The 288,358-nt window shown below is 42.9% G+C and overlaps 1 long non-coding RNA gene and 1 pseudogene across 1 annotated transcript; both read left to right on the plus strand.

Annotated features, from left to right (window-relative positions):
• Positions 1-11,457: 11,457 nt before the first annotated feature.
• LOC141111084 (uncharacterized) lies at positions 11,458-172,833 on the plus strand. Its single transcript, XR_012236377.1, has 4 exons — positions 11,458-11,687; positions 108,701-108,968; positions 111,185-111,299; positions 171,748-172,833. It is a non-coding gene; the product is annotated as an uncharacterized lncRNA (long non-coding RNA).
• On the plus strand, positions 52,018-53,848 carry LOC141110098 (polycomb protein eed-A-like; annotated as a pseudogene).
• Positions 172,834-288,358: the final 115,525 nt, after the last annotated feature.

Below are 288,358 nucleotides of genomic sequence, written 5' to 3' on the forward strand. Positions count from 1 at the left end.
TCCATAGATGGATGGAGATGGGAGACATGACACCAAGCCATGCATGCACAAGACATGGGATGGATGGATGGATGGAGATGGGAGACATGACACCGAGCAATGCATGCACAAGACATGGGATGGATGGATGGATGGAGATGGGAGACATCCATCCCTCCATCCCATGTCCAGCACATGCATTGCTCGGTGTCATGTCTCCCATCTCCATCCATCCGTCCATCCATCCATCCATCCATCCATCCATCCATCCATCCCATGTCCAGCACATGCATTGCTCGGTGTCATGTCTCCCATCTCCATCCATCCATCCGTCCATCCATCCATCCATCCATCCATCCATCCATCCATCCCATGTCCAGCACATGCATTGCTCGTTGTCATGTCTCCCATCTCCATCCATCCATCCTTCCATCCCTCCATCCCATGACCAGCACATGCATTGCTCGTTGTCATGTCTCCCATCTCCATCCATCCATCCGTCCATCCATCCATCCATCCCATGTCTTGTGCATGCTTTGCTCGGTGTCATGTCTCCCATCTCCATCCATCCATCCTTCCATCCCTCCATCCCATGACCAGCACATGCATTGCTCGTTGTCATGTCTCCCATCTCCATCCATCCATCCGTCCGTCCATCCATCCATCCATAGACGGATGGAGATGGTAGACATGACACCGAGCAAAGCATGCACAAGACATGGGATGGATGGATGGATGGATGGAGATGGGAGACATGACACCGAGCAAAGCATGCACAAGACATGGGATGGATGGATGGATGGATGGAGATGGCAGACATGACACCGAGCAATGCATGTGCTGGACATGGGATGGAGGGATGGATGGACGGATGGATGGATGGAGATGGCAGACATGACACCGAGCAATGCATGTGCTGGACATGGGATGGAGGGATGGATGGACGGATGGATGGATGGAGATGGCAGACATGACACCGAGCAATGCATGTGCTGGACATGGGATGGATGGATGGATGGACGGATGGATGGATGGAGATGGCAGACATGACACCGAGCAATGCATGTGCTGGACATGGGATGGAGGGATGGATGGACGGATGGATGGATGGAGATGGCAGACATGACACCGAGCAATGCATGTGCTGGACATGGGATGGAGGGATGGATGGACGGATGGATGGATGGAGATGGCAGACATGACACCGAGCAATGCATGTGCTGGACATGGGATGGAGGGATGGATGGAGGGATGGATAGATGGAGATGGCAGACATGACACCGAGCAATGCATGTGCTGGACATGGGATGGAGGGATGGATGGACGGATGGATGGATGGAGATGGCAGACATGACACCGAGCAATGTATGTGCTGGACATGGGATGGAGGGATGGATGGACGGATGGATGGATGGAGATGGCAGACATGACACCGAGCAATGCATGTGCTGGACATGGGATGGAGGGATGGATGGAGGGATGGATGGATGGAGATGGCAGACATGACACCGAGCAATGCATGTGCTGGACATGGGATGGAGGGATGGATGGACGGATGGATGGATGGAGATGGCAGACATGACACCGAGCAATGCATGTGCTGAACATGGGATGGAGGGATGGATGGACGGATGGATGGAGATGGCAGACATGAAACCGAGCAATGCATGTGCTGGACATGGGATGGAGGGATGGATGGACGGATGGATGGATGGAGATGGCAGACATGACACCGAGCAATGCATGTGCTGGACATGGGATGGATGGATGGATGGACGGATGGATGGATGGAGATGGCAGACATGACACCGAGCAATGCATGTGCTTGACATGGGATGGATGGATGGATGGAGATGGCAGACATGACACCGAGCAATGCATGTGCTGGACATGGGATGGAGGGATGGATGGAGGGATGGATGGATGGAGATGGCAGACATGACACCGAGCAATGCATGTGCTGGACATGGGATGGAGGGATGGATGGAGGGATGGATGGATGGAGATGGCAGACATGACACCGAGCAATGCATGTGCTGAACATGGGATGGAGGGATGGATGGACGGATGGATGGAGATGGCAGACATGAAACCGAGCAATGCATGTGCTGGACATGGGATGGAGGGATGGATGGACGGATGGATGGATGGAGATGGCAGACATGACACCGAGCAATGCATGTGCTGGACATGGGATGGATGGATGGATGGACGGATGGATGGATGGAGATGGCAGACATGACACCGAGCAATGCATGTGCTTGACATGGGATGGATGGATGGATGGAGATGGCAGACATGACACCGAGCAATGCATGTGCTGGACATGGGATGGAGGGATGGATGGACGGATGGATGGATGGAGATGGCAGACATGACACCGAGCAATGCATGTGCTGGACATGGGATGGATGGATGGATGGACGGATGGATGGATGGAGATGGCAGACATGACACCGAGCAATGCATGTGCTGGACATGGGATGGAGGGATGGATGGACGGATGGATGGATGGAGATGGCAGACATGACACCGAGCAATGCATGTGCTGGACATGGGATGGAGGGATGGATGGACGGATGGATGGATGGAGATGGCAGACATGACACCGAGCAATGCATGTGCTGGACATGGGATGGAGGGATGGATGGAGGGATGGATGGATGGAGATGGCAGACATGACACCGAGCAATGCATGTGCTGGACATGGGATGGAGGGATGGATGGAGGGATGGATGGATGGAGATGGCAGACATGACACCGAGCAATGCATGTGCTGGACATGGGATGGAGGGATGGATGGAGGGATGGATGGATGGAGATGGCAGACATGACACCGAGCAATGCATGTGCTGAACATGGGATGGAGGGATGGATGGACGGATGGATGGAGATGGCAGACATGAAACCGAGCAATGCATGTGCTGGACATGGGATGGAGGGATGGATGGACGGATGGATGGATGGAGATGGCAGACATGACACCGAGCAATGCATGTGCTGGACATGGGATGGATGGATGGATGGACGGATGGATGGATGGAGATGGCAGACATGACACCGAGCAATGCATGTGCTTGACATGGGATGGATGGATGGATGGAGATGGCAGACATGACACCGAGCAATACATGTGCTGGACATGGGATGGAGGGATGGATGGAGGGATGGATGGATGGAGATGGCAGACATGACACCGAGCAATGCATGTGCTGGACATGGGATGGAGGGATGGATGGAGGGATGGATGGATGGAGATGGCAGACATGACACCGAGCAATGCATGTGCTGAACATGGGATGGAGGGATGGATGGATGGATGGATGGAGATGGCAGACATGAAACCGAGCAATGCATGTGCTGGACATGGGATGGAGGGATGGATGGACGGATGGATGGATGGAGATGGCAGACATGACACCGAGCAATGCATGTGCTGGACATGGGATGGATGGATGGATGGATGGACGGATGGATGGATGGAGATGGCAGACATGACACCGAGCAATGCATGTGCTTGACATGGGATGGATGGATGGATGGAGATGGCAGACATGACACCGAGCAATGCATGTGCTGGACATGGGATGGAGGGATGGATGGACGGATGGATGGATGGAGATGGCAGACATGACACCGAGCAATGCATGTGCTGGACATGGGATGGATGGATGGATGGACGGATGGATGGATGGAGATGGCAGACATGACACCGAGCAATGCATGTGCTGGACATGGGATGGAGGGATGGATGGACGGATGGATGGATGGAGATGGCAGACATGACACCGAGCAATGCATGTGCTGGACATGGGATGGAGGGATGGATGGAGGGATGGATGGATGGAGATGGCAGACATGACACCGAGCAATGCATGTGCTGGACATGGGATGGAGGGATGGATGGACGGATGGATGGATGGAGATGGCAGACATGACACCGAGCAATGTATGTGCTGGACATGGGATGGAGGGATGGATGGAGGGATGGATGGATGGAGATGGCAGACATGACACCGAGCAATGCATGTGCTGGACATGGGATGGAGGGATGGATGGAGGGATGGATGGATGGAGATGGCAGACATGACACCGAGCAATGCATGTGCTGGACATGGGATGGAGGGATGGATGGAGGGATGGATGGATGGAGATGGCAGACATGACACCGAGCAATGCATGTGCTGAACATGGGATGGAGGGATGGATGGACGGATGGATGGAGATGGCAGACATGAAACCGAGCAATGCATGTGCTGGACATGGGATGGAGGGATGGATGGACGGATGGATGGATGGAGATGGCAGACATGACACCGAGCAATGCATGTGCTGGACATGGGATGGATGGATGGATGGACGGATGGATGGATGGAGATGGCAGACATGACACCGAGCAATGCATGTGCTTGACATGGGATGGATGGATGGATGGAGATGGCAGACATGACACCGAGCAATGCATGTGCTGGACATGGGATGGAGGGATGGATGGAGGGATGGATGGATGGAGATGGCAGACATGACACCGAGCAATGCATGTGCTGGACATGGGATGGAGGGATGGATGGAGGGATGGATGGATGGAGATGGCAGACATGACACCGAGCAATGCATGTGCTGGACATGGGATGGAGGGATGGATGGAGGGATGGATGGATGGAGATGGCAGACATGACACCGAGCAATGCATGTGCTGAACATGGGATGGAGGGATGGATGGACGGATGGATGGAGATGGCAGACATGAAACCGAGCAATGCATGTGCTGGACATGGGATGGAGGGATGGATGGACGGATGGATGGATGGAGATGGCAGACATGACACCGAGCAATGCATGTGCTGGACATGGGATGGATGGATGGATGGACGGATGGATGGATGGAGATGGCAGACATGACACCGAGCAATGCATGTGCTTGACATGGGATGGATGGATGGATGGAGATGGCAGACATGACACCGAGCAATGCATGTGCTGGACATGGGATGGAGGGATGGATGGACGGATGGATGGATGGAGATGGCAGACATGACACCGAGCAATGCATGTGCTGGACATGGGATGGATGGATGGATGGACGGATGGATGGATGGAGATGGCAGACATGACACCGAGCAATGCATGTGCTGGACATGGGATGGAGGGATGGATGGACGGATGGATGGATGGAGATGGCAGACATGACACCGAGCAATGCATGTGCTGGACATGGGATGGAGGGATGGATGGAGGGATGGATGGATGGAGATGGCAGACATGACACCGAGCAATGCATGTGCTGGACATGGGATGGAGGGATGGATGGACGGATGGATGGATGGAGATGGCAGACATGACACCGAGCAATGTATGTGCTGGACATGGGATGGAGGGATGGATGGAGGGATGGATGGATGGAGATGGCAGACATGACACCGAGCAATGCATGTGCTGGACATGGGATGGAGGGATGGATGGAGGGATGGATGGATGGAGATGGCAGACATGACACCGAGCAATGCATGTGCTGGACATGGGATGGAGGGATGGATGGAGGGATGGATGGATGGAGATGGCAGACATGACACCGAGCAATGCATGTGCTGAACATGGGATGGAGGGATGGATGGACGGATGGATGGAGATGGCAGACATGAAACCGAGCAATGCATGTGCTGGACATGGGATGGAGGGATGGATGGACGGATGGATGGATGGAGATGGCAGACATGACACCGAGCAATGCATGTGCTGGACATGGGATGGATGGATGGATGGACGGATGGATGGATGGAGATGGCAGACATGACACCGAGCAATGCATGTGCTTGACATGGGATGGATGGATGGATGGAGATGGCAGACATGACACCGAGCAATGCATGTGCTGGACATGGGATGGAGGGATGGATGGAGGGATGGATGGATGGAGATGGCAGACATGACACCGAGCAATGCATGTGCTGGACATGGGATGGAGGGATGGATGGAGGGATGGATGGATGGAGATGGCAGACATGACACCGAGCAATGCATGTGCTGGACATGGGATGGAGGGATGGATGGAGGGATGGATGGATGGAGATGGCAGACATGACACCGAGCAATGCATGTGCTGGACATGGGATGGAGGGATGGATGGACGGATGGAGATGGCAGACATGACACCGAGCAATGCATGTGCTGGACATGGGATGGATGGATGGATGGATGGATGGATGGACGGATGGATGGATGGAGATGGCAGACATGACACCGAGCAATGCATGTGCTGGACATGGGATGGAGGGATGGATGGAGGGATGGATGGATGGAGATGGCAGACATGACACCGAGCAATGCATGTGCTGGACATGGGATGGAGGGATGGATGGAGGGATGGATGGATGGAGATGGCAGACATGACACCGAGCAATGCATGTGCTGGACATGGGATGGAGGGATGGATGGACGGATGGATGGATGGATGGATGGATGGATGGAGATGGCAGACATGACACCGAGCAATGCATGTGCTGGACATGGGATGGATGGATGGATGGACGGATGGATGGATGGAGATGGCAGACATGACACCGAGCAATGCATGTGCTGGACATGGGATGGAGGGATGGATGGACGGATGGATGGATGGAGATGGCAGACATGACACCGAGCAATGCATGTGCTGGACATGGGATGGATGGATGGATGGATGGATGGATGGATGGAGATGGCAGACATGACACCGAGCAATGCATGTGCTGGACATGGGATGGATGGATGGATGGACGGATGGATGGATGGAGATGGCAGACATGACACCGAGCAATGCATGTGCTGGACATGGGATGGAGGGATGGATGGAGATGGCAGACATGACACCGAGCAATGCATGTGCTGGACATGGGATGGAGGGATGGATGGACGGATGGATGGATGGAGATGGCAGACATGACACCGAGCAATGCATGTGCTGGACATGGGATGGATGGATGGATGGACGGATGGATGGATGGAGATGGCAGACATGACACCGAGCAATGCATGTGCTGGACATGGGATGGAGGGATGGATGGAGGGATGGATGGATGGAGATGGCAGACATGACACCGAGCAATGCATGTGCTGGACATGGGATGGAGGGATGGATGGAGGGATGGATGGATGGAGATGGCAGACATGACACCGAGCAATGCATGTGCTGGACATGGGATGGATGGATGGATGGACGGATGGATGGATGGATGGATGGATGGAGATGGCAGACATGACACCGAGCAATGCATGTGCTGGACATGGGATGGATGGATGGATGGACGGATGGATGGATGGAGATGGCAGACATGACACCGAGCAATGCATGTGCTGGACATGGGATGGAGGGATGGATGGACGGATGGATGGATGGAGATGGCAGACATGACACCGAGCAATGCATGTGCTGGACATGGGATGGATGGATGGATGGACGGATGGATGGATGGAGATGGCAGACATGACACCGAGCAATGCATGTGCTGGACATGGGATGGATGGATGGATGGACGGATGGATGGATGGAGATGGCAGACATGACACCGAGCAATGCATGTGCTTGACATGGGATGGATGGATGGATGGAGATGGCAGACATGACACCGAGCAATGCATGTGCTGGACATGGGATGGAGGGATGGATGGACGGATGGAGATGGCAGACATGACACCGAGCAATGCATGTGCTGGACATGGGATGGATGGATGGATGGACGGATGGATGGATGGATGGATGGAGATGGCAGACATGACACCGAGCAATGCATGTGCTGGACATGGGATGGATGGATGGATGGACGGATGGATGGATGGAGATGGCAGACATGACACCGAGCAATGCATGTGCTGGACATGGGATGGAGGGATGGATGGACGGATGGATGGATGGAGATGGCAGACATGACACCGAGCAATGCATGTGCTGGACATGGGATGGATGGATGGATGGACGGATGGATGGATGGAGATGGCAGACATGACACCGAGCAATGCATGTGCTGGACATGGGATGGAGGGATGGATGGAGGGATGGATGGATGGAGATGGCAGACATGACACCGAGCAATGCATGTGCTGGACATGGGATGGAGGGATGGATGGAGGGATGGATGGATGGAGATGGCAGACATGACACCGAGCAATGCATGTGCTGAACATGGGATGGAGGGATGGATGGACGGATAGATGGAGATGGCAGACATGAAACCGAGCAATGCATGTGCTGGACATGGGATGGAGGGATGGATGGACGGATGGATGGATGGAGATGGCAGACATGACACCGAGCAATGCATGTGCTGGACATGGGATGGATGGATGGATGGACGGATGGATGGATGGAGATGGCAGACATGACACCGAGCAATGCATGTGCTTGACATGGGATGGATGGATGGATGGATGGATGGAGATGGCAGACATGACACCGAGCAATGCATGTGCTGGACATGGGATGGAGGGATGGATGGACGGATGGATGGATGGAGATGGCAGACATGACACCGAGCAATGCATGTGCTGGACATGGGATGGATGGATGGATGGACGGATGGATGGATGGAGATGGCAGACATGACACCGAGCAATGCATGTGCTGGACATGGGATGGATGGATGGATGGATGGACGGATGGATGGATGGAGATGGCAGACATGACACCAAGCAATGCATGTGCTGGACATGGGATGGATGGATGGATGGAGGGATGGATGGATGGAGATGGCAGACATGACACCGAGCAATGCATGTGCTGGACATGGGATGGATGGATGGATGGAGGGATGGATGGATGGAGATGGCAGACATGACACCGAGCAATGCATGTGCTGGACATGGGATGGAGGGATGGATGGAGGGATGGATGGATGGAGATGGCAGACATGACACCGAGCAATGCATGTGCTGGACATGGGATGGAGGGATGGATGGAGGGATGGATGGATGGAGATGGCAGACATGACACCGAGCAATGCATGTGCTGAACATGGGATGGAGGGATGGATGGACGGATAGATGGAGATGGCAGACATGAAACCGAGCAATGCATGTGCTGGACATGGGATGGAGGGATGGATGGACGGATGGATGGATGGAGATGGCAGACATGACACCGAGCAATGCATGTGCTGGACATGGGATGGATGGATGGATGGACGGATGGATGGATGGAGATGGCAGACATGACACCGAGCAATGCATGTGCTTGACATGGGATGGATGGATGGATGGATGGATGGAGATGGCAGACATGACACCGAGCAATGCATGTGCTGGACATGGGATGGAGGGATGGATGGACGGATGGATGGATGGAGATGGCAGACATGACACCGAGCAATGCATGTGCTGGACATGGGATGGATGGATGGATGGAGAAGGCAGACATGACACCGAGCAATGTATGTGCTGGACATGGGATGGAGGGATGGATGGAGGGATGGATGGATGGAGATGGCAGACATGACACCGAGCAATGCATGTGCTGGACATGGGATGGAGGGTTGGATGGACGGATGGATGGATGGAGATGGCAGACATGACACCGAGCAATGCATGTGCTGAACATGGGATGGAGGGATGGATGGACGGATAGATGGAGATGGCAGACATGAAACCGAGCAATGCATGTGCTGGACATGGGATGGAGGGATGGATGGACGGATGGATGGATGGAGATGGCAGACATGACACCGAGCAATGCATGTGCTGGACATGGGATGGAGGGATGGATGGACGGATGGATGGATGGAGATGGCAGACATGACACCGAGCAATGTATGTGCTGGACATGGGATGGAGGGATGGATGGATGGATGGATGGAGATGGCAGACATGACACCGAGCAATGCATGTGCTGGACATGGGATGGAGGGATGGATGGACGGATGGATGGAGATGGCAGACATGACACCGAGCAATGCATGTGCTGGACATGGGATGGAGGGATGGATGGACGGATGGATGGATGGAGATGGCAGACATGACACCGAGCAATGCATGTGCTGGACATGGGATGGATGGATGGATGGACGGATGGATGGATGGATGGATGGAGATGGCAGACATGACACCGAGCAATGCATGTGCTGGACATGGGATGGATGGATGGATGGACGGATGGATGGATGGAGATGGCAGACATGACACCGAGCAATGCATGTGCTGGACATGGGATGGAGGGATGGATGGACGGATGGATGGATGGAGATGGCAGACATGACACCGAGCAATGCATGTGCTGGACATGGGATGGATGGATGGATGGACGGATGGATGGATGGAGATGGCAGACATGACACCGAGCAATGCATGTGCTGGACATGGGATGGATGGATGGATGGATGGACGGATGGATGGATGGAGATGGCAGACATGACACCAAGCAATGCATGTGCTGGACATGGGATGGATGGATGGATGGAGGGATGGATGGATGGAGATGGCAGACATGACACCGAGCAATGCATGTGCTGGACATGGGATGGATGGATGGATGGACGGATGGATGGATGGAGATGGCAGACATGACACCGAGCAATGCATGTGCTGGACATGGGATGGATGGATGGATGGACGGATGGATGGATGGAGATGGCAGACATGACACCAAGCAATGCATGTGCTGGACATGGGATGGATGGATGGATGGACGGATGGATGGATGGAGATGGCAGACATGACACCGAGCAATGCATGTGCTGGACATGGGATGGATGGATGGACGGATGGATGGATGGAGATGGCAGACATGACACCGAGCAATGCATGTGCTGGACATGGGATGGATGGATGGATGGACGGATGGATGGATGGAGATGGCAGACATGACACCGAGCAATGCATGTGCTGGACATGGGATGGATGGATGGATGGACGGATGGATGGATGGAGATGGCAGACATGACACCGAGCAATGCATGTGCTGGACATGGGATGGAGGGATGGATGGACGGATGGATGGATGGAGATGGCAGACATGACACCGAGCAATGCATGTGCTGGACATGGGATGGAGGGATGGACACGAGAGATATGTGACGTATGGAAGTGTGTACAATAAATGAGAAAGAGGGATGGATTAGCATAAATTGTCATGGAGGGATAGAATAGGGAAAAAATGTGAAGCTGGGAATAATGAAAATAATAATTCTGCTTTGGCAATGTTGTGGAGGAGAGAGGGCGTTTTTGATTGCATTGTGTAGGAGGAGGATACACATAATGCATGCTGGTTGATAACTACAGTAATTGAAACAATCTACATAAACTTTAATATGTGATATTAAACATTCTAATTAACAGTAATTTCATAGTCCAATATGCTGTTTTAACATTACCTTGTTGTTTTAAAAAAATCTTGAAGTTGGTAATGTTTTCCTGTCTGAGAAAGTCTAGGCAAAAGGACGATTTAGGAATCCAAGTATGAGGACTGCAAGGGGGCGGAGTTAAGGCGGGGCAGTGAAGATGAGTGTATGGAGGCATATCACTGCAGCATCGTAGACACGCCCACTAACTCCTAGCCCCTGTGTCTCTCTAAAACGTAGAGAGCGTCTCCACGCAGGGCTGTAGTCCAAGGGAGGGGGCGAGCACGTTCAGTCACCACTAGGAGGAACGGCTCGGATGACGGTGGCAAGCTACAGGGAGAGCAACAGGAAGTGCACTTTTCAAGGAAGGATTTCTGACATTTGGCAGAGAACAAGAAGGAACAGGTAAGTGAACTAGCACTGCATTAGCTTAAAGGAAGCTAATTAGCAAATAAAAAAATTATGTTTACAACCCCTTTAAATGCTCTAAGTTTCAATAATTCTCTATATTGTCTGTTACGCCACAGAGTTGTGTGGGTCAAGAAGCCCTGTGTCCACAGTAGCTTTTTAACATAGGCCCATAATGTATTCCGTAGTTTCAGTGTGGGGGCCCCAGAATCTAAATGCATGTATCCTGGCTCAAGCCAAGTAAACGCACTCTCACCTGGTATGTCTAAGAGCCTACAGATAGGGTCTTCCGGTTCTAACATTCCCCAGCCCCCCCAGCTGTTGTAGCTGGGATGCCAGGTAGTATGCCCTGGGATGAGGGACCGCCAGCCCCCCTCCTCTTTGGTATACTGTAGAGTCGATAGCCTTATCCTAGCGTTTTTTCTACGCCAAATTGGGATTCTATTTTATCAAACCATTTCCGGGGTATCCATACTGGGGAATTGTTGAATATGTAAAGCAATTGTGGTGCCCAGACCATTTTGATGAGGTTCACACCAGGCAGTGCATTTTTCACGAAACTTATTTAGGAGAGGAACTAGGTTTAGTTTGATGTATTGGGATGAGTCTGGAGTCACCTGAATGCCCAGATAGCGAAACAAAGTCACTATTTGAATCATTTCCACACAAGCAGGCAGAGGGCATCCAGGGGATCCAGTGGCATCAGCACCGACTTACTCCAGTTAATGGGGAAGCCAGATAGTCCCCCAAAGGTCTCAATGAGGGTCATAACGGCCTGTAACGTATTTTGGGTGTCCCCTAGAAAAAGTAGAGTGTCATCAGCGTACATTGACACTGTGTCAGTTCCAGTGCTCCGCTGAAAACCTATGATGTTGGTGTCTTCCCGTATTCTTGCTGCTAGAGGTTAGGACCCCACTGCCACCATTTTTACTCATACAGCGCTGTTTTATCCAATCCAATGTGAGTGTATTTCTTTCTCTTTAATAAATTTGGTATACATTTTATATGAAATCACACTATGTGGCCTTTTTCTATTCCTTCCTATCCAATTTAACCGTCATGCAATCTGGGCATCACTCCTGAGGGACACACAGGTTTACGGATCATCGCAAGATCTCCTTGCAACTTCCACAGAACCTGTTTTATCACACAAGCTTGTTTGACCCATCGAACGTATGTTCCTTTGGGTTCAAACGTTTCGGTAAGCCTCCCTATTGTTGGTGGTGGTGTTCTTCTTATTTCAAGATTTCATGTGTACATTGTCACGATCTACGTATGAAGTCACATACACATAGAGGACTTGAATTACTTCACTTTTGATGTCCTTTTTTTGTTTTTTGGTTTTGTTTTCTAAATCTGATGATGTAATGATCTTTATTATATATTATGTGGTCATTTCACTTTTCATATTAGCGCTACACTTTTTTGGTTTTCTTATTTGTGCACATATCCTACTGGCTGTGTTAGCTGCTTATCCTTTCGGGCAGCGCAGAATTATTTGTTATATTTTTCTGCTAGAGGTTCCAGAGCCAGGGCAAACAGCAGGGGTGATGAAGGACACCCCTGCCTAGTGCCCCTGAACAGTAGAAAGGACTCTGATAATTCTCCATGAATTCTGATCCTCACTGAGGGCTCGGCATACAGAAGCCTAACCCATCTAATAAAGTTATCCCCTAAGCCCATATTCTTTAGTACCTTCCACAGGTAAGGCCATTCGATGCTGTCAAAGGCCTTGGCTGTGTCCAGTGAAAAAATTGCTCTGTTACCAGTGTTATCTACGGGGAGCTGCAGGTTCAGAAAGAGCCTCCTAAGGTTTTGGGCTGTGGCTCTTGTGGGTATGAACCCTGATTGGTCCCTATGTATTATTTTGTGGATCACCTTTGACAGTCTGTTCGCTAACACCTGGGTTAAGGTTAGTGGTATATCTGTCCTCTGTCTCTGTAACCAATCCCTGCACCATTGTCTCCCATGCTTTTGTGTCCATTTTAATATGATTTATTAGTCTTATAACTTGCCCTCTCATAAAGGCCTTTGCCGCATCCCACACAAATCCAAGTTTAGCTGTATTTACATTTTCTTGCAAAAAGTATTTTAATGTATTTCTCATAGGATCTGGTTCAGGGAACAGAGAGAGCCAGAATGGGTTAAGCTTCCAAACTGGTCTCTTAATCAAGTCTGGCAATGAGATGGACACCCAGAATGAGGAAGGGTCAGAGACATGTCTATCAGCATATCCTGAAGCTACAACCAGCTGCAACATTGCATCATTACCTAGTCCCATATCTATCCTAGATAGCCCCCATGTGAGGCCGAGTAGCATGAGTACTTTTTCAGTTCTGGTTGCCCATTACACCACACATCTGTCAGACTCAGTTCCCCAAGCACTCTGGCAAAAGATGCATGCCCCTCTCCATTTAATTTAATGTTGGTGGGGACAGGTAATTTATCCTTAAAGTGGTTCAGGTAGTTATTGTAATCTCCTACTGCTAGAAGTGGGACCTCTGAATATTGTGCCATAAACCTCACCAGGCACTGTAGGACCTCAGACGAATATGCCAGCCAATATGCAAACTAGCCCATTGATTTTACATAACAGAAATATATATCTCCCCCTTGAGTCAATGATTTTCTTAGAGCAATGAAACCTTACGTCCTGCCTTATTAGTATGCTCACCCCCTAGAGTGCGCAGAGTATGTAGAGTGGAATTGTACCACATATGTTCGAGGGCTTAAGCTAGGGGATGGATCTGGGGAGAAGTGGGTCTCCTGCAGGCACACAATACCAGCCCGCATTGATTTGTCTAAGGACTACCATCCTCTTCACTGGGGTACCCAAGCCTCTAACATTCCATGACAGAACTTTTAGATTAACCGCCATATATAAACATTACTATCATTGTCATCAGCATATTCATGTTATGAGAGGTCACGGTGCTAGAGTGTACTACGGTGAGAGCATACATTATCTTGCATACCATCATTACCAGTGACAAAAGTAGTGATCCATGCAAATTTTACATTTATGGAAGTCCGGTGTTTGGGTGTTAGTGGGTTAGAACGAAAGTACATTATGCACCACATTAAGTTACATGTGGTTTCTATAATTTGAATAACTTTTTGAGCCAACTGGCCTCCACGCCAAATGGGCTGCTTAGTGAACTGTCCCCATGCCTCCGCTATGGGGAGAGGAGGCCGTGGAAACTCCCGTTAAACCCTGAGGTTAATTGGAAAAGGGGTTTCACACCTACAATGTGGGACACCCCACAATTTAGGTCCGGTGTTCTCCCTCAGCCGCCTTGGCATAAAGTAAAGGTGACTAAACATGTCAACTGTTAGTGAGGTTTAAGGATAGGATCAAGTGGTCAGAACCGTGGGCCAACAGCAGTGATATGAGAACAAACTGGGGAAGTTCGCAACATTCTGATATCCAACTTTCAGCATTCAAGCATTGTCATGCGCTTTAGCTGCTTTGGGTGCTCTGTCCTCTTGATCTAGCCATTGCGCTGCAGAGGTGGGGCGGTCAAAGAAGTGGACCTCTCCTAACGCAACCACCCGAAGTCGGGCGGGGTAGAGCATGGCATATTTCAAGTTGAAATCCCGCAATCTTTTCTTAACATCCATAAACTCTGCTAGTTGCTTTTGCAGCTCAGCCGAGAAGTCTGGGAATAGGGAAATCTTAGCGTTATCAATGGTCAAAGCTCCACTCATGGTCCTCGCTTTAGTTAGAATAGCATCCCTGTCCTTGTAGTTTAGTAGTTTAAAGAGGAATGCACGCGGATGATTACCCAGTGGGAGCAGGCGGGATGGGACCCTGTGCGCCCGTTAAACTGCAAAGAGTGGGGAGAAGGCTTCCTTGCCAAAAGTAGAGATCAGCCAATTTTCAATGAAAGCATCAGGGTTTTTACCCTCAGCCCTTTCCGGGAACCCCAAGGCTAATGTGGAGACATTACATGCTGTTACCGCAGATAGGATGTCTCTGGGAAGTGGGTTCTATATTATCTGATGGCGGGGAGGCAGATTGGGGCCCCGTGAATAGGTCTCTGGGTGTACTCACTGTGTTCCAGTCTGAGGACGATCCACCGGCATCCTCCAGCGGGACAGTGTCATCCGCCTCTGACTGGCCCCCAATAGCATCTTCCATAGCAGATGAGGAGGGCTGCTGGTCTTGTGGAGCTTTTCCTCCGAAGAGAAGTCTCTGGGCTGCCTCCCTATATTTTTCCTTAGACATGCACTGTAGCAAGGCGCTATCTTGGCTGAGGTCATCATGGAGGCCCCAGTTCTCCTTGTTCCTTTTTGTCATGATTCCGAATGAGCAGGATAGTGGCGTGATGACTCGCTAACTCCGCGGGACCGGTACAGTTCAGTTTTTGTTCCCTTTCGACCCGGGGTGAGCGTTTGTCAGGATGATTTCCTGGATTCTCGGCGGAGAGGAAGACAAGCGCGACCGTCTACATTCGCTGCTTAGCCATGCCCCCATGTACAGTGTGTTTAAATTGATAAAACATGGGGAAATCTGCATGTATTGCAGCAATATTTAAAATATATATTTTTTCTTGTCATACAGTTTGCTTTATATTAGCAAATGAAGTGTATTCACAAACTTCAAAATTTCTACAATAATTGATGGCTAACAATTGATGGGCAAGAACTAGGAAAAAGAAAGATTGATACATCTTTGCTAAAGCCAGAAAGTTGGAAATATGTAGCACAAGCCATATGTGTCACTTTTCCCTACAGGTTATCTTGTAATATATCTTACCTGTAGGTAAAAGGAATATCTCTTAAACATGCACCATTTAGGAGATATGTGCATTAGGGATGAGCCGAACACCCCCCGGTTCGGTTCGCACCAGAACCTGCGAACGGACCGAAAGTTCGCACGAACGTTAGAACCCCATTGACGTCTATGGGACTCCAACGTTCGAAATCAAAAGTGCTCATTTTAAAAACTAATTTGCATGGTATTGTCCTAAAAAGGGTTTGGGGACCCGGGTCCTACCCCAGGGGACATGTATCAATGCAAAAAAAACTTTTAAAAACGGCCGTTTTTTCGGGAGCAATGATTTTAATGATGCTTAAAGTAAAAAAAAAAAAGTTAAATATTCCTTTAAATATCGTACCTGAGGGGTGTCTATAGTATGCCTGTAAAGTGACGCGTGTTTCCCATGTTTAGAACAGTCCCTGCACCAAATGTCATTTTTAAAGGAAAAAATCTCATTTAAAACAATATGGATGAAAATCAGTGAGACAAACGGCATGGGTACCCCCTAGTCCATTACCAGGCCCTTTGGGTCTTGTATGGATATTAAGGGGAACCCCACACCCAAATTAAAATAAGGAAAGGTGTGGGGCCACCAGGCCCTATATACTCTGAACAGCAGTATACAGGCGGTGCAAACAAGACAGGGACTGTAGGTTTGTTGTTAAGTAGAATCTCTTTGTAATTTTGAACGGGTACATTTTTAACGTGTTTAGCTCCAGCCAAAAAATCTTTTTTAAGCTTTTTGGAAAACATAGGGAAGGGTTATCACCCCTGTGACATTTGTTTTGCTGTCTTTCCTCCTCTTCAGAAGATTTCACCTCACTTTTTGTCCCAATGGATTGGAAAACATCAGTGGAAAGGAGAAATGTTTTTCCCATATTAACTCTTACAGGAGAGAATTTCCCTTCCTAGGGGTAGATTTCATCTCACTTCCTGTTGTCTCCTTCCATTTGCAAGTAGGAGTCGTTTGTAAGTTAGTTGTTTGAAAGTAGGGTCCTGCCCTATATACTCAGCAGAAATTTGGGCCTTAGGTGTTGCTGTGGCCACAACACTGTAAGCCCTCACAGGGCCCTGCTGTGAAATATTAGATCAAGAATTGTTTCTTCAGGTAGCTGTATTTACTGTAACAAGACAAGCCTGCCTGTCAGTAAGAAGATAACAGAAACGGATCTAGCTGAACACTGTGAGCAGGACGCACCCCACTAGCTTGTAGGTTTAGCTGAACACTGTGAGGTGGACGCACCCCACTAACTTGTAGGTTTAGCTGAACACTGTGAGCAGGACGCACCCCACTAACTTGTAGGTTTAGCAGAACACTGTGAGCAGGATGCACTGCACTAACTGTAAATAGTCTAGCTGCCTGACTGTGGTACTAATAGGATCAAAAGAACACAAGCAATTTTCTTCAGGTAGCTGTATTTACTGTAACAAGACAAGCCTGCCTGTCAGTAAGAAGATAACAGAAACGGATCTAGCTTAACACTGTGAGCAGGACGCACCCCACTAACTTGTAGGTTTAGCAGAACACTGTGAGCAGGATGCTCTGCACTAAATGTAAATAGTCTAGCTGCCTGACTGTGGTACTAATAGGATCAAAAGAACACCAGTAATTTTCTTCAGGTAGCTTTATATACTGTAACAAGACAAGCCTGCCTGTCAGTAAGAAGAGAACAGGAACAGATCTAGCTGAACACTGTGAGCAGGACGCACTGCACTAAATGTAAATAGTCTAGCTTCCTGACTGTGGTACTAATAGGATCAAAAGAACACCAGTAATTTTCTTCAAAATACTGTAACAAGACAAGCCTGCCTGTCAGTAAGAAGATAACAGGAACGGATCTAGCTGAACACTGTGAGCAGGACACACTGCACTAAATGTAAATAGTCTAGAAGATAACAGGAACGGATCTAGCTAAACTGAATACAGTGTATATATATATATATGCAACACCTGGGATGCATATATATAGACAAAACACTTTAAGTGCAGCTAACTGACTGACTGTCCTGCCTAATCTAGCTAACTCAAATGAAATGACACTGTCTCTCTCTCTCTCTATTTCTCAGCACACCGGAACACACTGCACAGGGCCGCCGTGCAGGCGGCCTTATATAGTGTGGGGCGTGTACTAAATCCCCTGAGCCATAATTGGCCAAAGCCTCCTTGGCTTTGGCCAATTACGGCTCTCTGTTAAGGCGGCGCTGTGATTGGCCAAGCATGCGGGTCATAGTGCATGCTTGGCCAATCATCAGCAAGCAATGCACTGCGATGCCGCAGTGAATTATGGGCCGTGACGCGCCACACGAATTTGGCGCAAACGGCCCATATCGTTCGCAATTCGACGAACGATCGAACAGCCGATGTTCGAGTCGAACATGGGTTCGACTCGAACACGAAGCTCATCCCTAATGTGCATGTTTTGCAGCCAGTGAGGTTACTGGGGCATGCGCACTGGGCTATGAATAGACAGCATACTTGAGTGTTCCATCCATTGAGAGTGCTGTGCCACCACTGTGACTCCCGTGTGCATGCATGGGAGTGACGTTATCGCAGATCAGTCATTCAAATGGCCAGAGCCGGCAAACCTGGAGTGAAGATTAGGTGAAAATGGAAGCCCTGGCAGCGATGAAGCCACTGGAGGACTCCATATTAAAGTATTTCATAATGTGCTAGTATGCAATGCATACTAGCACAATATGACCTTACCTTACAGGGGAACTGGATTTTTTTTTTAGTACTGCTTTAACCGGTTCCCGACCGGAGCACGCCGATGTACATCGGCAGAATGGCACGGCTGGGCAAATGGGCGTACCTGTACGTCCATTTGAATTCCCCGCCATGCCATTGCGTGCGCGCCGCCGGGAGCTCTGTGAGTCGGGTCGCGGGTCCCGCGGACTCGATTGCTGCGGGGATACCCGCGATCACCTCATGGAGGGGACGAACGGGGAGATGCCGTTGTAAACCGCATCTCCCCGTTCTGCCTAGTGACAAGTGTCACTCGATCTCTGCTCCCTGTCATTGGAGCAGAGATCAGTGATGTCACACACAGAGCCCATCCCCCTACAGTTAGTAATCACTCCCCTAGGACATACTTAACCCCTCCCCGCCCCCTAGTGGTTAACCCCTTCACTGCCAGTGTCATTTACACAGTAATCAGTGCATTTTTAATCGCACAGATCGCTGTATAAATGACAATGGTCCCAAAAATGTGTCAAAAATGTCCGACATGTCCGCCATAATGTCGCAGTCACAATAAAAATCGCTGATTGCCGCCATTACTAATAAAAAAAAATTATTAATAAAAATGCCATAAAACTATCCCCTATTTAGTAAACACTATAACGTTTGCACAAACCTATTAATAAACGCTTATTGCGATTTTTTTTATACCAAAAATATGTAGAAGAATACGACCGGCCTAAACTGAGGAAAAAAAATTTTTTTTATATATTTTTGGGGGATATTTATTATAGCAAAATGTGAAAAATAATGTGTTTTTTTTTCAAAATTGTCGCTCTTATTTTGTTTCTAGCGCAAACTATAACTTTTGCGCAAACCAATCAATATACGCTTATTGTGATTTTTTTTTACCAAACATATGTGGAGTAATACATATCAGCCTAAACTGAGGAAGAAATTTGTTTTTTTATATTTTTTGGGGGGATATTTATTATAGCAAAAGTAAAAAATATTGCTTTTTTTTTCAAAATTGTCCCTTTTTTTATGTTAGCGCAAAAAATAAAAATTGCAGAGGTGATCAAATACCACCAAAAGAAAGCTCTATTTGTGGGAAAAAAAGGACGACAATTTTATTTGGGAGCCACGTCGCATGACCATGCAATTGTCAGTTAAAGCGACGCAGTGCCTAATCACAAAAAACGCTCTGGTCAGGAAGGGGGTAAAATTCTCCGGGGCTGAAGCGGTTAAACCAGACTGAATTATCTATGAATCAGACTGAGACTGGATTATCTATGAATCAGTCATTGGAATAGTGTAAAAACCTGTGTTTTGTTCAGAGAATCTTCAGGATACAGAGGGGAAGAAAGCTTGTGGAACTAAGATAGCAAATACATAGAGGCCATACATGTAAGTATGGACACATGCAGTAGATTTTGCAGGTTATATTACTTCATGTTTTAGCTATTACTTTTCTATCTTGTGCACAATGGTAAATACATGTTTAGGTGTTAACATTTCAATTATGGCAGTTATGGAATATGATTTCACTGTGGGTTTGTAGTTATAATAGATATCACATACTGATTTTTTAACAGAGTAGTAGTAATAAGTAAGAATACAATGGTATATTTAATTTAAAGCTCTCCATCAACATGAGAGGTCTCTTAACATGTAAGATTTGAGTAGTCTCTAACAGTCTCTCGTAACATACTGGTAGTCCCTGTTATATAAAATGTCTGCTCCCTTTGATTGTGTCTGTTAACGTGTAAGCGGTCTCATGAAATATGGCATTTTCTTGTAGTGCCTTTAAGCAAGATAGCAAATAACAGGAGATGTGAGTTACGTTAGGTATCACTTTACAAAAAAATATAATTGAAACTTGTGAAAAAACAAGATAATAATTTTCCTGCAATTTATATTATCCAGAGTTAAAATTTTTAAAGGCTAAAGGGATTTGAATTGTGATCTGAGGGTATTGAACCAACTGAACTTGGAGTGCCTATGTAACTATTACATGATCAATTGACCATGAAAGTACCAAAACTGGTAACAGTTGAACAGTTGCCATCCTCTAGATCAAAACAACAGGAATTGTGAAAAGTTGAACATGACAGACTTCAGTCTTCTTTTTAACCTTCTTAATAGGAATGGGCTGCTTGTTTGGTCCTAGGTTTGGAATTAAATTTGCTTGTTTAGAGGTTTTCAAATGGATAAACTAAATTGGTGTCTGGTGAAGTCGAATCTATGGTCCAAGCTGGTCCCAGAAGTCGTCAGCCATCTTGTTTCTGGCATCTGTCTTTCCCTGTACTGTTGGTTGGCTAGTGAGGATCTAGGAGATCCGTGACAGAAGACCTACTGCCATGTCTGTGTGGGATGATGAGCTAGTTTTACACTACTATTCTGTGAGTGTTTTTAACCGCATTTTGCCCCTCCTTCTATTTATATTTCTTTAGAGTTTGCTTCTACCTCTTTGAGTTCTGCTCAAGTGCCCTCTGTGCATCCTGCAGTTGTTCTTAGCATATTTGGATGGTAGCCCAGAGAACCAGGATATCCAGAAGTTCCACTCATACAGAGCGCTCCTGATTTTTTTATTGGATATGTTTTATAACAGAAAGTAGAAAATATTGGGGGAGGTCAAAATTGTTGGTCTTTTTTCATTTATATCACAAAAAATAAAAAAAACCCAGTGGTGATTAAAGACCAACAAAAGAAAGCTCTATTTGTGTGAAAAAATGATAAAAATGTCATTTGTGTACAGTGTTTCATAACCGCGCAATTGCTAGTTAAAGTAGCGCAGTGCTGAATAGCAAAAAATGCTCTGATCATGAAGGGGGCAAAACCTTCTGGAGCTCAATCGGTTAAGATTGCAATACCAGTAAGATAACCTTATGGGTTAGGTGCTATTTTTCCACTTTCTTCAACAGTTTGGGTTTGGTTCACTCTCCCATGTGTGGCTGTGGTATTTTAATTACTGTTTTTCATTTTCTAAATCTATAGGAAGGAATATAGTATTGTGGGCTGAGCAAAAATAATTTTTCTGTATATTTCTAATAGGAAGTGAATTTTCATTTATAGAATTTCTTGACAGTTTCCTTGTGGATTTAAAGGAAAGTTGCTGTGTATAGGTAAGCCATTATACTATTGGTCCCATATATGATAAACAATGTATTTATTTTCTGTAAGTGGTATATTTAGAAACTGAGAAGCTGACACAATCCTGGTCATAACTAGGGATGAGCTTCGAGTTCGAGTCGAACTCATGTTAGACTCGAACATCGGCTGTTCGCAAGTTCGACGAACAGCGAACAATTTGGGGTGTTCGCGGCAAATTCGAATGCCGCGGAACACCCTTTAAAAGTCTATGGGAGAAATCAAAAGTGCTAATTTTAAAGGCTTATATTCATGGTATTGTCATAAAAAGTGTTTGGGGACCTGGGTCCTGCCCCAGGGGACATGGATCAATGCAAAAAAAAGTTCTTAAAACTGCTGTTTTTTCGGGAGCAGTGATTTTAATAATGCTTAAAGTGAAAAAATAAAAGTGTAATATCCCTTTAAATTTCATACCTGGGGGGTGTCTATAGTATGCCTGTAAAGGGGCGCATGTTTCCCGTGTTTAGAACAGTCTGACAGCAAAATGACATTTCAAAGGAAAAAAAGTCATTTAAACTACTCACGGCTATTAATGAATTGCCGGTCCGACAATACACATAAAAGTTCATTGACAAAAACGGCATGGGAATTCCCCACAGGGGAACCCCGAACCAAAATTTTAAAAAAAAATGACGTGGGGGGTCCCCCTAAACTCCATACCAGGCCCTTCAGGTCTGGTATGGATATTAAGGGGAACCCCGGCCAAAATTTAAGAAAAAAGAATGGCGTGGGGTCCCCCTCAAAATCTATACCAGACCCTTCAGGTCTGGTATGGATTTTAAGGGGAACCCCATGCCAAAATTAAAAAAAAACGGAGTGGGGTCCCCCCAAAAATCCATGCCAGACACTTATCCGAGCACGCAACCTGGCAGGCCGCAGGAAAAGAGGGGGGGACGAGAGAGCGCCCCCCCTCCTGAACCGTACCAGGCTACATGCCCTCAACATTGGGAGGGTGCTTTTGGGTAGCCCCCCAAAACACCTTGTCCCCATGTTGATGAGGACAAGGGCCTCATCCCCACATCCCTGGCCGGTGGTTGTGGGGTCTGCGGGCGGGGGGCTTATCGGAATCTGGAAGCCCCCTTTAACAAGGGGACCCCCAGATCCCGGCCCTCCCCCCTGTGTGAAATGGTAAGGGGGTACTTGTACCCCTACCATTTCACTAAAAAAGTGTCAAAAATGTTAAAAATGATAATAGACAGTTTTTGACAATTCCTTTATTTAAATGCTTCTTCTTTCTTCTATCTTCTATCTTCCTTCAGTTTCTTCCTCCATCTTCTTCTTCTTCTGGTTCTTCTGGTTCTTCTGGTTCTTCCTCCGGTGTTCTCGTCCGGCATCTTCCTCTGCGACGTCGGCGTCTTCTTCCCTTCTTCTCCGGCCCGCTCCGCATCCATGATGGCATGGAGGGAGGCTCCCGCTGTGTGACACTTCTCTCTTCATTTTCTTCTCTTCATCTTCTTTTTGGGCCGCTCCGCATCCATGATGGCATGGAGGGAGGCTCCCGCTGTGTGACGCTTCTCCTCTTCTGACGGTTCTTAAATAACGGGGGAGCGGGGCCACCCAGTGACCCCGCCCCCCTCTGACGCACAGGGACTTGACAGGACTTCCCTGTGGCATTCCCTGTGACGCCAAATTTTTTTTCAAATAGAGCTTTCTTTTGGTGGTATTTGATCACCTCTACCATTTTTTTGTGCTATAAACAAAAAAAGAGTGACAATTTTGAAAAAAAGCAATATTTTTTACTTTCTGCTATAATACATATCCAATAAAAAAAATGTAAAAAATCTAATTTTTTCATTAATATAAGCCAATAAATATTCTTTTACATATTTTTGATAAAAAATACCAATAAGTGTATATTGATTTGTTTGTGCAAAATGTTATAGCGTCTACAAATGATGGGATATTTTTGTGAAATTTTTATTTATTTATTTTTTTACTAGTAATGGCGATTTTTAGCAGGACTACGACATTGCGGTAGACAAATCGGACACCTAACTGACACTTTTGACACTTTTTGAGGACAAATGACACTAATACAGTGATCAGTGCTAAAAATATGCACTGTTACTGTACTAATGGCACTGCAGGGAAGGGGTGATCAAAGGGTTAAATGTGACCTTAAGGAGTGCTTACTTACTGTGTGGGGATTGCTCTGACTGGCAGAACACAGAGATCCGTGTTCCTGCTTAGCAGGAACACAAGATCTCTATGTTCTCCCCTGTTAGAACGGCAATCTGCCTTGTTTACATAGGCAGATTGCCATTCTGCCTCCCTGGGGAACGATCGTGGGTGGTCAACGGACATCGCGTCTGCTGACCCCGCTGATGGACTTCCCCTCTTTCCAATTAGTGCATGTGCGCCTTCAGCAGTGTGCACGCCCCCAGAGGCTACAGCACGAAGCGACATACAGGTACGTCGTTTTGCACAACTGGGCTGCCTTGCAACAGTAAATGTGTGGAAGGCAGTCCGAAAGTGGTTAAATTTGACCTCAATCAGCAGCCAAATTCAACAGGCCTTTTTACCTTGCTTTTGGATGTAGTTTCATCATTTTGTATTATGACTTCGGACTGTGTATCACGTAACCCCAAAAATCACAATAGGCAATATTTGAACCAGGCAACTCTTCTCGTATATTTTCATATACTTGCACAGAAAGCCATTCAGAAAATAAAGATAATGGAAATATTAAGGACTGAGCAAGCTACTACGCCAACTGCAAAAGATAATTGATAGGATGAAAATCAGAGCTAATCAGCAGGCACACTGCTTCCCTTGAGACAGTTTAAATGAAAAACCTTCAGGTTTGATTGGTTTGTATGTTTAATGTTTCATAGGATCCCAACAGGTGCTGTATCAGAATACTGTGCACAGAGTTAGTTAGATTATTGAGAATGCCCTATATTATATCAAGAGCAATGCAAGCGAAAAGAGACAGTTTTAATTTTAAAACTTCTCTTTCATCCTCACGATGCAGAAAAATAAAAACCCAGCAGCACAAATGTGATTTCACTGTTTCTTCTGTGTCAGTTACTGAGACTACAGATTACATACACAGCAAGGCAATCTGAATACACAATTATGCGTACCTAGTAGGATGAGTGAAAACAACTGAGGTGTACTCAGATGTACTCACTGTCTATAGATCCATTGTTTCTGCTCTCCTGAAAGTAATTTTCAGATACATTCATAGCTAAGAAATCCAGCAGATGCTTTAAGGAACTACGCTTGTTAATGACGGGTTATGACTCATTGAATGACATAAGTTCTTATCCTTAATTGACCCTCTTCCCATGTTAAGCAATTATTAAATGGTATATAGTTACCTGAGATCTGCAGTGCTCAGCCACATTCTTCCCATCTGGTGATCATGCTCCAAAGCCCATTCAGATTAGAAAATGGCCAGTCTGCAGCCTGTCAAGGCCTTCCATTAAAGTGATTAGATTCCAAGCATAGGTGGCTCATTGGAGAGCTGGGAGGATTTTGGAACAAAGGCTGATAGTTAAGGGAAACATAATAAGCACAAACAATAAAGAAATGTTATACTGTATATAAAAAAAAAGGTAAGCTATCTGTGAGTGTTACAATCTGATTTTACAATCCCTTTAGATCTACTAATGGATATAAATGGAATGGATTGTTTTTTAACAAGTGATTTAACATACTCAGCACCATGCTCCCTGATAATATAGCCAGCATATAATTATTTGCTTCTCTTTTGTAGGCCTCTCACACTTTTTAATAATTTCATTTGTGTGCACTGAGAAAAGCCAAGGTAAGGACAATGCATTAAATTGCATGTTCAGTCTATAAATCACCATAAATAATTTTGGCAGATTCATAAAATCTTTAACAAAGACAAGTGCAGCTCTTGTCATAACATACAGGGATATGGGAAATAAACACTGACACACATGTACCTACACAGGTTGAACTGGATGGACTGTTGTCTTTATTCAACCTTACCTACTATGTAACTATGTAACTTTATATTGTGCACAATTCTCAATCCATTTTTATATTTTAGTATTTGTAATGCAGATCAGCAGAAGCAAATTACACTCTAATTATTGTAATGCATTTTTGTTTATCAGGCCGGGTGTACACTGGTGCGACACCACAGCCATCCTACTTTGGAACCGACTTTGCCCTGTGACTTGAAGCCGACATACGTCCGACTTTCAATGAACGGGGATCCGAATTGTCGGTTTTTTATTTAAAATTTGGCGTGGATTTCCCCCTCAAGATCATCAGAGCACAAGTCACATGCCAAAGCCAGATCATGCAAGACAGCGATCCAACTTTGATCCGACTTCAATGATAGTCAATGGGCTGAAGTAGGATCAAAGTCGGACCAAAGTAGTACAGGGAGCATTTTCAAAGTTGGACCAACCTGTGTCGGACCAGTTAAGATGGCTCCTCTAGAGAAACATTGGTTTTCACACGTCATGCGACATGAGCTCCCACTGTCGGAGCGTTTGTCGCACTAGTGTGAACCCGGCCTTATGGAACTAGCAATAAATTATTAATTGTACTCAAGTTGCAGTATTTGGTGACCTACCTCATTTAAAGTCCCATGATCATTGTCTTGTATTTATGTGTATATTAGGTATTGAGGTGGGTCATATTGTATGCCTCAGATCTTTCACTCTTGTTTTACTCTAATTGGTCACTACAAGGTGAAACAAAGGTATTGAATTTATTCTTCTCCTCAGTCTTTGCAAAGGAATTGGGGGGCTTTAGTAACCAAAACTGCAGTGTTTATCCTTATGACACATCAAAGAAAGCACCTTCATGGTTAACAGAGGACAGAATCAAAATTAGACTTGGGAAACTTAACATTAATAAATCACCGGGACCAGATGGCTTGCACCCGAGGGTACTCAGGGAACTCAGTCAAGTAATTGCCAGACCATTGTTTCTAATTTTTACTAACAGTCTACATGACTGGAATGGTACCAGCTGATTGGAGAAAAGCCAATGTAGCACTAATATTTAAAGGGGGCCCAAAATACATCCCTGGGAATTACAGACCAGTTAGCCTAACATCAATAATATGCAAGCTCTTGGAGGGGATGTTAAGGGACTATATACAAGATTTTAGTATCGAGAATGGTATCATCTGCAGTAATCAGCATGGATTCATCAAGAATCGTTCTTGCCAAACCAATCTATTAACCTTCTATGAGGAGGCATTTGACACAGTTCCCCATAAATGTTTACTGTACAAAATACTGGTCAAAATAATACTGGGCAAAATAAGGTCCATTGGCATGGACCATAGGGTAAGTACATGGATTGAAAACTGGCTACAAGGGCGAGTTCAGAGGGTGGTGATAAATGGGGAGTACTCGGAATGGTCAGAGATGGATATTGGGGTCCCCCAGGGTTCTGTGCTGGAACCAATTCTATTTATTTTGTTCATAAACGACCTGGAGGATAGGGTAAACAGTTCAATCTCTGTATTTGCGGACGATACTAAGCTAAGCAGGGCAATAACTTCTCCGCAGGATGTGGAAACCTTGCAAAAAGATCTGAACAAATTAATGGGGTGGGCAACTACATGGCAAATGAGGTTTAATGTAGAAAAATGTAAAATAATGCATTTGGGTGGCAAAAATATGAATGCAATCTATACACTGGGGGGAGAACCTCTGGGGAAATCTAGGATGGAAAAGGACCTGGGGGTCCTAGTAGATGATAGGCTCAGCAACGGCATGCAATGCCAAGCTGCTGCTAACAAAGCAAACAGAATATTGGCATGCATTAAAAAGGGCATCAACTCCAGATATAAAATGATAATTTTCACGCTCTACAAGACTCTGGTCCGACTGCACCTAGCGTATGCTGTTCAGTTCTGGGCACCAGTCCTCAGGAAGGATGTACTGGAAATGGAGTGAGTACAAAGAAGGATAACTAAGCTAATAAAGGGTCTGGAGGATATTAGTTATGAGGAAAGGTTGCGAGCACTGAACTTATTCTCTCTGGAGAAGAGACGCTTAAGAGGGAATATGATTTCAATTTATAAATACCGTACTGGTGACCCCACAATAGGGATAAAACTTTTTTGCGGAAGGGAGACACGTGGCCACTCATTAAAATTAGAAGAAAAAAGGTTTAACCTTAAACTATGTAGAGGGTTTTTTACTGTAAGAGCAGCAAGGATGTGGAATTCCCCTACACAGGCGGTGGTCTCAGCGGTGAGCATCGATAGTTTAAAAAAACTATTAGATAAGCACCTGACGACAACAGACAGGGATATACAATGTAATACTGACATATAATCACAAATATAGGTTGGACTTGATGGACTTGTGTCTTTTTTCAACCTCACTTACTATGTATGCATAAAGCATTCAGAATCAAACATGAGATCTCTATTATTTTGTGAATAGAGCAGCGTTTATGGAGCTTTTTAAGCCAGAGGCACACTTGAAATAATTTTTTAGGTTTCAGGTAACCCCTGCTAAGATTAGTCCATTAGGGTTCATTGTTAAAAAGCTTCAATTGGTCTTGGTCAGTAGGAAGAATGTCCTCTTATGATGGTGGTCAGAATGCCACTCTTGCAGTCATGCCACTGACTTTGCCAAGTAGCTCTGAACCTGGAACTATGCAGGCACCATCAGATGAGACATCAGTTGGCCACAGCTCAAGGAACTCTTAAGCCCCATACACACTATCAGATTTTCTGCTGATTTTCGTCTTCCGATTTACCAAAACCATGTAGTGCAAGGGTCTGCCTGATTGCATACAAATCGAAACTCCTAAGGTTTGACCTCATATTATATGGTTTTGGTAAATCTGAAGGAAAAAATCAGCAGAAAATCTGATAGTGTGTATGGGGCTTTAGTCACCTCTGGAGGAAACCTAGAGTTCCAGGGAACCCTGGTTGAGAATGGCTACTTTAGAGGATGAATATATACATCAATTCCTCATCAAGAACTAATTCTTGTGGCTTTAAGACAATATAAAGTTATATTTGCACTGATAAATTATTTCTGTTTGTGTACACGAAAATCTGACCTCATGTGAAAATGATCTTCTCTGCGATAGACATTATTGAGAACAGATGTCCTCTTATGGTAACATTTGTGTGCAATATACTTATGTAGATATTTATGTTATGAGTCAATAGAATTTTAGTACAATGTTTTCAACAAATTATTAGATGTTGACAATTTTCCGTCTCCCTCTAGTTAGCACCTCCTGGCAATGGTAATCATTTATATCTACCGAGCAAGCTTTAGGAAAGACCAACACTGGCCAAACCACTGTGCAGCACTGTAAGAATCTTTTATTATGATTAATGTAGCCTTTCCTGCTGTGTGTTACTATTACAGACTGTGCAGCATATTTCAGCTTTATAAACTTCTAACATATTCACAAAATTTATGTGGCATGCTTATAAAGCCATTAGCAAATTCAGACATTTTAAAGGCTTGAATTAGACAAATGTGCTGTCAGTGAATGTCTGACTACCTGAATACCACCAAATCTGTAATGTACTGAAAATGTTTTTTCAGTTTATCACTGGAGAATATGCAACAAGTGTGTTTTGCCAACACTGTCCATAGCAGTCAAAGCAGAATGTCTAGAAAATGGCTAAATGTACAGTTGAAAGACAAAGACTGGTATACAGTATATGCACAGTTCCACCAGGACTCTTGTTGGTCTCTTTGCTGATAAAACCTTTTTGTACATTGTATGTGTGTATGTACTATTATTGTTCTTTTCTTATATAAAGCTTTTATTCTTTCCATGCTGGTGTGCATTTATATACATGGTTAATTGTATATGCTGGTTACAGTAATTCCTTTGCTCCTAATTGCTTAGATCACTGGTTAATTTTCTAGGAAGTGAGCCCCTTCTAAATTTATTATCAAATCAACTCTTCCACTTAGCAAAGGTTCTGGTTCTCTTATTTACCTACAGGTTTAGCTCACTATCCTGTTTCATAACCCCCCCCCCCCCAAAAAAAAAGGGCTACAGTGATTTATAGCTGGGTATTGCATTATGTTCCAGCAATAAACAGGTGAAAAGTGCAACTTTCATAATGAAAAATGTCCATATAAGTTTTAAATAAACTTTATAGTATGACCATATGGAAAAAAGGGTCCAGCTGTACATGGTAGTCATTCAGTTTCTAACTGTTCTAAGCCTGTTCAATTTAGCGTTGATAAAAAGAAATAGTTGATTGGTTTCTATACAGAGCTGCACCAGATTTTGCACTCTCCAGTTTTAGAAACTCAAACCCTCTGTGATCAATAAACTGCAAAATGTTATTGTAGATTAAAAAGTAGCTGTCAAGATATTTTTGCTGTCTGTGTTCCACTAAGAGGATTTTCCTTCACTTCCTATCCTGGTAACACCATGTACTATATATTGGGGTGTCACCGGGACAGCAAGATTGGGTGTCACTGGGAGAGCAAGTGGGGAAAATCTTCCCAGCATTACCTGACAACCCTGATAGATTTTTGTTAAAGCAGTTGCATGCTGTTGTAGGCACTTATTGTACATCACTGTGCTTGTCTAAATAATGTATGCTGTGTACATATATCTTTTGTGGGTGAGATTGAAGATCGAGTAAGAAGAAGCGAGTTTGACTAAGGCTGGGTACACAAGGACCGAATACTGGTCGGTATAGGTTGATTTAACAGGAACTGGCTGACAGTGTCTTTCTGACAGAAGCCGGTCTAAAGAAAGGCTTTTGTCGAAGGGACATGCTGGAAAACCAGCGTTCGATCAGAGCTTGCAGCCGATGGCTGTGACCATTGATCAGTGTGTTCTGGCGGGGGGCAGTCTCCCTGCTAGAACAAAAAAGACACGGCGGTAGAGATTGCATGTGTTAGTATGGCTATCTCTCAGGGTTGAAGAAAAAAAAAAACTTTACATTTGTACCAGACTTAAGATTATCGGTACAACAGAGAAGGGGAGACAGCAGTGAGTGGGATAGGTACAATCATTCAATCATTTTTGCTAAAGCATTAATGCACTTTTAGAATACAATTATGTGGTTTCTGAGGCTTTGTTATTGTACTACAGTTCCACTCAAAATCTGCATAATTGTTGAGGAAATTTGTGTTGAATCCCATTGATTATCTTAAAACCCAAATCCTCACACAAGGAAAACTGACAGAGTGCATTATTGTGAAGAAAACCACTTAATCTGCATGTACTGTGCTGTGGTCTGGATGGCATCCAAATATTGGTTTTACCTCATGTACAATACAAAAGATCGTTGTATATTCCCAGTATACTTGCAGATATTTATAGGGAATCAATTTGAAAAACATTGTCTGAAATATCTTTAATCCTAATAAATCAGTAAAATTCAGCATCCTTGTTTTGGTTAGCTTAAATGAAACTCAGAGTGGGATGTGGCTGTTAAAATGACAGTAGAGTCTCACTATACCGGTAGGACGGTGGAAGTGGGAAAGATGGAGTTTTTTTTAGGATGTATTTCGTATGCCCAAGGTCCTTAGAGTACATCCTAACCACTAGATGACCAGCCGCCGCAGCTATACTGCGGCAGGTTGGCTCACCTGGGCAAATCGCCGTAGGTATACAGCAGCCGCTTTAAGACCACTAGGGGGCACGCCTGTGGCGCGATGACGGAGCCAATGTACGCGCTCGGCGGCTGCGATATTCGCTGGGCACCCGTGATCACTCCTGAGAGACACAGAATGGAGGTCTGTCAATGTAAACAGACAGATCTCTGTTCCGTCAGGGGTGAGGAGACACATCTGTTGTTCATACTAAGTATGAACAGCGATCGGTCTCCTCCTTCAGGCAGTCCCATTCCCCCTATAGTTAGAACACACTGCAGGAACACATTTAACCCCTTGATCACCACCTAATGTTAACCCCTTCACTGCCAGTAACATTTATACAGTAATCAGTGGCTATTTTTGATCTCTGATCGCTGTATAAATGTCAATGGTCCCAAAAAAGTGTTAAAAGTGTATGATCTGTCCGCTGCAATGTCACAGTTCAAAAAAAAATCGCTGATCACCGCCAATACTAGTAAAAACAAAATGAATAAAAATGCCATAAATCTATCCCCTATTTTGTAGACGCTATAACTTTTGCGCAAACCAATCAATATACGCTTATTGTGATTTTTTTTTTACCAAACATATGTGGAGTAATACATATCAGCCTAAACTGAGGAAGAAATTAGTTTTTTTATATTTTTTGGGGGGATATTTATTATAGCAAAAGTAAAAAATATTGCTTTTTTTTCAAAATTGTCCCTTTTTTTATGTTAGCGCAAAAAATAAAAATTGCAGAGGTGATCAAATACAATCAAAAGAAAGCTCTATTTGTGGGGAAAAAAAGACATCAATTTTGTTTGGGTACAACTTCGCACAACCTCGCAATTGTCAGTTAAAGCGACGCAGTACGTATTGCAAAAAATGGTCTGGTCAGGAAGGAGGCAAATTTTTCCGGGGCTGAAGTGGTTAAAAAGCAAGTTACATTTAAAATAGTATGCCCCCTTCCCATGATAAGTAGCAGCTTTATATAATAATAAAAAAAAAAAATTGGAGGGAAAAAAGTCAGTACGTATGCATACGGTACTGTAGAAGGCAACATTACCATTCTTCTAACAAAATGTTAGGGAAGACACTCTAGCAAAAAATGACTTCTCATGAGATTTTAGATACTCAGCAGATGGATATTTTTGTCACCCTAACATAAGTACTGGGGGCTGAGGCCAAAAAAACTAAGTATAGTAAACAACCTTTTTTCCCTACAGATTTTTTTTTTGTATTTTAAAGCTCCTATTGGCCTTTTAGAGACTCTGATATATTAAGCAGATCCCAGTTCTTTCCCTCATAGTTGGTAGTATAAGTAATAACAATTTTGATGAGACTTGTATTTTACCTGTATTATGTACTGAAAATGATCCTGTGATATAAAGTAGTTAGAGTTTTAAAAGTCAGGTTCATGTTCAACTGATAACATTCTTAGTGGTAAACACTATGAAGTGTTGTCAACAGATGGGATATAGTTGTAAGCAAGTGAACATGTAACCCCTGAAGTGAATGTGTTGAAAGGAGGAAAAATGGGCAACCATAAAGACTTGAGCGACTTTGACAAGGGCCATATTTTAATGGCTAGACAACTGGGTCGGAGCAACTCCAAAACTGCAGCTCTTGTGGGATGTTCAGTGCAGTGGTCAGGGGCTACCAAAAGTGGTCCAACAAAGGAAAACCGGTGAACTGGTGACAGGGATGTGGATGACCAAGGCTCAATGATGCATGTGGAGAAAAAAGGCTGACCCATGTAGTCTGATCCAATAGAAGAGCTGCTGTAGCTTAAATTTCTGAATAAGTCAATGCTTGTTTCCAATAAAAAGGTGTCAGAACACACAGTGCATTATACTTTGTTGCATATGGGGCTGCGTAGCTGCAGACTAGTCAGGGTCCACAGCCAAAAGCACCTACAATGGACATGTGAGCATCAGAACTGGACCACAGAGCAATGGAAGTAGGTGACCTAGTCTGAAGAATCACATTTCTTTTACATCATGTGGATGACCTGGTGAGTGTGTGTCACTTACCTAGTGAAGAGTAGGCACCATGATTACTTTGGGAAGAAAGCAAACCGGCAGACGCAGATACCTCAGCATACCTTCAAAGTCTTAGTGGAATCCATGCCTCAATGGGTCAGGGCTGTTTTGGTGGTAAAAGTGGGACCTACTGCATATTAGATGGGTGGACATAATGTTATGGTGGGTGCTCATAACGTTTTTACGTTACGTTTACATTTTTACGTTAAGTTTTACAGAGGCAATATGGCTCCTGTTTGGAGTTGTTGGCAGAGGCCATATTGTCAGTTTGTTTCATCCTCCTGGGAAGTAGAAGCTGACACCCTGTGATAGTGAGACAGGAGTTCACCATTTGCCACCTGGTGAATTACAAGCAAACAGGCGTCTTGTGTATGTCTTGCTGTTATTATCTTATAAAATGTGACATATTTAACAATGTGAATATGGAATTATATTAATAGGGATGAGCTCGATGTTCGGGTCGAACATAAGTTCGACTTAAACATTGTGTGTTCGTCCGTCCGCAGAACAGTGAACATTATGGGGTGTTCATGGGAAATTTGAGCGCTGCCGAACGCCACATTGCAGTGCATTGCTGTATGATGATTGGCCAAAGCATGTACCTGACCTGTATGCTTTGGCCAATCACAGCACACTCTGCTGAGAGAGCCATAATTGCCCAAAGGCAGGGTGCCTTTGGCCAATTATGGCTCAGTGGTACTAAGTCCATGCCCCACACTATGCAAGGCTGTTTACAAAGCAGTCGTGTGTGGTGTTGTTGGCGTGGACAGAGAGATAGCTTGAGTTAGATTAAGCAGGCAGGTTATTCAGTTAGTGGCAGTGTATTTGAGATCATATATATATATATATATATATATATATATATATATATATATATACACACACACATACATACACACACACATATACAGTCAGTCTTGTCTTGTGCATTTAGCATAGACTATATATTCAGTGTTTACTCAATATTTAGTCAGTGCAGGCAGTGTATTAATATAATATATATATATATATACTCTGCATCCAGTGTAGCCTATATCTACAGTGCATTCAGTGGACAGGAAGGAGTTTGGACAGGAAGGAGTTTTGATTGGTGTTCGGGGCATAAATGTTACATAAAGTAAGGTTAGTTCCCCTCCAGGAGCCTCGTAGGATGAGATAGTGCCTCAGTGGATCTGAGTATAGGGATTGCAACTGGAAGGGGGAACCCTGTCTAAAAAGGATTGCTACCCCAGCTTGTTTGTGTGGGTTAGAGGCCAGGTACAGTATCTCACAAAAGTGAGTACACCCCTCACATTTTTGTAAGTATTTTATTATATCTTTTCATGTGACAACACTGAAGAAATTACACTTTGTTACACTTTGTTACAATGTAAAGTAGTTAGTGTACAGCTTGTGTAACAGTGTAAATTTGCTGTCCCCTCAAAATAACTTAACACACAGCCATTAATGTCTAAACCACTGGCAACAAAAGTGAGTATACCCCCTAAGTGAAAATATCCAAATTAGGCCCAATTAGCTATTTTCCCTCCCAGTGTCATATGACTCGTTCGTGTTACAAGGTCTCAGGTGTGAACGGGGAGCAGGTTTGTTAAATTTGATGTTATCGCTCTCACTCTCCTATACTGGTCACTGGAAGTTCAACATGGCACCTCATGGCAAAGAACTCTCTGAGGATCTGAGAAAAAGAATTGATGATCTACATAAAGATGGCCTAGGCTATAAGAAGATTGCCAAGACCCTAAAAACTGAGCTGCAGCACATTGGCCAAAACCATACAGTGGTTTAACAGGACAGGTTCCACTCGGAACAGGCTTGCCATGGTCAACCAAAGAAGTTGAGTGCACGTGTTCAGCATCATATCCAGAGATTGTCGTTGGGAAATAGATGTATGAGTGCTGCCAGCATTGTTGCAGAGGTTGAAGGGGTGGGGGTCAGCCTGTCAGTGCTTAGACCATACGCCGCAAACTGCAGCAAATTGGTCTGCATGGCTGTCGTCCCAGAAGGAAGCCTCTTCTAAAGATGATGCACAAGAAAGCCCGCAAACAGTTTGCTGAAGACAAGCAGACTAAGGACATGGATTACTGGAACCATGTCCTATAGTCTGATGATACCAAGATAAACTTATTTGGTTCAGATGGCGTCAAGCGTGTGTGGCAGCAACCAGGTGAGGGGTACAAAGACAAGTGTGTCGTGCCTACAGTCAAGCAGGGTGGTGGGAGTGTCATGGTCTGTGGCTGCATGAGTGCTGCCGGCACTGGGGAGCTACAGTTCATTGAGGGAAGCATGAAAGCCAAAATGTACTGTGACTTACTGAAGCAGAGCATGATCCCCTCCCTTCGGAGACTGGGCCGCAGGACAGTATTCCAACACGATAATGACCCCAAACACACCTCCAAGATGACCACTGCCTTGCTAAAAAGGGTGAGGGTAAAGGTTATGGACTGGCCAAGCATGTCTCCAGACCTAAACAATATTGAGCATCTGTGGGGCATCCTCAAATGGAAAAGGGAGGAGCGCAAGGTCTCTAACATCCACCAGCTCCCTTAACTCCATGCCCAAGAGGGTTAAGGCAGTGCTGGAAAATAATGATGGCCACACAAAATATTGACACTTTGGGCCCAATTTGGACATTTTCACTTAGGGATATATATATATATATATATATATATATATATATATATATATATATATATATATATATATATTACACAGTCTTGTGAGTGCATTCGATGGTGTTCTGTTTCTAATACACTTCAGGTGGTGCACACAGTATCTAATACAGAGGTACAGCTTCTACTACACTTCTACTACTTCTGGCGGAGTACACAGTATACAATACAGTGCAGCCATAGTACAGTTTCTAATACAGTGCAGGCGGTGTACACAGTATCTAATACAGTGTGTACAGTTTCTACTACTTTTCTGGTGGTTTACACAGTATCTAATACTGTGTGTACAGTTTCTACTACACTTCTGGTGGTGTACACAGTACACAATACAGTGCAGCCATAGTACAGTTTCTAATACAGTGCAGGTGGTGTACACATTATCTAATACAGTGTGTACAGTTTCCAATACAATTCAGCCGGTGTATTAATATATATATACTGTCTAGCCACTTGAGGTCCGGGCCATAGCCGAATGACGGCTACAGCGCGGACCTCAATTTGCGGGAGGTCGTCATGGGACGTCCTCCCCTGTGCACGCGCACCACGTGCACCCTGCAGGGCGCGCGGTGTGTGCGCTGTGATCAATGTGTCAAGGAGACTCGGATGATCACAGATCCAAGTAAGGGGCCGATCCCGGCCCCTTACCATGTGATCAGCTGTCAGCCAATGACAACTAATCACATGATGTAAACAAAACCTTGGTGATCGGTTTCGTTTTCTCCTCACGCTGACAGCGTGAGGAGGAAAAACAAGCCGATCACCGGCTTATGTCAAAGGGACATCGGTCCTGAAGAGGAAGGAGGCACATATGCCTCATCTGTGCCAACAAGTGCCATCTGTCATTGCCACCTGCCAGTGCCCACAGTGCCCACAAGTGCCACCTATCAATGCCCACAAGTGCCACCTATCAATGCCCACCAGTGGTGCCAATCAGTGCCACCTAGCAGTGCTGCCATCAATCAGTGCCCATCATCGCCACCCATCAGTGCCCATCACTGCCACCTATCGGTGCCCATCAGTGCCGCCTCATCAGCGTACATCAACGAAGGAGAAAAATTACCTGTTTGCAAAATTTTATAACAAAATATAAAAAAAAAAAAATTTTTTTTTAATTCTGTCTTTTTCATTTTTTTTAACAAAAACTAAAAACCGCAGAGGTGATCAAATACCATCAAAAGAAAGCTCTATTTGTAGGAAAACAATGATAAAAATTTAATTTGGGTACAGTGTTGTATGACCACGCAAATTTTCATTCAAAGTGCGACAGTGCTAAAAGTTGAAAATTGGTCTGGACAGGAGGGGGGTTTAAGTGCCCAGTAAGCAAGTGGCTAGTATGTATGTATATATATATATATATATATATATATATATATATATATATATATATATATATATATATATATATGTATATATATATATATATATATATATATATACTCTGCATTTAGCATAGACTATATACCGGTATTCAGTGATTACTCAATATTTAGTCAGTGCAGGAAGTGTATTAATATAATATATATATACTCTGCATCCAGTGTAGCCTATATCTACAGTGCATTCAGTGGTGTACTGTTTCTAATACACTTCAGGTGGTGTATTAATATATATTTATACAGTATCTCACAAAAGTGAGTACACCCCTCACATTTTTGTAAGTATTTTATTATATCTTTTCATGTGACAGCACTGAAGAAATTACACTTTGTTACACTTTGTTACAATGTAAAGTAGTTAGTGTACAGCTTGTATAACAGTGTAAATTTGCTGTCTCCTCAAAATAACTCATAGTTACATAGTTACATAGTAGGTGAGGTTGAAAAAAGACACAAGTCCATCAAGTCCAACCTATGTGTGTAATTATGTGTCAGTATTACATTGTATATCCCTGTATGTTGTGGTCATTCAGGTGATTATCTAATAGTTTCTTGAAGCTATCAATGCTCCCCGCTGAGACCACCTCTTGTGGAAGGGAATTCCACATCCTTGCCGCTCTTACAGTAAAGAACCCTCTACTTAGTTTAAGGTTAAACCTCTTTTCTTCTAATTGTAATGAGTGGCCACGAGTCTTATTAAACTCTCTTCTGCGAAAAAGTTTTATCCCTATTGTGGGGTCACCAGTACAGTATTTGTAAATTGAAATCATATCCCCTCTCAAGCGTCTCTTCTCCAGAGAGAATAAGTTTAGTGCTTGCAACCTTTCCTCATAACTAAGATCCTCCAGACCCTTTATTAGCTTTGTTGCCCTTCTTTGTACTCACTCCATTTCCAGTACATCCTTCCTGAGGACTGGTGCCCAGAACTGGACAGCATACTCCAGGTGCGGCCGGACCAGAGCCTTGTAGAGCGGGAGAATTATCGTTTTATCTCTTGCGTTGATCCCCCTTTTAATGCATGCCAATATTCTGTTTGCTTTATTAGCAGCAGCTTGGCATTGCATGCCATTGCTGAGCCTATCATCTACTAGGACCCCCAGGAACTCAACACAGTCATTAATGTCTAAACCACTGGCAACAAAAGTGAGTATACTCCCTAAGTGAAAATGTCCAAATTAGGCTCAATTATATATATATATATACACTCTGCATTCAGTGTAACCCATATACACAGTGCATTTGGTGGTGTAGGGCACTGCTTACTCCCCGCTGACTTTTAAAAGTTCCTTGGTGTGGGCCTTTTTCGACACATGTGCAGCAGATCGCAACCTATGTCTGAAGCAGATCAAGTGTGGCCAGAACAGCAGCGGCTTGGGCACCACATGCTTGACCAGTCATATGATGACCTGCCATGCAGTCCATTGGCAACAGCACTTGAAAGACCCCCATCAAAGAAAAAGGCGGACTTCTCTTTGCTCCTTATCTGGGATCTCCAACCCTACTATACCTCCAGTCCTCTCAAAAACTTGCACTGAGAGTAATGAAGGTATAGCAATAGGTGTCCCAAGTACTTGCAGCAAATCTGCTAGCAGTATGCCTCCAATTGATTTTAGCAGGCAAATTTCCCTACCCCAGTTGCTGAACCGTAAAAAAGAAATTTGGTCCCAGCCATCCACATGCTCAGCATCTAAATGCTAGCTTGGCCAAATTGCTAGCACTGCAACTGCTGCCTTTTCAGCTGGTAGACTCTGCTCCCTTTTGTAAATTTGTGGAATGTGATGTACCTTAGTAGCAGGTTCCAAAACGCCATTTCTTTTCACAGAAGGCTATTCCGGCTCTCTACCGGCATGTGGATGGCAATGTTTTGGCCTTGTTGGACAGGGTGGTCAGTAGTAAGGTTCATATTACCGCTGACTCATGATCCAGCAGGCATGGGCAGGGATGTTACCTTTCCTTCACAGCGCACTGGGTAACTCTGCTGGCAGCTGGGAAGGATGCAGTACAGGGTTCAGTATTGTTGGAGCTTGTTCCAAAAGGCTAGGGGTGATTCTGCCACAGCTCTCTCCTCCACCCCCTCCTCTTCTTCTTCCTCTATGGCCTCATCTGCAGATTTGTCCTCTGAACCAGCGGTGCTTCTCTCCATTCTCCGACAGGGACACTTGACCCATGTTCCATGTTTGGCACACATCCTGAATTTGGTGGTGCAGTGGTTCTTGAGCAGGTACCCAGGCTTAGAGGATCTCCTGAGGCAGGCCAGAAAAGTCTGTGGTAATTTCCGCCGGTCATACAATGCCAGTGCTTGGCTGGCTGACATTCAAAGGAAATGCAACCTAATCACCAATTGCCTCATTTGTGACATGCCCACCAGGTGGAACTTAACGTTGGCAATGCTGCAGCGACTGCACACACAACAGAGGGCCATCAATGAGTACCTGTGCGAGTATGGCACCAGGAGAGGGTCAGGGAAGCTTGGCTTCTCCTCGCCACGCCAGTGGCTACTGCTCAAGGATGCATACACTGTCCTGTCACCATTTGAGGAGGCCACAAGGATGGTGAGCAGTGACAATGCATGCATCAGTGACACTGTTCCTCTAGTCTTCCTGCCTGAGCACACACTTTGTGGAATCATGGACAGGGCACTTGAGGCAGAACAGTGGGAGGAAGAGGAGGACTTCCTTTCCTCTCAAGGCCCCCTTTATCCAGATAGCATTCTTGCGAGCCCGCCAAACACACAGGAAGAAGAGGAGGATTGTGTCAGCATGGATGTAGAGGATAACACTCAGCAGCAGTCTTCAACGGATGGTTTTGAGTCCCCAGAAACGCAAGGAGTTGTACATGACTGGGAGGAGGTAGTTATGGATAATGTGATCCTTAGTGACCCAGAGGACCCAGAATCGAATCCCTCTGCAAACTTATGCTGCATGGCCTCCCTGATTCTGAAAAGCCTGCGAAAGGACCCGATTTGTGGTATCAAGGAGAGGGATCATTACTGGCTGGCAACCCTTCTTGATCCACGTTACAAGGGTAAAATTGTAGAACTCACCCTGCCTTTGCAGAGGGAGCAGAGGATGAAACATCTTCAGGAGGCCTTGAAGAAATGTTTGTGTAACGCATTTCCAGATTCTGGGAGGTTACCATTTCCTGGTGCTGTACAACGTGTTGCTGAGGTTTCGTTCAGTCAGAGGAAGAGCGCTGGAGAAGGTGGCCAGCTGACCGATGCCTTTAAACAATCAGCACCAAGGTCTGATCGGTTCAAGCAACCATCACCAACATCTGCATTATATGGTGCAGGAATATCTAGGGGCAAGAGCAGACATGGAGACCTTTCCAACAGAGCATCCACTGGGTTACTGGGTCTTGAGGATGGACCACTGGCCAGAACTTGCTCAATATGCAATTGAGCTACTGGCCTGTCCTACATCCGGCGTGCTTTCTGAACGCACATTCAGTGCTGCTGGAGGGTTTGTAATGGATCAAAGAGTGCACCTGTCCACAGACTCCGTTGATAGGCTCACATTCATAAAAATAAATCTAAGTCTTAGATCCGGAGCTATCAAGTACCTGATGCTGATGTAACTGAATTTGCTATGGATCTTGGATCCCTTGAAGACTACTTATGCTGACTATGCTATTCCTCCTCAGTCTTGATGATGCTAGTTTACAATGATATTTTTGGTTTAGGGCACCACCACCCAAGGTTCAATTTTTCTGCCCCTGTTTAACAGGGGCATGTAATTACAATTTTTGATATAATATTTCACAGCAGGGCCCATTCCTGCGCCCAACAAGAGTATCTGTGAGGGTTTACATAGTTGTGGCACCACCACCCATTGCCCAATTTGTCTGCCCTTGTTTAACAGGGGCATGTAATTACAATATTTGATCCAATATTTTACAGTAGGGCTGGTTCCTGCGCCCAACAAGAATATCTGTGAGGGTTTACATAGTTGTGGCACCACCACCCAATGCCCAATTTGTTTGCCCTTGTTTAACAGGGGCATGTAATTACAATTTTTGATCTAAAATTTCACAGCAGGGCCCATTCCTGCACCCAACAAGAGTATCTGTGAGGGGTTACAGTGTTATGGCACCACCACCACCCAAGGCCCATTTTTTCTTCCCCTGTTTAACAGGGGCATGTAATTACAATTTTTGATTCAATATTTCACAGCAGGGCCCCTTTCTGCGCCCAACAAGAGTATCTGTGAGAGGTTACAGTGTTGTGGCGCCACCACCACCGCCAAAGGCCCAAATTTTCTTCTCCTGTTTAACAGGGGCATGTAATTATAATTTTTGAAATAATATTTCACAGCAGGGCCCATTCCTGCGCACAAAAAGAGTAACTGTGAGGGCTTACAGTGTTCTGGCACCACCAATACCAAAGGCCCAATTTTTATGCCCCTGTTTAACAGGAGCATGTAATTACAACTTTTGATCTAATATTTCACAGCAGGGCCCATTCCTGCGCCCAACAAGAGTAACTGTGAGGGGCTGCTGGCACCACCAAAACCAAAGGTCCAATTTTTCTGCCCCTGTTTAAAAGGGCCATGTAATTTAAAATTTTGATATAATATTTCACAGCAGGGCCCGTTCCTGCCACCAACAAGTGTAATGCCCTATACACACGATCGGACATTGATCGGACATTGCGACAACAAAATCCATGGATTTTTTCCAACGGATGTTGGCTTAAACTTGTCTTGCATACACAGTTGTCGGAAAATCCGATCGGTCTGAATGCGGTGACGTAAAACACGTACGTCGGGACTATAAACGGGGCAGTAGCCAATAGCTTTCTTCTCTTAATTTATTCTGAGCATGCATGACATGTACGGATTTGTGTACACATGATCGGAATTTAACCGATCGGATTTTGTTGTCGGAAAATTTTATAGCATGCTCTCAAACTTTATGTATCGGAAATTCCGACGGAAAAAGTCAGATGGAGCCCACACATGATCGGAATTTCCGACAACACAATCCGGAAAATCCGACCGTGTGTACAGGGCATTACTGTGAGGGATTACAGTGTTCTAATACCACCAACACCTAAGACCCAGTTTTTCTGCAGAGTATATAGGGCAGGCCGTATATTATATATATACAGCTGTTCAGAGTATATAGTGCCTGGGGACCTGGGGGACCCCCAAGCCATTTAAAAAAAAAATTTGGTGTAGGGTTCCCTTTAATATCCATACCAGACCTAAAGGGCCTGGTACGGATTTTTTTGGGGAGGGGGACATCCACGCCATTTTTTATTGTATTTTTGGTATTTTTATCTATATTGCCAGGATCCGACAATACATTACAGCTGCGAGCAGTTTTGAATGACATTTTTTCCTTTAGAAATGTTATTTTGCTGTGGTACTGCTATAAACACGGGAGAGAAGCGCTACTTTACAGGCATACTATAGACACCCCCCCCAGGCACGATATATAAAGGAATATTTTATTTTTATTGTTTTACTTTAAGCATTATTAAAATCACTGCTCCTGAAAAAAACGGCTGTTTTTAAAACTTTTATTTGCATTGATACATGTCCCCTGGGGCAGGACCTGGGTCCCCAAACCCTTTTTATGGCAATAACTTGCATATAAGCATTTAAAATGGGCACTTTTGATTTTTCACATTCGAGACTTTAACGGTGTTCGCGTGTTCACACAAATTTTTTGCCTGTTCGCATGTTCTGCTGCCAACTGAACCGGGGGGTGTTCGACTCATCCCTAGATATTAAGTGCTGGGTCCTGAAGAAGTGGCTGAGAGCTACAAAACTCTTAGACTTGACCTGATTCTATTCATCTAAAAGATAAATTGGAAACACAATGTTATAAGATTGTTACATTTTATAATTGTATGTGTATGTAGTTATGTTTTTTATGTAATTTGAAGGATAGCCATTATATGACATCTCTCGCGTGTTCTTATTGCACAATAAATATGTTTATATTATTTTAACAATCAAGTGTTTATCAAGATTTTATTCAAAAAAGTACAATATCAAGCTTAGTTTTTAAATATAAAAAAAATAGAACTAGTAGGGAATATGAAAAAGAACCAGTGCAAAGTTTGTACAGTGAAAGCATGTTACAGTAGAAAACAGTAGAAAAACATTGAATTGCAGCATGTAAAACCTGAGCTACAAAAAAAAAAAAAAGAAGGAAATGTCATTATGATTTGGTAAGCCAGGATATCCAAGGTTTCCAAGCTTTAAAGAACAAAGAGTATTTGTCTTGTCAAAAAGCAAGTACAGTAGTTGTTCATTTACAAAGTTAATTTTGACCAGCTCAATAGTTTCTGATGGGCTGAGGACGATCTGTTGTTTCAAATGTCTAGCTAGTGAGTATAAATCTGGCAGCTAAGAGTATGTGAGTAACAAAAGTTTGGAGGGAGGGTATCTATATCTAAATTCAATATTGCCAATACTGGAGAAGGCAGTATTATGAAGCAGGCCATATCGGCTATGAGTTGAAAGATTTTCTCCAGAAAATATTGATATGTTTACAATACCATAGTATATGTATCAATGTGTCTGTAGACCCACACTCTCACCAGCATAGTGGTGATTGCGTAGGATGGAATTTGGCCAACCTAAGAGGGGTATAGTACCATTGAACTGTCAGCTTGGTCATCAGTTCTTGATGGTCTATGCATCTTGAAGATTTGTAGATCAAGGAGAAAGCTCTATACCAGTGATGGCGAACCTTGGCACCTCAGATATTTTGGAACTACATTTCCTATGATGCTCAACAACACTGCAGAGTGCATGAGCATGATGGAAAATCATCTGGGGTGCCAAAGTTCGCCATCACTGCTCTACACCATTGAGTAGTGTTGAACTGGCAAGAGAGATCCATTTCCCACTGTAAGAAAGGGTACACCCACTGTACGCAAATAAAATAATATTAAGTCTTTTCCTTTTCCATGGATGTATCATTAATATAGTCCTAATTTGTTGCACAATGTTGTCTATGGAATGATAGGGATTAGGACACCCATTTAATAATATATTCTGATAAAGCAAAGGGTCTTCACCAATTAATACACCGTTTCCTGAGAACTGGACTCTGACAGTCCTAAACCTAGCTATTGGAACAGAGGAAACAAATCTAGTTGAGAAATTACAGCAGTCAGTCATGACAACTTCTCCTCAGAAAAAGGTAAGACATATTTTTTATAGTTTTGGTTTAGACATGCTGTCTTGGATCAGTTTATCAATTTTTTTTTCATTCTTCCCCTAATTTACCTTATTTTATTCTGTTTATCCTGTGAGTTACAGATTCTCTTTTAATTTCATATGTTAGGGTTACCCTAAGCAGGAGCAGCGGTGTCACCATTGAAATTTGTAGCTCTTCTGGCTACTACAAGCTGACACACAACAGCATATTCAGCTTGTTATGCATACTTGCATAGTCAAGGACTTACTCCCTCAGCACTGCCCACACTCGTAGAAATAAAGAGAAACAGCGTGAGGAAGTATTGGACATATATTCTCTGTCATCACTTTATAACATGCATCTATGGCTCTGCTGGGGGTACACAAGAGAGCAGTAATCCCATTCAACAACATAGCCAGTAGTACCTGACCACCACTGCATTACATCTTGATCAAGAACTAATTTCTAGCCTGTTGATTGGACAATGACAAAGCAGAACAACACTGATAAGTTCATCAACATGCTCATTTTGCTATCTCCACCTGCCAGCAAATTTTCAGTGACGAGCAGCATTGTGCATTACCCCAGGATTTAACTGGCTCAGAGCACTGGGCTTCCTTTTTCCAATGTGAAAAAGGATTACAAGGGGTGATAGATGGACAAATCCTTGTGCTTATTCTAGTTGTGCTGAAAAATCATCTACATTTTTGTTTTTTGATGAATAACTCTATTAAATCTTGTTTGCTTCCCGTAGTTCAGCTTTAATTAATTTAAAAGAGCAGTCAGAATGTAATTCGTTTAATTTCATATATAAAAAACTATTTCAGCTTTAGTAAATAAAATCTTGGAGGGATATAAAATAATAATTAAGAAAACTAAGAATTCCGTCTGTTCATAGTCTAGCTTCTCATTTGTTTTATACTAACAGAACAAGTATTCCGTCAACAGATACTGAAGCTATTTTCCACTTTGTAGCATCCATCCATCACAAAAGGAAAGATTTTTTTTATATAGCTTATTCTTATTCATGTAATATGAGAATTTCATGTTTCATCTACCATTATCATATCCAGATCAAACTGTGCTTGAGAGTTTTTGCAAGGGGAAAAAAGAAAAATAATTTAATAAAACCAGCTTAAAGGGGTTGCAAAGGTTATTTATTTTATTTTCTAAATATGTTCCTTTAAGGTAGTGTACTGTTGGTTCACTTACCTTTTCCTTCATTTTTCCTTTGTAAATGCTTTTTTTCTGTGTGTGAATTTTCAACTTCCTTTTCCTCCTCTAGAAGCTTGCCCCCATCATCCGAGCCATTCTGGGGGTTAGTCAGCGTCCTCGCCCCCTCCCTTGGGACTACATCCCTGCGGGGAGACGCTGTGTGCATTCACAGGCATGGGAGGCAGGGGAGCCATGGGGGTGTCTAAGATGCTGTAGCTCCGCCTCCCGTGCCTTGCTATTGTAATCTGAATGACCATCTCAGTACAGCCCTACCTTTACTCCACCCTACTCCGTCCCCTTTTTTGCTGAAGTGGAAGTGTGGCTCAGGTTCGCCGTCACACAGCGAAAAAGCGGCACTGCGCATGCGTGATGCCACTAAGCATCAAGGGAATTGTAGTTCCTTTGAAGCCGTGACATTACTGCAGGGAGCATGCTTGAAAACCCTGCAAAAAAATCTGCATGAACAGTTCCAATGAATATATAAAGTGATCCGTGCAAAAAACTTCAGTGCAAAAATAAATGTTCATAAAGTGGTGTCACCATCCAAAGTGTACACATACAGTCAGGTCCATAAACATTGGGATATCGACACAATTCTAATATTATTGGCTCTATACACCAACACAATGGATTTGAAATGAAACAAACAAGATGTGCTTTAACTGCAGACTTTCAGCTTTAATTTGAGGGTATTTACATCCAAATCAGGTGAACGGTGTAGGAATTACAACAGTTTGTATATGTGCCTCCACTTTTTAAGGGACCAAAATTAATGGGACAGATTAACAATCATCCATCAAACTTTCACTTTTTAATACTTGGTTGCAAATCCTTTGCAGTCAATTACAGCCTGAGGTCTGGAACACATAGACATCACCAGATGCTGGGTTTCATCCCTGGTGATGCTCTGCCAGGCCTCTACTGCAACTGTCTTCAGTTCCTGCTTGTACTTGGGGCATTTTCCCTTCAGTTTTGTCTTCAGCAAGTGAAATGCATGCTCAATCAGATTCAGGTCAGGTGACTGACTTGGCCATTGCATAACATTCCACTTCTTTCCCTTAAAAGACTCTTTGGTTGCTTTCGCAGTATGCTTTGGGTCATTGTCCATCTGCACTGTGAAGCGCCGCCCAATGAGTTCTGAAGCATTTTGCTGAATATGAGCAGATAATATTGCCCGAAACACTTCAGAATTTACCCTGCTGCTTTTGTCAGCAGTCTCATCATCAATAAATACAAGAGAACTGGTTCCATTGGCAGCCATACATGCCCATGCCATAACACTACCACCACCATGCTTCACTGATGAGGTGGTATGCTTTGGATCATGAGCAGTTCCTTTCCTTCTCCATACACTTCTCTTCCCATCACTCTGGTATAAGTTGATATTGGTCTTATCTGTCCATAGGATGTTGTTGCAGAACTGTGAAGGCTTTTTTAGATGTTGTTTGGCAAATTCAAATCTGGCCTTCCTGTTTTTGAGGCTCACCAATGGTTTACATCTTGTGGTGAACCCTCTGTATTCACTCTGGTGAAGTCTTCTCTTGATTGTTGACTTTGACACATACACCTACCTCCTGAAGAGTGTTCTTGATCTGGCCAACTGTTGTGAAGGGTGTTTTCTTCACCAGGGAAAGAATTCCTCGGTCATCCACCACAGTTGTTTTCCGTGGTCTCACGGGTCTTTTGGTGTTGCTGAGCTCACCAGTGCTTTCTTTCTTTTTAAGGATGTTCCAAACAGTTGATTTGGCCACACCTAATGTTTATGCTATCTCTCTGATGGGTTTGTTTTGTTTTTTTCAGCCGAATGATGGCTTGCTTCACTGATAGTGACAGATCTTTGGATCTCATATTGAGAGTTGACAGCAACACATTCCAAATGCAAATAGCACACTTGAAATGAACTCTAGACCTTTTATCTGCTCCTTGTAAATGGGATAATGAGGGAATAACACACACCTGGCCATGGAACTGGTGAACTACCAATTGTCCCAATTTTGGTCCCTTAGAAAGTGGGAGGCACATATACAAACTGTTGTAATTCCTACACGGTTAACCTGATTTGGATGTAAATACCCTCAAATTAAAGCTGAAAGTCTGCAGTTAAAGCACATCTTGTTTGTTTCATTTCAAATCCATTGTGGTGGTGTATTGAGTCAAAAAGATTAGAATTGTGTTGATGCCCCAATATTTATGGACCTGACTGTAAATAATGTTCAAAATTCTTTCAAAGTGAAGAACTTCCACCATCCATGATTATAGTGTGTCCCAACATGCTCATTTTGCTCTCTCCACCTGCCAGCAAATTTTCAGTGACGAGCAGCATTGTGCATTACCCCAGGGTTTAACTGGCTCCTGGCTCAGAGCACTGGGCTTCCTTTTTCCAATGTGCAAAAGGATTACAAGGGGTGATAGATGGACAAATCCTTGTGCTTATTCTAGTTGTGCTGAAAAATCATCTACATTTTTGTTTTTTGATGAATAACTCTATTAAATCTTGTTTGCTTCCCGTAGTTCAGCTTTAATTAATTTAAAAGAGCAGTCAGAATGTAATTCTTTTAATTTCATATATAAAAAACTATTTCAGCTTTAGTAAATAAAATCTTGGAGGGATATAAAATAATAATTAAGAAAACTAAGAATTCCGTCTGTTCATAGTCTAGCTTCTCATTTGTTTTATACTAACAGAACAAGTATTCCGTCAACAGATACTGTATTCCGTCAACAGATATTTTCCACTTTGTAGCATCCATCCATCACAAAAGGAAAGATTTTTTTTATATAGCTTATTCTTATTCATGTAATATGAGAATTTCATGTTTCATCTACCATTATCATATCCAGATCAAACTGTGCTTGAGAGTTTTTGCAAGGGGAAAAAAGAAAAATAATTTAATAAAACCAGCTTAAAGGGGTTGCAAAGGTTATTTATTTTATTTTCTAAATATGTTCCTTTAAGGTAGTGTACTGTTGGTTCACTTACCTTTTCCTTCATTTTTCCTTTGTAAATGCTTTTTTTCTGTGTGTGAATTTTCAACTTCCTTTTCCTCCTCTAGAAGCTTGCCCCCATCATCCGAGCCATTCTGGGGGTTAGTCAGCGTCCTCGCCCCCTCCCTTGGGACTACATCCCTGCGGGGAGACGCTGTGTGCATTCACAGGCATGGGAGGCAGGGGAGCCATGGGGGTGTCTAAGATGCTGTAGCTCCGCCTCCCGTGCCTTGCTATTGTAATCTGAATGACCATCTCAACACAGCCCTACCTTTACTCCACCCTACTCCGTCCCCTTTTTTGCTGAAGTGGAAGTGTGGCTCAGGTTCGCCGTCACACAGCGAAAAAGCGGCACTGCGCATGCGTGATGCCACTAAGCATCAAGGGAATTGTAGTTCCTTTGAAGCCGTGACATTGCTGCAGGGAGCATGCTTGAAAACCCTGCAAAAAAATCTGCATGAACAGTTCCAATGAATATATAAAGTGATCCGTGCAAAAAACTTCAGTGCAAAAATAAATGTTCATAAAGTGGTGTCACCATCCAAAGTGTACACATACAGTCAGGTCCATAAACATTGGGATATCGACACAATTCTAATCTTATTGGCTCTATACACCACCACAATGGATTTAAAATGAAACAAACAAGATGTGCTTTAACTGCAGGCTTTCAGCTTTAATTTGAGGGTATTTACATCCAAATCAGGTGAACGGTGTAGGAATTACAACAGTTTGTATATGTGCCTCCACTTTTTAAGGGACCAAAATTAATGGGACAGATTAACAATCATCCATCAAACTTTCACTTTTTAATACTTGGTTGCAAATCCTTTGCAGTCAATTACAGCCTGAGGTCTGGAACACATAGACATCACCAGATGCTGGGTTTCATCCCTGGTGATGCTCTGCCAGGCCTCTACTGCAACTGTCTTCAGTTCCTGCTTGTACTTGGGGCATTTTCCCTTCAGTTTTGTCTTCAGCAAGTGAAATGCATGCTCAATCAGATTCAGGTCAGGTGACTGACTTGGCCATTGCATAACATTCCACTTCTTTCCCTTAAAAGACTCTTTGGTTGCTTTCGCAGTATGCTTTGGGTCATTGTCCATCTGCACTGTGAAGCGCCGTGTAATGAGTTCTGAAGCATTTTGCTGAATATGAGCAGATAATATTGCCCGAAACACTTCAGAATTTACCCTGCTGCTTTTGTCAGCAGTCTCATCATCAATAAATGCAAGAGAACTGGTTCCATTGGCAGCCATACATGCCCATGCCATAACACTACCACCACCATGCTTCACTGATGAGGTGGTATGCTTTGGATCATGAGCAGTTCCTTTCCTTCTCCATACACTTCTCTTCCCATCACTCTGGTATAAGTTGATATTGGTCTCATCTGTCCATAGGATGTTGTTGCAGAACTGTGAAGGCTTTTTTAGATGTTGTTTGGCAAATTCAAATCTGGCCTTCCTGTTTTTGAGGCTCACCAATGGTTTACATCTTGTGGTGAACCCTCTGTATTCACTCTGGTGAAGTCTTCTCTTGATTGTTGACTTTGACACATACACCTACCTCCTGAAGAGTGTTCTTGATCTGGCCAACTGTTGTGAAGGGTGTTTTCTTCACCAGGGAAAGAATTCCTCGGTCATCCACCACAGTTGTTTTCCGTGGTCTCACGGGTCTTTTGGTGTTGCTGAGCTCACCAGTGCTTTCTTTCTTTTTAAGGATGTTCCAAACAGTTGATTTGGCCACACCTAATGTTTATGCTATCTCTCTGATGGGTTTGTTTTGTTTTTTTCAGCCGAATGATGGCTTGCTTCACTGATAGTGACAGATCTTTGGATCTCATATTGAGAGTTGACAGCAACACATTCCAAATGCAAATAGCACACTTGAAATGAACTCTAGACCTTTTATCTGCTCCTTGTAAATGGGATAATGAGGGAATAACACACACCTGGCCATGGAACTGGTGAACTACCAATTGTCCCAATTTTGGTCCCTTAGAAAGTGGGAGGCACATATACAAACTGTTGTAATTCCTACACGGTTAACCTGATTTGGATGTAAATACCCTCAAATTAAAGCTGAAAGTCTGCAGTTAAAGCACATCTTGTTTGTTTCATTTCAAATCCATTGTGGTGGTGTATTGAGTCAAAAAGATTAGAATTGTGTTGATGTCCCAATATTTATGGATCTGACTGTAAATAATGTTCAAAATTCTTTCAAAGTGAAGAACTTCCACCATCCATGATTATAGTGTGTCCCAGCCTCTCACCCCAAGAGAAGACTCCTACAGGTCTAGTCACACTTCTGTTGTCACTCTTTAGGTGTCAGCAGCCTCAGGCTCCTTCTCATTGAAACACTCAGCAACCATAAGCTTCTCAATATATACAGGAAATTCTAATGGACACTTTATATCTCCTCCCCTCCATGCTCCTCTGTAGTAAGCTGGGAACACACTATCATCATGGATGGTGGAAACTCTTCACTTTGAAAGAATTGAGAACATTATTTATGTGTACACTTTGGATGGTGACACCACTTTATGAACATTTATTTTTGCACTGAAGTTTTTTGCACGGATCATTTTATATATTCATTGGAACAGTTTTTTTGCTGATTTTTTTGCACGGAGCACTTTATATATTTCATTGGCATTGTTTATGCAGAAACAGTCACTTCATTTGAGTATCTGCAATATAGAGTTGATCATTTATTTATTTATTGAAGTTTATGCACCTTTTTATTGAATTGAGGAAGCGCCACATCATTTGCTTTATATATTATCACTGTGTGCGAACACTTATTTTATGTTGACAGCTACTCATTGAATACATACCACACTGGTTTGCTCATTAGTTTATTTACACTTTTCTAAATAATAACTGTTTTGCATGCCTAGGAATTTGTAATTACATTAAAAAAATTGTAGGATTTACACATATTTTCCATACTGTACAGCTAAAAGAGTGATACACATTCAGGAGAATTCAAAATGGCCCCAACAACAGTTTTCTGGAGGTAGTTCACTTAAAAACTACCTGAGCCGCCGGTCGCACAGCGGGAAACGAAATGCCATTCAAGAAGCAGAAGCTGAGCAGCGATGAGAACAGAAATACGGAGCTGTCCGGGGATGAGAACTATGATGCTGTCAGCACAGAGAGCCGCACTAACACAGAATGACCAGGCACACCTACAAACACAGCCAGTCTCCCAGGCAGGAAGGGTTGGGGCAAAGGAAAATGGAAGTCCAAGAGGTGCAAATACTCCTTCAAATGTGTGAACAGCCTAAAGGAAGATCACAGCCAGCCTTTTTTCTGAGTTCACAGTTAAGGAAGGAGATCGACTTGTGTTTGCTACAGTTGGCAGCAACAGGGTCACGTTATATGAATGCCATTCACAAGGAGAAATACGATTACTGCAGTCTTATGTAGATGCTGTTGCAGATGAAAACTTCTACACCTGTGCATTGATGTACGACAGCAACACAAGTCACCCACTCTTCGCAGTGGCTGGGTCCAGGGGCATCATCCATATAATTAATCCTATCATTATGCAGTGTATTATGCACTATGTAGGCCACGGCAATGTAATCACTGAATTAAAGTTTCACCCAAGGGACCCAAGTCTTCTGTTATCTGTAAGCAAAGACCATGCACTGAGATTGTGGAATATTCAGACACTCTGGTTGCAATATTCGGAGGTGTAGATCGTTATAGAGATGAAGTTTTAAGTGCGGACTATGATCTACTAGGAGAAAAGATTATGTCGTGTGGAATGGACCATTCACTCAAACTGTGGCGACTAAATTCAAAAAGAATGCAGACTGCTATCAAAGACTGATATGAATACAGTCCTAACAAAACAAATAGGCCATTTATTTCACAAAAGATCCATTTTCCTGACTTCTCCACAAGAGACATTCACAGAAATGACATAGATTGTGTCAGGTGGCTTGGAGACTTGATACTGTCAAAGACATGTGAAAATGCCATTGTTTGCAGGAAACCAGGCAAAATGGAAGATGACATTGATAAAGTCAAGCCCAGTGAGTCCAATGTCACAATCCTGGGGAGGATTAACTACAGCCAGTATGATATCTGGTATATGAGATTTTCTATGGACTTTTGGCAAAAGATGCTTGCACTTGGAAACCAGGTGGGGAAGTTATATGTCTGGGATCTGGAAGCAGAAGATCCAGACAAAGCCAAGTGTACAACCCTCACACATCCCAAATGCATCTCAGCAATCTGACAGACCAGCTTCAGCAGGGATAGTAGTACTCTCATAGCTGTATGTGATGATGCCACCATTTGGTGCTGGGATAGACTCCAGTGAATCCTCTTCTTGTGAAGAGACCTCCATATTTGGTGTAATGTACTATTCGCGTTTTGCGACTTGCATTTTGTAGTAGGCCTGATGGCCATAGCCAAGTTTAGTGATTTGGTTCTACTCTGTACTGTTCCCTTGCTACAATTTCAGCTGCTTTTAATAAATTTAATAAATAATTTTTGTACAGCTTTCTGTAACATCTGTTTTTATGGATTTTGATGTATTTACTGTCTAATGTATATGCCATTTGTATGATTGTGTAATATAGGCATGTTGGAAACCAGAACGAGTATGTTCTGTGTATGTAAATATCTTGTTTGTGGCCTTTTTAAATGAGTTAATTTAAGATATCGTTTTGTGGCAGTTACTTGATGTTATGAATCAGTGACTTAAAATACGAACTGTTCTCAAGAGGCTGAACCAAAATTTTCACAAAGCGTCTTTGTGAACCAATATAATGAAATTAACAACAACAACAAAAAAACTACCTGAGCCTAGTTTAGGCAAGCATTTTTGCCAGTGTTTGTAACATACTGTAATTCAAGTAGTTTTTATCATCTTCACTTTAGGAATTGATTGCTATGGCAGTGACAATTTCATTACCACCAGTTCTTGCCTAAGGAAACTGGTGGTAATTAGGACCAATTCTAATCTGGTGTACAGAGGTATGCCTGTACTCAGAACAAGCCGTGCCTGTGCTGGGAAGCAAAAAGTTCATATTCCCATAGCACATGTTCCTGAAATGGGTCTTTTAAAAGCTGTATACTTCAACTTACAAGACACAATGTAAATATTCTGCAGCACTAAACTGTTTGTAATTTGATCTTTCTTCAATAAAAACCATTTGGACTTAATTGAAGATTTCTGGTGTGTTGGGGAATATTTACATTGTGTTGTGCTGGGAAACTGTCACATCCATGAAGGCTTCTTGCACAGTACTCGATTTCTTGCTTCATTTAGCTGTGAACTGGGTGATTCCTTGGCCAAAAGCTAAATGTAAACAAAAGGATCGGGGATACAGCTGGTGTCATTACCAAAATATAGGCAATGCCTATATTAAGGAAATTACTTGTCCCTAGGGTGGGTGGAGCATGATGGGAAACTGAGAGACTAGCTCCTCATCAGGTCCACTTCGCTTTTGAGTGACACTTTTGAGTGACAGTGTAGAGCAGTGGGCAGATTTGAAAGCTGCTTTTGGACTGGAGAGCAGCTATGGATCTGCTCACTCCCACATGCTATCAATCAAAAGTGGAGCAGACCTGATGGGGAACTAGTCTCTCAGTTGCCCATCAAGTTCTGCTCACCTCTTCGACCAAGCACATGTCAGTAGACATGTGCACAACAAAAACATTTGTTTTGTTTTGTTTCTTTACGTTTCTGTTGATTCATAACGATTCGTTACTTCGTAAGATGCAAGTTTTTATATTTGGACTTGGTATTTTCATAACAGATATATTTTCGTTGATACAAAATGATTTGTAATTCCGTTAGTCTAACGATTCATAATTTCGTAAGAAGCGAGGTTTCATATTCGGACTCGTTCGTATTTTTGTAACAGTTATATTTTCTTTGATACGAAATGATTTGTAATTCCGTTAGTCTAATTTTCTTTGATTCGAAATTCGTAATTTTGTTAGATAATAATTTTCGTTCATTCGGTACATTACTCGTAATTTAGTAATTGTTACTTTTGTGAGATTTCCTTTTTCGTTGATTCATAGGAAATAAAGAATAATAACCCTATGCTTGCTTTTCTAATAAGTCCTGTACTTACTCCAGTCCACTCCCTCAGTCATGAGACCTGACTCAGTCTCCTCCTCAATTGAATTTAAAAAGATTCAGGAATGCAGTGTGACTCAGACACAAAAGGGATACGCTGATTGGCTAAAGATATTAAGTAAGATACATCACTCACTAATACACTGCCCATTCGAAAGAACGATTCTAGAGTACAAAATTATGAACATGCATATTAAGATACACTTACACTGTCCATTCAAAAGAACGATTCATGAACATGAACAAACGAAATTACAAACAGACGAAGAAACGAAATTATGAACACACAAATGAAAATACGAACATACAAACTTACGAACAGACAAAGGATTGAAAATACAAAATGTAAATCATTCGTTATAGATGTTATTTTCTTTCTCTTACTGTTTCGGAGTTTGAAAGAGAAATTGAGGGAAACCATGCTAGTGTGCAATAGATACTGCCATCATCCTGAATAATAATTGGAAGAATTGGTATGCAACAGAGTGCATGTGGGGGACGCCCCTTAGGATTTTTCAGGCAGAAAAAAGAGTAAGGAAAGTATTAACCATAAAAAGGCACCAGCAGTGCCAACTTTATTTGTGTACAAAAATTAATTAAAAATGTCCAGAGGGACAAGACAAACATAAACAGTCAATAATTGGTATCTGTATAAATGACAAAGACAAGTAGAGCATATAGAAATAATATCACCCAGTGCCAGCAACCCCAAGCCATCCACCGAAATACGGTAGGTCTGGTGAGGGGTAAGCGGCTAATGCAAATTTCCCAACATGTTTCGGAAAGGACCGTAGTCACATTGGTATATTCCTTCTTCAGGGGAATTGTTTAACATACAGATGGGTGGATGAAAAATGTTGCTTGTCTCTAGAACATAGACATAAACATCAATAAGTAACATAGCAAAAAACGGAACCATATACATGGTTTATGTTATAGCCATTTGTATATCACAGGAATCATCAAAAAATATAACATATTACTTACATAATCATACTCATATCATAAGAAAGAGGAAAAGCAAAAGAAAGTGTCAACTTGCTGTTTGTAGGGGTCCACAGGTGACAGGAGGGGCCAATGATGACCCGTAGAGCCGCAGGGGCACCTTCACAAGATACGCCTGATCCACCCTGTAGCGAACAATGTCAGCGTTAGGGGGAAAAAAAAAAAAAAAAAATAGTTGCACACAGAAGGAAGGCCAGGGGAACAAGTAGTTTAGAAAAACTTCCATGTGTATATATACAAGCCTACCCCTTAAGGCTTCAGTGTCAAGGGAGGCAAATATAACATACCTGGATTGAAGGGTAGAGTAAAACGTTAGCTGCTGATGATTAAAAGTCCATCAGCTGAAGATGTTAAAACACAAGTGTCTGCTGCTGACAAGCCGGTGTCTGCCACTGTATTGGCACCTGACAACGGGATGTGAGCCAGAACAGTGTGATATATGTAGGGGAGTACATAATTAGAGACCAATTACTAACCGCAGTACAGCTGTGTGAAACACAGCTGAGAGGACTGACATTAAGGGTGTGTGCAGAGTGGCCAATCCGAGGCAAACCAAGGGGCCGTCACGGCCGCCGCGTTGTCACGCCTGGCGGGCGGAGACATGCCTCACGGGGCGTATCTCAGACACAGGGGCGCGCGGCGCGGCCGCGCCAGGGGCTGGCGCGATCGCGTCACGCGTCAACGTGCCACCGGCGGGAAGGTTTCACCGCCGTCATGGAGACGGCGGCGAAGGCATGTAAGCGCTCCACCCCCCACAGCCTGTATAGGACAGGAAGGCGAAACCATCACCGTCCACGGCTGCGGCAGGGGGAGCCCACCCGCCGGGTGTCAGTGCCCATGCAGCACCGTGGGGACCACACGATGAAGTGCATGCATGATGGAAAGTTTCATATTTTCATAAGTTTGTCTGTTTGTAAGTTTGTATTTTCACATGTTCGTATGTTGTATTTTGCTTATTCGTAATTTTTGTATTTTGGTTCTTTCTGCTATGCAGGTGTTTGAATTGATCTGAATGTATGAATACTAACAAATTCGCACGAAAATCTATTTGTTATGAACCGAATCACACATGTCTACTTGTCAGTGTGATAAGTGCGGTGGCTGGGGAGGGTAGGAATGAGTGTACTGAGGAAGGAGTGTCCAGTGTGGACACTCGTTCCCCTGTGCAGACATGGACAAATTCATGTACCTGTCTGAGACATCCTTTATGAATTTCCCATATAGTTATTAAGTTTCTGATTCAACAATACTGGTTCTTATGTCACATCTTTGCCTCCTGTCTGATAATTAGAGATTGATTCAGGAAGCTGACCTAGGACACAGTTAAAGTATATCTAAACCCAAGGACAAAAACATAAAGGGGTTGATTTACTGAAGGCAAATAGGCTGTTCACTTTGCAAAGGAATTTGCACTTTGCAAGGGAATGTGCCTGTGATCAAATTCTACTTTGCAAGAATACCCAATCACATGTAAGAAAAATATAAAAGGAATTTTTGCTTCTGCATGATTGGATGATTCAGCAGGGCTTCTCCTTGTTCACTACGCTCTGAGGCAAATTCCCTTGCAGAGTGCAACTTTCCTTGCAAAGTTACCAGTTTGTCTTCAGTAAACCAACCTCAATGTGTTGCAGTTCAAAAGTCCTTAGATGTGGCAATGAGATTCATTTTCTTTTTTTGGCAGGCCTTTTTCCTTTAATTTTACTGGGTGATTTTGTCAGTAATACATTTCCTGTCCTAGGGTCACAACACTCACTTAACTGTAATGTACCTACAGAGGAGCCATGTTATCACTGTAGGACAAGAAGCATGTATGTGTGGCCCAGGCTCACTGCCCGTAGGGGAAGTAAAGTCCCACAGAGACTGATTGATGCAGCAGTGTATATTAAGGTGGTAATGTTGAGAGAGAACAGGAAACTCTGCAGACACAGCCATACCGGAACAGAACACCTACAATGAACCAGACAAGAAGTAACGGTGCACACTGTAGACACCTGACAACATCTGACAGAGGATGGGCTGGAATGCAGACTGGCAATGGGGCCCCTTAATCAGGAAAGCTACTACTTGAGGCACAGCGACAGTCTCTACTCTGTCCCTCCTCCACAGGAGCCTGACCCTATGCTAATCCAACTGTCCCTAACCAGTGGGAAATGTGTTTCCGTCTTACCCACTATGCAGAACGAGTGAAAACCTGAAGGGGGTAGTGCTTTTTATAAGCATTGCCCACTCCAAAGATGGCCGCCAGATCACTCAGGGCACCAGCATCCAATCAGACAGCTGCTCCCCTGATGACACTTATGAAGGCCTCTGAGGAATCTGGTTTCCCCCTTGTCATGGAGAAACCACCCCTTTAACTGTACACCTTCACTGCCTGTTGCGCTAGCTACCAGTGGGGATGATCTGTGGACAGTCTGTTTTTGATCCTTGCACCTATTTTACAACAAAGCGAGGGTTTTGTTCTCCCCCATCATTGTTTCCAGATGGTGAAGATTTACAGAGGTGGTTTCTCCATCTGTGTGGTGGATGTGATAGGCAATCCAAATGCTGTGAGATTTCTAGATTTTTCCAGTTTAAGGTGTTAGTATGGTCACTGATATCTCCCTGGGATGATCCTGTTGATGCAGGAGTCTATTTTTTATTTACCTGTACCTCTGAATACTCCTGTGACCCCTTATACAGTATTTATAAGACCCCTGAGGAAGACATATTTGGTAAAACACGTAGAGCTGAAATTACAGCACATATGTTCAAGCCGCATTGACATTCTGTGATGGTTTTAAGATTAATACTATCACAGTGTTGTTTTTGATGTTTGCATTGTAATACAATTTGATATTTTATCACACTTTTTGGAGTTATAATTTTGCAACCTTAAAATCCCTTCTGTTGCTGTCTTTCCAATTATGTATTTCTAATGGGATGTGGTTCCCCCTAATCCCCTGACACCTGGGAATTCCTGTATTAATAATGAAAAATGTATGTGAATCTCCACACATATCTACTTGGGGTGTTGTTGACTTTAAGGTATTTTATTTCATTATTACTATAATATTTTGCTGTTCTGCTAAATGTTACTTTAATAAAGTCAGTATAGAAGATGAAAGTTGAATAGACATGTCATCAAGCTTGGAATACTGAAGTATTTCTCCTTTGATTCTATTACACAGTGGGGGGGATCTTCTGCCCCGTTTTAAGGCTAACCCCCTCCAGACGGCTCCATGGTCCGGAAGGAAGGCATTGTTCTGTGTTTGACTGTTTGTGTATGTACTTTAATTACCCCCTGGGGTTTCTCTGTGTCATTAAACATATCAGTCCTCCTATTCAAGCTATCGGACCAATCCCTGCTGACCCTGTTTCAAGTTCTCATTTGCATGGCCAAGAGGACCTAATTGAGGACTAAAGTGTACTTTACAATTGACCAATAGGAAAGTGGTTGTTGGGGACGGGGCGTTCAAACTGCTGTGTATAAAAGTGTGTTATGTGCATCCAATAAAAGTGAGATTCCTGTTTGAACTTACATACAGCCTGCCAGGTGTTTGTTCTGAGCTATCACAACTGGATTCGAACGGCTGTAGTTCTAATCCTGGAGCATCGGATGACCGAACAATCAGATGTTGTGATCTGCAATCTGATTCTATAGCCGCAGAGGAGTGTCGGGAGAGTGGAATAATCGAGCGAGCAGGGGCTTGTTACAAGACACAATACAACTTCCAAGTTGCTTTATACAAAAAATGTCATACTTATCCACTAAAGCAAGGCAAAGAGCAAAAATGATGTGCAAAGTGTAGCAGCCCATAACAACTAAACAGATTTTGGTTTCCGGAGGTCCTATCAGTACAAAATTAATTCTGATTGGTAGCTTTGGGTTATAAGACCTTATGTATTACTGGAAAATGTGAAACATAGGTATAGGCAGATATAAGAGAACAACATTAACAATGTCATTAGAATAACAATAAAACTGCAATTTATATTATACTTGTCCCTGGAGCAAAGTTACATTTCATATCATTGTCTCATATTGTTGCACATTTTAAACCTACAACTGCTTAATAAACTATATTCTACAATGTCTCTGTGTTGTACTTGAGAGATGACCAGAGCATAACAATCCTGTTTGTCCCAATCTTTGACCCTAAACATTCAATCCCCAGCAGGATTGCTTCATGAGCTCCAAGCACTTATCTATTGAATCTCAATTTGATAGAAAAAGATTACATTTTGCTTTCTGTAGGCAGGATTCCATCCATCATTCCCCTGCTGGGGCAGGCATAAAACCTTCCCATCAGCTGTCCTCAGAAATGCACCTCTCTTGTTGTTTCTTCTTCATTTTGTATCACCTTCTACTTTAGAATTGATAACAGGCTTCTGGTAATAGCATTTTGATAATAAAATGTGATTATAGAGGTAAGGCTATTGTAAGACAATCGCCAAGCATACAAGAGCTTTTATCTCAAAATACCTGAGCAAAAACAGATGCACATTTTGCCTCAGCAGAGCTACTAAGGCAAATAAAGAAATGGGAATTAGGGAAAATATTGCTTTGTTTGAAAAATAAATAAATGACACAAAGAAACACACATTTTTTATGTACAGTCAATGCTAACTAGTTTCTTTAAAGCTTGGGTATTTGGACCAAAATATAAGAAAAAATAAAAGCACAGCCAATGTGAAAGGTAAAAGCAACTCTAGCATATTAGGCACACTAGCCAACATTCAGATATTTGACGGACGTTTACAGGTGATACACAAAGTATAAGTAATCCTAATCAGTAAAATCTGACTTAAGGTTTAACATGTTGATGACATTTTAAATATTTAACAATATATATTTAATTAAAATTATACCTGGTGACGCTGCCATGAAGGTCCTTGTTCCTGTTCTAGAATGCCTCCATTATGTTCCTGTCTCCCAGTTGTGCATTTATGTTGTCACCTTGTCATACAGGTTTCTGGCGCAACCATTTGAACACACATTGTAAAGTCATGGTCACTGGTGTGATCATTTAAACACACATTGTAAAGTCATGGTCACTGTTGTCACCATCAGCAAACATGTCCTGAGAAGTGCCATATAGCTGCTTCCTGCCATTAATGGTGGACAGATAATATTGTACATATCCACAAGAAGGGTAGCAAGGTAGAAGCTGGCAATTACAGGCCAGTTACTTTGACATCAGTTGTAGTCAAGTTAATGGAATCACTCTTGAAAGGATCATTGATCATCTAAAAACACACAATCTGCTCGTCCCAAAGCAGCATGGCTTTACTGAGGGCAGATCATATCAGATTAATCATAAAATTCTAGGATACATCACTTTAGGGGTCACCAGCAGGAGGAAGGAGGTCCTGATTCCCCTGTACAGATCTTTCGTTAGATCTCATTCAGAATACTGTGCCCAGTTCTAGAGACCTCACTTACAAAAAGATATTGATAAGATAGAATGAGTCCAGAGAAGGCCAACAAAAATGGTGAAAATTCTGAGGTATAAAACATATCAGGAGAGACTTCAGGAAATGAATATGTACTGTCTGGAGGATCACAACAAATAGAGTGCTTAGTAGATGAGTATTGAGGATCACCTGGTACAAAAATTCACATCAGAGGTTTTTTTAAAATGTTTATTGGTTAGGAGCATAACATACAGCCAATATGTTTCTGGGGAAATTTACCCTAGGCCTTAAGCAGTGGGTGCTATTCAAATTATGATTTAATGCAATAGGAGACCTATGTTGAAGTTTGATAAAGACTGTCAGAGGTTTACCAACACCATAAACTGCCAGAAGAGTATATCTAAAAATCCTGTATTTTTCCAAAAACCCTTTTTTCTTAAAAAAAAATATATACTTTACGTTATATACAGATACATTTAAGCCTTGTTAATGAAAATTTGCACATGCACAATAAGACATAAAGTGATGATTGTTCTTCTGCAGGTGCACCTTCCAGGTGAACATTTTCTTATGCAAACTAGATTGATTTTACAAACTTTTACATGCTCATATGCACAATGCCATGGATGCCAAGCTGCATATGTGTTTAGAGGTAGCATTTCTATAACTTTAATCAAAAGGTATACTACTATTCTATACCTTGAACTTGACATTCAGAATACTGCCGTCTTGTTGTTTCCTTCCTCCTTCACACCTTTCTCTGTCCTCCAGCTCTCTGTCTTTGGTCTTGTAGTTTCCTCTTTTTAGCCTGCAGTTCTTGGCAAACAAATTTGTTTCCCTGGCCATTAAAAGATTTGTATAAGGACAACACAGCATTCTACAAGACCATTACTGACTTGATTCCCTTTATCCTTAAAATTATTTCAGACATTTCCTTATGGATTTTTGAGAAGTTCCTAAAACTCAATTTACTAAACCTGGACAGTGCAAAATCTGGTGCAGCTATGCATGATAGCCAGTCAGCTTGTAACTTCAGCTGATTCAATTAAGCTTTGACAAGAAAAAAAAAAACCTGGAAGCTGATTTGTTTCTATGAAGAGCTGCACCAGATTTTGCACTCTCCAGTTTTAGTAAATCAACCCCAGTTATGCCCTGTACACACGGTCGGACATTGATCGGACATTCCGACAACAAAATCCATGGATTTTTTCCGACAGATGTTGGCTCAAACTTGTCTTGCATACACACGTTCATACAAAGTTGTCAGAAAATCCAATCGTTCTGAACGCGGTGATGTAAAACACGTACGTCAGGACTATAAATGGGGCAGTAGCCAATAGCTTTAGTTTCTTAATCTTAATTTCTGAGCATGCGTAGCACTTTGTGCGTCGGATTTGTGTACACACGAAAAATTTATAGCAAGCTCTCAAACTTTGCGTGTCGGAAATTCCTATGGAAAATGTGTGATGGAGCTTACCCATGGTCGGAATTTCCGACAACAAGGTCCTATCACACATTTTCCATCGGAAAATCCTATCATGTGTACAGGGCATTAGTGAATGAATGAATGAATGATTTGTAATGCGCTGCAAATGCGAACTGAATCGCCTCAAGGCGCTGATGCATTGTGTTGTCAAGCTTCACTAGAAGAGGTAGGTCTTGAGTTTTTTCCTGAAAGCCAGATGGTTTTCTTCCATGCGGATGTGAGTCGGAAGAGAGTTCCATAGCTGAGGTCCCTGGACTGCAAATCTTCGTTCTCCCCTTGCTTTGTAGCGGTATTTGGGAACGAGGAGGAGGTTTTGGCCGGATGATTGCAGATTGCGATTCGGTGTGTAATGTTTTATTTTCTCTCGGAGGTATTGAGGGGCGTTTCCATGTATACATTTGTGGGTGAGGCAGAGCGTCTTGAAAGTGATCAGATTCTTTACTGTTAGCCAGTGTAGGCTCCTCAGGGATGGGGAGATGGACTCCCAGGGTTTTTTCCTGTTATTAGTCTTGCCGCTGCGTTTTGAATGGACTATAGGCGTGTAAGCTGATATTGGGGTAATCCTAGGTAGAGTGAGTTTGCGTAATCGAGACGGGAATTAATGATTGTTCCAACTACTGCTGCTTTTTCATCTTCTGGGATGAAGGGGATGAGTCTGCGTAACTTGCGGAGGAGATGGTGCGATCCACTAACTACTGATCCTATTTGCGCATCCATTGTCATTTCTGGGTCCAAGATAATTCCAAGACTTTTTGCCTTGGTGCTCGGTGAAATGGTTTGTCCGAAGATGGCGGGGGGTGTCCATGGAGTCTTGGTTTTGGGATTTTGGTTAGCGTGCAGGTAGAGAAGTTCTGTTTTTGACCCGTTGAGTTTGAGGGAACTAATGGTCATCCAGTTATCTATTGAAGTGAGGCATTTCTCTAGTTGCTGATGGTGGTCTTTTTGTTCGGTGATCCGAAAGTAGATTTGGGTATCGTCTGCGTATGAGTGGAAGCAGAGATCTGATTTTCTGATGATATTGAAGAGAGGGCGGATATAAATGTTGAATAGCACTGGCGACAAGGGGGAGCCCTGAGGGACTCCACAGGAGATTGCCGGGGTTTCCGAGGTAAATGCTCATAGTTTCACTGTCTGCGAGCGATTCTCTAAGAAGGATGCGAACCATTTTAGACTAGTCTCTGTGGCTCCTGCTACTTCTGTGAGCTGGCCAAGTAGAGTATTGTGGTCCACTGTGTCAAATGCTGCGCTGAGGTCTAACAGTACCAGGAGACACGACTCTCCGTCATCTGCTGCTTCGAGTGCATTGTCCCATACTTTTAGACGTGCTGTTTGCATGCCATGACCTGGGCGGAAACCTGATTGAGTGTCCAGAAGTTGATGCGTGTCAAGATGGCGTTGTAGCTGTTGTACTACCACTTTCTCCATAATCTTGGAGACGGTGTTGAGGCTTGTTATCGGTCGGCGGTGGTTGGGGTCTTTAGGGTCAAGATTGGGCTACTTTAGCAGGGGTTTGACGATGCCTTGCTTGAGGGTAGTTGGTACAATCCCTTCTTTGAATGACTGGTTTATGAGGTGTGTTATAGTTGGGGCCAGGATGTCGGCGCATTCTTTCAGGAGTTTCGTGGGAATGATGTCGTTTGGTGATGTGCTGTCTCGAAGGCTTCTCATAATGTTTTTTGTCATGTCAGTGGTGATTGGGCTCAAGAAGAAGTCTGGCGGTTGTGTGCTGTTCGCGTCCATGTCATCTTTTTGCTTTGGTTGGGTAAGGTTGGTTGCTTTTTTCTGTTGAATTGATTCCCGAATCCTGTCGATTTTGTCAATGAAAAAATTAGCTAGCTTGTTGTGGTATTCTTGAGTATCGTTTGCTGGGGGCTCTAAGCAGGTTGGGTTCATTGGCCGGTTTATGGCGGTTGAGATGGTGTTCGAGAAATGTTCTTTTTTGGCTGTGAAAATCGCTGTGTGTTATTTCACAGTGAGTATTTTGTAGTTTGTATGGTTTTCCATGGTGGGATTTCTTCTCCATGCTCTTTCCGCTCTTCTACGTTCTTGCTTGAGTAGAGTGAGGGTGCCGTTGAACCATCTCAAGTTTTTTGTGCGGATGAGTGTTCTGCATTTTGGCGCTACTGAGTCTGCTGTTTGTAATAAAGCCTTGTTTAGGGAGTTGAGTGTTTGTTCCGTTGAGAGGTCTGCGTTTAATGATTGTATTTTGTTTGATAATGTGGTTTTGAAGAGTTCAGAATGCAGTATCTTCCGGGATCTGTTCCAGTGTATTGTTGAATGTTTATGTTTTTGGAAGATGGAGTTGGTGGTGATATTGAATTTGATGGCGTAGTGGTCCGTCCATGGTAGTGGAGTGTTGTCGGATATGTTGATGTCCATGTTCTGTTGAAAGATGAGGTCTAGGGTATGTCCTGAACCATGCGTGGGCGTCTTTATCAACTGCTGAAGACCTAGCTCTTCCAGTTGGTTGATGCAGGCGGTCGCAATAGGTTCTTGGGTGGAGTTTGCCCAAAGGTTGAAGTCTCCAAGTACCAGAAGGCTTTTAGTTTTCAGGGTGTACATTAATATGAATTCCATAAATGGTGTGAGGAGATTAGTCTTTGGTCCTGGTGGTCTGTAGCATAGTAATATGTGAATGGTGTTTTGGGGTGTAGTTTGAGTTCTGTGAGGTTGGTTTGGTGACGGCAAGGTACGATTTGAAGATCACTGCTAGGCCTCCTCCTTTTTTTCCTGTTCTGTGCTCGGTAAGGATGCTGTAGTTCTCTGTACCAATTCAGTTAGAATGGTGTTGCAGTCGGAAGTTAGCCAACTTTCTGTAATGAAGAGGCAGTCTATGTTGTTGTCGATGATGAAGTCGCGGATTTCTAGTCTGTGCTTTACTGCAGATCTCGTATTAATCAGGGTGCATGCTAGTTGTTGTAGTTGGATTGGTGTCTCTCTGAATTTGATGGTAGCTTGGTCCTCAGTAATTTTTCTTTTCTTAGTCTTCTTTGAGTGGCGGTTGGTAGAGTTGAACCGATGTTTCTTAGCCTGTGGAGTGCGTCTGCTGTGTACTTGAGATTACACATGGGGATGCAAGCAGGTTTCTGAAGGAGGGTGATGGAGGTGATGGAGGCTGCTTACCACCCTCCCCGTTGATCCAGAGGAAGGCTAAAAAACCTCTGACTGAGCTGGCCAATTGCTACAGCAGCAGGAAAAATGCCTTCCTGACCCCCCGAGGGGCGATCGGCTCAAGGACCCTGGATCAACAGTTGTGGTACCCCAGTGGCTTACCTGTGGAGGCTGGTCAGGAGGATGATGGCGGGGGGTAGGGGGGTATGGCCGCTACTTACCGTTTAGAGTGATGCTGCGACTGGGTTTAGGTGGAGCTTAAGATGGACACTGGTCTGGTCCAGTGTTTCCGGTGGTAGGCTGTGCCCACGCAGTGAAGTCAATGTAGAGGAGGGGGTGTTCGAGGCATGGGGGCACGGGGCCCGCTGGACAGGTGTGGGTGCTGGGTGGCTGGAGCTAGGCCGCAGCCGTGGTCTGTCCCCCAAGTCCATCAGCTAGAGAGCGGGTGATTGGACGGCGGCTGCGGTGGTACCCCGGTGGGCTGAGGAGGGGGGTGAGGGATGGTGATCTTTGCCTGGAGGGGGGGCGGTCCCGGTACTAACCTGCTGGGGGGGTCTGGGCTGAGCTCCGGGTGGAGGATCGGCCACACTGGGGGGACCAAGATGGCTGACGGGATGGATCCGAGCCACGGGTAGTCAAATGCTCGCTCTCTGGAGGTTGCAGGTCCTGTGAGGGATGGTGGTAGGTCCTAGTACTACCTGCCTGGGGGGTCCGTGGATGAGCTCTGGGTGGAGGTGGTGATCACGGCCGAGTGGGTGGACCAAGATGGCCGACAGCCAAGGCTCGGGCCACGGTGGGAGTGCTGTGGCGGGGGGGATGTGGTGGTGGGGATACTGGTGACCTGGGCTGGGGGTCCACTGAGGCCGAGGTCCTGGTGGTGTTGCTGGGTGTCTGGCTGTTCTCCGGGCAGCCGGCGGAGTGCTGTGGCCTCGGGAGGGAGGACCAAGATGGCCGCCGGCTAGGCCCGAGCCGCGGCTGTCCAGTTTTTACTGATACCGGCGCGACTAAAGGCCCGTCCGGGTGGCGATGGGGGTTGGATCACTCTGAAAGGAGGTGATCCTAGGGCCTGGTGGCCAGCATGCCGATCCGGTTATGGGCAGAGAAGTGGCAGGACGTCCCTGGCCCGGCGCTAGGCCGAAGCCACGGAGTTTCCTATGGCGCTCGGCTGACCGCCGAGTGTCCTGTCGGAAGGGCCTGTACGGCTGCTGGTTGGGACTCGGGTTCCAGGTGGCAAGGCGGTGGGTGCCCGATGTGTAGGTGAGGGGCCCCACAGGTTCCCCTGGGGAGTCCGGGAATAGTCCTGGGAATAGCTGCAGCCGGAAGGCTGGGGCTGCTGGATGGCTGGAGCTTGCTGACTCAACGTCTGCTCTCTCCTAACAATGCTGCAACAACACTGACACTGTCCGGAGCAGGTCACATGTCAGGTGTGCAGGTCAGGTGTGCAATAGAATGCTGGCACCATTGGCTCTCTGCTGTTGCATGCTGAGCTTCTTGGCTTATGTTTTTAGTCTTACTAATTAAGTTGCTATTGATTTGTTAACATCTATACTATTTTTTTTCTATGGTAATTACCTTTCAGGACACCTCTGAGGATTATTGTGCATTGCCAGGTCCTTATAAAATGTGTGGTATATTAAGGACAAAGCGATACAATAACCGAGTAATACAATAATTATTTTGCACAAGTACATCTTTTTGGATTATGTAAATGTAATTCATCATTCTCTTTTATGGCATTGTTTTATCCATGTTGATATTTGTGAGGTGTACTCATGAGTGAATTCCCTTTCATCTATAATGTGTAGTACAAAATAAAGATCATTAATTAAGCAAACATTTCTAACTGGAAGATACAAGACACATTATTTGCATTTTTTTCAGTTAAATTCTTTTGGATGGGTAACAGGTCTTTGTTTTGTTTGAACATTTTAATGTCTCATAATGTGTTTATTAGGAAGTTTAGTAGACAGTAAAAATTGGATTTTATGTGATAAAATGACTCTGTATAATGTTTCCATGTTTAATTTATACAAATTTACGATAAGTACAAATCCTTCTTACCTAATTTTCTTAATTTTATTTGCCTATTTTTTTACTTTATTACCTTATGACTTGTGTTTACTTTTTCTTATTTATTACTATGTTGTCAGCAATGTATTCACATGTTTCACCAATCAGTGCTTTGGTTTGTATTATTACACATAGTGGGCATTGCATAGGATAATTTGAGTTATGTAGTTACATGTAAATGCTTTTTTTTTTTTCTGCGGCAAATATTATGGGTTGTTACTATTAACTCAGAGATGACTTGTACACCTAATATTGTGATAAGAAGGACATTTATAGGAAAGAGGCCGTGACAACTATTTTTGAATCAAGTCCTTCCACATAAAACTCTAGCATAGGGTAGCAACAGGATTATAAAATGAAGCTGTACAGAAGGAACCCCTAGTATTCATCTGAAAGCATATGTGTTAGAATAACGAAAGATTTATACACTGGAAAAAAATTGTTCAAACTCAAAGTCAGAAGAAGTTTTTTTATACTGTCAGTATGGGACAAATTACATGCTTCAAGAGATATCTTTAAAAGATTCAGTACACTATAATCAATTTTCCTCCAGTAAAAAATGAATCAATTTTCCTCAAAGCCCATGAAGAAACCATATATATTATCCTAACATCAGAACCACTGCCCCCTACTCCACGAGAATTACACAGCAATAGTTCATGTATTTTCTCTGGTTTCTTCTATTGCCATATAGATTTGTCATCTGGCAACTGTCATTCGCCCATCTATTGTGACTCTACTTATTTTTTAATTTAATTTTTAACATAAAAATTGCATTGTTTTACTATATTCCTAATGAGAATACAAACAATGTGAACTGCCTTCCAGTTTTTTAAGAGAGTAGATTCAACTTTTCATTCTTTAGATTTTGAAATTCTGTCTTCTTATATTGTCCATAAAGAAATTTAGAGATGGATGGAGACATTGACAAATAAGACTAACAGCATAACAAAGCACTGAAACACAGGTCCACCAGTTTGAACAAAGGTCAAAGCACATTCCATTGCTTACTGAAAGAAAAAGAAAAAAAGTATAGGACCATACATAATTGTTCATGTTTTCTACGATGTTCATAAAGCACCTAAATTGTGGGTAAGCAAGATGCAGCAATACCGTATGCTACTTTTTGATCAGATCAGCATACACAAAGAACAATCATCTCTTCTATTTGATGATAATAAAATTTGGGAAATGTTTAGAGCTCAAAATAACAGAGGGAATTTCTTATACCCACCATTGGCCATCAGGGGCTGAAGAAGCAAGGTGACCTGGACTTCACTTTGCTTGATGGGTGATGAATAGTAAAATAGTCTGAGTTATGTCACCAAATACTGCATCTTTTATTTTGTGGATGACATTTCAGTCAAAAAAAATTGTAGGTTTTATGACTGAACAAGATATGAGGCAATAAGACTGATTTACTAATGGAGCAGAGTCTGATCACCAGAGCTCATCCAGTCATGTGCAAGGATATATTTATTTATTTCCCTTGAACATGATTGACTATTTAAAGCAAGCAAACTGAACATTTATTTTGTTACGTGATGAGCCTTTCCTACTTTAAATGCTCTGCAGGTTCCTTAAAGAAAAAACAAATAAATGTCCATTTTTTATTTATTTATTTATTTATTTATTTATTTATTTATCCAAGAGTTGAACCTATCCTTTAACTACTTGTCTACTGGGCACTTTCACCCCTTTTTGCCCAGGCCAATTTTCAGATTAGCGCGCAGTCATACTTTGAATGACAATGACATGGTCATGCAAATTTCATCATATTTTTTAAACAGATAAAGATTTCTTTTGGTGGTATTTAATCACCACTGTGTTTTTCAATTTGTTGCTAAACAAATGAAAAAAATGGAAAAGAAACAAGTTTTTCTTAGTTTCTGTTATAAAATGTTCTAAATATTTTTTTTTTTCATTTCTCCTGATGTGCGCTGGTGAGGCTGTACTAATAGGCTGCACAGATGGGCACTGAGGCTGCACTGATGGGCACGGATGAGGTGTCACTGATGGGCACTGATGAGCCCTGCTGAGGCTGCACTGATATGTGCACTGATTGGCACTGATGGGCACTGATAGGCAGCACTGATAGGTGGCACTGATGGGCAATAATAGGTGGCACTGATAGCTGGCACTCATAGGCATCACTGATGGGTACTGATTGGCAGCACTAATGAGCAGTGATTGGAAGCAATGATGGGCACAGGTTGACAGCAGTTATGGGCACTGTTGGGGTTACACTGATAATCAGGACACTGATGATCAGAGCCCGGATTATCAGTGCAGACATCCCCTGTGTGGATTTGCCGGTTAGCTGCTTTCCTCTCCTCACGCACCGTTAGCATGAGGAGAGGACTGCAAATTACTGGCAAACCTTACTTACACTGTGATTGGACACAGCTGGTCACATGGTAAAGAGCTGCTGTGATTGGCTCTTTACCCCAATCTCTGATCAGCTGTGTGTAAAGGACCCAGAAATCACAAATCCATACCGATACATGCCACAGGGGGCACACGGGAAGCACGATCATGGGAGGACATCCATAAAAGCCCTCCTGGCAATGTGAGCCTGCACTGTAGCCATCTTTTGGATATAGTGTGGGAGGGAAGTGGTTAATAAATAAACCCCATGTGTTATTGACATGTCAAACAGCACTATGAAAGATAACAGATAAAAGAGAAAACATCTGAATAGTTTTGTCAGGGCTGGGCTCAGCCCTTCCTTTTCTGAGCTGGCCGCTCAGCTGTCGGCTAATTGCCAGCTCCCATCTCTCTCCACAGTTACTCAGCTGTTGTTGGATCTGCTCATCAGTCCTGCCTACTTAAAGTTGTCCAGCTCACTTGATCTTTGCCTTCGCCTTGGTCAACATCACAGAGACTTTCTCCTGCGTTCCTGTTGAAGACTTGCTCAGCTGACGTTCCTTCTGGGTCCTGATCCTGCTTGCTGTACTACTACATTTATCTCTGGCTCTCAGCCAAGCAAATGTCAGACTACCCGATCCGGTTACTGAACTCTGGCTTGTTTTGACTACACTTACTCTGTTTAAAAATAAGGTAAACAAGTGTGATTTAATTTTACTTCTGTCTCAGTCTTATTCATGGTTCTTGATAGGCGAAGGCCATGAATTCAGAAAATACAGTCAATCCACTTGTTGGTAATATTTTTTCCAGATTGGATGAGCAAGATCACCGCATGGATCAGTTTGCCATAGCGTTACAAACGCTCCTGAGTCGCACGGCTCACCTGGAAACTCCCACTGTGGCTGCTCCGGTACAACCTGAGTTGCAGGCCGTCCCTGCTGCTGTGCCTGTCTTTGTACAGGCACCCGCCTCGAGTATTACCTCTATAAGAGGTATGTCTGGTTCCACTCTGCTTCCCCAGTGATTTGGGGGTGATCCATTTCAATGCAGAGGGTTCCTCAACCAGGTTGAGATTTACTTTGAGATGCTGCCCCAGGCATTTCCCACGGACAGAAGCAAAGTAGGTTTCGTGATATCTTTGCTTTATTAGAGAGCCTTGGCCTGGGCAAACCCTCTATGGGAGAAACAAAAACCTGTTGTCTTGAGTTACCCTGACTTTGTGGCCTCCTTTAAAAGGGTATTTGACGTTCCCGCAAGCTCCACTTGTGTTCTGCTGCCAAGTGCCTCATGTTCATCAAACAGAGTATGAGAACTGTTGCCGACTACGCCATTGAATTCTGTACTCTGGCAGCAGAGTTTGCTTGGAACAATGAGGCCCTCATTGCTGCTTTTTCTCATGGTCTCTCATATTCCATCAAGGATGAGATAGCAGCCCGAGGTATACCCACTGAGCTGGAGAGGTTGATCACGTTTGCCATCCTCATTGACTCCAGACTCAGAGAAAGACTCTCTTTTAAGGAGTGCTTGCGGAAGCCTCCTGTATTTTTGCCTCCGAGCTTTGCAGTCCCACCCGTGCCTCCCTCACCTCCCATGCCTCCTGGTACCAAGTCGGTCAGTGAAGATGAACCCATGTGCTTGGGCTTCACGCGTCTCTCTGCAGATGAGAGAGCCTTTAGGAGGAGGGAGAGATTGTGCCTTTATTGTGGCCAGGCAGGTCACTTTTTGAAGTCTTGTCCTACCCCTCCAGGGAACGCCCGAACCTTGAGGTCCTGTCATGGACAGACTTTAGGTAGCGTTGTTTCGTCCCCAGTTATCCAGAAGGATAAGCCCCTGATTTCAGTCACCCTTTCTTGGGCTGAGTTGCCTTTGTATCGCAGCACTCGATTTCGCTGAAGCTGCATGACACTCTACTTGCCATTGAGGCTCTTGACGGGAGACCTCTACAGCCTGCCCATATGACTCATGAGATGGTTCCGTTGTCCATGGCCATAGGGGCTCTTCACCATGAGATAATCCAATTCCAAATTATTTCCTCACCTAGGTTTCCGCTGGTTATTGGTTATCCTTGGTTACAGAAGCACAACCCTCTTTTGATTAGCTCCGTGCTGAGGTTCTCTCCTGGTCACCATAATACAGTGAGACATGCTTCCAGAAGGTAGCCAAGGTCCTGTGCACCACTTCACTCTCCTCCCTGCCAGAGGAATACCGCGATTTTAGCTATGTCTTTGGCAAAGGTCAAGCCGGTAGTTTGCCTCCACACCGGCCTTATGATTGTGCAATTGACCTTAAACCTGGTGCCATACCCCCTCGTGGCCGAGGTTTACCCTTTGTCGGTCTTGGAGGATAAGGCCATGGAGGAGTATGTTGCAGACGCACTCTCGAGGTTTCATCCGCAAATCCTCATCTCATGCTGGTGCTCGTTTCTTCTTTGTGAAGAAGAAGAGCTGTGAACTGAGACCTTGTATTGATTATAGGGATTTCAATCGTTTCACGATTAAAAATGCTTACCCGATTCTGTTGAATACAGAGTTATTTGACTGCCTCAAGGGAGCAATGGTTTTCATGAAGCTTGATTTGAGAGGGGCATACAATCTCGTCAGGATTAAGGAGGGCGATGAGTGGAAAACTGCCTTTAATACCAGAACAGGCCATTATGAGTACCTCATAATGCCTTTTGGCCTTTATAATGCCCCGGCAGTTTTCCAGGAATTTATTAACGATGTCCTGGTGGTTTATCTCAATGATATCCTCATATTTTCCTCACACAGATGTCTGTCGTGTGCTTCAGAAACTAAGAGTAAACCATTCTCTATTGTAAACTGGAGAAGTGCGAGTTCTATCGTGAACAGGTTAAATTCCTGGGCTCTGTCATTTCCACGGCTGTTTTTTCGATGGACCCAGAGAAACTTTCGCCAGTCCTACAGTGGCCCCGACCCATGGGTTTACATCCTCTGCAGCGTTTCCTGGGCTTTGCCAACTATTATCAGATGTTTATTCGTAACTTCTTGTCTCTGGTCAAGCCCCTGACTGATATGACCAGAAAGGACAGTAACCCACAGAGTTGGTCTCCGGAGTCCATTAAGGCCTTTGAGAGTCTCAAGGCTGTCTTTGTTTCTGCTCCTGTGTTGGCACATCCTGATCCTATGTTGCCTTTTATCCTAGAAATTGATGCTTCTGAGACTGGAGTTGGCACCCTTCTGTCTCAACGTCCTAACTCTGAGAGCGCTATGCATCCGTGTGGCTACTTTTCCAAGAAATTGTCACCTGCAGAGTGCAATTACGAGATTGGTGACAGAGAGCTGTTGGCGATCATTTTAGCCCTGAAAGAATGGAGACATCTCCTGGAAGGTACCACTGTGATGGTTCTCATTCTTACTGACCATAAGAAACTCACATTCTTGTCTGAGGCTAAGCGCCTCTCTCCCAGAAGGTCATGATGGGCTTTTTTCTTGTTGAGTGTTAATTACATTGTCTCATTCTTACCCGGTACTAAGAATGTAAGGGCTGACACCTTGTCACGACAATTTTCCTCCAAATCCGTTTCCTGTGATTCCTCCTGATTGTATCCTGCCTACGGTTCGCACCAGTCTTACTTCTACTTTGGGTGACAAAATTCTTGCTGCTCAGGTCCATGTTCCTCCTGAGAAATCTTGTGACTGCTGCTTTGTCCCAGAGAGTCTCCGTACTGCCGTGCTCCAGGCTTACCATTCTCCCAAGGCAGCTGGCCACCCTGGTAAGAATCAACTTTTTTGGGCCATTTTCCAACAATTCTGGTGGCCTAGTCTAAGGGCTGATGTAACTGCCCTCGTAGCTGCCTGTTCCGTGTGTGCTTAGAGTAAGACTCCATGACACCTTCCAGTGGGCCTCCTACAACCCATACCCAATGGAGAGAGGCCCTGGACCCACCTGTCTATGGATTTCATTGTGGAGTTACCCAACTCCCAAGGCAACACTGTTATCCTTATGGTGGTTGACCGGTTCTTAAAGATGTGTCATTGTACTCCACTTAAGAAGCTGCCCACTTCTAAGGAACTGGCTTCCATTTTTGCTCGGGAAATCTTTCGCTTACATGAACTACCCAGGGTGATTGTCTCAGATAGGGGTAGTCAATTTGTCTCCTGGTTCTGGCAAACCTTTTGTGCACAATAGGGAATTCAGCTTGCTTTCTCCTTTGCATATCATCCGCAGTCTAATGGGGCCGCAGAATGAGCTAATCAGTCCTTGGAGCAATTCTTACGTTGCTATATTTCTGACCATCATAACAACTGGTCAGACCTATTACCGTGGGCAGAGTTTGCTCACAACAGTGCCTTGAATTCTGCTTCCCGATTGTCCCCTTTTATGGCAAATTATGGCTTCCAACCTTCCATGTTGCCTGACTTGTTTGTTCCGCAGAGTATCCCTGCATTAGAGGAGCATCTCCGTGGTCTTCTTTCCACTTGGGCACAAGTTCAGGAGGCTTTGCAACATGCTAACGATAGGTACAGACTCCATGCTGACCGCAGACGCCTGCCTGCACCTTCCTACCAGGTTGGCGACAGTGTCTGGCTGTCGTCTCGCAACCTCCGACTTCGTGTTCCTTCTTTGAAGTTCGCAACTCGTTTTATTGGGCCTTTCTGTATCCTTCGCAGGATTAACCCAGTGGCTTATGCCTTGGACCTTCCTCCTAGTATGCGCATCTCAAATGTGTTTCATGTCTCCTTATTGAAACCTTTGGTCTGCAATCGCTTTACCAACTCGGTGCCATGTCCTCACCCTATACAGTTTGAGAACCATGAGGAGTATAAAGTAGAATCCATTGTTGACTCCTGTAGGTTCTGTGGGCGCATACAGTACCTGGTGCATTGGAAGGGGTACGGTCTGGAGGAACACTCTTGGGTCTCATCCTCGGACATACATGCCCCTGTCCTCCTCCGTGATTTCCATAGAGGTTTTCCCCTCAAGCCCGGTGGTCCTCCGAGGGGGAGGGGTCGTTGAGGAGGGGGTACAGTCAGAGCTGGGCTCAGCCCTTCCTTCTCTGAGCTGGCCACTCAGCTGTCGGCTAATTGCCAGCTCCCATCTCTCTCCACAGTGCCCAGCTGTTGTTGATTCTGCTCGTCAGTCCTGCCTACTTAAAGTTGTCCAGCTCACTTGATCTCTGCCTTCGCCTTGGTCAACATCACAGAGCCTTTCTCCTGCATTCCTGTTGAAGACTTGCTTGGCTGACGTTCCTTCTGGCTCCTGATCCTGCTTGCTGTACTACTACGTTTATCTCTGGCTCTCTGACATTTGCTTGGCTGACTACCCGATCCAGTTACTGAACTCTGGCTTGTTTTGACTACACTTACTCTGTTTACATTATTATTATTATTATTATTATTCAAGTGTGATTTAACTTTACTTCTGTCTCGGTCTGATTCATGATTCCTGATAAGTTTTACCAGTTATTATGCATGAATCAAAAAATGATCAGTTAAGATTTTTCAAACATTGTAAGAGTGATTTTCTAAAAGAGTAAAGCATTAATGGGATTTACTAAATGTGAACAATTCCCTTGCAAAGTGAAATGTGGTGAAAATTCACTTTGCAAAGACTACCAAATTATGTGTAAGGGGAAAAAAAGTTTTTTTTACTTGAATATTGGAGTCAACAGAGCTTTACCAAATTCATTCATCTAAGTGAAAGTCCCCTAAAATAAAATGAATTCACTTTACTAAATAAACAGCCTACCGTACTTCATTTTAATAAAACTAAATCTGCTAAGTTGATTGAAGGTACTCAGATGGCAAACCCAGAGAAGGCAGTCGTAGATGTCACTGCTACCCCTAACAGCTGGGAAACCAGTCCCTCTAGTAGGGATAATGGGGCAAAACAGGAATGCCTAGACAGTTGGTGACAATAGGGGAGTCTATATTCTGGAGGTCTCACAGAATAATTTATCACCCGGATTGCCACAACTAACTGGTATGAGATTTCCCTGATGCCAAGGTTCTGTATGTGGTGGAAGGGGAGGACAAATTATTGCAGCTTTTTTTGCTGCATTCACTAACATGGGTAAAACCTGATCGCCTAAGAATTGCCAAGCAGTAAATCACAGTGCAGTATTATTTGGTATCTGCTCACCTGAGTAAATTTAAGCACAGTCAGAATTCTTAAGCCTAGATAAAGGGGGAGTGTGTTTGGCCCTTGAAATGCTCTATTTTGCTATGAATCAATTTTATGAGTAAATGCTAAGTTTTCCTTTTTTTTTTCTATATTCCAACTTTCCTGTGTACCAATATACCATTTAATGTACTTTTGTTGCATATTCTCTATATTCTAGGGCAGGCCTTGAAGCCACCAGTTTGTTCTATAGGAAAACTTCTCCATTACTTCCTGATATTCATCCTCTGTGATACAAAAACCATTATAAGAAAGTACTTCACTAGTTGACCTAATTAACACACACACTGCACCTATCTTCCTCCTCCAGGAGATTGGTCCCACCCTTTTCCAATGCAAACATTATTATTAATATTAATGCATCGTTCTCACTGAATACACAGCCTTTGGGGATTGATCGTTTGGACCTTACCTTTGTATGGCCTTGCAAGGCCACCTTTATATGCCTAAAATGAACTAGTTGTACTTTCTGTGCCATTAAATAAAATGGCACCCCAAATGGCACTTTTGCAGAATGAAAAAAAACATACGACAAACACAGAAAAAGGCACAGTAAAAAGCATGAAATCAATGGGCTGCCCAATGTTGTGTTGTGGGAAAAACCTGTGCTCCCACTACGCTAGGTGTGAATGGGGCCTGAAAGTGAAATTGGTATGTTTACACAAAAAACAATGACAGCTAAGTGACTCTGCCCATTTCCTGTAGGTGTGTAAAGCTGGCCATACACCATGCATTCTGATTGTGTAATTTCTGTTTAATTTTCTTTAGATTTACCAAAACTGTGTAATAGGATGACCCACCTGAACAACCCATTCAATTTGTAACAAATCAGGTAGGACCTTGCACTACATAGCTGATAGTAGATCTAGAGGATATTGTATAATCAGATCGTACAATGTATGGCCACCTTAAAGGAAGAAGTAGGAAAGTGGATGGAAATAAAAAAGGGGTGGTATAGTGATGGAGATGGGGTCCAGAGGCTCACCCTATTCTGTGATGCAGTAAGGCAGTGCATGATGGGATATGAAGGTTCAGAGAGGTACAGATTCAAAGCTACCATCATTTAGGTAAGTGAGAGATAAGCACGTTGGGATGGCTTAGGCAGAAACAACATTAGAAAAAGGCTTCTATTTATTATGAAAAGTGAAATTCTGCCTGAAAAGGTGAACTTACCCTTTTAATTATCTTGTATTTTTGAATGTTTGTTTGATGCTCTCGATTATTTGAGAATTATTATTGCTTTAGGTCATCTTTTTATCCTAAACAGGGGAAGACAACTATGGATGTGGACTTACCATGCCATACTAACAATTGCATCATATTGCATCCGAGAGGGTTGGAAGCCTGATCCCCAGTCAGGCGACCAAAAATGGGGGCAAGTTTGGACTATTCCGGTACAATAATAGTGGGTAACCATATAGAGCATATAACGGCAGTGGTAAAAGTTATGATCGATTTTATTGATGCGAAGAACAAAACATGGTAATGCAGTAACACTTAATAAAAGTACAGATATAAAACAGTGACTTCAGTAGTATACAGTACAACACAAGATCTCAGATATCATATTCCTCGACTAGTTTTGTGGACACAAGCCGCTTCATCAGGAGGGAATCTGGAGATGAGTAATTCTGACTAAACAGTCTGAACCTGACAAATAAAGAACATACAATGAAGTATACCAAAGTACATAATTAAACAATTTGTGTTCTGGCATCAAAATTAACAATTGCGTAATGACATTTTTGTGGGGGGAACAGGGACGAATCTGCTTACCCAGGCCCCAGTAGACCCCAGGCGCAAGGTCCCACCACCAGAAGATGATCTCCCAGGGAGAGGGGGGGCCTCTATTTATTTGTACTCCTACCCCTCCACACTACCACTATGGCTAATTATCAGCCCCGATGCAACCCTCCGAGACAGATGCCCATTAGGTTGGCCAGACACCTTTACCTCGGCTACCCACCCCTTTATCCACATGCTTCTACCCAACCATGTGGTGCTGTCCTTGGCCCCCCATTACTTATATGCATATATGCAATTAGGTGTTTATGGGTTTATGTCTTCCGGGGGGGGTGTTTGCACCGGCTTCTAGGGTATTTACTTTCCCTAGTTCACCAATTTAAGTTTTTTCAAGCTTTCCCATTATGGTTTTATCCTTTTACTATCTCTGATCAACTTTCATACTGTTGTCTTTATATTTGTTGTATTGGGACTTCTGCTTCCCCAGTCCTGGTCCCGGCTAGGGCGCCTGCGCGGGCCCCTCCTCCAGTGTTCTCCCGCGGTGGCCTGGTGAGGTTCCTGTTGGAGGGATCGGTCTCGGATACGGGACCGCCCCCTCCTCTTGCACTGGTCTTGACTGGGACTACGTTCCCGTGGCCATACGGCCGGTGCGCATGCGTGCGTGCGCGTCCTCTTCGTGCGCGTGCTGTGTGGAACCTCTGACCCTGTGACGTCACGCGCCGGCGCCTTGTTGACGCTCGGCGCAGCGTCGCAGGGTTGGGAGCTATTAATAGCAGGCCATGCCTGCTAGCCTGATGGTTCGGTCTGTTGCCCCCAGGTCTTTACACCCCGGCCAGCCTAGCGCAACTCTATGGTGAGTACTTACCTACCCGCTTACTCAAGTCCCATACCCCTGGGCAGTAGCATTTTTATCTCTAATACACCGGTTTCTTCCCCCAGTTGCCCTAGGCTCAGGTGAACATGCCTTGTTTTTTGTTCGCCCATCATTTGCAGCCCCTATCATCTCTCCATCTACCCTATTATGGCATCAGCCCCTGGCAGGGTGCCTTCCTTGGGAACCCTTCTATGCTCATACTAATATCAGGTACCGTTAGGCCCCTCTTCACCTCATAGTTTTACACTGTCGCACTCCTTTCCCTTCCTTTCCTTCCCCTCCTTTCTTTTTTCCCCCCTTTCCCACTTCTTCCCCCCTTCCCCCCCCCTCCTGTCCCCTTCCTCTCCCTTCCTTCCCCGCTTCCCATGCTTCCTCCCTCCCTATCCCCCTCCTTTCTTCCCCCCTTCCCCCCCCAGGCTTTCCCTCTATTTCCCCACCTTCCTCCTACCCTCCCCATCATCCCTTATTCCACCCCCTCTTTCCTCCTTCTTTCCCCCCGTCCCAACTCCCTCACCTGTTTACCTCCTTACCGCTACACCACTCAACACCCCTTATGCCCCCATCATCACCTCCTCTTCAACCCTTTGGTCACTGTATGCAATCTTTTATTCCTTGCACAATGCAACCTAAGTCTCGTCACTTGCACATCATTCACTAGTCACCCTCCTTTGTTATCACCATTTTTCATCATTACCCTCATTATTCCATGCCTCACTTCCTGTATGTGGCAATCTAGGTTACCTTAATTCCTTTTAATATATTTTATATTTTTTATTCTTATCACCACCGTTATCTCGTCAGCTCCCCCAGGTCGACGTGGGAGATCATCTTCTGGTGGTGGGACCTTGCACCTGGGGTCTACTGGGGCTTGGGTAAGCAGATTCGTCCCTGTTCCCCCCACAAAAATGTCATTACGCAATTGTTAATTTTGATGCCAGAACACAAATTGTTTAATTATGTACTTTGGTATACTTCATTGTATGTTCTTTATTTGTCAGGTTCAGACTGTTTAGTCAGAATTACTCATCTCCAGATTCCCTCCTGATGAAGCGGCTTGTGTCCGCGAAACTAGTCGAGGAATATGATATCTGAGATCTTGTGTTGTACTGTATACTACTGAAGTCACTGTTTTATATCTGTACTTTTATTAAGTGTTACTGCATTACCATGTTTTGTTCTTCGCATCAATAAAATCGATCATAACTTTTACCACTGCCGTTATATGCTCTATATGGTTACCCACTATTATTGTACCGGAATAGTCCAAACTTGCCCCCATTTTTGGTCGCCTGACTGGGGATCAGGCTTCCAACCCTCTCTGATTATTGATTTCTGGATGATGGTACGTTTGTATTATTGCTACCTTAACTTTTCATAGTAGAGAGGCCACTCATTTAATCATATTGCATCCATTTTAGTGACCGTTTCCTATTCTTTTTTTGGTGATTTTCTTATTTTTTTAGTTTAAGGCTAGGTTTACATGAGTGCAGCTACAATTTGTTCCAATTTTCAGTGGGGTTATGTAGTGCGGCTTGGATGCATTTTGATGCATTTTTGACACCACTACTGCCCCCCCCTCAAAGTACCCCTAATATTGAGTATATTGAATATTGAGTTGGTATGTGGCCCGGTATGCTTAGATAAAGTTCTGATATACATTTTGGGGGGACACCATGCCTTTTTCTTCCTTTTTGGCATGGAGTTCCCTTTAAAATTCATACCAAACCTAAGGGCCTGGTGTGGATTTTGAGGGGGACCTCATACATTTTCTTTGCTTTTTTGGCATGGGGTCCTCCTTGAAATTCATACTAGACCCAAAAAACTTGGTATGGATCGGGGGGGGGGGGGCTACACTGTTTTTTTTTTGTTTGTTTTTTTTTTTTTTTTTTTATGATGGCTCCTTTGTTTACATTCTGTCATGAAAAAACACATAACAGTGCATGTATTTTCATTTTGCATTTTTGGTGCTATACCATTGAAATCTATGGGGCCAAAATCAAGTTGCAGTTGCTCCAAAGTGAATGGGCATCATTGAAATAAATAGGATTTTGATTTTTATGAAATTATGTGCAACTGAAGTCACATCTGAACTCGCACTAGTGGTAATATAGATGTACTTTTATGATGCATTTTCCTCTTCATGCTTTAATGCAAGTTATACCACACCCAGATTGCAACTTTTCTTTCTTTTGTTGTTTTCTTAAACCTTCTTGTATGCACAATGGAAACAATCAAATAATAAAGAGTCATTATGTAAGAAACCTGAATTATTTTTTATATTTTTAATCGAGATGATAAAAAGATATAATATAAGAATGCATAAACATTAATATGCATTGCAATATGCAATGAAGAAAAGTGCTGAGTGGTTAATCATTTGCAAACCACCCACCATACATTTACTGTGGTAGGGCAGTCAATCTGTGTCAGATCATGTACCTAGTACGTGATCTGACACCTCCGGGTCTTGGACGTACGTGCACACCACCGGCGACCCACTCCTGCTATGATCACACACAGCAGGAATCCAATGGCGGGTACCACAGACCACAGACAGAATGACAATCTGCCCATGTAAACAAGGCAGATTGTTGTTCTGTCAGAAGGGAAGGTATTGATCCTGTGTTTCTGCAAAGCAGGAACACGGATCTTTGCCTTCTCCTAGTCAAAGCACCTCCCCCACAGTGAGTAAGCACAATCTAGGCACACAGTTATACCTTTGATCACCCTTGATGTTAACTCCTTTCCTTTGAATGTTTTAAAAAAGATCTTAAGACATTTCTTTTTAGCAAAGCTTTTTGTTCTTTTTAGATGTTCGTTTTATTGTATAAATTGCTCTTTTTAACCCGTAGCACTTTGAGATCTTTTCGATGTAAAGTGCATTATAAATAAAATGTATTATTATTATTTATTATTATTATAAATAGATAAATAAACAAACCTGAATAAAAAAATATTATAGTTCTCCTTAAATCAATTTATATATCCAAGAAAAAAAAATCCTGTAGTTCATATAACACGTAACAACAAAATTATTTTCAAGGAGCATAACTGTAAGTTCGGGTACATACTTCATAAATCCCTTTTTTTTCACATGCCCAATCTTAGTCAACTATACCCTCAATGTTTACCAATATTCACTCCTGCCTAATACACAAATACAACTTCAATAAAGCATGAATCTTTTTTTTCCTTTCTTTTAATTTAATAGCAGTCAAAACACTGTAATAAGGTCAACTATAATCAAGCACAGACAAACAAACTGTAAATACTTCTCTTCATAATTTCAAGTTTGCATAAAACCTATAGAGCAAACATCGTTGACATCTGTTGTTTTTTTTTTTAACAATGTTTCCTGTTTTGTACAATACATAAAAAAGTCAACAATATGGAAATATTATTGGAAAAAATGGTTTATGTGTATGGTATACCCTGTTTCCCCGAAAATAAGACCTAGCATGATTGTCGGTGATGGCTGCAATATAAGCCCTACCCCCCCAAATAAGCCCTACCCTGTTTCCCCGAAAATAAGCCCTACCCTGAAAATAAGACCTACAAGGACATTAACTAGGGCTTATTTGGGGGGTAGGGCTTATGTTGCAGCCATCACCGACAATCAAGCTAGGTCTTATTTTCGGGGAAACAGGGTACAATAAACACTACGTTTCTATATGTTGAAAAATGTAAGAAATATTTATAGCATAGTTAAAAAATTACAGCCTGCATTACCCCTTTATTACCAGGCCATTTTACAGTTTCCAGTGCTATGAGAGTTTGACTGACAAATATTGTACCCTGTGCCACACTGTACCCAAATTAATTTTTATATAATTTTTGTAAGACAACTAGAGCTTTTGGTGGTATTTAACAACCAGTGCAAATACCACCCCCCCCAAATGACTCCTTTTTAAAAATAGACACCCCAAGGTGATCTAATTTTTTGCCACAATGAAGAAAAGTGCTGGTATCTAAGTGGTTAATCATTAGCGGACCACCCACCATACATTTACTGTGGTAGGGTGGCTGATCTGTGTCAGATCATGTACCTAGTACGTGATCTGACACCTCCGGGTTTTGGACGTGCGCACGCATCACCGGCGACCCGCTCCTGCTATGATCACACGCAGCGGGAATCCAATAGCGGGTACCACAAACCACAGACAGAATGACAATCTGCCCATGTAAACAAGGCAGATTGTTGTTCTGTCAGAAGGGAGGGTATTGATCCTGTGTTTCTGCAAAGCAGGAACATGGATCTTTGCCTTCCCCTAGTCAAAGAACCTCCCCCACAGTGAGTAAGCACAATCTAGGCACACAGTTATCCCTTTAAACACCTCTTATGTTAACTCCTTTCCTGCCAGTGTCATTAATACTGTGACAAATAAAGAAAAGAGGGGATTTGGGACTTTAACCTCCCTGGCGGTATGATTATTTCAGATTTTTGGTGCTGAAAGTGGTACCATTATTTTGCATGGAAATTTGGCGTTTTATATTGTAGGCCTGTAATTCTTAGGAATAACTCACTTAAATTTGTCCAAACAAGAGTCTAGCAGACATCCCAGGTATGATAAAGTTTGAAACACTAAACCATAAATTATAATATAATAAATAACTATAAATAATTATAAGAAATAATAATAATAAAAATGATTCAATAATGTAATCAAATCAAAAACACTGAAATTTGCTCAGTTGCAGAATTGTCGCTGTCGTTAATTTCAGTGTTTGATGATGGATTTCCCCACAAATCGCTATTGCTCAATTCTGCAAGTGTTTCTAATTTATCATCGCTGTTTTCTAGCTGGTCTAAACCTGCTTTTGATGTAAAGGGACGGTTTTGGTTGCTATGGACAATCTCCAGTTTCCAGGCAAAAAGAACAGTTTTTATAACCGAAAACTGCATGCAAGGCACTGGAGAAACCACTAGGGACAAAAGGGAGTTGAAATTAATTGATACAGCAATGCAATCTGTAAGATTACAGTGTACTGTATATGTATTGTGTGTTTTACCTTTTGAATTTGGTGCCGTTCTCTGTCCCCGTGCGTCGCAACACTTGCAGGGAACGGAGCTCGGGCACTCTGATAGATGGAGCGGAGGACGGCTCGCTCACACTGCGGGGAGACATCGCAGGATCCTGAGAACAAGGTAAGTAATCTCTTCCTGGATCCTGCAATGCAATCCCGAGTGTAGCTCGGGGTTACCGCATTTGGTACTGAAAATCCACCACGAGCCAGACTCGGGAATGCCGCCAGGGGGGTTAAATTAAGCACACGGCTATGCAGTGACGAAAAAAAATAATATCATGTTTATTGATACATATACACATGTTGAGTCATAACAAAGTACAGTGAATAAATAGTATTGCTCATTATTAACACATGGTACATAATACATATATATATACTGTAACGATCTGGGGTGATTATGCTCAAGTGGTGTATGCATTTTCAGTAACATCGGTCAGTCCAGACTGCACTTTTAAGCACGTGGCAGCCCAATTTTATTTAAACAAAACAAACTTCACAGAAAGTCTTCCCTTGCAGGGGGTTCCACCATCATTGTATAACAGAAAAACTTCAGCCTCCTGGCTCACTCACTCTTACTTAGTCAAACTCCCTCCTGGAACTTACTTTCTCAGGTGCGTGCTGCTTGGTCGCAGGCCACTTCTGTCTCCTGCAGACATACACGCTCAGACTCCTAGAGATCGCCTGTCTCTCTTTCATGGAGCCGTCTACAGCTGAAAGCCCTCCCGACTCCTACACCAGTCCACCTGCTTGTAGGGTGGAGCTGTTCCCAAGTGTGAGCCCTGAGCTCTCTTCCTGAGGGGAATATAAACCCAGCCCACAGGTGTGCAATCATCATGCCTGTCTTTGCAAAAACCACGCTGAAGTTGCTAATACACACCGTGACCTGGGGTCGCCTCTCCACATATCCTCTCCCCCTGTTTCACACCAACCTCTTTTTCCGGGTGTGCTTCCACATGCACTTTTCTCTAGTCTTTGGGGTCCTCCCTTTCTTTTCACCTCTCCCAGACCTACTCTCCCAGAACTGTAGGGGGCCTACTTCTACACCCACTGTCAGGAACTGACTTCTCTGAGTACCTGGCTCAACTTCAACTAGCACTATCTGTTTTCCAGGTTCACTAATACCTGTGTGGTTACCCTTGGCAACCAACTTCTCAAAAATGCACAATTCAACATCACCAAGAACTTTTGCCACTGGTATTTCCAATACCTCTGCCTTGTCTAATAGGGCTCCAGAGTGCCTCTCATACACAACCTTTGTATGAAGCAATCCAGCACACTGTGAGACAACTTTCCACATTAACACCAAACATTGCAATAAACGATTCAAGTATTTGCGATTTCTGCACAGTACAGCCTGCAATATCCAGCACCAATCAGCTGTACCCCGTGGTACCAGTTCTCCAAACACGAGAGAGGACGGCATGATATATACTGGCTGTACACTCCATGATGCTAACATTTCATTAAGCATGTCTGTTACAAAATACACATTTTCTCCTTTTTTCATTGTAGACAAAATGTCTGCTGTACGTTTACATTTGCTGGGACCTTCAGTCATGAGAGGATTAGTCTCTGCAACAACCCGTGCACCTTGGCCTATAGGCTGTTCTGCAGACACCTCTCTTGGCACAGCAGCCATAGCGTCCACTACTCTTTTAGCTGCAAAAGCTTCTTCCAGCATTGCCATTAGTCTCTTGGCCCAGTTATCCCAATAGTTAAGGCTCCTTTAACACTGCATCCGCACAAGGAGGCATAGGCGGAACAAGAGGCTCAACAGCATCTGAAACACTGCTCGTCAGTTTTACACTTCTCAAGAACATGATCATGAACATCATTAGCATTGTCAGAAATACAATTCTCACTATCATTCCTGGCTTCCACGGTTGCTAGGGGCAATGACATACATCTCTTAATGGTCACCCCTGACATCTCTGGCTGGAACAGCACATTTTCAACACTTGTCTTCCTGCTATACAGCAGATTCCCTGAAGACAAGTCCTTATCATTCCTCATATTACATTGCAGTATCTCATCATTTACACTGCATCACAACAAGTCCTTCTCAATAGTGTATCTCCCCACCGGACTTGCCACCACTTCACTGGCATGAAATACATGATCAGGGGGGCAGGAGGCGGAGCTTAGCATAGCAGACATGCATTGTTAGAGCTCCACACCGCTGAGGAGAGAAGAGAAGGACAAAGCGGAGCCTGCAGGCTCAAAAGGTATCCATTTGAACCTTTTTGCCCCAGGGAACAAACTGTGAAAGTTTTGGCAGGAAATATGGTACTGGGAGGAAACCGTGGCAGAAATAAAAATCACCTCACAAAGAGCTCACAGGCACTCACTGCAGCTGAAGCAGCTCCAGTCACCTCACAAGATACAGCATCAGGGCGCTCTCACAGACAGAAAATGTCACAGCAAGACTCTCCATTTGAGTCAGATACAGAACAAATCCTCTCACAAACTTCTCCACAAGCCTCCTCAGTATCCCCAGAAATATTATTACAATTTGAAAAGATGCTTCATAAGGCTTTAAAACAAACCTCAGACCAAATAACAAAAAGCCTAACCAAAGAAATAAGAGAGCTGGGAAACCGCACCGCAGCCTTAGAAATAAAAATGGATGAAATTGAAATTACAACCCAAGAAAATATAACAGAATTGGAACAATTAAAAAAAGAGAATTTAATACTTCAAACTAAGCTCGAAGATTACGAAAATAGAGCCAGACGTTCAAACTTGCGCATAAGGGGAATACCTGAAACTGTGACAGACCTGCAATCTACTATTACTCCTCTATTACAAGAACTAAAGCCAGATATCCCTATTGAACGTTTAGAACTGGACAGAGTACACAGAGCCCTCACAGCCAAAAAGAAAGATGGACCCCCACGTGATATAATCACAAAATTTCATTATTACAGAACGAAAGAACAAATACTAATTGCTGCAAGAGAAAAAAAGGAACTTAATTTTCAAGGACACAATTATCAAATTTTTGCTGACCTATCCCAACTTACTATTACTAAAAGACGATCCATGAAACCCCAACTAATGGAACTGCAACGCCACAACATTATGTATCAATGGGGCTTCCCCTTTTCAGTCAGATTTAACTACCAAGGTACAATTTACAGAAGCAGATGAACTACAACAAACCCTTTTAAAATTAAATCTGACAGAACCCACAAGCAGCAACTCTCCCACACGCAGAAGAATGGCGTCATCTTCACCTTCAGGCAGCACCCAGAAAATTTCAGAACAAAATGGGAATCATCATTCTCACAAAAGAGGCCGTTATGCCACATCATCCATGGACCAAGAAGATTCAATGGACTGACATCCTAATTCCTGATATCTCTTCATTTATTATACTAAGAGATGGTTCTCTATAAAAAAACCTATATTTATAACTGAATGTAACTGCATTCTGATAGTCACACACTGTGTGGGATCATGTTACATTCCAGTTATATTTCTTATTACTTCTGATTCATATAGCCTTAGAATATATAAGTGAAATAAGGAAATTCTTGTTCAGTTATATATTATCAGGTAATAATAGATTTATTACTTTTTAGGACAAATATGTTCAATAATCCAGAAGTAATGGAAGCTTTTTCTTTCTTTTCTTAAAACAAATATATTATTATCTAACTAGTTCCTAGAATTATGTTTTTGTTTATTCTAATCTGAAGCAATACAACCTCAATTTTATGAGTTAACATATCTAAACAGTTACATATGAATAAAATATGTAATTGTTTACTCTAAAAGGGTTAAAATCCCAAAATAATTCAAACTATCTTCATCAATACCAAAGTTATTAACAGTACCTTTCTAACTGAATTATTTAGCCTAGGACAAGACTAACCATATACAACCACCCTGGAATAAATAATTTCAACAAAAACTATATTCTGCACTCCAATTAATGAAACATCATTTTGATGTCTTTTGACATAGCACTTCTCTCCTGTAAGCGGAAGATCCGTGTACCCCCATTAGCCCTCCTCATTCTCCCAATCATATTATGTGGGAGTGTGACGAAGGCACTTATTCCCCTGAGAGAGATATTTACTCTCTTTCACGGGTAAATTGTGATTACTTGCAAAAAATAATTTATACAATGTATCATTTAATCTCATATGTTTTTTGTTTACTCTTTACTCCAGAATTCACTGGTTTCTTTTCTATCTATTCATCTCTTCAGTCCACACAGGTTGATCTGCGCAGTCAGCTCTGCATAACAAAAAGTAAGTCAAAACTATTTGATCTATTGCCATGGCACCACTGAATATACTTTCCCTGAATGTTCAGGGAATAAATGTCCCTCAAAAAAGGACCAAAGCCTTCCGTACTTTCCATAACAAGAAGGCTCACATAGTATGCCTCCAAGAAACACACTTCACCAAAGATTCTACTCCAAAATATATTTCTCCTTTTTATCAACAAATTTACACGGCTTCTGCCTGTACCAAGCAAAGGGGAACTCTAATTGCATTTCACCGATCCACACCATTCACCTTATCATCAGAAATTAAAGACCCAGAAGGTAGATACCTGATACTCATGGGTTATATAATGGATACAGCAATCACTGTGATTTCCTACTACGCTCCTAACAAACAACCTACACCATTCCTCTCACATATATTACAAGTGATTAATACACACAAAATAGGAACAGTGATAATGTGTGGGGATTCGAACCAGGTCCTCCTCCCATTTCTAGATAAATCACCTTTTACACCATCCAAAATAACCTCTAGATTACCTTTTTCTCAACTTCTTTCCAAATACAATCTGGTAGATTCATGGAGAGAAAGTAACCCAATGAAAAAGAAATTCACTTATTTCTCGCACCCTCATCAAACCTTCACCAGAATAGATCATATTTTTCTAACAATAGGAATGATACCAGAAATTATTGCATCAGATATAATTCCGATTCCGTGGTCTGACCATAATGCAGTATACACTACTATAGCCTCAGCCATACCAAAAGCGCATGACCCAACGTGGTACTTACCGGACATAATGCTCAAACACCCACTACATCAGATGGCCATTGAACAAGCTTTAAAGGAATACATATCAATTAATAATACAACAGACATCTCCCCAATAACACTGTGGGAAGCTCATAAGCCTGTCTTGCGTGGTACAATACAAAGACAAATGGCACTATTTAAACGGGAACGCAAAAATCTAGCAAAAAAACTAGAACTCAATTTTAATGCAGCCTACATATCATTTCAAGATAATCCATCTCAGAGTACAAAATCTCATCTGGAAAAATCTAGATTGGAATACGATCTATTTCTCACTGAGTCAGTTGATAAATCCCTCAAACGCTCCAAACACAATTTCTACATGAATACAAACAAACCTGGTACATATTTGGCTCGGGCATTAAATTCAACTAACAAATCTTTCAAACCAATACGTTTGAAATTATCAAAAAATGTTTACACTTGTAATCCAGTTAAAATAGTCCATAAATTTCACTCACATCTCGCAACTTTATACAAGACAAACAATGAATTTAATCCTACAGAAGCTGAATCCTTCTTCTCAAAAATAAACTTACCTGAGTTATCTCAGAATCAAAAAAGCAGTTTGGATGAGCCTATAACTATAGATGAAGTTGCTAACGCCATAAAAGACCTAAAACTTAACAAAAGACCAGGCCCAGACGGCTACTCGGCTTTATACTATAAAACATTCTCAGAAATACTCTCTCCCATTCTCGCTGAAACTTTTAACAAACTTCTAGATGGACATTCTTTTCGGCAAGAAACACTAATGGCAATTGTTTGTATGATCCCAAAACCCCTTTCTGATGATACTTCCTGTGTGAATTATCGGCCTATCTCTCTGTTAAACCTCAATATTAAATTATTAGCAAAAATAATAGCAAAACGCCTCAATAGCATTATAGGAAAATTAATACATAGAGATCAAGTAGGCTTCATGCCAAATAGACAGGCAGGCGATAATATACGCAGGGCAGTGTTATTGGCACATATTGCTAAAAAACGGAAAATCCCTTTATGTTTTCTATCTCTCGATATTAAGAGGGCATTTGACACAGTATCCTGGCAATATATGCAATATTCATTACAAAAATGGGGTTTTGGACCCCACTTTTTAACATGGATCAAAGCATTATATAATAAACCCAAAGCCTATATAAAATATGCTGGATACAAATCTGAAGCCTTTAATATCGAAAGAGGTACCCGACAGGGTTGCCCATTATCTCCCTTATTATTTGCCCTTATACTCGAACCCATGGCCCAATACATCAGAACAAACCAAACTATAACTGGCATTGAAGTAGGAGGTATTACACACAAATTATGTATATTTGCAGACGATATATTACTTTTTCTATCATCACCACAGGTCTCTGGTCCTAACTTAATACCAGCTCTTGATGGATTTGCAGCCCTATCCGGCCTTATGATTAATCCTAAGAAATGCCTAGTGCTTAATATTTCACTCACAAACATGGAATTGATCCCGGCTAAGGCTGCACTCCCATTCACATGGGCAGAAAAATCAATCCCATATCTTGGAATTCATTTAACAGCATCTCATTCTGACTTATTCTCAACCAATTATCCTCCTGTATTAAGACAGATCACAAATCTAATAAAACAATGGTCGCAACTTCCTTTATCCTGGATAGGGAAAATTAATGCAATCAAAATGACTATTCTACCCAAATTGCTTTATCTATTCAGAGTCCTCCCTATTCCAATTCCTTCCTATTTTTTGAGAATAGTACAAAAAAGAGCAACTTCGTTTATATGGGGCTCTTCTAAACCACGTATACCTATACACACACTACATCTTCCCAAAAATAAAGGAGGCCTGGGATACCCTAATTTTACTAACTACTACAGAGCAGCACATTTGGCCAGTCTGTCCAAATACCATGCAAAACAGGAAATCCCATTATGGGTATTTATAGAGGCTTCAGAAAATGACCCTCTATTAATATCAAATTTATTATGGCTTGATCCTAAAGACCGCTTTAAAATTCATAATCCCATAACTAAACACTTCTTATCTCTCTGGGATAAACTAAAAACCAAATATCAGTTACAATCTCCACACAATCCTCTCCTTTCTTTTATCAGAAATCCGGCCTTTTATCCGGCATGGATCTACCCAAATTCTTTTAAAGCTTGGACAACATCAGGCATTCAGACACTAAATGACTTCATAGCATCTAAATCATTCCTTTCATTCCCATCGCTTAGAGAAAAATATGATCTACCAAACTCTGAGATATTTAGATATCTCCAAATCAAAAATTTCTATACACCATTCCTAAAGGGGGATACACCATTATCCCAATTATCCATTTTTGAATCAATCTGTACAAAAGATCCACTTGCTAAAGGTACAATTTCATCACTTTATAATCAATTATATGGAGTAGCAAATCTTAATAGACCCTCTTACGTTCAGAGGTGGGAGGAGGACCTGGGACGAACTTTAGAAGACACGGACTGGTCTAACATATGGCTCACATCTAAGTCATCTTCACCCAACATCTTAGCACTGGAGACAAATTATAAAGTACTAACTCGCTGGTACCTTGTACCCGCTAGAGTGGCAAAATATTCACCTAATACCTCAGCTCTTTGTTTTCGAGGATGCCCAGAAATAGGCACATATTTACACATATGGTGGACGTGCCCAGTAATCCAAACCTTCTGGAAGGAAGTTTTCGTGATTGCATCTAAAATATTTAAAAAGATAATACAACCAGATCCATATTTAACTTTACTTAATCTAAAACCGGAATGGTTAACACTCTCTCAATTCAAACTTATGATCCAACTAATAACGGCTGCAAAACAAACAGTGGCCAAGGCATGGAAATCTCCTACATTGGTACTAGCAGAAACAATTCACAGAATGAATAATACAATGTCCCATGCTAAGATGGTAGCCATCGATCAAAATCAAATTCCAAAATTTGAAAAACTTTGGCACCCTTGGATAAAACAACAGTTCCTGTCAAATTTCAATGACTCTGTCCTGTTGCCATGGTAACAGATTAAATGACTTACAGAGACACCCATTCTAAGGCTTCAAAGAGAACTAAAAAGAATAATAAACTGACGAGCGGGACAACCTTGTGGACCATACCTCTACCTTTCAACCCTTTTTCTTCTTTCTCTTTCCTTTTCTCCACCTTACGATTAAAGCTCATTATCAGAATTTATTTGACCTATATACACTCTACTTGTAAACAATATGTATAGTAGGTATAAATCATTTAAATACCTACAAAAGTAACTAAGGAAATGATATATATCTTTAATTTAGGTTTACGTGAACCCAATGTTTAATATTTGAAATTTCATGATATTTACCTATATAAACCCTACTGTAAAACAATGAGCTTACTTTATAGATCCTTGTAAACTTACTTTATGTATCTTTATAACATTGTATACTCAATAAACTTCTTTTGACAAGGAAATACATGATCAGTCTCTTTCACATAAGAAACAGGAATAATCTTACCAATCCAGGTGACAGGTGTCTGAACCTTCAATTGAGGGCATCGTTCCTCCTTGGTTGTGCTCGCACAGTCCAATGCCCCCACCTGGTTGAAGGGCAACATTGCAGGCCAAACAGGTTTCCTGTTGCCAATGGTAGCCGCAGGCACATTACCAAAAATATTTTCACCGGTTGCTATGGGAGACTCCATTCTCCCTGTAGAGCTTTTCCTGGCGCCTTTCCCCATGTGATCACAGGATGAAGCAACAGATTTTTTGGGCATCCCAGGCCTCTTTGTGGGAACAGCGAGCCACCTCTTCATAGCGGCCCCACCATCCAGACAACACTTAGTCTCTGGTTACCATGGGAGACCACATTCTCCCTGCAGAACATTTTCCCTTTGAACAGCCCATCTCTGTAGCCAGGGACACACAGTTCCTTTTTTTTTTTTTGGTGTACTGTCTCCTTAAGGCTGAGACACAGCACATATCACTTTGCTTCACACAGCAACAGCAATACATACAGTCTCTTTACACTAACGGTTTCCGGCATGCGGTGGAGGATCTGGACTAGCACATTCATGCCCAGCGCCAATTTCTCCACCAACTGTAACAATCTGGGGAGATTATTTTCAAGTGGTGTATGCTTTTTTAGGAACACCGGTCAGTCCAGACTGTATTTTTAAGGGCACGGCAGTCCAATTCTATTTACTTCACAGAAAGTCTTCCTTCACAGAGGTTTCCACCATCATTGTATAACAGAAAAAGTCAGCCTCCCGGCTCACTCACTCTTACTTAGTCAAACTCCCTCCTGGAGCTTACTTGCTCAGCTGTGTGCTGCTTGGTCGCGGGCCACATCTGCCTCCTGCAGACATACACACTTAGACTCCTAGAGACCACCTGTTTCTCTTTCTTGGAGCTGTCTCCACCTGAAAGCCCTCCCAACTCCTACACCAGGCCACCTGCCTGTAGGGTGGAGCTGTTCCCAAGTGTGAGCCCTGAGCTCTCTTCCTGAGGGGAATATAAATCCAGCCCACAGGTGTGCAATCATCATGCCTGTCTTTGTAAAAACCACGCTGAAGTTGCTAATACACACCATGACCTGGGGTCGCCTCTCCACAATACATACATATCGCTGCACCACTGTGGTGTTAGTTGGTAACCTAGACCTCTCTAAGTAATATAAAAAAAGTCAATAATGAATCATGATTAAGTAAAGTAAGTAAGTAAGAAAAGTAAGTATGATCAGATGGTAGTGATAGCGTAGGATCGACAAAAAAGGCTCTACGCATTTCGTGGGTTCTTGCCACTCATCAGGAGCCACTGCAGAGTACATATACTTGTATCTGCAAAAAAGTGCATATATATGTAATCTGGTATTTGATGCAAATAAAGAGAGGGGAAGGAAAAGGGGAGGGGGAGAATCCCCCTGATTACTCACAAGTCAGCTATAGGTTTTAAATGGGGTGCTGAGAGCCGAAGACATAATGGGGGATTCAGTGACAGTGCATATTTAGCACTGATCACTGCATTAGTGTTACTTGTCCCCAAAAAGTGTCAAAAGTGTCAGTTAGGTGTCCGATTTGTCTACCGCAAAATCGAAATGAGATTTTTTAAATTGTTTTATTGGGTATGTTTTATAGCAGAAAGTAAAAAAATATATATATATATATTTTCAAAACTGTATGTATTTTTTTGTTTATAGCACAAAAAATAAAAACAACAGAGGTGATCAAATACCACCAAAAGAAGGCTCTATTTGTGGGGGAAAAAAGGGTCAAAATTTTTATTTGGATACAGTGTTGCATGACTGCGCAATTGCCAGTTAAAGTAATGCACTGCCAATGTTCGGGAGGTCAAGTGGTTAAAGGATAAGTTGACTTCAAAAAAATAAATAAATGTACATTTTTTTAAGGTAAAAAAAAAATTGATTTATTTTTCTTGTAGGAGCCTAGAAAGCATTGCCCCCACGATCAGCAGATCACAGGTGCCATGCAGGACTCCTACAGACTGTCAGTGTAAGCTGTCTGCCCGTACATCGTACTGACAGGCAGTTTCATACTGACAGAACGAATCAATGAACTCCATTGCAGAAAGACAAGTCACACTATAGAGATGAGTTGCGTGAGGGGAGGTTAAACTTTATTGCAGATTCTGCTGCCATGATTGTACTGTGTTCAGGTGTCATTTATTTATTAGGTGAGGTATTAATTCATTCATTCATTCCTTTTTCCTTCCCTCACTATGATGTAAAAGGAAAGGGAGGGCTCACAGAATAAATCTCACACTGTTTACATTTTCAAATCTATGTGATTAGTCTCTCTGTCGCCACTCGCCAGTCACAGTGATCCTAAAGTACAGAGCAGTTCAGAATAGCTTTGACCACGGTGTATGTTAACAGATCTGTCCATGGGCTGCTCAGTTTACAGACATTAGCGAGAGCAATGGCCATCTGATGGTGCTTTATATACAGCACTGGTTAAATAACTGCATACCACTTTGCTGTTTAAAGATATACAGCAGTAGGGAAATGGTTAACACTGAACAATAATACAATACTTGATTTTATTGTAGCTGTATTTGATTTGATTTGATTGTACTGTAGCCGTAAGCAGTACTGCTTGGACCTTGAAGAAGGGGGCATACCCCGAAAGCTTGTCCTGAAAAATTGTTAGTGCAAATAAAAAAAGTATCACGGACAGTACTGAATTTTCTCCACTGAACAATAAAATATTTGAAACTATTGTGTCAATAATAGCAACACAGACATACAATATACAGTACAAATTTGAAATAAAATGCATAGGTTTTCTTATGTAAAGTAGAAATCAGGTGAGCTGGGGGCACTGGAGTATGTTTATGTACTTGGAAGAGGGTAAAAGAGGGTAAAAGGTTAATGGATGGCATGGAATGAAGGAGATGTGCTCAAGGAGTATGTCACTACTGTCTCTTTTAATTTCCTTGGATCTCAGAGGTTCCCTGGTGGTTTGCCCCCTTTTTTTTCTTTCTCTATAACTGCTGAGGGACTACTTTCCTTCCCTCCTTTTTTCTGTTTTCTTTTCCCCATCCCTATGACTTATAAGAACCATGATCCCAATCTCCACTCTATAGCTTAGTATCCTTAAGTTTTACCTCTTGCTACCTTTATAATTTCATTAAAAAAATGTTGGCTTGATGAGATGGGTACAGCTAGTGTATTATAGCTTTTTTATTGGTTCTCAATGTATGAGACAATCTGGTAATGAACATTAGACATGTGCATTCGTTTTTGTCCGAGTGCATTTTCGTCCGAATTTCAGGTATTTTTATTATTGTTTTAACAAACGTTAACGAAAGCGCAGAATACGAAAACCGAAAGATCCGACATAAACAAATGCTATTATTTTTGTTTTTGTTGCGACAACAGTTCGTTATAGATAGGAGATTCGACATGACGCTGACAATAACAATCTGTGTCTATTGAACCTGTGGTTCAATGTGCCTAACCTTAACTCTATTAGTCCAAGATTATTATACATAGAGAGAAAAGATTCAACATAGAGAGAAAAGATTCGACATAGAGAGAAAAGATTCGACATAGAGAGAAAAGATCGCTGCTGGAATTGGGTGGGGGAAGTAAAATAAAAATAATGATGATGAATGTTATTGGCCGATTGCAACCAAAGAGGAGGGGCAGTAAAATAGCTAGAACTAAGTAAGTACACACGTACAGCCAACTTACTTTCACTTACGATTTGCTAGCAGAGAGAGACACACACACACTGAATCATTTCATTTCATTTGAATTCTACTACAGCTAGCTTGTAGGCGGAAAATTCAACCGGAAATGTACAATTGCGGCATCGTACAGTTTAGCTGCTCCGTCGAATCTTCTTTGAACATTCGACAGACACCATAAGCCTTCAATGACAGATTCAACTTTAAAGAGGGAGTCCACCTAAATCCACCTAAAAAAAAAAAAATATTAAAAGCCAGCAGCTACAAATACTGCAGCTGCTGACTTTTAATAAATGGCCACTTACCTGTCCCAGGGTCCAGCGATGTCGGTAGCCAACGCCGATAACCCGCTCAATTCTCGGCAGCTGCCGCCGCCATCCTAGGTGAGGGAATCAGGAAGTGAAGCGTTGCAGCTTCACTTCCCGGTTCCCTACTGCGCATGCGTGAGTCGCGCTGCGCATCCTAACTGGTCCCCGCTATCTCCTGAGACCTGTGTGTTTCCCAGGAGACAGCGCGGAGGGACAGGAAGAGGCATAGACTCCCGTGGGAGTCTATTCCGGAAGTGGATGCAAATACCTGTCTTTGACAGGTATCTGCACCTCCCTCCCCCCTGAAAGGTGCCAAATGTGACACCGGAGGGGGGGAGGGTTCCGAAAAGCGGAAGTTCCATTTTTCTGTGGAACTCCGCTTTAATTAATTTGGATTTTCGTACGAATGCAATTTTTAATGAAAAACTAAATAGATAAAAACAAATTTCTGGAGTAACTAAATAAATTAATTTTTCAGACGAAAACTAAATTCTGAAACTAAATATTTCAGTGTGCACATGTCTAATGAACATTGTGCTTGTATTGTACCTGAACACAAGTTGATGTATTTGTGAACTTACACAGTCTCCCTGCTTGACCATTGTTGGCTGTCTATCCAAAAACTTATGTTGTTATTTATATTGAGACCTGTTTTATATTTCCCTGTTGTCTCATTCAAATCTATAAATAAAGAATTGAAAAAAAAATCTGATGTAAAGTGATATTTAACACTAGAAGCAGGGTAGTTCTGTATCCAGTAAAAGTTGATTTAATGACTCCAAGTGGTCATGAAACTTATCTCAAAGGAAAACTACAATGCAACACTACAATACATCCTGGTACTAAAACCTCTTTTGTGCTAAGAAAAATATGCATGAATAAATGAGATACAGGTGAGGCAGGGTGCTAAGGAGCTTAGTGAAAATAAATTTGCGCTGATGAGGCTGCACTGATGGGCACTGATAGGCTGCACCGATGGGCACTGAGAGATGGAACTGATGGGCACCAATGAGGAGGCACTGATGAGGCTGCACTTATATGGGGCACTGATGGGCACTGCTATGCAGCACTGATGGGGAGGCACTGATGAGCATTCATAGATGATAGATGGCACTGATGGGCACTGACTGGCACTGATTGGGCTGCGCCCTAACATCAGTGCAGCCTCATCAGTACCTCCTCATCAGGAGGGCCCTGATTGGCACTGATGGGGAGGGATGCCTGCCCAACCATGCATACTCATGGTTTCCATTGATGTAAAGATGACAGGTATCAGCCGGGATGATGGCGTCTGTTAAGAGAGCAGAATGTGGCCTGCCCAAGTGGGAAGATGCCAAGAAGTTGTAACCCTACACTTTTCCTACTCATCAGGAATCTTTCACTAGTGCTAGTACTGTCCCTAACAGATGGGATACCTGTCCCTGCTCTACCAACCCACATAAAGCATGCCAAGCCTGAGAACCAGGACCTTAAATAGGCTCTGCCTGACCTAAGATGGCTTCCGGAGTCACATTGGGCCGCAGCATCCAATTGGGTGCTTCCACAGTGACCCAGGAAACCATAAAAGAACTGTGTTCCCCTTGGCTTCCTCTCCAGCAGCGGTGCTGCTGCAGAAGAGCACCACCTGCAGTGGAGAAAACAGATCTGCCTACAAGTATTACTGAAAATAATTGATGTGTGTAGTATCACTTTTTTTTTATATATAAGCCACTGCTTGGAACACCTTCTTAACAAGATTTTGAGTACTTTATATTCCCTGTATCTTGCCAGAAGAAGGATGATGTCACTGTGTCATAGGTGCTGCAGGCAGAAGCTGGGCAAAGGACAAGGACAGTATCTACCCCCCCTTCATTTTTTTGCACTTTTTTGAACTATATGCAAATTTTTCCTTACCTGAGATAATTGCTTTGTATGTGGCTGCTAAACCTTTTGCTTTTTTTTTAAATCAAACTGCAACCTTTGTAAACTATACTATGAAATTGATGCCAACCTGCAAACTAATTTCTAAAATAATTGCCTTTTCAAAGCATTTTCTCTGTCCTGGATCAGTGTAGTAATGTAAATTCCACATGTAGAAATGCTGAAATTCTTCTGTTTAGGGCTGAGCCTGCGGTTTGAATGGAACATAAGTTCGACTCGAACATTGGGTGTTTGTTTTCTCGCAAAATAACTGAACATATGGGGCTTTTGAGGGAAATCTGAGCATGCGGAATGCCCCATAATGCACTGTGAGATCGAAGTGCATTGATGTCTGATGATTGGCCAAAGCATGCACCTGACCTGCATGCTTTGGCCAATCACAGAATGCTCTGCTGCGAGAGCCATAATTGGCCAAAGGCAAGATGCCTTTGGCCAGTCATGGCTCAGGGGGACTAAGTCCACGCCCCACACTATATAAGGCTGCTTACATAGCAGCCATGTATAGTGTGTGGACTGAGATAGATTGAGCTAGATTAGGCAGGCAGGTTAGTTAGTGGCGTGCAGGCAGTGTATTTAATATATACTGACAGTCTAATATATATACTATGCATTTAGTGTAGATTAGATATTCCGTGTAGACTCTATTTTTAGTCAGTGCAGGCAGTGTAGTATATATAACACAGTGTATTGAAGTGGTTAAGGGGAACCCCACGCCAAAAATAAAAAAAATGGCATGGGGGTCCCCCCCAAATCCATACCCGGCCCTTCAGGTAATACGAGACCCTTATACGAGCATTTAACCTGGCAGGTCAGGATGGGGGAGGCGAGTGGGCACCCCCCCTCCTGAACCATACCAGGCCACTTACCCTCAACATGGGGAGGGTGCTTTGGGGTCCCCCCCAAAACAACTTGTTCCCATGTTGATGGAGACAAGGGCCTCATCCCCACAACCCTTGCCTGGTGGTTTTGGGGGTCTGCGGGTGGGGGGCTCAGATCCCGCCCCCCCATGTGAATGGATATAGGGTACATTGTAGTGGTGGATCTAGTGGTGGGTCCACTAGAAGGAAGAAGAGAGTAGCTTGGTAGGCTTTTTTCATGTAACAACGATCACAGCTGCAGGGTGGCCTAAGCTGGAACTGGGAGGATGGATGGCACCAAAAAATTTAGACTGGCCACTTTAATGGAGGTGGATGGGCTGCAGGCAGTGAGGTACAGGCCAGACTTTGTAACTAAAAGTGACACTGTATTTGTAGGAAGCACTGGCCAACCTGAGAATCCTTTGATCCTCTAGTGGGCCAGTCCAAACCTGCATGCTTGGATTGTAATCTGCCAGGTGCAACTGAAAATGACACTTCATGCCTGCCCTGGTACCCATTCCTTAAGCTTATTTCTGCCTTAGAGTGACACCATGGAAAGAAGGATTACCTATGTTTGTGCACTAATCCATTGAATTCTATTTCTGTTAAATATTCTTTTAAGAGTTAATTGGCTGATATGGGTTTAATAAATGGATTAAAAGTAACATATATTTATGACATTGTGTTGGTTGTAATCAGAGGCCTACATTGAGGGTGAGTGGTATGATTCATGGGTATTTTAAATTGTTAAAGGGTAACTCCACTTTTGGTAAGAAAAAAATATTCCCCTCTGGGTCATCTATGTACATTGCAAGGATTTTAACAAACTTTGTTGCAGATTCCTACCTTTTGTTATTCTGAAAAAAATCACTGTTTGTTTGTCTGTGTCCATGTGGAAAGTCTTTTCTCTATTCTTTACAAAAAGTGAAATGCATAACAGTTAGACTATGGTTTAAAATATCAAAGTTCTACATATTTCACACATATAGTACTCTTTGTCTTCGAACATAAGTGCGTGCAGTAGACCGCATGTGATGACAACCTAAAAAATTAAGAGATAGCTGTTAAGTACATACAGTTGCTAATAATGGCTGGCCATTGAGGCAGTGTTTAGATAGCTCGGGTATCTGTTTCAAGTGGCAGAAAAGGTCATTTTTAATAACATCTAATTACAATATGACATGTGTCGCAGCTGTATACGTTATATTATTGATTTTTTTATATTTGCTAAAGTGGAGTTACCCTTTAAAAAAATAAATAAAGGTTTCTTTTTGTATGCATTGCGTTCAGAAAAAAATACAGCTCTTTATATCAAAGTTTCTAAATTAATAGGGATGGATGAATGTGCAATTCAGTTTGTGGGCATTCTTTGATTACAACATGAAGTCCCAAAATTCCAAACTTCTATTGAAGTCTATGGGGGGGGTACTCTTGATAATCAATTCTGGCCACTTTGAAGGCTAATATGCAAAGGATTGTCAAAGTGGGCATAAGGAGGTAGGCACTGCCATGAGGAAGATGCACCAATAGAAAAAGAAACATGATTTCTTTTATTTTGAAAAAAGTATTTTCAGGCAATGATGGATTGCACTCCCAGCTTTACACTCTTCGGACATTTTCCAATTTGTGGGGCAGTAATCTAAGCACCAGCAGACTGGGATTGATTGTCACTAGAGCAGTAAAGTCCACAACTAACCCTTCACACACACTTAAACAGTAGCTGCCGCCATGTGTTTTAATTGAAATCTCCATTGACACCATATGCCTTAACAATTTCCACTTTAGGAAAAGTTTAGGCACCATTGGAGACAGTAATGTAACAGTGTTCAATATGTTAGAGTTCCTAAAAGAGGCACAAAATATTTAATTTCTCCTTTAGAGCATTTAGAATATTAGCTTAACAATTTGTAAATATAATTTTGAAAGAAAAGAAAAAAATGGTTTACAGAAAATAATAATACAGAACAGACAATATCAGCAGTAAAATAAACAGAATTTAAAATGTATTCCACTTAGCAAAGTTTTTTTTGGTTCCTGTGCAGAATCAAATTCACAGATTAGTTGGATCTGGTGCATCAGAGTCACTGGGTCTCGTGAATGACTCCTGGCTTTCATGTATAGTTACATAGTTAGTCTGGTTGAAAAAAGACATACAAGTCCATCTAGTTCTCCATCCTCTAAAGAATATCACTAAGCCAACCCTTACCCAATAAATAGAACTGAGGGGTGTGATATAGTAGTGCTAAAGGATTTAAGATATTTCACCGGATTCTCCCTCAATGTCAGTTTTTTATCAATATTTCCATATGACCATATTTTACAATCTGGTATGAAGGTGTTATTAAATAGATTAAAATCATAATTTGATAGATATAAAACATGATATTGATCCTGTGCCTATTCTCCTTAGTGAAAACATTTTCTAATAATGTAGCAACATCATAGCATTTTTAATGGAAATTATATAAAACTAAACTGTGAGGTTCAAAAACTAAACTAGCAGATGTGTATTGTGGGATCACATACCAGACAGGCATATTATGATTTGATTCTATTAGACAACTATCTTAGTGGAGGTTTATAAAGGCTATCTATCACTAGGCTCTGGCTTAAAGTGGTTGTAAAGGCCCAAGGTTTCTTACCGTCATTGATTGAATGCATGAAGGTAAAAAAACCTTCTGTGTGCAGCAGCCCCAGCCACCCCCCCAGAAAAAAACTTACCTGAGCCTCATCTCGATCCGGCAATGTGTCCCAAGTCTCACCCGCCTCATTGGTTGGGATAGCAGTGTAGCCATTGGCCCCCGCTACTGTCAACCACAGCCAGTGTGCCAATGAGGAGAAAGCGGGGGCAGGACAGAGCCTCACTCCATGTGTGAATGGACACACAGATAAGCGGCTCAAGAGCCTGCATAGCAAGCTGCTTCCTACGGGGGGCACTAGGCCGGAGGGAGGGTCCAGGAGCACCAGCGGGGACCTGAGAAGAGGAGGAGCTGCTCTGTGCGAAAGCACTGCACAGAGCATATAAATATAACATGCCTTTAATATCACTTTAAGGGACCCTGCAAATGAGGTTTCATTACACTAAGCCTATGTCCTTTCTAAGGTACTGTAAATTAGGATGCATTTTTTTGTCAAGTGCGTTAAACCCCATGAATGCTTAGCATAGACAAAAGATTTAAATCTGACTGTTTTCACCAATTTCTTGTAAGTTTTGTAAAAATAAGGGTGTGTAAACAGACCACACCACCCTACAGGGAACATTGTTTGTCCAAAATTAACAATACCATATACAGTACATGGAGGATCTGACCTTCGCCCTTTAAAATCACAAAGAGATATCTTTACAAATCTGGATTTACTGCGTTGACTTTCAATACTCCCTGAAATACCACTAAATTTTATGATTGGATACCCCTCCTCTCCTATCCATCTCTTCTTTGCAGTCCACCACCACCACTATACCTCTCTCTACACTCCTTCCTCCGATCACTTATACATTTCCCACATTGTTTCCTTTATCTCTCCTTACATCTCCTACATTTAGGCTCCTATCCTTTATCCCAACCTCTCCTCTTCCAATTTCTTACCCACCTTACATTTCAACATCCCCTTCAATCCCAACCTTTTTTTTCTATTATTTGTATTATTTTTTAAACTAGGGAAATCAGGTAGTCGGATGCCCTCTTCCTATCACTGAATCCAACCTGAATACAACCTAAATTATTTCAGGCTTCCTTCAAGCATACAAGGAAAACGTTTTACTCACAGCAGGTCCAGAACCTATCTTTTTGTGTGAATACTGATGGTTTGCCTCACTACTTCAGCTGTGTATATTGTACAATGTATGACTTTATTTTGTATAACAGATATGTATGCTCCAGTCTTCTGGGCCCTGTTTTAAAAATAAAAGTTAAAAAAAATCTCCACTCCCCTAAAAGTCTTAAAAGTATTACAGATACAGCAGCCACCACCACTGCTCCTCTTTTCAAGGACCTGAAAATTAGAGGCACAGTGCACATAAAGGGGTTCCTGCCACCATCAGAAAATGTAGCCAAGAAGTTTTTCCACAGCACCTTCTTGGAGTGTTGCATTTTTGTACTCTTGGATCTTTTTGGATGGTGGCAGTAATTCTACCTTTTTGCTCTTCTATTGGAGGTCCAAAAGAAAAAAACACTCAATAATGTTCTCTCTCTTTGTTTTTTGCTGAGAGAACTATGTATCCTTCAAATCTGCTGAACCATCGATCAAGCCCCTACTATCAGGAACCAGTTCAAGGAAAAGGGGCTCCCTGTCAGGGCACATTTTTACAATCTCACGAGGAGTTGGCAAATGGGTTGCTGGCTCATCTACTCTTGATACCAGACATACAGCTGAAGGTATACCACCTCTCACTCCTTCTCAACTCCAGTACTCAGACCCCTATTGCTGAGTTTCTATTGCTTAACTTCACTTTGCATTTGCTGACATCACAGGGTGCAGCTACATCATAGGTACCCCAGGCTGACAAACGTTGCTCTGTTTAGTTGTAACTACATCTTCACTGCCCGTAGGATACAGAGTCACCTCTAGTGCACCAACGGTCATCTACAGGGCCCCAATGTTAGCCAGCCAAAGATCCAGCTAGAGACTCTCCTTTCTTTAGTTAGTTTATGCTGATCACACAGGATGCCTCCTGTCAACAAGTATAGGCCTAGCATAGTCACTATCAGGATCTATGGGCAATATTGTTTTGTCATTGTTATGTAAGATTTCCTCATTGCCCACCTGGTACTCTACAGTATTGCTACAGTTTATGTGGATTTGGGCTATTTTAACATAGATTCTTGTGGATTTCCTTTGGTTTCTCATTCTAATTTTAAACCCAGTGTGCTGAACTGTGTAAATGTAATTGTTATTGTCTTGCATTCATTTATGAGTCAGCTCTCATAATAATACTCAATAATTTCACTTTCACCCATGGCTCCATTGTCTCCCTTATGATAGCCAGAGTATTGGGTGTTAAGGAATTTCTGTGTGTGTGTTTACTCCCTTATCCAGTAACCTGGTGTGTCAGCAGGGCTGAGGCCTTAGGAAAGTTGTGGCAGAGAACACAGGACCAATCTTAACCAGTGGCTCCCCCCCGAGGGTAGCGATACACTGGCTTCTTAAAAAAGGGCACACTGACCCCTCCAGAGGTCCCCTAGAATATATAGCAGACCCTTGGGAGTATGATATTCATTTGGAGGACCTTTGGGGTTTGTGCGCCATTTTTTCTTTTGTAAATGTCAGTGTTTTACAAAGACATGGCTTCCTTCTGAATGGAGTTTTCCTTTTTTTTTTTTTCTTTTGTATTCGCATTGTTACATGTTCCCCAGGAAAGTGTCCACCCCCATGCTATTTTTGACAACCCTTTTCCTTTATTTCAGAAATTTTGGATTTTTATTTGACAGATTTGGCTCCCATTGACTTGAGTGTGGTTAGGGTTTGGCATTCAAACTTCTTTGAGGTTTGCCAAACCCTGCTCAAGATGAACCCAGGGAAGTTCAGCTCATCCCTCGCAACATCTAAAATTTTAATTGTGCCTAAGTGGTACCTAAACAATTTACTTTTTGCCCTGAATTTTTCCTGAAACATAGCAGTGCATTTTCTGTGCCTAGGCACTACTGTTCCTTCAATCGCATTTCTGAATCTGCATTTTAAATCGAAGGCACTGTGACTGCTAGTCTTACAAGAAGCCAGATTTGTTGCTGTCACTATTGTACTGCTCAATTTTCTCCTTGATGGAGAGAAAGCTGCAGTGCAGGGCTCCCACTGCTTGTGCTTTATCCATTCTGTGGTTTTGTTTCCTTCACCTCTGCTTCTTGAATGAACCAGTGATCAGATCACTAGCCATCATGTTGGAGCAAAGATAAAAGAGAAACGTGAGGGTGCACCAGCCTAGTGCATTATCTTTGGATAAAAATTTATTTAAGAAGATAAAAAAGCCTACTTACAAAACATAAATAACGTAAGCGCAGTATATGGTCAAGTAGCAGCATTCAGTTGAACATGGACAATTCTCCAAAGGTCACGGAGGAAATCACAGAAATCACTGCCATATATACACATACTTGTAAAGACATATTGTTACTCAGCCAATCAAGAGCGTAACCCCTCCCCCTCCACCCAGCGGGCGGCAGGGGCGACCAACCGCCCACTGGGCGGGGGGGGGGAAGGGAGATGCCCAACTCGTCCTGTATACAATCCATGCAGCACATAAAATGAATAGCAACATTATAAATCGAATGGGCTGTATCACAAGGCTGCTCAGGAAGTCCCCCAGAAAATAATAATATCAGGGGTATGGTGCCATCATGGATGGTCCGTTATTACTGCCAATGGAACACCGGGAGTCCGTCATCACATCCGCATGTAACCTCGTACCTCGTTCATGCCTGAAGATTTCTTTACCATTCTGGGAGCTACCAAGCTTCTTAAATCACAAGGTTTCCTGTACATGATATTTGGTCTATCCAGGAGAAACCTACTCAGCACTGGATCATGATACCCCAGTCCTTCCTTAACACGCTTGACACTGTACAAGCCTGTTTTTCCACCCAGTACACGAATAAAGCAATTGAAATACAAAGCATCTTGTTATTGTGATCCCATTCGTGATATCAATTCAAGTATTTCAATTTATGTTTTACCATTTTTGTCACTGACATTATTGTCAGATCCACAGATACATGCTGCACCGATTGACCATTGTTGATGTATGTATGTATATACATGTATGGGGTCACTACACTTGTGGTTTACTGATTTCTGCATTGTATGTGGTTTTTATGCATTATCTGGTATGGTCTTGTGCGGCATGTGACCATCTCCTTCAGTACTGTCCTCCTGCTTAGTGCCGTTATGTTTTGACAGGCATCTATGTTAGACTAGATGGATATATCCCTGGAGGTTTCACCTCTGGAGGTTTTCCATAGAGTCACCCATTTGTGGGTTCCATTGATTATCATCATTATATATACATACCATTTTATATGCACTTAGTGGTCCTCCTTTTTTCCTTTTTTTTTTTATATATTAACTAATCAACTATTCATTTATTAATATTTATTTAGTTATATAGTTACTTATTTATCACTCCAATCGTGAAGTTAGCTAATTTGTCCCCTGAACTCCTCCCTATGAGGGCTGACTAAATTGCCTGTCCCTCTGCCTACTCTATCACCCAGGTGGTTTTTTGCATACCTGGCCAGCAATATACTGTTTTTGTTTAGTGCAGCTGAGCGGTCCCTCGTGGTAGACATGTGATGTCCTCAATTGGCCTCTATAGTTTAGTCTCCTCCAAAATGGCAGCGGTCTATTGTCGCCACCCTTGTCATCCGTAGGCGAGGGATGACGCAGGGGAAAGGATGCCGTGTCCGCCTTCTCCTCTTGCCTGGAACGCAAGCACGGTGGCGTGCATTCCGGGCAATCAATAGAGGTAGTATGTGCGGTACGAGGTTACATGACGTGACAACGGACTCCCGGTGTTCCATTGGTGGTAATAACGGCCATCCATGATGACACCATACCCCTGACATTATTATTTTCTGGGGGACTTCCTGAGCGGCCTTGCGGTACAGCCCATTTGATTTTTAATGTTGCTATTCATTGTATGTGCTGCATGGATTGTATACAGGATGAGTTGGGCACCTTCCTTCTCCCCCCCGCCCAGTGGGAGGTTGGTCGCCCCTGCCGCCTGCTGGGTGGAGGGGGAGGGGTTACGCTCTTGATTGGCTGAGTAACAATATGTCCCTTTACAATTATGTGTATATATAGGAGGACTCCTGAAGGAGGGTTCACTGCTGTGCTCTGAGGAAGGGGGGACTTACCCCTCGAAACGTGTCAACTGGCAGTGATTTCTGTGATTTCCTCCGTGACCTTTGGAGAATTGTCCATGTTCAACTGAATGCTGCTACTTGATGACCATATACTGCGATTACGTTATTTATGTTTTGTAAGTAGGCTTTTTTATCTTCTTAAATACATTTTTATCCAAAGATAATGCACTAGGCTGGTGCGCCCTCTTGTTTCTCTTTTATCTTTGACTACTAGGATTTCCCCGTCCTTGAGGGCAGCAAGGCCTATGACATTACACATTTGTCTGGGTATCCACTTGTGCGCAGGAGCGTTTTTTCTGTGCTATCATGTTGGGGCACTTTGACATGAGCAAACAAAGCCCTGTGTTTACCAAAATGGCTACTTCCACAAAATTACACAGTGCAAAGCAAGGTATGGTTAGTCAGTAATGAGAAAATGAATAATAACTCCTTCAGGGAGACCACAGGCAATACTGGTTTGCTAGTCTTTTGCCTTCTGCTTGTCTTTTTTTGAGCACAGTGTCTTCAGTTCAGTTTCTGTGAACATGTGGGGGAGCAAAGGAAAGTTTAGTATGAGCTGGCATGTAAATGTCCTCCTGTTTTGCCCTTCATGTGTAGAAAGCAGGTTTATTTTAAGAAACACAAAATGAAATCTACCATGCAAAAACTAGTTATTTTTTTACAGTTGGTCAGACCTGAAGTTAATTGTCATTTTAGGGTACATTTTTAAATCCCTGCCATTGGGGTATTTTAGATCTCCCATTCATCCAATTTATTAAAAAAAGCACAATGCATAACTGAGCTATCAGCAACTGTAGCAATTTTGTCTAAACATCAGATCCTTTATTTGTATAGTGTGGAAAATGACAGAAGTGCTCAGCTGTGATTTCATAGGGCCGTGCATTGGTGAGGAAAAGCATTTTTCATCTCATTCTCATCTTTCATTTACAGCTTCCACGGAGCAACTGAGTCAGCACAAATCACTGACATGAAATAAATAAGCAAGAACAGTACATCTCTCTCGCTTTGGTGAATGTGCTAAACCTCCCCTCTGGATCAAACATTCCTTGTGAAGCAGGAGTAAATAGATTGCTGATTGCCTTTGAGAATAAAGAATTAAAACTTTGCTTGAACTTTTCTTTGAATGCTAGAAGAATGCAAGAAGATTATAGTTACAGTTTATATAATATAACTCTGCACTAATTTAATGAAAGAAAAGGTAAGTTCCTTATCATAGACATTACAGTGTACAATATTTTTATAGGTTCTTATACCATATTGGTCATGCGATGCAATGAGAAAATGGATCCCCTTAGCACCACAACAAGAAATTAGGCAATGTCAAAATTCTTAGACTAAAACATTTACTCAATGAAGCTTCTATCAATAAAGCTTATTTAATTGACAATAACAATTTGTATGCAACTTATGCCTATTATGATGTTACATGACCAATATATTCAATGTCTTATGATTTGGCAAACACCTTTACAATAGATAGAATAAATAGAATTTGTTGCAGTATCTTATTGTCCTATGATTGTCTTCTGATTTTAAATAATATGTCTTCAACAAAATTAGAACTTGCAATGGATTTTTACAGGGCCCAGAGCACATCTTACCCATCCATGATCTATCGTGGATGCATAATTTCATTATAAAATCAAGAATAAATCAACAGAGCAGAAAATAAGAACCAGCAACTCAGGTTCTCTAAACAAAATAAGATAATAAAATGGAAAATCGACAGTGTATAATTTTTCTAACAATTACAAGGTCTTTTTATGAAGTTGATTTGTTTTGATACTTATAGGTTGCAGAGGAGACGGAATCATGCCTACAGGATCACAGACCATTAAATTTAACTTTTTTCTAAAGAGTTTTTAGCATTGAAATGGGCGTAAAGTAATAACATTAATGCTGACAAACACAGGTACCAAAGGTGTACATATTCAGTCAAAGGAGCAGATAAGGCAAGTTGTATGCAACAAAGCATACAAGTAGACAATTAACAAGGAATCAGTTTGCTAAAGGCAAATGAAATAAAAGACCCAATCACAGGCTGCAGAAAAAGTGCAATATAATATATTCCTTCCTTGGCTGCACACCTTTTTCACTTCTGCCCTCCTTTTTCACTTCTGCCCTCGCTAGGGGTGATCGCAAAATAAAAATTATACTTACAAACCTAAACAGTAAAAGTGCATTGAAAAGAATAAAAATACTACTTGTAACATGTGTTTTGGGGCTGGTATCTGAACAACAGAGTTACAAAAAAGTAATAATCCCTCCATGGAGGTCAGCATTTCAAAAGTTACACAACCTTCTTAATAACATGGTAAGGGAGTCAACATCCTCCTTTTATCTTTATATAGAATGACCTTCATTGATCCCTTCTCTATTTAGCTACCCCATTTAACCATTGTTAGGATAATGCACATAAACTCTAACCCTTTTCATTTCTTGAATACCTTTAAAACCAATTTAACACTTAAAACCTTAAACTTATTGCAGGTATTATCACCAAACTTTAGTATATAGTTATCCACATTCAGACACCTATAATTGTAATTAAATAACTTATACAATTTCAAGTATTTATAAAAAGCAATTAATGTTAAAAACAATAGTACAGGGATTTGTTGCACCAGATACAAAGGAAATAAATAATAAAATGCAAAAAATAAAAAGCTGCTTGGTATAATTGAAAGAAATAGAAAAGGAAGTGTAGCACTTAAAAATAAAAATCAATAATAAAATTGATCAAAAAATGTTCGATCGATCAGCACATAATCCCTTTAAGGTGTCTTCATATATGGAAGGAAAGATAGACCATCACCATCACCCAATAGTACTGACTCTTACCATCAGTGTATGGGGTATACACTTTTAAAAATACTGAATAGCGGCACCATCGATCCTTCCTACAAACACTGTTCCACTCCACATGTGGTTAAAGCTGCTCCACCTCATGTAAGACCATTAAGGGTGAGGGAATCACTCCACATCCAGAAAAGACCTACTGCAGGCAAGCTCCAGCATCCACATATATATAAAAATAGAAAGGAACGCTCATTGCGCAATGATCGATACAAACCAATTTATTGAAGATAAAAATGGATCCACTCACATTTAGTGTAGGCAAAACAGGCATGTAGAAACGTCCAGCGTTTCAAACCACTAAGATGGCCGCCACATCACTGCCCACGATCTGCATTACACGTCCCAGACTTCACCCAATGTTTCATCAGAAGAGTCCATGAGGTGTACCCTTAAAATATTACTCCATAACTCCTATGTCCAATAAAGTGCACATCATTATACAGTATATCGCAATGTGAGTAGTGGAGTATCTGAGCATTTTTTGAACATTTACAGCAGTATTACACTATATTAGAATTTTTGTTTTTTTTAACTTCAACATTCACTTTGGAGCAGGTGAGGAAGAATACCTCCTCGGAAGGATACATAACTGGGAGAACACAAAAGGAAGAATCTACAACAGTGTTACACAGAAGACTCACTTATGGAGCTGGAGGATAAGCGTATATAGGTAAAGGATACACGAGTGGATCAAAAAATGGTGTTCTATTACATTTAAGTAGAACATACTACACTATATAGTTTTTGATTTTGGAGATTATCAACTGGAGAAGGTGGGATCAGCTTGCAAATTGGGATTCTACTATAGAAAGAAACCAAGGAAGAGAGAGATATTTTGAACTTGCATATATGCACTTTACCTATGTTCACACCTATGCACTTTTTTGTGTGTTTTCCATTTTACATAAGTGCACTACAGTCCATGTAACACAGTTTCCTATGGTACACGTTCACAGCCGGAGAGTTTTTGGAAAGGGTCGGAGACTTTTACTATAGCATAATATAGCACATATATAGAGTCTGAAAGGCTGCGCACCCCGGATAGCAAATCTTAGAAAGAAGAAAAAGGTTCCCCGTGGGGTTTTTTTAGCAGCAATTGAGAGTCACAAAAAGGTGTTTTTTATTATCAAAAAGCAATATGACAATACTGTACAAAAGATAAAACATGAGCTCTGGTATACATTGTGTGAGACCATAGAGTATGGAGAAGGGGGAAAAATGGTTGACAAAACCAAACGCAGTACAGATTTAAAAATCACTTAGAAATTCTCAGCTTGCAATTGGTTGTAATGTCTGATGTATGGAAAAGGCCCCAATGCATTTCGACCTAAATGTCTACAGTCTTCTTTAGGGAGTTCTCATATTTCTATAGATACATCAAAAGGCAAATTTACAATCATGCATGATGTGATGTGCAGTCATAATTGTTTATACATCTATCATAAACATAAAAGATGATTATCACATCATATTTACCCTCTCCATCTAATAGGCTCACTTAACCAGAGACCTCTTTAATAAAAAACACACATAGAGATAGCAAATGGTTTCCCCATTGAAGATCCTGGAAAATGCTGATTAGCCGTCCTCACCTCCACCCCCGGCCGTGGGGCTTACAAGTGGTCACACCAAATTGGGCACCCCAAAGGATAAGGCAGCTGGGAACAAGCAACACCTGCAAGTCATCACAATTATTCTAATTAATAACTACTGTATTTTGTGGATTTGTTATAGATATGATATCTAGGCTTAACAGGAAGATAATTACTGGGAAGCAACAGACCTCCTTAAAAACGAGATCATACTGGGGGTCATTTACTATAGCGCCAAAAAATTCTCCTGCAGTACCAAAAAATAACTCTCAAAAAAGGCCAGAAAGACTTCAACTCTCAGAAAGTCAGCGCTAATGCAAATGGAAAGCAGAGCTATTGCGGCAATAATGCCTGTCAGATCACATATACTGGAATAGTGGAAGTCAATGGGGCTCGAACCTGCAAAATCCAAAGTTCTCACTGAAGGCTTATATGCAAGTTCTGGCCATTTTTTCGGGAGCAGTGATTTTAATAATGCTTAAAGTGAAACAATGAAAGTGTAATATTCCTTTAAATTTCGTACCAGGGGGTGTCTATAATATGCCTATAAAGGGGCGCATGTTTCCTGTGTTTAGAACAGTCTGACAGCAAAATTACATTTCAAAGGAAAAAAAAGTCATTTAAAAGTACTCGCTATTAATGATTTGCCGGTCTGACAATACACATAAAAGTTCATTGATAAAAACAGCATGGGAATTCCCCACAGGGGAACCCCGAACCAAAATTTTAAAAAAATGAAGTGGGGGTCCCCCTAAATTCCATACCAGGCCCTTCAGGTCCCATGTTGATGGGGACAAGGGCCTCATCCCCACGACCCGGTGACCTCGCCCCCCTCTGACGCACGGGGACTTCCCTGTGGCCCCGCCACCCGTTATTTAAGAACCGTCAGAAGAGGAGAAGTGTCACACAGTGGGAGCCTCCCTCCATGCCATCATGGATGCGGAGCGGCCCGAGGAGAAGAAGGGAAGAAGATACCGTGGAAGAAGATGCCGGACGAGAACACCGGAGGAGGAACCAGAAGAAGAAGATGGAGGAAGAAACCAAAGGAAGATAGAAGACAGAAGAAAGAAGATAGAGGATAGAAGAAAGAATAAGCATTTAAATAAAGGAATTGTCAAAAACTGTCTCTTGTAATTTTTAACATTTTGGACACTTTTTTGTGAAATGGTCCATTTCACACAGGGGGGAGGGCCGGGATCTGGGGGTCCTCTTGTTAAAGGGGGCTTCCAGATTCCGATAAGCCCTTCACCCGCAGACCCCCACAACCACCGGGCAAGGGTTGTGGGGATGAGGCCCTTGTCCCCATCAACATGGGGACAAGGTGTTTTGGGGGGCTACCCCAAAGCACCCTCCCAATGTTGAGGGCATGTGGCCTGGTACGGTTCAGGAGGGGGAGCGCTCTCTCGTCCCCCCCTCTTTTCCTGCGGCCTGCCAGGTTGCGTGCTCGGATAAGGGTCTGGTATGAATTTTTGGGGGGACCCCACGCCATTTTTTTTTAAATTTTGGCACAGGGTTCCCCTTAAAATCCATAACAGACCTGAAGGGTCTGGTATAGATTTTGAGGGGGACCCCACACCATTTTTTTTTTAATATTGGCTGGGGTTCCCCTTAATATCCCTACCAGACCTGAAGGGCCTGGTATGAAATTTAGGGGGACCCCCCACATCATTTTTTTAAACATTGTGGTTCGGGGTTCCCCTGTGGGGAATTCCCATGCCGTTTTTATCAATGAACTTTTATGTGTATTGTCGGACCGGCAATTCATTAATAGCCGCGAGTAGTTTTAAATGACTTTTTTTCCTTTGAAATGTCATTTTGCTGTCAGACTGTTCTAAACATGGGAAACATGCGCCCCTTTACAGGCATACTATAGACACCCCCCAGGTACGAAATTTAAAGGAATATTACACTTTTATTGTTTCACTTTAAGCATTATTAAAATCACTGCTCCCGAAAAAACAGCCATTTTTAAAACTTTTTTGCATTGATACATGTCCCCTGGGGCAGGACCCGGGTCCCCAAACACTTTTTATGATAATAACTTGCATATTATCATATAATTTAATTTCATTTATGCTGAGTCCAGGCACCCTTCAGATTATATGGTAAGAATGTATGGCAGTAGATGGTGATTGAGCACTATTGTTGCTGTACACACCTCTTTTACACATACCTTTTTTTAAATAGTGTGTATGCCCTTTTTTCATTTAGAGCCTACCTAAATCAATTTTATGGACCTGATGCCTCATACTCGAGAGGCCACAGCATTCTAAACAAATCTTATATAGCGATCAGGTATTAAATAATGTCTTTATTGCTCTCACTAGCACTCACTCTTCACTCACTTTTATTTGTCTTTTTTTTTTCACTTATCATTTCTTATAGATCTTTATATTTTCATTAAATTATCCTATATTTGTGAACACAATATATATATAGCATACTTACAATATACCATTAACTACAATTGATCACCTGTTAAGAACTCATATTTTTATCACGTGTTAACCTCATATAAGGATATTCATCACTACACCCCAATATAGCATTAATTATAATTGATCACTGTTAAGAATTTGCATTTCATCACTTGTTAAGTTCATTTAGTAAAAATTTAATGCTACACCACAACATGATAATTCAATAATGTCGTTGGAAATCTCATGTTTTTCCAGGACATATAACACAGTATGATTTAGTTTTTAAGGAGGTCTGTTGCTTCCCAGTAATTATCTTCCCGTTAAGTCTAGATATCATATCTATAACTGTCATGAAGCTTGGAATACTGAAGTATTTCTCCTTTGATTCTATTACACAGTAGGGGGGTCGTCTGCCCTGTCTTAAGGCTAACCCCCTCCAGACGGCTCCATGGTCTGGAAGGAAGGCATTGTTCTGTGTTTGACCATTTGTTTATGTACTTTAATTACCCCCTGGGGCTTCTCTGTGTCATTACACATATCAGTCCACCTATTCAAGCTATCGGACCACTCTCTGCTGACCTTGTTTCAAGTCCTCATTTGCATGGACAAGAGGACCCGAGTGAAGACTAAAGTGTACTTTATAATTGACCAATAGGAAAGTGGTTGTTGGGGGTGGGGTGTTCAAACTGCTGTGTATAAAAGTGTGTGTGTGCATCAATAAAAGTGAGATTCCTGTTTGAACTTACATACAGCCTGCCTAGTGTTTGTTCTGAGCTATCACAACTGGATTAGAATGGCACATAGCTGTAGTTCGAATCCCGGAGCATTGGATGACCGAACCATCAGACGTTGCGATTTGCAATCTGATTCTATAGCCACAGAGGAGTGTCGGGAGAGTGGAACCGAGCGAGCAGGGGCTCGTTACATTGGTTGGCAGCGGTGGGATTTGCTCTCCAGTTACTGGGACACTCCAAACCACCACAGTGAATGGCCAGCTATGCAGCCTGCAGGAGAGCCACGCTGAAAGATTTACTTGAGAGCCGTGGAGGGACTGGTGGGACAAAGAAGGACACCCTGATCAGTGAGCTAGCCAAGATGGATCAGAGGGATGGTGATGCGGGACCCCGGTCATTTGAAGACTTGTTTCAGCAATGAGTTCGAGAGCGGTTGGCATTATATGGTGCTAACCCATCAGAGACCGCCATACAGAATGCCATTAGAGACATCCAGCTGCAGGATGAGCGACAAGAGAGATAACTAGAGTGGCAACATGAGTGGAGAATGGCGGAAATACGGCAAACGGAGACAACACCTAAAGATACAGCGCCTTTCCGTAAGTTGCCCTTTCGGACGTTGAAACTATTTAAGGAAGGAGAGGAGGAAATTGAAGCATTCCTGCAGGACTTTGAGAGACTATGCCAGATACATAATGTACTGTACCAAGATTGGGTTGCCTTACTGGCGAGTAATTTGACTGGCAGAGCAGCCGATGCATATCGGGCCCTAGAGGACGAGGACGCTAAAGATTATGACCGGGTAAAAGAAGCTCTGCTGGCCTGATTTGCCATTACACCTGAAGCCAGTCGGATTAAGTTTAGAGAATCCCGGAAACAATCCCGGAAACAAGCCACAATAACATACGTGGAGTGGGCACATCGTCTGCAGCGGAACCTTAAGGGCTGGTTCCATAGTGGACATCACCCAGCTAGTACTTTTAGAACAGTTCTTTAACCACACCCCTCCGGTAGTACAGGATTGGGTGCGAGATAAGCGACCACAGACTGTACAGCAAGTGGCTACTTTAGCCGATGAATATCTGGACTCTCGAAGGTCAGGTGAAAACGAGCGCTATCCACTATCTCGGCCCAGTTTACCAGCCTCTAACCCAACTTCACTACCTCAGTGGTCTGCCTCTAGACCCCTAGCCCGACCCAACCCTCCTAATGGACCTAAGTGCTATACCTGTAACCAAACCGGTCATCTGCAGCGATATTGTCCTACCGAGGTACAGAGAGACTGCTCATCCATCCAGACCAGTGGCTCATTGCTTCCAGAATGAGCCCAACCATCGAGATGTTCAGGAAGAGGGTGGCGAACTTTTTGAGGCTGATCCTGTCCAAGCTGCTGCCGGAGATAATCGACAGCACCATTGTCAGGCAGTATGGGTTAATAGGCAGCCAGCCCAGGGACTCCGCGATTCTGGGGATACGATTACCCTCATCCAGCCTCACATGATTCCCCAGTCGGCCCGGACCGGCCAGACTGTTGCAGTCAGGGTAGCAGGGGGAAAGGTGCTACGTTTATCCACCGCCCAAGTCCTCTTGGATTGGGGCTCAGGTGCGAGTGGGATTACTACGTGAGTTATCGGTCAAACCGGTCATCTGCAGCGATATTGTCCTACCCGATCCACGAGGTACCTAGAGACTGCTCATCCATCCAGACCAGTGGCTCATTGCTTCCAGAACGAGCCCAACCATCGAGATGTTCAGGAAGAGTGTGGCAAACTTTTTGAGGTGCTACGTTTATCCACCACCCAAGTCCTCTTGGATTGGGGCTCAGGGAAGCGACAAGTGCGAGTGGGATTACTACGTGAGTTACCCACGGAAGTACTTTCGGGGAACAATTTGGGGCATTTGGGGCATTTGACAACCAGCCTATAGGATTCCCGGAGCAGTGCAAGAGGGGATGAGAGCGGAGATTAGGGAGATGCTAGAGTTAGGGGTGATCGAACCATCGGCAAGCCCTTGGGCTTCCTCTGTAGTATTAGTCCCAAAATGGGATGGCACGACCCGATTTTGTGTGGACTATAGGCGACTGAATGACTGTACTGTGACAGATACCTACCCTATGCCACGAATTGCTGGACAAAATAGCTCAGGGACATCATCTGATGACTATTGACTTATGTAAGGGCTACTGGCAGATTCCCTTGGAAGCAATTCCAAAGTCGGCCTTCATCACCCCGTTCGGCCTTTACCAGTTTCGGGTAATGCCATTCGGGATGAAGAATGCTCCGGCTACCTTCCAGCGGATGATAGATGAACTCCTCGATGGTCTGCAAGATTTTGCATGTGCATATCTTGATGACATCGCAATCTATAGCCAGACATGGGAGGAACATCTTAGACACCTGGGAATAGTGCTAGATAGGATCCGAGCCGCTAACCTGACCCTGAAGCCAGACAAATGTAATATCGGGATGTCTGAGGTGCAATATCTGGGACATAGAGTGGGATGTGGGAAGCAGAGGCCAGAACCTGCAAAAACCGAGGCCACCCTGAACTGGCCAGTTCCCAGAACCAAGACCCAGGTACTTGCATTTTTAGGGACAGCAGGGTACTACAGGAGGTTTGTACCCCACTATAGTGACATAGCCAAACCCCTGACGGACCTGAGCAAAAAGACTCTCCCTAGACAGGTCCTGTGGTCCCCGGAGTGCGAGACAGCGTTTCATCAGTTAAAAACCGCCCTAACGCAAGCTCCCATACTGGCGGCACCCAATCCTAACAAACGCTTTGTCATTCATACAGATGCCTCCATGTTCGGTCTGGGAGCCGTACTAAGTCAAGTTGGCGATGACGGGAAAGAGCACCCGGTCGTATCTCAACCGAAAGTTGTTACCCCATGAAGTTGGATATGCTGCCGTGGAAAAAGAGTGTTTGGACTTAGTCTGGGCTTTAAAGAAGTTGCAGCCCTATGTGTATGGACGCTCTTTTACCATCATGACGGACCACAATGCCTTGATATGGCTTAACCAGGTGGCGGGAGAGAACGGCCGATTACTAAGGTGGAGCCTGGCTTTGCAACCGTAAAATTTCACCATACAATATCGGCCAGGGCCTCAAAACGGGAATGCAGATGGGTTATCCCGGCAGACCGACCTGGAACCTTAAGACTACTTTTCCAACATCCTCGAGTTGACCCGTTCGGGGTCCCACTGTGGCTGTTGGACTGTTTCCCAGGGGGGAGTATTGTCATGAAGCTTGGAATACTGAAGTATTTCTCCTTTGATTCTATTACACAGTGGGGGGTCGTCTGCCCTGTCTTAAGCCTAACCCCCTCCAGATGGCTCCATGGTCTGGAAGGAAGGCATTGTTCTGTGTTTGACCATTTGTTTATGTACTTTAATTACCCCCTGGGGCTTCTCTGTGTCATTACACATATCAGTCCACCTATTCAAGCTATCGGACCACTCTCTGCTGACCTTGTTTCAAGTCCTCATTTGCATAGACAAGAGGACCTGAGTGAAGACTAAAGTGTACTTTATAATTGACCAATAGGAAAGTGGTTGTTGGGGGTGGGGTGTTCAAACTGCTGTGTATAAAAGTGTGAGTGTGCATCAATAAAAGTGAGATTCCTGTTTGAACTTACATACAGCCTGCCTGGTGTTTGTTCTGAGCTATCACAACTGGATTAGAACGGCACATAGCTGTAGTTCGAATCCTGGAGCATTGGATGACCGAACCATCAGACGTTGCGATCTGCATTCTGATTCTATAGCCACAGAGGAGTGTCGGGAGAGTGTAACCGAGCGAGCAGGGGCTCGTTACAATAACAAGTCCACAAAATATAGTAGATATTAATTAGAATACTTGTGATGACTTCCAGGTGTTGCTCGTTCCCAGCTGCCTTATCCTTTGGGGTGCCCAATTTGGTGTGACCACTTGTAAGCCCCACGGCTGGGGGTGACCCCCTTCGGGGGTGGAGGTGAGGACGGCCAATCAGCATTTTCCAGGATCTTCAATGGGGAAACCATTTGCTATCTCTATGTGTGTTTTTCATTAAAGAAGTCTCTGGTTAAGCGAGCCTATTCAATGGAGAGGGTAAATATGATAAGCCTAGATATCATATCTATAACAAATCCACAAAATACAGTAGTTATTAATTAGAATAATTGTGATGACTTGCAAGTGTTGCTTGTTCCCAGCTGCCTTATCCTTTGGGGTGCCCAATTTGGTGTGACCACTTGTAAGCCCCACGGCCGGGGGTGGAGGTGAGGACGGCCAATCATCATTTTCCAGGATCTTCAATGGGGAAACCATTTGCTATCTCTATGTGTGTTTTTTATTAAAGAGGTCTCTGGTTAAGTGAGCCTATTCGATGGAGAGAGTAAATATGATGTGACAATCATCTTTTATGTTTATGATAGATGTATAAACAATTATGACTGCACATCACATCATGCATGATTGTAAATTTGCCTTTTGATGTATCTATAGAAATATTAAAAAACTCCCTGAGGAAGACTGTAGACATTTAGGTCGAAATGCATTGGGGCCTTTTCCATACATCAGACATTACAACCAATTGTAAGCTGAGAATTTCTAAGTGATTTTTAAATCTGTACTGCGTTTGGTATTGTCAACCATTTTTCCCCCTTCTCCATACCCTATGGTCTCGCACAATGTATACCAGAGCTCATGTTTTAACTTTTGTACAGTATTGTCCTATTGCTTTTTGATAATAAAAAACACCTACTTTTACTAACCTTTTTGGGACTCTCAATTGCTGTTAAAAAACCCCACGGGGAACCTTTTTCTTCTTTCTAAGGGTCGGGGACTTTTTTCCCACAGCAGATGGCATTTGACGTATAATAGACTTAAATGGAGTCGCACCAGAAATGCAAGTGTTGCAATTTTGATGCGTTTTTTCATTTGTTTTGCATTTTGTGTTTTTTCTCCTTTAAAAACAATGTACAGTCAGGTACATAAATATTGGGACATCGACACAATTCTAATCCTATTGGCTCTATACACCACCACAATGAATTTGAAATGAAATGAACAAGATGTGCCAGCCTAAAGTCTGGAATGCATTTTCAAATCTTCAGACAGTTCTTTGCTACGAGGTGCCATGTTGCACTTCCAGTGACCAGAGTCATGAGAGAGTGAGAGCGATAACACCAAATTTAACATACCTGCTCCCCATTCACACCTGAGACCTTGTAACACTAATGAGTCACATGACACCACACCGGGGAGGGAAAATGGCTAATTGGGCCCAATTTGGACATTTTCATTCAGGGGTGTACTCACTTTTGTTGCCAGCGGCTTAGACATTAATGGCTGTGTGTTGAGTTATTTTGAGGGGACAGCAAATTTACACTGTTATACAAGCTGTACACTCACTGCTTTACATTGTAGCAAAGTGTCATTACTTCAGTGTTGTCACATGAAAAGTTATAATAAAATATTTACAAAATAGTGAAGGGTGTACTCACTTTTGTGAGATACTGTAGGTAAGCAGGTAGCAGGGAAGCTGACAGCCAAATGCAAAAAAAGGTCCTTCAGGTCTGGAATGGAATTGAAGGGGAACCCAATGCCAAAATCCCCCCAAAAAATCACATGGGGTCCCACCCAAATCCATACCAAACCCTTATCCGAGCATATATAGTGGATAAAAAAGAATGCGCTGGAAATTAAATTAACCCTAACAATAAGCTGCAACACAAAGTGAAATACACACAAATACAAATAGACACAAAATATGGTTGCGCTCTAAATAATGTGCATGTGAACCTTAACCTTATAAAACGTAATCATGAATGATGAGTAAGCGATAAATCAAAAAACAGTCCCAACTATGAAGTAATTGACTCTGTGGGTAATTCTGTAACGGTAAATCAAAGTCCCAATCAGAAATTCTTTTGGTGAGGTGAGTCATTGACAGAAAGTGAAACAGCGTATGAACAGTTCAAAGAAAATCATGTGACTTTTGCTTGACAGACACTGTGAATCCACCACCATAAGGAATGTGCGCTTACCAGCTGCACAGACAAGAAATGCAGAAACACCCAGCCAGGGCCTTTTCCTCAGTGGTATTCCGATACCAATCCAATCACCGCATCTGAGGGGCGTAGCTGGACGAATCCTCCACATTAGGCTTGTACACAGCTCAATAGATGATGGCACAAACACAGCTCAGAAAAAAAATGCAAAGAGTGGTCAAAGGTAAAACCTGCTAGGTTTTTATTAAATGTTAAAAACAGAAAGGCCTGCAAGTCATATCGATAGAAAAGATATTTAAAAATATGCGGCCACCTGGCTGCAGTATACACGCCCGTGCTTACAAACGTATTGCGTGGTGACCTCAGCATGTCGCTTCTCCCAAAAGGGCTGGCTGCATATTTTAAAATATTTTTTGTATTGATACGCCTTGCAGGCATTTGTGTTTTTAACATTTAATAAGCAGCTTTTTCCTATGGCCACTCTTTACATTTTTCTCTGAGCTACGTTCGTGCCATCATCTATCGAGCTGTGTACAAGCCTAAGGTGGAGGATTCATCCAGCTATGCCCCTCAGACGCGGTGATTGGACTGGTGTTGGAATACCACTGAGGAAAAGGCCCTGGCTGGGTCATAGCCACTAGACATGTGCATTCGTTTTCGTCCAAATGCATTTTCGTCCGAATTTCAGGTATTTTCGTTATCGTTTTAACAAACGATAACGAAAGTGCAGAGTCCGAAAAACGAAAGATCCGACATAAACAAATGCTTTATTTTCGTTTTCGTTGCTACAACAGTTCGATATAGATAGGAGATTCGACATGATGATGACAATAACAATCTGTGTCCATCAAACCTGTGGTCGAATGTGCCTAACCTTAGCTCTATTAGTCCAAGATTATTCTACATAGAGAGAAAAGTTTCGACATAGAGAGAAAAGATTCGACGTAGGGGAGGAAAGATTCGACGTAGGGGAGGAAAGATTCGACGTAGGGGAGGAAAGATTCGATGTAGGGGAGGAAAGATTTGACGTAGGGGAGGAAAGATTCGACGTAGAGGAGAAAAGATAAATAAAAATAATGATGATGATGAATGTTATTGGCTGATTGTAACCAAAGAGGAGGAGCAGTAAAATAGCTAGAACTAAGTACACATGTACTTTGGCTTATGGTGTCTGTTGAAAGTTCTAAGAAGATTCGACGGAGCAGGTAAACTATATGGCGTTGTACAGTTTAGCTGCTCCGTCGAATCTTCTTTGAACATTCGACAGACACCATAAGCCTTCAATGACAAATTCGACCTTAATTTGGATTTTCGGACGAATGCAATTTTTAACGAAAAACGAAATAAATAAAAACGAATTTCGGGAGTAACTCAATAAATTTATTTTTCAGACGAAAACGAAATTCCGAAACGAAATATTTCAGTGTGCACATGTCTAATAGCCACAGGCATTTATTTGCCTGTGCAGCTGGTAAGCGCACATTCCTTATGGTGGTAGATTCACGGTGTCTGTCAAGCAAAAGTCACATGATTTTCTTTGAACTGTTCATACCCTTATCCGAGCATGCAGCCCAGCAGGTCAGGAAAGGGAGGGGTGCGCTTACCATGGGGGGGGTGTTTTGGAGCAGGGGGGTTGCATGCTAGGGTGGTGACATGACAAGAGGGCAGGGCCACCAGGCGATGTCACCTTTACCTATTTAAGAACTGTCAGATGGATGAGCGGGCAGAATAGGAAAGGACCCTATCACATAGGGGGGCAGGATTCTGATAAGTCCCCTGCCCGCAGACCGCCACAACCACAGCCCAAGGTTGTGGGGTAAAGACATGAGGCAGAGCCCCCCCTGCCCCAAAGCACCCCCTCATGTTCAGGACATGTGGCCTGGTATGGGTCAGGAGGGGGGGCTGGTCGCTCGTCCTCTCCCTTTCCTGACCTGCCAGGCTGCATGCTCGAGTAAGGGTCTGGTATGGATTTGGGGGTCTCCATGCCACTTTTTTTATTTTGGTGTGGGGTTCCCCTCCAGATCCATACCAGACCCTAAGGGCCTGGTATGGATCCTGGGGGGACCCCACTCCTTTTTTTTCACACATTTTTTTTGCAATTCTTTTTTTTACATTCAGCTGTCAACGGGGAATCCCGCTGACAGCTGTTGGCTCATCAGGTGTTAAGGATGCGGCGACTGGCTTCCTGACCCGCTCCATAGCAGCTATATACAGTGTTTTTAAAGGAAAAAAAGCATGCAAAACGCAAAATGCATGAAAACTGCATGCAAAAATGCATACAAAATGTGGGTTTAAAAACACACCGCAAAACTTGCCTGAAAAACACATCAACTGCATAGATGTGAACCTAGACTTTATTGGACATAGGAGTTATTGAGTAATATTTAAAGGGAACACATCATGGACTCTTCTGAAAATAACATTTACTTGTAATGAATAATATTTTTTTTTCTGCTGAGGGTGGCAGGTTGTCTCCAGCTGCTGGATTTATTCACATTTGATCAAGGGTGGTTCCAGTGCACTGGTATTGAGTACTAATATGAAAACCTTATTAAGGCTCAGTTTCCACTATTGCACCCCAAAGTCGTGCGATTTGCAGTGCGACTTTGCAATGCGATTTTTGTTGCGATTTGATGCGACTTTCCAAACAACTTTGTGCGACTTTGATGTTCTGCGATTCAGTCATAGTGATGTAATTCCTTATCCTGCTTAGTTATTTCCCCTTCCTCTTTCGTTGTCACGTGTTGTATAGTGCTTAGCAAACTTGTTGGCTATGCAATATGTTGGGTCAGCAGTCATTATGGCTGCTGTAGCAGCATTAATAGATGAAGAAGAGCATAACTGGAGGAGAAGGAATAGATTTTGGATCCATCCCGTCATCGCCCAAAGGGAAGGAAGAGGTCAGTTTTGGGTCCTTTACAACGACCTCCGTGCTCATGAAGAGAAATTCTTCAACTACACAGGGATGTCAATTAGAAGGTGAGAACATTTGTTTATGTCAACTTTCAAATGCTCCAAGATATATTTAGGAAAACGTGTATATGCATGGTCACTATGACTCTTTTCTAATTTTTAGCTTTGAATAGCTAGGAGTGTTAACAATAACCTGATCAAATATTTTTAAAAATGGAAATAAATTTATAAATGGTTTATTTTTAAATGCTCAATGGAGCTAATAGCCATACATTTTCTCTTTACCGTTTTGATGAATTGTTGGCTTTGCTCTCTAGCCATCTAGAGCGACAAAACACCAGTTTCCGAAGGAGTATTCCAGCTGTTGAAAGACTCATTATAACATTGAGGTAACTTTTCATACCTACTTTTTCTTCTTCTTACCTCATATGTGGTATTTGGATATCCACATCATTCTTTCATCCTCTTTACATGGATTGAAATAATAAATACTAGCATGTTATTGTGGGTGTGATTGTTTTGACAATATTAATTGTCCCTGTACATCACCAGTGTCTTTCTCCTGCTCCTCTTCTTCCTTTACTTCCTCAGGCACCTCCTTCCAAGGTAGTTTTTAGTTCTAATATAGAAGTAGCTTATTGTTAATATGTATCATTCTAATAAACTGTATTTACTCTTCCATTTTAGGTACCTGGCAACTGGACATTTTGAGTTCTTGGTTGGCAAAACTACTGTCAGCAATATTGTACATGATACCTGCAGAGACATCTGGAATGTTCTTAGTGATTTTGTACTGAAGAAGCCCACTCCCGAAGTTTGGTGCAAGATAGCGGAAGTTTTCTGGGACTGATGCAATTTTTCTAATTGTGTTGGGGCAATTGACGGCAAACATATAAAAATAGTGATGCCCATTGACAGTGGAACAAAATTCTTCACCTATAAAAAATATTTTTTGTTTGTCTTACTAACAGTGGCTGATGTCAATTATTGTTTTAGAAATATAGACATAGGATCGTATGGCAGCAGCTCAGACTCCAGTATTTTTGCACGATCATCTTTTGGAAGAATGTTGAGGGAAAATGGCCTGGACCTGCCACAGGACTGTCCGTTGCCAGGAACAAATGACTGAGTGAAGAGAAGAGAATCTTCAATTACCGCTTAACAAGGGCAAGACGGGACTTTGTACTGAGCAGACATGTGAGACAGGAGCTCCTGCATTACGGACACACACTGCGTGAATCGCAGCTTTCAGCAGCCCTGTCAGGATCTGTGCGTGGTCCCCTGTGTCTCCCAGCCTCTCGTGGTACCACCTGGTGCAATTGGAGCGGCGATCTTTCCTGGACCAACTATCCGAGTGATAGGCCGTGGCTCCAGCCTATTCTCGTGGATCGGTGGCCATCTTGCTCCACCCGGCGGCAGTACCGACATCGCCTCCTGAGGTCTCTAGCTCTCCTGTGGACATCTCCCTCTGTGCAAGCCGTTTGGATGTTCATCCTAGCACCCGCGGCCGACGATCCACGAGATACCACTCCTGTATTGTCCGGAATCAACATCAAAACAGGTGAGACGCGGCCATCTTGCTACACCCAGGCACACATCAGCAGCCTCCCTATCTCTCCTGAGCCAGATAGACGCCCTGCCACAAACCAGGAATACCCCACCATACAGAGCGAGACTCTGATCAAAGATCACAGGGGTCCCATCAACATCATTAGCGCTGATGGCAGCAGAGACCTTGTCCCAATAGCCACATGCAGTGGCCATCTTGCTTCACCCGACAACAGGGATACTGGGGCTTTTCCATACCCCCTGCATCTGGATTGCCTCATACAAATTCAGTAGCACCACCCAGCATATCTACTTGCAAGATATAGCCCTTATCAAAATACTCCCTTCTTCATCTCTGCCTCAGGAAGTGCAGTTCACAATAACATTCATAGGAGTAGCGGTCATATTGCTACACCCCGCCAACATTTCTCTGCTTCCCCTGAATCCTTTTTTCTGGTGTACTTAATCCCTGCACTAACAGGGCTTCATAGCCCCCTCATCTGCCTATTTGTACCCCCCTCAGCGGGGTGGAAGTTCATCACTACCCTTAACATAAGCAGAAGGGGATAAAATAAGTTAAAGCAGAGGCGTGGCCTACACATGGCACTGAACGGACGTGTTTGAGAGGAGCTCCGTCCAGCCACTGACCTGAAAGCAACTAGCAATGTCATCTAAAGCATCAGGTTCCCGTCCAACCTTGGGAAGACTCTGGCTTCACATTTATCAGCCACCGACTCCATCAAGCGATACCTCGCCGTCAAATGAGCCAGCCCTATCACGCGGAGCGGGCAGGTCAGAACTTCAAGGTCGATTATCTCTCCCTCCTCACAAGCTGCCTCCGCTCTTGAGAGTTCCCCTGCCTCCTCCTGCAGCTCGTATCTCATGGATGACCCTGGATCACTGGCAGGCTCTGAAATGTCTCCACTGGCAAGTGAACTTAAAAAAGAAATAGCGGGCATGTTTCACAGGATGAAGAAATCCATTAAGAAGGAGATCTCCGCAGTGAGGGCAGACATGGCGCACATACTAGACAGGGTTGAAGAGACTGAGCAGTGACAAGATTCCCACGAAGTGGCCATTAAAGAACTTCAAGAGACTGTTACCGAATTAGCTTTTGCACACCGGGCCTCACTGTACAAACTGGAGGATCTTGAGAACTGCAATCGCAGAAACAAGCTGCGCATCAAAGGGTTGCCAGAAGCAACCAAAAATAATGATTTAGAACCTTCGATCTGCGGTATTCTTAACACAGTCTTGGGTAACCCCGTCACCGACACACTGAGATTCGACCGAGTACACTGCGCTTTGAGACCTTGTAAGGTCACTTCCGACCAGCCTAGGGATGTTATATGTCGCCTTCACTATTTTGAAGATAAAAATGCTATCATGGCCAAGTTGCGGAGTACTCCTAACATTGACTTTGATGGAGCACTTATCAATATTTTCCCTGACATTTCGAAGGAAACCCTTGACCGGCATAGGGCACTGAAACCTCTATTAGCCCAACTGAGAGGAGATGGGATTACATACAGATAGGGCTTCCCCGCATGCCTGATTGCTACCAAAAATGGCAGCTCCTTCACGCTCCGGTTGACTGAGGAGCTCTCATCCTTCCTTCAAGAATGAAACCTACCGCAAACGGAGCTCCTGGGTTGGCAAAATACCATACCCAACTTCACAGCCCCACAGGCTTCTCAATGGCGGAAAACCCCGTCCAAACAGAAGTACACTGCGACCCCGGGCTCTTCTCCAAAAAATGGGTGAACTGCCCTTTGATTATGCCTGTTACCACTGTTACCACTTCTACTCAGGAAGGCCCTAGCCTCCACCCTAACTCATCACCTTTCCATCTCAGCACCCTCTCCCCTGGATACCCCTGAACTCAGTTTGCTTCCATATCCTTGTGACAACCTCAAGATTCTCTTGTTTTATTTCCCAATATTTGATCGCACCGTGTTGTATTAATAACCCGTTTTGTATGTTTGACTAGGTCTCTGTTTTGACATTGCTAAAGTTCATTACTGTTTAACCCTTTTTATAGGTCATGTGCTGACGGAGCCTACTGCTCCCTGTTTATGCTCTCATTCTGGCATATGTCCCATGTCCCCCTCCTTTTGGGGTTGGTGAGTGTTAGCAGCCCCTACATCTCTGTTGTCGGTCTCTTCCTAGAGGTCTTGACAGCTGCTCGCTCTCTCCCTCCCCACAGGAACCACCGCAGATTTCTATGTGCATATTCTCCAACTCCCACTGATCTTACAGATTGTAAACAATATTTCTGGTTGTGCTTTTTTTTCCTTATCTTCTCTTTTCTGGCCTATCTCTACTACTTTCACCCCGTCCGCTCCTCCCTTCCTCTATTTCTGGCTTTCATGGTTGTATAAGCTGAAGATTCACTTACCACTGACATAATGGCTACTCTAATGGTTCTCTCATATAACGTTAGAGGTCTCAACGCACCCACAAAACGACATCAAGTATTGCGAGAACTAAAAAACTTATCTTGCTCGATTGCTTTCCTTCAGGAGACTCATTTGACCCATTCGACTTCTGTTAAGTTATATTTGCCTCGTTTCCCAAATTGGTATTACAGCTTGTCAGATACCAACAAAGCCAAAGGAGTAGCCATTGGGTTCAGTTCCAGTGTGTCTTTTCGCCTCATTGAAATGTTAGGTCGCTTCCTTTTTCTCAAGGGCTTTATAGGTAATACCCAGTGTACCCTAGCAAATGTCTACTGCCCTAACCACAACCAACCCTCTTTTTTCACCCAACTTCTCACGAAACTCTCACACTTTGCTGAAGCTTTACTTATTCTAGCGGGAGATATAAATATGCCATTAGATCCCATTAATGACACCTCACAAGGTCGATCCAATATCCCATTCAAACGACTAGCATACGTTAAAAAAAAGCTCTTGGATTTACAACTAATGGATGCTTGGCGATTACCACACCCTAAAGAAATAGATTACTCCCACTTCTCCAAAATGCACCAATCCTATTCTAGAATAGATAATATCTTTATAGATCATTTCTACCTCCCTCTCCTACGCTCAGCCTCCATTGGCATTGCATCTATCTCAGACCATGCACCTGTTTCTATACGAAAAAACACAAAAAAAACTGCGCTAGAAGAATAAACATAAAAAAATTAAATAATTAAATAATAAATAAAGCTGTAGCAATCAGTGAGGTAAACACAACAAACAAAATAATATATAAATGCCGCACTAAAAAGTCTATGTGAAAAAATTATTGGTGAAGAATAATCAAATCCTAATTAATAGTCCATATAGTGAAAATTCAATATAAAATCCAAAAATAATGATCTCTATAGAAAGCCTTGTATGGTGATGGTAAAAGTCCAAAACAATCCCAACTGTCCAATCAATAATATTCAGAAATATGTCAAAACGAAATGTGTATAATCCCAACTGATGAATGGCGTGCTTACCAGATTGCAAGCCAACTTGGGCAGGTGGCTTAACCCAGCCTGGGCCTTGAGGTAGACCAGTCACAGTGGGGTATGACGATTTGCACTCACATAAGATGTATGTTGAATCCACGGAAATTTATTTATCCCAAAAAATAAAGTGACAACATAGCGTAATACTGACAAATAAATAAGTGATTGAATAAAAAAGAATGACACTCACAAGGTGAATGAGAAAAAGACTTTCAATAATTAAACACCCAGTGTTTATAAAAATTATTAACCACGGATACCACCCAAAAGGCCTCCTTACCAGATGACAATTGATAAGTGCAAATCGTAAGGGTAAGTTTAGCGAACTGCAAGTGAGAAGATCTATAGTGCACCCAACACCTCACAGAAAACCTGCTTACCAGATGGTAAATAACAAGTGGTAAATCTTGCAGTAGTGTGAAACATCAGCCGAACTTAAACCAGTGATTGTACGGAGAGGGCACCACCACCGCACAAAGGGCCTGCTTACCAGATGCCAGATCCCAGAAGGCTGATTGATAGTCAACCGGATGGATGAACAGCTGATTAGATAGAATGGTGGATGTTCCGTCCCCACAGCCTCAACCAAGGGCTCCACGATTCACATGATGTATAGGAACAATGCCTGTGGGATGGTGTGCAGTGCACACCATCCCACAGGTGTGCACAGGTCTATCTAATCAGCTGTTCATCCATCCGGTTGACTATCAATCAGCCTTCTAGGATCTGGCATCTGGTAAGCAGGCCCTTTGTGCGGTGGTGGTGCCCTCTCCGTACAATCACTGGTTTAAGTTCGGCTGATGTTTCACACTACTGCAGGATTTACCACTTGTTATTTACCATCTGGTAAGCAGGTTTTCCATGAGGTGTTGGGTGCACTATAGATCTTCTCACTTGCAGTTGGAAAATGGTCCCAATTTGGACATTTTCACTTAGGGGTGTATTCACTTTTGTTGCCAGCAGTTTAGGCATTAATGGCTGTGTTGAGTTATTTTGAGGGGACAGCCAATTTACACTGTTATACAAGCTGTAGACTCACTACTTTACATTGTAGCAAAGTGTCATTTCTTCAGTGTTGTCACATGAAAAGATATAATAAAATATTTACAAAAATGTGAGGGGTGTAATCACTTTTGTGAGATACTGTATGAGTGGGGGAACAAACCAGGCAGACAGTTAGCTAGATCCCTTAGGGCCAAAAAGACTTTGTCTTTCATACTCAAAATTAAACTCTCATCAGGCGAATTAGTACATGCTACCCCCCAAATCACCAAAGCATTTCGAGATTTTTACGCTGACCTATACAATGTTGAGAGTGGTCTAGCCTCTATGTCCCAATCTGAGAAACGTAAACATATCTGAGGCGCTTACCCCCAAAGGAGCGGCTAAATAATTGTTATATCCATAACTCACGTTTCCCACCCAACCCTCGCAGCCCATATATTCATTACTCACAGTCCTTAATGCTTTTTCACTTGCTTTATTTATCAACACGAATTGGGATGGGAGAAGGACTTCTTTTGAGATGCTTTTTTGTTACATTATCATCTTTCAATGGCTCTTACAGGAGAATTAGAATCAATTGTGGATAGTTGAGAAATCACTTTGTGTGATTTCTTTAATCAGGGAAGATGGAAGTAGATTTGATAGAGAATAATTGACAAAGAGTCACTCTGAATACACTCTGAATTCTTCATCTGCATGACTTAAAAAGAACAGTCCATATCTCTATATGTGTGCTTGCAGCTTCACCGCTACCTTTTTACCACTACTTCCCATCTGCATGGTACTTCCAAGTTGAGCTAAAGAAAAGTCACTCTGAATAACTCCTCCCGCTTGACTGATTGGAATCCCGGGGGCATTGCTGAACCCAAAGTCATAGGCTATCACTGCCCATCTCACTGACTTACGTGCCAACAACCCTCAGCCTCTAGTAGTACCTTTCCCTTGGGCTTTCACTCACGTGATCAATAGTCCATGTGCCATCATAAACGATCGATCGCCCAGTTTCCTTCCGCTTTGTTGCTACTTCTCCCGTAATGATTCTTAGTTCATTTTCTCCTTTATGGCCCGTTCCCCTCCCCACAGGGGCGGCCAACGACACCAGCGATTACATGCTGTAAGATGTCGTCTCTTCCTCCATGGAGACCGGTTCCCCACCCTTCTCGCAAGGGGGAAAGCTCCGTTGGCTCCCCGGAGGGGGAAACCCCTCCCCTCTGGGTACCAGGCTGGCTCCTACCAGGCAGGACTGGACTCTATTCCTCGACTCCTGCGGGCCCCATGTGACCCTGCTTTTATATGAGAGTCCCGGGATTACCAAGCAAATTAATGATTGGCCGAGACTAACATACAAACTACCTGCCACTCAAATGAAAATTAAACAACAACAGGCCTGTTGTAATAGCACAAGCCTGTCTAAATTTACCCGACATAGAAAACTGCCAGGAAAGGTCACCTACCTAAATGTAGGTGCCCGCTACATATCCTTACATACTTGAAATCTGCTAAACTCCCAAAACTGTCACGGTCGACCCTTAAAGACATGGAATCTGATTTCTCCATTGAGGAATTCCGAAATGCATTAAAGTCCTCACCCTCGCGTAAAGCCCCTGGACCTGATGGATTCACAATTTTATATTATAAAACATTCAGTGATATCCTTCTCCCCCGCCTTACAGCATACGTCAATTCAATATCCCATGCCATGCTTACGCCCGGAATCCCTCTCGGCCCATATTACTGTCATCCCCAAACCTGACAAGGACCCCACCCTCTGTGGTAGTTATAGGCCCATCTCTCTTTTAAATATAGACACCAAACTTTACGCCAAAGTTATAGCAAATAGGTGACTCCCTTTACTTCCCAGGTGGGTATTTGCAGACCAAACAGGTTTTATACCCAACAGGGAAGCCAGAGATAACTCCCTACGTTCCCTATCTCTGATTCACTACGTTTGCAAATATTCCAAGTCCACCCTCCTCCTCTCAACAAATGCTGAAAAAGCATTCAATAGGGTGGACTGGGAATATCTCAAGACGACTCTCCGTTACTTTGGCCTAGGCCCCAAGATGTATCACTGCATCTCTTCCCTTTATTCCTTGTCAAAAGAAGTTTATTGAGTATACAATGTTATAAAGATACATAAAGTAAGTTTACAAGGATCTATAAAGTAAGCTTATTGTTTTACAGTAGGGTTTATATAGGTAAATATCATGAAATTTCAAATATTAAACATTGGGTTCACGTAAACCTAAATTAAAGATATATATCATTTCCTTAGTTACTTTTGTAGGTATTTAAAAGATTTATACCTACTATACATATTGTTAACAAGTAGAGTGTATATAGGTCAAATAAATTCTGATAATGAGCTTTAATCGTAAGGTGGAGAAAAGGAAAGAGAAAGAAGAAAAAGGGTTGAAAGGTAGAGGTATGGTCCACAAGGTTGTCCCGCTCGTCAGTTTATTATTCTTTTTAGTTCTCTTTGAAGCCTTAGAATGGGTGTCTCTGTAAGTCATTTAATCTGTTACCATGGCAACAGGACAGAGTCATTGAAATTTGACAGGAACTGTTGTTTTATCCAAGGATGCCAAAGTTTTTCAAATTTTGGAATTTGATTTTGATCGATGGCTACCATCTTAGCATGGGACATTGTATTATTCATTCTGTGAATTGTTTCTGCTAGTACCAATGTAGGAGATTTCCATGCCTTGGCCACTGTTTGTTTTGCAGCCGTTATTAGTTGGATCATAAGTTTGAATTGAGAGAGTGTTAACCATTCCGGTTTTAGATTAAGTAAAGTTAAATATGGATCTGGTTGTATTATTTTTTTAAATATTTTAGATGCAATCACGAAGACTTCCTTCCAGAAGGTTTGGATTACTGGGCACGCCCACCATATGTGTAAATATGTGCCTATTTCTGGGCATCCTCGAAAACAAAGAGTTGAGGTATTAGGTGAATATTTTGCCACTCTAGCGGGTACAAGGTACCAGCGAGTTAGGACTTTATAATTTGTCTCCAGTGCTAAGATGTTGGGTGAAGATGACTTAGATGTGAGCCATATATTAGACCAGTCCGTGTCTTCTAAAGTTCGTCCCAGGTCCTCCTCCCACCTCTGAACGTAAGAGGGTCTATTAAGATTTGCTACTCCATATAATTGATTATAAAGTGATGAAATTGTACCTTTAGCAAATGGATCTTTTGTACATATTGATTCAAAAATGGATAATTGGGATAATGGTGTATCCCCCTTTAGGAATGGTGTATAGAAATTTTTGATTTGGAGATATCTAAATATCTCAGAGTTTGGTAGATCATATTTTTCTCTAAGCGATGGGAATGAAAGGAATGATTTAGATGCTATGAAGTCATTTAGTGTCTGAATGCCTGATGTTGTCCAAGCTTTAAAAGAATTTGGGTAGATCCATGCCGGATAAAAGGCCGGATTTCTGATAAAAGAAAGGAGAGGATTGTGTGGAGATTGTAACTGATATTTGGTTTTTAGTTTATCCCAGAGAGATAAGAAGTGTTTAGTTATGGGATTATGAATTTTAAAGCGGTCTTTAGGATCAAGCCATAATAAATTTGATATTAATAGAGGGTCATTTTCTGAAGCCTCTATAAATACCCATAATGGGATTTCCTGTTTTGCATGGTATTTGGAAAGACTGGCCAAATGTGCTGCTCTGTAGTAGTTAGTAAAATTAGGGTATCCCAGGCCTCCTTTATTTTTGGGAAGATGTAGTGTGTGTATAGGTATACGTGGTTTAGAAGAGCCCCATATAAACGAAGTTGCTCTTTTTTGTACTATTCTCAAAATATAGGAAGGAATTGGAATAGGGAGGACTCTGAATAGATAAAGCAATTTGGGTAGAATAGTCATTTTGATTGCATTAATCTTCCCTATCCAGGATAAAGGAAGTTGCGACCATTGTTTTATTAGATTTGTGATCTGTCTTAATACAGGAGGATAATTGGTTGAGAATAAGTCAGAATGAGATGCTGTTAAATGAATTCCAAGATATGGGATTGATTTTTCTGCCCATGTGAATGGGAGTGCAGCCCTAGCCGGGATCAATTCCATGTTTGTGAGTGAAATATTAAGCACTAGGCATTTCTTAGGATTAATCATAAGGCCGGATAGGGCTGCAAATCCATCAAGAGCTGGTATTAAGTTAGGACCAGAGACCTGTGGTGATGATAGAAAAAGTAATATATCGTCTGCAAATATACATAATTTGTGTGTAATACCTCCTACTTCAATGCCAGTTATAGTTTGGTTTGTTCTGATGTATTGGGCCATGGGTTCGAGTATAAGGGCAAATAATAAGGGAGATAATGGGCAACCCTGTCGGGTACCTCTTTCGATATTAAAGGCTTCAGATTTGTATCCAGCATATTTTATATAGGTTTTGGGTTTATTATATAATGCTTTGATCCATGTTAAAAAGTGGGGTCCAAAACCCCATTTTTGTAATGAATATTGCATATATTGCCAGGATACTGTGTCAAATGCCCTCTTAATATCGAGAGATAGAAAACATAAAGGGATTTTCCGTTTTTTAGCAATATGTGCCAATAACACTGCCCTGCGTATATTATCGCCTGCCTGTCTATTTGGCATGAAGCCTACTTGATCTCTATGTATTAATTTTCCTATAATGCTATTAAGGCATTTTGCTATTATTTTTGCTAATAATTTAATATCGAGGTTTAACAGAGAGATAGGCCGATAATTCACACAGGAAGTATCATCAGAAAGGGGTTTTGGGATCATACAAACAATTGCCATTAGTGTTTCTTGCCGAAAAGAATGTCCATCTAGAAGTTTGTTAAAAGTTTCAGTGAGAATGGGAGAGAGTATTTCTGAGAATGTTTTATAGTATAAAGCCGAGTAGCCGTCTGGGCCTGGTCTTTTGTTAAGTTTTAGGTCTTTTATGGCGTTAGCAACTTCATCTATAGTTATAGGCTCATCCAAACTGCTTTTTTGATTCTGAGATAACTCAGGTAAGGTTATTTTTGAGAAGAAGGATTCAGCTTCTGTAGGATTAAATTCATTGTTTGTCTTGTATAAAGTTGCGAGATGTGAGTGAAATTTATGGACTATTTTAACTGGATTACAAGTGTAAACATTTTTTGATAATTTCAAACGTATTGGTTTGAAAGATTTGTTAGTTGAATTTAATGCCCGAGCCAAATATGTACCTGGTTTGTTTGTATTCATGTAGAAATTGTGTTTGGAGCGTTTGAGGGATTTATCAACTGACTCAGTGAGAAATAGATCGTATTCCAATCTAGATTTTTCCAGATGAGATTTTGTACTCTGAGATGGATTATCTTGAAATGATATGTAGGCTGCATTAAAATTGAGTTCTAGTTTTTTTGCTAGATTTTTGCGTTCCCGTTTAAATAGTGCCATTTGTCGTTGTATTGTACCACGCAAGACAGGCTTATGAGCTTCCCACAGTGTTATTGGGGAGATGTCTGTTGTGTTATTAATTGATATATATTCCTTTAAAGCTTGTTCAATGGCCATCTGATGTAGTGGGTGTTTGAGCATTATGTCCGGTAAGTACCACGTTGGGTCATGCGCTTTTGGTATGGCTGAGGCTATAGTAGTGTATACTGCATTATGGTCAGACCACGGAATCGGAATTATATCTGATGTAATAATTTCTGGTATCATTCCTATTGTTAGAAAAATATGATCTATTCTGGTGAAGGTTTGATGAGGGTGCGAGAAATAAGTGAATTTCTTTTTCATTGGGTTACTTTCTCTCCATGAATCTACCAGATTGTATTTGGAAAGAAGTTGAGAAAAAGGTAATCTAGAGGTTATTTTGGATGGTGTAAAAGGTGATTTATCTAGAAATGGGAGGAGGACCTGGTTCGAATCTCCACACATTATCACTGTTCCTATTTTGTGTGTATTAATCACTTGTAATATATGTGAGAGGAATGGTGTAGGTTGTTTGTTAGGAGCGTAGTAGGAAATCACAGTGATTGCTGTATCCATTATATAACCCATGATATCAGGTATCTACCTTCTGGGTCTTTAATTTCTGATGATAAGGTGAATGGTGTGGATCGGTGAAATGCAATTAGAGTTCCCCTTTGCTTGGTACAGGCAGAAGCCGTGTAAATTTGTTGATAAAAAGGAGAAATATATTTTGGAGTAGAATCTTTGGTGAAGTGTGTTTCTTGGAGGCATACTATGTGAGCCTTCTTGTTATGGAAAGTACGGAAGGCTTTGGTCCTTTTTTGAGGGACATTTATTCCCTGAACATTCAGGGAAAGTATATTCAGTGGTGCCATGGCAATAGATCAAATAGTTTTGACTTACTTTTTGTTATGCAGAGCTGACTGCGCAGATCAACCTGTGTGGACTGAAGAGATGAATAGATAGAAAAGAAACCAGTGAATTCTGGAGTAAAGAGTAAACAAAAAACATATGAGATTAGATGATACATTGTATAAATTATTTTTTGCAAGTAATCACAATTTACCCGTGAAAGAGAATAAATATCTCTCTCAGGGGAATAAGTGCCTTCGTCACACTCCCACATAATATGGTTGGGAGAATGAGGAGGGCTAATGGGAGTACACGGATCTTCCACTTACAGGAGAGAAGTGCTATGTCAAAAGACATCAAAATGATGTTTCATTAATTGGAGTGCAGAATATAGTTTTTGTTGAAATTATTTATTCCAGGGTGGTTGTATATGGTTAGTCTTGCCCTAGGCTAAATAATTCAGTTAGAAAGGTACTGTTAATAACTTTGGTATTGATGAAGATAGTTTGAATTATTTTGGGATTTTAACCCTTTTAGAGTAAACAATTACATATTTTATTCATATGTAACTGTTTAGATATGTTAACTCATAAAATTGAGGTTGTATTGCTTCAGATTAGAATAAACAAAAACATAATTCTAGGAACTAGTTAGGTAATAATATATTTGTTTTAAGAAAAGAAAGAAAAAGCTTCCATTACTTCTGGATTATTGAACATATTTGTCCTAAAAAGTAATAAATCTATTGTTATTACCTGATAATATATAACTGAACAAGAATTTCCTTATTTCACTTATATATTCTAAGGCTATATGAATCAGAAGTAATAAGAAATATAACTGGAATGTAACATGATCCCACACAGTGTGTGACTATCAGAATGCAGTTACATTCAGTTATAAATACAGTTTTTTTTATAGAGAACCATCTCTTAGTATAATAAATGAAGAGATATCAGGAATTAGGATGTCAGTCCATTGAATCTTCTTGGTCCATGGATGATGTGGCATAACGGCCTCTTTTGTGAGAATGATGATTCCCATGTTGTTCTGAAATTTTCTGGGTGCTGCCTGAAGGTGAAGATGACGCCATTCTTCTGCGTGTGGGAGTGTTGCTGCTTGTGGGTTCTGTCAGATTTAATTTTAAAAGGGTTTGTTGTAGTTCATCTGCTGATCTGCTTCTGTAAATTGTACCTTGGTAGTTAAATCTGACTGAAAAGGGGAAGCCCCATTGATACATAATGTTGTGGCGTTGCAGTTCCATTAGTTGGGGTTTCATGGATCGTCTTTTAGTAATAGTAAGTTGGGATAGGTCAGCAAAAATTTGATAATTGTGTCCTTGAAAATTAAGTTCCTTTTTTTCTCTTGCAGCAATTAGTATTTGTTCTTTCGTTCTGTAATAATGAAATTTTGTGATTATATCACGTGGGGGTCCATCTTTCTTTTTGGCTGTGAGGGCTCTGTGTACTCTGTCCAGTTCTAAACGTTCAATAGGGATATCTGGCTTTAGTTCTTGTAATAGAGCAGTAATAGTAGATTGCAGGTCTGTCGCAGTTTCAGGTATTCCCCTTATGCGCAAGTTTGAACGTCTGGCTCTATTTTCGTAATCTTCGAGCTTAGTTTGAAGTATTAAATTCTCTTTTTTTAATTGTTCCAATTCTGTTATATTTTCTTGGGTTGTAATTTCAATTTCATCCATTTTTATTTCTAAGGCTGCGGTGCGGTTTCCCAGCTCTCTTATTTCTTTGGTTAGGCTTTTTGTTATTTGGTCTGAGGTTTGTTTTAAAGCCTTATGAAGCATCTTTTCAAATTGTAATAATATTACTGGGGATACTGAGGAGGCTTGTGGAGAAGTTTGTGAGAGGATTTGTTCTGTATCTGACTCAAATGGAGAGTCTTGCTGTGACATTTTCTGTCTGTGAGAGCGCCCTGATGCTGTATCTTGTGAGGTGACTGGAGCTGCTTCAGCTGCAGTGAGTGCCTGTGAGCTCTTTGGGAGGTGATTTTTATTTCTGCCAGTACCATATTTCCTGCCCAAACTTTCACAGTTTGTTCCCTGGGGCAAAAAGGTTCAAATGGATACCTTTTGAGCCTGCAGGCTCCGATTTGTCCTTCTCTTCTCTCCTCAGCGGTGTGGAGCTCTAACAATGCATGTCTGCTCTGCTAGGCTCCGCCTCCTGCCCCCCTCTTCCCTTTATTCCAACCCATCGGCACAAATTCGTATAAATGGATCTCTAAGCGACCCCTTTACCCTACACAATGGAACCAGACAGGGTTGCCTCCTTTCTCCCCTCCTTTTTGCCATTTCCCTGGAACCCTTTTGGCCACAATTAGACATAACGATATTATACATGGCATCCAAGTAGGAAATAGATCCCATAAATATGCAGCTTATGCTGATGACATTTTATTTTTTATCCAACAACCACGCATCTCACTCCTAAACTTAATGTCAGCTTTTTCTGATTTCCAAACATTATCTAACTTTAAAATTAATCTAACCAAATCTGAAATACTAAATATTAATATCCCCCAATCAGTAGCCGACCAATTGAGAGCTCTTTTTCTCTTCCGTTGGGAACGCAAAAGTATGAAATACCTTGGTATACACCTTACCGCCAGTCTCCACTCCCTCTTCAAACACAATTACATTCCCCTCCTGAACAGTATTAGAATAGATCTTCGAAAATGGTCCACCCTATCGCATTCCTGGCTATGCAAAGTTAATATTATTAAGATGAATATTCTGCCCTGGATTCTTTTCATCTTCCAAATTATTCCCATTGGTGTCCCTATAGGATTTTTTACCCTTCTTCAGACCATGATCGCCTGTTTCATTTGGAGAGATGGCCACCCTAGAGTTTCCAGAATGGTACTTTTTCTCTCCAAACGCACTGGGGGTTAGCACTCCCAAACCTCAAAGCTTACTATCATGCTGTAATATTGTCACGCATCACAGACTGGAAATACGCCTATACCTCTAAACTATGGGTGCAGTTGGAATATACTCTTTGCGGCTCAGACCTTTCCATGACCCCCTGGATACCACATTCCTCCAGGAACCTCTCTCAAAACACCTCGCCCCTCACCACATCCTCCCTAGATGTCTGGGATGGCCTACATAAGAAATATTCCTGGTCGTATGACTCTCCTCTAATGCCACTACTACATCACAATTATTTTCTACCAGGCTCCATGGATCCAGGCTTTCAATCATGGGCACCGGAGGACCCCCTCTTACTACACCATATCCTCCATTCGAATAACCTCAAGCCTCTTTCGGAAATCTTAGGCCCCAAACCCTTCTCTTTCATGGACAAATGGAGATACAACCAAATTAATCGCTTCTTAAAAACCCTCCCACAGCCATTACGGAGCATCCAAGATCTTAATGGAATTGAATCAATTTTTAACCACAAGGACCCTCCACTACATTGCATCTCACAGTTCTACAGGACTCTTATCAAGCTACAAAGCCCTGAATACCCTTCCTACCTGGCCAAATGGGAATCCGACATTTGTTCCACTCTTACAAGCAGGAAAAAGGATAAAATTCTCCATTTAGCACATATCTCCTCACTTGCTTCAAGTATGGCAGAATCTAACTACAAGCTTCTCAATAGATGGCATTACACTCCTGCCAAGTGACACCGAATGTTCCCATCTAACTCCCCGCTTTGCTGGAAGAATTATGGGTCTGATGCTACCCATGCTCACATACATCTTCAATCTCTCCCTTTCTAGTGGCATTTTCCCCTCCCCTCTAAAACATGCACAGATCACTCCCATTCTTAAAAAGCCCTCACTGGACCCTACCGACCTTAACAACTTAAGACCCATCTCATTACTCCCATTCACCTCTAAACTTCTAGAACGCTTAGTCTACAACCGTCTTAGCTCCTACCTCAATGAAAATAACCTTCTTGACCCCTTACAGTCTGGCTTTCGCTCGCAGCACTCCACGGAAACTACCTTACTAAAACTCACTAACGATTTACTAACTGCTAAAACCAACAGCCAGTACTCCATACTCCTACTACTTGACCTCTCTGCGGCCTTTGATACTGTTGACCACCCGCTCCTTCTCAATAAACTACATTCCCTTGGCCTCCGAGATTCTGCTCTATCCTGGTTCTCTGGCTATTTATCACAGCGCTCCTTCAGTGTCACCTACAACTCTGTCTCCTCCTCTCCATTGCCCCTTTCTGTGGGGGTCCCCCAAGGCTCGGTTCTTGGACCCCTTCTCTTCTCTATCTACACCACCTCCCTTGGTCACCTAATAACTGCCCACGGCTTCCAATACCACTTATACGCTGATGACACCCAAATCTATCTGTCTACTCCTCACCTCACTCCTTCAGTCTCCTCTCGCATTACTAACTTACTAACTGACATATCAGCATGGATGTCGCACCACTTCCTTAAACTAAATCTCTCTAAAACTGAGCTATTAATATTCCCCCCCGCCCGTGCCCCCCTCCATGACTTTTCCATCAAAATCAACAATGCAACCATCAGTCCCTCCCCTCACGCCAGGGTACTAGGTGTAATCCTAGACTCCGACTTGTCATTTCAGCCTCAAATCCAATCATTGTCAAAAGTTTGTAGAATTCACCTCCGTAACATCTCTAAAATTCGCCCTTTTTTAACAAATGAAACCACCAAGCTCCTCATTCACTCCCTTGTTATCTCTCGCCTTGACTGTTGCAACTCCCTTCTCATTGGCCTACCGCTCCATAGGCTATCCCCTCTTCAGTCTATCATGAATGCTGCTGCCAGACTTATCCACCTTACCAACCGCTCAGTGTCTGCCAACCCTCTACTTCAATCCCTACACTGGCTCCCAATCACCCAGCGAATTAAATTCAAAATTCTAACCACAACATACAAAGCCATTCACAACTCTGCCCCAAGCTACATCACTAATCTTGTCTCCAAATATCACCCAAATCGTCCTCTCCGCTCTTCTCAAGACCTCCTGCTTTCAAGCTCTCTCATCTCCTCCTCCCATGCTCGTCTCCAGGATTTCTCCAGAGCCTCTCCCATCCTCTGGAACTCGCTACCTCCATCTATCCGGCTATCCCCTACTCTTGCTACCTTCAGGCAATCCCTGAAAACTCATCTCTTCAGGAAAGCCTATCACGTCTCCAACTAATCTCCTACCACTTCCACCAGCTCATTCCCCACAGTTACAACCTTTTGTACCACCTGCCCCACCCTATTAGATTGTAAGCTCTTCTGAGCAGGGCCCTCTTAATCCTATTGTATTGTATTGTATTATATTATAACTGTATTGTCTCCCTTTTATATTGTAAAGCGCTGCGTAAACTGTTGGCGCTATATAAATCCTGAATAATAATAATAATAATAATAATAATAATAATAATAATATGGTAGTCCTGTCCTCTCATCCGCCCTTATTGGTCTAAAGTGTTGAACCTAATCCATCAAATCACTGATATCGACCTTCCCCAAGACCAGGGATCTCCAAACTACGGCCCTCCAGCTGTTGAGGAACTACACGTCCCATGAGGCATTGAAGGACTCTGACATTTAGAGACATGACTAGGCATGATGGGAATTGTATTTCTCGAACAACTGGAGGGCCGTAGTTTGAAGACCCCTGCCCAAGACCCTTGGATTATACTTTTCCATGCCACTTCAATGCCTATTGGCAGATATAAACGTTCGCTCATTCCCCACCTGTTGAATACAGCTAAGGCCCTTATCCCCTCTAAATGGGGCCAACCCATAACCCCTTCCATACAGAAATGGCTACAAAAGGTCTCCGAGGTTTGTCTTATGGAAGAACTAACCCACATTGCGAGGGGAACTTCTAAACGTCATACTTCAACTTGGGCCCCTTGGTCCTCTTTCATCACCACCCCTTGCTATAGAGACCTCAGAAGAATATTACCATGATTGCCAGCCCTCCACCCTACACCCTCCCCCATTCCTACTTCTTTCCTCAATTCCCCCTCTCTAATCTTCACCTTCACTCTAACCAACCATCACCTAGTCATATATTTTCGTTATTTACGATGACCCAAGATTACACCTAATTCCATTTAATTTTAGGTGCCAGATACTATACTCCTTTTACTTCAGTATTTAATGCTACTGTTGATCCTGGATCGTTTACTTTATGACTATATGTCATTGGGTGTACATGTGTCCAATTACCTTGATTCTTTGACTGTTTATATAATGACGCTTTTCGTGTTGTTCATACCTTTTATGTTCTTGCATAATTGTTTTTACTAAATAAAAAGATATTAAACAAAAAAAACAAGGGCAAGACGAGTTGTCAAATGTGCATTTGGCATTTTATCAAACAAGTGGCGGTTCCTACATACACCTATCAATTTAAAAATGGCGAATGCAATATCTGCGGTAAAAGCAGCATGTGTGCTTCATAACTATATCCGAATTCGTGATGGGTACCTTTTTGAAGATTCCCTCATGCATGATATGGAAGGTGCACAATGGAGTGCCAGTAGGGGCACCACCAATGGTGCCACTGTGCGTGATTGTTTCACTTTGTTTTTCATGTCTGCTGCTGGTTGTGTCCCCTGGCAGCAGGATGCCATTGCATAATGTATGTCACGCATTTTTTGATTTGTTATTATTTATATGTCTGTTATGTTTAATTGCATTAGAATGCTAAATAACAGGCCTTTAACACAAAATATAAAAATTGACAATTAAAGAAAAATAATAACTTAATAACTTAACATAACTTAACATAATTTTAACAACACCAAAAAAAGGCATACAAAAAATAACAATATATAATCTGAATATTTAGCAGCAAAATATTTTTTCAAGAATGCAAAAATTACAAAAATTTGTTCCCATGAACTAAGCCATTTTTTGGTTTGTTGTTTTGGCAACCACAACAAAAAAACATAAATGAGCAAGTATCAAAACAACACCAAAAATAAAAAAACTTACAATTGCTGGTATGTTTTTGTTTCAGTGGTCCCGGAAACTGAACTAGTGGTTGGTCCAGGGTAATCCACTGATGTTCCCAGGTAGTGTTTCCTTTCAAGAAAAGGTGGAACCTGAATGGGTGTAGGCTGCCTAAGTTGGTGAGTGGTCGGGGGGCCAAGGGTAGAGGTAGTGGGGGCAGGAATTGGATGCAACATGCGTGGCCTTGAGGGATTCAGCATATTACCATACTGGTCACAGTATGGCCAGTTTATTGGTGGAGCATATTGCGTACTTTGAAAGTGAGGGTATTGTTGATAAGGGGGATATGGGGGGTTGCATATATGATGAGGATGTTGTTGGCTCCTCACCCACAAAGGATTGAGCAGTTGACATCAAAGCCATCCTAAGTGCATATTTTTTCTCTCGGGGGACCTGTTTACATATTCCTAAAATTGCAGTGAGAATTGCTGTGTCTTTACACTGGTTTTCAGCCATTTTAGTGGATATCTGACTGACTACATCTAAGATTTTATCCATGGCTCTGGCACTTCCCCTTGAAGATCTTCACAAAGGCCTAGAGACATTGCTAGGTCCTGGTTCTGCATCCTCCTCATTCATGGAGTTTGTTAATGACCATGATTCATGTACGAACAGTTCCTTGTCAACATTGTCTTGGAATTGTTCTTCCTCCTCCTCCGCAGCTTCCTCTGACTCATCTTCCGGTGGCAAACCCTGTGTGTTGTCTTTCCAGCTTGCTTGGGTTCTGAAATACGAATAACATATTTTTAAAGTAAGCATTACAATTTTATATGTCAAATTCATAAAATATGCCTGCTGATAACTTACTCTCACATTTCCAGCACCGGTTTTAAAAATTCAAGATCCCCGGCATGGGCATATGGGGCTAATCTTTTTGAGCCAGAGCCATTGATTTCTTCTTTTAATTTTCGTAGGTACTGGTTATAACAGTCTTTGAGCCTTCTCCATCGAGTTTGTAATGAGTGCACTACAAAATATAAAGACAATACCAAGTTCAAAAAATCTTTCTTTATTAACTGCCCATAGGTCATTAATTTGCTAGGCTGCATAATTGGTGTTGATGGTGGGAAAACAACCGCAAGATATATTATCCATGACACCTGCAGAATTTGTGATGTGCTGAAGGATGTCGACAGGGCCATCTTTAATATTGTTTGGACCATGGGCAAATATTATTTGGGGCCCCACACACACACACACACAGATTTACTTTCTTACAGCCACAGGTTGCAGGAAAGAAACTAGCTAAATTCCACCATCAACACATATAGTGTTGACAGGGGATTCCCTCCTGCCAAACCATTGTGATCTCCCGGCAGGAGAAGCGGTCCCCACCAAGAAAACACAGTGCACATTATTAACACACACCCATTGGTTGCTAGAGGTTACTGCACATTATTAACACACACACATTGGTTGATGCATATTTAAATAGGTGCAAGCCGCAAAATGCTAAGCAGCATATATCAACCACTTACATTTGCAGACCATTCTGTAGCTGATAAAGAGTCCCAGGTATCATATTAAATGCGAGCCACTTCCAGCCATGCTCTCTCCTTCTTTACATGATCTTTGTAACATGGATCTCTGAGGTCATATATTACCGGACGTTGTCTGACAAGCCCAATGATTTCTTCATTGTCATCAACTTGTCGCTTGTTCTTTCTAGCCCTAGGCATGCTTCCTGGAGTCTTCCACACTCACGTACATACATATACTGTAGGAAGTGATTTATTTGGGAGGAGCAGAGATCATGTGCTTCCGTAGACTTCCGCAAAAGATGCAACAAAGTCGTGGTGTTATACATGTAAATGCGACTGCATTGCGACTTAATTACCTTCTATGGAGTACAAGTCGCACCGAAGATGGAACAAAGTAGTGCAAAAACCTTTTTTGAGTCGCTGCGACTTGAGTCGCACCAATTAGAATGGGCACCATTGAAGTACATGGATTTTGACTTGTCATGCGACTTCAAATGTGTCAAGTCGCACAATAACTCGCAGTAGTGGAAACAGAGCCTTAGTATTTCCATAGACAAACTAATTCAATATCTGTATAGCAAGCAAAATATTGTGAAAGCAAAGTCACATGTAACTGGCCATGAATCATAAAGAGTAAAAAGAACATAGGCAGTGGTGTACAAAGGATACTCATCCATCCTTAATAGGAGTTGTGCTCTGGCCAGTCCTGTATACTGGCCAGAGCACAACTAGACACATGGAGACTTGCTCTGCACAGGTGCCACTGATTGCCTGTGAATACCAGTTCACCCTAACAAATGGGTCTCATTGGGCTGTCTGTAAAGGTATAAGAAAGACAGCCTGACTGGTTTCGCCTACACCAACCGGCTGCATCAGGGTCCATTTGCATACTTTTGATGGACTCTTTTTCAGAATTTATAGCAGTGAATGTTATATGCTACTGACTCAATTTGATATATACCTTATGAGACACATTGAGTGGGCATTTATGGATTCTAGCTCTCTTTGTTTTGGACCCACATATAGGGTATACTTTATATGATATTCTAAAGAGTACATGTGTCAGCATTACATAGCTCATTGTATATCAATCAAGATTTTAAAGGTTTTTGGTTTTAAGATGTATTGATTGTAGTGTAGTTTTTTTATGTGGTTATCCAACCTTGTTCTGGTGTGTTGTATTGACATTTTTTTTAATAATCTACAGGGGTTTTAGTCAGAACTAGTTTTTTTTTATTGGAGGTTTATTGTCCTTTTGTATTCTTCCTAATATAAACACTCCATCAGACAGAAAAAGTACATAGTGATGTTGGTGGAAAATGGATCAAGCTGGCAACTCAGATTTATTGATACTACTACTGAAAACCCTGAGGTATACAAGAAGCTTGTATGTGATTTAATTATTTACTACCTACAAAACTCAAGAAAAACAAATTTAAGTTGACCAACCTTTAGGGCTCATGCACACAGGGCTTTAGAAAAAACAAGCTGAAAAGCCACTACCAACATCAGGAAAAAGCAGCTGTAAAAACATGCTTTTAGTAACATTTTGCATTGGCGTTAATGCACGTTTAGCTGCACTAGCTTTTAGCAGCATTTTTCTGCCTCTATTCAAAATCAATGGTTCCCTATGAGGGCCCATTGATTTGAATAGAAGGCGCACCAGAAGTCAGATCATGATGATCCAACTTGCAATGCGACTTGTGCACTGAGGATCTTGAAGAGGAACCTCATTCCAGAATTAAAAAAACCTTCGGTCTGGTGTGGATTTTAAGGGGAACCCCATGCTGAAAAAAACAGCATGGGGTCCCCCCAAAATCCATATCAGACCCTTATCCGAGTATAAAGGAAAATGCAGCGCTCAAAAAAGTGTGAGGTGCTGGTGTAATCAGAACATAAATGATGCACCTAGTGGTGGAACAAGAGTTCAAAATCCAAACACATAGTATGCAAAAAAATGTGTAATAAGTCCGCACTGTGAAAAGCAATCAATCCAAATTAAAGTGTTGGGAAAGCCCTGCACAGGCAGGTGTGGGTTATGTGAATCCGCAGGTGGAACAACAAAGTCAGTGATGGACAATGTAAATCCATGACTGAAGAGTGACAACAAAGGTGTAAAACATCAATGAGTAGAGAACGGTGGGTACTCTTACCAGATGACGTGGACTCCCGTGTCTTATGACATGGAGTCAATAAAACATTGAGCCCCACCACGGCTGTAAAAGGATCTCCGGAAGGCTGGAACCTCTGCAGCACCCCTCGACTCCCCTGAAGTGGTGAAGGAATATCCAGAAGACTGAAGCCAACCCGATGTGCATAAACCAATGGGCATCCAACCAACATCCGGAAGGATCATCACGACAGGCTTTTCTCGAACCTCCTGGTAAGAATGGCCAGTGGAAAGCGGTCTCTCTCATCGAGATGTTATTATGACTAATTTCCGGTTCACCTGACATCATAGCTCCAACGTGATTGGTTCAGCAGAAATATTATCCTTCTAGATACATTATTTATAAATATTAGCAGCGTGGAGGGGGTAGCTCATGCCCCTGTTGAAGACCCCTGGGTCGAAACGCGTCGGGTGACCTTCCCTTCTTTACGCTGCCCCCACTTGTTTTTATAGTGATCACTTTTATTTGTATGTTTTTTTTAGAAATAAAAATCCCTGTTTTATCTGCACTATGCGGAAGTTTTTATTTCTTTTTACATAATATCCCGATGAGAGGGACTGCTTTCCACTGGCCATTCTTACCAGGAGGATCGAGAAAAGCCTGTCGTGAGGATCCTTCCAGATGTTGGTTGGATGCCCATTGGTTTATGCACATTGGGTCGGCTTCAGTCTTCTGGATATCCCTTCACCACTTCAGGGGAGTCGAGGGGTGCTGCAGAGGTTCCAGCCTTTCGGAGATCCTTTTACAGCCGTGGTGGGGCTCAATGTTTTATTGACTCCATGTCATAAGACACGGGAGTCCACGTCATCCGGTAAGAGTACTCACCCTTCTCTACTCATTGATGTTTTACACCTTTGATGTCACTCTTCAGTCACGGATTTACATTGTCCATCACTGACTTTGTTGTTCCACCTGCGGATTTACATCACCCACACCTGCCTGTGCAGGGCTTTCCCAACACTTTAATTTGGATTGATTGCTTTTCACAGTGCGGACTTATTAAACATTTTTTTGCATACTATGTGTTTGGATTTTGAACTCTTGTTCCACCACTAGGTGCATCATTTATGTTTTGATTACACCAACACCTCACACTTTTTTGAGCGCTGCATTTTCCTTTAGATTTGTATTTCATTGTTAGTCACAATGTATGTAGCGGCTGTTTCTCATTTATTTTTGTTTTTCTAGTAGAAAGCAGTGTTTTGCTTTTTCTTGTTATCCTTATCCGAGTATGCAGTCCGGCAGGTCAGGAAAGGGGAGGTGAGCGAGCGCCCCCCATCCTGGACCATATCAGGCCACATGCCCTCATGTGGCCTCTCTTTCTTCTTGACAACCCTGGCTATTGGCTGTCGGGGTCTGTGGGCAGGGGGCTTAACGGAATCTGGAAGCTCCCTTTAACAAGGGGGCTCCTAGATCCCGATCCCCAACTCTATGTGAATGAGTATGATAAAGTAATTTATTAAAGCAGCTCTGGAATTTCTTCTCTTTCCAATTTCTTCTTCCTCTGGCGATGTCTTCATCCTCCGGTTCTTCTCCTCTCACCGCTGAGGACTTCTTCAGCCACCGGTTCTCCTCTCTCCACTGTCTTCTCCCTCTGCCGGTTCTCCTCTCTCTGCTATCTTCTCCCTCTGCCGGATCTCCTCTTTCCGCTGTCTTCTCGCTCTGTTCTTCCTCTGATGTTCTCTCAACGCTTTCTCCTGGTGTAATGCTAGGGCCGCTGTGTGACAACAGTTAACAATATATAGCCACGGGGCGTGGCCACCCAGAGACGTCATCCAGAGGCTCTGCCCCTTGCAACATCACTGCCCCATCATGCCCATGTTGAGGGCATGTGACCTGCTATGGTCAGAAGGGGGGCTCTCGCTCATCCCCCTTTCCTGACCTGCCAGGCTGCATGCTCGGATAAGAGTTTGGTATGGCTTTTGGGGGGACCCCCCACACCATTTTTTTTGGCGTGGGGGTTCCACTTAAAATTCATACCAGACCTAAGGGCCTGGTACGGACCTTGGGGGGGACCCCATGCCTTTTTTTGTTTTAATTTTGGTTTGGGGTTCCTCAAGATCCTCAGCGCACAAGTCGCACCGCAAGTTGGATCATCGTGATCCAACTTCTGGTGCGACTTCTATTGAAACTAATGGGCTCTCATTGGGAACCATTGATTTGACATGTAAACCATGTAAACCACTGACATGTAAAAAAAAACAAGAAAAATGCTTGACGTGGCTTAACAGCGTTAATCTGTATTTATCACCTTTTAGCAGTTTTTACAGCTCAACAGCCTTTGCTCCTGAACGCACAGGCTGTTGTTTTTTTCTACTGCCCCTAAACGCTTATGCCTCCAAATGCCTCTAACAGTTTATATGTGCATGGACACATAGGCTAACATGGAGGAGCATTTAGAAGCAGTTTAATAAAAACATCAGATGCCCCTAACAGCAGATGTAAAAACACCCTGTGTGCATAAGCCCTTAACATTTATTAACCATACAACATACAGTATGTGTAAGAGAATAGAATGTAATAGAATATAGCAATTTCTACATTCTTATTTAAATATCCTATACTGACTTAGCAGAACCAAAACTTTTTCTATTTGGTCTGTGCACAAGTGCACAGTTCAGCTACTGTACAGACTTTATTAAGTATCACAAAACCAGCAGCCTCAAATGAAACTTGGCAATGCAAGTCACTGAAAGGACCAAATCCAAATTTACATTCCTTTGTCAACAGAAAGAGATGTTAGCTTTAGCTAAGAGAAAAAAAAAACACAGCTTACTGTGTTTTTCATTTAACAACTGTTTTTATTTTTATGCTTGCCTTGAAATGAAAATCTCTTTTTTATTGAAGGGTCCAGTGAAATGCTGATCTAGGCAACCCAAGTAATACAATAACTATACAATGAAAGAATTTGTTACATTTGCTATTTGGCGTTGATGAGCAGATTGCACATCCTCTTTATGACTGCCCCAAAGCAGATTTACTGCTACGTGATTCTGCACTTCCAGGTTTTGGGTGCGAGCGTGCTCTGGAGGCAGCTCACTCCCGCTGTGATTTTACACAGCTGGAGTGGACCCAATGTCCACCAGGACCCGCCGATCATTCGGTACTCTGACAGAATGACAGTCTGCCTATGTAAACAAGGCAGACTGTCATTCCGTGAGAACAGAAGACATGGATCTTGTGTTCCTGTGAAGCAGGAACACAGATATACAGTATCTCACAAAAGTGAGTACACCCCTCACATTTTTGTAAATATTTTATTATATCATTTAATGTGACAACACTGAAGAAATGACAGTTTGCTACAATGTAAAGTAGTGAGTGTATAGCTTGTATAACAGTGCAAATTTGCTGTCCCCTCAAAATAACTCAACAAACAGCCAATAATGTCTAAACCACTGGAAACAAAAGTGAGTACACCCCTAAGTGAAAATGTCCAAATTGGGCCCAAAGTGTCAATATTTTGTGGCCACCATTATTTTCCAGCACTGCCTTAACCCTCTTGGGCATGGAGTTCACCAGAGCTTCACAGACTGCCACTGGAGTCCTCTTCCACTCCTCCATGACATCACGGAGCTGGTGGATGTTAAAGACCTTGTGCTCCTCCACCTTCCATTTGAGCAGTGGCAGTGCCTCCATAAAGGGCGCAGGAGCTCCGCCCCCTCTCTCCTGTCACCTCTCTCTCGCCATAGATAGATTCATGCATTGCATGAACCTATCTATGGTCGCCGCTGCTGCCCCCTATTCAGGTGTCCGGCCCCTTGTCTCCTTGCCAGGTACCTGAATTAGAGCGGCAGGGTTTTCTTTTGGAAGCACCTGATTAGAGCCGTGGGCTCTAATAGGCTTCCAAAATGGTAAACAGCAGGAGCAAAGCTGTGCTTTTGCTGTTTACTCAGTGTTAGGAAAGCGAATAAATTACTTTCCTAACACTGACCCACCTCTCAGGCAATCAGGTGGTCGGGTCTGGTTACCTGTCACCTGATTGGCTGAAACAACAGGTGCTGTGATTGGACACCTGATAGAAAGGACTGGAGACATCAAGGAGCGTGGACGTGGAAGACGCCACCGTGACCCGCTGCGAGACAGGTAAGTCCCGACTCCCAGGTGATGCACACTGGCAGCATTTGATGGGGCACAATAGCGGCAATTGATGGGGCACAGTAGCGGCAATTGATGGGGCACAGTAGCAGCAATTGATGGGCACAGTAGCGGCAATTGATGGGCACAGTAGCGGCAATTGATGGGCACACTGGCAGCAATTGATGGGCACACTGGCAGCAATTGATGGGGCACAATGGCAGCAATTTATGGGTACAGTAGCTGCGTTTGACGGCACAGTGGCAGTAATTTATGGGCACAGTGGCTGCGTTTGATGGGCACAGTGGCTGCGTTTGATGGCACAGTGGCTGCGCTTGATGGGCACAGTGGCTGTGCTTGCTGGGCACAGTGGCTGCGTTTGATGGCACAGTGGCTGCGCTTGCTGGGCACAGTGGCTGCGCTTGATGGGCACAGTGGCTGCTTTTGATTGGCACAGTGGCTGTGTTTGATGGGCACAGTAGCTGCATTGATGGGCACAGTGGCTGCAATTGATGTTTTTTTTTTCAGTATGCTTGCGCCCCCAAAAAAATTTTGAGCACCAGCCGCCACTGCATTTGGGGATGCCCCACAGATGCTCAATAGGGTTTAGGTCTGGAGACATGCTTGGCCAGTTCATCACCTTTACCCTCAGCTTCTTTACCAAGGCAGTGGTTCTCTTGGAGGTGTGTTTGGGGTCGTTATCATGTTGGAATACTGCCCTGTGGCCCAGTCTCCGAAGGGAGGGGATCATGCTCTGCTTCAGTATGTCACAGTACATGTTGGCATTCATGGTTCCCTCAATGAACTGTAGCTCCCAGTGCCAGGAGTACTCATGCAGCCCCAGACCATGACACTCCCACCACCATGCTTGACGGTAGGCAAGACACACTTGTCTTTGTACTCCTCACCTGGTTGTCGCCACACATGCTTGACACCATCTGAACCAGGACATGGTTCCAGTAATCCATGTCCTTAGTCTGCTTGTCTTCAGCAAACAGTTTGTGGGCTTTCTTGAGCATCATCTTTAGAAGAGGCTTCCTTCTGGGATGACAGCCATGCAGACCAGTTTGATGCAGTGTGCGGCGTATGGTCTGAGCACTGACAGGCTGACCCCCCACGCCTTCAACCTCTGCAGCACTGCTGGCAGCACTCATACATCTATTTCCCAAAGACAACCTCTGGATATGACGCTGAGCATGTGACTCAGGGTCTTGGCAATCTTCTTATAGCCTAGGCCATCTTTAAGTAGAGCAACAATTCTTTTTTTCAGATCCTCAGAGTTCCTTGCCATAAGGTGCCATGTTCAACTTCCAGTGACAAGTATAAGAGAGTGAGAGCGATAACACCAAATTTAACACAGCTGCTCCCCATTCACACCTGAGACCTTGTAACACTAACAAGTTACATGAGACCGGAGAGTTTTCCCCGCACTAGTGTGGATCCAAACCAGGTGTAAAGAGAATGATTCTCTCCAGAAGTAAAGAGCCCCAGGTGCTGGCTAATGCTGATTCATGCTGAGAGTAGACGAGAAAATCCGGACAGCCACACACCAGGAGGATATTATCCAAAAAAGTGTTTTTATTTGTAAAATTAGGATCATACCATGTACAGGACACCGTAGACAAAATGTACAGGCAATCAGCTGATTGCCTGTACATTTTGTCTATGGTGTCCTGTACATGGTATGAGACTTACATGAGACCGGGGAGGGAAAATGGCCAATTGCGCCCAATTTGGACATTTTTACTTAGGGGTGTACTCACTTTTGTGAGTTATTTTGAGAGCACAGCAAATTTACACTGTTATACAAGCTGTACACTCACTACTTTACATTGTAGAAAAGTGTCATTTTTTCAGTGTTGTCACATGAAAAGATATAATAAAGTATTTACAAAAATGTGAGGAGTGTACTCACTTTTGTGAGATACTGTATGTCTTCAAGTAGTAAAAGCACCTCCCCCACAGTCAGTAAACACTCCCTAGCACACAATTAACTCTTTGATTGATCACCCCTGATGTTAGCCCCTTTCCTTGCCAGTGTCATTAGTACAGTGACACTGCATATTTTTAGCAATGATCATTGTATTAACAATACTGGTCCCCAAAAAAAGTGTCAAAAGTGTCAGTTAGGTGTCCAATTTGTCTGCCACAGTATCGCAGTACCGCTATAAGTCGCTCATTGTCACCATTACTAGTAAAAAATAAAATAATAACAAAATAAATAAATAAAAATATGCCATAGTTTGTAAACGCTACAACTTTTGTGCAAACCAATCAATGTATGCTTATTGTGATTTTTTTACCAAAAATATGTAGCAGAATACATATCGGCCTAAATTTACGAAGACTTTTTTTACATGTTTTTATTGGATGTGTTTTAGAGTGGAAAGTAATATATATATATATATATATATATATATATATTTTTTTTTTTTGGTAGTTCTTTGTTTCTGGAGCAAAATATAAAAACCCCAGAGGTGAGCAAATACCACCAAAAGAAAGCTCTATTTGTGGGGAAAAAAGAACATCAATTTTAACTGGGTACAGTGTCACACGACCGTGCAATTGTCAGTTAAGGCGATGAAGTGCCGTATCGCAAAAAAATGGTCTGGTCGGGAAGGGATGTAAACCTTCCGTAGCTGAAGTGGTTAATGGCTAAAAAGCACTAAACTTGCTTTTACATTGTTACATAGTTACATAGTAGGTAAGGTTGAATAAAGACTATAGTGCATCCAGTTCAACCTGTGTAGGTGCACGTGTGTCAGGGTCTATAATTATTTCACATTGAAAAAAAAACCTCTAAATTGGGATTTTTAAGGCAATTTAAAAAAAGAGAATTATATTATTTAAAAAAAATGTATTTCCATATAAATTATATATACCAACATTATGTCATCACATTGTATGAAGTACAAATTGCAAAGTTTAAATAATCCTGAAGTGGTAATCACCAGCTACTTGCTGTTCCTCCATCAATGAGAATTCCGATGGTATATAGTAGATGGGGGTATCCAACACGTTTCGAAAAATGTACAAACATAAACAAAATCTTCTTCAGGGATCAATACCACTTCTGAAATATAGGATAATTGCACTTTAAATCAATATATAACTTCTGTATATCACACATATGTATAAATGCATTACACACACTTACAATATTTAAACATTCTTAGTGAAAGCATTCCTTCAATTTCAAAGAGAACCACAAATATTAATACACTATAAAAGAAAAAAGACAAAAGGAGAAAAATAAATCCCTTGGAGGATACTATGGGGGTTATTTATGAAAGGCAAATCCACTTTGCACTACAAGTGCAAACTAAAAGTGCAAAGTGCACTCGAAATTGCACTGAAAATGCACTTGGAAGTGCAGTCGCTGTAATTCCTTGTCAAAAGAAGTTTATTGAGTATACAATGTTATAAAGATACATAAAGTAAGTTTACAAGGATCTATAAAGTAAGTGTATATAGGTCAAATAAATTCTGATAATGAGCTTTAATCGTAAGGTGGAGAAAAGGAAAGAGAAAGAAGAAAAAGGGTTGAAAGGTAGAGGTATGGTCCACAAGGTTGTCCCGCTCGTCAGTTTATTATTCTTTTTAGTTCTCTTTGAAGCCTTAGAATGGGTGTCTCTGTAAGTCATTTAATCTGTTACCATGGCAATAGGACAGAGTCATTGAAGTTTGACAGGAACTGTTGTTTTATCCAAGGATGCCAAAGTTTTTCAAATTTTGGAATTTGGTTTTGATCGATGGCTACCATCTTAGCATGGGACATTGTATTATTCATTCTGTGAATTGTTTCTGCTAGTACCAATGTAGGAGATTTCCATGCCTTGGCCACTGTTTGTTTTGCAGCCGTTATTAGTTGGATCATAAGTTTGAATTGAGAGAGTGTTAACCATTCCGGTTTTAGATTAAGTAAAGTTAAATATGGATCTGGTTGTATTATTTTTTTAAATATTTTAGATGCAATCACGAAGACTTCCTTCCAGAAGGTTTGGATTACTGGGCACGTCCACCATATGTGTAAATATGTGCCTATTTCTGGGCATCCTCGAAAACAAAGAGCTGAGGTATTAGGTGAATATTTTGCCACTCTAGTGGGTACAAGGTACCAGCGAGTTAGGACTTTATAATTTGTCTCCAGTGCTAAGATGTTGGGTGAAGATGACTTAGATGTGAGCCATATGTTAGACCAGTCCGTGTCTTCTAAAGTTCGTCCCAGGTCCTCCTCCCACCTCTGAACGTAAGAGGGTCTATTAAGATTTGCTACTCCATATAATTGATTATAAAGTGATGAAATTGTACCTTTAGCAAATGGATCTTTTGTACAGATTGATTCAAAAATGGATAATTGGGATAATGGTGTATCCCCCTTTAGGAATGGTGTATAGAAATTTTTGATTTGGAGATATCTAAATATCTCAGAGTTTGGTAGATCATATTTTTCTCTAAGCGATGGGAATGAAAGGAATGATTTAGATGCTATGAAGTCATTTAGTGTCTGAATGCCTGATGTTGTCCAAGCTTTAAAAGAATTTGGGTAGATCCATGCCGGATAAAAGGCCGGATTTCTGATAAAAGAAAGGAGAGGATTGTGTGGAGATTGTAACTGATATTTGGTTTTTAGTTTATCCCAGAGAGATAAGAAGTGTTTAGTTATGGGATTATGAATTTTAAAGCGGTCTTTAGGATCAAGCCATAATAAATTTGATATTAATAGAGGGTCATTTTCTGAAGCCTCTATAAATACCCATAATGGGATTTCCTGTTTTGCATGGTATTTGGACAGACTGGCCAAATGTGCTGCTCTGTAGTAGTTAGTAAAATTAGGGTATCCCAGGCCTCCTTTATTTTTGGGAAGATGTAGTGTGTGTATAGGTATACGTGGTTTAGAAGAGCCCCATATAAACGAAGTTGCTCTTTTTTGTACTATTCTCAAAAAATAGGAAGGAATTGGAATAGGGAGGACTCTGAATAGATAAAGCAATTTGGGTAGAATAGTCATTTTGATTGCATTAATCTTCCCTATCCAGGATAAAGGAAGTTGCGACCATTGTTTTATTAGATTTGTGATCTGTCTTAATACAGGAGGATAATTGGTTGAGAATAAGTCAGAATGAGATGCTGTTAAATGAATTCCAAGATATGGGATTGATTTTTCTGCCCATGTGAATGGGAGTGCAGCCCTAGCCGGGATCAATTCCATGTTTGTGAGTGAAATATTAAGCACTAGGCATTTCTTAGGATTAATCATAAGGCCGGATAGGGCTGCAAATCCATCAAGAGCTGGTATTAAGTTAGGACCAGAGACCTGTGGTGATGATAGAAAAAGTAATATATCGTCTGCAAATATACATAATTTGTGTGTAATACCTCCTACTTCAATGCCAGTTATAGTTTGGTTTGTTCTGATGTATTGGGCCATGGGTTCGAGTATAAGGGCAAATAATAAGGGAGATAATGGGCAACCCTGTCGGGTACCTCTTTCGATATTAAAGGCTTCAGATTTGTATCCAGCATATTTTATATAGGCTTTGGGTTTATTATATAATGCTTTGATCCATGTTAAAAAGTGGGGTCCAAAACCCCATTTTTGTAATGAATATTGCATATATTGCCAGGATACTGTGTCAAATGCCCTCTTAATATCGAGAGATAGAAAACATAAAGGGATTTTCCGTTTTTTAGCAATATGTGCCAATAACACTGCCCTGCGTATATTATCGCCTGCCTGTCTATTTGGCATGAAGCCTACTTGATCTCTATGTATTAATTTTCCTATAATGCTATTGAGGCGTTTTGCTATTATTTTTGCTAATAATTTAATATCAAGGTTTAACAGAGAGATAGGCCGATAATTCACACAGGAAGTATCATCAGAAAGGGGTTTTGGGATCATACAAACAATTGCCATTAGTGTTTCTTGCCGAAAAGAATGTCCATCTAGAAGTTTGTTAAAAGTTTCAGTGAGAATGGGAGAGAGTATTTCTGAGAATGTTTTATAGTATAAAGCCGAGTAGCCGTCTGGGCCTGGTCTTTTGTTAAGTTTTAGGTCTTTTATAGCGTTAGCAACTTCATCTATAGTTATAGGCTCATCCAAACTGCTTTTTTGATTCTGAGATAACTCAGGTAAGGTTATTTTTGAGAAGAAGGATTCAGCCTCTGTAGGATTAAATTCATTGTTTGTCTTGTATAAAGTTGCGAGATGTGAGTGAAATTTATGGACTATTTTAACTGGATTACAAGTGTAAACATTTTTTGATAATTTCAAACGTATTGGTTTGAAAGATTTGTTAGTTGAATTTAATGCCCGAGCCAAATATGTACCTGGTTTGTTTGTATTCATGTAGAAATTGTGTTTGGAGCGTTTGAGGGATTTATCAACTGACTCAGTGAGAAATAGATCGTATTCCAATCTAGATTTTTCCAGCTGAGATTTTGTACTCTGAGATGGATTATCTTGAAATGATATGTAGGCTGCGTTAAAATTGAGTTCTAGTTTTTTTGCTAGATTTTTGCGTTCCCGTTTAATTAGTGCCATTTGTCTTTGTATTGTACCACGCAAGACAGGCTTATGAGCTTCCCACAGTGTTATTGGGGAGATGTCTGTTGTGTTATTAATTGATATGTATTCCTTTAACCACTTGACGACCGCCTCACGCCGATTTAAGTCGGCAAGGTGGCACGAACAGGCAAAATCACGTATATATACGTGATTTGCCTTCCGCGGGTGGGGGGTCCGATCGGACCCCCCCGGTGCCCGAGGCGGTCGTCTTTTGTCCAGCGGTGATCGGAGGTGAGGGGGAGGCCATCCGTTCGTGGCCCCCCCCTCGCGATCGCCGCCGGCCAATCACATCATTCCTTTGCTGCTGTATGCTAAACAGCAGCAAAGGAAATGATGTCATCTCTCTTCGGCTCGGTAATTTCCGTTCCGGCCCGAGGAGAGAAGACAGGTATGTGAGTGCACAACACTACACACACACAGTAGAACATGCCAGGCACACTAAACACCCCGATCCCCCCCCGATCGCCCCCCGATCCCCCCCGATCACCCCCCCCCGTCACAAACTGACACCAGCAGTTTTTTTGTTTTTTTGTTTTTTTTTTCTGATTACTGCATTGGTGTCAGTTTGTGACAGTTACAGTGTTGGGACAGTTAGTATTACCCCCCTGTAGGTCTAGGATACCCCCCTAACCCCCCCTAATAAAGTTTTAACCCCTTGATCACCCCCTGTCACCAGTGTCGCTAAGCGATCATTTTTCTGATCGCTGTATTAGTGTCGCTGGTGACGCTAGTCAGGGACCTAAATATTTAGGTTCGCCGACAGCGTTTATAGCGACAGGGACCCCCATATACTACCGAATAAATGTTTTAACTCTTTGATTGCCCCCTAGTTAACCCTTTCACCACTGATCACCATATAACTGTTACGGGTGACGCTGGTTAGTTTGTTTATTTTTTATAGTGTCAGGGCACCCGCCGTTTATTACCGAATAAAGGTTTAGCCCCCTGATCGCCCAGCGGTGATATGCGTGGCCCCAGGCAGCGTCAGATTAGCGCCAGTACCGCTAACACCCACGCACGCAGCATACACCTCCCTTAGTGGTATAGTATCTGAACGGATCAATATCTGATCCGATCAGATCTATACTAGCGTCCCCAGCAGTTTAGGGTTCCCAAAAACGCAGTGTTAGCGGGATCAGCCCAGATACCTGCTAGCACCTGCGTTTTGCCCCTCCGCCCGGCCCAGCCCAAGTGCAGTATCGATCGATCACTGTCACTTACAAAACACTAAACGCATAACTGCAGCGTTCGCAGAGTCAGGCCTGATCCCTGCGATCGCTAACAGTTTTTTTGGTAGCATTTTGGTGAACTGGCAAGCACCAGCCCCAGGCAGCGTCAGGTTAGCGCCAGTAGCGCTAACACCCACGCACGCACCGTACAGCTTCCTTAGTGGTATAATATCTGATCGGATCAATATCTGATCCGATCAGATCTATACTGGCGTCCCCAGCAGTTTAGGGTTCCCAAAAATGCAGTGTTAGCAGGATCAGCCCAGATACCTGCTAGCACCTGCGTTTTGCCCCTCCGCCCGGCCCAGCCCAGCCCAGCCCACCCAAGTGCAGTATCGATCGATCACTGACACTTACAAAACACTAAATGCATAACTGCAGCGTTCGCAGAGTCAGGCCTGATCCCTGCGATCGCTAACAGTTTTTTTGGTAGTATTTTGGTGAACTGGCAAGCACCAGCCCCAAGCAGCGTCAGATTAGCGCCAGTACCGCTAACACCCACGCACGCACCGTACACCTCCCTTAGTGGTATAGTATCTGAACGGATCAATATCTGATCCGATCAGATCTATACTGGCGTCCCCAGCAGTTTAGGGTTCCCAAAAACGCAGTGTTAGCGGGATCAGCCCAGATACCTGCTAGCACCTGCATTTTGCCCCTCCGCCCGACCCAGCCCAGCCCACCCAAGTGCAGTATCGATCGATCACTGTCACTTACAAAACACTTAACGCATAACTGTAGCGTTCGCAGAGTCAGGCCTGATCCCTGCGATCGCTAACAGTTTTTTTGGTAGCTTTTTATTGAACTGGCAAGCGCCAGCGGCCTAGTACACCCCGGTCATAGTCAAACCAGCACTGCAGTAACACTTGGTGACGTGGCGAGTCCCATAAGTGCAGTTCAAGCTGGTGAGGTGGCAAGCACAAGTAGTGTCCCGCTGCCACCAAGAAGACAAACACAGGCCCGTCGTGCCCATAATGCCCTTCCTGCTGCATTCGCCAATCCTAATTGGGAACCCACCGCTTCTGCAGCGCCCGTACTTCCCCCATTCACATCCCCAACCAAATGCAGTCGGCTGCATGAGAGGCATTTTCTTTATGTCCTCCCGAGTACCCCTACCCAACGAACCCCCAAAAAAGATGTCGTGTCTGCAGCAAGCGCGAATATAGGCGTGACACCCTCTATTATTGTCCCTCCTGTCCTGACAATCCTGGTCTTTGCATTGGTGAATGTTTTGAACGCTACCATTCATTAGTTGAGTATTAGCGTAGGGTACAGCATTGCACAGACTAGGCACACTTTCACAGGGTCTCCCAAGATGCCATCGCATTTTGAGAGACCCGAACCTGGAACCGGTTACAGTTATAAAAGTTAGTTACAAAAAAAGTGTAAAAAAAAAAATATATAAAATAAAAAAAAATAGTTGTCGTTTTATTGTTCTCTCTCTCTCTCTATTCTCTCTCTCTTGTTCTGCTCTTTTTTACTGTATTCTATTCTGCAATGTTTTGTTGTTATTATGTTTTATCATGTTTGCTTTTCAGGTATGCAATTTTTTATACTTTACCGTTTACTGTGCTTTATTGTTAACCATTTTTTTGTCTTCAGGTACGCCATTCACGACTTTGAATGGTTATACCAGAATGATGCCTGCAGGTTTAGGTATCATCTTGGTATCATTCTTTTCAGCCAGCGGTCGGCTTTCATGTAAAAGCAATCCTAGTGGCTAATTAGCCTCTAGACTGCTTTTACAAGCCGTGGGAGGGAAAGCCCCCCCCCACCGTCTTCCGTGTTTTTCTCTGGCTCTCCTGTCTCAACAGGGAACCTGAGAATGCAGCCGGTGATTCAGCCAGCTGACCATAGAGCTGATCAGAGACCAGAGTGGCTCCAAACATCTCTATGGCCTAAGAAACCGGAAGCTACGAGCATTTTATGACTTAGATTTCGCCGGATGTAAATAGCGCCATTGGGAAATTGGGGAAGCATTTTATCACACCGATCTTGGTGTCATCAGATGCTTTGAGGGCAGAGGAGAGATCTAGGGTCTAATAGACCCCAATTTTTTCAAAAAAGAGTACCTGTCACTACCTATTGCTATCATAGGGGATATTTACATTCCCCGAGATAACAATAAAAATGATTAAAAAAAAATGAAAGGAACAGTTTAAAAATAAGATAAAAAAGCAAAAAAAAAATAAAGAAAAAAAAAAAAAAAAAAAAAAGCACCCCTGTCGCCCCCTGCTCTCGCGCTAAGGCGAACGCAAGTGGCGGTCTGCCGTCAAACGTAAACAGCAATTGCACCATGCATGTGAGGTATCGCCGCGAAGATCAGATCGAGGGCAGTAATTTTTGCAGTAGACCTCCTCTGTAAATCTAAAGTGGTAACCTGTAAAGGCTTTTAAAGGCTTTTAAAAATGTATTAATTTTGTTGCCACTGCACGTTTGTGCGCAATTTTAAAGCATGTCATGTTTGGTATCCATGTACTCGGCCTAAGATCATCTTTTTTATTTCATCAAACATTTGGGCAATATAGTGTGTTTTAGTGCATTAAAATTTAAAAAAGTGTGTTTTTTCCCCAAAAAATGCATTTGAAAAATCGCTGCGCAAATACTGTGTGAAAAAAAAAAATGAAACACCCACCATTTTAATCTGTAGGGCATTTGCTTTAAAAAAATATATAATGTTTGGGGGTTCAAAGTAATTTTTTTGCAAAAAAAAATAACTTTTTCATGTAAACAATGAGTGTCAGAAAGGGCTTTGTCTTCAAGTGGTTAGAAGAGTTGGTGATGTGTGACATAAGCTTCTAAATGTTGTGCATAAAATGCCAGGACAGTTCAAAACCCCCCCAAATGACCCCATTTTGGAAAGTAGACACCCCAAGCTATTTGCTGAGAGGCATGTCGAGTCCATGGAATATTTTATATTGCGACACAAGTTGCGGGAAAGAGACAAAATTTTTTTTTTTTACACAAAGTTGTCACTAAATGATATATTGCTCAAACATGCCATGGGAATATGTGAAATTACACCCCAAAATACATTCTGCTGCTTCTCCTGAGTACGGGGATACCACATGTGTGAGACTTTTTGGGAGCCTAGCCGCGTACAGGACCCCAAAAACCAAGCACCGCCTTCAGGCTTTCTAAGGGCGTGAATTTTTGATTTTACTCTTCACTGCCTATCACAGTTTCGGAGGCCATGGAAAGCCCAGGTGGCACAAAACCCCCCCAAATGACCCCATTTTGGAAAGTAGACACCCAAAGCTATTTTTCAAGGACACAATTATCAAATTTTTGCTGACCTATCCCAACTTTCTCTTGCAGCAATTAGTATTTGTTCTTTCGTTCTGTAATAATGAAATTTTGTGATTATATCACGTGGGGGTCCATCTTTCTTTTTGGCTGTGAGGGCTCTGTGTACTCTGTCCAGTTCTAAACGTTCAATAGGGATATCTGGCTTTAGTTCTTGTAATAGAGCAGTAATAGTAGATTGCAGGTCTGTCACAGTTTCAGGTATTCCCCTTATGCGCAAGTTTGAACGTCTGGCTCTATTTTCGTAATCTTCGAGCTTAGTTTGAAGTATTAAATTCTCTTTTTTTAATTGTTCCAATTCTGTTATATTTTCTTGGGTTGTAATTTCAATTTCATCCATTTTTATTTCTAAGGCTGCGGTGCGGTTTCCCAGCTCTCTTATTTCTTTGGTTAGGCTTTTTGTTATTTGGTCTGAGGTTTGTTTTAAAGCCTTATGAAGCATCTTTTCAAATTGTAATAATATTACTGGGGATACTGAGGAGGCTTGTGGAGAAGTTTGTGAGAGGATTTGTTCTGTATCTGACTCAAATGGAGAGTCTTGCTGTGACATTTTCTGTCTGTGAGAGCGCTCTGATGCTGTATCTTGTGAGGTGACTGGAGCTGCTTCAGCTGCAGTGAGTGCCTGTGAGCTCTTTGTGAGGTGATTTTTATTTCTGCCACGGTTTCCTCCCAGTACCATATTTCCTTCCCAAACTTTCACAGTTTGTTCCCTGGGGCAAAAAGGTTCAAATGGATACCTTTTGAGCCTTCAGGCTCTGCTTTGTCCTTCTCTTCTCTCCTCAGCGGTGTGGAGCTCTAACAATGCATGTCTGCTCCGCTAGGCTCCGCCTCCTGCCCCCCGCAGTCGCTGTAATTCCAAGGGGGACATGCAAGGAAAATAAAAAACAGCATTTTAGCTTGCACATGATTGAATGATAAAATCAGCAGAGCTTCCCCTCATTTCAGATCTACCCCTCAGATTTACAGCGACTGCACTTCCAAGTGCACTTTCAGCGCAATTTCAAGTGCACTTTGCACTTGTAGTGCAAAGTGGATTTGCCTTTCCTAAATAACCCCCATATCTCTATTCCATAGGAAACTAGATCAAGCTGAAAGATATTCCTCACAAGGAGTCAATCAATAGTTGACCTATAATAAACAGCCAAAAAGGGAATACTTACTGGTAAATCATTTTATGTCTCTGATGTCTAGGCTGCCCAGCTGTAAGCAGACTCCGCATTGGGATCTAGCACACTGCTGCCCTCCGTGTAGTGTTCTGCTCAGCTGCAGAAAAACATCCACATATAAAAAGGTGGGTAAAGGAATGGTGCCAGCTACGGTCCCCGGCACCCCTATATGTTGCACATGCGCGAACGATCAACATCATACGTTATCACGTCAAATCAACATTGCTGTGTTGCTGCATCACATCCGGGCTCCAAGATGAAAACATCCAGAGACCAGGATAGCGGCCATATTATTTCTCATATCCCTGTACGTTGTGCTCTTTAAGATGTACATCCAAGAGTCTTTTAAAAATATCCATACTTCCCGCTGCCACCACCGATTGTGGAAGAGAGTTCCACAGCCTTATTACCCTGACAGTGAAAAAACCCTTGCGCAGTTTAAGATTGAACCGCTTCTCCTGCAATCTCATTGTGTGGCCCCATGTCCTCTTACACTCCCTGAGACTGAATAGTTTTTTTCTTATGCTGGAATCACCATCGAGGTATTTGAAGATCACTATAATATCCTCTCTCAAGTAGTCGTTTCCTGTAATTGAGGGCGTCCGGTTCCCTTATTCGTTTTGTTACAATTCTTTGGACTCTCCAGCTCCAGCACATCCTTCCTGAGGACTGGTGACCAGAACTGGACAGAATATTCCAGATGAGGCCTAACCAGAGTTTTATAAAGTGGCAGGATTATCATTTCATCCCTGGAGTATATCCCTTTTTTTATGCATGCTAATATTTGGCCGACTTTGGTAGTTGCAGCTTGACATTGCATGCTATTGCTCAATCTGTCATCCGCTAGGACTCTCAGATCTTTCTCCATCCTTGATTACCCCAGAGGTTCTCCCCCTAGTAAATAGTTTGCCTTTATGTCTTTTGCCCCAAGTGCATTACTTTACATTTCTCCACATTAAACCTCATTTGCCATGTATTTGCCCACTCCATTATTTTGTTCGGGTCATTCTGTAAAATTTCTATATCCTGATGTGAAGTCATTGCCCTGCTTATTTTTATGTCGTCTGCAAAAACTGAGATTAAGCTATTTATCCCATCCTCTATATCATTTATGAATAAATTGAATAGAATTGGTCCCAAGACAGAATCTTGGGGTACCCCACTTACCACTCCAGACCAGTCTGAGTACAGTACATGTTATTTATTGTCACCCTTTGGATACGTCCCTGTAAGCAGTTTCTTACCCAAGCACAAACCTTATGGTCCATGCCTGTAGACTTCAGCTTGTAAATTAAGCGTTTATGGGGGACTGTATCGAATGCCTTTGCAAAATCCAGATACACTAAATCTACAGGCCTTCCCCTGTCTAGATGGCAGCTCACTTCCTCGTAGAATGTTAGCAGATTGGTCTGGCAGGAACGACCTTTCATAAACCCATGTTGATTGCTACTAATGATATTTGTATGTCTCTGCCTTTTTTTCAATATTGGTACTACATTGACTTTTCTGCAATCAGCTGGTACCATTCCTGTCAGTATGCTGCCCGCAAAGATTAGGAACAATGGTCTGGCTATAACCTGACTGAGTTCTCTGAGGACTCTCAGATTAAAGCCATCTGGTCCTGGTGATTTATTTGTATTAAGTTTATCTAGTCTTTCCTTGACTCCGTCCTCTGTTAGCCACGAAGGTACATCCTGTGTCGTGTCACTAATACTACTGTTGCGGTCTGTATACTCCTTTTCTTGGGTAAAAACTGAGGAGAAGAAGGCATTTAGTAGAGTTGCCTTCTCTGTGTCATCCATATCCATCCTCCCATCCTCGTCTTTTATGTAGGCAAAGTGCTTTGTTTTTGTCTTTTTCCTATTAATATATCTAAAAAATTTCTTTGGATTTTTTTTTTTTTTTTTTCACAATCAAAGTTGATTGAAAGCATGAAAGCATGTTCAGTATACACAATATATTATAATAAACATCTATATAAACAAGTAACATTATGTCAGCGAACAATTTACGTTGCATATATATTCTGAAAATTGATTTTTTTTTACTCTCCTTCGCTATGTGTCTCACATAGTCTTTTTTAGCCGTCCTGGTTGTGTTCTTACACTTCTTATTGCATTCCTTGTAGTGTTGGATTGCTGAGGTTTGACCCATCCCCTTTATATTCTTTATAGGCCATATTTTTCTCTTTAATGAGGTTTTTTACTTTACGGTTTAGCTACCCAGGTTTAAACTTCGCTCTTCTATATTTATTGCCCATTGGAATGCACTGTGTGATACATTTGTTTAATATACTCCTAAAGCATTCCCATTTTTCCTCTGTGTTTCTAGGATTTGGTCCCAATTTATTCCTTGTAGTATTGAACGCAGTTCAGAAAAATTGGCTCGTTCGAAATTTAGTGGTCTTGTGCTACCCTCGTGCCTCCTTTTTCTATGATTTATTGAAGGTAGTTTATCCTATTTAAATAAATGGTCTTTTTGTGTTTGCTTTTTAATATCTATTCTTTATTTATTTGGCATCAAGAAACAAGTAAGATACAGGTCAGTATCAAAGTAACTTAAAAAAAGAAGAAAACACGTAGGTACATGAAGTTATGAGGTTGAACAAAGAACATTGTAGAACTCAACAACATACTAAGATTTCAATAAAGCAATATCCACCATCCAGTAGCAAAACCAATAGATATTTATGAAAACAGTGTGTGTGTGTGGGGGGGTATAGACAAGGGAGGTGAAGACATAGTGGAGGGGTGTCCACCAAATCTTTGCAAATATGTAGGCAAAGATAACAGGCACTACATTGTATATGTGGGCAAGTGGAGTAGGAGGCAGGTAACAAGAGTAAGAGTATAGGCTGGTCTCCTTTCAGAGGTTCAGTCAGTAGAAGGGGGGAGGAAAAAGAGAGGGAGAAGAGGGGAGGAGAGGGGAGGGAGATCAAGAGGATGAAAAGAACAAGGCAGAGGAGGTCAATTGAGGACCATGAATCGATGAAGGATGGTGGGGTTTCATGAAAGTTGAATTATGGATTTGTATTCTCTTGTGGTCTTAAGGAGAACCTAGAAGGACCATATGGTGTGGTATTTCAGGACAGAATACCCAAGAGAGTTGGTGAGGATTTCCATCAGCACAATGTCATTAATCTTCTCAAACCAATGTTTCACCATTGGGGGGGTTGGTGTTTTTCAGTTTTCATGTTGTTGCTCCCATCTCTGTGACAGTGGTTCAGGTATTGTAATGTGGGTGGTGCTGCGCTGCCCCCTCAGTCTCAGTCTCCCACTAGCAGATGGATATCCAGACAGAGGTGTTCTCTCTAACTCCCTCTGTGCCGAGAGGAAGAGCTTTCCCAAACAGTTTTACAAAAATTAGCCCTTCACTCCTCCTCCTGCACAGTACTTATGGGGATTGGTAAAAAAGGGGGAGGGTGATAGGCACAAATCAGAGTCCCTCTGAGGATCAAACTACAATGATAATAATTCCAAAAAATAAGTCCAAAAAAGGTTAATCACAAGCATACTCTGAAGTACATAGAAAAAAAAATGTGTTTTAAATGACATTTTTCCCTTAGAAATGTCATGTTGCTGTGGTACTGTTCTAAATATGGGAAAGATGCGCTACTTTACAGGCATACTAAGGACACCCCCCAGGCACGATCTTTAAATGAATATTTCATTTTTATTGTTTCACTTTAAGCATTATTAAAATCACTGCTCCTGAAAAAACTTGTTTTTAAAACTTTTTTTGCATTTATGCAAGTCCCCTGGGGCAGGACCCAGGTCCCCAAACACTTTTTATGACAATAACTCGCATAAAAGCCTTTAAAATGAGCATTTTTGATTTTTCATGTTCGTGTCCCATAGATTTTAACGGTTCTCGCACAAACTTTTTGCTTGTTTTCACAAGTTCTGGTGCGAACCGGGGGGTGTTCAGCTCATCCCTACTTGTTACTGTTCTTTATTAGGATGACATATATATATATATATATATATATATATATATATATTTCTTTTTTTTTTTTTGATGATGGATTTTAATGTATTATACCAGCTGGCTCTTGTAGTCCATTTTCGGCCAGCTGGTATAAACTTATGCCGCGTACACGCGGTCGGACTTTTCGACCGGACTAGTCCGACGGACGCCGGGGGACCAAATCCGGTGGACAATCTGACCGTGTGTGGTCTGCATCGGACTTCCGACGGACGGTTTCGGTCGGAAATCCAACGTACTTTAGATTTGAAGCCTGCTTCAAATCTTTACGTCGTAACTCCTGATGGAAAGCCCGTTCGTCTGAATGCTGGTCCAACGGACCAGATACGACGCAAGGGCAGGGTACTGCATCTCGCGCTCGCTGCAATAGGAAAACAAATTTTCCTACTGCGGCGAGCGCGGGGCATCCCAGGCCCTTACGGCATGGGGTCCCCCTAGAATCCATACCAGACCCTGATCTGAGCACGCAGCCCGGACGGTCAGGAAAGGGGGTGGGGACGAGTGAGCACCCCCCTCCTGAACCGTACCAGGCCGCATGCCCTCAACATGGGGGGTGGGTGCTGTGGGGGAGGGGGCGCCCTGCGGCCCCCACCATCCCAAAACACCTTGTCCCCATGTTGATGAGGACAAGGGCCTCTTCCCGACAACCCTGGCCATTGGTTGTCGGGGTCTGCGGGCGGTGGGCTTATCAGAATCCGGGAACCTGCTTAAAAAGTGGGCCCCCAGATCCCGGCCCCCCACCCTATGTGAATGAGTATGGGGTACATGGTACCCCTACCCATTTACCTGGGGGAAAAAGTGTCAATAAAAAAACACTACACAGGTTTTTAAAGTAATTTATTAGACAGCTCCAGGGGTCTTCTTCCAACTTCTGGGGTCCCTCCGGCCTCTTCTCCCGGCGTCCGGTTGGTTCTTCTCCGCTCTCTCTGGCCCCTTCTCCCGGTGTTTGACCTCTGCTCCCGGTGTTCCAGTTCTGCCGGCTCCTCCGCTATCTTCATGCCGCTCTTTTGCTAGTGGTGGCCCGGACTTCTGCCTTCTGCCTTCTGGCTTCTTGGCTTCTTTGTTTCTTCCCTCTTCTCTTCTTCCGATGTTGACACGATGCTCTCATCAACATGGGGACAAGGTGCTTTGGGGTGGCGGGGTCCGCAGGGTGCCCCCTCCCCCACAGCACCCACCCCCCATGTTGAGGGCATGCGGCCTGGTACGGTTCAGGGGGGGGGGGCGCTCGCTTGTCCCCACCCCCTTTCCTGACCGGCCAGACTGCGTGCTCGGATCGGGGTCTGGTATGGATGTTAGGGGGACCCCACGCCGTCTTTTCGGCATAGGGGGTTCCCCTTAAAATCCATACCAGACCTAAGGGTCTGGGATGCCCCGCGATGGGGCTCACAAGGTGTCAATCTCGCCAAAAAAAGCGTCGAGATTGACTTCCTTTTCTAGTCCCACCATACCCGAGTCACGTTCAAAATGAATGGACTTGTCCATGTATGGGCAAGTCCGTTCATTCTGAAAGTACGGCGGAAGTCCGGCGGGAAGACTGGATTCCGGCAAATTCGGTCATGTGTAGGCAAGTCTGACCGTTCAGAAAGTCCGGCGGTAGTCTGCTGGAAGTCCGCTTCCCAGAAAGTCCGGTCATGTGTACGTGGCATAAGAGCTCTCATGGACTTCCTTATGCCTGACAAAGGAATGAGCATGCCCAACAGTGGCACAGTGCATGCTTCTAAATGCATCGCACTGCATTCTAGACTTTGATGATGTCACTCCACCAATGTTGCGCTTTACGCGGCACTTCATGGATCACTGAGGGAACACAGGCTGGCCTCTCCCTTGTTCCTGGTGCACAAACAGTGGGTTTTTATTAAATGTTATTGCAAGTTACAATTGTTCAACAGTTAAATCATCTTACAGAATATGCAAGTTGGATGTATATGTTAACAAGTGTCTTCTATCATACTAAAACAAACGAGAAGGAGGCAGACAAATTATATACTGTAAATATATTCCCCAACAGGGGAGTTGTACTTTTATAAAACTTAATAGGTAAAGAAAAAGAAAAACAAAGATGGGTGACACGTACCTTTGAGGTGAGCCTGACGTGCAGAGGGAGACCTCTCGTACGGCTCTGGTTCCGGGATCACTGGAGTGGGAACAGTGACCCTCGGAGCACAGCAGAGTAGGAGAGCCTGCAGGGTCCGCTTGACTGAAGATGAAGTCAGCTTGGCAGAGACAGGAACAGGCTTGATTGCTGCAGATGCAGGAATGCTGGGAAGTAGCAGGCAGGTGCGCACAGATGCAGGACTGTAGGCAGGTGCGCACAGATGTAGGACTTGTAGGCAGATGCGCACAGATGCAGGACTTGTAGGCAGATACATACGGATGCAGGACTTGTAGGCAGATGCACACGGATGCAGGACTTGTAGGCACATGCACATGGATGCAGGACTTGTAGGCAAGCGCGCACTGGTGCAGGACAGCAGACAGAAGCAGGGTCAGAAAAGCCAGGTCACAGCAGCGGATCAATCAGACAGAAGCAGCAGGCAGAGAATGGTCAAGTCCAGACAGAATTGGCAACAGGAGATCAAACAAACAGGAACACAGAGCAGGTCAAAGGCAAACCAAGGGGTCAGGTCTGGAGACAGCAGCGAGGTCAGGAGAAGCCGGGTAACACTGGAGCAGATGCGGGTTCAGGATCGGGTACAGGATGAGCTGCAGATCAGACAGCAAAGATGCATTCTGAAGAGGCCCCTTTTAAGGAACACTGGGTGCCAAAGCTGTGTTACTGTGCACGCGTTCATGATCTGCGCACGCGCATGCACATTGGCGCGCGTCTATTCACTGCTGAATACCTATGGACTGGAACTCGTCCCAATGGACCCGTGCATCAGCGGACAGTTGCAGTGCCATGCGCAGTATATCCATGACAATGGGTATACAAACAAAAATAACATAATATAGACACCATATGATACTAATGCGAGGTGGTTCCAGGAGATCAATTCATATCAGATTTTGTATCTCTTATAGGGAATAAGCAAGACCAGCACCAATTATTGTTAAATCTTTGTACTGAGTCCGTACTGTATGCCAGCAACTGTTCATATTGGGAAGACATTTGTACCTTTTTGATAACTTCTGAGACATTTGGCACTATATTTGTTTTCCAGAGTGATGCAATGGTCATACAAGCTGCTGTGAGGATTTGAACAATAATTTTTACATATTTTTCGATAAAACTTTTTATACATTTGTATGATTTGGTAGCTTGTAAGTCAACATATTGCAAACACATAATCTCAAACTAGTTTTCTTTTCCATGGATTCCAAATTTGCATCACTAATTTCAAACTGGCAAGGTCTGAGTCCCTATACAGTTGTGAGCTAGGACTAATGCAACATTAGTTTATAAGATGCATAAAGAACACAGGCTCAATGGTTTGTATTTTCTGTAAGGTGAAAAAATGTATCAAACAAATAAAATAATTCTCACATAACAACGTTGCTGCATACCAGTGCCTTTTTTAAAGTTTCTTTTATAAGCCACAGGCAGAGGGGCATTAAAAATTCAGTGGAAATAATTACTTTTAAAGTACAGTTTTGATATTAAAATTGCAAGTTTGCAGCAGAGAGCATAATAAGCTATTCCATTCATGGGGCAATCATTTTTGATGTGTTGTTTATCCTGGTTTGGATGCATGTAGAAGGAAGATGATGTTTTTTTCTGAATATAATTGAACTACAGAAGAGAGTAATTAACCATACCCTTTAAATATAGTGGTTAATTTAATAGTCTAATTACAGCCATGGCAATAGAAGTAACGCAGTGCAAGGTTGTGAATTCAAGTCGGAATATGCTTTATACCATGTATTGGATGTGATGTAAGGCTTAATTAAAGAGATTCCAAGGCTTTATTACACATTTGTATGAAGTTCCAAATATAAATAAAGAAAAGGGCATAAAGATTTGTTTTATTATTTATAGCTAATTTATGCATAATAATCTTGTGGACTCTAGGGTCTAAATAGCCTACATGCAGTGATAAATATTTAATATAATTCTTGCTAATAGGAAAATCTTATAATATTCCACCTTTTTACCATAATGTGGCCTGTCAGTCAAATGAAATAAGACAGGCTGTTTTTTCTGCTGGCAAAAGCAATGCAAAATGTTTTCTAATTCAATTTTCTGCATTTTATCTTATCTCATTAGGCTGGTTGGGTTACCTGCTGAAGGTTGTTGCGAATAGTGAACAGAAAGAGACAAATGACTGAATCAAAGTCAGCTACGACATGGTCCATCTGTGTGTCTTCAGCTGTATCCAAGCAGACATCATTTATGTCACATCTTAGCCACGAGTCATGCAACAAAGAATGTTAAGTAGTATTAGAAAACCTGTTACAATATCAGATGTGTTTAGCTTTCAGTTAACTCAGATAAAAATGACTTGTTACCTTTGCATAACCTCCCCCCCTACAGGGAATGTACTGTGCATTTTATTGTAATGAATGTATTATGTTCAGTATAAAAAATATATTTGTTTAGTCCAGCTCCATGTTTCATTTAAAGTGTAACTAAAAGCAAAACTTTTTTTAGTTTTGGACAAAGTGGAGAGGGCTTTGAACACATATTAGGTTTTTATTGCTGTCTGTTCCCTCATTAGGGAAATTTACCCTCGTTACTTGTCTTGTTTACCATTATCATTGAAAGTGAAAGAAAATCCCAAATGTTGGATTGTCCCCAGAAAAGTAATAGAGAGGAAATCTTCCAATGGTGACCTGGGAGCCCCAATGATTTCCTTTATTTGCAGGGATTTCATCTCACTTCCCATTTTGGCTATGGGACAAAATGTGAATGTAAATCTTCCCAATGGAACACAGATGGCAAAAAAAAAAAACCTGACAGAGGTTATAATCTATCTATGCAATCCACATGGAAAAAAAAAAAGTTTTGAATAGTTCTACCTTCTGTCCCTCGCATGTACTGTACATAAACAGCCATACTGGATCAGTGCAGATGCTGGTGGATGTTTCTAAATGTCCCCCCTCATCCGCTGCCTGCGCACACTCCCTGGGAGCTCATAGCAGCCCTTGAACGCCTGAAGGTGCTCCTTGGATTGTGGGCCCCTCTATGCATCTAGGTTGGAAAAAGTCTCACATAAGTGGCATTCCTATACTCAGAAGGCAAAGCAGAAAGTGGTTTGGGGTGTAATTGTAAGTATGCCCATGCTGCGTGTAAGAAATAACTTGTTAAAATTACAACTTTGTGAAGGAAAAATTAAATTGTATTTAAAATGATTGTAAAGTCTCAATTTTATTTCTCTAAAAATAACAAACATGTCATACTTACTTGCTCTGTGCAGTGGTTTTGCACAGGGCAGCCCAGATCCTCTCTTCTCGGGTCCCTCTTCGGCTCTACTGGCCCCTCCCTCCTGTCGAGTGCCCCCACAGCAAGCAGCTTGTTATGGGGGCACCCGAGCTGAGTTACAGCTCCCTGTGTCCATTTAGACACGGAGCCCTGGTTTGGTCCCATTTTCTCTCTCTCTTGATTGGCTAATAGACATTGATTGACAGCAGCGAAAGCCAACGGTGCAGCTGCTGTATCTTAGCCAATCTTATGCATTAAGATAAAAAAAACCTTCAGACTTTACAACCACTTGAATTTCTTAATTTTTCAAAAAATTGTGACAATTTTTTTTGCCATGTCTCTCAATAAATAGAAGGACTGTCTACTTTTCAAAAAGGGATCACTTGGGGGGTATTTGTACTGTCCTGGAATTTTAGGGCCTCAAGAAATTAGTTGGACCGTCAGAACATCAGGATTGATCAATTTTCAAATATACAGTATAGACAATGCTTTGTAGACTCTATAACTTTCACAAAGACTAAATGATATATACTGATTTGGGTTTTCTTTTTTTTACCAAAAAAAGGTAGCAGAATACATTTTGGCCTAAATTTATTAGGAAGGTAATTTATTTGCAAAATTGTATAAAAAAACTATGTTTTTTTTTTTCCAAATTTCGGCAGTTGAAATTCCACTGAAAGTGCACTTGGAAGTGCAGTCGCTGTAAATCTGAGGGGTAGATCTGAAATGAGGGGAAGCTATGCTGATTTATCATCCAATCATGTGCCAGCAAAAATGCTGTTTTTTATTTTCCTTGCATGCCCCCCTCGCTAGCTGAAGACAGCAGGTATACATGTAAAACGTATGTAGGGAGATTTGTTTCATCCCTGTGTATCATCTGAGGCTGTTCACTTCACTGGGTATAGGAGAGGGTTTACATCCACTTTAAGGCCTTGAAACCAGATCAGTCTGGGAGATGACAGCTTTGTCAACCAAGCTTTGTCAAACAAAATAACCCCCAAAGATTTATGACATGTTCTCATTGAAATGGAAACCCAAAAAACATAAATATAGCATCAGGCAAAACAAACTTATTGAAAACCTTCTTAAAAGTTCTAACATGCCTCACTTTAAGATAAAATCGCTAAGTCGTTTTATACTTTATACAGTTCCAAAAAAAAAGATTTTAAATTTACATGAGGCTGGAATTGCTGGAATTATACAAAGATTGGTGTTGATCCAAGCATTGGCTATGCTTGCAACAGGTTTTTAGAATATCTTGTCATCAGAGATTTAACAATGATGGTGCTGCTCCAACACTAGGTGTAATCTCTTTTTTTGTGAAAATGGAATACACACGCCACTAAAATTTTTATTTTTTTGTCTTACTATTCAATAAAATTTGTCATTTTATTTATAGAATTGAGCGGTGGGTACCTCAAAGTCCTGTTTTTCCTATTAGAATTTGTTCAGTCATGCTAATATTGAAGATGTTATTAGGGATAAAGTAATTAAATACTCCAAAGCCTGGCCAGCCGTGGGTGGAACATTATCCCCCAAATTTTGTTTCTACTCTTTTACTTCCCTGTTGACAGTACTTCATCTTCTGCCTCAGGGCTATATCCTACCAAGCCCCCGGGATCCTCACTTTATTTCTTCTCCTTCCTAGAATCCTTCTCCTTTACTATCCTTCCCTTTTCCCTCTTTCTTTCTCATGTTCCTCACTATTATATTTTATTGATACTAGGTGACCTTTTGTTGATTAGCTTTGACTGACATCAAACTGTCTTCCAGTTAATCACTCTTGACCACTTCAAGTTACAGAACTCGCTCTTGGTACTTAAGTCAGTTGTGAACACCACTAAGTTTAGGTTCGCTTTCATAAATTCTATATCAGTTTGTACAGGTTAACACTGTAAATTGAACTCTGTTTTTTCATTCATTTTTGTAGGGGTTGTGCATACTTTGCTAAACTCTAATGTAATGTTAATATTGCAATATATTAAAACTTTATTTTCACCCTCTAATCCTGTGAATAACACATTTAGGGAGGGTAAACCCATTTACTCCACTGTATTTATGGAAGGAATGTGATAAATAAATAAATGCAGCGCTAAGTGTCATTAACCATGCGTTTTTCTGTGGTTAAACAATCGTATAATCAAACATGTGTTTTCAGTGATTATACATACATATAATCAAACATATCACCTTTCATAGTTAATAAGGATGTTCATCCGAAAAAATGTGATGGTGATTCAAAAAATATAAGTGAAAATAAACAACAAATTATAAGTGCAGTGTCTACACACATGAATCATCTAATTAGAATAATATATATCATCCTACATCACAGCAGTGTATAGTGGTATATAAAGGAATAAAGTCCATACATAAAAAAAACTCTAGCGATAACGCTGTGCAAACTGTGGCACTGATGAGATCCCGTAGTGATTGTTACATCTGGTGGGCAATCTTCCTGCATACAGATTTCATATAGAAACAGTAAGGTGGATGCGCTTACCAGAAGGGATGGACACTCTCACCGTACGGCGGGGTGTCATAAGGGCTTGTGGATCCAGATGATCCTATGGGTGTTCACTGGAAACTCGGTGAGGCGTGCCAATGGACAGTACCGGAAATTGCATACACAGCAACTTCAGAGACAAGGTAGACTGTAGGTCATCGGATGGATGGATGGATGGATTCACCTCTCCCAATACGCTGGTGGCCGAAAGGATGTAGTTCTCACCACGTCACAATGTCATCCACATAGGGAAAAAAAGGGAATCTCCACATGGTGCATGAACCGATAATAGCAGGTTTATTTGAAATCATCAGCGGTACAGCAGACGTTCCACAAGCATCAGATAAAAAAGTTGAACAAGTGATCACAAGTTGAATAAAAATAGGATTGGAAATTAGCGTGGTAACAGAGTAACAGCAGTCAGCAACCCGACATGTTTCGGACGATTGTCCATCTACAGGGGCATATAGCTGGATATCTGAAACCACGCTGTACATATAGCCATAATAATACATCGAATAGTAGTCAGCTGTGTGACTCTTGTCTCATGGCCGCTACTCGGCCAATCAGAGACAGGCAACCGTGTCTACCATAACACAGACCATCTGTGTAAAGCACTCCCCAAGCTTCCTCTCAGCCAATCAAAGACCGGCATCAGGTACCTGTCATCTCACAGGACACATGACCACCGTGGGTCACGTGACACCTCCGACCAATCACCGCTTCTCGGGCCGGATCATGTGACTTTCCCAGAAGGGATTCTGGTTAATGGAGGCTACAGATATATAATCATCTATTGCACTTAATGATGACGTCATCGCACAGCCACGGCTGCGCTCTAAACCTCTCTCTCAGTTCAACCAACTGAGAGAGAGGGGATAGGGCAGGAGGAGGACTAATTCCACCTGACTGTCTCCAATCTATGTCATTGCACAAGCCGGATCAGCGCTCCTCTCCTGGTTACTTCCTGTGTCACCAGAAGCACCAATGGATTACTAATAGGCACAGGGGACACCAATGACAATAAAAATAATACTAAAATTGCTATAAAAAATATTGAAAATATTAAAAATTTTAAGGCTGAGCACCGCAACTATTTGAATGGCTCTCTTTTACAGAAACATAGATTATATTAATTATGTAAATATGTCAACCTTACAGTACATTCATATATCAAAATAGCCCGTTGTTTCCAAATCACCCCTCAACAGGAAACAACAAGTAATCCGTGGACATTTCATTATCACTATTTCTAAAATGTCCCAGGTCTGTGGTTATAAAATGGAAAAGGAAAGGAAAAAAATAAATAAATAAATAAATATATAAATAAATAAATAAATAAATAAATAAATAAATAAAAAATAAAAAAATAAAATATAAAAATAAAAAATAAAAAAACCTCGATATTAGATCTTATATACCATCTTATATACCAACCCACAAACTTCCATATTCATGAGACCCTATGGAGGACTTGTCGGACAGCCCCGGGGGTAAACACAACCTGGGATCGTACGAACAAGAACTGTAAATACCACCGAAAAACCTCTGTAAGGACTTTAAGACTTATTGATAAATGCATTCACATCCCATTCAACGTTTAACCCATAAGGGGAATAGCTCTTTAACTGGAAGATCCAGAAGGTTTCCAGCTTAGACACTCCTCTCATGCGTGGGCCTCCCCTCCAGTGTGGAACAAACCTGTCTATAATCTGAAATTTAGTACCTCTGGGGTCCCTATCGTGGAACTGAAGGAAATGGCGAGGTACGCTGTGGTTGGTACGCCCCAGTTTGATGGCAGTAATGTGTTCGTTAACCCTAGCACTGAATGCTCTAATTGTCCGTCCTACATATTGTTTATTACATGAACATGTAATAAGATACACTATGTAACGTGTGGCACAGGTCACAAAGTGTTTCAGATGGTAAATAGTTGAAGTCACTGTGGATTGGAATGTATCAGATTTTTTTCTCAAGAGATTGTGCTCGCATACGTTGCACCTCTTGCAGGGATGGTAACCCTTCGTTTCAGGAAAGAACGAAGGTTTGACAGGGGCCTCAATCACATTATGTGCAATACGGTTTCTTAGAGAGGGAGCTCCTCTAAAGGTAACACTGGCTCTAGGGGGAAGGACCGGGCCCAAAATGGGATCATTTGTCAGAAATCCCAGTGACGGTTCAAGATACGTTTTATACATTTATGCTGGACCGAGAATTGTGTAAATAGTAACCATTTAAACTTGTCATCTGGAAGAAGTTTTGGTTTTTCCATGATGAGTGTCTCTCGATCAATAGACAATATTCTACTAATCTCCTGGTCAATCATAGATGGTTGGTAGCCCTTTTCAATAAAGCGTTCTTTTAAGAACTGAGCTTGTTTAGTAAAGTCAAGGGGATTAGTGCAGTTTCTGCGAATACGCAGTAGTTGACTGCGTGGGACCGAATCCAGCCATGGACCGTAATGGCAGCTATCTGTAGAGATATAGCCGCTTCTGTCCGTAGGTTTGAAAAACGTGCTGGTGACGATCTGACGGTCTGCTATAGAAATCTCCAAGTCAAGAAAATGAATAGAGGTTGTGCTCAGTTCGTATGTGAGAACTATACCCCTATCATTGTTATTAAGGGTCGTGATGAAATCGTGGAGGGTTTCCTCGTCTCCTTTCCATAGGAGGAGGATGTCGTCTATATACCTGGCCCAAAGACAGACCTCTGGTCGCCGTAACGGATAGACGACATCCTCCTCCCACAGAGCCATAAATAGGTTGGCGAGGCTGGGGGCAAATTTTGCCCCCATTGCCACACCCTTCCACTGCAAGAAAAATTGATTGTCATACCAAAAATAGTTCGATTGTGTGGCAAAACGAAGGAGGTCCATGACAAAAGATTGCTGTCTTGGTGGGATGTTCCTACTTATTGACAGGTAGTGCTTTACAGCAGCCCATCCCAGTGAGTGTGAAATGCAGGTGTACAGACTAGTAACGTCCGCCGTAACCAAGATGAGATCATCGTGGTAATCGATGGATTTGAGGCGACGAATAGTGTCACCCGTATCTTTGAGATATGACGGGACGTTACGGACTAGAGGCTGGAGGAAGAAGTCTATATAGCGGCCAATCCTAGAGGTTATAGAATCTATGCCACTTATAATGGGTCTCCCTGGGGGCCTGGTCGCATTTTTGTGTATTTTCGGGAGGTAGTACATCACTGGTTAAAATAAATTGTAGCGCTAATAAACCCATATGCAAATAGTCTCTGTGCACATGAACATATTGTCCCAATAGTGACGTGTTGTTAAAGCAACAAAAACAGTCCACAGTGAATATGTATGAACCGTGTGGCAGTTCCTTCAGCTTCTCAACGGTCAGCTCGGGTATCAACAGGATAAACGAATAGATGGAATACGCTTACCGGACAAGTTGGATTCTTCTGCCATGAGCATAGAATCGATGAGGCTTTGTGCCACCAAGGGCAAAGGTGTGGAGTGATGGAGGCAAGGGTAGAGCCTCTGCCAGACCTGGACGTCCCTCTCGGTCCACTGGAACGGGATCGAAAACAATTCCCAAAGGAGAGTGGTTTCTCGATTCACCAGGGCATGTGGAAAAAAGAGGGATGCTTCCACAGAGTGTAACTCAGGTAGTTTTATTGTTAAAAAACCACTGTACACCTGCATTCCACACTCACTGGGATGGGCTGCTGTAAAGCACTACCTGTCAATAAGTAGGAACATCCCACCAAGACAGCAATCTTTTGTCATGGACCTCCTTCGTTTTGCCACACAATCGAACTATTTTTGGTATGACAATCAATTTTTCTTGCAGAGGAAGGGCGTGGCAATGGGGGCAAAATTTGCCCCCAGCCTCACCAACCTATTTATGGCTCTGTGGGAGGAGGATGTCGTCTATCCGTTACGGCGACCAAAAGTCTGTCTTTGGGCCAGGTATATAGACGACATCCTCCTCCTATGGAAAGGAGACGAGGAAACCCTCCACGATTTCATCACGACCCTTAATAACAATGATAGGGGTATAGTTCTCACATACGAACTGAGCACAACCTCTATTCATTTTCTTGACTTGGAGATTTCTATAGCAGACCGCCAGATCGTCACCAGCACGTTTTTCAAACCTACGGACAGAAACGGCTATATCTCTACAGATAGCTGCCATTACGGTCCATGGCTGGATTCGGTCCCACGCAGTCAACTACTGCGTATTCGCAGAAACTGCACTAATCCCCTTGACTTTACTAAACAAGCTCAGTTCTTAAAAGAACGCTTTATTGAAAAGGGCTACCAACCATCTATGATTGACCAGGAGATTAGTAGAATATTGTCTATTGATCGAGAGACTCTCATCATGGAAAAACCAAAACTTCTTCCAGATGACAAGTTTAAATGGTCGCTATTTACACAATTCTCGGTCCAGCATAAATGTATAAAACGTATCTTGAACCATCATTGGGATGTTCTGACAAACGATCCCATTTTGGGCCCGGTCCTTCCCCCTAGAGCCAGTGTTACGTTTAGAGGATCTCCCTCTCTAAGAAACCGTATTGCACATAATGTAATTGAGGCCCCTGTCAAACCTTCGTTCTTTCCTGAAACGAAGGGTTACCATCCCTGCAAGAGGTGCAATGTATGCGCGCACAATCTCTTGAGAAAACAATCTGAGACATTCCAATCCACAGTGACTTCAACTATTTACCATCTGAAACACTTTGTGACCTGTGCCACACGTTACATAGTGTATCTTATTACATGTTCATGTAATAAACAATATGTAGGACGGACAATTAGAACATTCAGTACTAGGGTTAACGAACACATTACTGCCATCAAACTGGGGCGTACCAACCACAGTGTACCTCGCCATTTCCTTCAGTTCCACGATAGGGACCCCAGAGGTACTAAATTTCAGATTATAGACAGGTTTGTTCCACACTGGAGGGGAGGCCCACGCATGAGAGGAGTGTCTAAGCTGGAAACCTTCTGGATCTTCCAGTTAAAGAGCTATTCCCCTTATGGGTTAAACGTTGAATGGGATGTGAATGCATTTATCAATAAGTCTTAAAGTCCTTACAGAGGTTTTTCGGTGGTATTTACAGTTCTTGTTCGTACGATCCCAGGTTGTGTTTACCCCCGGGGCCGTCCGACAAGTCCTCCATAGGGTCTCATGAATATGGAAGTTTGTGGGTTGGTATATAAGATGGTATATAAGATCTAATATCGAGGTTTTTTTATTTTTTATTTTTATATTTTATTTTTTTATTTTTTATTTATTTATTTATTTATTTATTTATATATTTATTTATTTATTTATTTTTTTCCTTTCCTTTTCCATTTTATAACCACAGACCTGGGACATTTTAGAAATAGTGATAATGAAATGTCCACGGATTACTTGTTGTTTCCTGTTGAGGGGTGATTTGGAAACAACGGGCTATTTTGATATATGAATGTACTGTAAGGTTGACATATTTACATAATTAATATAATCTATGTTTCTGTAAAAGAGAGCCATTCAAATGGTTGCGGTGCTCAGCCTTAAAATTTTTAATATTTTCAATATTTTTTATAGCAATTTTAGTATTATTTTTATTGTCATTGGTGTCCCCTGTGCCTATTAGTAATCCATTGGTGCTTCTGGTGACACAGGAAGTAACCAGGAGAGGAGCGTTGATCCGGCTTGTGCAATGACATAGATTGAAGACAGTCAGGTGGAATTAGTCCTCCTCCTGCCCTATCCCCTCTCTCTCGGTTGGTTGAACTGAGAGAGAGGTTTGGAGCGCAGCCGTGGCTGTGCGATGACGTCATCATTAAGTGCACTAGATGATTATATCCCTGTAGCCTCCATTAACCAGAATCCCTTCTGGGAAAGTCACATGATCCGGCCCGAGAAGCGGTGATTGGTCAGAGGTGTCACGTGACCCACGGTGGTCATGTGTCCTGTGAGATGACAGGTACCTGATGCCAGTCTTTGATTGGCTGAGAGGAAGCTTAGGGAGTGCTTTACACAGATGGTCTGTGTTATGGTAGACACGGTTGCCTGTCTCTGATTGGCCGAGTAGCGGCCATGAGACAAGAGTCACACAGCTGACTACTATTAGATGTATTATTATGGCTAGGGATGAGCTTCGAGTTCGAGTCGAACTCATGTTCGACTCGAACATTGGCTGTTCGCAAGTTCGCCGAACAGCGAACAATTTGGGGTGTTCGCGGCAAATTCGAATGCCGCGGAACACCCTTTAAAAGTCTATGGGAGAAATCAAAAGTGCTAATTTTAAAGGCTAATATGCAAGTTATTGTCATAAAAAGTGTTTGGGGACCTGGGTCCTGCCCCAGGGGACATGGATCAATGCAAAAAAAAGTTTTAAAAACGGCCGTTTTTTCAGGAGCAGTGATTTTAATAATGCTTAATGTCAATCAATAAAAGTGTAATATCCCTTTAAATTTCGTACCTGGGGGGTGTCTATAGTGTGCCTGTAAAGGGGCGCATGTTTCCTGTGTTTAGAACAGTCTGACAGCAAAATGACATTTTGAAGGAAAAAACTAATTTAAAACTACCCGCGGCTATTGCATTGCCGACAATACACATAGAAGTTCATTGATAAAAACGGCATGGGAATTCCCCAAAGGGGAACCCCGAACCAAAATTAAAAAAAAAAAATGACGTGGGAGTCCCCCTAAATTCCATACCAGGCCCTTCAGGTCTGGTATGGATATTAAGGGGAACCCCGGCCAAAATAAAAAAAAAAAAATGACGTGGGGTTCCCCCTAAATTCCATACCAGACCCTTCAGGTCTGGTATGGATTTTAAGGGGAACCCCGCGCCAAAAAAAAAAAAAAAAACGGCGTGGGGTCCCCCCAAAAATCCATACTAGACCCTTATCCGAGCACGCAACCTGGCAGGCCGCAGGAAAAGAGGGGGGACGAGAGTGCGGCCCCCCTCCCTCCTGAACCGTACCAGGCCACATGCCCTCAACATTGGGAGGGTGCTTTGGGGTAGCCCCCCAAAACACCTTGTCCCCATGTTGATGAGGACAAGGGCCTCATCCCCACAACCCTGGCCGGTGGTTGTGGGGGTCTGCGGGCGGGGGGCTTATCGGAATCTGGAAGCCCCCTTTAACAAGGTGACCCCCAGATCCCGGCCCCCCCCTGTGTGAAATGGTAAGGGGGTACATAAGTACCCCTACCATTTCACGAAAAAAGTGTCAAAAATGTTAAAAATGACAAGAGACAGTTTTTGACAATTCCTTTATTTAAATGCTTCTTCTTTCTTCTATCTTCCTTCATCTTCTGGTTCTTCTGGTTCTTCTGGCTCTTCTGGTTCTTCCTCCGGCGTTCTCGTCCAGCATCTCCTCCGCGGCGTCTTCTATCTTCTTCTCCTCGGGCCGCTCCGCACCCATGGCATGGGGGGAGGCTCCCGCTCTTCTCTTCTTCTTTTCTTCTCTTCTTCTCTTCTTCATTTTCTTCTCCGGGCCGCTCCGCAATCCATGCTGGCATGGAGGGAGGCTCCCGCTGTGTGACGGCGCTCCTCGTCTGACAGTTCTTAAATAACGGGGGGCGGGGCCACCCGGTGACCCCGCCCCCTCTGACGCACGGGACATGACGGGACTTCCCTGCGGCATTCCCCGTGACGTCACAGGGAAGTCCCGTCAAGTCACCGTGCGTCAGAGGGGGGGCGGGGTCACCGGGTGGCCCCGCCCCCCCCCGTTATTTAAGAACTGTCAGACGAGGAGCGCCGTCACACAGCGGGAGCCTCTCTCCATGCCAGCATGGATTGCGGAGCGGCCCGGAGAAGAAAATGAAGAAGAGAAGAAGAGAAGAAAAGAAGAAGAGAAGAGCGGGAGCCTCCCCCCCATGCCATGGGTGCGGAGCGGCCCGAGGAGAAGAAGATAGAAGACGCCGCGGAGGAGATGCTGGACGAGAACGCCGGAGGAAGAACCAGAAGAGCCAGAAGAACCAGAAGATGAAGGAAGATAGAAGAAAGAAGAAGCATTTAAATAAAGGAATTGTCAAAAACTGTCTCTTGTCATTTTTAACATTTTTGACACTTTTTTCGTGAAATGGTAGGGGTACTTATGTACCCCCTTACCATTTCACACGGGGGGGCCGGGATCTGGGGGTCACCTTGTTAAAGGGGGCTTCCAGATTCCGATAAGCCCCCTGCCTGCAGACCCCCACAACCACCGGCCAGGGTTGTGGGGATGAGGCCCTTGTCCTCATCAACATGGGGACAAGGTGTTTTGGGGGGCTACCCCAAAGCACTCTCCCAATGTTGAGGGCATGTGGCCTGGTACGGTTCAGGAGGGAGGGGGGGCCGCACTCTCGTCCCCCCCTTTTTTCCTGCGGCCTGCCAGGTTGCGTGCTCGGATAAGGGTCTGGTATGGATTATTGGGGGGACCCCACGCCGTTTTTTTTTTTTTTTTTGGCGCGGGGTTCCCCTTAAAATCCATACCAGACCCTTCAGGTCTGGTATGGAATTTAGGGGGAACCCCACGTCATTTTTTTTTTTAATTTTGGCCGGGGTTCCCCTTAATATCCATACCAGACCTGAAGGGCCTGGTATGGAATTTAGGAGGACTCCCACGTCATTTTTTTTTTAAATTTTGGTTCGGGGTTCCCCTTTGGGGAATTCCCATGCCGTTTTTATCAATGAACTTCTATGTGTATTGTCGGCAATGCAATAGCCGCGGGTAGTTTTAAATGAGTTTTTTCCTTCAAAATGTCATTTTGCTGTCAGACTGTTCTAAACACAGGAAACATGCGCCCCTTTACAGGCATACTATAGACACCCCCCCGGTACGAAATTTAAAGGGATATTACACTTTTATTGTTTGACTTTAAGCATTATTAAAATCACTGCTCCTGAAAAAACGGCCGTTTTTAAAACTTTTTTTTGCATTGATCCATGTCCCCTGGGGCAGGACCCAGGTCCCCAAACACTTTTTATGACAATAACTTGCATATAAGCCTTTAAAATTAGCACTTTTGATTATTCATGTTCGTGTCCCATAGACTTTAACGGTGTTCGCATGTTCGAACGAACTTTTTTCCTGTTCGCATGTTCTGGTGCGAACCGAACAGGGGGGTGTTCGGCTCATCCCTAATTATGGCTATATGTACAGCGTGGTTTCAGATATCCAGCTATATGCCCCTGTAGATGGACAATCGTCCGAAACATGTCGGGTTGCTGACTGCTGTTACTCTGTTACCACGCTAATTTCCAATCCTATTTTTATTCAACTTGTGATCACTTGTTCAACTTTTTTATCTGATGCTTGTGGAACGTCTGCTGTACCGCTGATGATTTCAAATAAACCTGCTTTTATCGGTTCATGCACCATGTGGAAATTCCCTTTTTTTCCCTATGTGGATGACATTGTGACGTGGTGAGAACTACATCCTTTCGGCCACCAGTGTATTGGGAGAGGTGAATCCATCCATCCATCCGATGACCTACAGTCTACCTTGTCTCTGAAGTCGCTGTGTATGCAATTTCTGGTACTGTCCATTGGCACGCCTCACCGAGTTTCCAGTGAACACCCATAGGATCATCTGGATCCACAAGCCCTTATGACACCCCGCAATACGGTGAGAGTGTCCATCCCTTCTGGTAAGCGCATCCACCTTACTATTTCTATATGAAATCTGTATGCAGGAAGATTGCCCACCGGATGTAACAATCACTATGGGATCTCATCAGTGCCACAGTTTGCACAGCATTATCGCTAGAGTTTTTTATGTATGGACTTTATTCCTTTATATACCACTATACACTGCTGTGATGTAGGGTGATATATATTATTCTAATTAGATGATTCATGTGTGTAGACACTGCACTTATAATTTGTTGTTTATTTTCACTTATATTTTTTGAATCACCATCACATTTTTTGGATGAACATCCTTATTACCTATGAAAGGTGATATGTTTAATTATATGTTTGTATAATCACTGAAAACGCATGTTTGATTATACGTTTGTTTAACCACAGAAAAACGCATGGTTAATGACACTTAGCGCTGCATTTATTTACTTATCACATTTTGTATACGGTTATCATACTGGTGATGCTGGCTGCTGATTTACACTTTTAAGAGAAAAAAAATTTTAGTAGCGCAACAATACTTTTCTCTCTTTCTTATTTATGGAAGGAACCATGGTCATTTTAAAGGTGTCTTCCTCTCTTCATATACAGTATCTCTTTTCATATCTTTTCATGTGACAACACTGAAGAAATTACACTTTGCTAAAATGTAAAGTAGTGAGTTAACAGCTTGTATAACAGTGTAAATTTGCTGTCCCCTCAAAATAACTCAACACACAGCCATTAATGTCTAAACCACTGGCAACAAAAGGGAGTACATCCCTAAATGAAAATGTCCACATTGAGCCCAAAGTGTCAATATTTTGTGTGGCCACCATTATTTTCCAGCACTTCCTTAACACTCTTGGGCATGGAGTTCACCAGAGCTTCACAGGTTGCCACTGGAGTCCTCTTCCACTCGTCCATAACGACATCACGTTGCTGGTGGATGTTAGAGAGCTGGCGCATCTCCAGCTTCCATTTGAGGATGCCCCATAGATGCTCAATAGGGTTTAGGTCTGGAGACATGCTTGGCCAGTCCATCACCTTTACCCTCAGCTTCTTTAGCAAGGCAGTGGTTATCTTGGAGGTGTGTTTGGGGTCGTTATCATGTTAGAATACTGCCCTGCGGCCCAGTCTCCAAAGAAAGGGAATCATGCTCTGCTTCAGTATGCCGAAGTACATGTTGGCATTTATGGTTCCCTTAATGAACTGTAGCTCCCCAGTGCCAGAAGAACTCATGCAGCCCCAGACCATGACACTCCCACTACCATGCTTGACTGTAAGCAAAACACACTTGTCTTTGTACTTCTTACCTGGTTACCACCACACACGCTTGACACCATGTGAACCAAATAAGTTTATTTTGGTTTCATCAGACCACAGGACATAGTTCCAGTAATCCTTGTCTTTGTCTTCATCAAACTGTTTGCAGGCTTTCTTGTGTATCATCTTTAGAAGAGGCTTTCTTCTGGGACGACAGCCATGCAGACCATTTTGATGCAGTGTCCGGCATACAGTCTATGCACTGACAGGCTGATCCCCAACCCCTTCAACCTCTGCAGCAATGTTGACAGCACTCATATGTCTACTTCCCAAAGACAACCTCTGGATACGATGCTGAGCATGTGCACTCAACTTCTTTGGTTGATCATGGCGAGGCCTGTTCTGAGTGGAACCTGTCCTGTTAAACCGCTGTATGGTCTTGGCCACCATGCTGCAGCTCAGTTTCAGGGTCTTGGCAATCTTCTTATAGCCTAGGCCATCTTTGTGTAGAGCAACAATTCTTTTTTTCAGATCCTCAGAGAGTTCTTTGCCATGAGATGCCATGTTGAACTTCCAGTGACCAGTATGAGAGAGTGAGAGCGATAACACCAAATTTACCACACCTCCTCCCCATTCACACCTGAGACCTTGTAACATTAATGAGTCACATGACACCGGGAAGGAAAATGGCTAATTTGGCCTGATTTGGACATTTTCACTTAGGGGTGTACTCACTTTTGTTGCCAGCGGTTTAGGCATTAATGGCTGTGTGTTGAGTTATTTTGAGGGGACAACAAATTTACACTGTTGCTGTACACTCACTACTTTACATTGTAGCAAAGTGCCATTTCTTCAGTGTTTTCACCTAAAAATATATAATAAATTATGTACAAAAATGTGAGGGGTGCACTCACTTTTGTGAGATACTGTATATTACATGGAGGAAGGGGGGGGGGGTATTAGTAGTCAGTAGAAAGATAACAGCTTGCAGGAAGTGATAAGGACATTGCATTTCTGGTAAGACCAATCAATATTTTCTGTATTTGCTTAAAATGTCCTTAGGCTGAAAAATGAAAGCTGATGCATCTTAGAACTAATAAGCTGTAAGCTATTATTTTTTTTCATGGGGTTTATACTCTATATGCCTTAACTATGTTGCTGTTGGCAACATAATGTCCCTCCATCACTTCAAGCAGCCTGTCTAATTTTCCCACAGTTTGACTGCTAATGATGATCCTGGCCAAGTAGAGAAAACTGACAGCATCTGCGAAAACATGAATAGGATAGGGTACATCTTTACTGTGGAAAAAAAACGAAACCAGAAAAACTATATATACTGTATATATGGTATACACACACCCATATACATTGTACACACACACATACACACACTGAATGTAATATCATTGGAGTCTTTAATGTTGTTTTCTTGTAAAACTGCATCAATATAACATTTCAAAATGTAAACTTGATAGCTAGCTAAATTATATTTTTGGATAAATCAGTAGTTTTGTCCTAGATCATAGAACACATTCCCTTACTATTTGATGTTGAAAAAACATAATGTGCTAGAGGGCTTTTGTGAATGACACTAAAGATTTTGTAGGTCTGCAATCCTTGTTATGATGTGCATTACAGGTTTCAGTTCTGATGCTTGAGGCATTGATCTTACCAACATAGCTTTCTCAAGATTTTTACATTGTTCGTAGATGCTACAATTCCTGATTTTTTTTTTTTTTTTCAAATTCAACAAATCGAAAATTTACCATATAATTGAACACAGGAAAAAGTAATCTATGTCCAACATCCCCTTAGGGCATTGAGCTTTATTGAGACCCCCTATGGAAGTACAATTTCAAATGAGCTCAGATTTCCAAAGCAGAAATAATCAGGCTAACATGACTATGTATATAAACCCAAGAAATCAAATGTAATATATTGCAGCTTTTTTCTCTTTATTCAACTGCTGATCCTGCCAGTAACACATTTGCTGTCCTAGGGTGACATCGCTCACATGATACAAACAAAGCCAAGGATAAATCCAAGGAAAAAACCAAGCTTACTTACCAACCAGCCCACAGACAACCGAATCAACCTGTCTAACAGTATGCCTTAAAAACAGGGGTTTAGTCTGCACGCATTTGCAAATGTATGTGTAAGCTACAGCACCTCGCCAGACATAGATACAGACATAGACATTATATGCCCTATTAGAGGACTCTTTGGACTCACTTGTGGACATTATTCATTTATTTTATTCATATTGCTTGTCACGGTTTATATGCTTGTTCACGCGCTGCACATTTCACCCATTTTTTTACCTTTATTGCAACTTTATCCACTGCGGTGCTGGCTGCTACATTTTTACACTTTTTTTGTTCATTCATTTTTTTGACAGCGCGGTATATATGTGTTTATAATTTACAGCCTGGCCAAGACACCCTGGTATCTGTAGGCCCTATCACTAACTAATTAGTGACCCCACAGTGGAGGCACATGCATTCTGATGGAGAGGTGGAGGGCAGATGGTCTGAAGGGGAGCCCCACCCCTTCTTAAAGGTGCAGGAGCACACTGAGCACCTAGCATATAGCTCAATGGCTGCAAAGTTTTCAGTGCGTTGCCTGACCAATACACAGTGATACAAAAATGGGGTCCAATGCCCCCACTTATAGTTGGCTAATACAGCAAGCAGCATTTGAGGGCACACAAGAGCCAACATAAGAGCAAACGAAGCCAAGAATAAATCCAAGGAAAAAAACAAGCTTACTTATCGACCAGCCCACAGACAACCCACAGACATTGCTCACATGCCATGTCATGCTCAATGGAAGAGCAGTGTTAGACTACGTGTCAGGGACAGTAAGAACGCACCTTGAATTGTTGTCAGTAGGAGGGAAATAACATCCCCCCCACACACACACAAACACACATATACACACACACACACAGAAGGAAAAACAACCCTTTATATTGATCACCTTACACTGGGGATCAGTGGAGAGAATATACCTTTACATTTCAATTCAGTGGAAGGGGAAATGCCTTTTATTTTGTTGAGTGGGAGTAAAATAGATCCCATAAATTGGGGTTCAGGGTGTGGAAATTTGCCTCTGTACATTGAAGGTCAATGTCAGCTGAGCTAAAGGGATTACTAGTGTCAGTGGTTGCTAACCCAAAGCAAAGGAAATGCTGCTTAGTGGCAGTGGAGAAACATTGCTTGTGTTTTTGGTTGGGAGATCAATGCAAACAGGATAACCTGCACACAGCTATGTAGTAATAGTAAGACCGGATGAAAAAAGACACATTGATCTAAATGAGTTGATAGCATTTTCAATTTATAGTTTTGATGGAATAATCTATACAATGTAACCAGTTAACCTTGTTTAAACATATGTCTACTCCACATTTGGTACATTACATGGTTAGCAGTATTATACTTGTAGCAAGATCCCAGGCCTCCTTTGGTCTGATGAGAACCACCAGGGCCAGGGATAGGTAACATCCTTCTGTATGTGGTGGGTTGTGAGGCATGGTGGGTGCAGAGTAGTTAAGTTATTGGGCACCAGACACTTCTTCAATGCAAAAGAAAGTTTATTTCTCTTAACAATCTTTTTGGGGGGAAAGAGGGTTAGGGCCAGGACACCCTTGAGTAGTTGCAAGTTCAATTAGCAGACTCCAAGACTTCAATAGGAGGACAGCCTTTACCCTCAGCTTCTTTAGCAAGGCAGTGGTTGTCTTGGAGGTGTGTTTGAGGTCGTTATGATGTTGGAAAACTGCCCCTGCGGCCTAGTCTCCGAAGGGAGGGGATCATGCTCTGCTTCATTATGTCACAGTACATGTTGGCATTCATGGTTCCCTCAATGAACTGTAGCTCCCCAGTGCTGGCAGCACTCATGCAGCCCCAGACCATGACTCCCCCATCACCATGCTTGACTGTAGGCAAGACACACTTGTCCTATTACTCCTCACCTGGTTGCAGCCACACACGCTTGACACCATCTGAACCAAATACGTTATCTTGGTCTCAACCCCACCCCTTCAACCTCTGCAGCAATGCTGGCAGCACTCATACGTCTATTTCCCAAAGACAACCTCTGGATATGACGCTGATCACGTGCACTCAACTTCTTTGGTTGACCATGGCGAGGCCTGTTCTGAGTGGAACCTGTCCTAGTAAACAGCTGTTTGATCTTGGCCACTGTGCTGCAGCTCAGTTCCAGGGTCTTCTTAAAGCCAAGGCCATCTTTAAGTAGAGCAACTATTCTTTTTTTCAGATCCTCAGAGTTCCTTGCCATTAGGTGCCATGTTCAACTTCCAGTGACCAGTATGAGAGAGTGAGAGCGATAACACCAAATTTAACACACCTGCTCCCCATTCACACCTGAAACCTTGTAACGCTAACAAGTCACATGACACCAGGAGGGAAAATGGCTAATTGGGCCCAATTTGGACATTTTCAATTAGGGGTGTACTCACTTTTGTTGCCAGCGGTTTAGACATTAATGGCGGTGTGTTGAGTTATTTTGAGGGGACAGCAACTTTGCACTCTCCCCCCTCTACACCCACCACTCGTAGTCCTGCTAAGACCAGGCAATGCAGGGTTGAGGATTCCCTTCCCCTCAGACAGAACAATGCTGATCTCCCTGGCTCCACCCAGAGCATGCAGACAGGAGTCCCCATGGATTCCTTCCCAGCTATAGACCAACCTATATCAGAGCACGCCATGAAGAACATGCTCCTCTCCTTGAGAAAATTCTTATTTAACAATTTCTCAGAGATGCTGTCCTCATTACAGATCACAGTCCAATCCCATGATGAGAAAATTCACCATGTGGAAACCAAAATGGCAGAGATGTACACAGCACATAATGATCTAGTGGATGCCTATGCAGATCAAGAAAACAAAATTCATCCCAGATTCTCTCAATATGAATCAGTCTGCTGCTATTTGCCTAGGGAGAAAGGGACCATTTCAATGATCTATAGCTACCTTAATGAGTTGTACTTGCCAGAGAAATCAACTGCTATGACCCATTGGGAATCAGACATAGGACAAGAATTTTCCTCTGAGGAATGGACAGACATGACATTAAACATGCATAAATGCTCTCGCTCTATGTCTCTAAAGGAAACTGTGGTGAAGCTCCACACGAGGTGGTACCTCACTCCCGATAAAGTACATAAATTCTACCCAGAGGTCCCAGATATATGTTTTAGGGGCTGCCAGAGCATAGGTACATTGCTCCATACATTTTGGAGCTGTCCTTAACTTAAGCATATCTGGAGTCAAGCAGCCTCGAAAGTAGCACAGATGACTGGGTCACTGATTACTTTAGCAGCACCAATGTACCCACTCTTCGCCCCCATCTCTGACATCCCCTCCCCAAATCAAAAATTAGTACATATGCTTTTCTGTGCTATCTTATGGGCCATAACCTTGAACTGGCGCTCACCCACGGTACTGTTCTTCCAAAGAATGGAAACCATTAAACTGATAGAGCGTATCCACCACACCATTTTTGATACTATGCATGTTTTCAATAACAAATGGTCCTGTTGGACTGCTTATGGTAGCACACTGTGAGACAGAGGTCTTATATATGTCTTATTTTTTCCCTGGTGACATGAGGTTTCTCTCAATACATTTAATAATACCCATAGGTTTGGTTTGGGTTATTTATATATGGTTATGATACATGTAATTCCTTATAGCTTTGTTTCTTATCTCAGCACAACTCTATTTCCTGCTTTTTTTTTTCTCTTTCGTTTTTGTATTCATTTGCCCTTTTTTTCCTTCCTTTGTCGCAAATGTAATGGGATGCACCATGGTATGGTACCAAAACCCAAATACTATACTATGGTTTATAGTTTGAAAGGGGTACTGTTGTGACTATGATTAACCACTTGCCGACCGCCTCACGCAGATATACTGCAGCAGAATGGCACAGCCAGGCAAAATCACGTACCTGTACGTGATCTGCCTCCCGCGGGTGGGGGGTCCTTCCGGACCCCCCCCGGTGCCTGAGGTGGTCGGCTTCTGTCCGGGAGCGATCAGAGGTGAGGGGGAGGCCATCCATTCATGGCCCCCCTCACGATCACTCCCAGCCAATGAAATCCTTCCTTTGCTGCTGTATAGTAAACAGAGGCAGTGATGTCATCTCTCCTCGGCTCTGTATTTTCCGTTCCGGTGCCGAGGAGGGAAGACATCGATCTGAGTGCACAACACACACACAAAGTAGAACATGCCAGGCATACATTTCACCCCCCATCACCCCCTGATCACCCCCCAATCACCCCCCCCCCCCGTCACAGTGACACCAAGCAGTTTTTTTTTCTGATTACTGCATTGGTGTCAGTTTGTGTTGTGACAGTTAGTGTGGTAGGGCAGTTAGTATTAGCCCCCTTTAGGTCTAGGGTACCTCCCTAACCCCCCCTAATAAAGTTTTAACCCCTTGATCACCCCCCATCACCAGTGTCACTAAGCGATCATTTTTCTGATCGCTGTATTAGTGTCACAGGTGACCTTAGTTAGGGAGGTAAATATATAGGTTTGCTGTCAGTGTTTTATAGCGTTAGGGACCCCCATATACTACCTAATAAAGGTTTTAACCCCTTGATTGCCCCCTAGTTGTGTCAATCGCCTGTGAGGAAAGTGACTAAAATACACAATTAAATATATAAATAAATAGCAGCATGCGACATGCAAAAATATGAAAAAATCCAGGTGCTACTTAATAAATGAAGTGTCCAATAATTCAGTCCAAATCAATTCATATGAATATAAGAGTCAAAGTGCAAAATAGTGTCCAAAAAAAATGTAGGCATTCTTCATGCTCTTCTAAAAAAGATGTGCTAGTAATTCCTCATGCTCTTCTTAAAAGATGTGCAAATTATGGCATGCTTCAGTGCCCTCCAGTGACCCCCAATGGTTAATGCGCTCACCTTAGAGCGTGCGACAAATTTTTTTTTTATTTTTTTTTCATCACGTATTTACATTTTTTAGCACATACACATATATATATTTCATTTGGTCACATACACGGTATGAAACGTGGTTTAGTGTGTGCAGCTGATTAAGGTTTGAGAATTCACATTTAAGGCATTAATCCATCTGTGGCTCACAAGATCTTTGCACTATTAGTGATATAAGTTAGGTTTTAGGGTCAGATAGGGTCTGCGTCGCCCAAGGCAGCGTCAGGTTAGCGCCAGTACTGCTAACACCCACCCACGCACCATACACCTCCCTTAGTGGTATAGTATCTGCACGGATCAATATCTGATTCGATCAGATCTATACTAGCGTCCCCAGCAGTTTAGGGTTCCCAAAAATGCAGTGTTAGCGGGATCAACCCAGATACCTGCTAGCACCTGCGTTTTGCCCCTCCGCCCAGCTCAGCCCAGCCCACCCAAGTGCAGTATCGATCGATCACTGTCACTTACAAAACACTAAACGCATAACTGTATCGTTCGCAGAGTCAGGCCTGATCCCTGCGATCGCTAACAGTTTTTTTGGTAGCGTTTTGGTGAACTGGCAAGCACCAGCCCCAGGCAGCGTCAGGTTAGTGCCAGTACTGCTAACACCTACGCATGCACCGTACACCTCCCTTAGTGGTATAGTATCTGAACGGATCAATATCTGATCCGATCAGATCTATACTAGCATCCCCAGCAGTTTAGGGTTCCCAAAAACGCAGTGTTAGCGGGATCAGCCCAGATACCTGCTAGCACCTGCATTTTGCCCCTCCGTCCAGCCCAGCCCACCCAAGTGCAGTATTGATCGATCACTGTCACTTACAAAACACTAAACGCATAACTGTAGCATTCGCAGAGTCAGGCCTGATCCCTGCGATCGCTAACAGTTTTTTTGGTAGCGTTTTGGTGAACTAGCAAGCACCAGCGGCATAGTACACCCCGGTCGTGGTCAAACCAGCACTCCAGTAACACTTGGTGACGTGGCGAGTTCCATAAGTGCAGTTCAAGCTGGTGAGGTGGCAAGCACAAGTAGTGTCCCGCTGCCACCAAGAAGAAGACAAACACAGGCCCGTCGTGCCCATAATGCCCGTCCTGCTGCATTCGCCAATCCTAATTGGGAACCCACCACTTCTGCAGCACCCATACTTCCCCCATTCACATCCCCAACCAAATGCAATCGGCTGCATGAGAGGCATTTTCTTTATGTCCTACCGAGTACCCCTACCCAACGAACCCTCCCAAAAAAGAGGTTGTTGGTGAATGTTTTGAACGCTACCATACACTAGTTGAGTATTAGCGTACAGCATTGCACAGACTAGGCACACTTTCACAGGGTCTCCCAAGATGCCATTGCATTTTGAGAGACCTAAACCCGGAACCAGTTACAGTTACAAAAAAAGTGTAAAAAAAAAAAAAAAAACACAAAAAAATATAGAAAAAAAAAAAATAGTTGTCGTTTTATTGTTCTCTCTCTCTCTATTCTCTCTCTATTGTTCTGCTCTTTTTTACTGTATTCTATTCTGCAATGTTTTATTGTTATTATGTTTTATCATGTTTGCTTTTCAGGTATGCAATTTTTTATACTTTACTGTTTACTGTGTTTTATTGTTAACCATTTTTTTGTCTTCAGGTACGCCATTCAGCTGCAGCGTGCATTTATTTATCTTGACAGCAACAGTGTTTGCTTCCACGATATATAAAGCCATGACTCCAGCAGAGGTGATATATGCCGAAGCATGGGGGCAGCAGGGGCAGAGGAGCGATTTGCTCCTACCTTTTGCGGGAGGATGCCCCCATGCTTCGGCATATATAAATGGTGCATGTATGCCCATCATTAGAAGTGGGTGGATGAAGGGAGGTATTCTAATGGTGGGCATACCCATCGATTAATCTCTTTTTTTTTTGTTCAGCCCACAGGCTGCATGAAAAAAAAGATTACAATATATGCCCAACAAGGACCAGCAACGTACTGGTATGTTGCTGGAATTTGAGTGGTTATACCAGAATGATGCCTGCAGGTTTAGGTATCATCTTGGTATCATTCTTTTCAGCCAGCGGTCGGCTTTCATGTAAAAGCAATCCTAGCAGCTAATTAGCCTCTAGACAGCTTTTACAAGAAGTGGGAGGGAATGCCCCCCCCACCAACTTCCATGTTTTTCTCTGGCTCTCCTGTCCCAACAGGGAACCTGAGAATGCAGCCGGTGATTCAGCCAGCTGACCATAGAGCTGATCAGAGACCTCTATGGCCTAAGAAACCAGAAGCTACGTGCATTTCATGACTTACATTTCGCCGGATGTAAACAGCGTCATTGGGAAATTGGGAAGGCATTTTATCACACCTATCTTGGTGTGGTCAGATGCTTTGAGGGCAGAGGAGAGATTTAGGGTCTAATAGACCCCATTTTTTTCAAAAAAGAGTACCTGTCACTACCTACTGCTATCATAGGGGATATTTACATTCCCTGAGATAACAATAAAAATGATTAAAAAAAAAATATGAAAGGAACAGTTTAAAAAAAAGATAAAAAAGCAAAAAAATAATAAAGAGAAAAAAAAAAAGCACCCCTGTCCTCCCCTGCTCTCACGCAAAGGCAAACGCAAGCATCGGTCTGGCGTCAAATATAAACAGCAATTGCACCATGCATGTGAGGTATCACCACGAAGGTCAGATTGAGGGCAGTAATTTTAGCAGTAGACCTCCTCTGTAATTCTAAAGTGGTAACCTGTAAAGGCTTTTAAAGGCTTTTAAAAATGTATTTAGTTTGTCGCCACTGCAATTTTAAAGCATGTCATGTTTGGTATCCATATACTTGGCCTAAGATCATCTTTTTTATTGCATCAAACATTTGGGCAATATAGTGTGTTTTAGTGCATTCAAATTTAAAAAAGTGTGTTTTTTCCCAAAAAAATGCGTTTGAAAAATCGCTGCGCAAATACTGTATGAAAAAAAATGAAACACCCACCATTTTAGGGCATTTGCTTTAAAAAAATATATAATGTTTGAGGGTTCAAAGTAATTTTCTTGCAAAAAAAAAAAATTTTTTTCATATAAACAAAAAGTGTCAGAAAGGGCTTTGTCTTCAAGTGGTTAGAAGAGTGGGTGATGTGTGACATAAGCTTCTAAATGTTGTGCATAAAATGCCAGGACAGGGCCAGTGCATGCGCGGAGCATCCTGAAATGGCCGCTTAGCCAGGGAGCTCCGCACCGATCCTGTCCACTCCAGCCCGCTGTAGCCGCCAGAGCCCCCGGACCGGACCTGCTCCACCGCGGACTGCTCGGGGAGATCCCCAGGCATAAACTAATGACCGGGTGCCCCGCTAGAAGAGACCTAGCAAGACAGCTGGAGGAATCGCTACTGCAGCCAGGCCGATCCAAGATGGTGGCCTCGAGCACACACAGCTCACACCAGGAGGCAGAGGAGTCCATTGCGGACCAGGAAGAGGAACCTGCCCCCAGCCCAATACAGGGGAGGAACACAGTAAGTGCACCTTACTTAGCCCCTGCTTCACCAGCATCCACGGAATCCCTGATAGAGAGATCCATGGGAGAATTCCACCTCACCCCCCTGAAGGACATACTGAGCACTCCCACCTACTCTGTTACTGACAGACAGGCCCCATCACAAAACCCCACAGATCTATCTGCTTTAATGGAAGCGTTCTCCACAATGCTGGCCAGAGGACTTGCTCAGACAGCAACACAAATCACCTCAGCTATACAGGCTGACCTCCAACACCTGGGGATGAGGATTGAGCACATAGATCAGAAAACTGACCAGTCATCAGCCAGAATCAATCAAAATACAGCCAGGATCCAGGACATTCAGGAACAACTTGAAGCGGCCCTCTTTAAAATCGATGACCTCGAAAACAGGTCTCGCCGATACAACTTCAGAATACGCGGTCTTCCGGAATCGGTAAAGAAAGTGCAACCGGCGGTCCGTACCCTTCTCAGGAACCTTATCCCTGACATACCAGACCACAAACTGGAGTTAGACAGAGCACACAGAGCGCTCCAACCAGTGAGGAAGGATGGACTCCCCAGGGACATTATAGTTAAGCCCCATTACTACTCGGTCAAAGAGGAGGTAATGAGAGCGGCACAATCAAATGAAAAACTTGCCATAAGGGATCATCAAATACAGATTTTTGCTGACCTGTCTCCCCTCACGGTCCAGAAAAGGCGGTCGCTGAAACCTCTTCCTGAAACCTTGATTCTATCACAAAGGGAAATTACATACAGATGGGCCGTCCCCTTTCGCCTGAATTTTTCCTTTCAGAACAAGCCCTATGGTTTTTCATCCTTCGCTGAAGGTGAGCGGCTGCTGATCCAATTAGGCCTCATTACCCAAGAGATACCACCCCAGGCTACAGGAAAGGGATCTTCTTCAATCAAGAGACCTCCTCCAACTAGCCCAATTACACCGGTATGGCAAAAGCAACAAAGCAAGAGGGCCAAAGACTCACGACCCCCTTAACAGACCGATCAATGGGATCTGAGAAGAGTTCCTGCACAGCTCCTTCAGGATCTGTTCCGTTGACCTCTAACAGACTCCCTCTGAGCCTTCGGGCACATTTATGTGGGATTCCACCGGGGATCCTAGAATGGCATTCATTCTCAATTGTTTACCTCTAGTAAAAAATTTTTCCCTTTTATTTTTTTTCCCTTCCAAAACCTACTCGTTATGTAGCTCAGTTGGATGTTTTTCCCGGAATTCAGTTAATTTACCATGCACTCATTTGGGTTACCCCGGAGTTATGACATGGGGTAACTTAACGGTGTGTTGTATGTTGTTTAAATTGTTCAATAGGTTATTATATTGTTACATTCTCTATGGCGCTCCCCCTGGGATTGGAGGGGAGGGAGAGTGTGGGTGAGAGTGCTGGGGGGCTGATGGGGGTTCCTTCGGAACCCGTGGGGCGCCCTAGCAATGGTCGTTATAAAAGAATATATCCCCCCCACTCCAAGGAACTCAATTTTATTATACCTGAGGGTCTGGTCTCCTTTTGGGGCTAAATCCAATAACAGTTTCCCTTTTTAGGGCGGGAGGACCGGAACGGTTGCCGTGCGCTTTTCATTGTTTCTGAGAGGAAGTTACATATCTGTCGGACACAATCCAAATTTCCCAGGGAGGTGGAATCGCTGCCTTCCCTGGTCCATGGGGTTGAGGGTGACAACTCTTTATCCCCTAGTTCTACATGATCAAATGTTATTTTTAGGAATTACCTTTAACAAACTTTTTTTTCTTTTCTACCCTGCTCTCTCATACCCTCCCAACAACCAGGTCACCTCGGTTTCATAGACAAAATGGGGCGGTTCCAGCTCCGACTCGCAAGCTTGAGACAGAGAGAACTACCTGAGCATGTTCACACTTCAGACGGCTGGTCCACCTGGGGTAAGCTTCTGTTCTCCTCACAGTGTTTCTACCTCTCTGATCCGTGATTGCGACCACTAATACTCCATGTAAGTTACTGATCCTTTCCCACAACGCCCAGGGTTTAAATTCCCCAATTAAAAGATGGAAATTATTTCACTAATACCACAGTCTAAAGGCTGATATTGTCTTCATCCAAGAGATGCATTTCCCCTCCTCATACAACCCTGGCTTTTCTAAGAGGGTTAACTATTCAATGTCCGAGGTGGTCAGGGATCCAGAAGGCCAATACCTGATGACTGTGGGCACTATAGACGGAGAATCATTTACTTTTCTCTCCTACTATTCCCCCAACAGGGGACAGGGAAAATTCTTCGAACATATGCTACAGAAATTGAGCCCACTTTTTAAATGGACGGTGGTCATGGGGGGGGACTCAAACCTCTCCTTTGACCCGATCCTAGACAAATCCAGGGGGCCGAAACCAGTGACCAGACATCCCCCCAGACAAAGTCTCAAAATAGCTCAACAATTAAACACTCTAGGGATGGTGGATATTTGGAGAGAACTCAATACGAGGGCAAAAGACTACACCCATTATTCAGCCCTGCACCAAACTTATGCCAGGATAGATCACATCTTTTTACCAGTCATCGCAATTCCTCTAGCTACGAAAGTCCAAATTAGAGACACATCACTTTCGGATCACTCCATTATGTCCTTGACAATGGTTTGCCCACAGAGAGTAGCACAGACACACAAATGGAGACTTAATGAATCTCTTTTAAGCAACCCAGTACACTGCACTATCCTAGAGGGGTCCATCAGGGAGTATTTTCAGGAAAACGATACTGGTTCGATATCTCCCTCGACGCTCTGGGCGGCACATAAGGCAGTGATGAGGGGGCATCTGATCCAGTTAGCCTCTAAACTAAAGAGAGAGAAAAGAGCAGATGCCCAGAAACTCATGGACGAGTTCCTTGTCGCAAGTAAATCGCACAAACGTAACCCTACAAAGGAAACTCTTTTAAAACTAGAAATGGCTCGAGTCCAACTCAACCTTACTCTAACCACTTCTGCAGAAAAACATCTCCATTGGACAGGGGCTAGGTTCTATTATCAAGCGAACAAAATAGGGGCCAAACTAGCAACTAAACTGAGCCCTAAAACACGAATATTATCTTTTCCCAAAATTCGACCGGGAGGGGGGGACCTAACACAAAATCCTGACAACATTATGAAGGCCTTCCACAACTTCTACCAAAAACTATATACAGATAGCCCCCCCCCCTCACCCTCCAAAATAGATGCCTTTCTCAGAGACCTCCCTATCCCTCAGCTTAATGAAAATCATAGAGAACTACTAGACAAACCCTTTTCCACGGAAGAAGTATTAGAAGTAATCAAATCGCTTAAACAAGGGACAACACCAGGCCCCGACGGCTTCTCTAGCGGTTACTATAAAAAATTTGGGACCCTTTTGGCCCCCTATATGACAAAATTCTTTAACTCTCTATGGGAAGGAGCCCCCCTAGACAGGGACCTGAACACAGCTTTTCTATCAGTGATACCTAAACCGGGGAAAGACACCAGCGAGGTAGGAAACTACCGCCCGATCTCTCTAATAAACAATGATATCAAAATCATGACAAAAATTCTGGCCACCAGAATGTCTAGCTTCATAGCGAGATATATACATAAGGACCAGGTGGGCTTCATCCCGGGGAGGCAGGGGCCTGATCAGGTGAGAAGGGCCATAGATATAATCTCTCTTTTAAATTCCCAATGGGATGGAGGCCCTAAGCAAACTGGCATGCTACTTTCAAAAGACCTAGAAAAGGCCTTTAATTCGGTAGCTTGGCCCTATCTATTTAAGATCCTGGAGAGATGGGGGTTTGGTCCACACTTCATAGGTACTATTCACTCACTTTACTCCACCCCTAGTGCCCAAGTTTGCCTTAGAGGCCATTACTCTGATAGTTTCCATATTTGGAAAGGGACTAGGCAGGGTTGTCCTCTTTCGCCGCTGATCTTTGTGATAGCCATTGAGACCCTGGCTTTGGCTATTAGATCAAATGCAGACATGTAGGGGGTCACTTGTGGCCCTCAGGAACATAAATGCACATTATTTGCAGACGATATGTTGCTGTTCATAACATCTCCGTTAATTTCTAACCCAGTTCTTCTCAAAACATTCCAAAAGTTCAGCATCATTTCAGGCTTATCAATCAATCCCAAAAAGTCACTAGCGTTAAACGTCTCGCTCCCATCATCACTACTGGACCAGCTACAACAAAGTCTTCCCTTTACCTGGGCTTCATCATCGATACCATACTTAGGGGTTACTCTCCCAAACAATATCAACAGACTTTATATTTCCAACTTTCCTCCGATGTTCCGTAAGTTGGAAGAGGACCTCAAAAACTGGGCGAGATGTGATCTGTCCTGGCTGGGTAGGATAAATGCGGTGAAAATGACCCAGATCCCCCGGATTCTCTACCTATTTAGATCCCTCCCAATTTCTATCCCCAAAAAGGATATTACCAAATTTCAATCTAAAATTATTGACTTTGTCTGGGGATCGAAAGGTCACCGCCTTTCCAGAGATATCCTCTATAGAAGCAAAAATCAAGGGGGCCTAGGCCTTCCAAACGTTTGGTGGTATTATCAAGCGGCGCAACTAACGCAGATTTCTATGGTCTACTCCAGGGGATCCAAGCCTGACTGGATTGATATGGAAAGACAAGCAGTTCCCCATCACACAATAGATTTCCTTCTATGGTGCTCCCCTCGACTACGACCTCCCATTTTAGCCCCTACCCTTTCCCACTCAATGGCACTCTCGGACACATTGCAGAAACAGTCCTCACTAATATCAGCACTAAAACCTGATACGGAGATATTTCGCCTTTCCCAGATTAGGCACTTCCTCCACGCTCTATGGACTGACAAATCTCCCTCCCCAATCCCACCGCATATGAACAGTGGTGCTCAACCCTCACGGATCAGAGGGGTGGTATATCACTCATATATACCTCTCTTGCTCAGAACGCGAACTTGCCTACCTATGCTCGAGCTTGGGAGTCTGACCTGGACCTCCACCTGGATCTGGAGGAATGGTTTCCTTCCTTTAGACGCTCTTATAAGGGTATTTTAAACACAGGCTTAATTGAAGCAAATGTCAAATTGATCACTAGGTGGTACTATGTCCCCACAAGACCCGGATGCTTCACCCCTTTGTTTTAGGGGATGCGGCCATTTGGGGACTATTCACCACATATGGTGGACGTGTCCACGCATCCGCAGCTTCTGGAATCACTTTATTGCTTTAGTACGGAAAGTCACCGGGACAGCAATCTCCCAAGACCCTAAAATTGCACTATTGAATCACAGAATCACTGGCGTTCACAAGCACACGCAAGCTTTAATCTTCTTCATGTTTTTAGGAGCCAAAATATCACTAGCAAGAGCCTGGAAAAAACCTAAGGTCTCTATCCAAACTACAAAACGCAAAATTTCCTGGATAATGACCCAGGAATATATGACAGCAACTCTTTTGGATAAGACTCAAAAATTCATGGCCATTTGGGAACCTTGGGCAATGTACATCAAGGTCCCACTTTATCCAGGTCATATACTAACCTGAAAAGCTACTCCACTTGAAGTGACCTTCTCTTCCTATTCCCCCTCCCCCTACTCCCTTCTTTCCTTTTCTTCTCTTTTCTTTTCTTCTTTCTACATACCTTCTGGCTGATTCTTTGGATGGTGAGACTTTTAAGGTTGAGACCTTTTTACGGACACGAGCCATACATACACTGTACCAGTGGTTGTAAATGCTCCTGGTGAAATGAGTAGTTCTGTAACAGGGAAGAGCTACCTTGCGAGTTAATGGAACTTAGGGTCTTAATACATTGCTATATTGGGATGGGAGGGGTATACGAGGATATCCAACTAACCCGGGTTGGAGCCGGGTGGCTCACAGAATGATCCCAAAGGGGTGATCCGCCCACCTAGATAGTGCTAATATACCTTGTGAAACCCTCCCATTGACCCCTACAGTAATAACTCCCAGTGACCCTGGGTTGAGAGTTTTTTTTAACTTACTTAGATTCCACCGCTACGCTAACATAGTGAGGTTAATCTCAATTTATATATAAGAAAACTCCGGAAATACTTATATTTTATGGTATTAATAAGTTCAGTCTCTTACTTTCTCTTTTTTTCTTTGTATGTATTAAACTTTTTTTTTTTTTTCTTGATTATTGATGGTCTGTATAGGTCCTTGGCCTCTATGATTGGGCCATGTTGACCCCAGATACGAGATAACGACTGTATTATCTTTACTTGTTCTGTTATTGCAAAATTCTCAATAAACATATTGAAAGATAAAATGCCAGGACAGTTCAAATGACCCCATTTTGGAAAGTAGACACCCCAAGCTATTTGCTGAGAGGCATGTCGAGTCCATGGAATATTTTATATTGTGACACAAGTTGAGGGAAAAAAATCCTGAAGGCGGTGATTGGTTTTCAGGGCCCTGTACGCGGCTAGGCTCCCAAAAAGTCCCACACATGTGGTAACCCCGTACTCAGGAGAAGCAGCTAAATGTATTTTGGGGTGCAATTCCACATATGCCCATGGCCTGTGTGAGCAATATATCATTTAGTAACAACTTTTTGTAATTTTTTTTTTATGTCATTATTCAATCACTTGGGACAAAAAAAATAATATTCAATGGGCTCAACATGCCTCTCAGCAATTTCCTTGGGGTGTCTACTTTCCAAAATGGGGTCATTTGGGGGGGTTTGTACTGCCCTGCCATTTTAGCACCTCAAGAAATGACATAGGCAGTCATAAACTAAATGCTGTGTAAATTCCAGAAAATGTACCCTAGTTTGGAGACGCTATAACTTTTGCGTAAACCAATAAATATATGCTTATTGACATTTTTTTTTACCAAAGACATGTGGCCGAATACATTTTGGCCTAAATGTATGACTAAAATTAAGTTTATTGGATTTTTTTTATAACAAAAAGTAGAAAATATCATTTTTTTCCAAATTTTCGGTCTTTTTCCGTTAATAGCGCAAAAAATAAAAACCGCAGAGGTGATCAAATACCATCAAAAGAAAGCTCTATTTGTGGGAAGAAAAGGACGCAAATTTCATTTGGGTACAGCATTGCATGACTGCGCAATTAGCAGTTAAAGAGACGCAGTGCCAAATTGTAAAAAGTGCTCTGGTCAGGAAGGGGGTAAATCCTTCCGGGGCTGAAGTGGTTAACATGTATCACACGTATGCTTATCTATAAGGGTTGAATCCCAACTAATGCCTTAAACTTTTTTTTAAATTTTGTATTGCCTTCTCATATTCTTAAATAAAATGTTTGTATTAAAAAAAAAGAAAATGAAATTCAGAGATTACAGACAAAGATTGCGGACCTGGAAGATCGCTCTAGGCATGACAACATTAAACTCAGGGGAATATCCAAATGAGTGGCTCCGGTGGATCTCACCAACTTTCTGCAATGCCTCATGAAAGCCCTCATCCCCTCCCAATCTGATCTGGAGCTCTGTATAGACAGAGTGCACAGAATTCCTCAACCTAAATTCCTTCCTGGCACCGCTCCTAGGGATGTGCTGACCCAAATTCATTTTTACCATGTGAAGGATCGAGTGATGATGGCAGCCAAACACAACCCAGCAGTACCCGCTGACTTTATAGGTATCTCCCTGTACTCCGATATCTCTCAGCAAACAGCACTCAACAGGAAGAAGCTTTCACCCCTAAAATCTTGCTGAATAACAAAATTCCATACAAATGGGGCTTCCCCACTAAGCTCCTAGTAACCTGGAATGGCAAGACGGTACCCATATACAGCATTGAAAAAGGTGTGCAAATATTCAAACAGTGGCGCCTAATCCCTACTGATGACCAACCAGCTACTCCTCACCCATCAGCGAGATTGGAAGACGATTGGACATGATCTCAATGACACGAGATCCTGACTCAACTAATCCTCTCTTAGTATATCTCTATCTTGTGTAAGTATAAGACATGAAGCCTGATACCCTTCCTTTCTTTTTATGAGTACTTGGAACTCCCTAAATATCCCCCTTTCCCCTTTTGGGATATTGTAACAGCCTCGGCTGCCCATGTTGCCTGCATTTATTTTTCTTTTTTTTTCCACCAGCAGGTTATTTTTACTATGTTGTGTTTTGGTTTTTCTTTCTTAATGTTGCAATTTTTTTTTAACCTATCCAGTCGCACTACCATTGGGACATATCACTATTGTCTGGACTTGACTAATACTGAGAATAACAAAGTGGACATCTATCCAAACAATCTATGAGGCTTTCCAGATGGGTCAATACTCCCATACCACCCATAAATTACCTACTTTTGACTCTCTGCCCCTGCAGATAAAGCTGTAGAAGGTATTTTTTTTTTATTCCTTCCCAATATTCGCCTTTAAAAATGATGAACTATCTACCCTTGAAGCAGCACATTAACCATCGCCATGCCCCTGAAATTTATATCCATTAACGCAAAAGGCTTCAACAGTCCCTTTAAAAGAGCTGCTCTACTGAAAGAAGCCCGCTCTCTTCAAGCAGATATTCTTTTCACTCAGGAAACCCACTTTGCAGCATGCAAAATGCCCTCGACTCCAGCTCCATTGATTTCCCCATGTGTACATGGCCAAAGGGCCCAAGAAAGCTTGTGGGGTCCTTATTGTTATCAAGGACTCTATCTCTTTCAAATGCATAAAGCAAATCTCGGACCCTGAAGGCCACTTTATCATTCTTCTATGTGAACTCAATAATACAATCTTCACCCTGGTTAATCGTTATGCCCCTAATACCAACCAGAAGAGGTTCCTTGCTTCTCTCTTCTCTAAACTCTTGAAATTGTGACAAGGTTCACTCATTATAGGAGGGGACTTTAACTCCATTGTTGACCTAACTTTGGACACTTCCACGACAAAACGACAATAAATACAATCACTTCTCCCTCTACTGCACAAATATGATCTGTATGATATCTGGAGATCCCCACATGGTTATGAAAAAAACTTTATCTTTGGCCAATTTCTTTGGTCTTTGATGACAGTCTTAGCAATTCACCTCCTGCCATTTGGAGACTCAAAACTTCCCTCCTGTCTGACAGGCGATTATACCAACAAATACTGCTAGCACATCAACAATTCTTTGAACATAATGACACACCAGAGATTAACTGTTTCACTCTGTGGAATACCTATAAAGTATATATGCGTGGAATATTGATAAAAATTGCCTCTAATGCAAGGAAGCAGAGGATGCATCAAGTTGAAGACCTACTTCATACTATAACTAGTCTAGAAAAAACCAACAAATCCCACCCGATCCCCAACTCACTTAGAAAATTCTCCAAGCCAGGCAAAAATTGAGAATCCTACTCCTTTACAAACAGGAAAATCATCTAAAATACGGTACCTCAAAGCCACCACTTATGGTCTTAGTAACAAAGCTGGGAAGTGGCGTGTAAAATTAAAGCAAAACAACTCAAACAAAAAATTCCCTCCATCACTCACCATATGTCAAGACGCACGCTAACAAACCCTAAAGACATAGCCAATGCCTTTAGGGATTATTACCAATCCTTATACTATCTCCGAGTTGATAGCTCTACGCCACAACCTACTCCTAGCACTATTACTGAATTTCTCCAGACGGTTAACTTACCTGCTCTCTCAAAAGCTCAGCTTGCCTTAATTTCCCAACCTTTCACCATTCAGGAGATCCACTCAATTATCAAAACCTTACCCATCCACAAGTCCCCTGGCATAGATGGGTTCTCTAATGATAATTATAGGGAATTGTCTGAGCATATTGCCCCCTACTTGTCAAAAGTCTTCAACTTGGCTGCCTCCTCTGGCTCTTTCCCCTCAGAAATGCTACGTGCTGTCATAGTAACAATTCCCAAACCTAACAAGGATCCCAAAGCTCCAGCTAATTATAGACCGATCTCTCTCCTCAACTCTAATGTGAAAATCTATGCTAAATTGCTTGCAACTAGACTACAAAGTGTTATGACCTCCCTTATCCACCCGGCCCAAGTGGGATTTGTGCCAGGACGCCAAAACCCTGATGGAACCAGATGCTTAATTAATCTTATCTCTCACACTGACATCTCCTGAATGCCTTCTCTGCTCCTTTCTTTGGATGCCAAGAAGGCGTTTGACAGGGTTCACTGGGGGTTCCTCAGAGCAATCCTTAGTAAATTTGGAATTACAGGCTGGATCCACTCTGCTATCCTGTTTCTTTACTCATCCCTCTCTGCAAATGTTCTTACTTTGGATATGCTATCTAATCTGATTAAGATCTCCAATGGTACGAGACAGGGATGCCCTCTCTCTCCCATTATATGTACCTTACTTATGGAGCCCTTGGCTGAGGAAATTAGAACCACAAATCACAGGTATTCCATTAGGTGGCAGTAAACACAAATTCAGCCTTTTTGCGGATGATGTTATGCTTATGATGACCAACCCTGAGACCTCCCTACCTGAAGTCCAAAATGTTCTCTCCCATTTCAGTGCCGCCTCTTACTACAAATTAAATGCCAACAAATCTCAGATCTTAGGCATACATATCTCAACATCTTTTAAACTATCATTGTCCAAACGGTTGCCCTTTGTGTGGGCATTCTCTTACCTTTTTAGTGATCCAAATGTCTACACATACTTCTCAGCTTTATGATCATAATTTCAAACTCTTTCTAGAATCCCTTCCCCAAGCTTTAAACCACCTACAAGGCCATGAATTATCTAGCAGCATTAAAAATTATAGTGCTCCCCTATTTATTCCACACACTCACAATATTGCTTCCTAACAGCTTCGTTCTAGCTACTTAGACTGTTCCAGCATTTTATCTGGGGACATAAACCACCTAGATACTCTCTTAACATTATGATGAGACACAGAAAAAATGGCGGCATGAGTATGCTTAATATTAGCCACTATTACAAAGCCTGTGTCCTAGACCAACTTCGCTATTGGTGGTCCCCCTCTCCACAAAAAAATTGGGTAAAATTGGAGTCTGCTACCACCCCTCATGGAACTCTTAGCTCTACACTTAGTGCATTAAAGCTTGGATCCATGGGTTCTATATCCTCTTCTCTGAATGTGACTGCATCCCTAAAACTCTGGTCCAAGTTTCAAATCCCCTCCTCTCTTCCCACTCCATACCACAAACTCCATATACCCATTACGGTTATCTATCATTTTATCCCCGATATTAATATATATACCTGGCAACTAGGGATTAGCCAAACCCCCCCCCCCCCGGTTCGGTTTGCAGCAGAACATGCGAATAGGCAAAAAATTTGTTCGAAAGCGCAATCACTGTTAAAGTCTATAGGACACGAACATGAATAATCAAAAGTGCTAATTTTAAAGGCTTATATGGATGGTATTGTCATAAAAAGTGTTTGGGGACCTGGGTCCTGCCCCAGGGGACATGTATCAATGCAAAAGAAGTTTTAAAAACGGCCATTTTTTTGGGAGCAGTGATTTTAATAATGCTTAAAGTGAAACAATAAAAGTGAAATGTTCCTTTAAATTTCGTACCTGGGGGGTGTCTATAGTATGCCTGTAAAGTGGCACATGCTTCCCGTGTTTAGAACAGTCCCAGAGCAAAATGACATTTCTAAAGGAAAAAAAGTTACTTGCGGCTATAACGAATTGTTGGTCCCAGCAATACACATAAAAGTAATTGAAAAAAATGGCATGGGATTCCCCCAGAGTCCATTACCAGGCCCTTTGAGTCTGGTATGAATATTAAGGGGAACCCCAAACCAAAATTTAAAAAAAAAAATTGCGTGGGGGTCTCCCAAATTCCATACCAGGCCCTTCAGGTCTGGTATGGATATTAAGGGGAACCCCACACCAAAATGTTTTAAAAAATGGCACGGGGTCCTCTCATAAATCCATACCAGACCCTTATCCGAGCACGCAACCTGGCAGGCTGCAGGAAAGAGGGGGGACGAAAGATCGCCCCCCCCTCCTGAACTGTACCAGCCCACATGCCCTTAACATGGGGAGGGTGCTTTGGGGTAGCAGCCCCCCCAAAGCACCTTATCCCCATGTTGATGGGGACAAGGGCCATATCCCCACAACCCTTGCCCGATGGTTATGGGGGTCTGCGGGTGGGGGGCTTATCGGAATCTGGAAACCCCCTTTAACAAGGGGACCCCCAGATCCCAACCTCTCCCCTGTGTTAAATGGTAATGGGGTACAAATGTACCTACCATTTCACAAAAAAGTGTGAAAATGGGAAAAATGACAATACATGTCTTGGGACAAGTCCTTTATTTAAAAAAATTAAAATAAAAGTGTCCCACAAAATCCATTCATCTTCTTCTCTCGCTCCGATGGACCACAAAAAAAAAAAAAGCCGCACGCCGCCACCGATCTGCCTCCATGGGAGGCACCCGCCGTAATGACCAGCCTCTCAGGTGACAGTTCTTTTACAACTGAGGGTGGGGCCACATGATGATGTCGCTGGGTGACCCCACCCCGTCTGATGCACGGGGACATCCCTATGGCTTCCCCGTAGCATCAGAGGGAGCGGGATCACTCGGTTACATCACTACGGCAGGTGCTTCCCATGGATTATCACCCGTTACCATTTCCCACGGGGGGGTACCCCATAAGCCCCCCATGGGGGTTCCCCCAAATTCCATACCAGACCTGAAAGGCCTGATATGGAATTTAGGGGGACCCCCACAATTTTTTTTTTTTAATTTTGGTTCGGGGTTCCCCTTAATATTCATACCAGTCCCAAAGGGCCTGGTAATGGACTGTGGGGGAATCCCATGATTTTTTCAATGACTTTTATGTGTATTGCCGGGGCCAACAATTCATTATAGCCGCAAGTACTTTTAAATTACTTTTTTTTCCTTTAGAAATGTTATTTTGCTCTTGGACTGTTCTAAACACGGGTAACATGCGCCACTTTACAGGCATACTATAGACACCCCCAGGTATGAAATGTAAAGGAATATTTAACTTTTACTGTTTCACTTTAAGCATTATTAAAATCACTTCCCCCGAAAAAATGTCTGTTTTTAAAACTTTTTTTGCATTGATACATGTCCCCTGGGGCAGGACCCCGGTCCCCAAACACTTTTTATGACAATACCATGCATATAAGCCTTTAAAATTGGCACTTTTGATTTCTCCCATAGACAATTCATTATAGCTGCGAGTACTTTTAAATTACTTTTTTCCTTTAGAAATGTAATTTTGCTCTTGGACTGTTCTAAACACGGGAAACATGCACCACTTTACAGGCATACTATAGACACCCCCCAGGTACAAAATTTAAAGGAATATTTCACTTCTATTGTTTCACTTTAAGCATTATTAAAATCACTGCTCCCGAAAAAACGTCCATTTTTAAAACTTTTTTGTGCATTGATACATGTCCCCTGGGGCAGGACTTAGGTCCCCAAACACTTTTTATGACAATACCATGCATATAAGTCTTTAAAATTAGCACTTTTGATTTCTCTCATAGACTTTTAAAGGGTTTTCCGCGGCTTTCGAATTTGCCGCGAACACCCCAAATTGTTCGCTATTTAGCGAACAGGCGAACACCTGATGTTCGACTCGAACTTACGTTCGAGTTGAACATCGTGCTCATCCCTACTGGCAACACAAGGGTATCTCCCTGCTATCTGATCTATTTGCAGATAATACTGTATCTTCCGCACATTGAAAGTTTACGTTTTTTTAGTACTATCTGGACTCTACAGAATACTTTTCATACTTCAGAGTATGGTCCTTCTTACAGAAACACCCACTGCCTTTGCAAATAGACATGCCTATCTCCATGTACCATTTCCGCCAGGACCCCACATGCAAAATAAGAGGAATTTCCCTATTCTATGAATTTCTGAATAAGAATGCTCTTTTTACTAAAACCACCACTGTGTACAAATGGGAAGATGACTTCTCGGAAGTTACTTGGCAAAAGGCCTTCCCATTATCCTCCTCCTCCTCCCACTGTACCCAACATTGGGAAATGTATCAAAAGACCACCCACAGGTGGTACCTTATCCCCTATAAATTATCCAAAATTTATTTGACTCAGAAAGCTGATTGTTGGAGGCATTGTGGAGAAATTGGTACCCTATACCATACCCTCTGGCTGTGTAAATCTCTTAGATCATTCTGGAATAAAATTTTCACCATAGCTTCAGAGATTCTAGGGGATCCCATAGCCCCTGACCCTGCTCTAGTAATACTCCACAGTGGTACTGACAAACTTCCACCAAAAGCTAGAGTAGTTATCTTACACCTCTTCTTAGTGGCCAACTCTCTATCACCAAACATTGGAATAAAGCAGATCCTCCTTCCATTGGTGATACTGCGAATGCCTTCAACCACCAGTGTGAAATAGAACGCCTTCTATCTATCATGAACCTAACAACAAAATACCATAAACAATGGTCCATATGGATATGTAATCTTAAGTGCACGATTCAGATTTGATGACGAACATCATAGGATGCCATCTAGATAAAGTAAGGCCCGTAGACATGGTGTATCTGGATTTTGCAAAAGCATTTGACACAGTTCCCCATAAACGTTTACTGTACAAAGTAAGGTCTGTTGGCATGGACCATAGGGTAAATACATGGATTGAAAACTGGCTACAAGGACGAGTTCAGAGGGTGGTGATAAATAGGGAACACTTGGAATGGTCAGGGGTGGGAAGTGGGGGTCCCCCAGGGTTCTGTGCTGGGACCAATCCTGTTTAATTTGTTCATAAATGACCTGGAGGATGGGGTGAAAAGTTCAGTTTCTGTATTTGCAGATGATACAAAATAATCAAAACACTGCGCTTACTCAATTAAATAGCAGCTCACACGACAAACAAGGAGATTTGTAAAAGGTACAGGTGCATATATAGTGTAGCGCTAACTTAAATTACAAAGATTTTTAAATTGAAAAAAATGCATACACGAAAAAATGCATACACAAAAAACGCAAATGACTGCATATATCACAAATATTGATGTGAGATACTCTAATAGGCATCTATAAAAACAAGATTTTGAAAAAGGGTAAAAGTCCCATAGACATGATAGTGTTGTTCACCACGTGGATGGTAAAGAAGTGACACAGGTATAATGGGTCCCCCACGTAGAAGCAATGCAGGCTTACCAGAACAGTTGGCCTCATACAAACATATGTCTCATGAGTCAGTAAAGCTTGTATTGCCAATAGGCAATGAAGTGGGGTCTCCCAACCAAACGATATGGAATCCAAATTGCATCTAGGACTCTGGGCAGAGCTCTTCTACACGTAACTTGGTCTCGGTGTGATGACCCCTCAGGTTCTGACTCCTTTCTGTCTCTGGATGTGCTGCCCTGGCTCCCTTGCTATGCTGTGTACTTCTGGACAGTAGGGATGAGCCGAACACCCCCCTGTTCGGTTCGCACCAGAACATGCGAACAGGAAAAAAGTTCGTTCGAACACGCGAACACCGTTAAAGTCTATGGGACACGAACATGAATAATCAAAAGTGCTAATTTTAAAGGCTTATATGCAAGTTATTGTCATAAAAAGTGTTTGGGGACCTGGGTCCTGCCCCAGGGGACATGGATCAATGCAAAAAAAAGTTTTAAAAACGGCCGTTTTTTCAGGAGCAGTGATTTTAATAATGCTTAAAGTCAAACAATAAAAGTGTAATATCCCTTTAAATTTCGTACCTGGGGGGTGTCTATAGTATGCCTGTAAAGGGGCGCATGTTTCCCGTGTTTAGAACAGTCTGACAGCAAAATGACATTTTGAAGGAAAAAACTCATTTAAAACTACCCGCGGCTATTGCATTGCCGACAATACACATAGAAGTTCATTGATAAAAACGGCATGGGAATTCCCCAAAGGGGAACCCCAAACCAAAATTTAAAAAAAAAATGACGTGGGAGTCCCCCTAAATTCCATACCAGGCCCTTCAGGTCTGATATGGATATTAAGGGGAACCCCGGCCAAAATTTAAAAAAAAAAATGACGTGGGGTTCCCCCTAAATTCCATACCAGACCTTTCAGGTCTGGTATGGATTTTAAGGGGAACCCCGCCCCCAAAAAAAACAAAAAACGGCGTGGGGTCCCCCCAAAGATCCATACCAGACCCTTATCCAAGCACGCAACCTGGCAGGCCACAGGAAAAGAGGGGGGACGAGAGTGCGGCCCCCCCCCTCCTGAACCATACCAGGCCACATGCCCTCAACATTGGGAGGGTGCTTTGGGGTAGCCCCCCAAAACACCTTGTCCCCATGTTGATGAGGACAAGGGCCTCATCCCCACAACCCTGGCCGGTGGTTGTGGGGGTCTGCGGGCGGGGGGCTTATCGGAATCTGGAAGCCCCCTTTAACAAGGGGACCCCCAGATCCCAGCCCCCCCTGTGTGAAATGGTAAGGGGGTACTTACCCCTACCATTTCACTAAAAAACTGTCAAAAATGTTAAAAATGACAAGAGACAGTTTTTGACAATTCCTTTATTTAAATACTTCTTCTTTCTTCTATCTTCCTTCATCTTCTGGTTCTTCTGGTTCTTCCGGCTCTTCTAGTTCTTCCTCCGGCGTTCTCGTCCAGCATCTCCTCCGCGGCGTCTTCTATCTTCTTCTCGTCGGGCCGCTCCACACCCATGGCATGGGGGGGAGGCTCCCGCTCTTCTCTTCTTCTCTTCTTCATTTTCTTCTCCGGGCCGCTCCGCATCCAAGCTGGCATGGAGGGAGGCTCCCGCTGTGTGATGGCGCTCCTCGTCTGACAGTTCTTAAATAACGGGGGGCGGGGCCACCCGGTGACCCCGCCCCCCTCTGACGCACGGGACATGACGGGACTTCCCTGTGGCATTCCCCGTGACGTCACAGGGAAGTCCCGTCAAGTCACCGTGCGTCAGAGGGGGCGGGGTCACCGGGTGGCCCCGCCCCCCGTTATTTAAGAACTGTCAGACGAGGAGCGCCGTCACACAGCGGGAGCCTCCCTCCATGCCAGCATGGATGCGGAGCGGCCCGGAGAAGAAAATGAAGAAGAGAAGAAGAGAAGAAGAGAAGAAGAGAAGAAAAGAAGAAGAGAAGAGCAGGAGCCTCCCCCCCATGCCATGGGTGCGGAGCGGCCCAACGAGAAGAAGATAGAAGATGCCGCGGAGGAGATGATGGACGAGAACGCCGGAGGAAGAACCAGAAGAGCCAGAAGAACCAGAAGAAGAAGATGAAGGAAGATAGAAGAAAGAAGAAAGAAGAAGCATTTAAATAAAGGAATTGTCAAAAACTGTCTCTTGTCTATTTTTAACATTTTTGACAGTTTTTTAGTGAAATGGTAGGGGTAAGTACCCCCTTACCATTTCACACGGGGGGGGGGCCGGGATCTGGGGGTCCCCTTGTTAAAGCGGGCTTCCAGATTCCGATAAGCCCCCCGCCCGCAGACCCCCACAACCACCGGCCAGGGTTGTGGAGATGAGGCCCTTGTCCTCATCAACATGGGGACAAGGTGTTTTGGGGGGCTACCCCAAAGCACCCTCCCAATGTTGAGGGCATGTGGCCTGGTACGGTTCAGGAGGGGGGGGCTGCACTCTCGTCCCCCCCTCTTTTCCTGCGGCCTGCCAGGTTGCGTGCTCGGATAAGGGTCTGGTATGGATTTTTGGGGGGACCCCACGCCGTTTTTTTTTTTTTTTTTTGGCGCGGGGTTCCCCTTAAAATCCATACCAGACCTGAAGGGTCTGGTATGGAATTTAGGGGGAACCCCACGTCATTTTTTTTTTTTAATTTTGGCCGGGGTTCCCCTTAATATCCATATCAGACCTGAAGGGCCTGGTATGGAATTTAGGGGGACTCCCACGTCATTTTTTTTTTTAAATTTTGGTTCGGGGTTCCCCTTTGGGGAATTCCAATGCCGTTTTTATCAATGAACTTCTATGTGTATTGTCGGCAATGCAATAGCCGCGAGTAGTTTTAAATGAGTTTTTTCCTTCAAAATGTCATTTTGCTGTCAGACTGTTCTAAACACGGGAAACATGCGCCCCTTTACAGGCATACTATAGACACCCCCCAGGTACGAAATTTAAAGGGATATTACACTTTTATTGTTTGACTTTAAGCATTATTATAATCACTGCTCCTGAAAAAACGGCCGTTTTTAAAACTTTTTTTTGCATTGATCCATGTCCCCTAGGGCAGGACCCAGGTCCCCAAACACTTTTTATGACAATAACTTGCAAATTAGCCTTTAAAATTAGCACTTTTGATTTCTCCCATAGACTTTTAAAGGGTGTTCCCGGCATTCGAATTTGCCGCGAACACCCCAAATTGTTCGCTGTTCGGCGAACTTGCGAACAGCCAATGTTCGAGTCGAACATGAGTTTGACTCAAACTCGAAGCTCATCCCTACTGGACAGATCTCAAGCTCAATCCTGGAACCAGTTTTGTGTCTGTGTAGACTGGGGAGCTTGAGACCTGTCCTGTGCGGTGAGACAAAGCCTGTGTGGCAAACCTCTAAAACAGGGAGATAGGTGCTGGGGGCAGGACAAGGCTGCACCTATATGACCGATAGGAAACCTGCGTGTGTAGTACCTGCTGTGTTCTGGCTGAGAAACTCTTTAAAGGATTTCCGGACCTGAAGGCATATCATCTTATCCGCCATCCCAGGATTCTTTACCAAGCTTTAAATGACCCACCAGACTGAAAAGCTGGGGGTCATTGTGATCTGGTGAGTGGGGATACATGAGGGGGTGATGCACACCTGAATTTCTCTGAAGCACTTTATATTTACTTCACTGTGGATTGGAGCACCTTTAGTCAATTTATTTGGACTTTATTTCCACTTATTGTATTTTGGACTTTCTTTTGGTCAACAAATGTTCACTTATTGTTGTTTGCGAGCGCTATATTTATTCTTATATGTTTTTTCAAGTGATTAGGACTTTGTGTATAGCAGCTACAATTTTTCATAATTTTTTATTGTTTTTTGTTGTTTGATACACCAGTAGCGAGAGTGTATATATTTAGTATATATATTTTCACATATAAATTAATGGGGTGGGCAACTACATGGCGAATTAGGTTTAATGTAGAAAAATGTAAAATAATGCATTTGGGTGGCAAAAATATGAATGCAATCTACTCACTAGGGGGTGAACCTCTGGGGGAATATAGGATTGAAAAGGAACCGGGGGTCCTAGTAGCTCAGCAATGGCATGCAATGCCAAGCTGCTGCTAACAAAGCAAACAGAATATTGGCATGCATCAAAAAGGGGATTAACTCCAGGGATAAAGCAATAATTCTCCCACTCTACAAGACTTTGGTCTGGCCTCACCTGGAGTATGCTGTCCAGTTCTGGGCACCAGTCCTCAGGTAGGATGTACTGGAAATGGAGCGAGTACAAAGAAGGGCAACAAAGCTCAAAAAGGGTCTGTAGGATATTATTTATGAAGAAAGGTTGCGAGCACTGAGCTTATTCTCTCTGGAGAAGAGACGCTTGAGAGGGGATATGATTTCAATGTACAAATACCGTACTGGTGACCCCACAATAGGGATAAAACTTTTTTGTGGAAGGGAGTTTGATAAGACACATGGCCGCTCACTAAAATTAGAAGAAAAGAGGTTTAACCTTAAACTGCGTAGAGGGTTCTTTACTGTAAGAACGGCAAGGATGTGGAATTCCCTTCCACAGGAGGTGGTTTCAGCTGGGGGCATAGTTTCAAAAAACGATTAGATAAGCACCTGAACGACCGCAACATGCAGGGATATACAATGTAACACTGACATATAATCACACACATAGTTTGGACTTGATGGACTTGTGTCTTTTTTCAACCTCACCTACTATATAACTATGTAATACAGTCCCTATGTAGATATTATCCCTTGTTCAGCAATCTTGACTGGAAGTTTTTGCATCGTCCCTACCTTCGCCTCATCCCTCTTTTTCTTCTCTCATCCATTTTCCCCCCACTTTCCCTCTCCCCCATCTAGTTAAGAGGTGACCTCTCAGGCCTTTATGCTTTATCTTACAGTATTACATGTCCTAGACTATTTTCGTTATCTGTATTTTGTTCTTCTCATGGAACAACATGTCTGTAACCTTTCAGGCCATTTTACTGTTGATCATATATTGTATCTGATAAACCTCAATAAAAAACTATTGAAACAAACAAAAAAAAAAGAAGCAATGAAACACATTGAAGGTGTTTTTTATGCTAAAATACAGTTTTATGTTTTGATAAAGACATTGCATTATCTCTCATTCTCTTTTTATTTCACTGCACTCATCAGTAAGAGCGTCTCAGCAGAGGGGTTTGTCAAATGAGTTCAGCTATAACTGGATGCTTGTGGTTAGGCCTGTAGCACACAGCTCAATAATGACTGGCCTATGGCTCTGTAATAATTTTTACACCATTCTGATCTTGCCTTGTTAAATGTTTGTATAATATGCTCACCTGTCAGTCATGACCCATGTGTGTGTTGATGGTTGTATTTACAAGCTGCACTAATCAGTCTGCAGTTCCCTAATAAATCACTGTGGAGGTTGCAAATTTTATACCCTTTCAACACCAAAAACCCTTTACTGTTACTGTAAACTTTATATTATAGTACTCAAACTACCTGACCCCATTACCAAAATTAAGAAGTTCTGTGTATGCCATCTGTAAGAGCCTGTAATGAGATTAAAATTATTCCAACCATTCTACAACTTTTACATACAAAAGGAACAGACAGCTTCAAATACATAAGAAAAAAAAAAGAATACTAAAAGTGTAATATTAATTATTTATCACAGACATGTGCTTCAAGGCCTTTAACATGCGGATAGCCTAGATTTAAATCTGCACAGTGGCTAACTGATAAAGGATTAGTTCCAGAATTACAGCCTGGTCAAAAATACAGATACAGAGTGATAGGAACATTTTAATTGGATTTGCCTCTACAAACCTTGCAGTATTTAATAAGTGCAGAGAATTTTCAGAAACCAGAATATGCAAATGCACACAATAGAGCTTGTGCCATTGAACATTTCCCTGCAGTTAACTCCATTTTTTATTCATTTATGTTTTCTGTTCAGACTTGAAGAGTTTGAAAGAAAGAAAGGAGGATTTTTTATACTTTCTGACATATAGTCTGTGAATTCTCTTTTTTCACCAGTTTTAATACTGCGGGTAGGTTACCTTTTTTTTTTCTCTGATGCATCTTCCCTATTGCCAAAGAACTCATTGAAGCAGTGATTCTATTCAAAACAATGTCTCAGTTTTAGAGAAATGAGAACCCTATCGATGTTAGTGTAGCCTATTTACATATATAGGATTTAGACAGATCCCAGTTGTCCCCATACTGTATTATCAGTACAAACTCTTTTCAAGGACACACAAAGATGGAATACACCCCAAAGGTTACCCATCAAATGGGTAAAAGGAATTCCACATGGCCATAAGACTGCGGGAGGGTCCTCTTTTTTTATTGCTTATGAGCTGGGCCTTTCTGTAGATAGACCAGAAAAATATAGGGACATTTACCTGTTTAAGTATTTTGGTTTGGTACAGAGTTCATTTATGTTGGGAAATACAAGAGGTAGTACAAGAGTGCCAGTGGTGTGGATGATGCCAGTAAGGGCAAATTTAGTGAACTGAGTGGTGGTCGGTATGGGAAGAAAGAAAACAAAGACAAAATATCTGAAGTTAGAGATGCAAAATAATATAGTTATCATGTGAGTTCCTCAGTAAGACAGACAATGATCGTATCATGGAACAAGGACATAAAAAAAATGAACCTAGTCTTCATGGTGAAGAGACCATTAAGAAGGGATTTGTTCGCAGAATACAAATCTATCAATGGTAACTGTAATATTCAGACAAAACAGTTTAATCAGGTCTTTAGAGAAGATACATGGCCACATGATAAAGATGAATGAGAAGAGGCTCAGTCTTAAAGGCTTTGGAGCATGTTACATGTTACATCTGTATTTAGGGTGTAACATGTAAAACACTCCAGCACCTCCCCCCTCACCTGGTGAGTGGTGACAGTGGATTAGGGTTCCTCTTAGATGTAGCGACTATTGCATTTTAAAATCAGTGAGGCTGTTTGGGGCTGTGCCTGCACATCATTCACAACAATTTATGAATGAAGAAAATTACAAGTCCTGTCAGCCAGACGCCTTGCAGTTCTGCACGAACTATGAGGATGCTGATGAGCACCCTTGTACTTCATCGACACTTCCTCCAGCTTTCAAATAGAAAGTCCTTACAGAGATATGAGCATAAAAGCTGGAGTAAGCCTGAGAGGAGCCTGACATGGCACCTTGACCCACTGATCGTGGGTGAAAAGCTTTACAGACTTCTGGTGGAAAATGAATAAATGCACATTTTGTCTGCAAAAATATGTGCATTTATAATTTTTTCTCTAATTTTTTCTCTAAAAGTGAACTTAGCATTTAGACTGTGTAAGGGGTTCTTTACTGTTAAGATAGTAAGTATGTGGAGCTGCCTTTTACAGTTAATGGTGGGAAGGGTATAGAAAACTTCAAAAAAGTGTGAGATGTGTTTTTCAGTCAGCACAATTTACAAGCATACAGGAACAGGGCCGGCGCTATCACTAGGCAGCTGCCTACAACGCACTGCTGCCTAGGGCACCCAGCTGCTGGATTCTCTCCTCTGCATCTCCCGTCGGTCTCCGTGCTATGTAAGTCAGTGTGGTGCTGACTGTATGCAGGGGATGCCTCTGTCTGCAGCATGTAACTAACTCAGATGGCAGCCGCCCTGTCCATAAGTAAGTAATGTCAGAGGCACAACGCAGCACTGGAGGACTGTGTTCCGATGGAACTGCGCACCACCACCTCTATGATCTGGACCTGTCTGTCTTTCTCTCTCTAAATCTCTGGTGATTGATGTCCCTGTACAGCCAGCTCTGCCACTGCCTATATGAGATTCCTATACCGAGACATGTGACCCTGCCATGTCACCACCATTTGTAGAGGCTGCTCTTCATCCCAGCCTGTCCTGTACAGCGGCAGCGTGTGCTATAGCCTAATCGGATCGATGCAGTGGGTGCTCCAGCATTGTGACAGCTGGAGCCTAGAGGCACTGAGGCAGGCTTTGTTCCTCTAACTGGCAGGGTTATCGGATGCATGCAGAGCCCCAGTGAGTGAAGAACACTGACATTGCATTAGGAATCAGGTGGGTCAGTGTAATGGTCAGGTAGGTCAGTGTAGTGGTCAGGTAGGTCAGTGTATGGGTCAGGTTGGTCAGTGTAATGGTCAGGTACGTTAGTGTAGGGGTCAGGTAGGCCAGTGTAGGTAGGTCAGTGTAGGGGTCAGGTAGGCCAGTGTAGGGACCAGGTAGATCAGTGTAGGGGTAAGGTAGGTCAGTGTAATGGTCAGGTAGGTTAGTGTAGGGTTCAGGTAGGTCAGTATAATGGTCAGGTGGGTTAGTGTAGGGGTCAGGTAGGTTAGTGTAAGGGGCAGGTAGGTCAGTGTAATGGTCAGGTAGGTTGCATGGGTTACATGGGCAGGGGAAAGGGGGTGGAGTCAGGGGTGGAGCCAAAATGAGGAGGCGGCAAAATGAAGTTTTGCCTAGGGTGTCAAAAATCCTTGCACCAGCCCTGTATTGGAATTTGTAGTAACATGCATGCATACATACACACACACACACACACACACACACACACAGACACACACACACACACACACACACACACTGAACTGGATGGTCCCATGTCTTCATTCAACATACTACTATGTAATGATAAGTGTCATTGGGGGACCTGATTTTTTTTATGTAAGGGTCCACTTGAATCTTTAGTCCTTTTCCAAATGGAGGAAAATAAAATATAAATTTGGCAGTACACAACTGTGCTTTGCTTTACTATAACCTGTTGCCGACCCCAATACGTATATATACATTGCAGTTTGCAAGTCGTTTATCAGGTTTAGGGCTGAAGCTATCAGCCATAACTGCAATATTGTTTTTTTTAGCTGGGTGACTGGCTTTTTTATCTCCACAGTGTGTTTCAGGCTTACTATTTTTACTGGCACGCTTGAGAAACTATCCAACAGGTTGCATGGCTGGCCATAGAGGTTCTCAAGACCTGCTTGTATCTGATTTCCTATATGGTCTTTGAGGACTGGAGCAATGCCATGATGTCACTTCCAGTCTAGGGCGGAAGTAAACATTTTAAGTAAACATTTTTTTTAAAGCAAAAAATATTTTTTTTTTTTGATCTTTTGCTTTTAAATGTAGAGGAGAGATTTGGGGTCCTATTTACCCCAGATCTCTCTATGAAGAGGATCGTCATCCCTTCTTTCTATTACAAGGGATGTTTACATTCCTTGTAATAGAAATAAAAGAGATCAAAAAAATATAAAGGGACATCCTTCAGTGCTCCCGTGCAGAAACGAACGCATATATAAGTTGCGCATGCATATGCAAACAGTATTTGCACAACACATGTGAGGTATAACCACAAGCATTGGAGTCACAGCAATAATCCTAGCATTAGACCTCCTCTGTAATGCTAAACAAGTAACCTGTAAAAAAATTGTAATCGTCACTTTTGGAGATATTTACGTATTGTCGTTTGTCGCCATTCCACAAGCCTGCACAATTTTAAAGCATGACATGTTAAGTATATATTTACTCGGTGTAACAACATCTTTCAGATTGTAAACATTGGGTTAAATATTATATATATATATTTTTTATTAATTCAAGTTTAGTTTTTCCAAAAAAAACTTTTGAAAAAACCGCTGCACAAATACCGTTTGACATAAAATATTGCATCAATCACCATTTTATTCTCTGGGGTCTCTTCTAAAAAATATATATAATGTTTGGGGGTTCTAAGTAATTTTCTAGAAAAAAATACTGATTTAAACAGTGCCAGAAAAGGCTTGGTGGTTAATATACAAATGAGGATACAAAAAAGGAAAGATAAGCAGCGCAGGTTACATAGTTCACAATATATCTCAATGTTGTCAGAAAAATGTCCTTTTGAGCAATGCGCTCTCTGTGAAATGTGAACAGTCTATGAGAAGGGCAGCCTTTAGAAGGGAGGTGAAGCCGTTCCAAGTATGCAAAAGAAAAAAACAAGAAAGGCGCCTCTTAGTAAGCTGTATATTTAATGATATATTTACATTAAAAGCACTCACATTTAAAACTTTATTAGTCCGGCATGGGAAGCCTCAGTATAGGCAAACGAGATTGCGTCCTCCTGTGTCAAACAGACTTATTCTTGTCTTGCTGCCGGCTGGTCTGTTTGGCGTAATCTTCCAGGATCAGTGATAATCCAGAATGAGGCTTGGACATCGCCAAGCAGTCAATTGGGAGGCTGGGACGCTGGAACGCAAATCCAATGTATGTGCTGTACTGTCGTCAAGCGACGCGTTTCAGAGCATGCGCATTAGAGCGCGCTCCTTTCTCAAGCTAGGGAGGTTACAATACACTGCAGCCTATTTAAGTGCTCTCATGGCACCGCCGCCTAATGGATACAATTGTAATTACAAAGAAAATAAAGGGAATGTAGTGTTATAAAGGCAGACGGAATGATTTATGTGTTTATGTTAGATAAAGAAAAATAAATATGAAATATTCACACTATGCACCTAATTTCCTATGGTTACTAATTTCTTATATACATACATAAGATGTTTATATGTATGTAATGATTAAATTAAAAGTTAAACAGTGCATTTGACTGATTATTGTAAATATTATTATGCATATTATTACGGGTGTTTAAACAAATATAGTAGATGGATGTGAGTAAACTATTTTGGTTTATAAAATAATAAACTTTATATAAAAAAGAAAATACCTATATGCAGTGTATGAGGATAGACAATATTCCTATGGGCACATATATGTGAGCATGGTATATGATGACACTGACAATAGTGAAATTAAAAGATATATATATATATATGGTAAAAATGTTTAAAATTATTAAAATTAGTGTTAAAATGAATCTCAACTACTCGTATCAGGGCATAATTTTTCAATAGTATAACTCGAGGATAAGGCAGAATTCTTGTTATGTAAATAAATATAAAGCAAATGGCGCACTCATGTTATTATAAAATGGTAGATATTTCTAATTCTTCGTTGATTCCACCAGGATTTAGGGCATCTAAGGAATAAATCCAGAAGGTTTCTCTTTCACATAATCTATAGAACCTTTCAGCTACGGGTAGGTTTTTTGGTATTTGTTCAATAAGACACCTCATTTTTTATGGTCGTTTTATAGACGATATTATTATTATTTGGGATGGCCCAGTTGTTGATAAGTTTGTGGCCCACTGCAACAACAACCCACATGGTCTGAGTTTCACTCATGTCATGGACAAAGAGAGATTAGCCTTCCTTGACCTTGACCTTTTTCATGTTGGCAATGAGATACACGTGAAGAACTTCTTTAAACCAACAGCAGGAAATTCCTTATTGCATTATAAAAGTTGCCACTATGAAAAATGAAAAAATAATATCCCTAAAGGGCAATTTTGCCGATTACGGAGGAACTGTACAAAAATGTCTGATTATATGGAACAAAGTCAGCTACTCAGAAAAAACTTAAAGACAAAGGGTATCCAGAGTCATTGGTAGACCAAGCACAAAAACATTATTTACAACCTACACCCATTGTCCAACACCAAAATGAAGATATATTCAATTCATCTGGACGCTTTATCACTAGGTTTCACACCAAATTCTTTAAAATGGAAGCAATATTCAGAAAGCATTGGCCTATCCTTCTTGAGGATCCATATCTCAAACCAGTTCTACCTAATCACCCAAAAATTACCTATAGAAAAGCCCCTAATATTAAAAATAAAATAGCGCCCAGTAAATTAAACTTCATAAAAGAAATCGCACCAGCACAGGCCCATATGTTTCCTCTCAAGGGCATGTTCCAATGTAAAAAAGCCATGTGCAAAACTTGTATTTTTGTCAAGCATGGAAAAAAACAGTTTTCCACTAAAGGAAAAACTTACGTGCTTGACAATTTCTACAACTGTGGCTCAGATTTTGTAGTCTACGGTCTGAGTAGCCCATGTGATCTTATCTATGTGGGGTGCACCATACGCCCACTTAGGCAAAGATTTGGTGAACACAGAAGAAAAATAGAAGGAGGGAGGGACAAACATAGTGTCCCCCGTCATTTCTGTGAACACCAAGCAAAATCCACTGAAGGTCTTGAGGTATGGGTTATTGAACAATAGGGATGAGCCGAACACCCCCCAGTTCGGTTCGCACCAGAACCTGCGAACGGACCGAAAATTCGCACGAACGTTAGAACCTCATTGACGTCTATGGGACTCGAACGTTCAAAATCAAAAGTGCTCATTTTAAAGGCTAATTTGCATGGTATTGTCCTAAAAAGGGTTTGGGGACCCGGGTTCTACCCCAGGGGACATGTATCAATGCAAAAAAAATTTTTAAAAACGGCCATTTTTTCGGGAGCAGTGATTTTAATGATGCTTAAAGTAAAAAAAAAAGTGAAATATTCCTTTAAATATCGTACCTGGGGTGTGTCTATAGTATGCCTGTAAAGTGGCGCGTGTTTCCCAAGCTTAGAACAGTCCCTGCACAAAATGTCATTTTTAAAGGAAAAAATCTCATTTAAAACTGCTTGCGGGTTTAATGTAATGTCGGGTCCTGGCAATATGGATGAAAATCAGTGAGACAAACAGCATGGGTACCCCCCAGTCCATTACCAGGCCCTTTGGGTCTTGTATGGTTATTAAGGGGAACCCCGCACCCAAATTAAAATAAGGAAAGGTGTGGGGCTACCAGGCCCTATATACTCTGAACAGCAGTATACAGGCGGTGCAAACAAGACAGGGACTGTAGGTTTGTTGTTAAGTAGAATCTGTTTGTAATTTTGAACGGGTACATTTTTTACGTGTTTAGCTCCAGCCAAAAAATCTTTTTTAAGCTTTTTGTAAAACATAGGGAAGGGTTATCACCCCTGTGACATTTTTTTTGCTGTCTTTCCTCCTCTTCAGAAGATTTCACCTCACTTTTTGTCCCAATGACAAATGTTTTTTGAAAATTTGGGTTTTTTTGTGGAACAAGGATTGGAAAGCATCAATGGAAAGGAGAAATGTTTTTCCCATATTAACTCTTACAGGAGAGAATTTCCCTTCCTAGGGGTAGATTTCATCTGACTTCCTGTTGTCTCCTTCCGTTTGCAAGTAGGAGTCGTTTGTAAGTTAGATGTTTGAAAGTAGGGGCCTGCCCTATATACTCAGCAGAAATTTGGGCCTTAGGTGTTGTTGTGGCCACAACACTGTAAGCCCTCACAGGGCCCTGCTGTGAAATATTAGATCAAGAATTGTAATTACATTCCCCTGTTGAACAGGGGCAGAAAAATTGAGCCTTTGGTGGTGGTGGTGGTGTTGGTGCCACAACACTGTAAGTCCTCACTCGCTCTTGGTGGGTGCAGAAATGGGCCCTGCTGTGAAATATTAGATCAATAATTGTAATTACATGCCCCTGTTGAACAGGGGCTGAAAAATTAGACCTTAGGCACTGGTGCTGGTGCCACAACACTGCAACCCCTCACAGACACTCTAGTTGGAACGCAGGAACGAGCCCTGCTGCAAAGTATTGCATCAAAAATTGTAATTACACACCCCTGTTAAACAGGGGCAGAAAAATTGGGCCTTAGGCACTGGTGCTGGTGCCACAACACTGCAACCCCTCACAGATACTCTAGTTGGAATGCTGAAATGAGCCATGCTGCAAAGTATTGCATCAAAAATTGTAATTACACACCCCTGTTAAACAGGGGCAGAAAAATTGGGCCTTAGGCACTGGTGCTGGTGCCACAACACTGGAACCCCTCACAGATACTCTAGTTGGAATGCTGAAATGAGCCATGCTGCAAAGTATTGCATCAAAAATTGTAATTACACGCCCCTGTTAAACAAGGGCTAAAAAATTGGGCCTTAGGCACTGGTGGTGGCGCCCAGAACCAAAAATGTTCTTACAAGCTATCAGCATAGGCAGTCTTTGAAGGGATCTGAGATTTCAAAAAAAATTATTCGGTTACATCAGCATCAGGTGCTTGGTAGCTGGTGGTGATCCAAGACTGATTCATTTTTATGAAGGTCAGTCGATCGACCGAGTCGGTGGACAGATGCACCCTGTGATCGGTTACAAAGCCTCCAGCAGCACTGAATGTGCGTTCCGAAAGAACGCTGGATGCAGGACAGGCCAGTAGCTCAATTGCATACTGTGCAAGCTCTGGCCAGTGATCCATCCTCAAGACCCAGTGACCCAGAAGATTTTCAGTGGGAAAGGTGTCCAAGTCAGATCTTGCCCCTAGGTATTCCTGCACAATGTAAAACAGACGCTGGCGATGGTTGCTGGAACCGATCATACCTTGGGGCTGCGGACCAAAAAATTGTCTGAACGCATCGGTCAGACGGCCACCTCCTTCACCGCTTCTTCTTTGACTGACCGGAGCCTCAGCAACACGTTGTCCAGAAACAGGAGTTTGTAACCTCCCAGTTTCTGGGAACGCATTGCACAGACCTTTCTGCAAGGCTTCCCGAAGATGTTTCATCCTCTGCTCCCTCTGCGATGGCAAGATAAGGTCCGCAACCTTACCCTTGTAACGTGGATCAAGGAGGGTTGCCAGCCAGTATTGGTCCTTCTCCTTGATACCACGAATACGAGGATCCTTACGCAGGCTTTGCAGGATCAGGGAGGCCATGCAGTGTAGGTTTGCTGAGGCATTCGGTCCGGAGTCCTCTGGGTCACTAAGGATGACATGGTCCGCAGCCACCTCCTCCCAGCCACGTACAAGTCCATGTGTTTCTTGGGACTGATCCCTTAAAGGCTGATGCTGAGTGCCAGGCTCCACCTCCATACTGACACAATCTTCCTCCTCCTCCTCCTCCTCCTCTTCCTGTGTGATCGGCGGGCATGCAGGAACACTGTCTAGAACCACGCAGTGTGTGCTCCAACAAGTGGACAAGGGGGACAGTGTCACTGATGCATGCACTGTCACTGCTCACCATCCTCGTGGCCTCCTCAAATGGTGACAGGACAGTGCATGCATCCCTGATCATGGCCCACTGGCGTGGGGAAAAAAAACAAGCTCCCCTGACCCTGTCCTGGTGCCATAGTCGCACAGGTACTCATTGATGGCCCTCTGCTGCGTGTGCAGCTGCTGCAGCATGGCCAACGTTGAGTTCCACCTGGTGGGCATGTCACAGATTAGGCGGTTCTTGGGCAGGTTAAACTCCTTTTGGAGGTCCGTCAGCCGAGCACTGGCATTATATGACCTGTGGAAATGCACACAGACTTTCCTGGCCTGCCTCAGGACATCCTGTAAGCCTGGGTACCTGCCCAAGAACCGCTGCACCACCAAGTTAAGGACGTGAGCCAAACAGGGCACATGGGTCATTTGTCCCTGTCGGAGGGCAGAGAGGAGGTTGGTGCCATTGTCGCAAACCACCATTCCTGCCTTAAGTTGGCGTGGCGTCAACCACCTCTGAACCTGCCCCTGCAGAGCTGACAGAACCTCTGCCCCAGTGTGACTCCTGTCCCCCAAGCACACCAGCTCAAGCACCGCATGGCATCTTTTGGCCTGCGTACTTGCGTAGCCCCTTGAACGGCTACGGAGCACCGCTGGTTCCGAGGACAAAGCACAGGAAGAGGCCATGGAGGAAGAAGAAGAGGAGGGGGTGGAGGAGAGAGGTGTGTCACAATCATTAGCATTTTGGAGGCGTGGTGGCGGAACAACCTCCAACACTACTGCACCTTGTCCTGCATCCTTCCCAGCTGCCAGCAGAGTCACCCAATGCGCCATGAAACTTAGGTAACATCCCTGTCCATGCCTGCTGGACCATGAGTCAGCGGTAATATGCACCCTACCGCTGACCGCCCTGTCCAGCGAGGCATGGACATTGTCTTCCACATGCCGGTAGAGAGCCGGAATCGCCTTCCATGAGAAAAAGTGGCGTTTGGGTACCTGCCACTGAGGAACCGCACATTCCACAAACTCACGGAAGGGGGCAGAGTCTACCAACTGAAAAGGCAGCAGTTGAAGTGCTAGCAATTTTGCCAAGCTAGCATTCAACCGCTGCGCATGTGGATGGCTGGGAGCAAACTTCTTGGGAAATTTGCCTGGTACAATCTGACGTCGGTGTACCAAAAGCAGATTGCCCACAAGTACTTGGCTGTGACACACCTAATTCTACACCTTCATTCCTCTCAGTGCAGGTCTCAGAGAGGACTGAAGGTATAGTGGGGTTGGAGATCTCAGCTGATGAGGAGCAAGGAGAGGTCCTCTTTGTTCTTTGGTGTGGGTCTTTTAGATACGCTTGCCAACGAACTGCATGGCAGGTCAACATATGTCTGGTCAATCATGTGGTACCCAAGCGGGAGATGTTTTGGCCACGCGAGATACGCTTGAGACATATGTTGCAAATAGCAGCGGTGCGATCTGATGCACTCGTCTCAAAAAAGGCCCACACCAAAGAACTTTTTGAATAACGCGCAGAGACTGCAGTGCCCTGCACATGTGGAGCTTTGGGGTGTGATGCAGTCAATGTGCTGCCCTTAGGCTGGCCCCTGGAGGGCATCCTGCCTCGTTGGTGATGTGCCGCCTCCTCTTCCTCCTCCTTCTCCTCCTCTCCTATCAGGCACCCACGTTGAGTCAGTGACCTCATCATCCCCTCCCTCCTCATCACTGTGGCAAACCTGGCAGTATGCTGCAGCAGGGGGAGCATGACTGCCAGATTGCTGTCCTTCTTGGGCACCCCCTCTGTCCGTGCTCATCGAGTACTGCCTTCATCAAGCTCAGTATCATCATCAGAGCCTTCCAAATGCTGGGCATCCTCCTGGAGCATGTACCCAACACTGTGGTCAAACAGTTCGAGGGACTCCTCAGGAGGACATGGTGGGGCTAGGGAAGGAGTCACTGATGACATTGAGCCGAGGGAAGAGGCCACTGCTTTGCCAGACAAAGTACCCTGGGCATGGGTGAGAGAGGATGAGGAGGATGAGGACGGCTTGGTCATCCACTCGACCAAGTCTTCCACATGTTGCGGCTCAACACGGCCAGCTGCCGAAAAAAAGGCCAAGCGTGTCCCACAGCCACGTGCTGATGAGGATGCACCGTCTCCACGACCAGCACTAGACACAGAGCCTGCTTGCCCTCTCTTATTGGCTTGTGACTGTCTGCCTCTCCTTCTTGGCCTTCTAGAAATACTAATGGCCTGTAGCTGCACTAAGCTGGGATATATATATATATATATATATATATATATATATATATATATATATACTGATACTTCAGCAAGCAAAATCAACTGCCTGCCTGTAGTATGAGAACACCCGCCAACCTTCTACAGGTAGCTTTAGCTGAACACTGTGCAGAGCTCGCAAAAAACTAACTTTTAGCTTTTTTAGCTGCCTGCGGTAGTGATAGGATCAGGAAAACACCACCAACTTTCTACAGGTAGCTTTAGGTGAACACTGTACAGAGCTCACAAAAAAATAACTTTTAGGTTTAGCTGAACACTGTGAGGTGGACGCACCACACTAACTTGTAGTTTTAGCTGAACACTGTGAGCAGGACGCACAGCACTAACTTGTAGTTTTAGCTGAACACTGTGAGAAGGACGCACTGCACTAACTTGTAGCTTTAGATGAACACTGTGCAGAGGTCTCACTACACTAACTTGTAGGTTTGGCTGAACACTGTGAGCAGGACGCACAGCACTAACTTGTAGTTTTAGCTGAACACTGTGAGCAGGACGCACCGCACTAACTTGTAAGTTTAGCTGAACACTGTGAGCAGGACGCACCCCACTAACTTGTAGGTTTAGCTGAACACTGTGAGCAGGACGCACCCCACTAACTTGTAGTTTTAGCTGAACACTGTGAGCAGGACGCACTGCACTAACTGTAAATAGTCTAGCTGCCTGACTGTGGTACTAATAGGATCAAAAGAACACCAGCAATTTTCTTCAGGTAGCTGTAAATACTGTAACAAGACAAGCCTGCCTGTCAGTAGGAAGATAACAGGAACAGATCTAGCTAAACTGAATACAGTGTATATATATATATATACACAATACACTGTAAGTGCAGCTAACTGACTGACTGTTCTGCCTAATCTATCTAACTCAAATCAAATGACATATATTATTAGTGTGGGGCGTGTACTAAATCCCCTGAGCCATAATTGGCCAAAGCCTCCTTGGCTTTGGCCAATTACGGCTCTCTGTTCAGACGGCGCTGTGATTGGCCAAGCATGCGGGTCATAGTGCATGCTTGGCCAATCATCAGCCAGCAATGCACTGCGATGCCGCAGTGAATTATGGGCTGTGACGCGCCACACGAATTTGGCGCGAACGGCCCATATCGTTCGCAATTCGGCGAACGGGCGAACAGACGATGTTCGAGTCGAACATGGGTTTGACTCGAACACGAAGCTCATCCCTATTGAACAAATACCAAAAAACCTACCCGTAGCTGAAAGATTCTATAGATTATGTGAAAGAAAAACCTTCTGGATTTATTCCTTAGACGCCCTAAATCCTGGTGGAATCAACGAAGAATTAGAAATATCTACCATTTTATAATAACATTGGCCCTGAGTGCGCCATTTGCTTTACATTTATTTACATAACAAGAATTCTGCCATATCCTCGAGTTATACTATTGAAAAATTATGCCCTGATACGAGTAGTTGAGATTCATTTTAACACTAATTTTAATAATTTTAAAAATGTTTACCATATATATATATATATATATATATATATATATATATATATATATATATATATATATATATCTTTTAATTTCACTATTGTCAGTGTCATCATATTCCATGCTCACATATATGTGCCCATAGGAATATTGTCTATCCTCATACACTGCATATAGGTATTTTCTTTTTTATATAAAGTTTATTATTTTATAAACCAAAATAGTTTACTCACATCCTTCTACTATATTTGTTTAAACACCCGTAATAATATGCATAATAATATTTACAATAATCAGTCAAATGCACTGTTTAACTTTTAATTTAATCATTACATACATATAAACATCTTATGTATGTATATAAGAAATTAGTAACCATAGGAAATTAGGTGCATAGTGTGAATATTTCATATATATTTTTCTTTATCTAACATAAACACATAAATCATTCCGTCTGTCTTTATAACACTACATTCCCTTTATTTTCTTTGTAATTACAATTGTATCCATTAGGTGGCGGTGCCATGAGAGCACTTAAATAGGCTGCAGTGTATTGTAACCTCCCTAGCTTGAGAAAGGAGCGCGCTCTAATGCGCATGCTCTGAAACGCGTCGCTTGACGACAGTACAGCACATACATTAGATTTGCGTTCCAGGGTCCCAGCCTCCCAATTGACTGCTCGGCGATGTCCAAGCCTCGTTCTGGATTATCACTGATCCCGGAAGCTTACGCCAAACAGACCAGCCGGCAGCAAGACAAGAATAAGACTGTTTGACACAGGAGGACGCAATCTCGTATGCCTATACTGAGGCTTCCCATGCCGGACTAATAAAGTTTTAAATGTGAGTGCATTTAATGTAAATATATCATTAAATATACAGCTTACTAAGAGGTGCCTTTCTTGTTTTTTTCTTTTACAAATGAGGATAAGCTATTCATTTAGACAATTTCTTTTAGAAGTGCAGTAAGCAACCACCATGAAAGCATGTTGTAATGCTAAATGATACATTTTAATTTTCACATCAAATAAGGAGCTTACACTGCACTACATCAGAAATGGAATTCACAGAGCAACTGTTAGCTGAAGATGCAGAGATGTATTGAGCAGCCAGCAAAACTATCATTTAGATTTTGGAATACCTCCCAAATTGAAAGGGTACGGTGCACTGACAAGCTCATGAGCCATTGCTTTAAATTTCATAAAAGAGGACTCAGCACTGTACTTTAGATTTGGAGCTCACAGGTGGATCATAAGAGGTCATGCCATTGTCATTTGGCCATCAAAACTCAGTAGCCTGCAGTGTCAGTCATGGCTGCCTCCTATGGGGCCCTGCTGAGGACCAGACTCGAGCAGAGCTTAAACTGTATTTTTTATAACAATCATTTGTAACCAGGATAAGTAAATGGTACTAGTCATTCTTTTTAATTGTGTGTGGGTTATTTTTCACTAACACTACAGGAATTGAATCTGCATAGAATAGTTTTTATATACGTACATTATCATACTGATGGAATTCATCTATTTATAACCCAATTACATTACATATATGTACAAATATAACATGTAGATACTGATTCTGCTGGGATATAGATGACATACTCCAGCAAACCAGTCATAGTGATGAAAGAAGGATAAAATGGCATATCTGAGGGCAAGAGTACTTAAAAATACTATGAAAATACTAAAACTGCCTGTATACTCTTATGCCGTGTACACACGAGCAGAATGTCCGACAAAAAAAGTCAGACGGGAGCTTTTCATCATATATTCAGATTGTGTGTATGCCCCATCGGACTTTTTACGTCGACAATTCTGACGGACCTAGAAAGAGAACATGTTCTGAATTTTTCCAACGGAACCAAGTCCTATCAGGAAAACCGCTCGTCTGTATGCTGTTCCGACGCACCAAAAACGACGCATGCTCTAAAGCAAGTATGAGATGGAAGATATTGGCTACTGGCTATTGAACTTCCGTTTTCTAGTCCCATCTTATGTGTTGTACGTCACCGCGTTCTGGACGGTCGGAATGTGGTGTGACCATGTGTATGCAAGACAGCTTGAACGGAATTCCGTCGGAATTCTGTCGGAACTCCGTTGGAAAAACCTTCAGAGTTTATACCAACGGGAAAATTTTGGGAGAATTTCATCCAATTCAGAGGAATTGACTACAATTCTAACAGTGGGTGGCCCTGCTGGCTTTACATACTTGTTGAAGGCGCTAGGCCAAAAATTGTCAGATACAAGTACTGTTTGAATATTCGGACACCTGGCACTAGCAGCTGCCAGAATATTGCAGCCCAGCAGAGGGGAATTGGTCCATAGCAAACAGGCTGAATGAAACAAATCTATTGGTTCTTGACCAGCTTAAAAGCGTGGACCAAAAGAACACTAACCTCTTGTGCAGAGTGTGAATTGCCTTAGGCATTATATATTATGCATAATATACTGTACAATAGTTAAACACCACTGGTTTCATTTCCTGATACACTAATACAGGGGTCTTCAAACTATGCCTCCAGTTGTTCAGGAACTACAATTCCCATCATGCCTAGTCATGTCTGTAAATGTCAGAGTTTTACAATGCCTCATGAGATGTGTAGTTCCACGACAGCTGGAGGACCGTAGTTTGAAGATCCCTGCACTAATAGGAGGAAAATATCAATCAATCTAAAGTAAGACAAAAAACCTTCATTGAGTCTTTTCACATTAGAATTATTACCACCCACTACAAGCATTGAGTACATGGGCCTTTTAGTCTGTAATCTCTGATTTTCACAGTATTTTCTATACCGTATATATATAAAGTATGACTCTGCAATCTTTACCTGTTATTGAAAATTCAAAGCTGGAAAAACAACTGCTTGCCAATGCAAGGAATTTAGGATCCTTCAACATTCTGATGTACTGTAGAGGCTAATGACACCTTGTTTTACCAGAGATTTACAGTGAGTCTAAATAAATTGAACAGATAAAGTATATCATAGCTTAAGCATGTACAGTGACATAGGACAAGGTCTTGTCTACCCTTAACTGCTAAGGCCAAAAATTAGCTGTACAATATAAGAAAAATATTTTATAAAGACAACTATCTTTGTGACACAATGCATCACAAAACAGTAATGCATCACAATAAATGCAGAAGAACCCAAGAATTATAACTCACTATTTGCTGCATAGAGTATAGCCAGATTCCTGGTATAGCAAATCTGCTGCTATTCTAAATGCAGCAAGTGTAAATAGCTAAAACAATGCCAGATAAAGGGTGCATATACGGGCTCTGGCAAGATGGCCACCTAGCCTAAGAGTTCCACACCGCGGCTGCCTGATCCAGCTTCCCCAGTGGGTTCTCTTCACCCCAGTTGGGTTGTACAGTCTCCAGGACCCTCCTGCTCCCATTAAGGCCAGTGGAGCAGATCGCTTGGTCCCGGCCGCTGACCCTGATGAAGTCACATGACCGTGACGACACACGTAGGGACACAGAGGTACCGCAAGTGATGCTGGTAATAGGCGCTCGTGGTTTTTTAAACTAAATGTTACTTTGCAATGTGAGTACTTTGTATTAAACATACTACACTATTCTGGAATCCCCTTCTTCTTCCCAATGTCATCTTATATACACTTTCACTGTGGAAGTTACAAGTGAAATTGTGTAAGTGATAGTGGTATTTGGTTGTAAAGAACAGACTTTCATCTTCATATTGACATATACAGTGGGGACGGAAAGTATTCAGACCCCCTTAAATTTTTCACTCTTTGTTATATTGCAGCCGTTTGCTAAAATCATTTGAGCTCATTTTTTTCCCTCATTAATATACACACAGCACCCCATAAGGACAGAAAAACACAGAATTGTTGACATTTTTGCAGATTTATTAAAAAAGAAAAACTGAAATATCACATGGTCCTAAGTATTCAGACCCTTTGCTGTGACACTCATATATTTAACTCAGGTGCTGTCCATTTCTTCTGATCATCCTTGAGATGGTTCTACACCTTCATTTGAGTCCAGCTGTGTTTGATTATACTGATTGGACTTGATTAGAAAAGCCACAAACCTGTCTATATAAGACCTTACAGCTCACAGTGCATGTCAGAGCAGATGAGAATCATGAGGTCAAAGGAACTGCCTGAAGAGCTCAGAGACAGAATTGCGGCAAGGCACAGATCTGGCCAAGGTTACAAAAAAATTTCTGCTGCACTTAAGGTTCCTAAAGCACAGTGGCCTCCATAATCCTTAAATGGAAGATGTTTGGGACAACCAGAACCCTCCCTAGAGCTGGCCGTCCGGCCAAACTGAGCTATTGGGGGAGAAGAGCCTTGGTGAGAGAGGTAAAGAAGAACCCAAAGATCACTGTGGCAGAGCTCCAGAGATGCAGTCGGGAGATGGGAGAAAGTTGTAGAAAGTCAACCATCACTGCAGCCCTCCACCAGTAGGGGCTTTATGGCAGAGTGGCCCGACAGAAGCCTCTCCTCAGTGCAAGACACATGAAAGCCTGCATGCAGTTTGCTAAAAAAAACACCTGAAGGACTCCAAGATGGTGAGAAATAAGATTCTCTGGTCTGATGAGACCTAGATAGAACTTTTTGGCCTTAATTCTAGGCGGTATGTGTGGAGAAAACCAGGCACTGCTCATCACCTGTCCAATACAGTCCCAACAGTGAAGCATGGTGGTGGCAGCATCATGTTGTGGGGGTGTTTTTCAGCTGCAGGGACAGGACGACTGGTTGCAATCGAGCAAAGATGAATGAGGCCAAGTACAGGGATATCCTGGACGAAAACCTTCTCCGGAGTGCTCAGGACCTCAGACTGGGCCGAAGGTTTACCTTCCAATAGGACAATGACCCTAAGTACATAGCTAAAATAACGAAGGAGTGGCTTCACAACAACTCCATGACTGTTGAATGGCCCAGCCAGAGCCCTGACTTAAACCCAATTGAGCATCTCTGGAGAGACCTAAAAATGGCTGTCCACCAACATTTACCATCCAACCTGACAGAACTGGAGAGGATCTGTAAGGAGGAATGGCAGAGGATCCCCAAATCCAGGTGTGAAAAACTTGCTGCATCTTTCCCAAAAAGACTCATGGCTGTATTAGATCAAAAGGGTGCTTCTACTAAATACTGAGCAAAGGGTCTGAATACTTAGGACCATGTGATATTTCAGTTTTTCTTTTTTAATAAATCTGCAAAAATGTCAACAATTCTGTGTTTTTCTGTCAATATGGGGTGCTGTGTGTAAATTAATGAGGAAAAAAATGAACTTAAATTATTTTAGCAAATGGCTGCAATATAACAAAGAGTGAAAAATTTAAGGGGGTCTGAATACTTTCCGTCCCCACTGTATACAGGAGCCCGGTCACCGTCGGGATATATAGAGGAAATACCTGCGACTATTATATATATGCCGTTACCTTACAGCCGTGAGGCACCTCATAGAAGAGGCCATCACTTTTGGGTCACCACCCCGCACCACAAATCTAAATTGGATGCACATGCACAGAAGTGTGCTGTAGAGGGTGTCACCAGCAAGGAAAAATCATACTGCACTTTACCTTCTCCTTTTTTGCACAGAAGAAAGACATTCAATCTATTTTTGCATATTGCACGTTGCACTTTTCCATTTATCACTCTTCAGAGGACTATTTATTGATGTTCAGAGAACTTCTTAATTTTAATTTTATTATATCAAGTCTTTTATATGCACAGTACACTTTGATATATTTGCTTATTTGCACATTATTGTTCTTTGTTTATGTAGTTTTACTAGGTGTTTCTACTACATATGCTCTTTAGCTTATTAGCACACTAGTCAGCATTACTTAACAGCTCAGCACTATTTTTTGTTTTTGATTTCTTTTTGTGGTTATGGAGTAACCTTCCAGTGCTCTGCAGCAGTTATCACCTCTTTCTTTCTATCACAGCGCGGGAATACCTACTATACATTTTTCAGTCTGCTGCATAGCACACTCTCCCCCTGACAGTGTTTCTTTACCACCCAGGGAGTCCCCAGCTTCTATAGAGTTCCTTTTGCAGCTTCCCAGCCTGGACATGGGGGACACCATTCCCCCACTGTTTATCTGGGGCACCAGTCACTGCTGGCCACATTTTCTGAGCTGCTGGAGCAAGGCTTAACCGGCATGGTGGCACAAATAACTGCAACAATAAAGCAGACATCCAGGGTCTAGGCACCAGGGTTGAGGCTGTTGAGACAAAGCTACAAACCACTATTGCCTGTACTAATCAACATATGCAACGTATCCAGGACCAGGATCAGCTTGACACCACACTCTCTAAAATTGACAATTAATAGAATCGATCCAGACACTGTAACTTTTGGATTCAAGAGCTGTCGGAATCAGAAAAAGACACTGAATCTGTTATCCACTCCCAGGCCACCTGTTAGAGCTGGATAGGGTGTACAGAGCTCTTCAGGCTCCACGCTCTGATGGCCTACCACGGGATATCATCATGAAACTACACTTTTATGCCACTAAAGAAAAGGTCATGAAAGATCTGCTGAGGCCCTACATGTCCATAGACACAAGGTCCGAATTTTCGATGACATTTCGCCTTACACAATACAGAAACTACGTGACTTGAAACCCCTTCTACAAGCGCTCACCCACTAAGGTATTAAATACTGGTGGACATTTTACTACTGGAAAAAATCCTATGCCTTCTCCACTGGGGAGAAGGGGAGAAGATGCTGCTCCATCTTTGGTTCATCGTCCTGGAGCCTCAAGCTACATCCTTGCAAGGCCCATCATATGCAGCAGCTAATGTTGTACCTCCTCCTCGTCTGATCCCTCTTCTCTTGCAATCGCAAGGTGCGCGTTCATCCACGAATGCCTGTCCACCATGAATCCCTGTTGTTGCTGGGTGGTGTTGTTCATTCCATGGAGATCTTAACTGATCTTCCTCCTTGAATGTTTCTGGACTTTTTACATATTCAAAAATGTTTTGTTTATTTTTACCCTGCCCCTCACCGGGTTTCCGGGGCTCTGGGGACTTCCCTACTACCCTGGATCATTTTTGACAAACACAGGTGTGTTTAGTAATGAAATATTTGTTTGGAAGGAAGGGAGTGTTATATTGTTCTATTTTTGTTTCATTTGGCTTATGTTTAGAATCTAAGGTAATGGAGCAGTTCTTTTGCAGGCATTTTGCTATTTAGGTTCAGGTCAGTTAGGGTTTGCCCCGGTTTGGGTACATCCCCACTGATTCTCGGGCACAGGCTAACTCTTGTGCCCTGACTCAGGTCAGGTCTGCATTGTAGCAGACGTTGTTGTCCTTTGTGGACCTTATGATGGAAGATGATGTATTGTTCTATAATACTTGTTTTTTTTGTCCTTCGCTATGACTCTTTCTAATCCTTGTCTTCTCTCTTCCCTTTTTCTTCTTCTATGGAAACCCGGAGAGACAATCTACCTGTTGATTGCATATTGGGGTCCTAGGTTGCACACTATGGGTGGAAGGCTGTTTGGTATCTAGATGGAGGTAAGCAGAAGCCTGGAAGTTCTTATGCCCCCGTTTAAATGTATATCATGGCCGTCCCTAAACCCCCTTACTGAGACTACTTTGCCAAAGCACTCAGGGCCTTAACTCTTGGATAAAATGGCACAAGGCCTTCCAATATTACTACCCTTAAAGGGCAGATGTTGTTTTTCTGAAGGAAACCCATTTTCATCTTCTTATAAGCCATCTTTTCTCCATAAACACTTCCCACAATTTTACACTGCTAATGCAGAAAACAAGATGCAGGGAGTAGCTATTTTCTAAAAATGTCCCCTTTTCCTTAATTCAAGAAGTCAAAGATCCTGAAGGTTGTTATCTTTTGCTAAAGAATCATGTCGGTTTCCTGCTATATACTTTTCTTTCCTACTATGCCTCTAATATTGGTCAGATTGCCTTCTTTACTAACATGTTTTGCACTATTTTTCAACAATTTGAGGGCCTTGTGGTATGTGGAGGCAACTCAAAGCTTTCCCTGGATCTAAATCTAGATAAATCTAAGCCATTGGGTGCCCAGTTGCGCTGCCCAACCAGGGTAAGTCTTCCAATTGCCAAGTTGCTCCACTCCCTAGGTCTAATTGATATCTAGTGGGAAAAACATCTCTCTATGAGGGACTACACCCACTGCTCTCATGCTCATAATCTTTATGCCAGGATAAATCATATCTTTGTCTGATCCTCCCTCATCCTTTGTGATGGAGATTGTATATATATGTATATATGTATCTATGTGTATGTTATGTATCTACGTGTATATATGTGTATCTATGTGTAGATATATATATATATATATATATATATATATATATATATATATATATATATATATATATATTGTATATGTTTTTTAACCACTTAAGGACCGCCTCACGCTGATGTACGTCGGCAAGGCGGCACGGGCAGGCAAAATCACGTACATGTACGTGATTTGCCTCCCGCGGGTGGGGGGTCCGATCGGAACCCCCCCCCCGGTGCCCGAGGCGGTCCCGTTTTGTCCTCCGGCGATCGGAGATGAGGGGGAGGCCATCCGTTCGTGGCCCCCCCTCGCGATCGCCGCCGGCCAATCAGATCACTTCCTTTGCTGCTGTATGCTAAACAGCAGCAAAGGAAATGATGTCATCTCTCCTCGGCTCGGTATTCCGTTGCAGCGCCGAGGAGAGAAGACAGGTATTTGAGTGCACCAACACTACACAACACAGTAGAACATGCCAGGCACACAAAACACCCCGATCCCCCCCCCCCGATCGCCCCCCGATCCCCCCCCAATCACCCCCCCCCTCCCTGTCACAAACTGACACCAGCAGTTTTTTTTTTTTTTTTTTTTTTCTGATTACTGCATTGGTGTCAGTTTGTGACAGTTACAGTGTTGGGACAGTGAGTATTACCCCCCTTTAGGTCTAGGATACTCCCCTAACCCCCCCTAATAAAGTTTTAACCCCTTGATCACCCCCTGTCACCAGTGTCACTAAGCGATCATTTTTCTGATCACTGTATTAGTGTCGCTGGTGACGCTAGTTAGTGAGGTAAATATTTAGGTTCGCCGTCAGTGTTTTATAGCGACAGGGACCCCCATATACTACCTAATAAATGTTTTAACCCCTTGATTGCCACCTAGTTAACCCTTTCACCACTGATCACCGTATAACCGTTACGGGTGACGCTGGTTAGTTCGTTTATTTTTTATAGTGTCAGGGCACCCGCCGTTTATTACCGAATAAAGGTTTAGCCCCCCGGTCGCCCGGCGGTGATATGCGTCGCCCCAGGCAGCGTCAGATTAGCGCCAGTACCGCTAACACCCACGCACGCAGCATACGCCTCCCTTAGTGGTATAGTATCTGTACGGATCAATATCTGATCCGATCAGATCTATACTAGCGTCCCCAGCAGTTTAGGGTTCCCAAAAACGCAGTGTTAGCGGGATCAGCCCAGATACCTGCTAGCACCTGCGTTTTGTCCCTCCGCCTGGCCCAGCCCAAGTGCAGTATCGATCGATCACTGTCACTTACAAAACACTAAACGCATAACTGCAGCGTTCGCAGAGTCAGGCCTGATCCCTGCGATCGCTAACAGTTTTTTTGGTAGCATTTTGGTGAGCTGGCAAGCACCAGCCCCAGGCAGCGTCAGGTTAGCGCCAGTACCGCTAACACCCACGCATGCACCGTACAGCTCCCTTAGTGGTATAGTATCTGAACGGATCAATATCTGGTCCGATCAGATCTATACTAGCGTCCCCAGCAGTTTAGGGTTCCCTAAAACGCAGTGTTAGCGGGATCAGCCCAGATACCTGCTAGCACCTGCGTTGTGCCCCTCCGCCCGGCCCAGCCCAGCCCACCCAAGTGCAGTATCGATCGATCACTGTCACTTACAAGGCACTAAACACATAACTGCAGCGTTTGCAGAGTCAGGCCTGATCCCTGCGATCGCTAACAGTTTTTTTGGTAGCATTTTGGTGAACTAGCAAGCACCGGCCCCAGGCAGCGTCAGGTTAGCGCCAGTACCACTAACACCCACGCACGCAGCATACACCTCCCTTAGTGGTATAGTATCTGAACGGATCAATATCTGATCCGATCAGATCTATACTAGCGTCCCCAGCAGTTTAGGGTTCCCAAAAACGCAGTGTTAGCGGGATCAGCTCAGATACCTGCTAGCACCTGCGTTTTGCCCCTCCGCCCGGCCCAGCCCAGCCCACCCAAGTGCAGTATCGATCGATCACTGTCACTTACAAAACACTAAACGCATAACTGCAGCGTTCGCAGAGTCAGGCCTGATCCCTGCGATCGCTAACAGTTTTTTTGGAAGCTTTTTATTGAACTGGCAAGCACCAGCGGCTTAGTACACCCCGGTCGTAGTCAAACCAGCGCTGCAGTAACACTTGGTGACGTGGCAAGTCCCATAAGTGCAGTTCAAGCTGGTGAGGTGGCAAGCACAAGTAGTGTCCCGCTGCCACCAAAAAGACAAACACAGGCCCGTCGTGCCCATAGTGCCCTTCCTGCTGCATTCACCAATCCTAATTGGGAACCCACCGCTTCTGCAGCGCCCGTACTTCCCCCATTCACATCCCCAACCAAATGCAGTCGGCTGCATGAGAGGCATTTTTATGTCCTCCCGAGTACCCCTACCCAACGAACCCCCCCCAAAAAGATGTCGTGTCTGCAGCAAGCGCGGATATAGGCATGACACCCGCTATTATTGTCCCTCCTGTCCTGACAATCCTGGTCTTTGCATTGGTGAATGTTTTGAACGCTACCATGCACTAGTTGAGTATTAGCGTAGGGTACAGCATTCCACAGACTAGGCACACTTTCACAGGGTCTCCCAAGATGCCATCGCATTTTGAGAGACCCGAACCTGGAACCGGTTACAGTTATAAAAGTTAGTTACAAAAAAAGTGTAAAAAAAAAAAATATATATATAAAATAAAAAAAAATAGTTGTCGTTTTATTGTTCTCTCTCTCTATTCTCTCTCTCTATTGTTCTGCTCTTTTTTTACTGTATTCTATTCTGCAATGTTTTATTGTTATTGTTATTGTTATTATGTTTTATCATGTTTGATTTTCAGGTATGTAATTATTTATACTTTACTGTTTACTGTGCTTTATTGTTAACCATTGTTAACCATTTTTTTGTCTTCAGGTACGCCATTCACGACTTTGAGTGGTTATACCAGAATGATGCCTGCAGGTTTAGGTATCATCTTGGTATCATTCTTTTCAGCCAGCGGTCGGCTTTCATGTAAAAGCAATCCTAGCAGCTAATTAGCCTCTAGACTGCCTTTGCAAGCCGTGGGAGGGAATGCCCCCCCCCACCGTCTTCCGTGTTTTTCTCTGGCTCTCCTGTCTCAACAGGGAACCTGAGAATGCAGCCAGTGATTCAGCCAGCTGACCATAGAGCTGATCAGAGACCAGAGTGGCTCCAAACATCTCTATGGCCTAAGAAACCGGAAGCTACGAGTATTTTATGACTTAGATTTCGCCGGATGTAAATAGCGCCATTGGGAAATTGGGGAAGCATTTTATCACACCGATCTTGGTGTGGTCAGATGCTTTGAGGGCAGAGGAGAGATCTAGGGTCTAATAGACCCCAATTTTTTCAAAAAAGAGTACCTGTCACTACCTATTGCTATCATAGGGGATATTTACATTCCCCGAGATAACAATAAAAATGATTTAAAAAAAAAAAATGAAAGGAACAGTTTAAAAATAAGATAAAAAAAAAAAAAAAAAAGCACCCCTGTCGCCCCCTGCTCTTGCGCTAAGGCGAACGCAAGCGGCGGTCTGTCGTCAAACGTAAACAGCAATTGCACCATGCATGTGAGGTATCACCGCGAAGGTCAGATCGAGGGCAGTAATTTTGCAGACCTCCTTTTGCAAATCTAAAGTGGTAACCTGTAAAGGCTTTTAAAGGCTTTTAAAAATGTATTTATTTTGTTGCCACTGCACGTTTGTGCACAATTGTAAAGCATGTCATGTTTGGTATCCATGTACTCGGCCTAAGATCATCTTTTTTTTTTCATCAAACATTTGGGCAATATAGTGTGTTTTAGTGCATTAAAATTTAAAAAAGTGTGTTTTTTCCCCAAAAAATGCGTTTGAAAAATCGCTGCGCAAATACTGTGTGAAAAAAAAAATTAAACACCCACCATTTTAATCTGTAGGGCATTTGCTTTAAAAAAATATATAATGTTTGGGGGTTCAAAGTAATTTTCTTGCAAAAAAAAATAACTTTTTCATGTAAACAGTGTCAGAAAGGGCTTTGTCTTCAAGTGGTTAGAAGAGTGGGTAATGTGTGACATAAGCTTCTAAATGTTGTGCATAAAATGCCAGGACAGTTCAAAACCCCCCAAATGACCCCATTTTGGAAAGTAGACACCCCAAGCTATTTGCTGAGAGGCATGTCGAGTCCATGGAATATTTTATATTGCGACACAAGTTGCGGGAAAGAGACAAATTTTTTTTTTTTTTTTTTGCACAAAGTTGTCACTAAATGATATATTGCTCAAACATGCCTTTGGAATATGTGAAATTACACCCCAAAATACATTCTGCTGCTTCTCCTGAGTACGGGGATACCACATGTGTGAGACTTTTTGGGAGCCTAGCCGCGTACGGGACCCCGAAAACCAAGCACCGCCTTCAGGCTTTCTAAGGGCGTGAATTTTTGATTTCACTCTTCACTGCCTATCACAGTTTCGGAGGCCATGGAATGCCCAGGTGGCACAAAACCCCCCCAAATGACCCCATTTTGGAAAGTAGACACCCCAAGCTATTTGCTGAGAGGTATAGTGAGTATTTTGCAGACCTCACTTTTTGTCACAAAGTTTTGAAATTTGAAAAAAGAAAAAAAAAAAAAAGTTTTTTCTTGTCTTTCTTCATTTTCAAAAAGTAGAAAATATCATTTTTTTTCAAAATTTTCGGTCTTTTTCCGTTTATAGCGCAAAAAATAAAAACTGCAGAGGTGATCAAATACCATCAAAAGAAAGCTCTATTTGTGGGAAGAAAGGGACGCAAATTTCGTTTGGGTACAGCATTGCATAACCGCGCAATTAGCAGTTAAAGCGACGCAGTGCCAAATTGGAAAAAGACCTCTGGTCCTTAGGCAGCATAATGGTCCGGGGCTCAAGTGGTTAATATCATGATAGAGCATAGCTCACCTTGTTAGGAACGTAGTTACACTGGTGGGAACCAGAGAAGGTCCCCAGGTGTTAATTAAATCAAAGAGTATTGGCAGACCTTAAGGCATCAATTCATCAGGGGGCCATTAACATGCTAATTTCGGGACTGTTTGGGCTGGGAGATCAAAGGAGATTGTTCATTAATTCATAGACTGAGAGACATCGAAAGTTTTACTGTTCCAGCAATGTCCTAGTATGGTATTTAGCTTGACTTCAGATGTGACCAATCAGAATTGGAGGCAACCGTAAACCAATGAGCAACTAGGCTTCATATGTAGCCAACCAGAATTTGATGCACCGCTGAACCAATGGATATGTTGCATCTGTTGATTGGTGGAGAATGCATATAAAAGAGGGAGAGGGCTAAATGGTCTCTCTCTGTGTACCCAGCCCCAGTCCATCTAGGGGATATGCTGTCTGAGTAATGTATACTGGTACCTCTCTTTCTGTTTCTTTCTAACCTTTCATTCAACCCATCACTGTACTTGTGCCATCACTTGAGATATATGGTAAATTCTAATTATTCTAACTTTCTTTTCTGTGTAAATAAATGTAATTGTTTATCTTTTTGCCCTGTTATCGCTCGTTTTTATTCTTATATAGACAAAGGTTTAATCACTTATATTTGTATCGTTAATCGTTTAAGTGAGGTATAAACATTTCCAAAACACCTTCTATCCAGCAGGCTTGTATTGGAGAATCTGCTTGGTCTGTCCATGCTATTATTTTGATCTGTTTTATGCGCACTGCTTCTGGACATAGGCCTTTTAATTGGTGGCTGAACAAATCCATCTTGAGTGACCCAGTCTGGTGCACTGAAATAGAAAAAGGTATTGTGGAATATTTCCAATTAAACCAATCTGACTCCGTCTTGCCGGTTACTTTGTGGACTGCTAATAAAGCGACACTTCAGGGCAAACTCATCCAGATTGCATCACAGATCAAATGTGAAAGTAAAGTGGGCGCATAAGGGTCATCCAGATAGTGCTGCCCTTAACCACATTGAATCCACTAGATTGTCCCTCATTATTATTCATTTCCTGGGCCAAAAAGAGTCTACCCTGGTCGGTGGTGGAATTTTATATGCAGAAAGACTGCATTGGATCTATGTTAGCTGCAAAACTCAACCCTAAAACATGGCATTTTGCACCTCTTAAAATTTTTTCCTTGTCCTGCGTCTATACTCAGGACCCGCAGAAAGCCCAGGTGGAGTTCCACAGATTTTACTCCAAACTTTATCAGCCTATTACCCTTAGATTCAGATGGCACGCTGTCTTTTCTTTCAATGGTCAAAATCCCAAAATTACTGTATTTATTGGTGTATAACATTCACTTTTTCACCATGAAAATCGGGTGCAAATAGCGTGTGCATGTTATACGCCAATACTTCAATTTCAGCTGCCGCGGAAGCAACGGGAGGGGGGGCGGGACGAGTGCTGTCAGATTACATACAGTGAGAATCTCCTGTTTACTTGTAATAGGAAGTCAATAGAGGCTGCTGCATTTATGGCAATGACGAGGCTGCTGCATTGATGGCAATGGTGAGGCTGCTGCATTGATGGCAATGGTGAGGCTGCACTGATGTGGACTAATAAGGCTGCATTGATGGCACTTGTGAGGCTGCAGGTGGGCATTAATCAGGCTGCGTTGATGGCAATGGTGAGGCTGCAGATGGGCACTGACCCTTATTTTGCTTCAGAGTTCCTTATTTAAAATTTAAGTTTTTTCCTGAAACTTCCCTCTTAAAATGAATGTGCATGTTATACCCCTGTGCGTGTTATATGCCGATAAATACAGTAGTTGCAGCCCACAGGAAGCTGATGGACTCACCCATCACACTGAAAGAAGTCCTCCAAGCCATTAAACTGATGAAGGGCACCTCGGCGCCTGTCCCAGATGGGTTCTTTGCAGTATATTACCAGAAATTTGCCAATACGTTTGCTCCTCATTTGGAAAGGTTCTTTAACTCACTGTGGCCTGGCCATAAACTTCACTTGGACATGAACATGGAATTTATCTCTGTGATTCCAGAACCAGGGAAGGACCCCGGCAAGGTTGAAAATTATAGGCCAATTTCTTTAATTAATAATGACCCCAAGCTGTTAACTAAAATTATAGCCAATAGGCTGGTGTCCTTCCAAACACCTATATCCATAAAGACCAAGTGGTGTTTATCTCTGATAGACAGGGTACAGATTAAGAGTGATATGCGGTTAATGTTATCTTTCTATTACAATCAGGGTGGGCAGGGCGACATCCCATAACTTGTATGCCACTGCCCTTCAACCTCCAAAAGGCTTTTGATTTGGTTTCTTGGCCATACCTTTTTGGGCTGTTGGAGGCGTGGGGTTTTGGAGCTGACTTTCTTACCCTGTTATGAGCGCTTTATGCAAACCCAATAGCGAGGGTATGGCTTCAGGCTTCAACTCTGACCCTATCCCAATCATCAGGGGCACTAGACAGGGGTGTCCCCTCTCCCCCTCATATTTGTTATAGCGATCGAGACATTAGTGATTGCAATCAGGTCAGATCCAAATATTCATGGGGTGGATTGCGACAAACAAATTCACAAGTGTGCATTATTTGATGATGAGTTGCTCCTTTTCATCACTTCGCCTTTAATTTCTCTCCCTAACTTAACTTGTCTCTTACATTCTTGTGGATGGACTTCTGGCCTACAGGTGAATGAACACAAATTAGTCACCATGAATATTAACCTCCCTTTGCCGTTGGTATCTCAGCTACAAGATGCGTTCTCGTTTGACTGGAGATCTGACTTTATCCCATATTTGTGGATTCGGTTGGCGACCTCTTTGTTTTCCCTCTATAATAACTATGCACCTCTATATAAGAGATTGGAGGAGGACATTCAGGGATGGGTAGGACATGATCTGTCCTGGCTAGGGAGGATCCATTCTATAAAGATGACACTTTTACCCTATATCTTATATTACTTCCGTTCCTTATCTATAGCAATTATTCAATCCAACGTTACTAAATTTCAGTCTAAACACGTATGCTATACGTGGGGTGGTAAGGGTCATATACTCTCAAAACAAGTTTTATTTGCTCATAAAACAGAGGGGGACTAGGTCTTCCCCATCTAGCTCGGTACTATTGGGCAGCGCAGGTAGCTTAGCCATCAGCAGTGTATGCTCAAACAGAAAAGCCAGAATAGATAGCGATTGAGAGGAGGGTAGTCAATAAGGTCCAGTTGGATTATGTTAAATGGCAATCAGCAAAGCTTAGGGCCCCTATATTGGCTCCCACTTTATCTAACTCCTCAGCTGTCTGGGATCGAGTGCTAGTTTCACCCTTTCACCCCCTAAATCACATGTTTAATAATCCTGCTTTCCCCCTTGGTTAGGATCCCAACGCCTTTTGTTGGTGGCTGAATAAAGGCCTGTACAGAATTAGACACTTTCTTACCCCTCGAGGTCCATTCATATTGGCACACTGTTGGTCTAAACTGAAAATGCCTTAGTTGGAGATTTTCAACTTTCATTAAATTTCCCACTTCGAAAAAGTATTTTGGATTATGCTCGATGAACAAATTTCCAGTGTGAGTAAATGACACTACTAAGCACATTGAGGCCATCTGGAGCCCTTGGATTGACTATATGCATGTGAGGCTGTAGGGGACTTAACCCATGTTTAGCTCATCCCCTGGGAGCTTTACTTTTTCTCCTTCTTTGTGGGTTTCCTCCTTCTATTTTCCATTCCCCCTTGTCTTCTTTTTATTTCTCCCTTTTCAGGAGTTCATGACACTCTTGTGTGAATTTAGAACAGTGAGATGCTTGGTTCAGTGTTATTACTCTAAGGTAGCAATACCTTATGATTTTTCACCCCACATTTACACTGGACTGAAATAGTTTGAGGCTATACAAATTTGATCTTATTTGTTCTAGAAATTAGAACATGTTTTTCATTCACTATATATATATACACTTGTGCCAGGACTGAAAGTAAAAGGATGCCAAAATAATACTGATGGCGGAAAAATAACATTTAGAATTACTCGTGGTGATTTGTGCCATTTTAGAGTTATGATTAATTATTGTTTTTAACATTTTTTAACTTTGTCACTCTCCTCCACTCTAATCCTTTTTCAGCAATGTTTTTTTCAATATAATAAACTATTATATACAGTTGTTGAGATTTATAGTGATAATAACTCAATAACTCAATGCAAATTTGTAATGATTACACATAGAGATTTGTTTCACTTATTAAAGTAGTTGTGGACATATATTAGAGACACTTTTAAATATAGTTATAACTACGCAGACACCATAACTGCTTTAGTTTAGCTTCAGAAATTATCTTTTTTACATTTTTTGCAAAGTTAAAAAGTTCCATCAAGTGACCATGCATCTCTTCTTCCTGATAGTGGGGGCTTAGAGGACACTGAGCAGGCATACAGTGTGCCTATATTCCATAGTCCGTTCAGCCTGAGACAAGATGCAGGCTGTGCTTGAGCAGGAGGTATGTTCAAAAGGCAGGCTGAGATTGGGAGGGAGTGTGTGCCAGAAGCAGTCTGTGATTGGTCAGGGTGTGTGGTGATTGAACAAACTACCAAATACAGGCATGCAGTGTGTCTGCACAGTGCCCTGTACCTCTGAATGGCCAGCCAGAGAATGAAAACTGACCAAAATATCACAGATCATTGTCTGTGCTTTGTGTAGTCAGTTTAGCACAAGGAAGAAAGGTGACTGGTAGGATTAAGCAGGTACTTCAGATGGAAGAAGCATATGAAAATGATAGAGAATATGACTTAAAAAATACACATAAACTATATTACCAAAAATATTGGGACACCTGCCTTTACACGCACATGAACTTTCGCTATAACAGCTTCAACTCTTCTGGGAAGGCTGTCCACAAGGTTTAGGAGCATGTCTATGTGAATGTTTGACCATTCTTTCAGAAGTGCATTTGTGAGGCTAGGCACTCATTCATTCTAAATGTGCTGAGGTCAGGACTGTGCAGGCCAGTCAAGTTCCTCCACCCCAAACTTGCTCATCCATGTCTTTATGGACCTTGCTTTGTGTACTGGTCCAAATCATTTTGTGCAGGAGAAGTTATGGTGTGGGTTGTTTTTCAGGGGTTGGGCTTTGCTCCTTAGTTCCAGTGAAGGGAACTCTTAAGGCAACAGCATACCAAGACATTTTGGACTATTTCATGCTCCCAACTTTGTGGGAACAGTTTGGGGATGGACCCTTCCTGTTCCAACATGACTGCGCACAAGTGCACAAAGTATAATTCCTGCCACAGCTGCAAAGCAAGCAATTGCAGCCATGGCATGTGTACCCTACTGGCCATTCACTCTGCAGCTAAAGGGGGAAGTGTTTGAGGGGCAGTAAAACTGTGGCTTAATTGTCAGATTTTACCACCCTCCAAACTCATGTGTGAATGAGCTCTAATGCCCCGTACACACGGTCGGACATTGATCGGACATTCCGACAACAAAATCCTAGTATTTTTTCAGACGGATGTTGGGTCAAACTTGTTTTGCGTACACACGGTCGCACAAAGTTGTCGGAATTTCCGATTGCCAAGAACGCGGTGATGTCCACCACGTACGACGAGACTAGAAAAGGCCAGTTCAGAACCAAGCGCGGCACCCTTTGGGCTCCTTTTGCTAATCTCGTGTTAGTAAAAGTTTGGTGAGAGACGATTCGCGCTTTTTCAGACTCGTGGCTTTCAGATCGTTTTCTGTGGCTCAGTTTGTGCTTGTGGGTTTGTATCTGTTCTTCAGTGTGTACAAGCAAGCTACGCGTGACTCAGTCATTGTGTTCTTGTTCATTCTTTACTGTTTTTCAGGTCGCTCTTCACAGGCCTTGCTGTTCTTCAGTGCGTTCTGTTACTTCGTTCTGAGCAGCCGACCGTTTTCTAGCTATGTTGCGTATACATACTCCTCGTAGCGTTCGTGCTGTGCGGGGGCTTGGTGTTGGGGTCCTGACCTTGACACAGGTCCAGTCTATGAACAGGGTGGGGAGGAGTTCATGGACCAAGAATTGGTTGCTTCAGCGTGACCAGTTCTGTCATATGCCTTTGCTCCGTGAGATCCGTGAGAATAATCCTGATGATTTCAGGAACTTTCTCTGAATGACGGACCGTTTGTTGGCTTTGCTGACCCCCTATATCAGCAGGCAGGATACCTGCATGAGGCAAGCCATCACTCCGGAGCAGAGGCTCGTCGCTACCCTGCGGTACTTGGCGATGGGGAGAAGCCTGCAGGACCTCAAGTTCTCGACAGGCATCTCCCCCCAGGCTCTGGGAATCATTATCCCAGAGACCTGTTCTGCCATCATACAGGTCCTGCAGAAGGAGTATATTAAGGTAAGATTTTAATCCTTTAATATCACATTTTATTGTATATAATGTTTGCTAATGTATTGTATTTCTTTCCTCATTCACTCCCTGATCAGGATCTGTGCACTTTCTGGTGTGAAAGGATCTGGATCCACAACATCACGATCACCTAAAAAGATAGAAACAAAACAAAAGCCGGTATTAAAAATATGCCGGCATCCATCTCTTACCTGAGCCTGTGGTCGCAGACACTCACCTGTTGTGGTGACTAGTTCCACAACGTCTTCTTCCTCCTGCTCTGCATTGCTTGGGTGCATTTCCCCTTCTTCCAGAGGGGGTGGGGCTCTGGTCTCCTCGGATGAGGGGTGTCCACCGAGTCTTTTCTCCCCTATGTAAAACAAAAATGGTATACTTAGCACACAGATATTTGATGACAGAACTATAAATATGAAACATTGCTTGGAAGTGGGATACAATTGTCTATTTTGGCAGAGTTCCAAGATGTAGAATTTTGAGTGTCCTTTGTCAAGCTTCAATACTTACCTGTTTTGTACAAGCTTCACAGATGGAGACACCCCTATAGTATACACTGGAGCACCTGTGTGGACCCCCTAATAAAAAGGATGTTCTTGTGTCCCACACTAGTGCTCCAGCGTCCAGAAGTGAAAACAGCTGCTCAGTGTCCTCTCCTTACACAGAATCTAGTTTGCATTTCATTCTAGTAACAAACCCATCTACACAACCAAATTAGTTTCATACATGTAGGCCCTAAAAAATGTGGCCAAATGCATATGGCCAAAACAATGGTGTTTTAGAGGCCGAAAGAAAAATGTTTGATACGAACGAATAATGTGCCCATGAACATGAAAGTTGCCATTTTCAAATGTACAACACTTTTAAGAAAAGCACATGGAGCAGCACGAACGTAATAAAGACAAAAATAATAGGAACACAGCACAAATACTTACTTTTTGGCAGCACTCTCCGGATCTTTCTGTACTGCTCGTGTTCTCGCAACTTCAGGTCCGACCACCGCTTCCTGAGCTGATCTTTCGATCGACATACCCCGAAATTCCGGTGCAGACTTTTGACCACTTTCGCCACGATCTTGGCCTTTCGGACATTGGGGTTGGGGTAAGGTCCATACTTTCCATCATAGTCGGCCTTCTTCAGGATGTCGAGCATTTCCAACATCTCCCCAAAGGACATATTTAATGCCTTAAATCTTCTCCTTCTGGATCGGGACGTTTCCGGATCCGGGCTTTCCTCCTCCTCCTCCTCATTGCTGTAATTAGCACACACCTGCTGTGTCTCCGTCATGTGCTCTTCCCCCACTGCGCCGAACGAAAAGGGGCGGGGAATAGACTAGAAAGAACGTCAGGGGCGGGCGGAGTTACATGCATGCGCAGTGTGTATAAAGCGTAACACGCATGCGTATTACGTACGATCTGTGAGCGGAGAAAGGAGCATCGGAGGCACCGATCCTGCTAACGAAGGTAAGATCTAAACTTGGGCCTACACTGCTTCGAAATTGAAGCCTATATTGTAACAAGATTAGTAGAGTTTGGCCTGACCTTAGGGTTTGTCTTGTGTTGTGTCTTGCAGAGAAAATGGATGGCTTCAATGACCACAATTTCCTCCTCCTGTTCATAGACAAATACAGGGAGCTGCCCTGTCTGTGGCAGGTGAAACATCCACATTACAATAATAAACAAAAGAGGCAGGCAGCACTGGAGAAACTGCTGGAGTTGGTGACGCCGGTGGTCCCCACGGCAAACATCCCCTATTTAAAGACCAAAATTGGTGGCCTGAGGAGCACTTATCTTAGGGAGCACAAAAAGGTCATAGATTCCCAGAGATCAGGAGCTGCAGCAGATGACGTTTATGTCCCCAGGCTGTGGTACTATGAGAGACTGCGATTTCTGTCAGACCAGACTGAAGTCAGGGAATCCCTCTCCATTCTTCCTTCCACTCTTCCTTCCACCCCAGCTGAGGCTTCCGATGTCCAACCTGGGCCTTCCAGCCAGCAAGAAGTGGAGGAGCCCAGCTTGAGTCAGGTATAGCATTCTTCTACAAAATGATGTTTACTAGATGTCAATGATGTTTACTAGATGTCATTATTGATCACTAATTGCTGATTGCAAAAAGTTTTTTACATATCAATAGACAGTAGTGGGCACCCAAAATTGGGACAAGAATGAAAAATGCTGGGCTCAGAAGCAGGGGCGTAACTAGAAATAGCAGGGCCCCATAGCAAATGTTGTATGGGGCCCCCCTGCAAACAGCCCCCCCCCACAACTGTCCTAGTGTCAATGCAGCGTGACCTGTGCCACATACAGCGTGACCTGTGCCCAATGCAGCGTGACCTGTGCCCAATACAGCGTGACCTGTGCCCAATACAGCCTGGTCTGCCTGTGCCCCATACAGCCCCACCTATGCAGAGGAAGAGGCAAGCCACCCGGATCAGAAGAGAGCGGGATTGCACGCTGTAATAGCTTTCATTTGAATTTCCTGTCTTCCCGGGGCTCATCGTCACATAGCCCCACCTCTTGGCCCGACACCTTTGATGACGTCACATGTCCCACATTGGATCGGCGTTCTGTCTATCAAAGGCACCGGGCCAAAAGGTGGAGCTATGTGACGTGAGCCCCGGGAACACTGGAAGTTCTAATGAAAGCTCTTACATTGGGCAATTCAGCTCTCTGCTGATACGGACAGCACGCCTCTTCCTTTCCTCTCTCTTCCCCTGGCTGGGAGACTGTGCCGGCGGTGCTCTTATCCTCACTGGGCCCCACTCAGCTGCGGGCCCCATAGCGCCCGCATGGGGCGCTATGGTGGTAGTTACGCCCCTGCTCAGAAGGATAGTCTGTTATATTTGTTAACATTCAATTTGCAACAGTCAGGAGGTGAAAATTGTGTGTGATTGATGAATAAAAAACTCAAACTATGTCTCTTTTTCATACACAGGAAGACCTCAGCCAGGAGGAGGCTGTGGAATGTGGCAGCCAGGAAGTGGCGGGGCTAATTTGCAGCCAGGAGGAGGCGGGGCTAAGTGTCAGCCAGGAGAAGCCTGGGACAAGTCGAAGCCTGACCGAATCGCAAGTTCCTCCCCTCCGCCTTCCATACAAAAGAGCGAGGAAGGTGACTCACATGCAGGATTCTGCGCTCAGGCTGATTCAGCAGGCTTCTGTGTCCCTCAGAGCCTTACCCACTCCTGAAGAGGCCTTTGCCTGCATGGCTGCCACCAAACTGCAGGGCATGCAGGAGGGTCAATGCAAGCTATGTGAGGACCTTCTGTATAAAGTCCTAAGTAAGGGGGTGAGTGGTGAACTAACACCCAATACCCAATTGAGTGAGTTGGCCCCTCCTCCTCCTCCTACCTCCTCCTGCCCCAACTCCACCACCAGAGCCACAGCGTGGAAGGAAGGAAGAGTGATGACCCTGGGTTCAGTCTGGTCTAACAAAAGATGCAGTCTCTTGTATGACCACAGCCTGGGGACACAGATGTCATCTGCTGCTTTCCGGATCTCTGGGACTTCTGGACCAGACTGCACTCCCTTATATATGGACTCCTCAGGCCACCAATTTTGCTTGAAAATAGTTGATGTCTGCCCTGGGGGTCCAAGGCTTCATCCATTTTTTTCAATTATACCCTCGTATGTGTGTTTTCATTCAAAAAGGACAGTTTGTTTCTGAGGATTCAGGTACATTGTGAAATTAACAAGGGACACCAACACCAAACAATCTCCTTGTTATAGATTAAATAATACAATATATCAATGGTGTTGTGGTAACTTGACACACAAAACACACACAAAAATATTCTGGAGTAAAACTAAAAATACAATAAAACAAAGATCAGCCTTGAAAAAAATACAAACCAAAAAAAAAATAATCTGCCTTAAAACAAAAAATAAAAAAAATACAAAACAAAAATAATGTTCTCAGATGTGACCAATCAAAATATATTGAGGGAATCCCGATAAATAGTAAAGAAAGAAGTTTGTGAGAAGTTTGTGTGAATATGAGCAGCAAAACTACTTAATTCTTCTCACATTATAAAGAAGAAGAGAGTGCGCTGTATTAAACCATTTTTAACATTGCACCGTGACGAAAGTGTTGTATCCATTGCAAACGCTAAGTTTACCAGACCGAGCTGTTCCGTCTCGGAATTTCTTCTGAGCATGCGTGACACTTTGTGCGTCAGAACAGGCCACACACAGTCGGAATTGACGCGATCGGATTTTGTTGTCGGAAAATTTTATAGCCTGCTCTCAAACTTTGTGTGTCGGAAAATCCGATGGAAAATGTCCGATGGAGCCCACACACGGTCGGAATTTCCAACAACTTGCTCCGATCGGACATTTTCCATCGGAAAATCCGACCGTGTGTACGGGCATAATAGTGTAGCCAGTCCCAGTTGGTATACAAAAAAGAGTGCAGGCTGACTAACTCAGATCCCGCCTACAAAAAAGCTGAACTTTATAGGCTCAATGTGGGAGACCACACAAAATTATAAAACATAATATATTTATTGATCAACATTAAGAGCATAGGCAACAAAGCCCCAAACAGATCCACATATTCACATCAGAAATACCCTACTGATGGTACCAGTACCTAACCATATGAGATATTAACTAGCAAATTGCATATAATTGTAAAATCTGTATGCTTCAGGAAAACCAGATCTGCCAGGTCAACGTTTCACCAATTCTCTGTTTTTTCAGAACCCAGTATGGCAAGTAGGGCATTGTGGCATCTTTTCTGTATTCTATTTCAAATGTAACTATACAAGTCAAAAACGTTTTGTCTATGCAGTCACAGTTGGTGTTCCTGATTGTCACCACACTAGTGCAGTGTTTTCTCTGCCTGCTGTCTGTACTTACAAGGACCTTTTTATTAACCACGTTTCTGCCTGTTGCCTGAACTGATCCTTTGCCGGTTTACTAACCATGTCTCTGCTTATGCCTGAACTGAACCATCTGCATAAAACGTACACACAAGAGGGTACAACTTCTCATTCATTACCACCATACAAGTTATTAGATACCAATGAACACATGGATACTAGGGAAGAGTCCGATGTTCGAGTCAAACGTAATAGCAAATAGCGGACAATTTGGGATGTTCGCTGCAAATTCGAAAGCCACGGAACACCCTTTAAAAGTCTATGGGAGAAATCAAAACTGCTAATTTTAAAGGCTTATATGCATGGTATTGTCTTAAAAAGTGTTTGGGGACCTGTGTCTTGCCCCAGGGGACATGTATCAATGCAAAAAAAAGTTTTAAAAACGGCCATTTTTTCGGGAGCAGTGATTTTAATAATGCTTAAAGTGAAACAATAGAGGTAAAATATTCCTTTAAATTTAGTACCTGGGGGTTGTCTATAGTATGCCTGTAAAGTGGTGCATTTTTCCCATGTTTAGAACAGTCCCTGCACAAAATGACATTTCTAAAGGTAAAAAAGTAATTTAAAAGTACTCGCGGCTATAATGAATTGTCGGTCCCGGCAATACAGATAATTGAAAAAAAATGGCATGGGATCCCCCCAGTCCATTACAAGGCCCTTTGGGTCTGGTATGAATATTAAGGAGAACCCCAAACCAAAAAAAAAAAATTATGTGGGGGTCCCCCCGAATTCCATACCAGGCCCTTCAGGTCTGGTATGGATATTAAGAGGAACCCCACACCAAAATTAAAAGAAAAATGGCATGGGGATTCCCCTCAAAATCCATACCAGACCCTTATCCAAGCACACAACCTGGCAGGCCACAGGAAAAGAGGGGGGATGAGAGAGCACCCCCCTCCTGAACCGTACCAGGCCACATGCCCTCAACATGGGGAGGGTGCTTTGGGGGCTACCCCTACCATTTCACAAAAAAGTGTCAAAATGGTACAAATGACAAGACAGGGCTTGGGACAAGTCCTTTCTAAAAAAATAAAAAAAATAAAAATGTCCCACGAAGTCCGCCGATGGACCAAAAAAGAAAAAAAAAACAAAGCTGCGACCGATGCGCCTCCCGTCTGGGAAGTCCCCATGCGTCAGAGGGGGTGGGGTCACCCTGTGTCCCCGCCCTCAGTTATAAAAGAACTGTCACCTGCGAAGACACGTCACTATGGCAGGTGCCTCCCATGGAGGCGGGTCGTTGCTTTTTTTTTTTTAGTCCATCGGCAGAGCGAGAGAAGGTGAATGGACTTTGTGGGAGATTTTTTTATTATTTTAATAAAGGACTTGTCCCAAGCCTTGTCTTGTCATTTGTGCCATTTTGACACTTTTTTTGTGAAATGGTAGGGGTACATTTGTACCCCGTTACCATTTCACACAGGGGGGAGGCCGGGATCTGGGGGTCCCCTCACCCGCAGACCCCCACAACCACCGGCCAAGGGTTGTGGGGATGAGGCCCTTGTCCCCATCAACATGGGGACAAGGTGATTTGGGGGGCTACTCCAAAGCACCCTCCCCATGTTGAGGGCATGTGGCCTGATACGGTTCAGGAGGAGGGTGCTCTCTCGTCCCCCCTCTTTTCCTGTGGCCTGCCAGGTTGTGTGCTCGGATAAGGGTCTGGTATGGATTTTGAGGGGAATCCCCACATCATTTTTTTTTAATTTTGGCGCAGGGTTCCTCTTAATATTCATACCAGACTTGAAGGGCCTGGTATGGAATTTGGGGGACCCCCACACCATTTTTTTTTTTAATTTTGGTTCGGGCTTCCCCTTAATATTCATACCAGACCCAAAGGGCCTTGTAATGGACATGGATCCCATGTCGTTTTTTTCAATTATCTGTTTTGCCGGGATCAACAATTCATTATAGCCGCAAGTACTTTTAAATGACCTTTTTTCCTTTAGAAATGTCATTTTGTGCAGGGACTGTTCTAAACACGGGAAAAATGCACCACTTTACAGGCATACTATAGACACCCCCCAGGTATGAAATTTAAAGGAATATTTCACTTCTATTGTTTCACTTTAAGCATTATTAAAATCACTGCTCCTGAAAAAACGGCCGTTTTTAAAACTTTTTTTTGCATTGATACATGTCCCCTGGAGCAGGACCCAGGTTCCCAAACACTTTTTATGACAATAACTTGCATATAAGCCTTTAAAATGAGCACTTTTGATTATTAAAGTTTGTGTCCCATAGACTTTAACGGTGTTCTCGTGTTTGAACAAATTTTTTGCCTGTTCGCATGTTCTGCTGCGAACCGAACTGGGGGATGTTCTTCTCTTCCCTAATGGATACTCACAAACATAAAAAATCAACAGGTTTTTAACCCAAATGCTTCAGCCTTTTTCTAAGTCCCATTAGGAAAACATCAGATGGAGAAGTTAACAGGTTTTTGGAGTCATCCTTGCTATTAAATTGATAACTTTATGTAAATAAATACATTTTAAATTTCATTCCACATTTTCCAAAAACTTGAGGCAAAAATTAAGTCTTCAAAATACTCACTTCACCTCTTAGAAAATATTGTTTTGCTTTCCAAAATGTGGTCATTGCATCAGTGTTTCCACTGTTTTGGTGCTTCTGGGCTTTCAAAAATGTGATAGGTAGTCATGAAATTAGATGCATGATTTATGCCATTAGAAAGCCTGAAGGTGCTCTTGGATTGTGGGCTCCTCCATGTGGCTAGGCTGTGAAAAGGTTTCTCACATGTGGTTTGCCATACTCGGAAGGAGTAGCAGAATCGCTTTTGTGGTGTAATTCTAAGTATGCTTATGATGTGTGTTAGAAATATCTTATTAATTGACAACTTTGTGTAAAAAATATATTTTCATTTCTTTCCTGTACTCTCCACTATGCATTTCAGAAAATACCTTGGAGTGTTTGCTTTCAACAACGGGGTCATTTTGTGGGTGTTTCCACTGTTCTGGTGTTCCAGGACTAGGGATGAGCTTCGACTTCGAGTCGAACTCATGTTCGACTCGAACATCGGCTGTTCACCAGTTCGCCAAACAGCAAACAATTTGGGGTGTTCGCGCAAATTCGGATGCCGCGAAACACCCTTTAAAAGTCTATGGGAGAAATCAAAAGTGCTAATTTTAAAGGCTTATATGCAAGTTATTGTCATAAAAAGTATTTGGGGACCTGGGTCAATGCAAAAAAAGTTTTAAAAACGGATGTTTTTTCGGGAGCAGTGATTTTAATAATGCTTAAAGTGAAACAATAAAAGTGTAATAACCCTTTAAATTTCGTACCTGGGGGGTGTCTATAGTATGCCTGTAAAGGGGCGCATGTTTCCCGTGTTTAGAACAGTCTGAAAGCAAAATGACATTTCAAAGGAAAAAAAGTCATTTAAAACTACTCGCGGCTAGGGATGAGCTTCGAGTTCGAGTCGAACTCATGTTCGACTCGAACATTGGCTGTTCGCAAGTTCGCCGAACAGCGAACAATTTGGGGTGTTCGCAGCAAATTCGAATGCCGCAGAACACCCTTTAAAAGTCTATGGGAGAAATCAAAAGTGCTAATTTTAAAGGCTAATATGCAAGTTATTGTCATAAAAAGTGTTTGGGGACCCAGGTCCTGCCCCAGGGGACATGGGTCAATGCAAAAAAAAGTTTTAAAAACGGCCGTTTTTTCAGGAGCAGTGATTTTAATAATGCTTAAAGTCAAACAATAAAAGTGTAATATCCCTTTAAATTTCGTACCTGGGGGGTGTCTATAGTATGCCTGTAAAGGGGCGCATGTTTCCTGTGTTTAGAACAGTCTGACAGCAAAATGACATTTTGAAGGAAAAAACTCATTTAAAACTACCCGCGGCTATTAATGCATTGCCGACAATACACATAGAAGTTCATTGATAAAAACGGCATGGGAATTCCCCAAAGGGGAACCCCGAACCAAAATTTAAAAAAAAAAATGACGTGGGAGTCCCCCTAAATTCCATACCAGGCCCTTCAGGCCTGGTATGGATATTAAGGGGAACCCCGGCCAAAATTTTAAAAAAAAAATGACGTGGGGTTCCCCCTAAATTCCATACCAGACCCTTCAGGTCTGGTATGGATTTTAAGGGGAACCCCGCGCCAAAAAAAAAAAAAAAACGGCGTGGGGTCCCCCCAAAAATCCATACCAGACCCTTATCCGAGCACGCAACCTGGCAGGCCCCAGGAAAAGAGGGGGGATAAGAGTGCGGCCCCCCCCCTCCTGAACCGTACCAGGCCACATGCCCTCAACATTGGGAGGGTGCTTTGGGGTAGCCCCCCAAAACACCTTGTCCCCATGTTGATGAGGACAAGGGCCTCATCCCCACAACCGTGGCCGGTGGTTGTGGGGGTCTGCGGGCGGGGGGCTTATCAGAATCTGGAAGCCCCCTTTAACAAGGGGACCCCCAGATCCCGGCCCCCCCCTGTGTGAAATGGTAAGGGGGTACAAAAGTACCCCTACCATTTCACTAAAAAACTGTCAAAAATGTTAAAAATGACAAGAGACAGTTTTTGACAATTCCTTTATTTAAATACTTCTTCTTTCTTCTATCTTCCTTCATCTTCTGGTTCTTCTGGCTCTTCTGGTTCTTCCTCCGGCGTTCTCGTCCAGCATCTCCTCCGGTGACTTGACGGGACTTCCCTGTGACGTCACGGGGAATGCCACAGGGAAGTCCCGTCATGTCCCGTGCGTCAGAGGGGGGGCGGGGTCACCGGGTGGCCCCGCCCCCGTTATTTAAGAACTGTCAGACGAGGAGCGCCGTCACACAGCGGGAGCCTCCCTCCATGCCAGCATGGGTTGCGGAGCGGCCCGGAGAAGAAAATGAAGAAGAGAAGAAGAGAAGAAGAGAAGAAAAGAAGAAGAGAAGAAGATGAAGAGAAGAGCGGGAGCCTCCCCCCATGCCATGGGTGCGGAGCGGCCCGAGGAGAAGAAGATAGAAGACGCCGCGGAGGAGATGCTGGACGAGAACGCCGGAGGAAGAACCAGAAGAGCCAGAAGAACCAGAAGATGAAGGAAGATAGAAGAAAGAAGAAGTATTTAAATAAAGGAATTGTCAAAAACTGTCTCTTGTCATTTTTAACATTTTTGACAGTTTTTTAGTGAAATGGTAGGGGTAAGTACCCCCTTACCATTTCACACAGGGGGGGGTCGGAATCTGGGGGTCCCCTTGTTAAAGGGGGCTTCCAGATTCTGATAAGCCCCCCGCCCGCAGACCCCCACAACCAAGGGCCACGGTTGTGGGGATGAGGCCCTTGTCCTCATCAACATGGGGACAAGGTGTTTTGGGGGGCTACCCCAAAGCACCCTCCCAATGTTGAGGGCATGTGGCCTGGTACGGTTCAGGAGGGGGGGGCCGCACTCTCGTCCCCCCCTCTTTTCCTGTGGCCTGCCAGGTTGCGTGCTCGGATAAGGGTCTGGTATGGATTTTTGGGGGGACCCCACGCCGTTTTTTTTTTTTTTTTTTGGCGCGGGGTTCCCCTTAAAATCCATACCAGACCTGAAGGGTCTGGTATGGAATTTAGGGGGAACCCCACGTCATTTTTTTTTTTTTATTTTGGCCGGGGTTCCCCTTAATATCCATACCAGACCTGAAGGGCCTGGTATGGAATTTAGGGGGATTCCCACGTCATTTTTTTTTTTTAATTTTGGTTCGGGGTTCCCCTTTGGGGAATTCCCATGCCGTTTTTATCAATGAACTTCTATGTGTATTGTCGGCAATGCAATAGCCGCGGGTAGTTTTAAATGAGTTTTTTCCTTCAAAATGTCATTTTTCTGTCAGACTGTTCTAAACACAGGAAACATGCGCCCCTTTACAGGCATACTATAGACACCCCCCAGGTACGAAATTTAAAGGGATATTACACTTTTATTGTTTGACTTTAAGCATTATTAAAATCACTGCTCCTGAAAAAACGGCCGTTTTTAAAACTTTTTTTTGCATTGATCCATGTCCCCTGGGGCAGGACCCAGGTCCCCAAACACTTTTTATGACAATAACTTGCATATTAGCCTTTAAAATTAGCACTTTTGATTATTCATGTTCGTGTCCCATAGACTTTAACGGTGTTCGCGTGTTCGAACGAACTTTTTTCCTGTTCGCATGTTCTGGTGCGAACCGAACAGGGGGGTGTTCGGCTCATCCCTACTCGCGGCTATTAATGAATTGCCAGTCCGACAATAAACATAAAAGTTCATTGATAAAAACAGCATGGGAATTCCCCACAGGGGAACCCTGAACCAAAATTTTAAAAAAATGACGTGGGGGTCCCCCTAAATTCCATACCAGGCCCTTCAGGCCTGGTATGGATATTAAGGGGAGCCCCGGCCAAAATGTTAAAAAAAAAATGGCGTGGGGTACCCCTCAAAATCTATACCAAACCCTTCAGCTCTGGTATGGATTTTAAGGGGAACCCCGTGCCAGAATAAAAAAAAAAACGGAGTGGGGTCCCCCCAAAGATCCATACCAGACCCTTATCCGAGCACGCAACCTGGCAGGCCGCAGGAAAAGAGGAGGGGACGAGAGAGCGCCCCCCCTCCTGAACTGTACCAGGCCACATGCCCTCAACATTGGGAGGGTGCTTTGGGGTAGCCCCCCAAAACACCTTGTCCCCATGTTGATGAGGACAAGGGCCTCATCCCCACAACCGTGGCCGGTGGTTGTGGGGGTCTGCGGGCGGGGGGCTTATCGGAATCTGGAAGCCCCCTTTAACAAGGGGACCCCCAGATCCCGGCCCCCCCCTGTGTGAAATGGTAAGGGGGTACAAAAGTACCCCTACCATTTCACTAAAAAACTGTCAAAAATGTTAAAAATGACAAGAGACAGTTTTTGACAATTCCTTTATTTAAATACTTCTTCTTTCTTCTATCTTCCTTCATCTTCTGGTTCTTCTGGCTCTTCTGGTTCTTCCTCCGGCGTTCTCGTCCAGCATCTCCTCCGGTGACTTGACGGGACTTCCCTGTGACGTCACGGGGAATGCCACAGGGAAGTCCCGTCATGTCCCGTGCGTCAGAGGGGGGGCGGGGTCACCGGGTGGCCCCGCCCCCCGTTATTTAAGAACTGTCAGACGAGGAGCGCCGTCACACAGCGGGAGCCTCCCTCCATGCCAGCATGGGTTGCGGAGCGGCCCGGAGAAGAAAATGAAGAAGAGAAGAAGAGAAGAAGAGAAGAAAAGAAGAAGAGAAGAAGATGAAGAGAAGAGCGGGAGCCTCCCCCCCATGCCATGGGTGCGGAGCGGCCCGAGGAGAAGAAGATAGAAGACGCCGCGGAGGAGATGCTGGACGAGAACGCCGGAGGAAGAACCAGAAGAGCCAGAAGAACCAGAAGATGAAGGAAGATAGAAGAAAGAAGAAGTATTTAAATAAAGGAATTGTCAAAAACTGTCTCTTGTCATTTTTAACATTTTTGACAGTTTTTTAGTGAAATGGTAGGGGTAAGTACCCCCTTACCATTTCACACAGGGGGGGGTCGGAATCTGGGGGTCCCCTTGTTAAAGGGGGCTTCCAGATTCTGATAAGCCCCCTGCCCGCAGACCCCCACAACCACCGGCCACGGTTGTGGGGATGAGGCCCTTGTCCTCATCAACATGGGGACAAGGTGTTTTGGGGGGCTACCCCAAAGCACCCTCCCAATGTTGAGGGCATGTGGCCTGGTACGGTTCAGGAGGGGGGGGGCGCACTCTCGTCCCCCCCTCTTTTCCTGCGGCCTGCCAGGTTGCGTGCTCGGATAAGGGTCTGGTATGGATTTTTGGGGGGACCCCACACCGTTTTTTTTTTTTTTTTTGGCGCGGGGTTCCCCTTAAAATCCATACCAGACCTGAAGGGTCTGGTATGGAATTTAGGGGGAACCCCACGTCATTTTTTTTTTTTTATTTTGGCCGGGGTTCCCCTTAATATCCATATCAGACCTGAAGGGCCTGGTATGGAATTTAGGGGGATTCCCACGTCATTTTTTTTTTTTAATTTTGGTTCGGGGTTCCCCTTTGGGGAATTCCCATGCCGTTTTTATCAATGAACTTCTATGTGTATTGTCGGCAATGCAATAGCCGCGGGTAGTTTTAAATGAGTTTTTTCCTTCAAAATGTCATTTTTCTGTCAGACTGTTCTAAACACAGGAAACATGCGCCCCTTTACAGGCATACTATAGACACCCCCCAGGTACGAAATTTAAAGGGATATTACACTTTTATTGTTTGACTTTAAGCATTATTAAAATCACTGCTCCTGAAAAAACGGCCGTTTTTAAAACTTTTTTTTGCATTGATCCATGTCCCCTGGGGCAGGACCCAGGTCCCCAAACACTTTTTATGACAATAACTTGCATATTAGCCTTTAAAATTAGCATTTTTGATTATTCATGTTCGTGTCCCATAGACTTTAACAGTGTTCGCGTGTTCGAACGAACTTTTTTCCTGTTCGCATGTTCTGGTGCGAACCGAACAGGGGGGTGTTCGGCTCATCCCTACTCGCGGCTATTAATGAATTGCCAGTCCGACAATAAACATAAAAGTTCATTGATAAAAACAGCATGGGAATTCCCCACAGGGGAACCCTGAACCAAAATTTAAAAAAAATGACGTGGGGGTCCCCCTAAATTCCATACCAGGCCCTTCAGGCCTGGTATGGATATTAAGGGGAGCCCCGGCCAAAATGTTAAAAAAAAAATGGCGTGGGGTACCCCTCAAAATCTATACCAAACCCTTCAGCTCTGGTATGGATTTTAAGGGGAACCCCGTGCCAGAATAAAAAAAAAAACGGAGTGGGGTCCCCCCAAAGATCCATACCAGACCCTTATCCGAGCACGCAACCTGGCAGGCCGCAGGAAAAGAGGAGGGGACGAGAGAGCGCCCCCCCTCCTGAACTGTACCAGGCCACATGCCCTCAACATTGGGAGGGTGCTTTGGGGTAGCCCCCCAAAACACCTTGTCCCCATGTTGATGAGGACAAGGGCCTCATCCCCACAACCGTGGCCGGTGGTTGTGGGGGTCTGCGGGCGGGGGGCTTATCGGAATCTGGAAGCCCCCTTTAACAAGGGGACCCCCAGATCCCGGCCCCCCCCTGTGTGAAATGGTAAGGGGGTACAAAAGTACCCCTACCATTTCACTAAAAAACTGTCAAAAATGTTAAAAATGACAAGAGACAGTTTTTGACAATTCCTTTATTTAAATACTTCTTCTTTCTTCTATCTTCCTTCATCTTCTGGTTCTTCTGGCTCTTCTGGTTCTTCCTCCGGCGTTCTCGTCCAGCATCTCCTCCGGTGACTTGACGGGACTTCCCTGTGATGTCACGGGGAATGCCACAGGGAAGTCCCGTCATGTCCCGTGCGTCAGAGGGGGGGCGGGGTCACCGGGTGGCCCCGCCCCCCGTTATTTAAGAACTGTCAGACGAGGAGCGCCGTCACACAGCGGGAGCCTCCCTCCATGCCAGCATGGGTTGCGGAGCGGCCCGGAGAAGAAAATGAAGAAGAGAAGAAGAGAAGAAGAGAAGAAAAGAAGAAGAGAAGAAATTGAAGAGAAGAGCGGGAGCCTCCCCCCCATGCCATGGGTGCGGAGCGGCCCGAGGAGAAGAAGATAGAAGACGCCGCGGAGGAGATGCTGGACGAGAACGCCGGAGGAAGAACCAGAAGAGCCAGAAGAACCAGAAGATGAAGGAAGATAGAAGAAAGAAGAAGTATTTAAATAAAGGAATTGTCAAAAACTGTCTCTTGTCATTTTTAACATTTTTGACAGTTTTTTAGTGAAATGGTAGGGGTAAGTACCCCCTTACCATTTCACACAGGGGGGGGTCGGAATCTGGGGGTCCCCTTGTTAAAGGGGGCTTCCAGATTCTGATAAGCCCCCCACCCGCAGACCCCCACAACCACCGGCCACGGTTGTGGGGATGAGGCCCTTGTCCTCATCAACATGGGGACAAGGTGTTTTGGGGGGCTACCCCAAAGCACCCTCCCAATGTTGAGGGCATGTGGCCTGGTACGGTTCAGGAGGGGGGGGGCGCACTCTCGTCCCCCCCTCTTTTCCTGCGGCCTGCCAGGTTGCGTGCTCGGATAAGGGTCTGGTATGGATTTTTGGGGGGACCCCACACCGTTTTTTTTTTTTTTTTTGGCGCGGGGTTCCCCTTAAAATCCATACCAGACCTGAAGGGTCTGGTATGGAATTTAGGGGGAACCCCACGTCATTTTTTTTTTTTTATTTTGGCCGGGGTTCCCCTTAATATCCATATCAGACCTGAAGGGCCTGGTATGGAATTTAGGGGGATTCCCACGTCATTTTTTTTTTTTAATTTTGGTTCGGGGTTCCCCTTTGGGGAATTCCCATGCCGTTTTTATCAATGAACTTCTATGTGTATTGTCGGCAATGCAATAGCCGCGGGTAGTTTTAAATGAGTTTTTTCCTTCAAAATGTCATTTTTCTGTCAGACTGTTCTAAACACAGGAAACATGCGCCCCTTTACAGGCATACTATAGACACCCCCCAGGTACGAAATTTAAAGGGATATTACACTTTTATTGTTTGACTTTAAGCATTATTAAAATCACTGCTCCTGAAAAAACGGCCGTTTTTAAAACTTTTTTTTGCATTGATCCATGTCCCCTGGGGCAGGACCCAGGTCCCCAAACACTTTTTATGACAATAACTTGCATATTAGCCTTTAAAATTAGCATTTTTGATTATTCATGTTCGTGTCCCATAGACTTTAACAGTGTTCGCGTGTTCGAACGAACTTTTTTCCTGTTCGCATGTTCTGGTGCGAACCGAACAGGGGGGTGTTCGGCTCATCCCTACTCGCGGCTATTAATGAATTGCCAGTCCGACAATAAACATAAAAGTTCATTGATAAAAACAGCATGGGAATTCCCCACAGGGGAACCCTGAACCAAAATTTTAAAAAAATGACGTGGGGGTCCCCCTAAATTCCATACCAGGCCCTTCAGGCCTGGTATGGATATTAAGGGGAGCCCCGGCCAAAATGTTAAAAAAAAAATGGCGTGGGGTACCCCTCAAAATCTATACCAAACCCTTCAGCTCTGGTATGGATTTTAAGGGGAACCCCGTGCCAGAATAAAAAAAAAAACGGAGTGGGGTCCCCCCAAAGATCCATACCAGACCCTTATCCGAGCACGCAACCTGGCAGGCCGCAGGAAAAGAGGAGGGGACGAGAGAGCGCCCCCCCTCCTGAACTGTACCAGGCCACATGCCCTCAACATTGGGAGGGTGCTTTGGGGTAGCCCCCCAAAACACCTTGTCCCCATGTTGATGAGGACAAGGGCCTCATCCCCACAACCGTGGCCGGTGGTTGTGGGGGTCTGCGGGCGGGGGGCTTATCGGAATCTGGAAGCCCCCTTTAACAAGGGGACCCCCAGATCCCGGCCCCCCCCTGTGTGAAATGGTAAGGGGGTACAAAAGTACCCCTACCATTTCACTAAAAAACTGTCAAAAATGTTAAAAATGACAAGAGACAGTTTTTGACAATTCCTTTATTTAAATACTTCTTCTTTCTTCTATCTTCCTTCATCTTCTGGTTCTTCTGGCTCTTCTGGTTCTTCCTCCGGCGTTCTCGTCCAGCATCTCCTCCGGTGACTTGACGGGACTTCCCTGTGACGTCACGGGGAATGCCACAGGGAAGTCCCGTCATGTCCCGTGCGTCAGAGGGGGGGCGGGGTCACCGGGTGGCCCCGCCCCCCGTTATTTAAGAACTGTCAGACGAGGAGCGCCGTCACACAGCGGGAGCCTCCCTCCATGCCAGCATGGGTTGCGGAGCGGCCCGGAGAAGAAAATGAAGAAGAGAAGAAGAGAAGAAGAGAAGAAAAGAAGAAGAGAAGAAATTGAAGAGAAGAGCGGGAGCCTCCCCCCCATGCCATGGGTGCGGAGCGGCCCGAGGAGAAGAAGATAGAAGACGCCGCGGAGGAGATGCTGGACGAGAACGCCGGAGGAAGAACCAGAAGAGCCAGAAGAACCAGAAGATGAAGGAAGATAGAAGAAAGAAGAAGTATTTAAATAAAGGAATTGTCAAAAACTGTCTCTTGTCATTTTTAACATTTTTGACAGTTTTTTAGTGAAATGGTAGGGGTAAGTACCCCCTTACCATTTCACACAGGGGGGGGTCGGAATCTGGGGGTCCCCTTGTTAAAGGGGGCTTCCAGATTCTGATAAGCCCCCCACCCGCAGACCCCCACAACCACCGGCCACGGTTGTGGGGATGAGGCCCTTGTCCTCATCAACATGGGGACAAGGTGTTTTGGGGGGCTACCCCAAAGCACCCTCCCAATGTTGAGGGCATGTGGCCTGGTACGGTTCAGGAGGGGGGGCCGCACTCTCGTCCCCCCCTCTTTTCCTGTGGCCTGCCAGGTTGCGTGCTCGGATAAGGGTCTGGTATGGATTTTTGGGGGGACCCCACACCGTTTTTTTTTTTTTTTTTGGCGCGGGGTTCCCCTTAAAATCCATACCAGACCTGAAGGGTCTGGTATGGAATTTAGGGGGAACCCCACGTCATTTTTTTTTTTTTATTTTGGCCGGGGTTCCCCTTAATATCCATACCAGACCTGAAGGGCCTGGTATGGAATTTAGGGGGATTCCCACGTCATTTTTTTTTTTTAATTTTGGTTCGGGGTTCCCCTTTGGGGAATTCCCATGCCGTTTTTATCAATGAACTTCTATGTGTATTGTCGGCAATGCAATAGCCGCGGGTAGTTTTAAATGAGTTTTTTCCTTCAAAATGTCATTTTTCTGTCAGACTGTTCTAAACACAGGAAACATGCGCCCCTTTACAGGCATACTATAGACACCCCCCAGGTACGAAATTTAAAGGGATATTACACTTTTATTGTTTGACTTTAAGCATTATTAAAATCACTGCTCCTGAAAAAACGGCCGTTTTTAAAACTTTTTTTTGCATTGATCCATGTCCCCTGGGGCAGGACCCAGGTCCCCAAACACTTTTTATGACAATAACTTGCATATTAGCCTTTAAAATTAGCACTTTTGATTATTCATGTTCGTGTCCCATAGACTTTAACAGTGTTCGCGTGTTCGAACGAACTTTTTTCCTGTTCGCATGTTCTGGTGCGAACCGAACAGGGGGGTGTTCGGCTCATCCCTACTCGCGGCTATTAATGAATTGCCAGTCCGACAATAAACATAAAAGTTCATTGATAAAAACAGCATGGGAATTCCCCACAGGGGAACCCTGAACCAAAATTTTAAAAAAATGACGTGGGGGTCCCCCTAAATTCCATACCAGGCCCTTCAGGCCTGGTATGGATATTAAGGGGAGCCCCGGCCAAAATGTTAAAAAAAAAATGGCGTGGGGTACCCCTCAAAATCTATACCAAACCCTTCAGCTCTGGTATGGATTTTAAGGGGAACCCCGTGCCAGAATAAAAAAAAAAACGGAGTGGGGTCCCCCCAAAAATCCATACCAGACCCTTATCCGAGCACGCAACCTGGCAGGCCGCAGGAAAAGAGGAGGGGACGAGAGAGCGCCCCCCCCTCCTGAACTGTACCAGGCCACATGCCCTCAACATTGGGAGGGTGCTTTGGGGTAGCCCCCTAAAACACCTTGTCCCCATGTTGATGGGGACAAGGGCCTCATCCCCACAACCCTTGCCCGGTGGTTGTGGGCGTCTGCGGGCGGGGGGCTTATCGGAATCTGGAAGCCCCCTTTAACAAGGGGACCCCCAGATCCCGGCCCTCCCCCTGTGTGAAATGGTAGGGGGGTACAAAAGTACCCCTACCATTTCACTAAAAAAGTGTCAAAGTATTTCATAATGAGCTAGTATGAAAAAAAAATCTGTGCGGGTATACAACCACTTTAAGTAAAACACATAAAAAGTTATATAATTTATCCCCAATTTACAGAAGCTGTGAGGCAGGGTCTTGGTTCCAAATTGCCCTAATTCACCCATAGCTGTTTATTAAAGATATGTTGTGATCAACCTTTCCGTTTTTAGATGAATACATAAGCACTCAAGTCTGAGAAAGTAGAATGCTTTTCAAACTTTTATGTGTCTATAAAATTATACTCTACAAGTTTTAAGTTTTGTTTTTCACTCCTTTTTAAGTTTTGTTTTTCACTCCTTTTTAAAATGAACATCAAGTACATCTTTAATTATATAAGTATAGTGAACATCAAGTCTATCTTTAATTATATAAGAATATTTAGATGAGTACTGGAGGTCTCAAGGGAGAATAAAGAAACTTCATGCAGGAAGGCTAGAGATAAAAAATGTATCTGCGTGGGTCTACAAACAGCAAACTCAACTTCTGACAATAAAAATGCTAAAGCTTCAAAAAGGACAGACTTGATAATAATAATAATAATAATAATAATAATAATAATCAAAATCATAATGCTTTTTGGCACATCACATTTATTGACTTTACACTTTAGATTTTTGAACATTATGTGTTGCAGGGTGGACAATCAATTGATGAAGAATTTAGGAGCCACTTAGATTACTCCAGGACATAGGATATATTTACAAGAGTAAAGGTAAAAGAACATATTCTATTTAAATGCACTTTTGTGTTTACAAACTTTTTTATTTGGTAAAAATTGGTGGTTCAAGAAAAAATAATTGCACATTAGGAGATATTCAAATTAGAAAATGTACACAGTACAGAAATAAAGTACAATTTGAGTAAAGGAAATACAGCGCTAGGTTTGTTAAAGTGATTCTAAAGGCTCGTTTTTTTTTTTTAAATATAACAAACATGTTATACTTACCTTCTATGTGCAGTTGGTTTTGCACAGAGCAGCCTGGATCCTCCTCTTCTCGGGTCCCTCTTTGCTGCTACTAGCCCCTCCCTCCTTTGAGTACCCCTCAGCCAGCAGCTTGCTACAAGGGGCACCCAAGCTGAGTCAGAGCTCTGTGTATCCATTCAGACACAGATCCCTGACCTGGCCCCCTGATTGGCTAACTGACTTTTATTGACAGCAGCGGGAGCCAATGGCGCCACTGCTCTGTCTCAGCCAATCTGGAGGAGTGTCTTGGATGGCTGAGGGGATCGTGGACATTGCTGGAGAGAGAAGAGGCTAAGGTAGGTAATTAGGGGGGTGCTGGGTGGGCTGCTACACACAGAAGGTTTTTTTTTAATATTAATGCATAGAATGCCAAACCAAAGGCCCAATGTTGTGGCACCACCACCCAAGGCCCAATTTTTCTTCCTCTGTTTGACAGGGGCATGTAATTACAATTTTTGATATAGTATTTCACAGCAGGGCCCATTCCTGCACCCAACAACAGTAACTGTGAGGGGTTACAGTGTTCTGGCACAACCTACACCTAAGGCCCATTTTTTCTGCAGAGTATATAGGGCAGGCCGTATAGTATAGATACTGCTGTTCAGCGTATATAGTGCCCGGGGGCCTGGGGGACACCCACGCCATTTTTTTTTTTTGGCATTTTTGGCGAGGGGTTCCCCTCATTATTCATAACAGACCCAAAGGGCCTGGTAATGGACTGGGGGAACCCATGCCATTTTTTTTCAATGATTTTTATCCATATTGACAGGAGCCGACAATACATTATAGCCTCGAGCAGTTTTAAATTACATTTTTTTCCTTTAGAAATTTCATTTTGCTGTGGTACTGTTATAAACATGGGAAAGATGTGCTACTTTACAGGCAGACTAAGGAGACCCCCCAGGCACGATATTTAAAGGAATATTTCATTTTTATTCTTTCACTTTAAGCATTATTAAAATCACTGCTCCTGAAAACAGCAGTTTTTGAAACTTTTTTTTGCATTGATACATGTCCCCTGTAGTAGGACCCGGGTCCCCAAACACTTTTTCTGGCAATAACATGCATATAAGCCTTTAAAATGAGCACTTTTGAGTCTTCATGTTCGTGTTCCATAGGCTTTAATGGTGTTCGCACTAATGGTGCGAACCGAACAGGGGGGTGTTTGGCTCACCCCTAAATATAAGTAATGCGAACAGCCTATTTTTAGTAAATCAACCTTAGGGTCTCTGTATGGGCCCCAATCCCCCTACACTTACCTTACCAGTGATCCCTCGTTGCTCCTTCCTCCTCCGAAACTGTCACTAAAATGACTGTTGTCAGCAACCCAGGAGAGAAATGATGCTACACTCTTGGTCATGTGCCAGGACTCCAGCTAGTGATTGGCTGCTTAAAGTGGAAGTGAACCCTCCTATCATTTTCAACCAAGGAAGCTGCTATTTTGGCCTCTGTTTAATCTTCAACTGCCATGACGCTGCACACGTGATCAGTTATGACACCATCCATTGCATTGTTTGACAGTTTGTTTGAAAGCACATCCAATGTGACAGTTACATTCCCGGCATGTGCCGGAAATTTAACAGTTTTTTGATACTGTTAAATCTATAGGTTTACTTCCACTTTAACCTAAGCACTATAACAGCAGTGAGGGCCACATGCTCCTCCAAAAGGAATTGCTGGGTATTGTGGACAGCTGAAAAAAGGGAAAAAGCAGTGGGGGAGGAGCAGTGGGGTAATCCTGGTAAGGTGAGCATAAAAAGGTTGCGGGGGCCCTTTGCAGAGACACTGGCAGGATGATGGTGTCATTTTAAAATGCTAGTGGCTTGACTATCATGCTTATCTATTAATTAAGAACGTGTTTAAACCAGAGATAGCAACTAGTATTTTCAGAAGAAGGTAAGCAATGACAACCCACATATACAGTATCTCACAAAAGTGAGTACACCCCTCACATTTTTGTAAATATTTTATTATATCTTTTCATGTGACAATACCGAAGAAATTATACTTTACTACAATGTAAAGTATTGGGTGTACAGCTTGTATAACAGTGTAAATTTGCTGTCCCCTCAAAATAACACAGCACACAGCCATTAAGGTCTAAACCGCTGGCAACAAAAGTGAGTACACCCCTAAGTGAAAATGTCCAAATTGGACCTAAAGTGTCATTATTTTGTGTGGCCACCATTATTTACCAGCACTGCCTTAACCCTCTTGGGCATGGAGTTCACCAGAGCTTCACAGGTTGCCACTGGAGTCCTCTTCCACTCCTCCATGGTGACATCACAGAGCTGGTGGATGTTAGACACCTTGCGCTCCTCCATCTTCCATTTGAGGATGCCCCACAGAAGCTCAATAGGGTTTAGGTCTGGAGACATGCTTGGCCAGTCCATCACCTTTACTCTCAGATTCTTTAGCAAGGCAGTGGTAGTTTTGGAGGTGTGTTTGGGGTGGTTAACGTGCTTGAATATTGCCCTGCGGCCTAGTCTCCGAAGGGAGGGGATCATGCTCTACTTCAGTATGTCACAGTACATGTTGGCATTTATGGTTCCCTCAATGAACTGTAGCTCCCCAGTGCCGGCAGCACTCATGCAATCCTAGACCATGACACTCCCACCACCATGTTTGTCTGTAGGCAAGACACACTTGTCTTTGTACTCCTCACCTGGTTGCTGCCACACGCTTGACACCATCTGAACCAAATATGTTTATCTTGGTCTCATCAGACCTTAGGACATGGTTCCAGTAATCCATGACCTTACTCTGCTTGTCTTCAGGAAACGGTTTGCAGGCTTTCTTGAGCATCATCTTTAGAAGAGGCTTCCTTCTGGGATAACAGCCATGCAAACCAATTTGATGCAGTGGACGGCATATGGTCTTAGCACTGACAGTAAGCATGTTTTATTGGTTTGCACATTATTTTCAACGGTTTATATATTGGGCTTCCTCCGCCATATAGCTCAGAAGTATTGTGCAAAATTGAGGAGTTTTTGGCAGAGCACACTGGTATACTGTTACTGATAATGGGAGATTTTAATAATGTTTGTAATCCAGCTATGGATCGCTTTCCAGCAGGCCAATGGGTAGAAACTCTATTTGCAATTCACCTACAAGAACTGGGGCTTCAGGATATATGGAGGGTATTTAATCCTACAGGGCATGCTTATTCATGTTGCTCCTCTATTTATGGATCACTTTCCAGGATTGATTTAGTCCTAGGTACAGTCCCTGACAAAAGTCTTGTCGCTTGTGTACAAATTGACCTGAAGTGCCACTAAAATATATTTCTAATCAAGATTTTGTTACAAGAAATGGGTCATTTTAATCCCAACAGCTTTTGTAATAATGTTTCAGTGCAAAATGAAACTGACAAAAAGTATTCTAATATTCACAGCTTGGTAAAGCCCACTGAGTCAATTTTTGCCGAGACATAAGTGTTGTCACCTTGTTATATGAGCTTCACCTGTGACTAATAATGGATCAATTAGGTCTCAGGTGTGTATAAAAAGAACACCAGTACACTAGACCTTCTCAACTGCAACTAGAGCTCTGTAAACATGCCTAAGATTCACCCGGAGACTAAAGTGTTGATTATCAAGAGGCTGAAGACCAGATCCACTGCTGATGTGGCAGACACCTTCAATGTGTCTCAGCGTCAAGTTCAGAGGATAAAAAAAAAGATTTGAAGAGACTGGAGATGTTTTGGACAAGGCCAGGTCAGGCCAACCCCGCAAGACAACTGCTCAAGAGGACCGTTTGTTGGCTCGAAAAGCCAAGGCCAGCCCATTTTCCACTGCAGCAGAGCTCCACAAGACCTGGTCACCTGAAGTCCCTGTGTCAACCAGAACAGTTTGTCGGATTCTGTCTCAAAATGGCCTCCATGGTCGAATCAGTGCCCATAAGCCAGCACTAAACAAAAGACAATTGAAAAGCCGTGTGGCATTTGCCAAGGGCCACAGCCTGCTAACAGGATGGACTCTGGAAAAGTGTCAGAAGGTGGATTTTTCAGATGAATCTTCTGTTGAATTACACCACAGTCGCCGCAAATATTGCAGGAGACCTACTGGAACCCGCATGGAGCCGAGATTTACCCAGAAAACAGTGAAGTTTGGTAGAGTCAAAATCATGGTCTGGGGTTACATCCAGTATGGGTGTGTGCGAGGGAACTGCAGGGTGGAAGGCAACATCAATAGTCTAAAATACCAAGAAATCTTAGCTACCTCTTATATTCCCAACCATAAAAAAGGCCAAATTTTGCAGCAGGATGGTGCTCCATCGCATACTTCCATCTCCACATCAAAGTTCATTAAGGCAAAGAAGATCAAGATGCTCCAGGATTGGCCAGCCCAGTCACCAGACATGAACATCATTGAGCATATGTGGTGTAGAATGAAAGATGAAGCATGGAAGACGAAACCAAAGAATATTGATGAACTTTGGGAGGCATGCAAGACTGTTTTCTTTGCTATTCCTGATGACTTCATCAATAAATTGTATGAATCCTTGCCAAACCGCATGGATGCTGTCCTTCAAGCACATGGAAGTCATACAAGATATTAAATTTGGATCTCACAGCACCACTACTTAATTTGCTGACATATTTTTGTATTTTCAGTAAAGTTGTTCAATTTCTGTATAGGTGACAAAACTTTTGTCTTGCCAAAATTTGACCTGTCTGTCTTGATTAAATGATAAATCTTTTTTCAGTGAAACTAATTTATTTCAGTGCATTAAACATCATTTTGGAGGGCTTTAGCTTTTCATATGAGCTATTTCTAACACCAATTGATTAATTAAAAGTCAGGTTAATAGCAGGAGTTTCTACAAAATAGAGAAGCGACAAGACTTTTGTCAGGGACTGTACAGAACTAACTCTCCCATTTGTCTTGGATGTGCAGTATCTTGCAAGGAATGTCACAGACTATTCACCAATTTATTTGTCTTTAAAAAGGATTAAACCCAGAATCAAATCAAATCGGAGAGTTAATGCTCAGTGGTTGCAGGTACTGCCGTTGAACAGCCCCATGCATCAATCTCTGGTCGATTTCTTCAAGAATAATGCAGATATTGCAACATCACAGGTGATATGGGATATGATGAAAGCATTTTTAAGAGGAATACTAATACAAGCAATTAGTCAGTTTAAAAAATCAAATGCAAAGTGGAAAACTCGCCTTGTAGAAGAAGTGTAACAAAAAGAATTTCAATATATCCAGAGCCCTACTTTAATAAATCATTCTTTATGGAAAGACACCAAACTTTTATATAAAAGGACAGTCCTGGAAGAAGCAGAACAAGATCTCCTATTTGTAAGGAGTAGGTATTACAAGGAAGGGGAAAGGAATGGAAAAATGTTAGCTGTAATAGTAAAATCTCAGACCCGTTCAAATTATATCCCCGCGGTATGTTTGCCAACAGGAGACATCTCACATAATCAAATAGATATTATAGCATCCTTTTTATCCTTTTATGGTGAGTTATATAGGAGCAAGGTGACTTATAAATTGGACCAACTCAGAGACTTTTTCTGTCCCCTGGAGATACCCTCAATTTCTGCACATGACAGAGAAAGACTTAATTCCCCACTCACATTGGAGGAAATAATAAGAGCCATTTCAGAATCGGCTAGCGGTAAAGCGTCAGGAACTGATGGCTTGCCGCTGGAGATTTATAAGATCTATGGAAAAATACTGCTCCCGGAATTATTGAAAATGCTTAACCAGGCATTTAATACAGTTAAGCTTCCAGAATCAATGAATGAAGCAACTATTATTGTAATACCCAAACCAGATAAAGATCAGACACTACCAGAGTCTTATTGGCCAATCTCGTTGCTGAACTCAGATGTTAAGGTATTGGCAAGGGTCCCCTGCTGTAGCAAATTGGAGCATGCTCTGCTGGGGTTTTTTGCCTTCCTCTGGATCAACTGAGGGTATAAAAATAGGTATATTGGATTGTACAATATTTTTTATTTGATTTATTTATTGTTTTTCAGGTTAAACTAGATAGACTTGTGTCTTTTTTCAACCTGACTAACTATGTAACTATGTAACTAAATACCGTTAGAGGGAAATTGATACATCAGGACCAGACAAGTTTCATCCCAGGAAGGTCAATGGCAATAAATTTGAGGAAACTGTTTATTAACCTGCAGATGACTCCTGATAACGTGGGAAAAAGAGCGGTTTTGTCCCTCGATGCAGAAAAAGCGTTTGACTGTGTAGAGTGGACATATCTGTGAGAGGTTTTGTGAGGTGGATAAAATTATTAGATCATGCCCCCCGAGCATGTTTACAGATTAATGGTACTATATCAAACTTTTTTCTTTATCTAGGGGTACCAGATAGGGCTGCCCGTTGTCCCCATTGTTGTTTGCATTAGCAATAGAGCCCCTAGCGATAGAAATCAGACAAACACCCCTAATTAAAGGGTTTAGAAGAGGAGAAAGGGAAGATAAACTTTGTATGCAGATGATGCTCTGCTGTTTCTGGGAGGTATGGATGAATCACTAGTTTCTGCTGTAACCCTGATAGAGACCTTTGGCTCCTTCTCTGGTCTTAGCATAAACTGGGTTAAATCAGTATTGATCCCACTAGATGAGATGTCTCCAATCCTACCACAGAAGGTAAATCAGATTATAATACCTAAGAATACCTAAGTCTTTTAAGTATCTAGGTATTTGGGTCTCCTTTAAAATCGAGGAATACTTGAATCAAAATTTGACCACTTTTAGATAAATTTAAGGTGAAGAGTAGAATATGGACTAAATTACCCTCAGTTACTTTAAATTCTACATAATTCTCCTATGTGGATTCCCCTTAAATGGTTTAAAAAAAATAGATTCTCTGTTCCGTATCCTACTATGAAAGGGTAAAATTCCTAGAATTAAGCTTTCTAAATTACGACTTCCCAAAGATAAGGGGGGGACTTATTGTGCCAAATGCAAAAATGTACTTTATTGCTTCTCAACTTTAGGGATGAGCTGAACACCCCCTTATTCGGTTCGCACCAGAACATGCGAACAGGAAAAAAGTTTGTTCGAACACGCGAACACCGTTAAAGTCTATGGGACACGAACATGAATAATCAAAAGTGCTAATTTTAAAGGCTTATATGCAAGTTATTGTCATAAAAAGTGTTTGGGGACCTGGGTCCTGCCCTAGGGGACATGGATCAATGCAAAAAAAAGTTTTAAAAACGGCCGTTTTTTCAGGAGCAGTGATTTTAATAATGCTTAAAGTCAAACAATAAAAGTGTAATATCCCTTTAAATTTCGTAGCTGGGGGGTGTCTATAGTATGGCTGTAAAGGGGCGCATGTTTCCCGTGTTTAGTACAGTCTGACAGCAAAATGACATTTCGAAGGAAAAAACCCATTTAAAACTACTCGCGGCTATTGCATTGCCGACAATACACATAGAAGTTCATTAATAAAAACGGCATGGGAATTCCCCACAGGGGAACCCCGAACCAAAATTTAAAAAAAATGACGTGGGAGTCCCCCTAAATTCCATACCAGGCCCTTCAGGTCTGGTATGGATATTAAGGGGAACCCCGGCCAAAATTTAAAAAAAAATGATGTGGGGTTCCCCCTAAATTCCATACCAGACCCTTCAGGTCTGGTATGGATTTTAAGGGGAACCCCGCGCCAAAAAAAAAAAAACGGCGTGGGGTCCCCCCAAAGTTCCATACCAGACCCTTATCCGAGCACGCAACCTGGCAGGCCGCAGGAAAAGAGGGGGGGACGAGAGTGCGGCCCCCCTCCTAAACCGTACCAGGCCACATGCCCTCAACATTGGGAGGGTGCTTTGGGGTAGCCCCCCAAAACACCTTGTCCCCATGTTGATGAGGACAAGGGCCTCATCCCCACAACCCTAGCCGGTGGTTGTGGGGGTCTGCGGGCGGGGGGCTTATCGGAATCTGGAAGCCCCCTTTAACAAGGGGACCCCCAGATCCCGGCCCCTCCCTGTGTGAAATGGTAAGGGGGTACTTACCCTTACCATTTCACTAAAAAACTGTCAAAAATGTTAAAAATGACAAGATTTGTGGGATGGGATTTGTGGCTGGGCATGCCGGGGATGACTTGTTTTATAATAGCAACAGATGGAACTCCAGGGGTGGATGGTTCTTTTTCAAATTATAGAAAATGTGGGGAAGGATAAGTGAAAGAGGGTGGGATAAGGGAAAGTAAATAAAAGGTAGGAGTAGAAACGGGGAGAGAAAGGGAGAGGGAAGAGAGAGGTGGAAAAAAGAGGAAAAAGAAAGGGAGAGGGAGAAGAAAGAAAAAAAAGGGGGAAGAAAGGTGGAAAAAGAGAAAGGAAGAGTAAGAGGGATACATTTAGGATATAAATGGATTGTATAGATTGGCGTACCTATAGATATATATGACTGTTGGTCTTATTGCAGGGGGGATTTTTTCCCGTGGATGGATATAGGATGAGATAGATAAAACAGGGGGAGAGAAGACAGGGGGAAAAGGACGAGTTATTTACACAAGTAATAGTGTTGAGGTAATTAAGAGAAAGATAGGTGGTGTATGTGTGTTGGCCTCTTGGTTTGTTTACTGTTTTTTGTTTGTTTTATTTTATTTTATTTTATTTTATTTTTATTTATTTTTAATGTGTATTTAGTTGTTTTTGTTCTAAGTGCTGTAAACTAAAAATGGTGTTAATAAAAATTATGAATTGGAGAGTTGATGGGAAGATGGATGGAGCTAAATACAGGGCAAACTTAGAAATAAACCTGTTAGAGTCTGCAAAAAACTTGAGACTGGGGCGGAGGTTCACCTTCCAGCAGGGCAACGACCCTAAGCATGCAGCCAGAGCTACAATGGAATGGTTTTGATCGAAGCATATTCATGTGTTAGAATGGCTCAGTCAAAGTCCAGACCTAAATCCAATTGAGAATCTGTGGCAAGACTTGAAAATTGCTGTTCACAGATGCTCGCCATCCAATCTGACAGAGCTTGAGCTATTTTTCAAAGAATAATGGGCAAAAATGTCATTCTCTAGATTTGCAAAGCTGGTAGAGACATACCCAAAAAGACTTTCAGCTGTAGTTGCAGTGAAAGGTGGATCTACAAAGTATTGACTGAATACAAATGCACGCCACACTTTTCACATATTTATTTGTAAAAAATTTAGAAAACCATGAATAATTTTCCTTCCACTTCACAATTATGTGCCACTTTGTGTTGGTCTATCACATAAAATCCCAATAAAATACATTTACGTTTTTGGTTGTAACATGACAAAATGTGGAAAATTTCAAGGAGTATGAATACTTTTTCAAGGCACTGTAAGTCTGCTTAAACACACTGCTTCCCCCTCCTCCTACCTATGCTGTATACGATTTGTACAAGAAATGTGCATAATTCATTTTCTTGAATCCACTTTGGTCTGGTCATGTGATGCAGAAGCTCCAGCTCCCCTGTTTCAGGGAGCCCTAAACAACAGAGTTGAATTTTTTTTTTTTTTCAATACTTTTTATTGGATATTTTCATATTAAACAGAACATGAAAGGTACTTTAAAGGTACATTGACATACGCATCATCTGATATACATAGTTAACTTATATTGTCTTATCATTGAAATAATAACTTCTAATTTTTTGTCAAAGCGTTTAGGCCATATAGACCAATAGTTGTCGAACAGTTTACAAGTCATAGAGTTTATGGCTATAAGACGTTCAAAAGTGTAGTTTCTGTGAACCAGAGTTGAATTTCAAGAGCTGTGATGTCATCACCCACCATCTTCCATTGCTCCTCAATTTTTAGCACTTCCTCCTATCCCCTGCAGCAGACGCTCACTGACACAGGAGAGCCAGAGCTTCTGCATCATATGACCAGACCAAAGTGGATTCAAGAAAGTGTATTACGACACATCTCTTTTACAAACAGTATATAGCATAGGTAGGAAGAAAGGGGAAGAATTGTTATACTGTATGTAGCCTAGACTATCACTTTACTTTCAACTCTATGTAACATTGCTGGTTAGTTAGTTGTTTTGTAAAATAATTTGATTTAATAGTACAGTTCACTGTATTATTAAAGTGGTATTTAACCCAAAAGCAAACATTTATTATATTGCAGCTTACCTTAAACATTAGATGTGATGGCTGCATTCATTTTTTTTTTTTTGGGGGGGGGCTTTTTCTTTTCCTCTAGTGATATGGCCAGTAGGTTTGTTGTTTTTCAACAGAAAAAGCTGTCCTGAAGATGTAGCAGTTACAGGGATGAGACAAACTATTTAACACTGACAGGGATACTTAAAGTTATCAGTTTTATTTATTGATGTAAAACCTTTATTCCAAAAGGAACAAAACTGTTTGCTGTAACTGATCATAATGTGTGATCTGGAGTTTGGTTTCAGTTTGTTAAAGTATTTAAATCTGCTAGTACATCTAGCACTCCCCTCTCCCCAGAATGACAAGGCTGCTGTCCAAAGTGCACCCTGTGCAATCTAATACAGGAGGTGTGTTACCAGTAGAAATGGGCCAAACAACGCCCTGTTCACTTTGCAGCAGAACTCTCAAAGATCGCGAGAATTCGGACCCGAATAAAGAACCCCCATTGAAGTCTATGGGACCCGAACTGGAAAAATCAAAAGTGCCCATTTTGAGGGCTTAGATGCAAGTTATTGGGCATATAAAGGGTATGGGGGGTCGAGGTACTGTCCTGGGGGACATGTATCATTCAAAAAAAAATTTGTAAAAAACAACAACACTTTTTAATTAGCAGTGATTTACCGATGCTTAAAGTGAAAAAAATAAAAATTTAAAATTCCTTTAAATATAGTACCTGGGGGGTGCCCATAGTCTGCCTGTAAAGTAGCACATCTGAACCATGTAGAACCTGCTGCAGCAAAAATTACATTTATAAAAGTCAAAAAATGACATTTTCCCTGCAAGCTTTCTTTATTTTATAAACAACGGTTTGGGGAGCCAGTCTGTATGATGAGGCCACAATTTAGTGCACTCGGAAGATTTTTTTGGATAAATTCTGGTGTCTGTTTCGGATAGAAGTAACAGGTGCAGAAAAATTGGGCTTTGGGTGTTGGTGGTCCCTTCACACTGTAACTCTATATAGGTACTCTGGATGAAAGAAACAATTGGCCTTGCTATTGAAAATTGAAATGATATGCCCTGATCAAACAGGTGCGAAAAAATTGGTCCTTGGGTGTTAATTATGCCCATGAAATCTATAGCAAGACTTTTTTTCACGATAAAATCAACACCCACAAAGCTAGGAAGCCTAGAAAGTCTTGTACAGATTCCACATCCCAAAAACACTTCATTGGCAACATCGGCATCAGGGGCTTGATAGTTGCTGCTAATCCAGGAATTATTCATTTTGATAAATGTCATCCAGTCAATGGAGTCTGTGGACAGACATGCTCTTTTATCTGTCACAAAACAGCACTGAATTTCCATCCGGAAAGCACACTGGATGAAGGGCAGCCCAGCAGCTCAATTGCATACTGGGCAAGTTCTGGCCAGTGGTCTATTCTCATGATCCATTAACCCAGTGGATCGTCTACTGGAAAGCTCTCCATGTCTGTTTTCACCCCTAGATAATCTCTTACCATATGATGCAGAGGCAGCCGGTGGGATGTGGAAGCTGACAACCTTGGGTGCCGAGGACCAACAGGAGCCTTAAAACTAGCTTTTCCATGAGACTGTAAGCTAGCAGAGGCTGGGCAGGCATCACATAAACTCCTCTTTTAGGTGTCCTCAAGATATTTCATTCTCTGCTCCCTCTATGAGGATGGGATGAGTTCTGAGACTTTCCCCTTGTAACAGTAGTCAAGGAGGGTTGCCAACCAATAGTGATCCTTCTCCTTGATGCCATTAATTCTTAAGTCCTTATGAGGCTTTGAATAATGAGGGAGCCCATGCACTGCAAGTTTGCGGAGGCATGGGAAGCAGACTCCTCGGGGCCACTGAGGATTACAGTATCTGGAACTACCTCCTCCCAGCCACGTAAAACTCCCAAGGGTTCTGGGGATGGAAAACCAACTCTTAAGGTTTGACGTATGTCTTCCTCTGCTTCAATGCCTCCAATACTGCCATGACCCTCCTCCTCTGTCCTCAAATAGTGACAGTACAGTGCATGCATCCTTTATCAGCAGTCATTTGCGTGTGGAATAAAAGCTGAGCCGGTGTGAGCCTGTCGTTGTGCCATACTCACACAGGTAATTGTTGATGGCTCTCTGCTGCATGTGCAGCCCTGCAGAATTGCCAAAGTTGAGTTCCACCTGGCAAGTAGGCAAGTAGGCATGTCACAAATCAGGTGGTTTATGGGCAGGTGGAATTTTAGCCAACCAAGCACTGGCTGTGTATGACTGCCTGGAATGGCTACAGACTCATCTGGCCTGCTTTAGCAGATCTTCCAACCCTGGGTACCTGCTTAAGAAATAGTGCACCACCAAATTGAGAACATGTGCCAGGCATGGCACATGTGTCAACTTGCCCTGTCTAAGGACAGACAGGATTTTAGTGCCATTATCGCAGACCAACATTCCTGGCTCCAGCCGGCCTGGTGTGAACCACCTTTGGGCCTGCCCCTTTAGAGCTGAAAGAATCTCTGCTCAGGTGTGGCTCCTGTTCCTTTAGACATATCAGCTGAAGCACTGCATGAGACTGACTCATTGAATAGCCCCTTAAAAGCTTAGGGGGTACTGGTGGTTCATAGAACAATTCAGCAGAGTAGGGCATGGAGGAGGAGGAGAAGGGAGTGGAGCTGACACATCTTGCATTATCACCACCAGCTATATGGAGACGTGTTGGCAAAGCAAGCTGCAGCACTTAGCCCTGTCCTGAATCCTTCTGAGTTGAGAGCAGAGTTACCTAGTGTGCTGTGAACTAAATTTCACAGGAATCCAGACTGAAAACAGTTCTCATCTTTTCACATAAATCCACACTGACTCTCTGAGCTCACATGTTTAAAAGGCAGGACTGTAGGGAAAGTGTCTGCTATCCCAAATTGCCACCTCTTAGCTCTGCCCCAGGATGACTCTCCACAATATATCAGTATTTTATCAAGCCACTCTCCACAATATATCACTGTATAGCAAGAACTAACTGCCTACACACAGACTGTCAGCTCTCCCTAAAGTACTTTAACATACACTGACAAATGGCTGCTGGAATCCCACAATTTTTCAGTGAGGGGCTGACGTATGTCAACTGGCTTAGAAGGGCCAATATTGGGGCTTTGTCATAAGTTCAAAGGCAAATCAGTACATTATGATTACAAAGAATTTGGTCCAACAAAGTCCCACATTTATTTTCCTGGGACTGTGAACCTTGAACATACAGTAGAGCCGCACAGTAAAGCCAAATTTGAACCTAATCCCTAATGGTAAAGTGACAGGTTTTCATGAAAGAACAACCGCAACTCACTAATACTCACAACTGCTGAGGTAACCCACAACTCTGTTCCTGAGCCCAAACCATGCCGAAGCACTGTATCAGATAGTATCAGAGCTCATACAGGGTTAATGATGTCCTTCTATCCTTCACATCACTGTTGCCTGGCAATTGCATTAAATCTTGGAGGAAAGGGAAGCAAGTGAAATGCCCTAGATTCCCTGGAATAACTAGGTGTTTATTAAGGATGGGTTCACACTGATGCGAATTGGATGCAGGTTTTCCCGCATTCCAATTCACATGATAGGAGAGTGTGACTGGCTCTCCATGGAGCCAGTTTACACAGCCCTGGGGTGGCCATGGTCCACATTGGAAAAGGGTCCTGTGTGTCTTTGGCTCCGTTTCAGGTGCGAATTCAGGCAAAAATTCTGACCTGATTTGCACCTGAATTGGTGTACAGGGAAGCACCGGACCCCCTATTGGGACCCACGGATGCATCAGTGTAAAAACCAGCCTTAGGGCTCAAATGGAGCAACCTAGTGATGGAGGTGTACTGCAAAGTTGAGTATCAGCTTCAGTTGCTGATTTGTTTTCTCTTCAATTGTTTTTTATTAAATTATTATACACATAAAACATTCCATTTCAATTTGTTTCAAAACCTTATAAATATATATAAGCATATACAAAACATTCATAATACACAAAACAAAACACACAATCGACACAGACATGGATCTATCTCATAATATATTCCTTCATATTAAAGATATTTCACCGGCCCCCGCCACCTAGCCCCCCCCAGGAAAAGAAGAAGGAAAAAAAAGGGGGGGAGACCCTATAACATACAAGAGTGTTGTCCTTTATACTTTGTGAGCAGTGCCCTAATCCCCTTCCTATAACATTAAATTCTCTTAGTGCCATTCCTTGTTATATAATATATAATATATAATATAATATAATTGTGACATATCCCATATCTTTTTATTGATTTATGGGGAGGAAAGGTTCTCAACTTTTAAATCCCTGTTAGAAATTCCTACTTAAAAGTGCCTATTTCTGTAAGGGAGAAAAAAAAAACCTTTATTGTACCCTCACCCATTGCCTATAGTGTTTAATTCTCTCAGTGATTTTCTTCTTAATAAAATAAACTGTGAATTTTCAAAACCCATTTTGTTAATTTATAAGGACTAGAAATTCTCAGCTTTTTACTTCCATTGAAAATTCCTCCAGTAAAGTGTACCTAATTATTGTGTATTGACAAAAAAAAAAAAAAAAAAAGGGGGGGGCATAGGAGGGGAACGGCTTACTTCCCATATAGTTCGCATAAACCTGGGTTTGTCTAAACTCCAACCAAGCAAGTGCTAACAAATTTTTATTTCTGCGTTATTTTGCATCTATATTACTTTTTCCATTAACCTAATTTTGCCTACCTCCCTAAACCAATCCTTTATCATCGGGATTGTACTTGATTTCCATTGTTTCGGGATTAATGCCATTGCTGCATTCAGAAAGTATGGAATAATTGCTGCTCTATATTTCTTCCTTGGCATCCCCGTTGCATGAAACAGGCATTGCAAGGGATCAAGTCCGACTTCATTCCCACTGATCTTCTTTATCCAATCAAGTACTTCCTTCCAATAAGGCTTGACTAGGGGACACTGCCACCATATATGTGCATGCGTTCCAATCTCCCCACATTCCCTCCAACATAGAGGGGACAGGTCCAGGCTGATTTTATGCAATTTTATTGGGACGTAATACCAATTAATTAATAATTTATAATTCATTTCCTTCATTCTTGTGTCCATTGAGAACAAGTGAACATAGTCAAAAACTTAACTTCTCATTGTTTCAGGCAATAACTGGTTCAATTCCAGTTCCCACCCCTCCAAGGGACACAGAGATTCCACATCTGGGGGCCTCATCAACATCCTATATACATTGGAAATCCACTGTCTATTTATTCCCCCTTGATCGACTAGTCTTTCCCATGAATTTAACTCGCTAACTGAGTGGAGGGGTTTTGGGAGAGATTCTACAAAATGTTGAAGTTGTCTATATCTCCATGTATTCCATGATGTTACCCCATATTTTCCTCGCAGTTCTGATAGTGAGCAGAGGACAATTCCCTTCAGGACATTTTTTAACCTCAGATAATCCGAGGAGATCCATTTTAAATACAATTTATTGTCCTTACCTGGAGGGAAATAATTGTTACCTGTCAACGGCATCAGAGGGCTATTATATTGCCAATAAGTATTTTTAAGAAGCTTATCCCATACTCTCAATGTTTCTATGGTAATTGGAGCCATTTCTCTAGGGAAACCTTTATATTGCCTTGGAATCCAAATAATCTGGCTCAAGGCTGATTTACTCAACTCTGCCTCTAATCACACCCATTTTTTAATGCACCCAGTACATAACTCTGCGTAGTATTGCCGCCGCATGTTTTTTTTCAAAATTTGGAAGGAATAATCCTCCCCTTTCCTTTGGTCTACTCAACATTTTATAGGCAATACGATTGCCTCTATTATTCCATATAAAATTTGCTGATTTGTTTTGAAGGAGCATGCACCAAGATTGTGCTCTTTAGCCTAACTCCACTGCATGGTAAATCAGTGACCTGAAGCAAGAATCTAGTGTCAGAGCATGTGATGATGAGACATTTATTTTCTGAAGTTGTGTGTCAGTCCCCATATTTCTATCCTGACATGCCCCCCTTTAAAGACCAACTTCAAGATTTACCTAGTCTGCTGTTTATATGACTTTGCTGAAATAAGGCAGATGACCTCCAGTGTTTATTACTTTGGTATCAATATATTTAATGCTTTCCTGAGCAGTAGAATATTTTTTTCTGTAATGTCTAAGAAAGATAATAATCTTCTACCACTTGAAAGAGTGTTTTATGACTTCAGGATATGAAGAAAATGAATTAGAAAGACAGTAATTAAAAAAACACTTCAAGCTTACAAGTAGAAATATAAAACTGTTACGTGTGTCCTTGCTATAGTGTTCACTTGGGATTTCCCAATATTTATTGCAAACTATTTTTTTATAAATCAAGGGTACAATTACTTGAATATTTATGTATTTTAATAAATGTAAGTGGAGCTCATGGAAGAAGAGGAGGAGGGATATGCACCACTCAGGAGCACTATCTGCTGAAGGGTTGGCATGCCATTTCTACAGGACCACCTTTTGCAGCCTTATTCATTAAGGACTTCTTATTCTTAATCAAAAAGTGACTAGTCACAGTAAAGCCCAGCCCTAACTCAGGGGTGACACCATCTGAAAAGGAGCTTATACATGGGTTTTTTTTTGTGGCAACAATGTTGAAAGGAGCAGTGGAGTGCTGCCAAAGTGAATATGAAGGAGACAGGGTGGGCTTTAAAAATACTCCTTTCTCATCTCCTTTTCTCCTTTCCCAATTGGGGCAAAGTGGCAGAGTCTCTGAAATGCTAATTGTAAAGCTTAATAACATATGGCAGCCAAACAATCTACACCTTACACTGGTCTAAATTCAGCAAGGTGTATTTTGATTGATTGCTATGGGTTACAGTACCTAAAACAGAACTAAACCTTTCTATCCTTTATAGACAAGGAAGCATCATTTTAATCTATGTTTGATCTGCAGGCTGCATGGTCATGCTCAAGTGATCAGTTATGAAACCAGCAATTTCATGGGCAGCAGTTTGGTTGAGAGTATAAGCAACTGGGAGAGTTATCATTCACAGCATGCCTTAAAGTGTTTGTTACCCCAACACTTTATATTCCCGATATGTGCCTGCTGTACCATGTACTTGTATGAGAAAGTATGCTGTTCTCTTTGTATTGCTTTCTTTATGTGAAATCCCTGGTGTTCCTGCTAGTCCCCTTGCTTTCCTATTAAATCTGACCACACTAGGCAGGAGAGCACACCGTGGCCAGTTCTCTAGCTATGCTGGGAACTCAGTGTACTCTCCTCCAATGATCAGACTTGGCCTGACACGCCCCCGATGCATAACCATTCAGTGACAAGCACAGTGTGCTGCTGCTTCTCCTCCCCTCAGCTCTTATGCAGCTGAGGACAGGGGGAATGTGATCATTTATAAAAAAGGGAAATAAAGTATTTATAATATTTGTTTTTATATCTATACAAAAATGTTTTGCCTTTCATTTCTATTGTAAACTGAATGGGTTGTTTTTCAAGGTGATCGTTTACAATCAGTTTTGGGAAACAGGTAAATTAATGGGTTTAGTTTCATTTTAAGAATTAGCGCTAGAATAAGAACTCTTTATTGAACTGGATGAAAAGAAATAAAAATCTATTAAATGCATATCATCTGTGTATTTAGCTGTTTACATTATGTTCAGCTTTAATTTGTTCTTATGGACAGATGATGGTGATTTGTAATGTCATTTTTTTACTTAGAGCACATATGTCAAACACAAGGCCTGCAGGCCGAATCCTGCCCTCCCAGCTGTGTCATGTGGACCTCGCACCCAGTTTTGCAGCCGGAATGGGGAGGAACTCCATTCTGCCACCTCCAACTTTCACCCACTGCTTCCGCTTCCTGCAAGGTGAGGCAAAGCCGCCTACAAAGGGAGGTACTATAACCAGGCAAGGTAGGAGAGCAGGAAACAGAGGCAAGGAAGCTTCGGGGAGGTGAAACCCTGCACTCTGTACACAGCACAGCACTGAACTTTGTATGTAACGCACTCCTGAACCCTGCACTGTATGCATAGTGCACTCCTAAACCCTGCACTCTGTATACAGTGCACTCCTGAGCTCTGCACTCTGTACATAGCATAATTCTGAGTTCTGAGTAACATATTCTTGAACCCAGCACTTTTTACGTATTGCACCCCAGATACAACCGGCCCTTTTAGGGCAACCATACTGCTAATGTGGCCCGCGATCAAATGCAGTTTGACATCCCTAAGTTAGAGGTTTTGCGGCACCTGATGTTTTTTTTATTGAAATTTATTGAAATGTTCAAAATGTAGGTTACAAAACATAGCCTTTTGGGCATACCCAGGCTTGGAAGTACAATAGAAAAACAAAAACTATAAAGAACCTATGGTTAACTAAGACCTTACAACAGTCAAACTTCTACGATCAACACATCCGATTGGGGATACAGGAGTTTTGTCATGCCCCTATTACAGACCGGCACCTGATGTTTCATAAACAGATGTACCCATTACTGTATTAGCCTCAAGATGTATGTTTTGTTAAAAAGTTTAATCCCCCATTAGTGTTTTAAAAGTCTCATTATAGACCACTTACTGGTCTTTTTGGATTTGGTATGTATTTTACATTAGAGAAAATACAAGAAGAGAAATGAGACTCCATAATCAACAAAGCCACTATTTGTTAATATAGATGTACAAGGTTCAGATTTTAATACATTCAAATGTAATTCATTTAGGGCCCATTCACACTATTTCGATACATTAGAGCACATAT

The sequence above is a fragment of the Aquarana catesbeiana genome, linkage group LG10 (assembly GCF_042186555.1).
Source record: "Aquarana catesbeiana isolate 2022-GZ linkage group LG10, ASM4218655v1, whole genome shotgun sequence".
Lineage (NCBI taxonomy): Eukaryota > Metazoa > Chordata > Amphibia > Anura > Ranidae > Aquarana > Aquarana catesbeiana.